This window comes from Lepus europaeus, chromosome 16 (assembly GCF_033115175.1).
Source record: "Lepus europaeus isolate LE1 chromosome 16, mLepTim1.pri, whole genome shotgun sequence".
Taxonomy (NCBI): Eukaryota; Metazoa; Chordata; class Mammalia; order Lagomorpha; family Leporidae; genus Lepus; species Lepus europaeus.
This window is the reverse complement of record NC_084842.1, coordinates 45,991,326-46,264,398: the sequence shown is the minus strand read 5'-3', so window position 1 is coordinate 46,264,398 and position 273,073 is coordinate 45,991,326. Positions and strand designations below refer to the sequence as shown.

Sequence of the window (273,073 nt, the reverse complement as noted above, 5' to 3'; positions counted from 1 at the left end):
GTGAACCCTGTAGTTGATGGTGGAAATCAATCGTAGAGCCTGGCCAGAATCGGTGGCAATCTGCCGTTTAGGCGTGGCGCCGTGGTCACTTCAGACTCAGATCAATGGTACATGCCATTATTAATCTTCGTGAAAGTTACTCAAGTCTTTCCAGAAAAACAAACGTGAAAGCAATATGAATTTGACAAAAACAAAGCGAGGTTATGAAAGAAGGTTCTTACGCATTTCTGATAGAAATGATAGCAAAAGACTGCCAGAACTGCAGTATTACACAGAGATTGCCAATAATTCGATACAAAACGCTTCAAGGACTCTGGCCCAGCATCTGTCTGCTTCTCCAACTCATGCCATTCTGGTTATTAATCTTTGTGACTGTAGATTATTTTTCACAGTATCTGATATACTCCCCATTTTGCCCTTACAAGCATTTTCTACGTTCACCATGTTTGAGTCCACCTATAACTTACTGTGGCATATGCGTTCCATTTGCAATGCTCTATCATCATTCTTTGGAGAATCTCTCTCTGGTTTTTGTTATTTAGGCTGACACATACATGCACAAATTTTGTAGTTTGGAGGCAGGATTTATGGTAACTTTTCCTGAAACTCATCCATGAACCCCTTTGTCTATCGGCTAGAGATTAAGAACCCTTCTTGTTAAAAACAGAAATCTGTGCTGTCTCCACTTCCTCCCCACTGGAATTCAAGTAACTTCATCTTTGACCCCACTCTGACACTGAAACTGTCTTACTAACGCTTTGTGACTTCCCTTCTTGCCATCTTGTTCTTATTATCTTATTATATCTTATTATTATAGCTTATTATCGTGCTACTACCAATGACTGTTACCTTCCTCAAAAATCCTTTATGGTAGCATCTTCCACTCTCTTGGTTTTTCTTTTGTTTTGTTTTTTTCTCTGTCACTTTTATTAAGTCATGTATTTGTTGGACTGATTCACCTCTGAATAGTGGTATTCCACAGGGATCGCTCAGCTCTATCTCTTCAAGGCAGTTTTCAGAGTATCATTGCTTTAAACACCATCTCTCTGCTCCCAGGCTTGTAGTCCAATGCCAGCTTCTCCATTTGATACGTTATTGGACATGAGTGTGTAATAGACATCTCAAATTGAACAAGAACAGAACTTTATTTTTGCTCCAAGTCTGCTCTTTCCACGCTCCACCATCATCTCCCTTTTTGCTCTTTTATCTCAGAGAAACAGAGACAGAGGTCGCACAGTTTTTCATTTTAAACAGGGGTTAGGGTAGACCCTTTTGAAAATATGATATTTGAGCTAATACTTGATATGCATGTATCTGGGGAAAGAGAGTTTCAGGCTGATGGAACAGTTAGTGCAAAGGTCCCGGGATGAGAAGATGCCTACTCTAGTCAAGGAAAGAGATGAGCATCAGTGGAGTAGTGAGTGAGGCAAAGTGCAGTAGAGGTCACGGAAGCTGTTGGGTGGGAGAGGAGGGTAGTGAAGCTCACATGAACATCTTACAGGCCCTCAAAAAGCCTTTGGCTTTTAATCTTCAGTGAGATGGAGAGCCACTGGTGTTTTTAGCAGAGAAATCCAATGACCCGATTTATACCTTAACAGTATGTCCATTTGCTATGTTGAGAATAGATAGTGGGGATCACTTAGGTAGATGTAACCACAGCATGCCAGTGACTCCCAGACTTCAATGCATGTTAGAATCATCTGGAGAGTAGCAAAATATCCTTGTGCCCAAGTCATATCTCATACCTATTAAATCAAAATGTCAAGGGGTGGGAGCCAGACATTGGTCTGTTTAGAAGATTCGTGCTTCCTATGTGCAGCAAAGTTTGGGAACCACTGAACAAGGCCAGAGGTTGTTGTGACTCAAATCATGGTAGTAAGCTGTGTCTGTGGTGAAAAGTGTTCAGATTCTGAATATGTTTAGAAGATTTTAACAATACTTTCTACCAGAAGAGATGTAGGATACAGGATAAAGGCAGATATCAATATTAAGGATAACATCACACCAGGGGTGGGGGACATTTAGCCCCTGGGCCTTATAAAGGCCCACGAATTCATTTGGTCCTGCCAAGGCAATAGCAGGCAGGACTCGAAATTTGATAAATCTACAGCAGGCTAATTTTTAAGTTGATGATTTTGTATGGCCTGCAAATGGTATTCTAAATATTCAAATAGCCCTTGGTAGAAGAAAGTTTCCCCATAACCAAGGGGATGGAATGATATAGTTGCCAGGAGCTGAAGTGGAGAAGACTGTAGGTGGAATGGGGTTTTGAGGGGATTCCAGGGTGGTCAGTTTTGTATCTGAATTCGGGGTGCCTGGTGAGCCAAAGCTATGAAGCAGATAAGACTGGAGATAACAGTCAAGAGTTATAGGCATACAGGAAAAGTTAAAGCTATGAGAGAGGAGGAGTGCGGAAAGGAAAGAAAAGAGACCAAGGACTGAGCCTTGGAGAATTCTATTAACAAGTTGGGGAGGAGGAATAAACAAGCAAAGGAAAGGGAGGAGGTGCCTCCAGGGAGATGGCCTCCAGGGAGAGTGTGTGATTACCTAGAGCCTGAGAGAATGTGTGTCAAGGAGAAAGGAATGCTAAGCTGAGTCAAATCTGATGGCCAAGGAAGATGAGAGTTGAAGTGACCAGGATCCTGGGGGACTTTGGCAAGAGCAGTTCTGGTGGAATGCTAAGGGAAAAGGCTTGACTAGAGTCTATTTATGATAGTGAGAAGAGAGCAATTTTGATCCAATGAATTTAGACAACCCTCCTGAGGAGTTTTGTCCTAAACAAGTGCAGGGGGTGGGCATTTGGTATAATGGTTAAGACACCAGTTAGGATGCCCAGAGTCCCTGGGTTCACTGCCTGGCTCCAGCTCCTGATGGTCTCTTCCTGCTAATGCAGACTGTGGAGGCATCAATGCTAGCTCAGGAAATTGGGTTCCTGCCACCCACATGGGAGACCTGGATTGAGTTTCCGGCTCCCAGCTTTGGCCCCCAGCTAGTCCTGCCCATTGTTGATATTTGAGGAGAGAATCAGTGGATAGGAGCTAGTACCCTCTCCCTCTCTCTTCCTCTTTTCTCTCGAGACCTCTCTCTTTTTCTCTCTCCCTTCTTAATAAAATGGAAGAGAATGACAACTTTGTGTGATGATAGGAATAATCCAGTGGTGAATCAAAGTTTGATGAACTAAGGGGAGGAAGTGGTCTGCTCATTCAGTTGGAGAGAGGGAGTAGAATCTGATGCACAAGAGAATGGATTAGCTTTTTTAAAAAAATAACAAATGTTTTAATTTATTTTTATTTTATTTGAAAAAGCAGAGACTCAGAAAGAGACAGACAGGCAGGGAGAGCATCTATCTACTTGTCCACTCCCCAAATGCCTGCAATAGCCAGGCCTGAACCAGGCCAAAGGCAGAGCCCAGAACTTCTATGTCTTCCTGGCTCAATTTAGGGAGGTTGTATGTGTCCAAGAATCTGTCCATTTCTGATAGATTTCCCTGTTTGCTGGTATACAAGTCCTTGTAGTAATTTCTGATGATTCTTTTTATTTCTGCGGCGTCTGTTGTTACGTTTCCCATTTCATCTCTGATCCTATTGATTTGGGTCTTTTCTTTTTTTAGTTAGTTGGGCCAATGGGGTGTCAATTTTGTTTATTTTTTCAAAAAACCAGCTCCTTGTTTGGCTGATTTTTTGTAATGTTTTTTTGGATTCAATCCTGTTGATTTCTTCTCTGATTTTAATTATTTCTCTTCTCCTACTGGGTTTGGGTTTGGTTTGCTGCAGATTTTCTAGATCCTTGAGATGACTTGAAAGCTCATCTATTTGGTGCCTTTCCAATTTCTTGATGTACGCACCTATTGATATTAACTTTCCTCTTAACACTGCTTTTGCTGTATCCCATAGGTTTTGGTATGTTGTGCTGTTATCCTCATTTACTTCCAGAAAATTTTTGATTTCTCTTTTAATTTCTTCTATGACCCATTGTTCATTCAGGAGCATGTTGTTCAATCTCCATGTGTTTGCACGTGCTCTAGGGATTCCTGAGTTGCCAATTTCCAATTTCATTCCTTTGTGGTCTGAGAAGCTGCATGGTATGATTCTAATTCTTTTGAATTTGCTGAGACTTGCTTTATGGCCTAGTATGTGGTCAATCCTAGAGAAGGTTCCATGTACTGCTGAGAAGAATGTAAAGTCCTTAGATGTAGGATGAAATGTTCTGTAGATATCTGTTAGATCCATTTGGGCTATAGTGTCATTTAAATCTACTGTCTCCTTGTTGATCTTCTGTTCTGTTGATCTATCTCTGAGAGTGGAGTATTGAAGTCCCCCAGTACTATTGTGTTGGGGTCTAAGTCTCCCTTTAAGTCCCTTAACAAGTCTTTTAAATAAGCTGGTGCCCTGTAATTAGGTGCATATACATTGATAATCGTTATATCTTTCTGTTGAATGGATCCCTTAATCATTATATAGTGCCCCTCTTTGTCTCTCCTAACAGTTTTTGTGGTAAAGTTTATGTTGTCCGATATTAAGATGGCTACGCCCGCTCTCTTTTCATTTCTGTTGGCATGGTATATCTTTTTCCAGCCTTTCACTCTCAGCCTGTATGGATCATTGTTGGATAGATGGGTTTCTTGTAAGCAGCAAAAGGATGGGTTTTGTTCCTTAACCCAATCAGCCAATCGGTGTCTTTTAACTGGACAGTTCAAGCCATTAACATTCAATGTGACTATTGAGAAGGAGTAACTTTGCCCTGCCATTAGCCAAAGATACTTTCTAATATATGGTTTGAGATTCCTGTGATCTTTTGGTGTGAGGTTTCCTACCTTTACCTGATCTTTTGGTGTGAGGTTTCCTACCTTTACCAGGCCAAAGGCAGAGCCCAGAACTTCAATCCAGGTTTCCCGTATAAGTGGCAGAGACCCTACAACTTGAGCCATCCTTTCTCTCCTAGCATGCACATCAGCAAGAAGCTGGAATTGGTTTTGGAGCTGGAACTCAATCCTAGATAGGCTGATCTGGGATGAGGACATTCCAAGCAGTGTCCTAACAGCTTCCCCAAGCATCTGCCCCCAATGATTAGCCTTTGATGGGCATGTGGCTAGTTGATCTACTAACAGACTGCAAAGCAGAGCATGTGATAGGTGTTTGGTGTGATGGTGGGGCTCTATGGAATTTCTCTTTCAATTGCTTCGATGTTTTCAAAGAGTTCAACGAAAATTCAACCTGATAGAATGATCAAACGTCTAACAGTCCTAGTATTCAGGTGTTCCATAGCAGGTGCCAAGGGCTATCATAAAGAACCCAGGAAGTTTTTTTTTTTAAATTAATTAATTAATTTTTATTTTTTGACAGGCAGAGTGGACAGTGAGAGAGAGAGACAGAGAGAAAGGTCTTCCTTTGCCGTTGGTTCACCCTCCAATGGCCGGCGCATCGCGCTGATCCGATGGCAGGAGCCAGGTGCTTCTCCTGGTCTCCCATGGGGTGCAGGGCCCAAGCACTTGGGCCATCCTCCACTGCACTCCCTGGCCACAGCAGAGAGCTGGCCTGGAAGAGGGGCAACCGGGACAGAATCCGGTGTCCCGACCGGGACTAGAACCCGGTGTGCCGGTGCCGCAAGGTGGAGGATTAGCCTGGTGAGCCGCGGCGCCGGCCAAGAACCCAGGAAGTTTTAAAATTGCTCAAAAATAATGTTAGTTATTAAATAATTTAGTCGTACTTCTGCTTAAGAACTTGAGTACAGTTAACTGCTGAGGCACAGAAATCACCAGTAGAGGGAGAACTAAGCGCACGTGACGGGCATTGATGACTGAGGGAAGAGATTGTGTAAATAGGCCCTGTTGGCAAGTTAGTTTCAGTTCCACTGTGTACTTGTGGCTTTACCACTGTGGCCAGAAGGGCTGTAGACCCAGCTGGTTTCAAACATCTGTGCCAAGACAGAGAAACCATCTCCTTTGTGGACTCCTGGAACTGAAGCCTAAAACATTTCTTTTGCCTATCTAGTGACACCTGGTAAGTTGTTTCTCTTATGTTATTTATACTGTAACTTGCGGTTGTTGTTGTTTGTTATAAACTACATTTTTTAGAGCAGGTTTATATTTACAGAAAAACTGAAGAATCTAGTTCAGAGTACATCAATATATTTGATGTCCAATTTCCCCTATGATCTGAGTATCATATATTTTTTACAATTAATGGGCCAATATTGGTATATTATTCTTTTTTTTTTTTTTTGACAGGCAGAGTGGACAGTGAGAGAGAGACAGAGAGAAAGGTCTTCCTTTTTGCCGTTGGTTCACCCTCCAATGGCCGCCGCGGCTGGCGTGCTGCGGCCAGCGCACCGCGCTGATCTGATGGCAGGAGCCAAGTGTTTATCCTGGTCTCCCATGGGGTGCAGGGCCCAAGTACTTGGGCCATCCTCCACTGCACTCCCTGGCCACAGCAGAGAGCTGGCCTGGAAGAGGGGCAACCGGGATAGAATCCGGTGCCCCGACCGGGACTAGAACCCGGTGTGCCGGCGCCGCAAGGCGGAGGATTAGCCTAGTGAGCCGTGGCGCCAGCCAGTATATTATTCTTAACCAAAGTCTACACTTTATTCAGATTTGTAGTTTATTTCTAACATCCTTTTCCATTCTCGGGCCCCCTCCAGGACATGACATTGTCTTTAGTTATGTCTCCTTAGGCTCCTCTTGGCTGTCACAGCTTCTGAGACTTTCCTGGTTTTTGATGAGTTTGACAATTTTGCAGAGTATGGGACAGGTGTTTTGTAGGATTCGTCTCTGCAAGCATGTGTCTGAAGTTTTCTTATGATTACACTGGAGTTAGGGGCTTGGGGAGGAAGATCGCAGAGCTCATGCCGTGTTCCTCACGTCATGTCAAGGGCACACACTGTCGGCAGGATTTGTTGGCTGAGGCAGTGTTTGTCAGATTACTCTTTGCCCCCTGATTTCCATACTGGACACTTTGGAAGGAAGTCTGTGTGCCAAGCTCACACCTAAGGAGCTGGGAGTCATGCTCCTCTCCTGGAGGGTGGATAATCTGCCTGAATTATTTGGAATTTGTCTGTATTCTAACTATTCCCTCTTGCCTGATTGTCTTAAAGTAGGTTTTTTTGTTTGTTTGTTTTGTTTTTGTAGAAGTGGATTTTAAGGCAAAAGCCAGTGAGCTATAACTGGAGAGAATCTGCTTTTAGTTTGAATTTTGCCTAAGTGTGATCTCAGGCAAGTCATTAATCATTGCTCCCAAAAGAACGATCGCAGGCATTGTTGGCAGCAGCACTACTTCCTGATAAGAAGGGAAATGTTGTCTTATGCCTCATTAGCTTTGACAAGCTTGGGAGAGCAATATGAGAAGATTCAAATTCATTTCGTTAGAATCTGATAAAGTACGTTATGAAAATTTCTGCTTATTTTATTTACCTATTCACCTGGGGATAAGGATGGAAAAAAAAAAAAGATCCTACCAAAGCCCTTTCTATTGCAACTGCCTCCGGAGGCTACAGTGTCACGCACATTTGCTGATGTGTTAATGTGGAAAATGGATCTCTTTTCCTTTGAGGACTTGAAGACCCTTGTTTTACCTTTGGTTTCTAAGCTGTTGTGTTTAAATTGTTCCTTTGGGAAATACGTTGTTTGCAAGAACAGTACAGTGTCCATTAAGGTGGGAGGAAATGTTGTCAGTGCCAAAGGTACTTGAACCTGAACCTAGAACTTAAAAAGAAGGGAAATAGATCCTAAATGTCATCATCATTCCATCATTTTATGAGAATCTCTTCATCCCTATCCCATACTTCATCCTACCTCCTCATGGGAGGATGACCCTTGACCAAATCCATCAAAGAAGATGGTATAGCATCCTCAGTGTGACAGACCCTCGCACAAGAATAGGAGTCGGTCCATCAGCCAAGGTGGCATCTGTTTCCCCCAAACAAAATAGACCTGGTCCACATGAATCCTGGCACTGATTTCTAGTTTGATTAACTTCACAATATTTCAAAAAAACATTTGTACAGATACTTAAGTGCTTATAAAGCAATTTCATAAGCATTATCACATTTAATCCTGGTAGAGGTGTTCCTACTCTGTATTTTGGAAACTGGGGCTCAAAGAGATCAAGCGATTTGTCTAGTGTCACAGGATATGTAGGAGCAGGATGCAAAAACCCAGGCATCCTGACTCCAAATCCAGATTAATTTCGTCCTCACCATTTACAGTTTGGAAGGCAAGTCCTGCGTGTAGGCACCTTGCCCTTTTGTTCTCTTTTAAATTCCCAGAGTCTGGAACAGTGCCTAACTCACATAAATGCTCAACAGGAATTTGTCGAATGAATGAGTAAAATAAATATAATCACTATCATTATAAAGCTTACCATCTAAGATAGATTCAAAAGGTATACTTCATCCAACAAATATTTGCTCACTGCTTACTGTGTACCAAGGATTTGTTTTGCAAATGGGACTAAATCGAAGTTAATGATCAAAATGCCCCTTAAAGAAATGTGTTCATTTAAGCACTTATATTTTTCTCTAGTAGTGATGTTTGGGGCCAGGGGTAGGAATGAAAGAACAAAGAATCCTCTCAAGAGGGGTTAATGAAGTGAGGCAAGGTAGGGTGAGAGGAGATTCTGATGAGAGAAGTAGGGGGGAGGATCAGGACCTTTCTAATTCACAGTAAACACACTCACTTCTGCAGTAGACATAGAACAGATGTGGTGGCAATGGATGCCTCTGATGCTGTCTCTCTGGTGCATTTTACTTCTGGGGGCATTTTTTAGGGTTTACAGGCAGTAGCTTTAGCTTGAATCCCTATGTGCACTTTTATCAAGTTGTTGCTCTCCCTCCTATTCAACAGCTTTCACTCTCCAAAAACACCTTTGGTGGGCACTTGAGATAACCCTCCTTTGTGGGCACTACTCCTGCCACTTTCCTACATTTGTTTAAATCGTGCCCATTGATGCTTCTTAGTGTAATGCAAAGAGCAATGAACTTGGAGCCAGGAGACCTGGATTCAAGTCCTCATAACCATTCCCTTACTAATGTGACCTTGGACAATTTTCTTCCCTTCTCTGAATCTCAGTGTCCAAATTAATAAAAGAAGGGTTCCAATATTCTTTATTTAATTCCACCATATGCTGATGAATTTGTGTTTGCCTCTGTTATTTTTCTACAAGAAAAAAAGACAGTAAGTAAGCACAAACAGAAGAAAGAGAGAGTGAGAGGAGCAAGAATAACTGTCAAAAGTCACAGTCATTTAGCAGGAAACCAGTTCTGTGCAGCCTTCCTGTGTTTAGCTAAATGTGCAGAGTCTTGTTTAAAAGATGCTATTCTTAAGCCCAGTGCACATGAATGTAAATAAGTATCAAAAGCAAAACTGCTAACCACAGAGTTGGAATATGTTTACAAGTGAAAGAAACCACTCACACAGAACCTGGCCTGACTGAGCAGCTTTGGACTATTTTCAACTGCTTCTCCACAGAAACCAGACTTTTCTTTTTTTTTTTTTTTGACAGGCAGAGTAGACAGTGAGAGAGAGAGACAGAGAGAAAGGTTTTCCTTTACCATTGGTTCACCCTCCAATGGCCACTGCGGCTGGCGCACCGCGCTGATCTGAAGCCAGGAGCCAGGTGCTTCTCCTGGTCTCCTATGCGGGTGCAGGGCCCAAGCACTTGGGCCATCCTCCACAGCCTTCCCAGGCCACAGCAGAGAGCTGGACTTGAAGAGGGGCAACCAGGACAGAATCCAGCACCCCGACCGGGACTAGAACCCGGTGTGCCAGCGCCGCAGGCGGAGGATTAGCCTAGTGAGCCGCGGCACTGGCCAGAAACCAGGGATGGAGCCACTAATTGCTCCATCCCTTTGGGGGCAAGTGGATTACGGCGTCATTTGAGGAAGGACTATGTTGCTGACAGTTGTTGACAGACATTCCTGTGTACTTACCCATGGAATAGCTCATCTACTCGCTTTCTTGTCCTAATTCACTTAGGTTTTGATTGCCTTTGCATTTTCAACTTATTTCCAACCAGGGACTGATTGTGTTTCTCATGAAATTAAGTAATCTCAAACAGAAGTTCCATTATCAGCATTTCCAGTGAGCATTTCACAGTAAAAACATAGAATCTTGGGATTTGAAGAAGCCCTCTAATTCATCTAGCTAGTCCCATGCCACCATTAGGTGGTCATACCAGGAATGGGCTCAGCTACCTCCAGTGGCAGGAAATTCATTACTTTCTAATGGAGCTCATTCCATTGGTATGATTCTGACTACTCAAGACTGGTAATCCCAAATACTTGCTTATACCTTCCATCTAGTGGATGTGGTTCTACCATCTTGGAACCAGAGAAGATACGCACCACCTCTCTTCTGTATGTAACTCCAAGGCCATAGGTTTGAAGACCACTGTGCAGTTCCTTCCCCTGCTTCTGCCTTTGCCTGTGTCTTCCTTTCTATAAGGAAGGCGGTTCCCAGTCTTCTGGAGAAATCCTCATTATTAATGCTGTTCCAATGTCATGCTTGTCTGTCTGTTCCTACGCTTTGCTTTATCCTTTAAGCCGGGGTCTAATCATATAATGAAATGAATTTGGCTTTTGTATATATCCTTCTGTACATTTTTTGTACAGATAATGGCTAGGGAGATCCATTCAGCAAATATTTATTGTCAGTCATTGCACTTCTTAGTAGAAATGTAATGTTGAAAAAATGCAGTCCCTTGACCTGGAAGAGCTCATATTTCAATAAGGAGGAAGGGATAAAAACAAAGCACAGTCAACAGAGGGGTGAGTGGCACAGTGGGGACAAAATAGAGGAATGACTGGGAATCCAGCATCATTTCACAGAGAAAATGCTAAAACAGGATCCTGAAGGAAAAAAATACAACTCAGAAGAACAGGGGAAAGGCACCCACTAAAGGCTAAAGTCCATGGAAGTGCAGTGTATACTCTGGTTTGTGTGGGATGGCTTGAGGGAGGGCCACAAGAGAAGGCGCTGAGAGGTAAAGGGCTGAGATCTTGCATGTCACTGGGGTTCGCACCACTTCTCAGCCAGGCACAGTGGTTAGTGTCTGCAAGCCCAACTAAGAGCTGTCTCGGCCGACTTGTTGCGGCTTTCACTTGTGGGTAATGTGTAAATGAAGCAGTCTCCCTAACACCTATGGATCTCATGGGAGTGGGCAGATCAGGGGGTTTTGCATATTTCAAAAGGAGCTGTGATTCTGCTTGTGACATTCACAGCTGAGTGATCCCAACAGAAACATTAGCTATGGAGAGGAAGCACTTTGGGTGCTACCCACGTCTCCCCCAGATTCTCTTCTGTGGATGAAGACAAAAAAGCTCCAGGACAACATGTTCCCAAACACTTCACACCGTGCCCTCTGTTAGGAGCATCCGTGGGTCTCCAGGTCTCCCTACCCACCATGGCCCGTTTTCTGGGGGGCTGGACCCAGGCTGGCTCTGACACTGCTTTTGGCTGTGCCTCTTTTTCTCTCCCTCCTCAGATGCTCCATGTTTCAAGGGTGTTTTAGGCCCTAGCAGGGGTGTCCTAGTGGAAATGAGGATGGGGTGGTGTGGGAGGTCCAGGGAACTGGTTTCACATCTCGCCACTCCCAAGCCCCCGGTGTAACTCTGACACCTGCAAAGGCTTGTGGCCTGGGGTGAATGGAAGCTGAGAATATGGCGTTAGCTTCTGAGAAAAGAAAGACATTATCACACAGTCAACTGGAAAGGAAACACGAGGCAAAGCTCCAATCTGTCTCCCCCTCCAGAACCTGGGGCAGGTTCTAGGGGTTAGAGAAGACAGGCTGGTATGCAGAAACACTGGCAACGAAAGTTCTGACTAGGGACCTTAGTGTTGGGTCCTGCCCCTTCCATTAGCTAGGCACCAAGCACCTACATTAGGATCTCTGCCAAGAAGCAAACATTTCTTGGGTACTTGACCCTTACCCGGTGTTACCAACCCAGGGTGACTGAGAATTAATCTGCGGGGCTTTCTAGATTCAGTTAGATCCAGACAGAAACAGTTTGTTCTGAAATGTGTAGCTTTCAGGATCTCATGCCAAATCTTTACCCAGGAGCCATCCAACCACTTAGGGTCCATGCTGAACTTCTAGATCCAACCCAGTAGCCCAGTGTCATCTTATCCCATGCACGCTCACTTGACTCCAGAGCACGTCGAGGGCTCAGTCCATGCTTGTCTCCATTGGCTGGGAGAGCCCCCACTACACCTGTTATTGCCATAACAGGACCCATCTGAGCTGAGCCTGTGATCACAGCTATAACCCTAGGAAGATCAAAGGTTCCAGCCACCTCCCAGATTTTTGCTGAGATTCGTTGGCACTAACTAGCACTCGCACAATGCCCTGAGACTTAACCTGACTAGGACATAGATGTCACTCCAAGAAGCAAAGCTACGTGAATTCACCCTCATGGCTTGGGTCACCAGAGGTTTATTCTCACTCCAGCGTGAGCTATCTTCAATATGTCAGATAGCAAAGTTTAAATTTGTGCAGACACAAGAGCTCTAGAGAACCAATAGTCACACTTTGATCGTTGTCCTGTTTAAGCCAACAAGAAGTATACGTGGCACCTGGAGAGAGTCCAAGAAAAGTTAAAATGATCATAACCAATGCACAAGCAGATTTACACATTCTTAGATTTTGTTTTTGCACCTTCAATTACTTCTACCCCAACCCCTCTTCGTATTTTGTCTTTTCAGGCCGGTTCTCCTAAGTGGACAGGAGGAAGAGTTTGCCTAAGAAGAAATGGCAGAAATTGGGGATTTGGTGGATCAGAAGCCACACCCAGGTAACATCCCTGGAGCATCCCCTATGAATAAATAGGAACTTAGTGCTGTTATCTGGCCAAAGCCAAGTGGATGAGACCATATTTAACTGAGGCTGTTATTCCTTACTCTTTATTCAGAAACTGCTTTCTCATAAGTTTCAACAGTGAATGCCTACAATAACTGTAATAGCTATTCATAATAAAAGGAATTGTCTGACCAGCAATTAAACTTGAGGGCTTTTATTTTCTTAAAAAAAGAGACTGATCTGGAAAATCACCTTGGACATTCTAGAGATAGCCTGTTTCAGGGGGACGAGGCAAGGCCCTAGCATGGTGTCTCGTGGATTTCCTTGCAGAGGAAAGGGGTGCATGGTAGAGCCTGTCCTTAAACGGTGAAGCCCACTGGAGTCAGGGCAGGTGGCTGCTCTCCCTCAGAAGCTATCATGGGGCCCCTGGAGCTCATCAGGGAACTTTCCCAAGGAGGATGTCAAGAAAGTAACCCCCTCATGCAGAAAGCAGGAATGTATCATGTCTTGTGTTTTGAGAACTGAGGAGAGAGTGTACTCACTCCTAGGAGGTGAATCCCCTTAGGGAGAAGGAGGCCGTGTTTCCTGGTTGGGGGGGGGGGGTAGTGAGCAGCCTCTGAAGCACAGCTGGCCGCGAAAACTGGGAGAATGAACCTTGGGGCTGCCCTTGGCTGCAGTTAGCCCTGAGACGTGGGGTTGCTTCTCTTGGAAGATGCAAGGGATCTGCCGAAGGTTTGAGTGAACCGTGAACTTGCATCTTTGTCCAGGTCAATTTTCAAAAGTGACACCTAGTGGCCACAGGAAGCAAAAGCAGTAGTAGCCTGAGCATTTGGGGGGACTGCCTCCATCCACCCCTACTGCTCTCTGCTAGATTCAGCACAGAATGCTGGAAAGGACAAGGCGGGACCCAGCAATGAAAGATAACAATAAGAGCTTTGATCCAGGTTCAGGCCACTTCATTCCAATTACTGCTTAATGTAGAAATACTGCCCTTCATGACTGAAATCCAGAGTGGAATACTGTCTCCTTTCCATGTGGTTTTTCATTGTAGATAATGAAAGAAGAGTTTAAAACTCTGTTTTTTTTTTTTTTAAATTGGACTTTTTAGCTTTTGCTTTGGTTGAGAAGTAAGTTTCCAATCTTTCTAATCTTTTATCAGATTAGTTAGAAGTCCTTAGAAATTAAGGGCCCCTGAGATACGGACTGTCCTTTGTTTTGTAACATGGCTAACAGACCGTGCAAACACTGTTTACACAAGAGTTCCTGAGTCAGAGTCCACATCCTTTTATGTTCTTTCCACAGACAGGTTGTGGAAACATCCTGGAATTCTGCGATGCCTTTTGGACCCCAGACTGAAGTGTTCTTCAGCCTGTAGCTGGCTGAGATGCCTGAGTAGCATTCTCTTTTCTTCCCCGGCCCAGCAACCACTTGGTATTTAGTTTAATGCAGTCTTTCAACTGAGCCAGGGTGAATTCTTCCAGTTGCACTCAGTCGTAAGTCAGCATGTCTAAGAGAGGAGGGTGTGAAGGACAAACTCTTTCAACTCCCTGTCACTGCCTGAGCATGAGGTGGCAGAGATTCAGACCTCGGAAAACAGCGTGGCTCTGTGCTAAAATATCCTATGAGGTGTGAGCTGGCTCGTGAAGGCAACAGGATTTGTGCTGGCATGTGCAATGCTGAGTGGAGCAGGGAGGCTGCCCGAGCTGTCTGGGAGACCCACATCTGGACCCCAGTGGCAGAGGCGGGCCTTCTGCTCAGACAGTCATCCTGGGTCCCCAAGGGAAGCTCCTTCTCTGTCGTTCTTCAGGGATGATGACCTCCTCATGTCTGTGAACTTAGAGTGATAGGACTCTTGGGGATCCACTCTTCCAGTGCACCTCTCAGCCATTTCCTAAGGCACAAGCTAGCCGCAGGGCCACTCACTGGGCTGGGACTCTTCCCAACCACCTCCATCCCAAGCACCTACCTGTCACCCCTTTCTAACCTGGTGAACATTACCCAGAAGTGTTTGCTTCAACTCAGCCAGAACATAACATTTGGGTTAAACCCCTTCCTTGGGTTTTGGGGTCCCACATAGCCCATTTCATAATCACAGGAGACTATGTGAATGAATCTCTGCAGAACTACAAAAATCTGCGTCTGATTTCTATTCTTGCATTTCTGAGGAAGCTGCTGCTAACGTCTTTCCTTGAAGAAGGGTACAATTTTCCCCAAATTTAATCTCCAAGGGAGATCATCTTATAAGACACACCCCCCCACCTCAAATTCTTATAGTAGTATTGTCAGCTCTCTCATTTTACAGATGAAGGAACTGAGGTTCAAGGAGAAGTCATTTGCACTGGATATGTGGCCCCCTTCTTTCTTCCACATTCTGCTCTTTGAAAAAATAGTTGCTGGATCTGGACCAGGCTGAAGCCAGGAGCCAGGAACTCAACCTAGGGTCTCCCCTGTCGGGGGCAGGTACCCAGATACTTGAGTTATCACCTGCTGCCTCCTAGCGTACACATTAGCAGGTGGCTAGAATCGGAACAGAGCCAGGACTCAAACCCTGGCACTCTGGTACGGAATGAGGGCATCCAAATGGAGTCTTCACCGTTTCACCCAATGCCTGCTCTGCATTCTGCTTTTCATCAAAAATATCTTACCCAGTCTGAAAAGAACTCCCAGAAACCTTTCTTCATCCTAGACTTAGCCCTATCTAGGCCTTTTCTCTGCGCAGTTGGTTGATTTCCTAGCACTTGACATCTGGCTCAAAATGTCTACCACTTTAACTTCTAAGGGACTGCAGAGAGGAACTTTTCACCTGCAGAGATCTGTAGAACTCTACATTTTGGAGCTAAATGCAAAAAGTCCCATGACTCTGAGAAGTAGGCACCGAGGTGGAATGACTCAACAATGATCTTTTCCGAGTGAGCTGCCTGGCAGACGAAGCTGGCAGAGGTCCTCTTAGAACCTTGGGGTCTGGGCACTGATAGAAGTGAGGCGAAGATACTGTGCCCCTGGACCTGTAATTTCATAAAACTTTTCTTTATCTCTAGTTCATGATGACTTATTTAGAGAGCCGATGAAAAAAAAGCGGCGACTGGATCGAGACCGGCGGTTCCGAGCGTTTCCCTCACTGGAGCAAAGTGCCCTTAAGGAGTGTGAGTGTCATGAGCTGTGGTGTGGCTTGTCTTAATGTGGCTCTGGGTTCTTCCAGCTGTGTAAAAGGCTCAAAGGAAGATAAGGCTACATCTGGGAGCTGGATAACCCATCTTCAAACGAACCTGTTCCAGAAAGAGAGACCTCAAAGGATCTGCAGCTCTTCACTTGTCTCCAGGCGTCTGGGTGGTAGGGCTGTTATCAAAATAACTGCTTCCCAGTTAGAGTAAAGACTGTGAAAATGAGCAGTTGGTTCCTTTCAGGGGTGTTTATTTGGTGTGTTTGCATTTGGCTTTTTGTGTGACCTCAGGAAAAAAGCAATCATAAGAGGGTAACAGCCATGGCGAAGCCCATGATGACATCTGGAGTTTCAGAGCAGACTGGCTATTTGGAGCTTTTTAGAATCCATGGTTGTTATCTCCAATGAACTACTATCTCTAGTGTCAGAAAACTTATCATCTTGTATAGCTGGCTTTTCATTTCATTTCTTTTCTCCCTGCTCTACAATATTCTACAGTCTCTTCCTTTGGAGATCTGGTACTTGGTCCCTGCCAGGTGTGTTAAGGTGATGTGTCTCTGCTGATTCCAGATGAAAGATTGGAGTCCAGGACCAGACGGGTTTTGAGCAACACTTACCAGAAACTTATTCAGTCTGTCTTCTTGGATGACAGCATTCCTAGTGGAGTCAAGTATCTCATGTGAGTCTGAAACCTACCGCCTTTAAACCTTGCTTTAGTGTAACACCTTCAGTGCTCATGGGTATGTTTCCTAAAAACAAGGGGGAGTTATCAATTAGAAACCAAGCAAAGGCTAAACATTTCTGCAGCTTTGGCCCATAATAATAATTCTTATTACTGATCATTGCCATTCACTGACCATCACTATTGTTACTGGCCCACTACTTTACATGTAAATCAAACTTCGTTTAATCCTCCCAATACCCCTGTCAAGTAGAAGCCATTATCATACTCCCCATTTTACTGAAATTGAGGCTCAGTGAGGCTAAGACATTGAGCAAAGTCGCATTGTTGCTAAGTGAAAGGGCCCCAAATCCCACCCAGGTCACATGACTCTAAGCCCAAGACCCAATGATTTATGCTGAGCTGACTTGACGACTTGAGCCTATGTCTCCTTCTCAGGAAAACTGTGGGTTTCTCCTAACACTATTTTACCCCTACACAAATGTTATTTCTAGGGTCAGGAATTTGCAATTTCTGTAGAACATAAATAAAGATGCCTCACAGCTATATAGACATTACAGGAATTGCATAGAGCTATTTTACCAAATAGTTTTTGCAGACATCAGAGACTCAGAAGGATGTAGTTCCTTGCCAAAGAACAGATCTCAGTTCCTTTGCATTCTGTTCCAATGTTCTTCCCAGTACACTTTGATCATGATCATGTGCATTTAAACATTGATCCAGAAATAGGCTTCTTGCCTTGATTGAAAAGCCTTCATTGGACCCAATCTACGTTGGATTATTTGGGAGCACAGGGGCTGGGAAGAGCTCCCTAATCAATGCCATCATCCAGAAAGCCATGTTTCTACCAGTGTCTGGAGAAAGTACATGTACTTCGTGTATTGTACAAGTGAGCTCAGGCTACTGTGAGCAGTATGAGGCTAAAATCCACCTTCTTTCTGACCAGGTAAATGCTCGCTCCTTCCTCCCCCACCCTCCCTTCCCTGCTTTTCCTTCACTGCTTCTTTGGGCCTGTTTCCTCATTGACAAAACTTGGATAAGATGGACTTGTGGGGTAAGATGATAAGTAAGGGATAAGTACTGTCACCCGGTCTTCCACAGGGCACAGTGGACTTCTTGTGTCATTGTTTTCTGTGTCTGTGTCATGAAGGCTTGTCCCTACTCTGCCTTGGCAGGAGTGGAAGGAGGAGCTTAAAAACTTGACTAAACTCCTGCACAGGACAGAGGACCTGAGTGGAGAAGAGGCAGATGCGTGGGACAAGGATGATGATGCCATGGAGGAAGCCATGTGTAAGCTACAAGTGGTGTATGGAATGGGGGCAGAAAATAAGAGTTACAAGGAGTTACTGAGGGCAAAGCCCAAAGCGAAGATTCCCACCTCCAGAGTCATCACCCTCAAGGCAGAAGAGGTAGTTTCAACATTGTTTATTCTTTATTTCATGGTGGGTCTAAAGCATAACAATTCAGTGTGTTTAGGGCAGTTGCTCAAAGTACAGAGTTTCTGGGAGAAATAAGTTGACACCCAAATCAGAATTACCCATGTTTCAAGTTATCTCTCACCATTTATGGTTGTCAAATGAGAATCTTGGTGTCTTAATGGAAGGATTTTTGTGCACAGAAAAGACCATTAACAATTACTTGAAGAGTAATTTGCAATGCTTTGGCTGCAAATGATTTTTAAAAGTCTTATAATGACTTAAATAAATAGGGGTTTATTCATTTTCTTATATAAGATGTCTGGAGACATTTGGGGTCTTATATTGGTTTAGTGGTTCAGCAATGTCAAGATTAGCACCTTTTAGATTCCCTTGACCTTCTATCATACTCATAATGATAAAATTTCTGCTGAATTACTAGACATCACAGCTAGCCTCATGAAAAGAAGAAGTAGATAAAAGGTAGAACCAACCACATAGCCTCTTAAATCAGGAAGTAAAAGCTTTCCCAGAAACACTAATGACACATTTCTTCATTGTTCATGGTCCTTTGTAGCTGGAAGGAAGTCTAGAGAAAGAAAAAGACTTGTCATTATTTGCTTAGACCTATCTCATTCCACTGCTTCCCCAAAGAAACAGACACAAAAAGTCAAGATTCTGCTGGCATAGGCAGAAATGAGGATGTATATTGGATAGACAACTGGTAGAGCAGTATTTTTGCCTTTATAATCATTATTCATTTTATTAAGATTTAATTTATAAATTAAAACAAATTATGTATGGTGCCAACATTCAATTTACTGAAGTACATTTAAAATTAAATCTAGCTTTTCTTGTGTAGTAAAAGTCATCTTTAAAATGTTGATATTCTTTTTATAAATAGGGCTATTTTTGTATAAAATAAGAACAAAATAAGAACACCTGTCTCAAAATGTAATGATCAGTTGTCTCCTGATTGTAAGACAAATCATCCTTAGTTATTTAATGCTACTTACATAATTAATCAAATTTTCTCAGAAATTTTACGTTAAAGTTTAATATATTCTCTCAAAATATTGTTTATTAAAAATATTGTTTATTAATTAGTCTGAGACACAGAAGAAGGGATGGAGAGGGATATAGAGAAAGAAGAAAGAGGTGCAAGGAGAGAGAGAGAGAGAGAGCGAGCGGGCGAGCACTTCCAGCCATTGGTTCACCCCAAAATGCCCACAAAGGCCAATACCAGATCAAGCCAAGGCCTAGAGCCAGGAACTCAATCCAGACCTCCCACGTAGGTTCCTGGGACTATTTGGTCTATCACCTGCTTCTTCCCAAGATGTGCATGAGCAGGAAGATGGAATAGGAAGCAGAGCTGATACTTGAACCAGGCACTCCGATAATGGGTACAGGTGTCCCAACTGCTGGAGCAAATGCTGCCCCGTTCCTCTCAAATTGTTTTAGATACTTGACCAGCCACGTTTAGAAATAAATGAATGAAGCCCGGCACTGTGGCTTAACAGGCTAATCCTCCGCCTTGTGGCGCCGGCACACCGGGTTCTAGTCCCGATCGGGGAGCTGGATTCTATCCCGGTTGCCCCTCTTCCAGGCCAGCTCTCTGCTATGGCCCGGGAAGGCAGTGGAGGATGGCCCAAGTGCTTGGGCCCTGCACCCGCGTGGGAGACCAGGAGAAGCACCTGGCTCCTGGCTTCGGATCAGCACGATGCGCCGGCCGCAGCGGCCATTGGAGGGTGAACCAACAGCAAAAAGGAAGACCTTTCTCTCTGTCTCTCTCTCACTATCCACTCTGCCTGTCAAAAAAAAAAAAAAAAAAAGAAAGAAATGAATGAAACCTTTTCAAAACACTTAGCCACCTCTTGTATACCTAAAACACACACACACATACAGTATCTTTTCTTATATTTAAATGAATAAAACACTATTAAAATGATTATATTCTTTTATCTAAAATATAGACTGACCATATTCAGAGAAACACATTGATTACAAATCTGGGTTGAATACATATAACTTACACAAATGTATCAATATAATGTTTATTCCCCACTTCAGTATTAAATACTCTTTCCCAGCATCATAAGTTTACCCATTGAAACAAGGGGAACAGAATTACCATTTAAATGGTTGATGTTATGAATTCAGGGTTTCCGTCAGGAATTCTGGGCTGAGATGAGGAATCTTAGCTTTTCATCCATAATGCTTGGCCCTAGACCATAATTTACTGGGTGAGTCCTCTTAAAGAAAGGGGCTCTTCGAGCCTATGCCTTTTCGTGTTCTTCCCCTTTAACATATCTGCTCAAGTTTTAAATGAAAATATCTTAAATGTACGTTACTATTTTCCTTTTCATAATTTGTCCCTTGATTAGGACTAAAGAAATCTGTTACTCCATACTCAGATTGCAACAAATCCACTGATTTAATCTGAATTCTGAATCTGTAATCTTCTCTTTCTTTCAGGGTCAGTCTATATATATTTATTAACAATGACTACTATACATTCCACATTTTATGTCTCCTGAAGTACCCCAGTTGAGATTCACTGCTGTGGTTGCTGTCATGAACGTGTTGTTGTCCCAGGATGCATTTAAGCAGGAACATAGGCCAAGCTCTATTCCATGTCCTATCCATTCTCATTAAAATATCTTGGTCCAGCTATACATCAGGTTTCCTCTTTGTACACAGAAGATAAATTTAAAAAAATTTTTTTAAAAGACATTTATTTATTTGAGAGACAGAGTTAGAGATAGAGACAGAGATCTTCCATCCACTGGTTCATTCCCCAAATGGTTGCAACTGCCCAAGCTGTGTGGATTTGAAGGCAGGGGTCAGGAGCTTCTTCCACGTCTCCCACGCAGGTTCAGGGGCCCAAGGAGTTGAGGCCATCTTCTACTGCTTTCCCAGGCCATTGCAGAGAGTTGGATCAGAAGAGAAGCAGCTGGGACATGACCTGGGCCCAAATGGGATGCTGGTGCTGCAGGCAGAAGCCACAGTGCAGCCCCTAAAAACCTTTTCAGAGTTAAATTTTCAGATAAATTTTCAATTTGGAAAAATAGGGTCACAATACCACTATTGATTTTTTTATAGTCATTGCTAGGTTTCTTAATAATTAAAATGTTTATAAAATTGCATATAAGTTACATTAATTTTAGAATGTATGGCATCGATGAAATAAATTTGCTTATTCAGTGATGTAACTTATCTGACTTTGGTTTCTTCATCCATAAGTTACAAAGCTTGAATTTCCTGGTTTCCAGGTCCTTCCTGACTCTCAAGGATGGGCCCCTCTAGACTGAATCATAGGTCTCCTTTCCCATTGTCCAGTGCTCTTGTTACCCTCACTCCACATGCCTTTGATGAACTTGAATCCCAGCCGGCCCAGGGTAAGAGAGCTAGGGGAATGGCTAGTATATGTGACACCATCCTTCTTCTTCAGGCAGGGGAGCTGTCTGTCAGATTGGACCCTTTCATTCGGACTCAGCGGAGAGGCTGGGATGGAGAACCACCTGAGACACAAATGTGGCCCTTGATCAAACATGTGGAAGTGACTCTTCCTAAATCTGAGCTGATTCCAGAAGGTGTCGTATTGGTGGATATTCCAGGCACAGGCGACTTCAACAGCAAGAGGGACGAGATATGGAAAAAGGTGATTCTCTTTCATAGGCTTCATCCTTTCCAAATCAACGAAGAATGTTGTATGCTTTCAGCTTTAGGGATTTTATGAGTTTGTTGGCATTGAATTCTTCTATTTTGTATGTTCTAAGCCTAAGGGCAATGGCAGGATATGGCTGGCCAGAGGCACCGAGGAGGGAGGAATCACAGGGTAGTCTTTGTAGCTGGAACAAGAGTATATGATATAAGAGAAAGGCCAGTTGTAGTGTGGTCAAGGAGCAAGGTGAGTAATTAAGACAGAGCAGTATAGGGGGCCATAAGCCAGCAGGAATGGAAACATAAAATAATCCCAAGTTAAGAGGGGTTTACTAACAGGACATCAAAGGAGCTTGTAAGATGCAACCAGACCTCAGGACCACCTGTTAGGATTGGAGCTCCTGTTCTCTCATTTGCTACCTATCTCCTGTGACTCTGCTTCTCCTTGTGCATCTAATTCTGCTTCCCTCTCAGCTTTCTTGACTTGGCCATTAAGATCAATATTGTCAAAAACGAATGCCTTACCCTTGTCTCTAAATGGCTTTGTAAATGATCTTTATTGATTAACTCAAATTCCCAAGAGGCAAAATTTAATGGATTCATGACAAGCTAATGACTTAGGTCTAGGGATTAGGTATCTATCCTAGTGCAACTAATGGTGGCTGAATGTGGTGGTTTGGATGAAGGTCCATCCCTTCAGCCAAAGCCTTGGCTAGGGGTTCAGTCCCAGTGAATGGAATGATTAGGTACCTCCTGGATGTGTGTGCCATCACAGTGTTAAGCATTGGGGGAGTTTGCTCTTACCTGTGTTTAAAGGTTGGAGTTTTTAAGAATGTAATCTCTTTGTTCACTGATTTTTCATTTATCAAACATATACGATGTACTAAACACTGAGGATGAAAAGCTTATAGCTAATATTAGTGACATTCGCTGACCATTTACTTTGTGCTGGTTACTTTTCTCAGTGAAGTACGTTACCTATTATAACACTGAGAATTGTTTTCTCCTAACTTTTACTACTTTAGCCTACATGATAAAACACAGTGCAATGGGAAATGAATGAAAAGTTGCAGAGTATGATTATTATGTTAAGAAGAATGTATAGTCATCCCTCAGTATCCATGGGGGTTGGTTTCAGGATACACACAGGATGCCAGAATCCACAGGAGCTCAAGTAACTTATATAAAATGGCATAGTATTTGCATATAACCCACATGCACCCACCCACATACTTTAAATCTTCTCTACATTATTATACTACCTAAAAGTATGTAAACAGTTGTTATACTACATTGTTTAGGGAATAATGACTGTGTCTCCATATGTTCAGTAGAGAACAGTTATTTTAAAAAGGTTGGGTCCATGAACACTGAACCTGACGATGAGGAGAGCCAACTGTATGTGTGTGCGTGTGAGTGTGAGTGTGTATAATGTTTGTAAATACACAGCCAAAGGAAGTCTTTGTCTCCTGGAAGGACACACACCAACTATGTACACCAGTTTCTGAATTTACTATCACTCTACTATATACATGTCTGTCTTGTTTATTTTACACAAACAACTTTTACAACTCTATGTGGAAAAATAGAGCAATGTTGAATGAGAAGTAATGTCTTCTACAAGGGGCTTAGAGTCTAATTGGAGAATTGAAATGTACAGATGACTAAATAAATAACAGAAAGTAATGTAGAAGAGGTACAAAATGCTAAGAGCACTTGGAAGTAGAAATTATCTCCAACAAGAGATCCCATTCCTTCAACAACCATCCCTAGAGCCCCTACTCAATTTTGTAATGGGCTCTGGATGGACAAAGTGCTTGTCCTGGGGAGTCTCCTAGTCCACACTGATGAACAAATCATGTCACCTGAAAAGGAGCACAAAATGATTGGCTTCCCATCTGGAGGGAGCTGGGGCCTCAGGGAGGAAGCTCAACCTCCAACAAGCAAAGAAGGGATTGGGCGTGGAGCCACTGAGCACCATTCTAGGCGTGTAAACAAAGATTAGAGGGCTGTGGAAGTTGCATGCTGGGAAAAGCACCTCTTCCTGAGTAGCTGGAGGGAGGAGCTTTGGTTGTATAAAGGAGGGGAGTGATAGTAGTCTGGAAAACTTGGCGATGGGCCTTTGATTTATTTTTCTTGGGGAAACCTGAAGGACAATAAGGACTAGGGCAAGTGACAGAGGAAAAAATGTGGAGGTAGAAGGGGCTCTGGGGCACAGATGGGGACCCAGGAACACAGTATCTGAGCTGGAAGAGGACGGGGAGGGATGGCCACTATCATGAGTCTGATGAACAGCCCAGCAGCTGCCAAAGCGTTCTGAATGCCTATGGGCAAGGGGAGCTCTGTGACCGTGGTTTCCTATCACATTTAGAGCAGGATGACTTCCGTATTTTATAGATGAAGAAATGGAGACTCAGAGAGGAGTGATTGCTCAAGACCACATAACTAGTGAGTGGCAGGATTTGAAATGGAGAGCAGATTTCCTAATTTCTCCACCAAGGCTCTATCTACCACTCTGGCCCTCTGGATATCTCTTTTATCTGCTGCCCTTAAGACAAAGGCAAGCCAAGCATCCTTCCTCATGGTTGACCTCAGGCCTGACCAGGTGAATCTTAGTTTCCCCAGGGTTTCAGACCTTGGAGTGGAGCTGTGCACCTCAGCTAGCTCCAGGCCAGACTGAACCATCAGTAGCTCAAGAAGGCAACCAGGCCCTCCTACTGGATGGAGCATGATTGTAGCTGGTTCAGATACATTGGGCAGCTTATCAAAGCCAGCATACTGGCTCAAAACACAGTCTAGGAGGATGTCAGACTGGAGTGTGGAGATGGTCCCAGCATGTTCTGCTTGGCCTCGACTCCCCTGCATTCCTGTGGGTTTGTGGTATTCTCTTACAAGACCTTACTGAAGGCTGCCCTCTTCCCAGAGAGAGCTGAGCATAGTGGCCTTCCCAACAAATCTCTGCCTGCCAGCTTTTCCTTCCCTTAGCTCAAACTCTTAGGAATTCAGACATCTCCAGGTCTATCAGTTAGAAGCCACAGACATTTAGATGTGTCACCCAAGCCTTCCTAGGAGGCCCTTTCTCATCATGGGAGAGTGGGGGCATGATGCCATTCCATCCAGTCAAGTCCTTCTTGCTTCGTAGATATGCTTCTTTGTGTGCTCCATGACTGTAACTACCAAATCCTAGACATTGGGGTCTTTGGGTGGGGCCTGAAATTTAACTACCAGAGCCTTTGTGATCGATGTCCTTTGTTCCTGTTGACTGATAGTCATTTGTTAAGCACCTGTAGTTGATCAGGACCGTAGGAAATACAAAGGTGGAAGAAGCTATTCTGGCCCTGGGATCCCCACCTGGGATCATTAGAACCTTCTGTGGCTGGATGGACAGCAGCTGCCCACTGTTGCCATCATAGAGCCCAGTCTATCCCTCAGTTGAATATAACTTGGGAAGTGGGAGGGCAGTGGCCATATTTATTTTCCCAGGTAAATGTAAGCCCATCCACACATAGAGAAGAGTCAGGAACCACAGCTGTGTGACCCTTTGCCAGTCCCTTTACCCCTCCTGGCTCGTTTGCTTCTCACAGAATCCAAGGGGTTTGTCTTCAACCCAAGAAAGTGGTGCTTCTAAAACAATGATCTGCAGAGCCAAAAGTTTTGTGAAAAGAGGGTGCTTGTCGTGAGCAGTGCAAATCCTTCACTCCCAGTTCAACCAGGGCCATTCTATTTTTACAAAAAGCAAGTTTACAGCTTGGAATTCTTCCTAAGAGCTCACTTGAAAAAGGCTCCACTGCCAAAAACACATTTGTAACCTGCGGCTCTAGGTCAAGTTCTCTCAGCTCTTTCACATTTGGGGTCAGATAATTCTTTGTTGTGGGAGTGGGGAGGCTGTCTTGGGCAAACGGGCTGTAACGACATTTTAACATTAGCAGATATCTTCCTGAGTGCAGTTAATTAAAATCAGTGAAATGAAGCAAAGTAGTGACTGAATTATCAAATCGCAAACGTGTCTGTCCTCTATGTGCAAAGCACTGTTCTGAGGAACCCCCAGGGAACTCAATCCCCGAGTTGGAACAGCTTTGCATTATGGAGATAAGACAAGCGAAATGAAACAGTAAGAGCATGCCACAGGGCAACACACGATTACTTGTCCCATGGAACTCATATTCAACAAAGCAATACTTGTGCCATAAATAAATAGTAATTTTACGCTCATTGGCCTTTTGTAACTTGAATCCATAGATGCCTGGCTTCCTGCCACCACTTCATGGCAGTGTGCTGATCGTGGCATACAAACATCCAAAGGATGTCACAAGGAGATGGCTTTGGAGTAGGTGCCTGGCTACAGCTAGTTCTGGAAGAGCAGTCGTTTTCCCTAGAGGACAGCTGAGGTAAAAGAAGCCAGTGATGCATGTGAGACTGGGGGATAGCTTTTGTCAATTCTGTCCTTCAAAAAGGCCACAGACACCTAGGAAGCCCCTCCTGTGGGCCACACACTGTGTTGGCGGTAATGTGGGTTCCAGGGAAAGGTACAGACAGCCCCTTCCCATCAGGGGAGTAGAGGGCCAACCCTGGCCAGTAACTCTGTCTGAGCGTTGCGATGGGCAGTAAGTCCAGGTGTTATGAGATGCAGAGGAGGGGGCAACCAGCCCATCAGAGAAGCATCCTCAGCAGAGTCTCAAAGAGCAAACAGGCTAAGCAAAGGCTGTGGCAAGTGCTGAGACCTAGAGAGTTAAAAGAGCAAGGCACGCTTATGAAATTCCAAGTAGCTCAGGCTGACTGGTGCAGAGAGAGCATGGTGCGAGGCAGTGAGCCATGGGACAGGAGAGAGAGGCAGGTTGTACTGATCCACTTGGAAATCATGTCCTCTGGAACCCAGACGTCACTCACATTCTTATACCCCTCGTGGGCGTGTCTTGTAGACCATCGATAAATGCTCTGTGATCTGGGTGATCAGCGACATAGAAAGAGTTTCTGGGGGAAGAGCCCACGAAGACCTTCTGAATGAGAGCATCAGAGCCTGCCAGCGGGGCTTCTGTACAGACATTGCCCTGGTGATCACCAAGACTGACAAACTCCACCTGCCAGAATATCTGAGGTAAGGCGCTGGGCTGGCAAGGATGCAGGCCAGCTAGAAGCCTTTTTCCAGGGTCCTGACTTCAGAAATGATGGAGTTTGTACCTGCAGCTTTGAGTGGGGATGAAAGGGAGGTCTGGTGACTTCCTGGGACACAAAGACACTTGAGAGAGTTGTCTCGTGGACTCTGAATTATGGGGCCCTCCTTCCAGGGGAGCACACACACGAGATGTAGACTGCACCTGTTGGATTGTGACATGTGATGGTCCCTGTGGCCGCCACACCTGGGAGACACATTCTGTGGCACTAGCTATAATGGCACAGCTTTTGAAGTACCAGGTTCTACTTCAGATTTGTCTACTCCTGAGATTTTAAATTCTTTTGGAGACATCCTCAAAGGATTTGAACTTTGGCCAAAAGTAAAAACATTCTCTTTAAGAGTTACATTCTGACCAATGAAAACCCAACGGAAGCACGTAGAGCTTACTGATGTGCTAATGAACGATTTCCATGTAGTTCTCTGTTCCTCCTGTAGCTGGGAAGGCTGTATTAAAAATTTTACTTATTTATTTGCAAGGCAGAGTTACAGAGAGGCAGAGAGAAGGAGTCTTCCACCCACTGGGTCACTCTCCAAATGGCCACCACACCTGGAGCTGGGCCATTCCAAAGCCAGGAGCCAGGAGCCTTTTCTGGGTCTCCCATGAGTGAAGGGGCCCAAGGGCTTGGGCCATCTTCTACTGCTTTCCCAGGACATAGTAGAGAGCTGGATTGGAAGTGGAGCAGCTGGGACTCTAACAGGCGCCCAGGTGGGATGCTGGCACTGCAGGTGGCTGCTTTACCTGCTACACCACAGTGCCAGCCCCAGAAGGCTGTATTTTATCTTCAATATTGGGACACACTTAAGAGCGAAAAGGGTGTTATTAGTCCTGATGAAGAATCCATGGGTGTCAAGCGGGCTGTGCTGAGTGCAGAGGGGATGTGCTGATGGCATGTAACCTTGTCTGTCAATGCCTCTGTGCTAATAAAAGCTTTTCTTTACTTGTTCCCTCCAGTGTTTTCCCTATATCTGTTGGGATGTAAGTCCCACTGTCGTCTCCAGGCATTCTCTTGCTCTCCTGGTCTAGGTTGGAATTTCTCCCACCAGGACCCCCAGAAGTTTTCTCTCCTTCCCCCACACATTTTGCCTGGAGCAGGGAAAAAAGTCCCAGTTGCACAGATGAGAAAACACTGGCTTAACATGGAGAATTAAAGCCAATTTTTTTGAAGGGGCTGGCATACTGCTGCAAGTTAAGCCACTGCTTACAACCCTGGCATCCCACATTGGTGTGGCAGTTCGAGTCCCAATTGCTCCTTTTCCAATCCTGCTAATGTACCTGGGAAAGCAGTGGATGATGGCTCAAGAATTTGGGTCCCTGCCACTCACATGGGAGACCTAGATGGAGTTCCAAGCTCCTGGATTTGGCCTGGCCCAGCCCCAGCCATTGAAGCTATTTGGAGGAGTGTATTAGTGGATAGAAGATCTCTTGATGTGTCTGCCTGTCTCTCTCTCTCTCTATCCCCCCACCCTTTCACTCTGTGTTTGAAATAAATAAACACTTTTTTTTGAATGGACATTGGAGATGGATCAGAAAAGAGAGCATTGAGCCAAAGAAAGAACTTATGCCAAGGCACAGAGGCTTGGCAGGGTATGCTGCTTACGGGGAAGTTGAAAAGACTACTGTGACACATGACAGAAGTTCAGTAATTGTGACATTTTTCTAATTTCATTTCAGGGAAAGAAAGATGGGAAATGTAAGTATGGAATAGTAATTTTTAAATGATACTTTTATGATCAATAATATATAATCCTAAAGTATGTGTATTCGAATGTATGGGCCAAATGAAAATCTGCCCAAAATGTGCATCTAATTCATCCCAGTTGATACACCCAGATTCTTTACATGCTGTTATTTCTTTTCATAATCTAGCAAACTAATCCAAGTCAGCGAGAGGCTGTTCTAGAAAGAAATGAAATGATCAAACTACAAAGGAATCGAATTCTCAAAGAAAAACTGAAGGTGAGTCAATAAATTTCACTATATACTTTCCTGCTTTCATGCTGCCAGACCTTGAGAAACAAATGCATATTAGGTCTTGTGTAGTAGTAGCAGGTGGCTAATTTGGACTACCTCAGTGTAGTGTTTAATGCCTTTGTGAGTTTAGGCAGCACTCACGATCTCTCTAATCCTCCACTTAAAATGGGGCATAATAGAATGGCATCTGCGATTATCTGAAGGATTGATTGAGCATGTGCTTTCCTGAAAAATGCAGAATACTTGAAAGTTTGTGGGAAATGGAATGAAAATATAAGTCTATTGTGTTGCAAAAGAAGATTGAAATCCGTGCAGTTTTTTTTTTTTTTCCCGTAACATGCACTCTCCATCAACTTTTTCAAGCCCATCATATGTCCAGGTAAAGCAGAGATCATGATATGGTATGAGGTATGCTTCAGTGGGAAGCATCAAAAGACCGGGAACACAGTGAGACAGCCCTGAGTCACCTGTACGAGTGGGAGGTGGTATCTGGAAGAGGTTAGGGAAACACTTTACAACCTCTTGAGCAACATTTTAAAGAACCAATAGCCTTTTATTAGGGGAAGAAATAAGGGAGGGGGCACGAGAGGCAGAGGCAACACCAGGATGAGATAAGCTTCCATGCCTGACCAACCAAACACAGGTAGTTTTGAATGCTGGGCATACTGTGTGGGGATAAGGCCCGAGGTGCATTTTCCAAGCTTGAGTGATCACTCTGTGGCAATTTTGGTGTTTTCTTCCATTTTTTATTTTTTTTTTTACTATTTTGTAGCTAAAATACTTAATGAAGTCCTTACTAAAATAGTCCTATACAGCCATGAAACTGAAACTAATTTTAAAACAAAATTTAAGCAAAACAGTATGAGTGATATATGAGGGCAAGTATACTATGAGAGATGATATGGGTTTGTTGACACTAAATCTTCAGTCCTGGTGTCAATAGTAGAAATGTTTGGCCTTTATCCAGTTGTATATTCAATAACTTTCTGCATTTTGACTTCAGTAATATTGATGCGGAAAATGTCTGTTGTACAACATAGAATCGAACAAATCAAATTTTTATTTCTAACATGGGGTAATCAAGCTTCATACTGAAGCTGAAGTCTTCCACCCAGCAGTTCTTGAATGCTGGTTTTAATGAGGCAACAACCCAGTAAAACTGGTGTTGTTCTCTTGAATTGTTCTGTTGGCATTAAAGAGATATGCATTTTGTGAGGACCTAATCATGTTTTTTCTGGAACTGGAGACATAAGCTGCTTCAGTGCACAATTCACAACTGGGTTACTTGCTAATAAACAGCCAGTTGACTTGCATGAGATAGGGTCTGAGTAGCAAAGCAGCAGCTTGCAGGTTTACTGCAGTCCCAAGTTACTGCTGTGGCCCAAGCCCTTCTGAGTTCTGCAAACCACACTCAGCTCCAATGGTGAGGAGAGGCCCTCATTCTCCAACCGCTTTGTTTCAGTTTGAATCATTGAGAAGCTTTCACTGGTGGCACGTGACTTTATTTGGAACAGATCTAATTTTAATCCTGGAACAGAGGAGGCAGAAGTTGATTATAAGGTAGTCATTCATATAGCCATAAGTCTATATTTTTCTAAATTATAAAAATGAAAATTTGGAAAATATATTATAAGAATAATTCCAGACCCCTGAGAGTGGAACTCTCAGTTTGGAAGCACTGTGCATTTTGGAAAGATTGTTCTCCTAGCAGAATGGTACATGGTTGATGGGAAAAGGGGAGTGTGAAGGCAATGTACGGAGACCAGCTAGATTTTTCCAAGAGGTAGAACTGTGCATGATGAGAATAGATAAGAGGATGTGTTCAAGCCGCCTTAGAGAGTTCAAGTCCTCAGGTTTTGGTGACTTGAGATGACTGCTGGATTTCTGGCTTGGGACCACTCAGGGAGTGGTTATGACATTCAGAAAAATAGAGTTTAAGAGGCCGAACAGGGCCTTTGGGGAGGTAAAGATGGAAATGCAGGAGCGGAGCATATTGGGTTAGAGGGCTTGGCAGATATCCTGTATTTACTTGGCTTTGTTGGTAGGAACTACAGCTAAAAGGCTGGCTATAGGTAGACTTGGGAGTCCTGGGCTAGAATGGACAACTTCATTCCGTCTCTAGTGTTTGGAGCTTCTGGCAGCCTACACAGGCATCTCTATTGCAGTCTGATCAACATGCGCTTGCAATTTGCCAGATACAGCTTCTCCCCAGTCCCAGGGGATGGCCGGCCTCTACTCAGTCCACTCTTTCCCATCATTGTCCTGGGAAGAGATCCATACACTTCCCCCAACTATCCATGCTCACACATGCACACTCTGATTTTTCTTTCCTTTTAGTGAGAACAAGCAAAGATTATAGAACAATATTTATGTATAATTCTTGTGTGACCTCTTAGTGATGATCCTCTGCTAATCATAATAAAAGATTTCCTCACATAATCCCTAACTCCTTGAGCTTTAAAACTATCGTTTGCTGAAATGTTTCTTTACATCGAAACAGGTCTGAGTACTCATTAACCACATAGTTAAGAAAGTTACCTCCATAAGACCTTATCCCAGTGTTGTGGTTGGGTTTGTAAATAATTAACAACCAGCTCTTCTGTCTTAAAAGACAAAAGAGCAAACACACCTCTCCAGCTCTGATTTGTACCCTTTGCCAAACCCTATGGTATAAATCCTACCACCATCACTGATTTCAGCTACCCACGTGCTGACGTCCCTGAAGCCAGAGTTGGGAGCTCTAGGGAGCTGCTCCAAGTTGGTTCCATAGACCACAGCCTTTGCCACAGAAGGGCTTCTTTTTCCACAAGGGATCCTGGGATTTCTTTCCTCTGAGCATTTAAATACATGCTTGAACGATTTTCTTTATCCACGTCCATCTGGAACGAGTGCGTGTTTCAACTCCCAAGAGGACAGTTTCTAGCAGCGGCTCCCTCACCCTGTTCAGAGTGAACAGATGGCAGCACCTGACATTTGGAACATTATCTGATCCTCACAGGGTTCTGGCAGAGCTGAAAGTAAATGAGCTGAAATTTGCCAGAGGTTCCTCTGAGGCCTGTGTGTCACTTCTATAAAGATTTCTTTTATTGGCTTGAATGGTAGAGGTACAGAGAAAAAGAAAGAGATCTTCCATCCACTGGTTCAGTCCCAGAATGGCTTCAACCGCTGTGGGTTGGGCCAGGCCAAAGCCAGGCGCCTGGAACTGCATCCAGGTCTCCCACGGGCACTTGGGCCATCTTCTGCCGCCTCCCCCAGGCATTAGCAGGGGATGAGAAGTAGAGCAGACTGACACTCAATGCTCGTGTGAACCTGCTGCTCACCAGCACCGGCCCCTGTGCATTGCCTCTTTTGCTGTGATTGAGTTATTCTGATCCCTGGGTGCCTTTCTCACTTCAGAGAAAACTGCCAGCAGACTCCAGGGTTCCTCAAGCCTCAGATCTGGTGTACACGGTCAGCGCGCAGGAGTACTGGCAAGGGGCTCTCCTCACCGAGGAAGAAACTGGTAACTTGTACATTTTTAACCCTGATCACTAAAACTCAACGCTGATCTTGGCTGTCTGAATTCCAGGCTCTAGAACTTTCTTGTGGCATACAAATTGTGGGGCCACGATTTCACTGTTCCCCAAATCTTACCCAGGTTTTATACCTACTTCTCTCTCTGCATTGCTGTGGTACCTGGACCCACAGCTGCACCCCTCCAGATCTTAGCATGGGTTGGTAAAGATCAAGGGTGTCAAGTTGTTTTTTTTCTTGATATTTGGCTTGAGATTCCTCATGCATCCAGCAGCTAGTATCAGAAATATTTTCTGAGAGTCTATTGTATGGCTTGTGTTTAAGAGCGATAAAGTAGAAGGCATAGCCCCTTTCTTCAGAGAACTTAGCCTGTGGTAATACCAAGAGCAAAAATTAAAGCAAAAAGAAGGGTTAGTTAAATGGTGCTGACTGAGAGTCCAAGAGGTCAGAACATTTAGAGGTGGGTGGACTTGAGGGCTCTGTGACAGCTAGGTGAGCAGGAAGGATCAGAGCCAGTCTTTATTCTGAATTTAGAATAACCAAGAGATGCATGCATTTTACTAGACACATACTTATTTCACTGAAAGTTAAGGAGCAGAAGGCCTGATACCTTCAAAGAAAATGAGGGAGTAGCTCGAACAAGGGTATGAAAGACAAAATTGCCATGCACAGGAATGAGGGGGAAAGTAGGATGGCATCTGTTATCCTCTGACTGACAATGGGCACATTTCTGATCTAGACTCCCATGTGTAGGAGGTTCTTGTTCCTTTCTACAGCAAGCATGGATTAGTCTGATGTTAACATGTATTTAATATAGACAGAGAAATCCAGCAAGACCAAGGAGCTAAGACTGTAGGAATGGGAGCACCCTGGGTCCAAAACAAAGTGTTCATTTTTAAAAACCATGCTGGCCTTTGCTATGTAGTTTGTTTTATACAACTAAATAGAATTCATACTCAGTGTTGTTGATCTGCCGGTCATTATTGCTGATCCAGGCATGAATAATACTTCTTCCAGAGAGGCTGGTTTAGGAGGCAACTGGCCCTCGTGGGACCTCGACTGCACTATTCATTGATCATTCAACTTTTATGAATTCTGTTGACTACGAACTCCTGGCCTTTTAACATTGTCCATGTGGCCTGTGAATTCCAGAAATCCCCAAGTTAAGAGAATACATCCGGAAAAGGCTCCTGGACAAGAAGAGGAGGCTGGTGACCAAGTACGTTACTGAAGCCTTCGGCCTGTTGCTCCTCACGGACAGCCTCAGCTCCACAGAACGCCTGCTGGTAGGGAGGACTCCTGGATGTGGGTTCTCTCCCTGTGCCCCACTGGGGACCCTGGATGTGGGTTCTCTCCCTGTGCCCTGCTGGGGGACCCTGGATCTGGGTTCTCTCCCTGTGCCCCGCTGGGGGACCCTGGATGTGGGTTCTCTCCCTGTGTCTCACTGGGGACCCTGGATGTGGGTTCTCTCCCTGTGCCCCGCTGGGGGACCCTGGATGTGGGTTCTCTCCCTGTGCCCCGCTGGGGGACCCTGGATGTGGGTTCTCTCCCTGTGCCCCGCTGGGGGACCCTGGATGTGGGTTCTTTCTCTGTGCCCCACTGGGGACCCTGGATGTGGGTTCTCTCCCTGTGCCCTGCTGGGGGACCCTGGATGTGGGTTCTCTTCCTATGCCCTGCTGGGGGACCCTGGATGTGGGTTCTCTCCCTGTGCCCCGCTGGGGGACCCTGGATGTGGGTTCTTTCTCTGTGCCCCACTGGGGACCCTGGATGTGGGTTCTCTTCCTATGCCCTGCTGGGGGACCCTGGATGTGGGTTCTCTTCCTGTGCCCTGCTGGGGGACCCTGGATGTGGGTTCTCTTCCTATGCCCTGCTGGGGGACCCTGGATGTGGGTTCTCTCCCTGTGCCCTGCTGGGGGACCCTGGATGTGGGTTCTCTTCCTATGCCCTGCTGGGGGACCCTGGATGTGGGTTCTCTCCCTTCCCCCTGGACAGGATATTTTCTTATATGAAGTTAGAAAATTGACTTCTGAGATTTTTTTTCTTTTCATATCAAAGAACAGTACAAAGCTGAGACAGTCCAAGAGGACCAAAAAGGTATTAAAAAGGTTAAAGTCATAACATTTGGGTTCAAGAGAAAGTAATACTATTTTACCTGGATGGATGATCTGTAAGGAAAATACATAATAACCACTTCCGTCTCTGCTGAGACGTAAACAACATCGAATGTGTCTAAGGGAGTGATTAGGTTTCCTTTCTAATAGACTCAGACAATTCTTGCTTACCTTGAAGAGGGATTTTGACACCTACAAAAAAACCTTACCTGTCTCTGGATTTCCCTCATGACCTGGTGCTGTCAGAATCTCAAACTCAGAGCAGCGGCATAGTAAAATCATGGAAGAAGGGAACTGGGAGCTTAGATCTTTACACTGTTTAGATCACAGTAAAAAATCACTTTTCTTAGAGCAATGAATAAATATCTCTTTGAGGATGACTTTTTAACCTTTATATAAGAAATGTAAACTGCTAGATCAGAGGTCTGGGGGCTTAGAAGGAAAATCTGAAGCTGCCACCAATTGCCGCCTGCTCAGTTTTATTTGTAAGACACAAAAGATACAAACAGATATGATCAGACCCTATATACAAATAGAATTATGTCCACAACCCAGCAAGCAACCCAGGAAACCAAGCCCTTATCTGTGATCAACAGCCCACTGGATTGCTGTGCCTAGCAACGCTCCAGGAAGCTTAAGAATAATTCTGTAACAATCAATAACTCCCCTAACTCTTGTCTACGCTTCCAGCTAGCCAGAGAGAGCCAAATGCGTTCCCCTAGCCAGTCATATGGGATATCCTGCTTACAGTTCACCTGCCTTCAGCGCCCTGTGCCAACAGTTGCCAGTCAGGGCCCACTTGAAGCCTCCCCTTTTCTGCCCTCTAAAGCTTTGCCGCTCTTCTGCTTGCCTTTTGACTTTCTGCCCAATTCAAGCAAGCTCTGGATAAATACCCTGAGCTCTTCTCACCTGGCGCATCCTGATTGTTTCCTCACTTGTCATCACTCATCAGATTTATGCAAATTACCTGATTTCTTTTTTTTTTATTTATTAAACTTTTATTTAATGAATATAAATTTCCAAAGTACAGCTTATGAATTACAATGCCTTCCCCCCTCCCATAACTTCCCTCCCACCCGCAACCCTCCCCTTTCCCGCTCCCTCTCCCCTTCCATTCACATCAAGATTCATTTTCAATTCTCTTTATATACAGAAGATCAGTTCAGTATATATTAAGTAAAGATTTCAACAGTTTGCCCCCATATAGCAACACAAAGTGAAAAAAATACTGTTTGAGTACTAGTTATAGCATTAAATCAAAATGTATAGCACATTAAAGACAGAGATCCTACATAATATTTTTTTAAAAATTAATTAATTTTCATGCCATTTCCAATTTAACACCAGGTTTTTTTTTTCATTTCCAATTATCTTTATATACAGAAGATCGATTCAGTATATAATTAGTAAAGATTTCATCAGTTTGCACCCACACAGAAACACAAAGTGTAAAAATACTGTTTCAGTACTAGTTATAACATCACTGCACATTAGACAACAAAATTACCTGATTTCTAACTATGCTGTAACAGGAAAGGGCTAGAGAAATGTCAGCAGTAGCCTCCATGAGAGGTCAAGGGACTGGTTCTAGAATGAGGGGTGACCCTGGGCGACAGCAAGGAGAGGCAGACGCTGCAGACTGGACTTGCACGTCAAAGCAAGAAATGCCACCTGGGAAAACTTTACGGTTTGGGCCAAATGCCTATGTATAAAAGTGGCACATAGGGAAAAATTCACTTTTTCATCCTCTTTCTAATACGCTGCTTTGATCTAGTTATACATGCTGAAAACAAACAAAACCCCTGGAATCAGATTTTTCTAAATCAACTCTTACCTCTGAAATAGCTGGGGAAGGGTTTGACCTTTTAACTTCCTGACAAAGTTCTTCAGGGCGAAGTCTGCCTCTCTGCCCAGTGCGAGATTGCTTTTGGAAGTGCTGATGGAAAACCAATCAGATGTGATGCTCTGTGTGGTTGGTTTATTTTGCAAACACAAGGACCAGGCATTATGCAAGTGCCTGCCCCATGTGCACTTCTTTCCCAGCACAGATGCAACCTGAGTAAGGGCTCACTTTCGTTTTCAGCCAGACTGGGCCTTAGAAGACAGGGGAGGGAGGGTGTGTGGGAGTGTTGGTTGACATTTCTGAGATTGCCTTCTAAAGGGGCTGCCCACAGCTTTCCCCAAAATCCTTTGGCCTGAGCTATTGGTCTTAGTTCTTTGATGAAAAATTGGAAGGCAAGCGTTTTGTCATCAGTCCCTTGGAATTCTGAAAAATCAAACCAAACACTGCATGTGATTGATCATTTTTTAAAGACTGTAACTCAAACCCACAGTTCCCAATTGGAGAAGTTAGTGGTTCTGAATGAGTTCTTGTTATTTTCAAGAATCAGTAGGAAGTGGATCATGACAGCTCCATGTCGAGTGTGTCCTGCATTTATTCATACTGCGCTTCAGCTTCTCCCTTCTGTATTGGGCTTTCGTTCCTGGTTCTTCCCTTTCTTCTTATTCTTGCATCTCTTCAGCCAGGGTTCATGGAGCGTGGGGCATTGTGAGAATCTCGCCTGTAGGTTTTCTTGCCATGACTTCTTTTTCTAATTTCATTTTGCCCACCCTCCATGTCACCAAGCATTCAAAAGAATCTCAAGAGCACTCTGGGGGAAAACACTCAGTGATGAAAACTAGGAAAATGCCCCACATGGCCTGTGAAGTTAAGGAGTCTCCCCAAACTCAAAAACCCATCAGCTCTAAGAGCCATGGTGCTTTAGGGTTTGAGGTTATTTTTGAGATTGGCCAGCACAATTTACTTACTTTGAAAGATGGTGCAGTTGAGAACCGGAGAAGTTAAGCCACCTGTATTAGGTCACACATTGTTTGAAGACCTAGTTCTGTCAGTTTGGATGGAAAGTTATAAACCTGTATCATCTAGCAGTTTCTCTGTGCCACTCATTCACGCCATTGTGCCACATCCTTGTGTAAACAAACATGAGTAACAGTCTGTCCCCTTAGCACGCTCCTGGGCCAGAGGAGGAGACATACGGAGTGAGAGAGCCATCACATAGCTGGAGGAATACAGTAACACAGAAGAGCACAAAGTGGGATAGGAGCCCAGCAGAGAGCCTGAACTGTGCCCAGGGAGTCAGGGAAAACATCATATGGGAAGTGACTTTTGAGCTTTGTCTTGAAGGGTGAGAAGGTGGGAACAGCATGTGCAAAGGCACAGAGGTCACAAATGGGACCTGACATTGAGGAAATGGTGGCGAGTTCAGGAGCAGTTATCCAGCAGGGTGTGTCAAACAGAGAGTGCTGCTGGAGAGGTCGGTTGAGTCTTGGCCATGAAGGGCCGTAAGTGGCAGGCGAGGAAGTATGGTCTCCATCTGCTGCAGGCGCTATGGAGGCTGCCAGCATTCCCACACAGAATAACACTAGGAGTTAGTTCCAAGTTTCCAACCTAGAGGTCAAGTCTGTCCTGATGGCCACTCTCATGTATTACTTGAATACAATCATGCATCACAAATGCCAGGGATGCGTTCTGAGAAATGTGTTGCAGCCCATTTAGTTGTCGTGTGAACATCATAGAGTGTACTTACATAAGCCCAGATGGTATAGCCTACTAAACACTTAGGCTGTATTACAATCTTATGGGAAAGCTGTTACATATGCAATCTGTCATTGATGGAAACATTGTTAAGTGAAGTATGACTATACTTTTCTTGGAAAAAGTGACCACTGCTTTATTTTTGTGTCCGTGAGCTTCGCTGTACAAAGTGTTGTTCAGGACCCAAGAGGCCCTGGGGGCATCACCTGGGAGCTGGACAGAAATGCAGAATCCCAGGCCCTCAGGTTTTAACAAGGTCTCCCGGTGATTTGTATGTGCATTAACATTTGAGAAACACCATTCTCCAAAACTGCTTTCTGCAAAACTGAAGCTCATTAAATATTTGTCACATTGGATGTTATTAGAAAAATCTGTTTTAGTAACGACTGCATTTTTATGTGGATGGTTACTTCCCCCAAACAGCTTTATGGATTTTACACCGGAAATAAGTTGCAGATGACAGATATGTGTTTTATTGGCCAGTCCCACGAAGCCTCAAGGGGTCTGGGCACTGAGGGATGCCTTCCTTATGGGGACAGTAAGGGGGAGTCAACTCTGGGTGATAAGCTCAAGCTCAACCTTGTACTGGTGACAAAAGAAGCAAAATTTGCAAACTTTGGAGGAGGGGGTGACCTCACGCTCCTCGTGTCCTCATTCTGTCCCTAGAACGAACACTTGCACATGAGTGGCCTGCGGAGATTTGTGGAAGAGAAGATAGAGCTGCTGGAGAAGGCCATCGAACAGTGCTTTGCCCACATGGAGCAGCCTCTGCGAGAAGGCGTCAGGATAGCCAGGGCTTCGTACCGGCACATCCTGGGGGCCTTCCTCGTGGTGAGTGACCTCTCCAGAGAACCCTTGTGCTATCCCTCAAGATCCACTTGATCCACAAGCTCCCTTTTCATTCTCCATTGCTCTTAGAAGAAATAGAGAGTAGGAAAGAAGGAAGAGTTCATGTAGAAAAGCACAGGTAGGGTACTGTTCACCTGTGTGTTGCAGGGACCAAGGAAAGTAGGTAGTTCAGCTGACACAGAGTTGGAATTTAGGATCTGAGGGCCTTGGCTTTGAGAGCCAGCTCTGCCAGACATCCACTGCAGAGCCCTGGACGAGAGTTCCAACCCATGGAAGGCCCTAGACTCTCCTCAAACACTCCTGATGATCCCTTCTGTAAAATGAGGATGCTCAGTGCTTGCCCTCCCTATCTTGTGACATTCTCGTCAGTATTGAGTGGACTGCAGAATAAGAAAACATCTTGTAACCACATACTTGGCACGCAATTTCTTAATGAGTTGAGTGGAGGTTCTGAGGGATGAAATTATAAATGCAAAGCAGTATTTATCAAAGATCAAGGGATAGGAAGAGCAGCCTGTTGTATTCATTTGCTTGGATTGCCATAACAAAACACCAGAGACCACGTGGCTTACACAACTGAAGTTATTTTCTCATAGTTCTGGAGGTTGGAAGTCCAAGTCCAAGATCGAGGTGTCAGCAACTACTTCATTCTGAGACTTCCCTGTTTGACTTGCAGGTGGCCAACTTCTCCCTCTGTCCTCATGGTCTTTGCTCTGAGCAAGTATACTGGTATCTCGCTTCACCCATAGGGACATCAGTATTGTTTGATTAGGAACCCACTCTATGCCCTTATTTAACCTTAATTACCCCCATAAAAACCCTCTCAAATTAAATCACAGTGGAAGGTAGGGCTTTTGGTGGGGCGGGGGGACAATTCAGTCCATAGTGCCCAAAATGAGTAAGGGATGATAGACAAACCGTGTGTGCCTAGTGCTGGGAATGCCATGCAGATAGTGTGCTGTTATTTTTTTTTTTATGTGGTTGTTTTTAATATGAGTTGCAAAGCTGGACACAGCAGAGAAAAATGTGTGACAAGGTTAAGTATAAAGGAATTCTTAGATTTCTGTAGGCATTTCCAACCCATGGATTTTTTTTTAAGTATGCAGCCTTTTCTAGATGTTATTGTTGTATTTGTTGTAAAAGCTTGTTTCAGTATCTAGATTCACAGATATGCATGTGGCAGTTAGGGTGACAGGGAAGTGGGAGATACCTCTGGTATAAAGCGTCGAGAACTGGAAGCTGAACGTGTGAATAAGCCAGTATGATGCTGGGGCCACTGGGGCAGGCTATCGGTGTTGGGGCACAGATGATGGAAGCTACGGTGTCTCCCACATGGTGGGGCAGGTGGCTGAATATCTGTGTGTGTAGTTTGCAGGCATACATGCCTGTGTTCAACAAACATGTGTGACATACTTATGCGAGTACCAGATATTTTATAGTGTCTTAGCCAGTCCTCACAATAATTCTTTGTGGAGAGCACTCATATTTTATTTTACAGCCTCTGAGAGGTGGCATACCTTTTACACAGCCACACATGGACTCCACCTCTAACTTGGGCCTATCTTCTACCTTAGAACCTGAAACATACAACTCCTAGACTTGCCTGCTGTGTCTCCTACACTGTGCTCTGCACACTATCTTAGCTACTTGTAATTGCCCTCAAGTTGTCTGGTTGACATTTGTATGTCCCCAGGGAAGTAAATTTTGGTGCATTCATCCATATAACCAAGACTACTGAATAGAAGGCACAGGTGGTAAGAGGTGGTGTGGACCCACACGGGTCCCCATCTGCCGACTCTGTGACCATGGACAAGTCATCTAACCTCTCTGTGCCTCCTTTCCCTCCTCTGCCAAGTGAGGACCGTCGTACGCTGGCGTAGAGTTGCTGAAGTAATGCATGTAAGGCCACTCTCGTGGGTGTGAGTGGAGCTGTCAGTGGAAGGAGAGTGTTCAGTAAGTCAACTGTTACTACTTTTAGGCCTGGGGAACTGAGAGATGATCCAAATAGTCTGTGCACAGAGGAGTTGCAGAACCACGCAGAGAACGGTAATAAAAGGTGGGATGTTGCCGGAGACCACAGGAGAGCCATGAAGTTCTCCAACTGTGCAGAGGAGCAAGGCTGCTCTGGTGGGGCGGTGGCAAGTTGGAATCTTTTGGCTGCAAGTCAAAGTCTCTAACTCAAGTCAGCCAAAACCATAAGGAAGCGTGTCAGCCCATATGACCAAAGATCCAGAGGAAGAGGGGGCTAGGGTGAGGGACACGGAAGCCGGGGGCCTGGGCTCTGCTCCTCTGCTGTCCCTTGTTCTTCTCCATGTGTGGGCCTTGTTGCCGTGATGGCAAAAGTGCCATCACTGTTGTGGGATTCACATCTGTACACCATAAGCTCTGGAGCAACACTTGTCAAACTCAGCATTACTGACATTTGGGACTGGATCTTTCTTTGTCGTGAGGGGCTGTGCTGTGAGATGTAGGATTTTCAATATTCCCTGGCTTTTACTGTCTAGATCCTGATGGTCTCCTCCACTCTTCCGCAGTGAGAGAATCGCTCCGAGCCGAGAACCATTGGTCTGGAATGGGGGCAGGGGGAGGGCCATCCTTGACTCTTTCCCGTAAGAGTGAAAACCTTCTTCATAGACATTCTTCTGTTTTGTTGGCTCTGGCTGGGTCACTTGCCTATTTCTAAACCATCCCTGCTGAATAGCTTAGGTCTGTGTTATATCCCCCATCCCAGTGTCTGGGATAGAGTTAATTCCCTGTAGAACAGGGGGAGGTGGGGGACAGCTGAAACTACCAGCAGGAGGGAAAATGGATGACACAAAGGAATGCCAGGGGATGTTAGGGGACAATCCTTCTAGAAAGAGTGATACTGGAGCCCATCCTCAAAAGATCAGTGGTGTTTCCATAGGCTGAGGAGTGGAGGGGAAGGCTAAGCATTCTGAGAAAGGAAGGATAAAACACATTTGGGAGCTCATGCATGAACTTTTCCAACTGTCACTTGAATTTTTTTTTTATTTCTCAGTAAGAAAACCAAGCCAGGAAAGTTTGTTAAAGAGGAAATAATCGGGTGATCCTGAGAGTGTGAGAAGAAATTATGATGAGGAAAAGGCCACTGGGTCCGACCGTTGAGAGTATTCATGGGTGACTGGTCAGCAGCCTCCAAGGTGGTCCTTGAGCATCCTCACCCATGGTGTCCTCTCCTGGTGGAGTTTCCTCCCTCGCGGAGTCAGGCTGATCTTTGTGACCAGGAGAAGGCTGCAGGGGTGAAGGATGTGGCATCTGCGCTAGTCATCAAGGGCCCCTGAGGCCTCCATGGCGGCACTTGGACCACTAACTCAGGGGGAGGTCAGCTTGTGTGTGTGGGAATCAAGACACTGTGGGGCCGGTGCTGTGTCATAGTGGACTAAGCCTCTGCCTGTGGCACGGGCATCCCATATGGGTGCCGGTTCATGCCCCGGCTGCTCCTCTTCCAACCCAACTGTCTGCTGTTGGCCTGGGAAATCAGTAGAAGATGGCCCAAGTCCTTGGGCCCCTGTACCCACATGGGGTACCTGGAAGAAGCTCCTGGCTCCTGGCTTTGGATCAGTTCAGCTCTGGCTGTTGGGGCAATTTGGGGAGTGAACCAGAGGATGGAAGACCTCTCTCTGTCTCTCCCTCTCTTTGCTGTAACTCTACTTCTCAAATAAACAAATAAACCTTTAAAAAATAGAAACTGTGTGGAGAAGCCCATATGGAGAGGAGCAAAGGCCTGCCTCCCACTCCATCCCACTCCCCCATCCTGGGGCCAGTAGCCAATATCAACTTGCCAGCTGTATGTTTTTGGAAGCAAATCCTCTAGCCCCATTCAGATGACTGTAACTCAGCTATGCCCAGGTGAACCTGGTCAGAAGCCCTGAGCCAGAGTGCCTGGCCACACCATCCCAAGTCCTGATTCACAGAGGGACTAGGGAGGGGATTAAGAGGAGAGAAAGGCACACACACACACACACAGGGAGAGAGAGAAGGATTAGAGAGAGAGAATTACTGCTTGCTTTAAGTTCTTCTACTTGTATATTGGGGAAATCTGCTTCATAGCAATGAACAACTAAGAGACTCTAGAGAGAACTATTTCCATTTGACAATGAAGATCCCATGTCACAAAAGGTGAATGAGTGGTGTGAAAGGATGAAGACACAAACCACTCCTCTGAGCCAGGCTGCTAGGGAACGGAAGGAACCACAGAAGCCATCTTTTATTTTATTTTATTTTATTTTTAAGATTTATTTATTTAAAAGGCAGACTTACAGAGAGACAGAGAGGGGGAGAGAGAGTGTGTTCTTTCATCTGCTGGTTCACTCTCTGCATGGCTGCAATGGCTAGGGCTGGACCAGACTGAAGCCAGAAGCCAGGAGCTTTTTCCAGGCCTCTCACGTGGGTGCAGGCCCCTGAGCGCTTGGGCCATCTTCCGCTGCTTTTCCAGGCCATAGCAGAGAGCTGGATCAGAAGTGGAGCAGCTGGCATATGAACTGGCACCCATACAGGATGCCAGCACTGCAGGCATAGGCTTAACACACTGTACCACATTGCCAGTCCCATGGGAACCATCTTCAAGATTTCATTCACCCTGTAATGACTTGCTTCCCCGTAACTACAAATGTGCAAGGCGTTCCTATCCACAAAGCAATGCTCCTTTGTTTTTTTTAAGTTTTGTTTCTTTACTTAAAAAAATAACAAAGAAGCAGACAGAGATAGACAGGTACATACATACATACATACATACATACATGGAGATTGATCTTCCATCTGCTGATTCACTTCCCAACTGGCCACAATAGCCAGGTCTGAGCCAGGCTGAAGACCAGGGCCAGGAACTCCATCTTGGTCTCCCCACATGGGTGCCAAGAGCACAGATACTTGGGCTATCTTCTATTGCTTTGCCAGGTACATTAACAGGGAGCTGGATCTGAAGCAGAACAATCAGGGCTTGAACCAGGGCTCACATGGTATATCACTGTCCCAAGTGGCAGCTTGACCTGCTATGCCACAGCATCAGCCCCTAAAGATTCCTTTGTGATCAGAAATTGGATCAAACATTTATATGCTGAATCACAGCATTGTGTAACGTAGTAAAATGTATAAAAAACAAAAAAGAGGCTGGTATTGTATAGTAGGTTAAATTACCACCTGTAATTCCAGCATCCTATATGAGCATTGGGTCAACTCCCAGCTGCTCCACTTCAGCCCCATCTCCCTGCTAAAGTGCCTGGGAAGGCAGTTGAAGATGACCCAAGTACTTGGGCCCCTGCCACCTACAGGGGAGACCTGGATGAAGTTCCTGGCTCCTGACTTTGGCCTGGCCTAGCCCCTGCTGTTGCAGCCATTTGGGAGAGTAAACCAGTGGATGCAAGATCTCTCTTCCTGTCTCTCCCTTTCTTTCTAACCCTCTGCCTTTCAAATAAATAAATAAATCTTTAAAAAAAAACCCAAAAGAATAGCAAAATGAATTATTCAGAATCCAAGTGATGTTGTATTATGTTTAAAATGATTTTTTAGAATGCATTTAGAGTGATTTGGGATACTCTCATGGTGTAATATTAAGTGAAAAAGGCAGAATATATTCATATAGTATTATGCCAATTATATCATGATATGTAGGCATTAAATTAAAACATATTCCCTTAGAACATGCCATTGGCTATAGATCATGAAATCCGCTACTGAAATTCTGGTCAGTGTCAATATATTTTTATTCTCTTCACTAAGATAACCACTTAGCTAAAGTTGATTGTCTCTTATACCTCTCCCTTTATGTTTTCCTCTGATTTTGAATTTATGTCCCTAGGAAAAACTGTCACCAAGATATAACAACCAAAATGCATGTCATTCAATTTTTAGCAAAAAGGGAGCCAGTATGGTGGTATAGCAGATTAGGCATCTCATAAGGGTGCTAGTTTGGGTCCTGGCTGCTCCACTTCCCATCCAACTCCCTACTAATGCACCTGGGAAAACCGCAAAGGATGACCCAAGTGTTTGGGCCCCTGCTAACCACATGAGAGACCTGGATGAAGCTCCTGGCTTTGGCCTGGCCCAGCCCTGGCTGTTGTAACCATTTGGGGAGTGAACCAGCAGTTGGAAGATCTCTCTCTTTGTCTTGCTCTCTCTCTCCCTCTGTCTCTGTAACTCTGCATTTCACATAAATAAATCTTAAAATAATAGCAAAAATGTGAAATTTGAACTATCTGTAGAGAACCTAAGACATTTACATATTGTAGGGCTATAACAGACACTACTCATTCATTCATTTTGTAACTTCTCATTTAGCAAATATTTATGATGGATTACATAAGTCTTTGCCAGATGTTGAGAGCATAAAAATGGAAGTGATGTTGTACCTGATCTCAATGAGCTGGTGGTCTTGTGTCAGCAGCTGACCCATGAGCAAATTAGCATGTACAAAATGGTGTGAGAAGGGTTGTGATCTGCGTGGGCCCAGGGTACTCTGGAAACCCAGGGCAAGGGGCACCTAGCCAGGCTGGAGGCATGACTCCAGGCTTCCCTGTCTTGCTTACTCATGTATTTAAAGATCATTTTTGTCTCTTCTCTCTCCTGTGATTCTTGGTAGTAGCCTTTGGCCCAAGACAATGTAATTCTGATCCTGTGACCTTCTAGTTAATGCCTGTTAACTCTGCTAATTTACTATTTGCTTACCTAGAGGAGTAAAGGAAACCAAGGTTTTCACCAGACTCTGAAAGCTGTTTGCTTGAAGAATGGCATCTATGCCTCGCGGACCCTGCCACGGATTGACCTAAACGAAGCCATCACGCAGCCTATCTATGACCAGATCGACCCCGTCTTCGGAGGCATTTTCAGGTAAAGGGTCTTTCATCTCGCTGCTTTGTGGATGCACTTCTGGCGCACTGAGTGAGTCTCTGCTGTAAGAATTTATGCTTTGGCTCTGGAAGTGTAAAGAGTAGCTGTAACCTGAGTGGGAAAGCCGAGCCCTTGGCAAAGCACAAAAGCCTTTTTGGTTTGGTTTCCTTCAGAATTTCCCGTGGTGACCTGGAGTACACATTGAGATGTTACTTTCAGACTAATATTATGATTCCCGTTATTTTTCAAATATCTCCTACACACAGCAGAAGATAAATTTTTCTTAGGGATCTGTGCCCAGGACAGGGTATTTTGATTGGAGAGTGTGGGATTAAGCAAACACGGCCTTTAGAACTTTCCCGTGAATGCAGAAAGCAAAAATGGCCCTAGGACTGTTTCTGACACACAGCATCCTCACAACCACAGCGTTGGGCTATGGTGGGTGGGTGGGTGGGTGGGGGACATGGAGAAGCGGGCACCCGTCTTGGTACCCCTCCTCCTTCCTTCCCTGACCTCCAGTTCTTCGCTCCATCAACAGAAACCAAATCTCCCTGTCCCCACATGCATCTGCTTGGTCCCAGTCTCCCTCCTCCTCCCTTGCTCCTTTGTTTCTGCTGCAGCCCTCTCCCACCTTTATTGCCTTTATTAAGTACCCTCAGCGGCCCCCTTTGCTTCCCCTACTTTAATTTATTTTTATTTTAAAATTTCTTTGAGAGGGAGAGGGAGACAGAGAGAGGTCTTTCTTCCATCTACTGATTCACTCCCCAAATACTGACAACAGCCAGGGCTGGCCAAGGTGAAGCCAGGAGTCTAGAATTCCATCTGAGTCTCTCAGATGGGTGGCAGGGGCCCAGGTACTTGAGCCATCACTGCTGCCTCCCGGGGTGGACATTAGCAGGAAGGTGGAATCAGGAGCAGGGTGAGGATGCACACCTAGGCACTCAGATATGGGATGCAGGCATCCTAAGCAGCGACCTAACAGCTTGGCCAAATGCTAGCTCACCACCCACTTTGTTTAAGTGCTTCCTAGATCATGCCATTCCATTTCTATTCACCCACCTCTGTTTATGAGTCTGTAAGATATACCCCAAGTTCCCTAGAATGATGTACACAACATTCCACCTGCCTCCAACTTGCCTTCCAACCTTTCCCACACTGTTGCCTGGTTTCAGCCCGTGGCAGTAGCCAACGTGGCAGGGAGTAAAAAGCGACTGAGATGTCCTGGGCTCTCAGCTAGGCATTTGCTTGCATGATCTCATCAAGTAGTCCCAATAGCCCTACCAAGTGGCACCTGTCTTTTTACAGATGAACAAATGGAGATTGGGAGCTGGGCGACTTTCTCAGGGGAACCCCACCCCTGAGTACTGTGCTGGGGCTTATCCATGGCCTTTAAGTCTTGGCTCTGTAGCCGGCTGCGGCTTGCTCCTGGATCTTCTGCAGCTTCATTCACAGTGTCACTGCACGGGGAATAACTCCTCCACCCTTCACATCCCCAACCCTTTCTCATCTTCTCGGGTCTAGTTCAAGTCCTACCCTTTCAAGTAGAAACACTTTGGCAGTGGAAAGACTATGGATTCTGAGGTTAAAACTGCCTTCAAAGCCTGGCTTTCTCACGTGCCAGCTGCATGACCTTGATCACATCAGCAGTCTTCTCTGACCTCAAGTTTTCCATCTGTAAAAAGGGCGTCATCCACACACTGACTTCCTAAGTTTTTATGTCCAGGGCCTGGCACAGCAAGTGTGTGGTATATTATAGGAATTTGATAACTCTAAGATGTTATTCTCCTTCTTTTATAAATGAATCCAAGGACACTGGCTAGTTTTATGTCCATTTTAGCCCTGTAGTAGCCATCATTATCTCTTAACCTTTTGCGTTGTTTTCTTCCGAAGAGCTGGGACACCCAGTGGCTCGGCTCTGATGCCTCACGTCGATGCTTTTAAGCGCTCCCTGCAGCAGAAAATGATGGAAATCAGCATAAGAAACGGCTGGAAATATGATCGCTGCAAAAACAGTTTCCTGATCCAGGAGGTCGGTTTCTTTTAAAGGAAGGAAGGCAGTGGGATTGGGGAGTGGCTTCCTTCCCAGGCAGGTTTGGAGGCTGCCTGTCCCTCCCCGCTTGTCCCCCCCCGTAGCGTCCAGGGTCTGCATGTTCCCCATAGGAGGTGCTCCATCACAGGATGCGGGTGGAGACTGCCAGGGGGACGGAAGATCCCCAGGCCAGCTCTGTGAGGCAGCAGCCGCAGTCTCTCAGTTCCCGGCAAGTCTTCAAAGTCTCCTTAGATGTAGGAGAACGTGCATCACTCGACACGTGCTCACCAATCTTGCTGTCACTGTGCTGATTGTGTGAAGTAGTATTGTGAGCCATGAAACTTAGAGAAGTAGGTCGCTTTCAGGCTCTTATCCGTGAGTCTCTGTCTTCCAGGGCCAGCCCGAAGCACAAGGCAAGACTAGAGAAATAGTTCATGCCTGCTCCTGGCCCCCCGACGTGGCTCATTCCACGCCCTCCCCCACGCCCGAGTTCAACTCAGCACATATTTGTTGAGCAGCGGGGAGATGCCAGGTCCCGTGGAAGCTCTTAGGGTATACAATTGCTTAAGATGCCCGTGAGAAGCTCACAGCCTGGGTGTATTGATGACGTATTAGTAGCCAACCATGAGATAAGGCAGGGGACATGGTGACTGCACACAGGGATGCGTGACTGCTTCTGTTGGAAGATTGTCACTGACGGCCTTCTGTTCACACGGCTTCTCAGATCAGCGCCATGCTGGGAGGCCTGGAGGGCCACATCTTCAGAAGGAAAAGGAAGCTCTACGAGTCTCTCACCACCTCTGTTCAGAACGACCTGAAGCCCTGTTATGAAGGTGGGGCCCAGGGGTAGCGTTTCCACGCCTCCGGGGTCTTTCTGCCAGCACCGTCAGCATGCGCTTCTGCTGCTGCCCCTCCAAGCACTTGTCCTCCTGCACCCCAAGCCCTCGGAACGCTCTTAGGCTGCAAGTTGAAACCAAGTACAGTCACGGTTCACTTACCGATGCGACCGTGTTCTGCTCACTGGGTTGTGGTGCACACATCATAGAGAGTGCTCACACAGGCCAGGATGGCCACAATGCCACTGGGTGGCACCATTTTATGAGGTCACCATCGTCATCCATCGTTGGCCCGTATGTCCTTATGTGGCACGTGACTGTAATTGCTAGGGTGTGGGGAACCCATTAGGGAACCCTCTGTATCTGTGTTTCCAGTTCTTTCTGCCCACCCTTTGTTTTCATGCCTGCCTCTCCCTTCCATGCTGCCTCTCAGCTGGTTAAACTACAAGCTCCAGCATCCAGTTCCCATTCTTGCTTTAAGTTGCCCGTGAACTCAGTGTCAGGCTCCTCCTTGTTTTGGTGGCCCCGTTATTGGGGGGGGGGGGGGGGGGAGGAGAGATTGTGCGATTTTGTAAGCTTCTGCTTAATTCACTGAACAGGGTAATTAATTTTCTGAGTGAGCGCTATTATCTGAGTGTCGAATGTGTTAAATAATTTTATATAAGTGTGTGTACATATGTGTGCATACGTGTGTGTGCATATATATTTTGTTTGTTTGCTCACCTGCATGCTTTTCTCTCTAATGCCAAGGATTTCTGAGCCAGTCCTTGCTGTAGTGTGACTGTGTCTATTGTTTTTGCCAGAGGCAGCTCACATCACCGGCAAAAAAGCATGCGAGAGAATGAAGGATGTCATCAGAAGAGGCGTGGACCGGCAGGTGGCTGAGGGCATGTTTGAAAGGGCTCAGGAAAGAATGCAGCACCAATTCCAGCAGCTGAAGGTATGCTGTACCCACATTCTGACTCCCAGCCCCAGGGAGGGCCTGGGGGGAGCAAAGGGAGCCGCTGCAGAAGGTGGAGGAAGTAGTGGGCATTTGGACCCAAAGTGGAAACAGGCTAGCACCCACGGTGCCAGGAGAGAAAGCCATGGAACTTGGCATTCTGTCTTTCCTGCCACTGCGTGCTGGCCTTGGCTCCCGCCTGGGGCCGAGACAGCACAAATGCAGTCCCCCAGCTTTCTCCTGTGTCCTTCCTCTTTAATGAGCCATCACTAGAAGCTCGTGATGTGCATTAGCTCATTTAATCTCCAGCAGGTCTGAGGGGGAGGTGCAGGCGTGCCTCTGGGATAGGGTGGATTTGGTTCCAGAACACTGTATTACAGCAAGTATCACAGAAAAGCAACTCGCATGGAATTTTTTATTTCCCAATGCATATAAAAGTTACGTTTGCGTGATACTGTAGTTTCTTGAGTATGCAATAGCATTTTGCAGAAAACAATGTACATACCTTAATTAAAAAAACACTTGATTGCTAAAAAACGCTAACACTCATCTGAGCTGTTTGAAGACTGATGCCAACAGGCTTGCTCTGTACAGGCTTGCCACAGCCTTCAGTTTGTAAAAAGCACAGTGTCTGGGGAGCAGTAAAGTGCAGTGCAATGAAATGAGGCATGGCTGTGCTTGATGTGGTTCTCAGTTTCTGAGGAAGACAACTCAGGTAGAGAGAGGTATCACTAGGCCACACAGTAAGGATCTGGGACCAGGTCTCTTGGTTCTAGTGCCTCCAACAAAAGCCTAATCTTAAAGCAGATTTTTTTAAAATGAGAGAAATGTCGATATAAATTGTCAATCAATAAATGCCTGTGCAGGACTCTAGGTTGGTTACAAACCTAGCATAGATCTAAGGCTGAGCCCCAGTTCTTCTGACTGGGTCAGGCTTAGTGGAGCCTCTCTCCCAACCACCCAAGAGGGCAGTTAGTGGCTGTCCCCATAGTGCCCTGGACAAGCCTTCTAGAACCATCTCCAGTTGCCTCTTTCTACTCTCTTCCCCTCTCTGCACCACTGTGATCTTGAAAAATGCCTTTCTGTGTAACATATTGGATGTACAGTCATGTCCCACATAATGTTTGATCAGTGATGGACGCCAGGTATGATAGTGACCCCATAGGATTATAATGAAAATGAAAAATTCTTGTCCTCTGGTGATGCAGGCATCACCTTCATTTGTGTAGCTTGCTCTTGGTTGCTTGCCTCATGAGTAAATCGCCAAGCATACATTCTCAGCATGTGTCCCTGATGCTAAGGGATGCATGACTGTCATTGTCCTGGGAGTAGGATGAGAGGTCTGTCTTACCATTGTGCTTTCAGTCATGTAACATCCCATCACAGTCTACAGACACATGCAGGAAAGTCGCCAGACTCTGCAGCGCCCATCCCCACGAGTGTATAGCAATTGCATCTTGAGTTACCAAGGGAATAGTTCCACTAGGAAAATGATTAGCATATTATCCATGTGCAGATAGAGCATAAATCACAGAAATGTAGGCAATTAAAACTGGGCAAGACCATAAAGTGTAACCATTCCTTGATCCTTATTATTTTTTTTAAGAATAGCAGTTAACTTCTAATTGTCTAAAATATTTTAGTTCTACGTGATGAATAGAATTGGGTTTTATATATATTTAATGTTTGAGGATTTACTGCTTTTTTAAAAATTACCTCATCACAATGTTCTTATAAGCTAAAGAATAATATTTTGTAGCATATACTCACCAGTCTGTAATTAATCAATTATGTGGCTTGCTGATTTGTTTTCCCAAGGCAGTGGAATGACTGCTTCTGATTTTACGAGCTGTGGCTCTCCCATCCCCTGGTCTTCAAGACAAGGGAGCTGAGGCCTTAGGGGCTTATGCTGGAGCTCAAGGTTAGAGCTCTTGGTCTGTCGTATTGAAGAAACAGCATAAGAGTTGGAGTCTGAAAATCCAGGTTGAAAAGTAGACCCTGGAGGCCAGGCTAGAGGAAGGAATCTGGTGTTTTCCAAAGGTAGGCGAGAGAAAGCAGAGGGAAGAAAATGCTGTGGTTGATGAAGGGCCCAAGAGAAGCAAAGTATTCCCAGGCAGTTGGAAAGAATTGGATTTGTCAAGGAAGGCGTGTTACCCAGAGCAGGCATCTAATTAGCATTTATGCTGGGCGTAAATGTAGGAGAGGACAGTGGGATGGCGACCAGCTTCTTCCCTCCTTTGCCGTCTTCCCTGTGGTTGCTGTCGTCGCCCCCAGGCTGCCATGCATCCTCACTGGCTCGAGTCATCTGGTCTGCACCAGAGGAGCAATTCTCCCACACCATGATAGAGAGGAAAGGAGAAGTGGAACCCACAGAAGTGCTACTGTGGCGATTCCTGGGCTGTCCGATGGGCTCCAAAGCCCCTCACCCTTGGACTTGACTTTGCCTTTGGTAACCTGTGTCTGTATCCTCTCCAGCAGGAGCATTGGGCAGGGCCTGTTTCGTCATATCCCCTTCTTCTTGGGCGGCACTGACCTAACACATAGCATGTCCTTGTTGTGTAGAATGGGATCATGGAGAAGGTGAAGGGCAGCATCGCCACCATGCTCACCCTTGCTTCATCTCAGGGAAACGGGCTCTACAAGGAGCTGGCAGGTAAGCCTGTAAAACGTCTGTGTATGGGATGGTTATGCAGACACGCCTAGTGCTGGTCTTCCCTGACTGTGTTTGGAGAAGCCGAGGTGGGAGGGGTTTCCAGGACTGGGAATGCGGATGATGTTGGCGGCCGTGGCTGTCCACCCTTTGCTGAGCACCACGTGAGAGCAGGCGTTACACTGAGGCTGTGCCCAATGTGACGTCAAATTCTCAGCTTCTCAGAGACAGATGTTCCCGCAGAGGCAGAGACAGGGACTCAGATTAGGTAATCTACCCAAGGTCCCATTGCTGGCAAGTGGCAATTCGAATCCACAGCTGCACTGGCTGTCTCCCTAAAGCCTTCTTTCAATGTGATACTTCCGTATGGAAAACTTCATTTTCTGGTGGTGGAAAAAGTTTTCTCCTAGTCCCCCCAGAGAACCTGGGAATGAAACACCAGCTACAGACAACCACCTCTCCTTCACCCAAGGAACTCCACCAGGCCCCCTGGTCTAAACTGGAGAGTGTAATAAACTGGTGTGAAAAGTAGCAGGGAAGTTCTAGCAAAATTAAAAAGGCACTTACCCTTTGACACAACAATGCTACTTCTAGGAATTTGCCCTATTGACATCTTCATTTGTGGGCATTTGGATAAGGTTGCTCAAAGTGGCATAGTCAGCCCCCGGCCCCTTCAAACTTTGCTTCCCTTGGCAGATTTGGCAATAGCTTTGTAAGTGATGTGGACAGAATTGCTTATAATAATGAAAACCAACAGGAATTTTTTTATTTCTCATTTTCCCCTTAGGTATATTCAATCCTTTTCCCCAGGCAGATCATTCTGAGTGTGTGTGTGTGTGTGTGCACATGTTACAAAGACAACTACCATGTTAATAAACTATTCAATTTGAAAACAAAAAAAAAACTTAAAAAACAAAGTGGCATAGTTAGAACAACTCAAATAGCTACCAGTAATTCACTGGTTAAAGTCAATGAGATAAACCGCTTGTAGAGGACTGTGCAACTTTTATTTAAAAAGAACAAAGCAGCTTTGTATAGAGCAGCATGAAACGATCTCTGAAATATATTATGAAAGTGAAAAACAAAGCAGAGTGAAAAAATATGTGTGAGCCCTTACTGTTTGTGAGAGGAAGAAAAGGAAATCCACGTGGATATGTTTGTCTATGCATAAAAATCTCTGTGGGGAACACAAGACGCTGGTAAGTCTGGTTGCCTCCAAAGAGGGGTGGCGGACAAGGGAGAGTGGGAGACGTACTCTGCACTCTGTTTATTTTGTGCCTTTTAAATTTTGAACCATGTGCACAGTTGCCCAGTAGGGAAAAAAAAAGAAAAATAGATCTGAGGCTCTCGAGCACTCAAGGGTGCCAAAATAAAGCTGGGACGCCTGCTTCTACGTGTCTGCTCCACACATCCCTATCTCCTGGCAAATCATTAGCCCCCGGCTGGATGCACTCGGGCCTGCTCTTAGTGGTCTCCAGAGAAGGAGATACACACCCTCATGCTATAATTTATTGGGCTTGCTTATGACCTTCTGCTGAAACCTTCACAGGAAGCAAAGCTTTACGATTGTAGTCCTCCAGTTATGGCCTCTTTAAAGAAGTCCTGCTTGCCAAAGATCTTCCGACTACCCCTGTCTTGCAGACATAAAAATGTTCCCCTAAGTTTGGTGTAGATTCCCCTGCCGTGATCGTAGCCTGCTTCCTTGTCTTCACTATCAGAAATCTGACATAGATCATGTATAGGTACTGGGCCAGGTTGCTCTCGGGGTCTTGGCTGGTTGGTGAGAACACGAATGCCCGGCTGGAGTGTGAGTCCAGTCCCCTCTGCAGGGCCCAGCGGTGTCTCAGGTGCAGAGGATATAGCAGCGACTGATGCAGACGATCCATAGCTTCCTGGAGCTCCCAGCGCCCTGGGAAGACGCACACAATAGGCCACTTATTAAGTAAAATATGTGGTGGGAATCTGAAATGTGGCAAGGGGGACGGGGATGCCGGGGTATGGACAGGATGGTCACAAAGAGCTCACTGGGAATGTGACACTCAAGCAAAGGCCTGAGGCAGGGGTCCCATTTGGACATCACTGGCAACAGTATTCCAGCAGAATAAAAAATAGTGGTTAAGCGGGGCTGGGATACTGGGGAAACCTCCTGGAAGCCAGATCTTAGAGGGTAGCCTTGAAAGATAGGCGGGGTTCAAAATACAGTGAGGAGGAGGGAGACCTTTCAGATATGGAGCTAGACAGAAAGGCTGAGGCCAGTGCTGTGGCCTCGCAGGGTAAGCTGCCACGTGTGACGCCTGCATTCCGTATCAGAGTGCTGGTTTGAGTTCTGGCGGCTCCACTTCCAAACTAGCTCCCTGCCAATATGCCTAGGAAGGCAACAGAAAATGGCCCAAGTATTTGAACCTCTGGGATTCACATGGGAAACCCAGACAGAGTTCTGGGCTCTTGGAGTTGATGTAGCCCAGCCCCAGGCCTTGGGGCCCAATGGGAAGTGAACCAGCAAATGGAAGATCTCTGTCTCTCCCTCTCTTTTTCTTTCTCTCTATGTAATTTTGCCTTTCAAGTATGGGCTGGCACTGTGGTACAGGTCTGCAGTGCTGGATTCCCATATAGGAGCTGGTTCGAGTCCTGGCTGCTCCACTTCTGATCTAGCTCCCTGCTAATGGCCTGGGAAAACAGTGGAAGGTGGCTCAAGTCCTTGGGCCCCTGCATTCATGTGGGAGAGGCAGAAGAAGCCCCTGGCTTCAAATCAGCTCACCTCCAGCCATTGCAGCCATTTGGGGAGTGAACTAGGGATGGAAGACCTCTCTATCTTTCTCTCTCTCTACCTCCCTCTGTAACTCTTTCAAATAAGTGAAATAAATCTTTTTTAAAAAATAAATCTTAAAACAAAGGAAAAAACAGTTAGGGTTCTAACTTCCACCTCAGCCATGAGCCTATCTCAAGCCTGTTTGAGGGCCAAGTAGGACTGGGAAGGCATGCAGGAGCCATTCCAAGTCCAGCCCCGAGGTCCTTCTGAAATGTCCCTCTTAAGAGGACTGTTTTGGTCAGAAGAAGAGATTGACTTTAAGGAACTGACTCACAATTGACGGAGGCTTGGCGAGCCTGAAATCCCGCAGAAAACAGCCAGCAGGCCGGAGACCCCAGGAAGAGTTGCAGTTTCAGTCCAAAGGTGGCCTGCTGGAGGGCCTCTCCTTGCCAGGTGCGGGGGCTCAGCCTTTTGTTCTATTCAAGCCTTCAGCTGATGGAGTGAAGCCCACCCACAGCAGGGAGGGCTACCTACTTTATTGGGGTCCACCAATTTCAGTGTAAATAGCATCCAAATCACTCCCACAGAAATATCTGGAAGAACACGAGACCAAGTACCTAGGCACCATGGCCTAGCCAAGGTGACATGCAAAATTCACTGCAGGTCATGGGATGGAAGGCTGAGTTGGCAGAAGGGAGCAGGTGTACTTGAATAGAGGCTGGGGAGGAAGGACTGGGGGCCGGGTGAGCTGCCTGCAGAGGACCTGGGTGGTGCAGTTGTTGCGTGATGTGCTTTGTTTCCCCTTTATGGAGCTCCTAGGGGGCTTTAGGAAAGACCCAAGGATTTCCTAGGGATTTTTTTTTAAGTTAACTTTTATTTGATTTGTTTTCCTTTCATTTGAAAGGGGGAGGAGAGAGAGAGAGAGAGAGAAAGAGAGATAAGTGCTCTTCTATCTACTGGTTCACTCCCCAAATGCTGGGCCAAGCTGAAGCCAGGAGCCTGGAACTCAATCTGGGCTTTCACATGGGTGATAGGGACCCAAGGACTTGAGTCATCACCAGCTGCCTTACCAGATGTGCCTTACCAGGAAGCTGGAAGCAGAAGTGGAGCTGGGACTTGAACCCAGGCACCCCAGTATGGGATGTAGGCATCCAAGGGGCATCATAACTACTGCACAGCAGAAGATGGCCCAAGTACTTGGGTCCCTGCCATTCCCTTGGGAGACCTGGATGAAGCTCTTGGCTCTTGGCTTCTGTCTGGCTCAGCACTAGCTGAGTTGATGGAAGATCTGTCTCTCTGTCTCTCTCTCTGTCTCTCTCTCTCTGTCTCTCTCTCTGTATATGTGTCTGTGTAACTCTGACTTTCAAATGAATAAATAAATCTATGTTTTTAAGATTATTTATTTGAGGGGCCGGCGCTGAGGCACAGTGGGTTAAAGCCCTGGCCTGAAGTGCCAACATCCCATATGGGCACCACTTCTAGTCCCAGCTGCTCTGCTTCCGATCCAGCTCTCTGCTATGGCCTGGGAAAGCAGTGGAAGATGGCCCAAGTCCTTGGGCCCCTACACCCATGTGGGAGACCAGGAAGAAGATCCTGGCTCCTGCCTTCAGATTGATGTAGCTCTGGCCATTGCAGTCATTTGGGGAGTGAACCAGCGGATGGAAAACCTCTCTCTGTCTCTATCTCTCTCTGTAACTCTATCTTTCAAATAAATAAAATAAATCTTTAATAAAAGGTGATTTATTATTTGAAAGGCAGAGTTACAGAGAGCCAGAGGCAGAAAGAGAGAGAGACAGAGACACAGATGGAGAGGTCTTCCATCTGCTGGTTCACTCCCCAGATGGCCACAATGGCCAGAGCTAGACCAATTTGAAGCCAGGAGCCAGGAGCTTCTTCTGAGCCTCCCACACAGGTGCAGGGGCCCAAGTATCTGGACCATCTTCTACTGCTTTCCCAGGCCACAGCATGGAGCTGGATCAGAAGTGGAGCAGCCGGGACTCTAACCGGCGCCCAGATGGGATGCCAGCACTGCAGGCATCGGCTTTACCCTCTACGCTACAGCACCGTCCCCTGAATAAATAAACCTTTAGCCCCTGCACCACATGCCCGTCCCCGGGTGTTTGCTTTTAACGGACAGGTTTGTGCTTTTTTGAGGATGACCCCCACGCTGAGATTGGACTAACTCGCGGTGCCTGCTCTCTGCTTCCCGTAGACGTCAAGAGTGAATACAAGGAGATGGAGAAGCTGCACAGGAGCCTGAGGGAGGCGGCCGAGAACGCGGTGCTGAGGAGGGGCATGCAGAGCTTCCTCCTGCAGCTGTCCCCCCACAAAGCGTAACCTACGTTCCTGGGGCCCGGCCACCTGGGGATGAAAAGGGAACCTGGGGCCCAGGGATCAGAATTCCTTTGGTAATGTGAAATCAAGAGAGCATTTCCCAGCAAGTTGAGCTTCTATGTGAGATAAAACTCAACATACTGTTACTTCTGGTGTAATCATTTTATAGCAAAAAAAGAAAAAAAGAAAGACATCGAGACTCCTGAATGGAAATGTAAAGCTTCAGGGAGAAGCAACTTGTGCTTTCCCAAAGAAAACTATTTATAAATGTCACAACGCACGAGAGCGAAAAAGTGCAAAAAAAAAAAAAAAAAAATCAAAGAGACCCAGCTGTATTTCCTGTTTTCATAGCGACAGTGCTTTGGGGAAGGAGGCAAGGTTGTGCCATGCAAACAGAGAGCCACGAGGACATGGGCCCCTGCCTCACTGCTTCTCAGGTGCATTAGCTAACATCCCTGCTTTTACACTCTTTTTCCTCAAGGAAAATTTTTAAAATTTACATAAAGGATTTATGTAAATTTAACAGCATAGTGATATTTCTCTCCCTCCCTCCTCCTTCCTTTCTTATTTTTCTTTTAAGTTTTGAGATGACATACTTTCTGTTTACTTTATAATCACAAGCTTAACTCCCCACCAAATAAAGAATGCCTGGCTGGCGCTGTGGCATAGCTTGTTAATCTTCCACCTGTGACACCAGCAGCTCATATGGGTGCTGGTTTGAGACCCAGCTGCTCCTCTTCTGATCCAATCTCTTGCTAATGTGCCTGGGAAAGCAGCAGAGGATGGCCCAACTGTTTGGGCCCCTGCACCCATGTAGGAGACCCAGATGAAACTCCTGGCTCCTGGCTTTGGATTGGTCCAGCTCCAGCTGCTGTGGCCATTTGGGGAGTGAACCAGCCAATGGAAGACTTCTCTCTCTCTCTCTTTTTCTTTCTCTGTCTCTACTCCTCTCTCTCTAATTCTGCCTTTTATTTTGAAATAAAGATAAAAATATTTTTAAAAAATTAAAAATTCAACAAATAGTAAGTAGAAAAACCGCTGTTCCTTGGGAGTATCGACAGGGGCTAGAAATAGTAATCAAATCTCAAAATGTCAATTTCATTCATATACAATACATTGTTTGTACTCAACACCTTTTTTAAAAAAATATTTATTTATTTATTTGAAAGTCAGAGGGGTCGGTGCTGTGGTGTAGTGGGTAAAGTCGCTGCCTGCAGTGCTGACATCCCATATGTGCTCTGGTTTGTGTCCTGGCTGCTCCACTCCCAATCCAGTTCTCTGCTATGGCCTGGGAAAACAATAGAAGATGGCCCAAGTCCTTAGGTCCCTGCTCCTGGCTCCTGGCTTCGGATTGGTACAGCTCCGGCCATGTGGCAATCTGGGGAATGAACCAGCGGATGGAAGATATCTCTCTCTCTCTCTCTCTCTTTCTCTGCCTCTCCTTCTCTCTGTGTGTAACTCTGACTTTCAAGTAAATAAATAAATCTTTAACAACAACAACAACAAAAGGAGTTATAGAGAGGGGAGGGAGGGAGGGAGAGAGAGAGAGAGAGAAATAGAGATCTTCCATCTGCTGGTTCACTCCCCAAATTACCACAATGGCTGGGGTTGGGCCAGGCCAAAGCTGGAAGCCAGGAGCTACTTCCAGGTCTCTCACATGAGTGTAAGTACCCAAGCACTTGATTCATCTTCAGCTGCTGTCCCAGGTGCATTAGCAGGGAGCTGGATTGAAAGTGGAGCAGCCAGGACTTGAACTGGCGCCCATATGGGATGCCAGCGCCACAGGCTTTACCCCACTATGCCACAGTGCTGGCCCCATACTCAACACTCTTAAAAATTATTGAGGACCTCAGAATCAGCCCTTAAGATATTCGGGTCCGGCTAAAAAGCCCATGAAAGTTTCTTAGGCATGGAAAGCCAAGACACTGTGGCAAAAAACAAAAAAACAAAACCCTAAATGAAAAATCTCTGTGACTGAGATCCCAGTGGAAAAAATGGGCCATCAAAAAATGAGGTACCTTTCTCTGAAGGGAAGAGAGAACTTCCACTTTGATTATGGCCTTGTTAAATAAGGTCGGAGTTTGTGAACTCAAGAGGCTCCCATAGCCTTGGCAGCTCATGACAAGAGCCTAGGGTGATTACTGACATCATAAATAAGAGTGTCAATTGTTCAATCAACAACAGGAGTCACTGTGCACTTGCTCCCCATGTAGGATCTCTGTCCTTAATGTGTTGTACTATGCGAATTAATAGTAAAACTAGTACTCAAACAGTACTTTATACTTTGTGTATCTGTGTGGGTGCGAACTGTTGAAATCTTTATTTAGTATAGAGTTGATCTTCTGTATATAAAGATAATTGAAAATGAATCTTGATGTGAATGGGATGGGATAGGGAGTGGGAGATGGGATGGTTGCGGGTGGGAGGGAGGTTATGGGGAGAAAACCACTATAATTCAAAAGTTGTACTTTGGAAATTTATATTTATTAAATAAAAGTTTTAAAAATTATTGAGGACCCTGAAAAAATTTTGTTTAGCTGTGTTATATCTATTGATATTCATTGTATTCAAAATTAAAACAGAAAAAAATTAATTGTTTACCAATTATTTTAGAAGTAATAACCACTATGTTAACCATAACATAGAGTGGACAGTGAGAGAGAGAGACAGAGAGAAAGGTCTTCCTTTGCTGTTGGTTCACCCTCCAATGGCCGCCACGGCCAGCATGGGGTGTAGGGCCCAAGCACTTGGGCCATCCTCCACTGCACTCCCGGGCCACAGCGGAGAGCTGGCCTGGAAGAGGGGCAACCGGGACAGAATCCGACGCCCCGACCGGGATTAGAACCTGGTGTGCCAGCGTCGCAAGGCGGAGGATTAGCCTATTGAGCCATGGTGCCGGCCAACCATAACATTTTTTATAAAAACAATTATTTTGCAAAAAAATATAGTGAGAAAAATGACATTGTTTCATACTTTGGCAAATCTCTTTATCTTGGGAGTATAGACAGGGGCTAGAAACAGTAATCAAATCTCAAAATGTGGTCATTTGAGGAGTGAACCAGCAGATGGAAGATCTCTATTTTTCTCTCTCTCTCTCCTCCTCTCTATAACTCTTTTTGTTGTTGTTGTTAAAGATTTATTTATTTATTTGAAAGTCAGAGTTACACACAGAGAGAAGGAGAGGCAGAGAAAGAGAGAGAGAGGTCTTCCCTCCGCTGGTTCTCTCCCCAGATGGCCAGAATATCCTATCTGTTTCTGCATGCAGTCTTTATTGGATGATGTAAATGAAAAAAAAAAAATCAGTGTCACATAGATATATAGTTGGAATACAGAGAAGCATTTTCATAGCTTTTTCAGATAATTCCTGGACATTTTTCTTTTCTACTATGTACTGATACATTTTATACTACAATTTTTAAAAATTTGATAGAGACATAGAAATGCATATATGAGAGAGACAGAGTGCTCCCATCTGCTGGCACACTTTCCAAATGCATACAATAGCTGGGAATGGGCCAAGCAAAAGCCAGGAGCCAAGAACCCAATGCAGGCCGCCCACATGGTTGGCAGGAACCCAGTTACTTGGACCATCACCATTGCCTCCAGGGTCTGCATTTTCAAGAAGCTGGAGTGAGGGCTCAGAGCTGAGCATCACAGCCAGGCACTCTGTTGTGGGATGCAGGCATCTTAACCACTAGGCTGTGTTTCTGCTCCAGTAGCTTCTTAAAGGTTAATTGCAGTGAGGATCTGCATCCATACTGTTAACATTTTTTCCTATCCTATTTTATTAAAGTCCATGGTTTCTCTTGTACTTTGAATGGATTTTGTACAAATGCATGATTTTGCGACATGAGACATTGGACATTTGGAAAGCATTTGTTCACTTAGTGAAGTTGATATCTCAAATGTTGGTTTCATTGTATAATACCACAAAATTATATTTGTTACTATCTCCATCAGTCTGATCAAGAAGGCCTTTAAGTATTGGGAAATATTCATAGTAGAGGAAACAGGTTTTACAAAATTCCAGATTTTTCCTGAAGAGTCATTATTAGCAATAATTACTGTTGTTTTTTTTTTTTTAATTTTCTGAAGTGCTAGGCTCAGAAACAGAGAGACACACAGAAAGAGGGAGAAGAAGGAGAGGAAAAGGGAGCAGGGAGGGAGAGGGAGAGCGGCCAGACGACTGGATCCATTACCTGTTGCCTCTCAGGGTCTACATTGTGCAGCAGGGAGCTGGAATCAGGAACACAGCAAGACTCGAACCCAGGCCTCTGATCTGGGAGGCAGGGATTTAACTGCCATCTTAACCTCGATTTCAAACACCTGCCCCTGACAGGGTCCTTTATTTTCAGAAAATATTCACCATGTAACCACATATGCATAGTCATAGCTTGTAATGTCAAGTAAAAATGATGTCCTATGAAAAATGTGCCAAGTTCAGCTCACAGCTCAATCAAAAAGCACTTTTCCTTGAGGTAGCAGAAGTGCTTCAAGTGTACTTCCCATTTTATCACACAGAATAATAAAATGGCATCTAAATGAGGGCCAGTAATGAAAAGAGTTAATAAGTTATACGGTTTCATTAAGGCCATTTTGAGTGAAATTGGATTTTTATTTTTAAGTTGCAAGTGCATGGCGGTGAACAGTCCCATAGCTGTGAGCCTTGTGTTAGGTGTTGCTGCGCAGGTGCAGGTGGTTTTACCTGCCTTTGCTTTTGCACCTTTAGTGCAGATATCAGCATTGTAAAAAAGGCACACACTAACTTAACATCATTACAGAAACTTCACCCAGAAGAACTTCTAGAATGACTCAGGGCCCACACTTTGAGAACTGCTGCTCTAGACAAATCATTTAAACTCCCTGAATGTCACGGTGTTTGTCTGTAAAATAATGACGCTCACACTACCTACCCTGATACTACCAGGTTGCCAGGAAGTTTAAAATAATGCTCACAAAGTCCTGACATACTGCACTGTAGAATAGGATAGAACAGGAGACGAGAACAGAAATAATGTGGGGTAGTGGCTTATCTGGTAGAACACTTGGATTCTGATCCCAGCTCTGCCTGATCCCAATATGACCACTGACAATTCCTTACCGTCTCCAAGAATTTATTTCCTCAGACATAATAGGAAGGAGATAAGTTAGATGATTAAAAAAAAAAAAAAGATTGTTTCTTTGAAATCCTAGGATGTTAAATCTTCCTTTTTTGTTGTAGTATCTTTTGCCTAAGCAAGATTTAAAAAAAAAAAAAAAAAGGATTTGGTCTAAGTAGCCTTTTCACTTCAAATTTTTTGTTGTTGTTGTTGTTGACAGGCAGAGTGGACAGTGAAAGAGAGAGACAGAGAGAAAGGTCTTCCTTTTGCCGTTGGTTCACCCTCCAATGGCCGCCACGGCTGGCGCGCTGCGACCGGTGCACCATGCTGATCCGATGGCAGGAGCCAGGTGCTTCTCCTGGTCTCCCATGGGATGCAGGGCCCAAGCACTTGGGCCATCCTCCACTGCACTCCCTGGCCACAGCAGAGAGCTGGTCTGGAAGAGGGGCAACCGGGACAGAATCCGGTGCCCCGACCGGGACTAGAACCCAGTGTGCCAGCGCCGCAAGGTGGAGGATTAGCCTATTGAGCCACGGCGCCGGCCCACTTCAAACTTCTAAACACACAGAGTTCTGTTGCAGTCTCCACGGCTCACGTTTCATATTTCCAGTGAGGGGTATAGCGGACATCTCCTTTCAGACATGATAGAGTAACAGGGCTACATCCTTTAGCCTTAAGTGCTTTAAAAATGGAGCAAAATTTATGAAACAACTGTTTGCAGGCCTGGAAGGACAGTCAGTTCAGGGCAGTGATCCCAGAAAGAAGGGAGATTAGCAAGATGAACCCTACAGTTGCCGCACATAACTCCCTCGATGGAGTTTCTGGACCATAGCATAGCACGTGAGAACCCACGAAGAGCTGGATGTCCTTTCTCCCTGCATGCAGGACACGGAGTTCAGAGTTCGGGAGAATCCAACGTGATCAGAACTCACAGGAAAAGTACAGTGGAGAAGAAAGCTGAACGGAGAGCTCCGGAGCTTTAAGCTGAACTCAGCATGTTTAGTTGTGCATGTGAGCGAACTACCAGGGATGGGGAAGGACCCACGGGGAAGGTGCAGGGAGAAGCATCCCTAAAGCTCACTTCAAGCGAGGTGCATCCAGAGCGGAAAGACCTTCCCATAGCCGGCACATCAAGTAGATGCCTCAGGAGGGTGTTGCCTTAGTTGTGGGCCCAAATAGTCCCAGACAAGAGGCTGTTGTTCACCCACTTGACAAAGTTTACAAGCAAGCCTCAGAAGGATCCTTCTGCATCCTGGAAGGAAACCCGAAATCATGTAAAGGAATAAAAGGTTCCAGGACTCCACAATGGAAAATTAGCAGTGTATGGCACTGAGACAAAAAAATCGCTAGATATGCAAAGAAGCAGGAAAATGTGTTCTATGATAATGAGGAAAATCAATGGAGACAGAACCAAGGACCGGCACTGTGGCACAGTGGGTTAAGCCGCTGCCTGCAGTGCTCGCATCTCGTATGTGTGCTGATTCAAGTCCCGGCTGCTAGACTTCGGATCCAGCTCACTGCTGATACACCTGGGAAAGCAGCAGAAAATGGCCTGAATCCCTGGGCCCGTGCACCCACGTGAGAGACACAGATGGAGTCCCAGGCTCCTGACTTCGGCCAGGCCCAGCCTTGGCCATTGCAGCCATTTGGGGAGTGAATCAACACATGAAAGATCTTCCCCTCCTTCCCTCTCCTTCCTATTCTCTCTGTGCCTACAGCCTTAGTGTGTAGGGCAGAAAGGAGGCCTTTAGGGCTGAAATATCACCTAGCCATGGCTGTCAGAGTCCAGGGATGGTCCTGCCAAAAAGTTTTTATTAGCATTTTTTATTTTTAAAAACTTATTATTTTTTATTTGAGAGCGAGCGAGCGAGTTTCCATGTGCTGGTTTACTACCCAAATGTCCACAACAGCTGGGCTTGGGCCTGGGCCAGGCTGAAGTCAGGAACCCAGAATACAATCCAGGTTCTCTCATGGGTAGAAGGCACCCAACCATTGGAGCCATCACCAGCTGCATATCAGGGTGTGCATTAGCAGGAAACTAGAGTCAGAAGTGGAGCTGGGACTTGAACCCAGGCATTTGATATGGGACATGGTTGTTGTAACCGCTAGGCCAAATGGCTGCCCTGTCAAATATATTGTAACAATGTGCGTAGAAAAAGGGCAAGGAGGCAGTTGTCTCTTGACTCCACTTTAGCCATGGCAAATACCTCCCTGTCTCGAGCGTTTCCAGCTCTCTAGCCTGGCAGAACTACACAAGGGTGGGTGGCTCTCTCCAAGCCCTCTCCCAATTGACGCCTTCATGCACTTCTTCTCTCCTTATCTCACACTCTTTCTCTTCTTAGGAGTTATTGTTCGAGTATTGTGCCCAGGAGCCCCATGCTTCCTCTTTTGGGAGCCCTGCCCTTTCCCACCTCTCAGTGCAAAACTCAAGAGCTCCAACTTTGGTTAGATGTTGGGGGCAACCCTCCTCTGTGGGTTTGCCAACTCTGGTGAGGAGGAGGAATGGTTCCTAACTCTGCAACCTCAGCCTTATCATCGCAAGAGTGGCAGCCTCACAAATGCTGTGTAAGCAAGTGCCTCTCTCCAAAGCAAATGTTATTATTATTCTATTAAATCGTTATTATTCAGAACATGGCACCATCTTGTCCCGTGCGAGCAGAGCTTCCTCTTGGACTGTGTTTCAGCATGTTGTGCTAGGGAGCCTCTCTTCCACCCTCTTCCAGGTTGAGCTCACAAAAACCACCAGTGGAACCAGAGCGGGCTCTGTGTTACCCATCTGGACTGGGTGGTGCCAGCTTCATATATCTTCTCTCCGACTCCTGGGTCTCTCCCTTGGGAGATGCCACTTCTGTCTTATCACAGTGACAATAGTTGTAAATAGTGACTCTGACTCATTCACAATGTTAAGTTATAACCAATATGCTCTGCCTAAGAACATAAGAAAATGATCATTTTAAAATGCACACCATCCAAGCTGTAATAATAAAAGAACTTCTCCAAGCTAAGTGACACCAGGAATGTGCTGTTTGTGGAGCAAGCCAGATAAGTGAGGTGGTGGTGTTACATTATTGAAATACAATAACATCAGCAGTGCTATGCCAAGCAGACAATTGTAAGGGAGCCTTCATTTCGTTTGCTCTGAAAGCATTGTGCACAAACAGTACCAACCGACCTTTGGTTCTTTTGTTTCTTTTCCATTTCTTCCCATCACAATTGAATTTCCCAGGATAGTATGGATTTGTGTCTGCTTATTTTCTTCTGTTGAAATCGCAGGTCATAACCCAATACAGCCCCCCCCCCCCCAGCTGCACAGTTTAATCTGATTAGGGACAAAGAGAAAGTGGATAATGATCCATGAAATCTGGGTAAGACTGTGTTCCAGATATGCTCTGTGATAAAAGCCATGTTCAATCTCTATTTTAAAATCTCTATAAAAGTTCTTCCATTTAGTTTTCCCCTGGCAGAGACATGGGGGCTGTTTTTGTTGGAAAGGAGACCCGTCGTGTCCCCATGGTCTTCTTTATGGCACCACTGCGAGGAGGTGGCGGACTCTGCCTGGAGCTAGAGAACAAGCGGAGGCTGCAGTTAGCTGGCAGGGGGGAAGCAGAGGCTGGGGACAGAGCCCAGGGTGTTTGCTTCTCTCCCCCTCCTCCTCCCCCCTCCCCCCTCCCCCTCCCTCTCCCTCAAATCAAAACCTGGGGTAGAAGAAAGAAGTTCATGAAAACCTGGTAGAATTGCTGAAACTCTTGCACAGCCAAGTGGCCTAGAAAGGGTTCCCGGTGAGCTGAGTAGTGCTACTCCAGCCCAGATTAGGCGTTGCCAACATCCCAAAGTCACACTTGATGGCGATGAAGGCTTCTATTGAGCCACTTATTTCTTTACAGTTTATCGGGGCAGTGGATTTGTTATTGTTTGACAATGGAATCGATTTATGCCACACCATATACCATTCGTGTATGCCATATATCATAGTTGTACCTAACCGTGCACATGAGGGTGTTGCTCTTAACCGTGGTTGCACCTTTTAGTCATCTGGGAAGCTGTTTGGAGCCCAGACAATGTCCAGACAGGTATCTCACCACACAGCGGTGGAGAGATCAGAGCTTCTGGAAACAGAACTCAAGCATCAAATGCTTTTTAATCATAATTTTAATTTAAAACAATATATTTGAGAGAGAGATCGATCTTCCATCTCCTGGTTCATTCCTCAAATGCCTTCAACAGGAAGCTGGAATTGCGAGCAGAGCTGGGATGTGAACATTTTTTTAGTCAATCCTTTATGGGAAGGCAAATCAGTGTTCTAGAACCCCATGAGACCTATGCTGTGGAGACCCTGTAACTGAACATTGTAAAACACATGGTAGCTCTCCTGTAATCAGCAGGACGCATGCCTACATCTAGCGTGGGTACTTAGGTTTCTAACAGTCTCTGAGAACAGTGCAATGCGAGCATCTCCGTCCCTGGTGGCCGCCTTTCAGTCCTCACGAGAAGACGGTGCCTTAGGGAGAGGCATGGGCGCAAGCGCAGAGAGAACAGAAAGGCAGGAGGAAGGAAGATGCTGACGACATAGAACTGTCCAGAAAGACTGCCCCTTTCAGGCTTCTTTAATCCAGCACACCTGTTCTGCTGGCTCAAAGCCTGTCCTCCATGCTTAATCCCAGAGCAGTTTCCAGTAGGGGATGGAGAGGGAAGGCCTTAGATAGCTTTCTCTGGTGTGGTTCATGGCTCCTGGGGAATGCTGACTGATGGTGAGGGACCCGGGGGCAGGTGGGAGGTGCAGCACAGGAGAGAAGGGTGCTGAGTGCGGGCCGTTCCCATGGCGGGATGGGCAGACCCTCTGATCCACGCTCAGAGGTTGCTGCTACTCTCAGTGTCAGGGTTAGGACTGCAAGCCCTCCCCCCACTATGAGCACAAGGCCCACGTCCCCGAGTATCCGAGTCTGCCCCATTTGGGGACACTTAGCATCTCAGGGCTGCAAAGAAACTAGAGGTGTCAGAATCACACTTGGTCTCTAAGAGAGATGGCTAAGGGAGGCCAGGAGCACACCTGCCCACAGCTGCATCCATGCAGAAGCAATGGCCTGCAGCATGGACTTGGGCCTCTTCTTTGACTCCCACAGACTGCTGAGGTGTGATGGGGTTGCACCCTCTGAAAACTCACCTTAGATTTTAGTCTCTCCTGGAGGTCGTCTGGAGGCTGGAAACTAACATGACTGGGCAGCTTTGGGCTGGAACCTCTGGGAAGTGATTCGAATTAGAGAAGGGCTTCCATGGGGCCCGGGGGATTGAGTACTGGTGTCTTCAGAGGAGGAGGGGGAGAGGCCAGAGGAGACGCACGTGCGCACTCCCTGTCTGTCCCCATGTGATGCCTGACCCGCGTCAGCACTCTGCCAGCAAGAAGGCGGTCCCCAAGGGCAGCCCTTCGATGCTGGAACACCACAGTGAGCCAAAATGAACCTCTCCTCTTGCTAACTCTGGCTGTGGTACTGTGCTGTAAGCAACAGAAAAGGGACCAAGACATAGACGATTATCAGGCAAGGAAAACTAAGGAGAAGCACACAAAGCGATGAGATAGAGTCAGGAACTTGGGGATACAAACATTCCCCACCTAGTTGGACCACAGGCATGCATGTAAGAGATTGCATGCACTTTAACTGCCTTGTGTGTGTTCAAAGTCCTGTTCCCCTGGGCATAGGGTTTTAGCCATATTGGCAGTGGGCTGACACGCAACAGACCGAAGCAGGCCCTGCACTGTAGGTTCTCCAGTTGCAGAGAAAATCTAATTATGCCTGGAAAAAGGAGGTCTTAAAGACCTCAAGCAGAAGCCTCCCGGATCCACTGCAGCTTCTTTTCTAAAGGGGAGAAAGCTGTTTCCGTGTTGTCCACAAACTTCTATTTCCTTCCAGAGGTAACAAAATCAAAGCTGAAGAAGCACACATTTAATCCAGGTATCGCTGTGTCACACTCTATCCCATACGTGTGTATCACTGGTTTTTTTTTAAAGATTTATTTGTTTGTTTGAAAGTCAGAGTTACACAGAGAGAGGAGAGCGAGAGAAGTCTTCCATCCACTGGTTCACTCCCCAATGGGCCGCAATGGCCGGAGCTGCGCCGATCTGAAGCCAGGAGTCAGGAGCTTCTTCTGGGTCGCCCACGTGGGTGCAGGGGCCCAAGGACTTGGGACATCTTCTACTGCTTTCCCAGGCCGTAGCAGAGAGCTGGATCAGAAGTGAAGCAGCCAGGTCTCGAACCAGCGCACACAGGAGATGCCGGCGCTTCAGGCCAGGGTGTTAACACGCTGCGCCACAGCGCCGACCCCCTGCATTACTGTTAATGAAGAGGGTAAAGAGAGGCCTTTCCATCTGGACCCTAGAAATTGCTGTTCTCCACAGAAACGGAAGTAACAGGTGCCTCCCAGGGCGATCTGCTGCTGAGTCAGAATCTGGTTCACGGTGCACGTGCACGGGCATCCTGGCCAGCTACTCTCCCTAACAAAGTACTAGAGACCGCACGGCTTAACCAACAGGGGTCTCTTTCTTCGCAAGTCTGGAGGTTACGAGACGACCGGTCAGCAGGGTCGCTTTCTCCCAAGGCCCCACTCCTTGTCCTGCAGGTGCCTCCTCCTCCCCGGGTCTTCATCTTTCAGGGACACCAGTCCCACACCACCAGCCTGATTAGCCTTTGTTACATCTTCAACGATTCTGACTCCAAATCCACTCACACCCCGAGAGATAGGGGGTTCCATGTTCAACAGATGGAGTTTGTGGGGACCCAGCTGAAGCCCGACAACAACCAAGTCTTCCCAGATCCAAGGGCAGACAGGGACAAGGCCCTGGGAGGGCGGCTGCCACCACTCTTCACTCATTCTCCGGGAACACATCCCTGAGGTCTGGTTGGGGGTGCCGGGTGGAAACTGCAGTCTCTCCTCCGGAGAACCTGCACTCCAGCAGGTGCGAGGGGGTGACGTCTGTCCGCCAACAGCAAGCCTAAAGGGAGATACAGAGAGTGGAGGGAGCTACAGAGCGGACAGGGAGCTAGGGCCCCGGGAGCTGCAGCCTCTTTTTCTTCAGAGGAGCGCTCTGGGAGACAAGAAGCTGAACCCAGGCCAAGGCTCTGGAGGGTTCAAGTTCAAGGCCTCTCACTCTTCCAAAGTCTCTGCCCAAGGGAGTGAATGAGACAGAATGGGAGAGAGTCACACTTCCCCGGGTGCTCACCAACAATGCCCCTGGGCATCCCAGCCAAGCCCATTCACCTGCACAGGTACTTTCTCCAGGTGAGCAGTTGCTGAAAGCAATCACATTTTAGTCCCTCTCTCCCCATGCCCCAGGCAACATCTTAAGACATTTTCTTTTGAGAGTGTGAGGATTTTGGAGACAAGAGCCATTCAGAGATCTCTTACTTCTCCTGTGTGGTGAGAATTTGAGTGCCTGGAACTTTAATATGAACTGTGGAAGGGGCGGGGTGGGGTGCGGGTCCTGATGCAGCAGGTCTGAGGTTGGAGCTGGCCATGCCACATTTCCGACAGGCTCACAGGTGTGGTCCACACTTGGGGTAGCAAAGGGGGAGAGGAACCCAGGAGCGCCAGGTCCAGGTGCTTCTTCTACCCCAAAGGCTGCACCGGTTACCCATTCAGGCCCCCTCATCTCCTGAGAGAGGGAACCGACGTCACCGACTCTGGCTTGAGGTTTGTTGAAGGCGTAGAGCTTGTGTCTGCAGGAGAGGGGCTGGGGGGAAAGATCAGGTAGCAGCACTGTGCAGCCCTGGGGGTGGGGATAATCTCAGCAAATACCGTGCAAGTTACATCCCCTGGGTTTGTGCAGTGGAGTAGCCTTGGGGTCACCAGGAAAACACTTCTGCCTGTTCATTCCTTTCACTCTTTTTTTTTTTTTTAATTTTTGACAGGCAGAGTGGACAGTGAGAAAGAGACACAGAGAGAAAGGTCTTCCTTTTGCCGTTGGTTCACCCTCCAATGGCCGCCACGGCCGGTGCACTGCGCTGATCCGAAGGCAGGAGCCAGGGGCTTCTCCTGGTCTCCCATGGGGTGCAGGGCCCAAGCACTTGGGCCATCCTCCACTGCACTCCCTGGCCACAGCAGAGAGCTGGCCTGGAAGAGGGGCAACCGGGACAGAATCCGGAGCCCCGACCGGGACTAGAACCCTGTGTGCCGGCGCCGCAAGGCGGAGGATTAGCCTAGTGAGCCGCGGCACCTGCCCATTCCTTTCACTCTTGAGTGTCCACAGAAGTTCCTTTCCATGTAGGATAAAATGGCAATTCTTACAGAAACGGCTGTGTATGTGAAGGATTCGGTGTTCCTCCAACATCTCACTAGGACGGGTCCCCTGAGGCCCCAGGAAGTGCTCTCCCCTCTTCATCAGAAAGGATTAGGCATATAGAAGGCCTGGTGCTGGGGAGGGGAGGTTCGGGAGCCACTGCACAGCCTCTGTGTCTGTGCCACGCTATCCTAGTGGTGTAAGACCACATGCTTGGATGTGCTGGACTGAGCATGGGGAGAGTGTGGGGCTCAGAGAGGCCAGCAGTATGGGCTTGGCATGTCAGCACCTGGTGCTTGGGCTTTGGCCCCAAGCAACGTGCCTGGGCCTCCTGAGGTTCTAGCTCCAGCCTGAAGAGCACTCATGCAGTGGGGTGGGCACCGCGTGTGCCCAACCAGAGGAGGCGGGGCCAGGGAGCTCGTCCCTCCGAGATGACAACAGGAAAACAGGCCTTGCTCCCAGGAAGGGTGGTTTCTAAAGGAGGGATCATTCCGTCCACAACTCACCATCAGAGGACCCTGGAGTTGGAAGGGACAGGTGCCCTGCCTGTGAGTCTGTCTGACCCAGGACATGTGGAGGGGGAGGAGGCAGGAAGGACTTGTTGTCAGCGATCCAATGACTGTGACCAGCAGGAGAGCCAACTCCCCCCCCCCCCGGGGGGGGGGGACCGTGGCACCTGCTGCAGTGCTGGCTTCTCCCGGTGACACGTGAGGACGTGGAGACCCCTAGGGTTGATGTCGGGTAGGAGCAGATGTCCTGGCTTAGCCCCTGCCACCAGCTGAGGTCTGGTTGTCTGCCTTTAGTCTGGACACTCCACAGCTGCCCTTGTTCAAGGGACTGGAAGTTTCCAGAAGGAGATGATGAGACTCACGGGTCTGCCCACTCCTGGTAGATGCGGTGCTGTCTGCCGGTTCATGCTGGCAGGCGAGTGGCAGGGAGCCAGGGCATGCCAGGGAGGGAGACACATGCACCCACTGCAGAGGAGGGGAAATGTGGCCTTCAGCATGGAGTGCTCACTCACCCCTGTGACAGTCCTTTTGGGTCTCTTTCGGTGGGTTTTGGGAAACAATGAAGACTTGATTCTTACCATGAGTAGCACATTGCAATGGGAAGTTGGGAGTCGGGGACGCTATTTCCTGGGGATGCCTCTCTCACAAGCAGGACACACGCACGCACACGCTTTCCAGGGAACACAGGGAGTGATGCAGGCAAGCCATATCTCAGTGCTGGCCACCTCCGGTACCCAGAACCTCTGCTGCCTCCCCAGCAGAGCCCCAAGAGCTCCAAGCAGAGAGTCCGTGGCAACAGTGTCCAGGCTCTCCCGACACTGGCGTCTTTGCTCCTTTCGGGTGAGAGAGAGATCAGACCAGACCACCAGACCGACAGTGTGCCGGACACCGAGGCAGGAAGTGCCCGCGACGCTAGGCTCGGCAGGCCCTGTCTGTGTAGTAGCAGTGTGTGTGTTCTGATGCTCTGACATCTGGCGCCTGGCTGACCCCGGAGGGATGGCCCCTCCCAGGGATGACCAGTTGCAAGTCTAGGAAGCAACCATCTCTGAAGTTAAGAACGCTTTGCAAATGCTAATCAACAAAAGCTGGAGTGCATACTCCCAGCCACTTCCTTTTAGAGCTCTCCTACACCGGGCTACCATTCACCTGCCTATCACCCCAGAGCCAGGCGCCAGTCAAACGGGCACAACCCTCTCCCCAGAGCCTACTGAAATGGCTCACCAGCCAATCCCAAACCCACTCACACTCCCTCCCCTGTTCGTTCAAGCTCTTGTGAAGCTCTTGTGAATAGTTCCCCCTCTCTTTGCTTCCTGACCAACTCTGTTGCTGACTTATGTGGGGCCCTGCAGTGTGGTCCCCTCCCCGCCTTGTCTTGGGAACTGTGAGGAACAAACTATTTTCAGTGGCTGTTGTCTCCTGACCTTTTGGTCTTACCTTACTTCAAATTTGCTCTTGATAGTTTTTTTTTTAAATTAATTTTTTTTTGACAGGCAGAGTGGACAGTGAGAGAGAGACAGAGAGAAAGGTCTTCCTTTTGCTGTTGGTTCACCCTCCAATGGCCGCCGCGGTTGGCGCGCTGCAGCCGGCGCACCGCGCTGATCTGATGGCAGGAGCCAGGGGCTTCTCCTGGTCTCCCATGGGGTGCAGGACCCAAGCACTTGGGCCATCCTCCACTGCACTCCCTGGCCACAGCAGAGAGCTGGCCTGGAAGAGGGGCAACTGGGACAGAATCCGGTGCCCCGACCGGGACTAGAACCCGGTGTGCCGGCGCCACAAGACAGAGGATTAGCCTATTGAGCCACGCGCCGGCCTGATAGTTTATATTTTAAGACAGTTTCCATAGCCATAAAGAAGCAAAAAAAGACTCCTGCCATTTTTGTGGTCATGCTGGTAAAATATGAGTTGAATACCAAGTAGACACGGGTTGGATTAAGAACAGCCAGGCATAGTTGCCCTGGGATAAGCATCATCTTGGGGAGAGAGCTAGGGCAGTCAGTGGAGCGTCACTCCTGAGCTTTTCAGCATGCTGTCAATAGCTTTGTTGGAGCAGAAAGCAGGCTGATTGGATTTGTAAATGACACAGAGCTAGGATTAGCTAATGCTATGAAAGCAGAATCAGAATGCGAAGGACCTCAATAGGTTGGAGTCATGAATTGAAGCTAACAAGATGAACTACAACTGGGGATAATTATGAAGTATCCTACTCAGAGGGGTTGGCACTGTGGCGAAGCAGGTAAAGCTGCAACCTGCAGCGCCAGTATCCCAAAAGGCGCTGGTTCAAGTCCCAGATGCTTCACTTCCCATCCATCTCCCTTCTAATGTGCCTGGGGAAGTAGCATCAAATGGCCCAAGTGGTTGGGCTCCTGCACTCATGTGGGAGACTCAGAAGAAGCTTCTGGCTCCTGGCTTCAGATCAGCCCAGCTCCAGCTGTTGCGTCAGTTTAACCTGCTGAGCCACCGAGCCAGTCCCTGGTAGTCCATATTAACAGGTGATTGTGAGGAAACGTGGACTGTCCAGTGGAGAGTGACCAGCTTAGTGAAGTTGTAACTGTGACCAGCGTAGTTACAGGCATATGCACAATGATATTTTTAAAAAGGAAAATAAGAGAATCATGGATGATATAGTCACATTAATAAATTAGTGTAAAATTATATGTGCAATGTATTTTTAAATGAAAGAAATATGTGAGTATTTTGATTCAGTGGGAAGCCTGAATGCACAGCTATATCCTCTTTCAGCTCCCGCTAAAACAATAGCGAAAGATTTTCGTTAAGACACAAACATAATTAAAGAGAATGACTAAAGCGAAAAAGCAACAAAATTTTTTTATTTGAAAGGCAGAGTGACAGAAAGAGGAGACGCACACACACACACACACACACACACAGAGAGAGAGAGAGAGAGAGAATCTTCCATCTTTTGGTTTACTCCACAAATGCCTACAACAACAACTAGGGCTGGACCAGGCCAATGCCAGGACCCAGGAACTCCATCCGGCCTCCCTGGTGGCAAGGACCCAAGTACTTGGGCCATCATCTGCTGCCTGCTACCCACATTAGCAGGAAGCCAGACTGAAAGCAGAGGCAGGACTAAATCCTGTGCAGTCCGTGTGGTTGGGTTCTGGCCAGCAGGTGGGAGACCTGGAATTAGATCCCAGCTCCTGGCTCCAGCCCTTGCCCAGCCTCAGCCATTACCAGTGTTTGGAAAGTGAACCAACAGATGGGTTTATTAAAATAAATAAATAATACTTTTAAAGAGAAAAAATAATTAAAAATATAACATTTTGGGGCTGGCACTGTGGCACAGTGGGTTAAAGCCCTGGCCTGAAGCGCCAGCATCCCATATGGGCACCAGTTCTAGTCCCAGCTGCTCCTCTTCCCATCCAGCTCTCTGCTATGGTGTGGGATAGCAGTAGAAGATGGCCCAAGTCCTTGGGCCCCTACACCTGCCTGGGAGACCTGGAAGAAGCTCCTGGCTCCTGGCTTTGGATCAGCGCAGCTCTGGCCGTTGTGGCCATCTAGGGAGTGAACTATCAGATGGAAGACCTCTCTCTCTGTCTCTACCTCTCTCTACAACTCTGTCTTTCAAATAAATAAAATAAATCTTTTAAAAAATATATAACATTTCAGTTAGAAAAAGAAAAGCTTCCTTTTGGACTAGCCATGCTGTGTGTCATGTGTTAAGAAGGAACAGAAAGAAAGGAATGCTAGCACTTGCGTCTGAGTCCTCACTCCTCGTCCTCTTGTCTGCTTAGTTGCCTGATTTTCCTGACGTTTGTCTCCATCATGATCTTCTCAGTTGCTCTTCCTCTTTTGTCTTTTTTTCTCTGTTTCTGGGACGATATACAGATGAGCTATCCTGCTTATTATGTTTAGTGAATTTGATATTTCTTGTTTTTAGTTCCTATTATTCAAAGCATGTATGGAATGTTCTGTCTCTCCCCAACCAAAACAAGCCAAGGAGTGATATCACTTATAAGTGCTTTGTTAGAAAGAAAGTTTCGTGTGCAGGCCCCTTGGACTTGGGCGAGCTATGGAAGGTCGCTGGGCGCGTGCAGCCAGTCACCTGATACAGGAGGTCCCTCTGTGAGACTTGTGTCTGGTGCAGCGACCCAGACACTGAGCCCACAGTGGTAGTGCTGAGGGCTTTGCAGCCAGCAGCCCAGACTCCCGGATCCAGGGAGCTCCGTGGTTAACTAGAGCTCCTGTGAGTGGGCGGAATTCTGTCCCTCGCCCTAGGAGAGCTTTGGTAGACCCAACACTGCTCGCCAGTCAGCTCATTATATAGCAGAAAGCCCAAATCACGCACCTTTGAGTCGTTACTTTTCCAGGCAAAACATTGGGTTTCTTGTTGATTTTTGGGTTCATCACCACCCTAGTCTCCCTGATGAGTACTCCTGAGTTGTAGCAAAATCTCTCATTCATAGACACAGAGAGCTGAATGTACCATACTAAGTAGGATTATTGTCGCATTCATTATTTTCTATTAGTGTTGAGTTCAGAGGCTCATTGACTTCCATTTTTCTGCTGATTATGCTTCTATGATGGCAACCTGGGTTTTAAAACAGTTGTTTCCTCAACTCTTGCTGATTTACATCACGTCAAAGTTACCTAAAACATGAGATGTTTCTTCTCTTATGTGTCCCTGGGGAGCCTGGTATCCCATATCTTGTATGTGAGAAAGTGCATGTTTCTAGTATTGGTGTAGGTTTACATTTAATCCACTAATTCTCTTAAGAGTTCTGGCCCAAGGTCTCACGCTGTTTTGAGGAGTTTCTTATGAGTCACTTGGATGAGCATATTTGGTCACCAATTACAAATTGCACACATTGAAATTATTTCATCATCTAATTCCCATACAACATTTACATCATCTCAGTTCCAAGAAAGATCCCCTTGGAGGGTACCCTGGGTCACAGAATCTGACAACTCGAGAGGCTCGGGGCAAGCCCTGCACTCGGGCCTCTGGGCTGTGCCTGTGACAGGGAGGAGCCCCTCTATTTCACTACCTATAACCCTGGGCCAATGCCGAAAGCTTGGGCTGTCTCGTGGAATCCGTCATCCCCACACCTTCTGGGAAAGGAATTAAAACGAGGCGAGCACATGGAGGCGAAGCAGATGGTTGGGCGGATTCCACGATGGATGATGAGCAGGGAACTCCACAGGCAGAGCTCTCGCTTCCACTGTCTTGGACTCAGCACCAGCTGTCAGCAGCTGGACACGGGAGAGACCCACATAGCGATTAGTGTCCTGTTTGTCAGGGCTGTCAACTCTGGAAATGAATAACAATGGCTGATACATGGGAAGTGCTTTAGCGTTTTCCAAGCGCTTCTCCAGTCCTGGTCAGCCTTGAGCTGGGAAGGTGTTGGTTTTACGGACCTGGAAACAGATTTGAAGGGGTTTTGGTTCTTGCCGTCATTCACAAAGCTGGGAGGGGTGGAGCTGGAGAGCAAGACGGGGCTTCCTAGCTTGGAATCCAGGCTGCTCCCAGGACGCCCGAGGTCCACCAGCCTGGCAGCCAACTCGCTCACTCTGGGCCTATCCCTGTGCTAGACGCATGAGTACAGCATGAGGGCCGGCATTATGGTGCAGCGGGTTAAGCCACGCCTGTGACACAAACACATCTTACAGGCAGATGTTCACATCCCAGCTGCTCCACTTCTCATCCAGCTCCCTGCTAATGGCCTGGGAAAGCAGTGGAAGATGGCCCAAGTGCTTGGGCCCTTGACACCTGTGCGGGATATCTATATCTATATCTATATCTATATCTATATCTATATCTATCTATATAACTATGCAGGATATATATATATAATATATAATATATATAGTGAGATATATATAAACTATGCAGTGTAGGATCTCTGTGCTCCCCGAGAGGAGAGGAGACACACAGGAAGAATGATGACCTTGGCTTCCCCGGTGCTGAGAATAAAATCCAGGCCCTCCCCGCCGACTTCCACTCGGGGTGCATCGTCCTCTGTGCTCTGGCTTCCACCTGCAACGCCAGCGTGGCCAGTTTGTTTCCACGCTGAGCTCTTTGACCCTGTGACTCTCCAGGCCTTTCCACTCAGATGTTTCCTGGGTGCTCACTGTATACCAGGCACTGGTCTGGGCATCTGGGATGTGTGTGGGAGCTGCCTTCATGGAGCCGCTGTCATGGCAGCTCACAGACAGCACGTTCATGAACGTGGCCCTGCCCAGGCAAGTGGCGATACGTTGATCTGGGCAGTGAAAAAAAGGGTAAGTTGAGCAAGGTAAGCAGGATGGGGGGGGGGGGGTCATCTGAATTGAGGTGACATCGGATTTAAAAAATTGGAGGGTGCCCAGGGAAGGGATTAAGGAAGCTCTTTTGGGAATGTTTTTTTCTTTTTGTTTTTCTTGAAGATTTATTTACTTGAAAGGGGGAGGATGGGCAGGAGAGAGAGAGAGAGAGAGAGATCTTTCATCTGCTGGTTCACTCCACAAATGGTCACAACGGCCGGGCTGGTGGAAGCCAGAGCCCAGAACTCCATCCGGGTCTCTCCAGGCAGGGGTCGAAGTACATGAGCCACCACCTGCTGCCTTCCCAGGCACCTTAGCAGGGGCTGGATTGGCAGTGTCACAGCTGTGAGCTGGTGCTCTGACAGGGGATGCCGCCAGCCCCCAACCCTCAGCTCTTGCAGGAGGGAGTTGTTCTAGGAGTGGGCCTGACCTGGAGTCCCTCTCTGGCTTCCTGTTTTGAGACGTGAGCTTCTCCGCCGACAGGTGCTTTGCCATTGCCGCAGTCAGCCGCAGGGTCACACAGCCAAGGGGAGCCCACCAAGCTGAGCCACGCCCTGCCAGCGCCATGCCTTTGAACTTCCAAAAAGGTGAGCTACCTAAACCTGTTGTGCGTGTGAAGTTAGCCTGCCTCGGGTATCCTGTTACAGTGGTGAAAGATGAACTAGTAAGTGTATCATAGAATACTGCTCAGCAAACAAAAACAAAAACAACAAACTACTGCTACGTGCAACAAGATGACCAAATCTTAACCTGATGAGGAGTGAAGTAAACCAGAAATAAAAGAACAGAAAAAAAGTCCCCTTGCCTGGAGCAGTTGGGCTTAAACTGATAAAAGAAAAAAAAATGCAAGAGGAACAAAGTTTAAGAGTTATTTATTTGAAAGTCAGAGTTACACAGAGGAGAAGCAGAAGAGAGAGGTCTTCCATCCGCTGGTTCACTCCCCAGATGGTAGCAACGGTTGGAGCTGCACTGATCCAAAGCCAGGAGCCAGGAGCTTCCTCCAGGTCTCCCACATGGGAGCAGGGGCCAAAGGACTTGGGCCATCTTCTGCTTTCCCAGGCCATAGCAGAGAGCTGGATCGGAAGTGGAGCAGTGGGTCTTGAACCACCACCCAAATGGGATGCCAGTGCTTCAGGCCTTGCAGTTTTTAGGTGGAATGGTTCTAGGCCCATTTGTGGGTCTCGTGCAGAAAACCCAATGCCCTCCATGTCTGTGCCTCAGTTATCCACTGGGAAGGCCTGGCTCAGCCACAGTTCTGCAGGCTGGGAAGTCCAAGATCAAGGCCTTGGCGTCTGGCGAGGGGCTCTTGCTTGTCCTCACTGGATGTGAGGGGGAGGGCAGAGGACCCACTCCCACAAAGCCTTCTTACAGAAGCGTTAACCCAGCAGGCCTCAGCTGCCAACACTGTTGCGCTGGGGAGACATCCAAACCATGGCATGGACACACCCGTGCTCCTACACACATCTCTGCAAGGAAGATCTCTCAATATTAAATTTGGAGCACTTGACTTTTTTTTTTTTGAAGATTATTTTATTTGAAAAGCAGAGTTATATAGAAAGAGTGAGGGACAGAGAGAGGGAGAGAGAGAGAGAGATCATCCATCTGCTGGTTCACTCCCCACATGGCTGCAACAGCTGGGTCAGGCCAGTCGCAAGCCAGGAGCCAGGACATTCATCTAGGTCTCCCACATGGAGGGAGGGACCCATCTACTTGGGCCATCTCCTGCTGCTTTCCCAGGCCACTGGCAGGGAGCTGGATCGGAAGTGGTGCAGCCTGGTCATGAACTGGTGCCCATATGGGACGCCAGCGCTGCAGGCGGTGGCTTAACCCGCTACGCCACAGTGCCGGCCCCTCTGACTGCTCACATTCCCAGGGATGTTAGTGAATCTGTCGGTGACAGGAACGTTCTTTCTCGTGACAGCTACTATACAGCAGTGGTCAAGGGCACAGGCTCTCAGGTCAGCAGCCCGGGTTTGATTTGCAGCTCTGCCACTTACAGGCTGTGTGACCTTGGATGAATTATTTAATCTGCATCTGTGACGTGGGTCTGGTAGCAGTCCCTGCATCCCCAGGTCAGCCTTGTCTATGCACGGGTTCAGGGTCTGAGGATCCCACCACCCACAAAGTGGGTACCGTGTGGCAAGGCCCAAAACGGTTGCCACTGTACTTTTCTTTCTTGCCATTATTCCTAAACAGTAGAGGATATAGCATTTGCACTGTGTTGGGTCTTGTAAGTAGTCGAGACATGATTTAAAGCACAGGGAGATGTGCGTGGGTTCTATGCAGATACTCTGCCTTTTGGTATCAGAGACTTCAGCATCACAGATGGTGGTACCCACTGGGGTCCCGGGACTGAGGATGACTTTATGGGGTCAATGGCCATTTATGGAGAGCCCTTAGGACTACCTGGCACAGTCCTTCTTTCCCTCTTGTTATTATAATTATATAATTGCTGGATATTTTCTCTCTGTAAATGAAGCTCCGTGCTGGAGCTGTGTCCTGGGCCACGGAGCAGGGGCAGCGGTTGAAAGTGACTAAGTCATTTCTGACTCAGCTGCGGGTTGGCAGCCACACCGTGGGGAAAGCTGAGCCTTGGCAAGCCCTTCTCATGCACGGAGTCTGACCCCGAAGCCCTCAACCAACAAGTGGGAGCATACTTAGGGGCCTAGGGTTCAGAGTGCGGCCTCCAGGGCCATCCGTGTGCACTGGCTAGGCCTCGTGGCGGGCCCTGGGGCTTCACCCCCTCACCACCCCAGTCTGAATTGAACAGTTCCCTTAACATTTGGTTAGGTCTTCCTTCCTTTTTAAACAGCTATGACTATTTATTTGAGCTGAGGGGATAGCAAGAGCGAGAGAGAGACACATGCACAGGACAGGTACACACAACCAGACAGAATGTGAAGGGGAGCTCATCGGCTGGGTCACTCCCCAGATGCCTGCAGTGGCTGGGGCTGGGCCAGGCTGAAGCTGGGATGTGGGAATTCATTCCATGTCTCCCACAGGGGTGGGAGGGACCTGACTGCTTGAGCCATCACCCTCTCTCTCTCGAGGTGTGCAATAACAGAAAGCTGGAATCAGAACAGGCACTCTGAGAAGGGATGCAGGTCTCTGAGTGGGAATCTTAACTGCTAGGCCAGGCCCCGGATCTCCTTTTAAAACATAATTGAGGGGCCCGCACTGTGGCACAGCGGGTTAAAGCCCTGGCCTGAAGCGCCAGCATCCCATATGGGCACCGGTTCTAGTCCCGGCTGCTCCACTTCCAATCCAGCTCTCTGCTGCGGCCTGGGGAAGCAGAAGAAGATGGCCCAAGTCCTTGGGCCCCTGCACCCACATAGGAGACCTGGAAGAAGCTCCTGGCTTCTGGCTTCGGATCAGCTCAGCTCTAGCCATTGCGGACATTTGGGGAGTGAACCAGCAAATGGAAGATCACTCTCTCTCTACCTCTCTCTGTAACTTTGACTTTCAAATAAAATCTTTAAAAAAAAAAAAAACATAATTGATCACGCTCGGATTTATAGTTCTTTGAGTTCACCTCCCACGCTGGATTGCAGCCCCCCCTAGAGGGAGCCAGCGTGGCTCCCCTGGGGCTGTATTCCCCGGCCTCTGTGCACAGTTACTCCTTTATCAGCACCAGTTTTTGTTGCTGAGTCGTGTTGAGCTTGACTTTGAGAAGTTCCTTCAGAGTTTCTAGATGTCTGCAGTGTGGCCAAGCTAATATCCTTTGGGGGTAGATGTGACTTCAGGAAGATATATATAATAATTCTAGGCCATGTTTGATGAATGAATTGAGCAATGCCAATTCTGTCCTATAAATAAATTTACAGTACTGATTTTCTTGTGTGGCTCATAAACCAGATCTAACTGCTATTCCCCCAGCAGCATTCCTAAAAGTATTTTTTAGCAGGACCTTTAGAGCAGTCGCTGGAGCCCCAAGGCCAAGGCTGACTTTGCAGCTGTGGGCGGGGCAGGTTGTCCCAGTGTGGGGCTGCAGTGCTGACGTTAGCCACAAGAGGGGGGCCGTGTTCCAGATCCCACCGCCAGCGCCTCTGCAATTGCTCCAAGAACTTTATTTTAAAGACTGGTTGCTGGAGCAGCTGCACTTCACATCTCAGTCGGTACCTAGCCGAGCTGCGAGTGCCTGCACACAGCATCTCCGACTGCTGCCTGAGGCTGACCGGGAGGAGAGGCACCACGACAGGGAGTCCCAGGGGCAGGTCCCAACCTGGCCGCGAGATCGACCCTTGCCTCCCCTGCTTGCCTTGCAGAAGCGACCCCGGGGTCTCGCCCGGAGACAAGTCACTGGGTGCCCCTGCAGCCTCCTTCGATGACTCCGTTTGGATCTGGCTAGCTGTGGGGACAAGCTCTGAGGGGCTGCTCGGATCGCAGCGCGGGGGCAGCCAGCTCTCGGGCCACCATGACGAACGCCGGGAACTGAGGGTACAGGTTCTGCAGCCTCAGCAGGGGGTCACTCAGGTGAGTCTCAGCACTGACTTCGCCCTGCACCTACCTGGCACGGCATCCCAAGGCAGCTGGAGGAGACGGGGATGAGCTGGGTGGAGCTCTGGGTTTGTGAGTCTTTAGGTGGGGCCTGGTGGTACCTGCTCCAGGTGGGAAGGTCCCAGCTGTCTGAGCCTGCAGACATTGGCCAGCTCCCATCAGGCTGCCTGGGCTGGAGAGTGTGCGCCTATGTTTGGGTGCCAGAGAGAAATCATTGTATCAGAGGGAACTCTACCTGCTTCATGCTGCAGCTTCAGGAAGTGGATGATAGAACGGTCGGTCCTCCACGTGCAGGGAGCACACGTGTGCCCACTGGCGGGGCCTCTGATGGGAGAGAGGGGGCTACTTATAGGCATCTGCACCTGTTCAGCTTTGAGTTAGGATTTAGGTGAACAGAGTATAGATAGAAGAGGAAAGAGTTTGAAAGCTATGAGCCGATTCTCCCTCTGGGACTGCATGCATGGGGAAATCTGCTTGGTTTTGATGAGTTTAAAACCAGGCACTGCGAGGAGAGGCTACAAGCCTGAGAATCCAGAGGAATCATCTTTAGAGCAGCAGTGAGGCTTGTGCCGACCCCTGGGCAGGAAGAAGCGACTGAGTCCCTCTGATGTCCAGAGACGGGCTTGGAGAGTCAGGGTCCAGACTTCAGCCCGTGGCTGGTTCCCGACTGCCTTGCAGAGGACGCCTCGCGCCCCCGACGGCACCACACCCCCCACCCGGGAAAGGCTTGTTTCTGGGAATGAGTGGGCTGGAAGGAGGCCTCTGGAACCTTGGCAGGGTCAGAAGATGCTGGGGGTGTTGGTGCCCGTCAGACTCGCCCCACCTCTCATGGGTGGCCTTGTTACAAGGCCCGTCTGCACGCCTGCATTGTCTTGGGCACGCGCTCACGTGTCCCAGAGGGGCTGGCACATGGGGACCTCTCCGACTTAGGGATGAAGCACCTGAGGCTGAATGAGGCCAACCGACTGGGCCAAGTTCCAGGAGTAAGAAACAAGAGTCAGGGTGGGAACCCCCATCCTCTGAGCTCCCCACTCCCCAGTGCCTGCAGCGGCCTCCTGGTGGTGGTGGGTGGAGGTGGGGAGGAGGGTTACGCAGTTTGATGGTTGGGGGCCTTTTCAGCTCTAAGATGCAAAATCTGGAAATAGACCGTTGCTCTCCCACCTGTCCCTGGAACATTGGGAGCGAGTCTCCCACCCCTGAGAGGTAGGTCAGGGGTCCGTCGCTGTGCACAGGGTAGCCTCACTCTTTGGCTTGGAATGCTGATGCCCGACCACAGTCCCTTGTCCCCATCCCTTCCTCAGAGCCTCTCCTTGGCCCCAGGCCACTACCTGCTGGGGGGACATGGGAGGACCCTCTGAGCAGCAGCCCTCTCCACCGGGTGGCCTGGGACCCTGAAGGTGGCCACTGAGAGTGGCTGACACACATTTGCTGGACCAGCCGATCCCATGCCCAAGCCAGAGCTCTGGGTGGGAAGCCCCTGGCCAGCACCTGGTCTTGCTCTGTATCTGCCAGGCCCTCCCTCTCTGGTCTTGGTTGGTTTCTCTTTAAAATGGGAATGATGGATTGCCCAGGCCGCCTGCCTGCCCCCTCGTGGTGCGACCTGGAGGAAGTCACAGGGAGACCCCAAGGGCAGGCCCTCTGCCCCGTGGGGCGCGTGTGCACACCAGCAGTTTATGCTGTTGTCGCCACACGGGACAGTCAGCTGCTCATTGCCTGAGAGCACGAATGTGGCCCAAAGCTAATAAGACCAATGACCTGAGGGTCCCAACCCCTGTCCCCCACCCTCCAAGAAAGACAGAACCTCAGACAGAACCCGAGCAGGCAGACTGGGCCTCGCTTTCCTTCCCAGGCAGCAAATATTAGCAGAGTCGGCTGAACACTTGCACACTCATCCCCCTCACATCTGGCTCTGCTCGGGCCCCAGCCCCTCTCCCCAGTGGGCTTCTCTGGGCTCTTGCTCAGACCAGCTGAGGGGTGTGGAACGGGATGAGGCGGGGCCGCCTGTACATGCATTCCAGATAACACGTATGCATTCCAGTTCTGGCCCAGGAGCTGACCACAAGAGGAGGAAGATGAGGCGCCACTCCCCAGCTCCGCAGGGACAGCACCCACACTGCTCTGCAGGATCCCGGGCATCAGGGCAAGGGTGCCGGCTCTGGCAGGGCAAGGGTTAGCACAGGCGCCAGAGACGCTGGCCTCCTGCTGTGCAGCTCCCCAGAAGGGAGGCCAGGCGGAGGGAGCCCACACAGAGATCATAAAATGAGGGAGGGTCCTCTGCAGCTTAACAGCGATGGAGCTGCCCAGGGCCCCACCTAGAGGCCCTCACTGGGTGGAGGGCTTGGGCGGAGGGGCGGTATTAGGAGACTCGAAAACTGGATACCACGGCTGCGCTGAGAGGCTGGGTGGGAGGTGTCTGGCCAGGGCGGAGAGATCCTGGCAGTGCTGTGGACCACCCCCTCCCATCCCTCCCACAGGCTGGAAGGAAAGCCTGCAGAGACCCGGAACACTGTGTGTGTGTGTGTGGATGAGAGTACTTCCAAAAGTTCTGGTGTGTTTTTGCACCAACATAAGCTTATCCTTTAATTCCATTTTCCCATGAATGTCTCGACATCCCCCTGTGCCCTGTGTGTGTGTGTGTGTGCAGGGGACATGTAGTCTTACACTTGAGATGAAAGCAGAAGCTTTCTGCAGTAACTGGTCCGCTCTGGCTGCTTCTAGCCAGGAGAGGTGTCTGGAGGTCAAGTTCAAGTCGTGAGAAGGAGGGGTGTGCGTGCTGCTCAGCCAGGCAGGACGACTCAGCTAGCGCCTCCCCCTTCCCACCCTGCCTCTGAGCTCTTCAGCCAACAGGCACCGTTCCCCCCCACTGCCACCTGCTAGGTGCCGGTTGTCTCAGGCTGGGGTCCTGTGGGGCCCTCTGTGCTTCCAGCCTGCTTGCCCCTTACTGGGCCTGAGACCCATCCTCCTAAGGGGCTTTTAGCTTCCAAAGGATCGATTTATTAAAAAATAGATGTTTTTGGCTGAATATGCAGATAGTTAAAGAGTATCAGAAATAAAGGTCAAGATAAACTCACGGCTGGCACTGAATGAAAGCAGAAAGGATTTGTAAAATCTGTGCATAAAAAATCTGTGCATACATATAAGAAAAAGAACGCAAAGTACTTTATGCAAATGAACACATTGGCTTTGAGAAGGGATTTTTTCCCATGACATAGAGCATGCACTTGCATCCCAGGAAGTCCAGAGAAGCCGCACAAAATGCCCACAATCCCCTCCAGCCCAAGTCCTGCCCAGGCTCACCTTTCCCTCCGGAGCAACCTGTGGCATCTCTGATCTCTGGGTCCCTTCCTGGAGCTCTGCGGGGAAGACCTGAGGACCCAGCGAGTCAGCCTCCGGGTCCCGTGCAGACTCCAGCTCTCCCCGGAGAGGCTGCTCAGTCCCTCGGTCTGCAGGCCCCACTGGGGGCTTCCAGGGGAGATGAATCCTCGCTGTGGTTTCCCTGGGCCATGCCAGCGCACTTGGGTTTGGGAGCCTCACTGGGCTTCTCCACTGTGTCGGCTGGTGCCCTTGCATCCCACTCACTCCCCATGCCCCTTTGTGTCCAGATTCCCTCGTTTTCTACCTGGAAGAGAAGGCCAGGTCTCTGTGAGAGCGCTCCCTGGTATCCTTTTGGCCCAGCTGAGTTGGCTCCCAGGCTCCTCCCCCGCGTGACCACTTGGCTAAAACCACGTGGGTTTTAGACGACACATTAGGGACAGATCCCGCATGGGGTGTAAGTACACAGTGACTCCTGTTGCTGACTTAACAATTTGACACTCCTGTTCATGGCGTCAGTAATCTCCCTGGGCTCTAGTCATGAGTTGCCAGGGCTATGGAAGCCTTTAGAGTTCGCTGACTTTGATATTGTTCCGATAGGGTCATAGTCAAAGTGGAGGTTCTCTCCTCCCTTCGGAGAAGGGTACCTCCTTCTTTGAAGGCCCCGTTCTTTCCACTGGGATCTCACTCACAGAGATCATTCATTTAGGTCTTTTTTTTTTTTCCATGATATCTTGGCTTTCCATGCCTGCTATACTCTCATGGGCTCTTCAGCCAGATCTGAATGCCTTGAGGGCTGATTCTGAGGCCGGAGTGCTGTCTAGGACATCTGCCATCCTATGAGTCTGCTGTGTATCCCACTTCCCATGTTGGATCTTTCTCTCCCTTTTTGATTCTATCAGTTAGTATTAGCAGATACTTGTCTTGTTTGTGTGATCTCTTTGACTCTTAGACCTATCGGAGCTATCAATTGTGAGCTGAAATTGATTACTTGGACTAGTGCGATGGCATTGGTACATGCCATCTTGATGGAATTGTGTTGGAATCCCCTGCACATTTCTGACTCCACCATTTGCGGCCAGTCCGATTGAGCATGTTCCTAATTGTTCATTTCCTCCCTCTCTTTTTCCACTCTTAGATTTAACAGGGATCACTTTTCAGTTAAAATTTAAACACCTGAGAATAATTGTGTGTTAATTACTGAGTTCAACCAATAGTACTAGAACAACAACAACAACAACAAATACTAAAAAGGATAGAGTATTACATTGTACATCTAAAGTCAGGACAGGAGCTGATCAGTTCATTGTTGCTTATAGAGTCCATTTCACTTAACAGGTTTTCTCTTTGGCGCTCAGTTGTCACCGATCAGGGAAGCCAAGTGATGCTAGGACTGGTACTGAAACAGTATTTTTATACTTTGCGTTTCTGTGTGGGCGCAGACTGATGAGGTCTTTGCTAATTATATACTGAAGTGATCTTCTGTATATAAAGAGAATTGGAAATGAAAAAAAAAAAAAAACAAAACAACCTGGTGTTAAAATGGAAATGGCATAGAAAATTAATTATTTTGAAAAAAAAAATTATGTAGGATCTCTGTCTTTAATGTGCTGTACATTGCTATTTAATGCTATAATTAGTAATCCAATGGTAGTTTTTTCACTTGATGTTGCTATATGGGCAAAATGTTGAAATCTTTACCTAGTATATACTAAACTGATCTTCTGTATACAAAGAGAATTGAAAATGAATCTTTACATGAATGGAAGGGGAGAGGGAGCGGGAGGGGGGAGGGTTGCGGGCGGGAGGGAAGTTATGGGAGGGGGGAAGCCATTGTAACCCATAAGCTATACTTTGGAAATTTATATTCATTAAATAAAAGTTTAATTAAAAAAAAAAAACACGTGGGTTTGCTCTTCCCCAGTTCAGGGCTCCAAGAGTTATTGAAAGGAAGGGACAGAGCCCACCATCAGAAAGGCCCACAGGGTCTGCTCGTCCTGAGTGCTGGGGTGCCAAGGACATGGAGGATGGCATTGGATGCCTGTACGTGCAGAGAGGCCCCAAGGTGCACGCTCAGGGACACGGGAGGGAGTGGGTGCCTTCCACCCCCACCTGTGGCTGATCCCTGTCTCCCCTCCCCCACTCCCTTCTTCCCCCCTGTGCTGCTTGCAGGGCGTTATGGAGAACAAAGCCATGTACCTGCACACCGTGAGTGACCGGGACACCAGCTCCATCTTCGAGGAGCCCTTTGATGGCAGGAGCCTGTCTAAGCTAAACCTGTGTGAGGACGGTGAGTACTTCTGACTCTGTCTTAGGGAGTGAGATCGGCCCTGGGGGTGAGGAAGGAGCACCCCTCTTTCCAACCTTGGTATCACCCCGGGCCATGCTGACCTGCCCATCTAATGCCTGCAAGTGTTGAACTTCATGCTTTACAAGGTCTTCCATGCAATTTCCCACTCATTCATCATGACAAACCTGTGTGATCAGTAAGGTGAGTGCCCATTTCACAGATGGGCTAGTTGAGGCAGAGGACGGCATGAAGGCTCACACGGCTTGTGAATCATGGAGAGGTCCCAGCACTGCGTGTCCTGACTGCAAGGTGGTCAGTGAGGCTGGGGTCAGACAAGACTGTCTGAACCCATCAGCCCAGACCTTCTCCGGGGAGAAGCTTCCCATCTACTTCCCAAAGCCTGCCTGAGGCGGACCCAGCTCTCCCAGGCTCCTCCCTCCCCGGGGTCCTGCCAAGAGCGGTTCCTCTCCCAGTGACCCAGGAGGCCCTGCATCTTGGGGCTGGTGCATTGCAACAACTCTGGATCTGATGGATGCAGATTCGGCCCAAGGGGCCCAGAACACCCCGCCAGCAGCCGGGCCCTGCTGCACCCAGCACAGAGCTTGATGCCTGGCAGATGCTTGGTCAGCGCCCGCTGTGTCACAGTGCAGGGGGAGAGGGTAGCATCACCTTCACACCTAGGAGGGGCACAGCGATGCTCACAGGAGAATCTTCAAGGACTCCTGACTGAGCAGCCTAAAAAAAAAAAAATTTATGTATATTTGAAAGGCAGAGTTAGAGAGAGCGCTTCCATCTATTGGCTCACTCCCCAGATGGCCACATCAGTCAGGGCTGGGCCAGGATGAAGTCAGGAGCCTGGAATTCTATCCGGGTCTCCCATGTGTGTACAGGGGCCCAAGCTCTTGGGTCATCTTCTGCTGCTTTCCCAGGCACATCAGCAGGAAGCTGGATCAGAAGCAGAGCAGACAGGACTCAAACCAGTGCTCATATGCCATGATGCCAGCCCCAAACAGAGCCTTTATTCAAGGTTGTTTTTTTTTTTCCCTCAGCATCATATTTCGGTTTCCTCCACTCTGCCACCTGCCTCTCTTGAAATGACTCAAGAAAAACGGCTCCCTATCTTGCACCAGCCCTGTCTTTCCTCCCACAAGGTGCTAGGTGTAGGAAGGGAAGCAGGGTGGCTCAGAAAGGGAGGGAGTCGGGACAGTCTCAGCAGGGTGACCCCCTCTGCCTCACTCGCCCCGCTCTCCTGACCTGTCCTCCATTGGGGAGTTGGGCCTGCTCATCACTCCCCATCAGCACGTCAGCAAAGGTGCAGCGTCTCCACGCTGTTCACCTAGCTCTGTCTCCACTGGTGCTTCAGTAAAGAGGATTGATTTGGTGAGAGAGGCCTGGGGTATGGCCCAGGGGAGTGACTGGGCGATCATCAGGGCCGGCCTGGAGTGCTAGGGGGTCAGGGCTGTGGGAGACCTGGGGTGGGAGGTGGCACTGCTGCCTGTATGCCCTCGCTCCTTGGCTCATCTTGCTGCTCCTGTTACTGAGCCCCTGATAAGAAGAGGTCATTTGGACCAGGACAACTGAAAAGTAACAGCAAGCCCAGCCCCTGTGCTTCCCAGACCCCTACGGCCGACTTGGGCACACCCACCAGGGGGCAGTTTCTGTGTCCTGTGTGTGATGTCCCCTGGGCGCCTGCCCCTGACGGAGCACACACACAGCAGAGGCTGAAACCTGAGGGGCTGAGCAGGATACATCCCCTCTCTGGACCTCAGTGTTCTCATCTGCCACATGGGGGAGCAGCAGGTGTAGCTGAGCTCCTGTCCCATTCTGGAATCCTCTGCATACAAGTGGAGTGGGCATTGTATTGAGAATGTGGCCACTGCCCTGCGCAAAACCCAACAAAGCTGTCACTTCCATGGGAATGGCCGCCCAGGTCTTGCGTGGGTGGCCGAGGACCGGCCCCGCTCCGCTCTCCTGCTGCCGCTGGCTCTCATGCCAAATCCCACCTCCTTCTGGTCTTTCTTAAATTTGCCCCTGAGGCCTCCCTGGCTCCGGTACCCTAAGTCCACCTTCCTCGCCTTCCTCTTCCGTTTCTCCCATAGCCCTGTTCCCTCCCAACCCACGAGGCGTTGTCACTTCTCAAGTTTGTCATTCGTCGCGTGTTCCCTGCCACAACCACACTGGGCAAGGACAGGCGTCTGCGCATGTCCGTTGGTGGTGTGTGTGTGTGTGTGTGTGTGCGCGCGCTGTCGGTGTTTGGCGCAGCTGCTCGAGCAGTAGTTGCTGAATGAACGAGCGAGCTCAGGAGCTTAGGCGTGAACAGAGGAGTCCTCGAACCCTAAAGCCAGGGAAGTGAAGTCTGCGTTCCCTATTCGGAGCTGGCAGGTGTGCGCGTGCGGGAGGAGCGCAGGCAGACTGAAGTGTTGCCATTAAACCAGTGGCCTAACGGCGCGTGGGTTTCTGGTCCGATTCCCTCTTCCCCCGTCCCTTTCACTTCTAAGAGGAAAATGGTGTGCTCTGACTTGGGACAATCCTAGCCAGATTTGATCTGTTTCCAAAGGATGTGCTACTTCTTTTATCCTGGTCCCTGGAAAGTCCAACAGGAGAAGGGGAAGGGGGAGGGGCACGGGCGTGGGCAGGGGAGGGAGACGAAGGTATAGATGGGGGAAGGAGGGCGTTGGGATCAGGGCCATCCCATGGGCCTTTAGTACATAAAATTGGTGATGTGTTAGGCTGGGGAGGAGCTCCAATTTCTCAGGGGTTTCCTCCTTGAGTGTAGGGTGAGAGGGAGGAGGAGGAGGAGGGGACGAGAGATGTCACTTCCTCCTGTTTGAGGCTGATCCTGGGGCTATTGGCATCAGGGGGGGTCAATTTGCAAAGGGTGCAGGCCAGATATTGAATTCACAATTCAGGCTCTAATGCAGGTGCCGCGGCCATGTGCAAGCAGTGGCTGGTGGTGCGGTGCCTTCTGACCAGTGAGGTTTGTGGGCTGACTCCCAGGCCTGCGCCCGTTACCCCCAGTGTGAAGCTGTGGGCGCTCCCTGCCCCTTTCTGCCCCTGTGCCTGTGTGCCCTCCTCAGGGGCTCGCCCATCGTCCCCACCCTACTCTGTCTCCCCTACCTGACAGCACCCATCCAGCCTCCAAAGCCACAGTCCCCTGGGCTATCACCTCAGAGTCCTGATCTCTAAAGTGCTCCTCCGTGGTCCTACTGGGTTGGAAGGAGCCGTGGTACTTGGATGTGGCCACGCTGCTGGGCCACGTGATCGTTCACCCTTACCGCGCGGTAAAGATCCTTGACACCCAGAGGGGGTGTTGCTGTGCTTTGCATTCTCTTGGGACCTGTTCTTGGCGGGTGCTCAGGACAATTTGCTTGCTGGCGAGCGCCTTGCCCAAGGCCACTCCAGCCATGAGTGGCAGGGCTGCAGCCTGCCTGCAGGGCCCCTTCCTAAGAAAGGGGTTCGTCAGTGTGGAGTCCATGCCGCCCTCACCCTGGAACCAGTGAGGAGGCAGCCCAGGGGGTGGGTGGGAATTCACATAGCGACTCCGCCTTTTCCCTGAGAAGCTAAGTTCGGGGACGCAGCTTGGACCTGCAGCTCGCAGGCACGCTCCCCAGCCACTCCGAGCCGAATCCTGGAGACAAGCTCATGAGGAGACGCTCAGCCAGCCAGCCAGTGTGAGCATCTGCACGCAGGCCTCGAACCTGGGCCTTTCCCTGGTTAATGGTCCCCCGGCCCCCCAACACACACACACAATCAGAAAGCTGGAGCAAGGGCTTTTGGGTTGCAGGAGCTGACCCGTCACATGAGGCGGTGTTCATGGGAGGCTTCGATACTGGCGTGCTCCTGTTTCCCGGGCGTGGGCAGAAATGACAGACTGAGAGAAGTTCCACGAGGCAAGGGAAAAGCCTCGCCTCTCTTCTCCGCCCACACTGCCATCACTCCTCCCCTTTAGTGACGAGGTGAGGGGACAGAGTGTGAGAGCCTTGGCTCCTCCGTCCCCTGCAGGAGAAGCCACCTTGCCCACTTCCTGCACGTCTCAGCCCCAGATCTCCTCCCCTGCTCTGTGACGCCCACGGGTCCTCCTCCCCCCAGCACCCTGGACTGGGTCCCCTCTCGGCAGCCTGTCTCCTTCTTTGCATCTGAGTCTCCATGTCAGCACCCCCCTCGGGGCCCACTGCCCACAGGAAGGTCTCAAAGGCCAGGACCTCGAGTCTTCCGGGCAACAGCACCGGGTCCACCTGTGGTGCTGGACCCTCTGGGAAGGGCCGATCCCCAGTGGGAACACCAAGGTACTGGAGCCAGCCCCAGGGACCTCAGCGGCTCCCATACAGCCTCTCTCGGCCATCTCTGCCTCTTACCTGCTCCTGAACAGAGGCACAGCAGGGCAGGCTGCCAGAGTCCCTCTTCCCTCTCTCCCAGCTCCGCCTTCTACCCTGTTCTCAGTTTCCCCTCCTCTCTCAGCGTCCCTCTTCCCACCTTTGTTTCTGCCTGAATAGCTTCGAGCCTCTCCTGTCTGGCGCCCGGAGGTGGAGGAGGCAGAGGCCTGGGAGTGGGTGGTGCCTGGCCGGGCCTGGCTTCTCCGAGGCCCTTTCCGAGGGCCAGAGAGAGGTGTTAGTGTCAGGGAAACATTGCAGCCCTGCTGGCCCCGCGGCCCCAGCCCCTTCCGTGCGCGTGTGGCGTCATCCGTGGCCGCAAATGGGAGGCTGGCGGAGGTAATGAGTTGCACATGCCGCTGGCGGCAGCTGGACGCCTGCAGCCCGGCCGCTTGCTGGGTGAGGGGCTCCCCGTGCCTGTGTTCCTTCCCTGTAAAATGAAACGATTCTCCTAGGGGAACCCCCCCATCCACCTTCTCATCCATCAAGTCTCCCTGGTTCATTTGGCCGAGCTGAGGGCTGCCGGGCAGCTGCCCAAGGATGGGAGTGGATTTCCTGGGAGGGTCTGGCTGGGGCCTCACAAGGGGTCACCGCCCTCTCAGGTTGGACCCTTGGGCCCCCGTGCAGTGGACAGGCGGGGATATTAACTCGTTCAGTGCCGCAGCACACCCAGGGCCTCGGCCTTGGCCTTGCTGTGGAAGAGCAGGAAGCAAAGCTGCACTAGATAAGACTGCGGGCCCTGGGGCTCCTGGTCTCTCTTGCCCAGTGGGCCTGCGGCAGAGATGGGAGTGCTTGGTGGAGTGGGCGGAGCCTGGGCATGGCCACGTGTCAGGCTGGGCTTGAAGCCATGGACCACTCAGGCTCCTGTTGGACTTCGGGCAGTCAAGAGCAGGATCCTCTCTTTGCCTCTCTGCTCCTGCTTTCTCTGTGCCCCTCTGCCTCTTTGTGTTTGCCCACTGGGGAGCCCTGGCTGGAGGTGGGAGGAGGCAAGAGAGGTGAGCTGCGGTGTGGGCTCACTAAGGCCAGTCACCTCTCGGCTCAGCTTCTCCCAGGCCGCCCTCTCTATGCGGGCATCCTTCGGCCAGCACTGCCCCCATCCCCAACAGGCGGGGATGCTTACAGCCCGAGGATACAGCCCTCATGGAATGTCTTACAACTGGCCGCCCCTCTACTCCTGTCCTTTGTCAACCCTTTGAAGTCTCCCTCATCTGAGTGGGCCTCGGTTTCTGGGGTCCCCCAGCCCTTTGATCCTCAGTGTGCTCACCCACAAAATGAGACCGGTGTGATCAACCTCCCGGGAATTGGGGAGGGTGAAGCCACTTCACCCTGTGAAGCACTTTGCACACAGTAGACCCTCAACCCCTGTTTGTTTCCCTTCTTGTTTCTTGGGGGGGGGTCCCCTGCAAATCTTGGGGAAGAGGGGGAGATGGAAAGGAAGATAGGGAGGCCGGGGTCTCCAGGAGCAGCCCCGCAGCATCTCAGGAACCCCGCCTGGGGTCTGTACTGAGGCAGCTTTCTGTCTGCCGCACAAGCAGAGCCTTGGCTAGCGCGTCCTTCAGGAAGCCTGGACTCCTGAGGAGTTGAGATGCTCTTTTCATCCTGTTTCCCAAATACTAGGATCGCTAAGGAAGTCCCTTCTGTGGATGCCGGGAGCCTGTCCTTGTCCCCAGCCTGATGGGAGCTCTGTTCCCCGGGGGGTCTGAGGCTTGCTGCAGGAGGGGCTGTCGGTCCCTCGCCTGCGAGGGTCCAACACAGTCACGACACGGTCACCGTTCATCGGTTCTCAAGGAACTTTTACTTGTGGGGGTAAAAGGAAAGTGGGGAGAGGAGAAAAGAAGAGGGGCCGCGGCGGCCGCGCCCGCCTGCCCAGATCCCAATGTCCCTTTATGCCGATATCGTCCAATCAGATGAAAGGGCGCGTACAGCCTCAGGTCGAAAGTTCATCTGTTTCACCTGGTTCTTCCTAGTTGTTTATGCAGAGTCCATTCTGTTTCATCTGTTTCACCTGGCTGTTTTCGTAGGCCTTGTGGTCGACCGATTGCTGCAAACCATGTAGATGAGGAGGTTCTCACAGGTGGCCAGCCTGCGGTTCCCCACAGCTCCCCCTTTTTTGTTATTTATGGCGCCGTAGTTGTGCCCGTCTTAGGTTTCCAGCGACGTGCCACTTGCTTCTTAAGTTGCTAGGGGCACTCGCCAGTGATTACCCGTCTTTGGCTACCGCTTCATCATGCTAAGCCATATCTGTTGCTGAGGGTCAGAGCGATACATAACAAGCATAGCCTGTCGGACCACTACAGATATTTAAGGAAATTTGAAATTCAAGTCCTCAGGACAAAAGTGATTAAGCAAGACCTCAAGTAACAATGTTCTAGGACCGCTTTAGTAAAGTTAGCATGTGGTCCATATAATTGTACTATTTGTAATTCCTTCAACAGTTTATGGTCTGGGGGGTCCATCCCCGGTTGCCCTGCGCGTCCACTATCACAGGGAAAGCCTGATTTATGTGGTGATAGTCTTCCCACTTAGGGGGAGTGCCTCGTCCTCCTGCCTGTTTTCCTCGAGGAGGTTCCAGGGAGAAGCCCCCGCCTTTTGTCTTGTGAAGGAGTCCTCCGGAGGGGGGAGAGTCTTGGTTCGAATAGGGGGGTGCAGAAGGAAGGGGTCTCATCCTCCCTATCTCTCTGTCCCAACCCATGTTGGTCCTCTGTCTCTGTCCTCTTTGTCTCCGTCTAGGCTCCCAGATTGAGATTCTCTGCGTTTCCTCTAGTAAATCAGCCCCTTCATCTAAGAGGGCTGCTATTTCCTCCGAGTCATTACTGAGAGCTTGGTCGATCAGTTGCCATAACTAAGGACTTCAGGCGATTGCTCTGCTGCCCTCAATTGTCTTCCGACCCCACGCCATTGTTCCTGTTCTAACTCACCGCTTTACAGCGGCCGATTTCACGGGCGTCCCCGCTTTTTTAAAAGACAACTTGGTTGTCGAGGAATTCCTTTTTTCCGTGGTACCAACCCTAGACTTTACCGCCTAGACTCCCGTGTTTTCCACACGTTCTAGTTTTTTTTTTTTCCCGGCACCAACCCTAGACTTTACCGCCTAGATTCCCGTGTTTTCCACACGTTCTAACTTTTTCCTGGTACCAACCCTAGACTTTACCGCCTAGGTTCCCGTGTTTTCCACACGTTCTAATTTTTTCCTGGTACCAACCCTAGACTTTACCGCCTAGATTCCCGTGTTTTCCACACGTTCTAATTTTTCTTTCCTGCTTCCAGCGACCGGTCCGACTATCCGAGTCACGGCACCATTTGTCGGTCCCTCGCCTGCGAGGGTCCAACACAGTCACGACACGGTCACTGTTCATCGGTTCTCAAGGAACTTTTACTTGTGGGGGTAAAAGGAAAGTGGGGAGAGGAGAAAAAGAAGAGGGGCCGCGGCGGCCGCGCCCGCCTGCCCAGATCCCAATGTCCCTTTATGCCGATATCGTCCAATCAGATGAAAGGGCGCGTACAGCCTCAGGTCGAAAGTTCATCTGTTTCACCTGGTTCTTCCTAGTTGTTTATGCAGAGTCCATTCTGTTTCATCTGTTTCACCTGGTTGTTTTCGTAGGCCTTGTGGTCGACCGATTGCTGCAAACCATGTAGATGAGGAGGTTCTCACAGGTGGCCAGCCTGCGGTTCCCCACAAGGGGCCTAGGAATATGTTTCATCCCCACAGTGCAGGGGCCAGGGGCTCCTGGGGGCACTAGGGAAGCGGGAGAGGGCCACAGAGCCACTGTGGAGCCAGCCAGGCTGGGCTCGGACTCCAGCTTTGCCCCGGCTGACTAAAAACCTGGGCAAGCTCTGAGCCTCCCCTGCCCCAGGAAAGGGCACCCTTACGGCACCCAGCTCGTGGGCTCACTGCAAAGGCTGTGTGTGTTATTTTCCGGTAAGTCTTCCTGCCTGGTGTGGGCGATCCTGGGGTGGGTCTTAGGCCCTCAATCCCTTTCCTTTTGCTCTAGTACTCATGTGTGCACCTCTAATTCCTTGGTGGCCTGTGTTTTTGGTCTTCAGAACAGTGGGCTTTGTTCCCACCGCATTCCCAGGCTTACCTGGTGCCGACTCCAAGTTTGAGATAATAGGCGGCGTGGCTGCTGTGCTCCAAGTCTGGAAGCCCTGGCTTCCTGCCAGCTCTTTCCCCGGCCTTTGGCCTCTCCCTTAGCACTCGGGCTGCAGCTCTGGGCCTCTGGACCCCCTTCTGGAATGCAGGCTCTGGAGAGCAAACACTGTCTTGGGTTCATCTGAATGTCTCTGAGACCCAGCCCTGTGTCTCCCACATGGCGGGCACCTTGGCTTGTTGAGTGAGTGCACGCGGTCACCAAATCCAGTGAAGACCAGGGTAAAGTGAGGGAGAGAGGGGGGCGAGGCTGAGACAGATAAAGCAGATGGTTTTGCAAAACTGCTGTGCATGTAGAAATAGAAGGCTCCTGCCCTCAGGGGGCATGAAGCCCCCAGTGGCACAGCTATGCAAACAGAGCCAGTGTTGGGGCTTGATAAATGTGCTAACGGAAGTGCAAGGAGCCCTACGGGAGCCTTGGGGAGAGGACCTCCTGCAGGGACAGACACTGCAGGGAGACCTGGAAGGAGGAGCTGGGGAGTGGAGTGCAGGGGGCTGGGAATGCCTTTCAAGCTTCCCAGGGCAGCAGGTGCGGCTCCGGCAGAGGCCACGCAATGGTAAGAGGTGAGGAGTTGCTCACCCCCTGAGCTCTGCTGGGCCTGGCACTGATCTAAACACTTTACACTCGATCCCCAAATGAGCTCGCTGCGACGAGTCTCGTTTTCACACCCAGTTACTCATGTGGTGCTCAGGCAGCCGAGCCTCAGTCACCAATATCACAAAGAAGGATGGGAGTACGGATTCACTCTGCAGCCTACGCTCTTAATTATGCTGTAGCCAAAACCAAGGAAGGACGCCTGCACTGCCCGTGGGAGTTTGGATCTCTGGAGGTACTGGAGAGCCCGTGCATGGATCCAAAGCAAAGAAAGGCTAAGACCTGGCTTGTGTTTCAGAACGGTCACTTCCGCTGCAGCAGGAAGCGAGTCTTTTTAGGGGCAAGGTCCCAGACACCTGCAAAGTCGAGCCAGTGGAGTGGGTGTAGAAGAGCCAGGTTGCAGTGGATGTCGTCTGACTTGAAAGACCGCAAAGCAGACTCTGTGTCCCAGGTGCCTGACTGTGAGCTTGGACAAACCCTCAATGGGATGGTAGAAGGGATAGCAGGTTGAGTCCAGTTAGAATAATCTGAGTGAGGAGGAAGTGTTGTGACCCAGTGCTGCTTGGCAGGCTCTGAGGAGGTGAAAAGAGGGCCAAGGAAGAAGCTCTGCCTACGCTGTGCTGTAAGGGCCAAGAGGCCAGGGAACTGAGGGAACAGCAAGGGAGACTGAGGAGGAGCAGGTGGGAGGATGCCAGAGGGAGGGGCCAACTGTCCAGGCCAAGCTGGGAGAGCACTGAGCACTGGCCGCTGGGTGGTGCTGTTGGAGGTCAGGGATGAGCTGGTGTAACTGATAGCACTGCGGTGACAAAGGACCAGGGATTGTGTGGCTTCAACAACAGACATCCATGTTCTCACTGTTCTGCAGGCTGCATGTCTAAGATCATGGGACCAGCAGGGCTCATCTCTCTTTCTTTTTTTACAGTTTACTTATTTTCACTTGATTTTCAGAATCACATTCACACACACAGACACACATACACACAGACATCTGCCATCCTCCGGTTCACTTTCCAAATGCTTGCAACAGTGAGGGCTGGGCCAGGCCAAAGCCAGGAGCCAGGAACTCACTCAGCTCCCCCTAATGGATGCCAGGGACCCGAGTACTTGAGCCATCATCTGCTGCCTCCAAGGGTGTATGTGTGAGCCAGAAGCTGGACCAGAGGCAGAGGTGGGACTTGATCCCAGGCCCTCCAACCTGATGCCAGCGTTCCAAGCAGCGGTTCAACCCACCACATCACAACACCTGCTCCTGGTTATTCCCCCGGAGGCCCTCCCCTTGGCTTGCAGAAGGCCCTCTTCTCGCTGGGCCCTCACTCTACCCTGCTGCCCTGGTGTCTCTTCCTGTTCCTACAGGAGCATCAGCCATGCTGGGCTAGGGCCCACCCAGGGCACTTGTTCAACTCTGAGCCCCCTTTAAAGGGCCCCATCTCCACATACAGTCACCCTCTGAGATGCTGAGAGTTAGGCCTTCAGCACTTGAACTTTGAGGGGACACAGTGCAGCCCCAAACACCTGGCAAGAAGTTTCAGTGAAGCTGGGGTGGAGGGGGCTGGCTGTCAGGGCCACAGAGAGGAATTGGAAGCACAAGGTGCGTGCCATTCTTTTCCGAAGTTTTGCTGTAAAAGGGGACCAAGAAAGTGATTGGAAAGGAGAGGTCCATAGAGACTGTATTTTGTCTTAAGATGGAAGAACTAGCAACGTGGTTCAGGTTGACCAAATGATACAGGCCAAGGATGGCTCTGGGTGAGCAGGATTGCTCATTACCACCTCGAGTAACGGAGGGGAGGGAATGTCAAGCGCAGCAGGGGTGTTGGCCTCAGCTGGGAGCAGAGAGAAGGCTCAGAGGCTGGCAGATGTGGCCGGTGACTGCTCTGTGGTGGGGCTTCTGGAAGCCCTCTCCTCATTGCCTGTGTTTTCTCTGTCACGTTAGAAGAGAATGAGAAGGAAGGAGGAAGTGAGAGGCAGTGTCCAGGAAAGGGAACATGGGAGGGACAAGGAGACCGGGACAGGACCCCTGGGGGCTGAGTGCAATTGAGCTCAGGTAGCATGGTGCCACGGTGCCACACTCAGGGTCCTAGGCTGAAGTCCCTTGCTCTCATAGAATACCCAAGACTGGGTAACTTACAAAGGAGATAAATTTATTTAGTTCGTGCTTCTGCAGGATGGAAAGTCCAAGGGCATGGCAGCACCACGTGGTGAGGGTTTTCATGCTCCATCATACCGTGATGGAAGGAGACAGGGTAAGTGGGCATGCGTGGAAGAAACAAAGCACAAGGCAGACCACCTTCCAACCAGCACTCCTGTGAGAGTGAACCCATGCCACTGAGAAAGCCATGAACCCCACTGAGCCCCCTAATCACTGCTTGGAGGCCCCACTGCCTCTCAGTATCATTACATTGGCACCAGGAGTTTCAAAGGGACAAAGCACATTCAACCCACGCACTTGGCTATGAGGGTGGAGGTGGGAAGTTGCAGACTTAGCTCGAGCCAGGCCTGGGGTTTGGCTGAGTGAGCGCAGGGAAGCAGGAGAGGGACGAGGGAGCTCAGGGTGTGTGTAGAGTTGATGACATGAACCATAGACTGAGTAGGAGACAAGGTGAAGTGAGGAGCTCAGGGGTGAGATGGCGCAGGAGCACTGGTGCTGGTGGCCAAGGGAGTGCAATAGAAAGACAGGAGATGGTGCTTACAAAGTGAATGCGTGAAACTGGGATTAAGAAAGAGTGAATGATGGGTAAAGAGCCTTCCTAGAGCAGCAGTACCCAGTAGAAATGCCACATGAGCCACATGCTCATTTTTACTATTTCTTGTAGCCCCCTAAAAGGGTAAAAAGATGAAACCAACTGAAATAGAGCAATATATTTTACTGACCCAATATCTCCAAAACATTATTTTGATATGTCATCACTAGTAAACTATTGAGGCATTTTTATATGCCTAGTCTTCAAAATCTGGTGCATCTTTTACATTTTGAGCTTTCTCCACTAGAACTGGCCACCTTTCCAGTATGCAAAGTGACTGGTTAAGGCAGGGGCAAGACTGCCACCAGGAGAGGAGAGGGGGAGGGGAGATTTATCGCTGGAGCTTGGGAGAGCAAGGGCAAGATCCATGGCCCTGATGGGGAGGGGTGAGCAGGTCCCTGTGAGCCATGAGGAGGAGGGAACCCTCTGTGACAAGCAAATCCAAGCTGAGGGTTGCTAGGGAGGAGGGAGAAAACTGCAGTGCATAGAGAAATCCCCACCATGCCCTTAGGCTGGTTTGTTGGGGAGGATGGGAAAAAGTCCTCAAGGCAAGCAGAAAGGAGGACCAGGTTTCTTTTAGAACAAGGACGTGCAAGAAGTGTTCGGAGCATAGGCTGAGGAAGGTAACTGGCTAGGAAAGCCAGGTGCACACTGCGAGCTTTCAGAAGTTGGAGAGGGAGGTGGGCTCAAGGGAGGATGACCATGGCTATCTGTGGGTGAGGGGAGATGGGGGTCCTAGAGATCCTGGGGTTTCTGAGGGTGCTATGGATCCAATGTCTGCATCCCCCGAAAATCTCAGGGTCAAAATCCTAACTTGTAAAGAGCTGGCGTTAGGAGGTGGGCTCCTGGGACGTGATTGGGTCACAGAGATGGCTGCCTCCCGGACAGGATGAACGCCCTTCTAACAGAGCCCTCAGAGACGTCTCTAGGTCTCCTCCTGCCTGGGGAGTGCACAGTGAGAAGGCAGCCGTCTATAAGCCAGCAAACGGGTCCTCATCAGATACCAAATCTGCTGGTACCCTGGTCTTGGAATTGTAGCTTCCAGAACCATGAAGAGGAATGTTATGTGACTTACAACAATTGAAGTGTGCTATGAGTCAGTCCACGGCACTTTGCTCTAGTGGCCCAGCCGGGGCCGCAGCTCAGCAAGGGTGATGATCCTGCCGGTCAGTCTCAGGGTGCAAAGTCACAGGGAGGCTGCGGGGTTTGCTGGAAGGTGCCAGGTGTGCCCAAAGTGTAAGGTTCCCCACCCTCCACCCCCCCACAGTGCTGTGTAGGCCAGGGGAGGAGTGGCCTTGGCCTAGAGCACCGGGAGTTCCTTTTGGCTCTAGTGGAGGCTTGGAGGCGTGGCGAGGCGGGGGTGGGGGGGTGGGGAGGCAGGGTCCAATAGAAATGGTGATAATACTGGCTCTCCTTGATGGAGCACGAGGCACAGGCAGGAGCCGAGCACAGGGATCCCATAGAGATAGAGGATCTCCATGATTCCTCAGTGTGGATTGGGACTTCCAGTTTGGTGACCACACGATAGAGTGTCAGGTGAAGTAAATTTTCCAAGGTCACCAGACGAGTCAGCGGTGGAGCCTGGATTCAACCCTATGACTGCCTCGTCCTTAAACCCCAGCCCCTGGTCACAGCTCAACTGTGTCTCCTCCAGCCGTGCTTCTGGGAGTCTGTGTATAGTCCAAGGCCAGCAGCAGATGGGGAGGCCATGGGAGCTGGGTACTGACCCAGTGATGGCCAGAGAAAAGATTCTTTGCTTTCAGGGTTAGAGGTGGAGCCCTTCTGGGTCATGACGTGGCTTGGGGGTGGGCCGTGGGAGTGAATGGCTGAATACTAGGGACAGACGGAATGCATTATGCTAAGAGGTACTACTGGCAGGAAATTGAAGTATGTTCAAGGGACTTTGGATGCATGCATGACGACAGGGTCTTAAACGGCTTCTGGGGGACACTTAGGAGATGCCTTGGACCCTAACCAACTACAGTTCAGAGAATGTCCTGTCCACCTTGTCCCACTTCCAGGGTACTCTGGCCTGGAGTCTAATGCCATATGGCATTATTCAGCAGGAGTTTTTATATATAAACACACCCACGATGAGGGGGCCTGGCAGTGTTGGGCTGGCCTGGCCCCATCCTGGTGACATGGTTACCGGTTAACGTCAAGGCCCAGCCACAGAGCCACCTGGGGCCCAGGATGGCCCAGCCTTCTGCATGGTGTCCTGAAACCTGCCTACTCCCTGCTGTCTCTGTCATACCTCTTGCTCTCTGGCTTGAGTTCCCATCCAAGTCAAGGTAACCTAAGATGGCCCCTGTGGGCAGGAGCTGGCCGGAAGTCTGATCTTTACATGGTCTGTATTAAGTCCTGATTCCGCTCTCCTGACAGCTCAGTGGACACTGAGCCCCATTGTTCTGTCACTATAGAGAAGTCGTGAGGTTCTTGTCTTCACACAAGAATTCAGAGAGCAAAGTAATAAGGTTTTACTGGGGACAGGGCATCCATCAGAACAGAAGGGACAGACAGAGAGCGCGCCTGGTCACTGGACCGGGGGAGAGCAAGGTTACAGGGTCGAATGGCGAGAATACACTTGGGCAGGCCAGGCGGGCGGCTCAGCAGAGAGCAGGGGGCTAAGCGTGCAGTCTTTTTTTAGGCTCCCAGGTTTTGAAGGGAGTCTCTTTACCCCCTCTCCCTTCTCCTCCATGACAAAGGGTTTGTGGAGAGTAAATAGCAAATTCCTCCCCCGCAGAGGAGCTTCCCTAGGGCCTCTGTGAGGGTTTTATTGCCCCATGTTAGCAGGTCAGGTAACCCATTTGGTCCTGAGGAGAGAGAATGCTCCTGGGAGCTTTCCTTTGGGGGAAGGGTTAGGCCGTCGCAAAACACACCAAACTCCGGAGTAAGGGAAAGGGTTTATTGGGGAAAACCAGCAGGCTGGAGGGAAGGGGCGAAGAAGGGAAGAGAGAGAAGGAGAGTATGAGAGAGAGTATGAGAGAGAGAGAGAGAGAAAGAGAGGAGAGGAGGAGAGGAGAGCAGATGAGAGGAGCCAAGAGAGCCATGTGTTCAGGAACAAGCCCTTTTAAAACTTTGCTGGAGGGCAGGCGGGAGCAGCGAATCCCATTAGGATGCGGGTGGGGCTGACACTGGTGGTTGGGCCATGTGGCCACCTGGCTTCCAGCAATGGTGGCGGAGGGGGCTAGAGCCTAGGATGGTGCCAGGGTGTAGATTGCGCCATAGATAAAACGGCGCCATTTTCCTAACAGGAAGTGCTGGGACCACCTGGACAGTTATCAGGGTCTGGGCAGGACTCTGAATGCAAAACGCTGGGCTTCTGCAGATGCGCAGGTTTCTTCAGGCCCCTCTCTCACACACAGGCTGATTTCTAACTTCAACCAGCAACTCCAGGGTCAGCTTGGTGGGCTCAGGGATTGTAATAGGTGGAGGAGGGGCTATGACAGTAGGAAAAGCCAGAGGCCTGGAGGGGCCCCTGGCAGCTGTGAGTTGGAGAGGGACAAACTGAGGCAGCGAGGAGAAACAGAGGGCCATCTTCCTCGTTGAAGCTGACGCCCTCAGTCTGCAGGGGCCGTCATGATTCCCACACACCTCTCTCCCTGCATATCGGTTGTAGAGCCCTGTTCACTCCAGACACTGTCTGTCTGTGAAAAGCGATGTTGTAGTTTGTCCGGGACTAAAAGTGGCCCTGACTTTTATAACTAGCTAGTTCTCCCCTTGCTGGCGGCTTCTATTCTGGCGTCTTGGTTCCCCGTCTTGTTAGGGTCTCACTGTGTGCTCTGCCAAACGTTGGAATACCTGGAATACTGTTTCTTCCCTGCAGAGTCAGGGCCACTCCCCAGCCTCCCCGAGGGAGTCTATGAAAATGTCAACGTAGGGACAAGTGTTTAGCCTAGCAGTTAAGATGGCCTTGTCTTGCACAGAGTGCCTGGGTTCAATTCCTGGCTCTGACTCCTGACTCCAGATTCCTGATCAGGCAGGGAGGCAGACAGTGGTGATGCTTAAGGTACCTGGGCTCCTGCCTCTTACCTGGGGAGCCTGAATTGAGTTCCTGGCTCTTAGATTCAGCCTTGACCAAGCCCCAGTCATCATAGGCATTTGGGGAGTGAACAAGTGAATGGGAGCTCTCTCTCTCTCTGTCTCTCTCAAATAAATTCAAAAATAATTTTACAAACAATATCATACATTTTAAGATGTCTAGGCACCCAGCAGGGGTTAACCAATACGGATTGATAGCAGGGATCCTGGCAGAGGGTTGACAGGCTCAGGCAAGAAGAGCACCACCCCCTCGGTCAGTGGCTATGGGCAGAGTGTGCCTGTCTTGGGGCCATTCAGGGAGGTGTCTGCTGGCCTTGGCTTGTGGGCGTGCTCTTTCCCCCCTCCTCTGTGAATGGCTGTCCTGGGAAAGGACTTACGTTTTGTGGGTATGAAAATGGTGTTCTTGGTACTCTGTTTCTACAAAAGTTTTCAAAGCTCCAAAGTCTTGTTTGTAACTAGTGCAGGCCCTAGATGCTAAGAGATGAGGAATCTTTAGTTGGGGGAGGGACGCAGTTCCATCACCAAAGAAAACCCCAGAAACAGAACAGCTCCCCGGGGCAAAGGTGAGCAAGCTGCTGGGAAAAGGGTGCTTCTCTTCCTGTGTTCTCTGGTTGCAGTTCCTGTCTCGATATAACAGAAGAGATCAAACAGCCAGGAAGCCCCCCCCCCGGGGGGGGCTGCCTGAAGCAGCATACTTTTCCAGGATTTGCCAATCACAGGTCTGGGGATTGGTTGTCTTAAGCAGCGGAAACTGTCTCTTTTACAACTGAACTAAGTGGGCAGGGTGGAGATGCGCTCCGGAAGTCCGTTCTCTTAACCACCGCCGCTGCTCATAAACGTGTTGCTGAAAGTCTGAGTGCCCCTGTATCCCTTCCACTGCCTTTCCCGTCCCTCACACCGTCATTCCCTCTCTGGACCTCCCCTTTCCTCCTTCCTATAAAGCTAGAAAATCTCAGCTCTGCCACTAGCTTGGCACAAGTGACCTCACTTCTGAGGTTCAGCTTTACCATCTGCAAAATGGGAGCACTCGTGCCCATCTCCGTGATGCTGTTGTGCTCAGAATTAATGCATCTAAAGTGCTCAGGCTGGGAAGCTGTTACATCACAACGTCACGTCGTCGTCCTCCAAAGCTGTTTTAAAATGTGGGTGAGACCGGCGCCGCAGCTCAATAGGCTAATCCTCCGCCTGCGGCGCCGGCACACCGGGTTCTAGTCCCGGTCGGGGCACCGATCCTGTCCCGGTTGCCCCTCTTCCAGGCCAGCTCTCTGCTGTGGCCAGGGAGTGCAGTGGAGGATGGCCCAAGTGCTTGGGCCCTGCACCTGCATGGGAGACCAGGAGAAGCACCTGGCTCCTGGCTTCGGATCAGCGCGGTGCGCCGGCCGCAGCAGCCATTGGAGGGTGAACCAACAGCAAAAGGAAGACCTTTCTCTCTGTCTCTCTCACTGTCCACTCTGCCTGTCAAAAAAAAAAAAAAAAAAAAAAAAGTGGGTGAGACAGAGTGAGGCCAATAGATCAGAGGACGACTGCCACGAAAGGTAGTTGGTTATTCACAGTTCCCAAGGGGAGAGAGCTCGCAACGCCAGGGGGAGCCACCAGGAAGGCCACGGTACAGTCAGGAGGCAAAGGGAATGGAGGAAAATCTGGGCAAGAGTTTTCCTTATGGTTTCTGTGGGAAGAAGAGCGTGAGGCTGGATAGGCAGGCTCCTGATTCCCTAGTCTGAGCGATGTCATCAGGCTCTGACCACACGCGTGGGCCTAGCAGCCTGGAACCTGGCGCTGGGGTGACCACAGCAGAGGCCTGGAGTACGAGAGCGCAGTGAGCGAGGTGGCAGGACCGAGGCTCTGGACTGGCTGGCTTACGTGGAAGGCGTGCTCACAGCGGAGTCCTTTATGGCCCCTCAGAGTCTGCTGACCTAGGGAGGGACAGGCTCTCAGGGAGGCCAAGCATCAAGGACGGAAACTAGAAAACGACTTTACTGTAAGCACTTAAACAAGGCACGCACGGACAACCAAATGGATCCAAATGCCCAGCAAATTTGTGTTTAATTAATGCACATTTGCCCCCTTTACTTACAAGCAGCCAACAGATGCTAACTGGGCACCTGCTGTATGCCTGGACCTGTGGGATTCAGGCATAGAGATCTGTGAATCAGACATAGCTCCTGCCTCTCAGAGCAGACCCTAGACAAATCTAATGCTGTTCACTGATGTAGGGATGCAGTCTGTTCCCATTATCTGCTGTGCCACTGTTGACGACGATTTCCCAACAAAACTCTCTGTGTGATAATTGTGGGTTCCAGGCCTCTGCCCGAGGATCCAGGGACTTGCTCGCCTCAATCCCATACAGCAGGCCTTCCTGTCTTCAAACCAAACACTCACGCGTCAGTCCAAACCCTCTGGTAGTGAGTGTCGGGAGAGTGAGAATGAGACTGGGGTGTTGATCTGCTCCATTCATGCCCAGAGTAGAAACCAGTTCATCAAACCAAAGTGCAGGGGGAGGTGAGAGGGAGGCGGCACTAGTGTCTGAAGAGCAGTGACTTCCAAATGAAAGCAACAGCCTCAGCTCTGCTTTGCAAACACCAGCAGGTGATTTATTGCCTTTGACCAGGACCAGAAGAGGACTGGGGACCTTTTGGAAGGGGATCCACAGCCACTCTGTAGAAGTAGGGTCTTTGGCTCAAGTTTTTTTTTTCTTTTTCATTTATTAAACTTTTATTTAATGAATATAAATTTCCAAAGTACAGCTTATGGGTTACAATGGCTTCCCCCCTCCCATAACTTCCCTCCCGCCCGTAACCCTCCCCTTTCCCGCTCCCTCTCCCCTTCCATTCACATCAAGATTCATTTTCAATTCTCTTTATATACAGAAGATCAGTTTAGTATATATTAGGTAAAGATTTCAACAGTTTGCCCCATATAGCAACACAAAGTGAAAAAACTACCGTTGGAATACTAGTTATAGCATTAAATAACAGTGTACAGCACATTAAAGACAGAGATCCTACATAATATTTTTTTAAAATTAATTTTCTATGCCATTTCCAATTTAACACCAGGTTTTTTTTTTCATTTCCAATTATCTTTATATACAGAAGATCAATTCAGTATATAATTAGTGAAGACCTCATCAGCTTGTACTCACACAGAAACACAAAGTATAAAAATACTGTTTCAGTACTAGTTATAGCATCACTTCACATTAGACAACACATTAAGGACAGATCCCACATGGGGTGTAAGTACACAGTGACTCCTGTTGCTGACTTAACAATTTGACACTCCTGTTCATGGCGTCAGTAATCTCCCTAGGCTCTAGTCATGAGTTGCCAGGGCTATGGAAGCCTTTAGAGTTCGCTGACTTTGATCTTATTCCGATAGGGTCATAGTCAAAGTGGAAGTTCTCTCCTCCCTTTAGAGAAAGGTACCTCCTTCTTTGATGGCCCTGTTCTTTCCACTGGGATCTCACTCACAGAGATCTTTCATTTAGGTCTTTTTTTTTTTTTCCATGGTATCTTGGCTTTCCATGCCTACAATACTCTCATGGGCTCTTCAGCCAGATCTGAATGCCTTAAGGGCTGATTCTGAGGCCAGACTGTTGTTTAGGACATCTGCCATTCTATGAGTCTGCTGTGTATCCCCCTTCCCATGTTGGATCCTTCTCTCCGTTTTTTATTCTATCAGTTAGTATTAGCAGACACTTGTCTTGTTTGTGTGATCCCTTTGACTCTTAGACCTATCAGAGCCATCAATTGTGAGCTGAAATCGATCACTTGGACTAGTGAGATGGCATTGGTACATGCCACCTTGATGGGATTGTGTTGGAATCCCCTGGCACATTTCTAACTCCACCATTTGCGGCAAGTCCGATTGAGCATGTCCCAAATTGTACATCTCCTCCCTCTCTTTTTCCACTCTTAAATTTAACAGGGATCACTTTTCAGTTAAAATTTAAACACCTAAGAATAATTGTGTGTTAATTACAGAGTTCAACCACTAGTACTAGAACAACAACAACAACAAAATACTAAAAAGAATAAAGTATTACATTGTACATCTAGAGTCAGGACAAGAGCTGATCAGGTCATTGTTTCTTATAGTGTCCATTTCACTTAACAGGTTTCCCCTTTGGTGCTCAGTTGTCACCGATCAGGGAAAACAAATGATATTTGTCTCTTTGGGACTGGCTTAATTCACTCAGCATGATGTTTTCCAGATTGCTCCATCTTGTTGCAAATGACCGGGTTTCGTTGTTTCTTACTGCTGTATAGTATATACTTTTTTTAAGATTTTATTTACTTATTTGAGAGAGTTACAGATAGAGAAAGGGAGAGACAGAAAGGTCTTCCATCCTTTGGTTCACTCCCCCAAACAACTGCAATGGCCAGAACTGGGTGGATCCAAAACCAGGAGCCCGGAGCGTCTTCTGGGTCTCTCACACAGGTGCAGGGGCCAAAGCACTTGAGCCATCCCCTGCTGCTTTCCCAGGCCATAAGCAGAGTGCTGGATTGGAAGAACAACACCTGGGACCCAAATCGGCACCCATATGGGATGCTGGTGCTGCAGGTGGAAGCTTAGCCTACTACGACTCAGCGCTGGCCTCCTTTGGCTCAAATTTAGGCAGAATTCTGAACCTGCTGATGTTTGTATCTCTGCACCGGGACAACCTTGCTTCCAAACTGTCAATTCGGGGCAAGAATAATGGTAGCTTCCACTAGCCTCAGATCCCACTTGTTCTTCCTGGGGGGACTCCCTGGTTCTCTCCCTTCTGCTTTGTTGGCAGCGACAGGTCAACTCACCTTGCCTGCTCCTCCCTCCTCTCCTACCTGGCTTCCCTCCCCACCCCTGAGACCCAGCTGCAGAAGAAGAGGCGAGCTAGCCAGTGGCCCTTCCTCCTGGTGCTTGCTTCCTGCGGAAAATAAGCATACAAGCCCTTGCTTGTTTTTAAGAATTTGTAGAGTAACTCGAGAAAAAGATAAGGACTGAGCAAATAAACTTTATAGGGAAGTGACAAAATTATAAGATATCTCTGGAAGAACTGGGAGAAACTAGGCCGTTGTGAAATCTAAATGGAATTAGTTCTGGCTGTCCTCTGTAGCGCTGGCCTAGAAACAGACATGAACGGCTCAGACCACACTCCCTTTCCCTAGAGCCCAGACTGAACGCTCAGGCCTGGCACACAGTAGGGCAGACCCGTTCCTGCTTGTTCCTTTCTGTTCTCTCAACAATCAGTGGCAGAGGTGTCAACTCTGGTAGGGGCTTTCTACTACCAGCAATGAGTCCAGAGGCCGCCGCCTGCGTGTCCTCGAATTCAGTTCGGTGCTGAAGCTGTTGACCTGGAGGCGGTTTCAGATACTGCAGGTGGACGGTCCAGTCCCCTAGACTGCCCCGCTTCTGAGGCCAGGCACAGACACAGCTCCTGGCCAGTGCTTCTGACTGACCAGCTATAAATCAGAGGCCCCTGCCCCTGCCTGTGTTCAATTGATTGGGTAAAGTCTCATAGAACTCAAGGAAACACTTTACGTACATTTGCCCATTTATTACAAGGGACGTTACGACGGAAGCAGACAAAAAGTCACATGCCGGTGGTGCCCAGGGCTGGGTGGGGGAGGGGGGAGCTTCTGTGCCCTCTCTGGGGAGCCACCCTGGAGCATAGGAGCCTCCCTGTGTTCGGCTGTCAGAAGCTCTCTGCAACTTGTCTTTCTGGGTTTTTAGTATTTATGTATGCATGTATTTACTTATTTGAGAGAGAGAGAGAGAGAACAAACCCATGTGCTGGTTCACTCCTGCTAACGCCCTGCAGCTGGGCCAGTGCAAAGGTAGGAGCTGGGATCTCTCTCATCTACTTTGTGGGTGCAGAGATCCAACGACCCGAGCCTTCCCTGCTGCCCCCCAGGGTGCACACCAGCAGGCAGCAGGAATCGAGAGTGGAGCTGGGACTCAAACTCAGGCACTCTGGTATGGGATATGGGCTTCTATACCACCGGGCCAAAAGCCTGCCCCCACTTTGGGTTTGTGGAGGCTGTTTCATGACATAGGTATGATTGATTGGCCCACTGGCCATTGGTGAGCCATTCAACCGGCAGCCCCTCCCCCTCCCTTGAGGTTAGAAGGTGGGCTGGAAAGTTCCAACCCTCTAATCACGCTGGCTTTTCTGAAGCTATTAGGGCACCCCCACCATCAGCCAGCTCATTAGTATACAAAGGACAGTCTTTCACTTTACCCAGGACAGTACACAGGGGTCCAGGAGCTCCCCCCCACACACCAGATTCAGGCAAGGCTTATGTCCAGGGTTCCCCTCTAACTCCAGGTGGGCAGCTCTCTGTGCCAGTGTCCCTGCCTCAGGAAAGCGAGTGAGGTCCCTGCTGAAGCCAGCAAGTCTGGCAGTGTCAAAGGCAGGGGTTATCCGGGGCTGTTACAGTGCAGATTGTACAGCGATGAGTAACCCGAGCGAGGGGAGCGGCTGAGCACAGTGAAGTCAGCTGTGGGTGGGTTTAATAAAGATCCTTGCATGAGCGGACTTCCCGCCCATCAATAAACCCTATCTCCACCTGCTTTTTATGAGCTATGGCGACCAAAGAAAACAAAAAGAAAATGACGATGTGTTGTTAAAACTCAAGTCGGGGACAATGGAATCATTGAGTCCTGTTTTTATGTTGTTTGGACCCAGTTTCTTTGGAAATGAAATATTCACTTTTATCAATTCCAATTTGTGAGTATCTTTTTAAATGGCAGGAAAAGACATTGAAACAGATAATTCCTCCCATGTTCGAAAATTAGGATTGAGCAATTGCAATGCTCTTTTTCGAGAAGTTGGAAACTTATTTTGCCAAGGCAAGGACACAGTGACGAAGGGGCCGACTCAGAACGCTCTCCAGGGCAGAGGCAGGCTTTGAATCTGCCTCCGAAGAGCCCCCACCTGCACTTGCTGGGTGTCAGGGGCGCTGACCTGCCTGAACTAGGTACTAAGGCTGCTACTACAGTGCGGCGTTCACATCGGGAGACCTTCTCTCTGCTCATTCGTAGGTCAGCTCTCCGGGGCTGAGTGGTTTTTTACTATATATATATATTTTTTTTCTTTCATCTTTAATTTGTACTGCCAATCACCTCCCCACCCTCATCATGCAGTATTTTAGCAAAGCTGTTTGGGCGTATTCTATTTTACATCACGAAAAGGAGCCATTCATTATTATAACCCCTGGGAATAATAATAAAATAGTTTGAGACAATGTCATTTGGAGTATGTCACATTAAAAAGAAAACAGGGTGTCTTTTTTTCCAATCGAGCTCTTAGAGTAATAGGACTTTTTGTTTGCTTTCCAAGAATGTGTCTTCACATTCACCATTGATATGGCAGACGCCTTCCTCCCAGACAGTGTACTTCTGTGCTGTACATCTGTGATCTCATCACGGGATGAGTCGGAATGTGCAGTGCACAGCTCAGGCCTCCGGACAGCTAGGAGGCACTAACGATGACTTCAGGGCACAGCCAGGAGTCAGGTGGCCGGGGGTTCCAGCAAAATCCTCCTGTAGTTCATCACACAGTCAGAAGTCATGGGTACACAAGGGAAGGCAAGCTTTTCTTGGTCTTCAGAATGAAATTTTGCTCAAAAATATGTTTTCTTTTCAACCAATTTGAATTTTCCAATTATTTGGAAAAAGCCAGTGTAGGAGTTGATCCTAGCAACAGAAGTACATGTTGAACACATTTGCTTGTTCTTGCACAGATGCTTATTGGGTTTTTGACATTTTCTGGGTGCTACTGGCTGATGGGGAGAAACACTCTGCCTCAGAAGACCTTACCCACTACTGGGGTGGCTGGGTGCAAATAGACAGTTCTCACAGAGAGGATAATGGGAGAGAAGTGTGCAGGTTCTGACGTGGGTCCTGTGGTGGCACATAGCATTCCTTAAGGTACTTACCACCCAGAGTGTTCTTAATCTTGAACACAACAGTTTGATCTTGCTTCTCTATAAATGGAATCTCCTTGGCAGGCCTCAGCTTTCTTCTTGAACTGAGATCTAATTGCTTTTACTAAAGTAAAAGCTGAATATAACACAGGGGTCCCCAAAATGACTTTGGGAGATGGACAGGAAGAAATTGGCTCTTTCAATAGTAAGGCATTTATTTTCATGTGTAATAAGAAAATACTAAATTTTCACTTAAGTGACTTTAACTTATACAGTGGGGCAATGTCAAAAAATAATAGCCCAGGAATCCCTGGGTACGTCCAAGTTACCCAGGCTCTGAGAGGCCATTGATCGGCCGGCTTGCAGCGCTCACCGGGGAGCTGCATTTCATGCTGAGATTAACAGCTTCTGCCGGCTTGGCATTCTGGCCCATTTATTTATTTTATGAGGCAGCAAGACAGAAGCACATAGAGATAGAGTCCGAGCTCCCATCAGCTGGTTCATTCCTCCTGATACTCCCAGTCAGGCTTGGGGCAGGCTGAAGTTAGGAGCTGGGAACTCAATCCGGGTCTCCCGTTTGGGTGACAGGGACCCAAGTATTTAAGTCACCACTTGCTGCCTCCCAGGCTGTGCGTTCGCAGGAAGCTGGAATTCAGACTGGCGCTTGGACTGGAACCCGGGTGTCTAACAAGAGATAAGCACATCCCCGTTTGCAGCTTAACCGCAAATGCCTGTCCAGTCCCCGCCCTATTCTGGCTCCTTCTTCACGTCGTTTTGTACTTCTGTTTTGGTTTCTCTTGTTTGGAGCCCCCTGGCCTTGTGCTCTGTAAGCCTCTGGGGTCCCTTCCCCTTGGACTCTATCTCCTTGAGATGCCACCTGCACTCCCAGAGGACACTGCAGGGTGGAAATCGCTTCCCTGCGATGCTTCTAGATCTTGGCTGAGTTTTTTGCTGTCGTTGCTGTCATCATTGTTGTTGTTTACTGTTTCCCCATCGATCTGGTCATATGTGTGCCTTTGATTGCAAACACAAACTTTATTTAATAACTAACAGGTTTATCTGAGCCCTCCTCCAGAACTGTCCTCACTTGGAGGAAGAAAGTGTTCTCTCTCTCTTCTTTTTCTTTTTCTTTTTTTTTTTTTTTAAGATTTACTTATTGATTTGAAAGGCAGAGTTATAGAGAGGCAAAGGCAGAGAGAGAGAGAGAGAGAGAGAGAGAGAGAGAGAGAGAGAGAGGTCTTCCATCCACTGATTCACTCCCCAGATGGCCACAACAGCCAGAGCTGTGCCAATCCAAAGCCAGGAGCCAGGGGCTTCCTCCAGGTCTCCCATGCGGGTGCAGGGGCCCAAGGACTTGGGCCATCCTCCACTGCCCTCCCAGGTCATAGCAGAGAGCTGGATCGGAAGTGGAGCAGCCGGGACTCAAACCATTGTCCGTATGGGATGCCAGTGCTGCAGACAGCGGCTTCACCGGCTATGCCACAGCGCTGGTCCCAAAAGTGTTCTCTTAAAGACACAGTTTCCACATTTATAAGAGCTGTGCCAGTAGACAATAAAGCTGGAGAGAGAGAGAATGGATTTCAGCCCGTCTTGAAAGGCTCGTCCTTCAAGCTCTGCTGAGTTGCTGGCTGCTCCCCACAGCCCCTGCCACGACCTCCCATCACAGAAGCAGTCACGCCTCTGCACCCAGCACTGTGCTGTGCCTGTCTCTTACACACCTGCTTCTTCCTGCCTCATATTGCAGTCACCTGGACACGTGTGGAAGGACAACAGCTCGACCTTTTTTTTTTTTAAAGATTTATTTATTTATTTATTTATTTTAAAGTCAGAGTTACATAGAGAGAGAATGAGAGGCAGAGTGAGAGAGGGAGGTCTTCCATCTGCTGGTTTACTCCCCAATTGACCGCAATGGCTGGAGCTGTGCTGATCTGAAACCAGGAGCTTCTTTTGGGTCTCCCACGTGGGTGCAGGGGCCCAAGGACTTGGGCCATCTTCCAGGGCTTTCCCAGGCCACGGCAGAGAGCTGGATCGGAAGTGGAGCAGCCAGGTCTTGAACCAGCACCTATATGGGATGCGGGCACTGCAGGCAGTGGCTTTACCCACTCTGCCGTAGCGCTGGCCCCAATGGCTCTATCTTAATCTCTTGCTCGACAAATACTCCCTGAGCACCTGCACGTGCCGTGCTCCGGAAGTTGGGGCGAATGATGCAGAAAAGGTCTCTCCTTTGCGCGGTGTGTTATCCTTGCACTTCTCAGCGTCTGTCTTAAGTATATTTGTTATCTATTGCCACCAACAAATTACCCCAAAATTTAGCACGTAAAGCAAATAGAAGTGTACTCCACCTGTGGTTTCTGAGGAAGTCATGGGCGTATAAGGAAAGCCTAGATTTTTCTGACTTTTTAGGATACAAATTTTGCTTACACATAGGTTTCTCTATAATGCAGTCTTGGAGGAATTCAGGAGGGGTTTGGTGGTGGTTCTGGCTCGGGGTCTCCCTGAGGTTGGAATCTGGCTGTTGGCCAGGCTGCTGTCCTGTGCAGGTTGGACCAGGCTGGAGGATCTGCCTTCAGGATCACTCAGAGGCTGTTGGCTGCGAGCCTCAATCCCGCCACCTTCTCCATGGGGTGTTCACGACATGGCGGCCGGCTTCTTCCCGAATGAGTGCTCCGAGAGAAGCTGCAGTGTCTTGGATGATCTCAGGAGGGACACGTGGTCCCTTCTGCATATTCTGTTGGTTGCACAAACCAACCCTGGCACGGTTCTGCAGGAGGTTACACAGAGGGCGGGGATCATTGGAGGGGGCGGGCCTGAAGGCTGGCAGTTGGGACTGGGTGCTCCATAACGGACAAGTTTACCCCTGCAAGCCTGAAGTCCAAACCTCTACAGTTATTTATTTTCTCTACTTTCATTTCTAATAGACTTATTTTTTTTAGCCCAGTTTTAGGTTGACCACAAAATTAAGTGGGAAGTTCGGAGTTCCCCCACTTGCACACCTACCCCCACTGTCTACATCCCCCACCAGAGTGGCACATTTGTTACCGTGGATGGCCTTTCACTGACGTGTCATTGTCCTGCGGTCTCTGGCTCACGTTAGGATTCGCTCTTGGTATTGGGCAGTCTGTGGATTTGGTGGGCTCTGGTCTGCAGGGGTGGTCTCCAGCTGCCTGGTGCCTGGCCCTGGTGTGGCCTAGGGTGGGGGGGCATCAGTCTGCTGCGTGAGAGTGATGTGAGGACATGAGCAGGGGTGGCCTTGTAGCAGCCTCTCTGCATGGAGCAGTAAGCTCTAGGCAAACTAACTTGGCGGAGCTAGGTTAGCGCTTTGGCCAGCAGTTCAGCCCTGTAATTAGTGGATGCTAAAAAGACATGGCGAGTCTAAGAAAATGTAGTTAGAGAGTTAGCGCACATGTGCCCACCATGGCAGAATCGCCCTAGAAGTCCCCTGTGCACCACTATTCCTCCCTCCTTCCCCTTAACCTCTGGCAAGGACTGGGGTTTCATTCCATTTGATCTTACTTGACCTTATTTTTTTCCCCACTGTCTCCAAGGTTTTGCCTTTCCCAGAGTGTTGTATGGTTGGTATCATACAATACTTAACATTTTCAGATTGGTCTCTTTCACATAGTAATTCGCTTGTTCCTCTCTCTTTTCATGGTCCAGAGCTCATTTCTCTTACATGTTAGTTTTTTCTTTCTAACAACATAGGAAGCTTCCTTTCTGCCCTGGCTTTGAGGATGGTACCATTTGGAGTGTTTGTAACACCCCCCCCCCCCCACGCTCAGATAACGTGAATCATCTCTCAGTTATCATGCTGCTTCCACCCAGAGGAAAAGTTGGTAAGGGTGTTTGGAGCAGCCCTAGTAACTTTGTCTTTCTTGAAATTCTCTTCTTTTTCTTGCAAGGTCAGCATCTAGCCAGACCGCTCCTGTTCTGCTTACTGAGCCATTGTGAAAAACATCTATTTGAAGCCCTTAGTATGTTCTAGGTAAAATGGGTTTTTTGTTCAAAGTTCAAAGTAACCAAGTCTTACATGAAGAACTAAGCTCTCTCAGAAGAAGGTCTGTGTGCCTGGATGGACCTGTCACAGGGAATGCTTGCTATTCAACGGAAGCCTCAGGTAGAAGGCAAAGGACAGGAACAGTGGAGCAAGGTCATTGCCAGCGGACTCATTCTAACAGCAAGTGAGCAACACAACACACACTGCTGCAAGGGCAGGACTCAGGCCGGGAGGGTTGGCGGTTGAATGATTTGTCACCCAATCTGCCGTGGGGCTCGGGAGGAAGTGGGGCTTTCAGCAGGACAACTGAAACTAGCATTGTGTTAACGATGACAAATATTTCTATAATATCATACAGTCATACAAGGCTGTGCCCACCATTCTACCCTTGAGGGATAGAAGCTGTTCTCTGGGTTGCAATCAGTTAGTAAGTCTCACAGGAAGGAGAGATGGGGGAGGGGGGAGCGGGGTAGGGGAGGGGAGGGGAGGAGGGAAGGAAGTTAAAGAAGAGATGAAGTGTCACTGGGAGCCTACACATTTAGGAGTAAAGCTGGTTGTGACCGTGGTGTGGGAAACAGATGAAATTCCTAGAGAAGAAGGATTAGGATGAGTTAGAAAGATGTGCCCTGCTCAAGTCTTAGAGAAAAATCAGGTTAACCCTTCACAATTTGCTGACATTTGGAGATTAATTAGAATGGTCACTGAATTCGTACTTCTTGGCAACTTGCTCCAAAGCATGCCCAAGGTTCTACGGAAATATTGTGTAATTGTTCTGCTTATCAGTTTTTTGGCAGAAATTGCAGTAAGTCGGAGGAGCAAATGGGTGCGCAATCACTTCTCCAGGAGAGTGTTTGGCACACCAGTTACGATGCCCCCTGGGACACCCATGTCCCTTATCAGAGTCCAGGAGTTTGAGCTCCAGCTCCGATTCTGATTCCGGCTTCCTCCTAATGTGCACCCTGGGAGGCAGCAGGGGATGACTCCAGCACTTGCATTCCTGCCACCCACATGAGAGGCCAGCTTTGAGCTGGTTCAGTCTTGGCTCTTGTGGACATCAAGGAGCGTGGAGGTGTGAGCCAGCAGATAGAAGATTCTCCTATTTCTTTCTTTCTTTCTCTCTCTCTCTCTCTCTCTCTCTCTCTCTCTCTCTCTCTTCTTCCTCTTTCTCTTTCTCTTTCTCTTTCTCTCAAATAAAAAAAAGAAGTTGTTCCTCACCTCTCGGGACCAGGGCTGTTTGACTCCTAAGGTGTCAGTCATCACTAACATCTCCCTTGTGATAACAGAGCTTCCTGCCGACCAATTAGGTAGTCATGTAACCCAAGAGGTAAAACCTGGCCCTTGAAGTGTTTCCTTTCAAGTGGACACCTGCCAAGGAATTGCAACCAACATGCCATCTTTCAGGCCACTTTCTAAATGCCGGTGATTTCCACGTCTCTTGCCAGCCTTTGTCAGCTCCCACACCTTAGCAACACTTAAGAGTTGGGGACAGTTCCTTTGGTGGGGTGGATCTCTCACCTCCATTGGCTGGGAATAAGTATAATAGGGTCATGCGTATGTTGAAAAAAATGCTCCACAGTGGTCCTCATCTGCCCTACGAGGCTCAGGGTGGGAGAGTGTCCCTTCCTGCCACTCTCAGATGATGTAGCAGGTGGAGGCCAGCAAGATTCCTGGTCCCTGCATGGTGTCTGAGAGGCACAAACTGAGTTGAAACTCAGGGCACCTGGGAACGGTCCCACCTGGCCCATTTTGCCCATGCACACCCCTCCAGGCCATTGCAGAAGTTTGGGTTTGCAGCCCTTTCTCTAGGTTCCCTCCATATTCCCTGGCTCCCCCTTTTTTTTTTTTTTTGAGGTTATCCAAGGTCATGTACCATCAGGTGGACCCACACCAACTCTCTCCAACAGTTCTGCTTCTGCTGGGGCTGGCAGGGTCGCCACTGCTTCCAGGGCTCCTTTCAGCAAGGGTAATCACAGGAGAAGATGCCTGGCCCCGAGGTTCCTCCTGGGCCTTGCTTTCCTCGCCTTTGAACTTGACACAGGGCCTCAGCTTCAAGTTTGGGCTCCCTTGGTTGTTCTGCTTCTGAGACACCAAGCACTTGTGCCTCTGCCGGATGCTGCCCTTCAGGATGGAGGAATCCTTGGGTTTGCCACGAACTGACATTGGATGTTCTTTATCTGGAAACCAAAGCGGTTGGCCCATCACATCCATGACAGTGTTGATGTCATGCCTTCAATTGGGGTGAAAGATGGTGAATCCTTATGAATACCAGGGGTGGGCTTCCATACCTCCTGATAAATTTAAAGCCAAAGTTGCAAGACGGTTGTCAGAGTCAGCTTGGAAATGTGGTTTTTATGCTCCCCAGGTTTAGTTTGGTTTGGTTTTTAAATTAGTTGCCAACACTTACAAAATAGAGCAATGTCTTCTAATCACTTGTAGCTTGTCTTGAAAGTTCCAGATCTGGCAATGCCTTGCCCTCATTTCTGCACAGCAACAGCAACCTCTTCCGGAGTGGCCGTGTGCCGTTGGCTTCTGCACGGTCCCACCTGGCCCATTTTGCCCATGCACACCCCTCCTGGCCATTGCAGAAGTTTGGGTTTGCAGCCCTTTCTCTAGGTTCCCTCTATATTCCCTGGCTCACAAGAGGAAATCATGCGTTGTAAAGGACGACATATTCAAGCCTATTCCAGTGTTGTTCTGCAGCTGGCACTGACCCTCAGAGGGTGGATTTGTGTGAACACGAGAACGGTGCACATGTCTGTCTGGCTCCCTCTTGAGCACAGAGGATGGGAAGAGAGTCAGAAGCTGAACACCTTGCAGTGTTCTGGAGAGCTCCTCAGCAAGGTGGCCCCATTACAGATGTGAGCGAGGGTATGAAATGTCCCCTAGGAACATCCGCATGGATCATGGAGAGAGGGCACTGAAAGAGACAAAGGAAAAGCCCATGGAGGTTTCAAGTTTGTTTTTTCTTCCCTTCTCCTGTCATCCCCCTTTTGTCCAGGTCCATGCCATAAACGGCGAGCAGGTGGCTGTTGCACCCAGCTGGGCTCCCTGTCGGCCCTGAAGCATGCTGTCTTGGGACTCTACCTGCTGGTCTTCCTGATTCTCGTGGGCATCTTCATCCTGGCAGGTAAGAGCAGCCCTGTTCTGCCCTGCCGTTTCAAGATGAGGAAGAGGGCACTAGTGCCCCTGCCCTTCATTGCCACCGTCAGGAGCCTGCCTTGTCACATGGAAGCTTGGAGGAAGACGCTGACTGGTCTTTCCAGCTGAGCATGGCGGTAGCATTGCTTGTTTCCTGTGGGCTGAGCTGGTAGGGGCTATGTGAACCGGTAAAGTCTCTGAGTCCATTGGCAGATATCCAGCTGCCTGGAGTGACCCTGGCTTTTCCTGCATCCCTGTGGGACACTGTGTGTCACATTGGGCCTCGGGGGTGCGGTTTGCACTGAGCAGGCTGGGTATTGCTTCACCTCCTTGCCCTAGGATGCCGTGGAGAGAGTTGGGATGCACTTTATAGCTGAGGCTACTCAGGGTCATGGTAGACCTGCTTCCCTTTGCAGATTGGGGTGTGGAATAGGTTTGCCCGGCTTTAGCCAACCTCTCCTCCCAGCTGCTGCCTGTGAGATGCTCAAGTGATGATCTGGGGTTTGGACCACATGCTCTAGCCAGGGAAAAGCAGAGCCTACAGATGTAGGAAAGGGGGAATTACTGATGCTATGTAACCCAGGTAGTCCCACTGTGATGGAGACTGAAGCAGAGGCTGTGGTGGTCTCCTCCTGGCTCCCACCCAGGGAGGGCTGCTCAATTCCCACCTTTCCCATTGGAGGTGTACAGGGCCAAGGGATGAGTTTATTTTAACCCCGTGGGTCTTGCATGAGTGACTTCATTGTGCCGGGCTCTGTGCTGGGATTAGAGACACAGCTAAACAAGACTCGGGAGCTTCTCCCATGGGACTCCTAGTCTGGGGCCAAGGCAGGGTCCTGCTGATAGGGCCCTATCTCACACAGTGTGATAGATACAGTGTGTGTGTGTGTGTGTGTTGGGGGGGTTGTGTGTGGACACAGTGTTGTGGTGACACACAGGAAACCCAGACCTTGGAAGCCATCCTGGAAGTATGACTGCTCTATGGAGGTGGGTGGGGTTGGTTGGAGTGCGGCTGCTGGCTAGGCAGAGAGGACTTGGAGCCCAGAAGACAGGTCCTTGGATCAACTCTAGGGCAGGAATCTGGAGGTTCAAGTTCAGCCCTAACAGATGACCCTTCACTGGAAATCCTGAGGCAGAAGCCCAGGACCTTGCTGGCCTGGGATCACTTTCTGTCAAGTGGGACAAGTCATTTGGGCTTAGGAATGGGCCAGTTGCTGCTGCCTGTGCCTTCAAGTTACCATACTAAGGGCAAAGGACACACATCAAGGGTGGTATCTGTCCCACCAACCACTGACCCGAGGGGCAGCCAACCACAGCAATGACAGAAACTCATGATTCATCCCAGAGACCAAAGGATGGTGTCCAACGCGATCCATCATGGGCCGAGCCAGGATGACTTGAACATGTTCTTGGGCTGCTCAGTGAGAGCTTGGGATCTGGCTTTTGTGGGTTTGGCTGCCAGGACCATAGCAAATTTCTGGAATGTTTGGAAAGAGCTTCAGCCCCGCAGAAAAGCTGGACTGTGGTGTTACAACTGCTCTGTAGAACAAGACTTTTAAGTGACAGAAGAGGATGTAGAAGAGAGGGATCAGGCTGGAAGGGGGCCAGGAATGGTCTCTGGAAGCCTGGAGGAGCTGGAAGGGCATCCCAAGGAAAAGCAGACTTCCATGGGCAGAAATGTCTCTTCCGGTGTCTGAAGGGCTATCGTGTGGAAAAGGGCAGACACGTTTTGTGTGACCCACGGGTCCAACTAGGGCACATGGGCAGATGCTGTGAAGAGACAGCCCACCATTCAAAACAGAGGGGGTCTGTAACAAGTAGTGCTGCCCAGCACAAAGCAGAAAGGCTCTCCCTGTCCTTGGGTTGAATGCGACTTATGGCAATGACCTGGAAACTCCAGAAAGGAGAGAGGAACATGATTTCCCAATCTAAGAGAAATGTTGTCACACTTCCTTAGTCATCCCAGGTGGAGAGCCGGGGAGTATGGTGATCATCACAATCACTTTGAAGCCTATGGTGCTCGAATGATCACCTGGTGTGGTTTGGAACTGAAGGAATGAAACAAAGTGGCATACTTCACCCTTTGGGTCTGGGTGTGCACCCACTGTCACCTCTCCAGGTTCTTGTCTAGAAAATCATGTTGTCTTCTAGGAGAAGTGTGGTGATGGAGTGGTCAGCAGCTGCCTCTCCTGCAGGAGGGGAATGTGTGCAGGAGTCTGGGCTTCTGTAAGGACGCCCTCTCAGATCTTTGGGAGGAGGGGCCGGCACTATGGCACAGTGGGTTAACACCCTGGCCTGAAGTGCCAGCATCCCATATGGGTGCCGGTTCAAGACCCGGCTGCTCCACTTCTGACCCAGCTCTCTGCTATGGCCTGGGAAAGCAGTGGAAGATGGCCCAAGTCCTTGGGCCCTGCATTTGCGTGGGAGCTCCTGGCTCCTGGCTTCGGATCAGCACAGCTCCAGCCATTGTGGCCAATTGGGGAGTGAATCAGCAAATAGAAGATCTTTCTCTCTCTCTTTCTCTCTCTCTCTTCTTCTCTCTCTGTGTAACTCTGACTTTCATATAAATAAGTCTTTTTTATTATTAGACAGGCAGAGTTAGACAGTGAGAGAGACAGAGAGAAAGGTCTTCCTTCCGTTGGTTCACCCCCCAAATGGCTGCTACGGCTGGTGTGTTGCACTGATCCGAAACCAGAAGCCGGGTGCTTCCTCCTGGTCTCCCATGTGGGTACAGGGCACAAGCACTTGGGTCATCCTCCACAGCCTTCGGGCCACAGCAGAGAGCAGGGACTAGAACCCAGCGCCCATATGGGACGCCGGCGCCGCAGGCAGAGGATTAACCAAGTGAACCATGGTGCTGGCCCCATAAATAAGTCTTTTAAAAAAATAAGGTCTTAGGGAGGTACCTTCTTCAGATGACCCAACAGAAGACCACAGTGATGCTCCTTCAGCAAATACCAAACTGGCCGGGAGATCCACGGTTAAGTGTGAACCAGAGCTTGCCTGGGCTCTGGTCGGGTGTCCTAACATGGTTACTTCCCTCCTCTCGGGTGGAATCCACTGTCCACACCCTGGAGAGGTCTCCTGGCACAGAGAAAGATCTGTGTGAACCACTCTTACGCTTCAAAACCTTCTCATCAACACAAATCTCATTCAGCCTACAACCGTGTGATAGAATTACACACTGCAGCCCAGTGACACCTGAATACTCATTGGAATATAAATGCTTACTCTTGCCGTTTCCCAATATGACAGTTATAACCTAATTACATCAAAACATGACTCCCATAAACCCCAGGTGGAACTGCTCTCGTCCTTGCGGTTATTCAAAGTAAAAGGCGAATACTATACCTTGTGTTTGTTATCATCCAAGTTTCCCTGTCAGAGGTTAATCCAGCCATCACCCAAACTATGCTCTCAGTCGGACTTTCTGCTTCCATCCAACAGCTCCTCTGAGGACACTGGTCTCTGCTGACCCCATAGCATTGCTGGCTTCTGCTCCCTCGGCTCGCAGCCCTCGTCCCTCTCCCATGGAGGCTGTAATGGTGGATTCCTTATACCCCAGATTTCTCTAAGCTTTTCTACCTCTTTGACACATTTTGTTTGTTACCTTGGAGGATAGTTCCCTACCAGGTTTCATTCTGCTCCAGATTCATTTTAGACTGTATGGACCACTGGATATAAGTTCATGAACAAGAGAATTGACATTGGATAATCATGCGGTCAGGAGATCCTCAATCTAGCACTTTAGCCAAGATTGGGGTGGAGTTTAAGGATTAGAAGGGCTCCGTCTTACTCATGGCTAAAATGGGGCTCTGTGGTGACAATGTGTGGCCACCATGAGCCACCATGAGCCACCTCTTCCCCTCCTCCTTTTAAGAAAGATTTATTTATTATTTGAAAGACAGAGTTAGAGAGAGACAGAAACAGAGAAAGAGATCTTCCACCCACTGGTTTATGCCCCAAATGGCCGCAACAGTTAGAGTTGGCCTCATCCGAAGCTGGGAGCCAGGAGCTTCTTCTGAGTCTCCCATGTGGGTGCAGGGGCCCAAGCACTTGGGCCATCCTCCGCTGGTTTCTGAGGCACATTAGCAGGGAGCTGGATTGGGAGTGGAGCAGCTGGGACTCAAACTGGTACCCATGTGGGATGCTGGCACCATGGGTAATGGCTTTACCTACAATACCACAGTGCCCGCTCTTCTTTCTCCCTTTTCCTGTAGAGAAGTGCAAACATAGGAGGATCTAATTTGGAAGATACAGTCAGAACAATGTGGGCTTTAGCAACTGCATCCCGGAGAGTTTCTGATGAAATGTAAGCTCCTCTCCTGCTTTATCTTGATTCTTTCTTAGCAGCAGCTGGTCATTGTTATCAACATCAACAAGTGCATGATTGGTACACGAGCACTGGATGTGTTCAGGGCGGAGAGAAAAGCCCTGGAATTAAAAGTTTTGAGACGTGGTTGGTCCTTGTCTGGGGAGGGTTTAAATCAGAAACACACACACATACACACAATTAGGGAGATAGGATGTGGCTTATGCTGGGTGCCAACTTATGCAAAGGAGAGCCTGATTCCTGAGGGCTGGAGTGGTAGAGGAAGGCGTCAGCCTGGGGGAGAGTTGTCCACATGTCATTTGAACTCAGCTCCCTGTTTTTGATAGCCTTACTTCCAGCAGTTCTGTCCTTGGACTCTGCAGTTAGAGAACAAGTGCTCAGGGTCCTCAGCCATTTATACTGGAGACTCTGATTCCCTCGCACATCTTGGAAATAAGAGCATGGTGCCATCAGCCTTTGTTGAGATTCCATCAGAAACACTCCCATGAGATTTCACCCTCGCTGTGAGGTTATGTGGCTGAGGACGCGCTGCAGTATGACCTTGTACATCGACTTCGGAGGGGCATGCAGAAATTGCTCTCTCCACCACAGAAGGCAGCGTTTGTTTCCCGCTTCTGGAAACAGAATCTGAAGGTGACTAGAATTCCTTTTGAGGAGGCAGTTAAATGGAGAGTTAGCGATCAGCCTTTCATCTGGGTGTGAATTTGAAGGTAATCAAAGTGAAAACTTGGAGGCGGATTTGTGATCTGCCCATAGCAAGTGCATAACCTGGGAAGCATTTTCTGTCTGTTTCATTCCTGGCTTTATTTGCTACCTCACTTGTTTTTTCTTATCCTTGTTTCCATTTTCTGTTTTATTAGTGTATTTTATGTGTCCTTATAAACTACCTTTGACTTAAAAAAGTCTGGCTAATTTTTTGATTCTTCAAATGTGTGATTTTTTTTTTTTTTTTTTTTGAGAGAGAGAGAGAGAGAGATCTGGGCCAAGGCTGGAGCCAGGAGCAGGGAACATAATCCAGGACTTCCCCATGGGTTGCAGGAATCCAATTACTTGAGCCATCACTGCCACCTCCCAGGGTCTGCATTGGAGGGAAGCTGGAGTCAGGAGCCAGAGCTCGGAATCAAAGCCACGCGTCCCAGGGTGGGATGCAGGAGCCTTAACCCCAAGGCTGAATACCTTCCACTGCATGGTGTTGTTAAATATGTGAATGGATGAATGAATGACAAAGACAAGGAAGCCTGGAAAAAATGTTTATGGAAACAAGATGATTATTTCCGTTTTAACCAAGTGTCTGAATGATGTGAATATGGAATTGTCTCCCAGGACATTTTAGCTAGTAGAAGAGGTAGGTTGTAGTGTAATTAATTATATGTGTACACACTTGTCATGGTTTGTGCTGTATTGACATAATAGCTGAGAGAGAGGGAGAGGGATAGAGAGAGAGAAAGAACTTATATAGAGGGAGGATCATGTAGTACTTTACACTAGATCTCAGCTGAACTTTGGAGTTGGCCTGACTAGGTTTGAACCCTGTCTTCTCCATTACCAGCTAAAGGACATTGGCCAAGTTACCTGACCTTTCTGTACCACTGAGAAATGGAGTAGCAGTACTACCACTACTGCTAGTATTATATTCCTGCTTTTCTTTGTAATCGATTAAATTTGATAATACAAATTAAGAGCCAGTCCCAACTCTTTGCCGACAGTCCATAATCTTGGGAACATTGCTTTGCTGTCTGAATATTAGAAGTCTCATTTGTAAAACAAGCAGCTTGGACAAGATCAGCATCTTTTGAACTTTGTTGACCATGACCTACACACATTTTGCATAGTAACAGTACACATGTAGAAACATAACTGGTTTTTAAATGTATGATGAATGCTGATGATTTTCTATTCTGTTTTTTTTAAAATGATCACAGCCCATCCATTCATTTCATAATCCACTAAGGGAACACAGCTGTTGTTGCAATAACAATAGACTAAATGGCAACTGCATTGTTCTAGGTGTCTGTCAATCATTTCAAGAGAACAGCTCTATTTTCTCTAACATGTAGACTTTAAGGCCAAATATCCAGCTTCAAATCCAGGTTGTGCCACTGAGGATCTCTATCAGCTTGGGGAAAACAATTTAGCTTCTCAGATTCTTGGTGTCCTTGTCTATAAATGGGATGGCAATCGTACCTACCCTATAGGGTGGTTGAGAGGATTACATAAAGTAATATATGAAAGCTTAGTGCCTAGCACATAAACATTACTCAGTATCGTATATGATTTATAATATTACCTTAGGTGATATTATTGACACAGAGAGATTTTACTTTTTAGAGACCTACTTGTTTAGCCTGAGCACCCATGACTTCGCACGTGATCAGAGAGACCTGTGCAGTATGTGCCCAAGTCCCATATGTTCCTAATAAACACACAGAGGAAGCCTGGAAACACTGCTCTGGGCTTGCCATGACGGTGCAGGGCTCAGTGAGCCAATAAACAGTGTTTCTAGTACCATGGCTCTTGAGTAGAGAGAGTGCCCAAGCCAGCTGCCTGCCAGCCCCTCCACGGCACTGAGAAGCTTAGCCTTGGAAGAGATCTCAGACCACACCTGTATCCCCTCTCTCCAAAGGCAAGAATCTCCCTCTCAGCTTCCCAGGCGGATGCAGTGTGTGGTGCACCTGCTCCAGAGCAGCTCCAAGTGACAGGCCTCCTCCTCGTCCTCCTTGACTCTCCCACATGCTGTTTTGTAGCCGCTCTTGCAGGAAGCACACACAATAAGGCCCTCTTCATTCTCAAGACTGTTCACCAGTGAGCTGAAAACACCAGGCTGAGCAAACCCAGGTCCTCCAAAAGTAGTGCTTCATCAGAGCTGCTTTGGAGACCTCTGAGTGTGGAAGCCTCTGTCTTCATTCTTGCCACATTATATGGAAATTGTAGGCTTATGTGCTGTATTAGTCTGTTTTTCATTAAGATGATGAAATAGCTGAGGCTGGGTAACTTATAAAGAAGTTTGTTTGGGCTCATGGTTCTGGGGATGGTCTTCTCACTCACAGAGTCCCAAGGCAACATAAGGCAGGCAATATGGTAAGAGAAAGCAAGTGTATATGTGTGTGTGAATGAGTGTGTGTGTGTGTGTGTGTTTGATCCTATATGGTAAGAGACAGCATGTGTGTATATGTGTGTGTGTGAGAGTAAGACAGTGTGTATGTATGTGTGTGAGAGAGACTGTATATGTAAGTGTGATCTCTCTCCTTCTTCTTATAAAGCCACCTGTATTCAATAATGAACTCTTTATGGACTGAATCCTAATCGCCTCCCCAAATGTGTGACCTCTAAAGGCCATAGTTGGATTAAATTTACACCTCTTCATACCTTGTAATGGGGATTCGGCTTCAACACGTGAACCCTTGAGGGACATGGTCACCAAGCCATATCCAAACCTTAGCGAACACCTGCACCTGTTGCAGTCACAGAGGCTCTTTCATAATAAGATGCCAAATCTTCATTTTGGTACTCCCGGTCTTCAGCAAAATGCCCTGCATAAAGCAGGCGCCCCGCTAATGGACGGACTAAACTAGATACCTGCACGTAACGGCCAGCCTTCCTGTCCTACCACCTCCAGATTTGAGTAGTAAACTCAATTAGACACTCCTCCTGATGTGGTCTGGCCAGGGCCAAGTGTGCTGGGCTGTGACCAACTTTGATCTGGTCCACGTGTGCTGATGTAGCCTAAATTTCCACGAGCATTTCTAGCAATGACTAACAGTAAGTCACAATACTATACCCCAACGATAGAATACTATGCAACCGTTAGTGATCAAAGCCATTCACCTTCCCACCTCAACCCCAGATCTCTTTCAAAGGACACAGCGCCCCAATGAGGACTCCCCTATGTCTACTGGCTTTGTGGGCTTTGCCGTTGCTTCCACTAAAATGCAGATCTTGTCAGTAATCTCAGTTTGGTGCCGTCATGCTGGCTTCTGCCAAGTATTACAGCCTGTTGGCTCAGTCGGACTCTGGATTCAGACATCCATCATGTAGCTTTTCCTTTTAGTCTGTCAACAGTCCTGTTGGAGCCTGTGTCCCAACTCGATGCCCATCCCCTTGCCGGACGCCACACCTGCAGTTCAATGAGGACGCGACCCACAGCTCAGCAGCTCACGCTCACACTTGAGTTCTGAATGGAGATGCAGGATCACCTCGCTGTGCCCACTTCCTCTCCTCTGATTAGATTGCACTGCTCTGAGATGCTGGTACACCCTGGCCCTGCATCCCTCCTGGGCTTGGTTGGGCATTCCCCTGTCCTCAGAGCTTCCCCTGCAGAAGTACCTCAGTCAGTCTAGGTCCAGAAGAGAGGGAGGAGAAAGGATCAGGAGAACTTGAAAGCCCCACTTCCTCCATGGAAGATTCCCCTGCTCAGGAGGACATGTCTAATCCCCCTGTGGTCAGAAAGGTAGCAGGCACCAACACGTCTGCAAACATGACAGGTGCCCCCTCCGGGACTTAGTCAAAGCCTCATCATGACGAGGATGGATCTCAGCTATATCCTGCTGGAGTCTTTCCTGCTGTCTTTTTCTAACTAAAGTTCTATAGGCACACAGCCACGCTCGGTCGCTGCTCGTTGCTTGTGGCTGCTTCCGCACCACCGCAGCAGAGTTGAGTAGTTGTGTTACAAACTGCAGGGCCCACAGAGCCTGAAATGTTTACTGCCTGACCTTTTATAGAAAAGGTTCCCTAACTCCACTCTGGGCTTAACTCAGGGGTGGGGAACCTTTTTTCTGCCAAGGGCTGTTTGGATGCTTAAAACATCATTTGTGGGCCAAACAAAATTATCACTGTAAAAATGAGCCTGCTAAGGATTTATTGAAATTTGAGTCCACCTACAGTTGGTCTGGGCAGGGCCAGACCAGGTGATTTTGTGGGCATTAGATGGCCCATAGACTGGACGTTCCCCGCCCCTGGCTTAATTGATCACTGATATTAGCCCTTTAATCCTTTCCTCCTGGCTTGTGCTTTATAGTTTCACGGATTTTCACATGCATGATGTCATCTAATCCTTATAGCAATTTGAGGAATCCAGAAAAAAGTTCAGCTGATGGAAAAGGAAGCTGAGACTCTAGGAGGGTTCTGTCTGGCTCTCAGTGCCACTGGGGGGGGGGGGGGCTAGATGGGAATTACATGAATTCTGGACTTTTCTTACCCGAGATTGTTGGTCTGAGATAGAATCTGCCACCCAATAGCAAACTGCATGGGCCAGGGTACAAATCTTGGCTTTGTCACTTAACTATATGACCTGAGACAAGTTATTCAACCTATCTGTTCTTATACATTTTTAAAATTGATTTGAAAAGCAAAAAGAAAGGAGAGGGGAGACAGTGACAGAGAGAGACAAAGTCTACCCATTATTCCTGAAATGCCCACAATACCCAGGGCTAAGCCAGACCAAAGCCGGGAGCAGGGAACTCCTGGTCTCCATGTGGATGGCAGATAACCAACTACTTGAGCCATCAACTGCTGCCTCCCAGGGTATGCATTAGCAAGAAGCTAGAAACAGGAGCCGAGCTGACTCAAACCCAGGCATTCCAGTATGGGCTGTGGGCATTCCAAATGACATCTTAACCATTATGCCAAATCCCCACCCCATACTTGATTCTTAATATCCTCATCTATAGAATGCAAGTTACCCACTCGAAGTCTTGTGGTAAATTGCTGACAATGTGGTGCAGCAGGTTAAGCTGGCAATTTTGGTGCCAGCATCTCAGAATGCTGATTCAAGTCCCAGCTCCTCTGCTTCCAATCCAACTTCCTGCTAATGCACCTAGGAAGACAACAGAAGAAGGCCCAAATACGTGGGTCCCTGCCACCAACATGGGAGACCCGGATGGCGTTCTAGGCTCCTGACTTCAGCCTGGACCACCCTGGTCCTTGAAGCCATTGGGGAATGAACCAGTGGATGAAAGATTCTCTCTCTCTCTTTCTCTCTCTCCTTTCAAATAAATATTTTTAAAAAAATTATTGATTGTGATGAGGTTGAAATTAATGGATCCTATAAGCAGCATGGAGTGGTGTTTCTTGAGTGACCATAACCATGTATAACTGCTACCCACTCTACAGTAATCCAGTCCTTGTTTCCCTAAGCCCTGCAAGAAAATATCAAGAGAGACTTGTGGAGTACTTTGATTTCTATTGCAAGTACCAGGATGGAAGAAAGTTTAGAGGTGCTGTGTAGGTCTCGGGGCTTGCTGAGAGAAGGAGCTCTCCTGTCGAAGCCAAAAGAAGATGAGAGTGGGCTAGAAGTCATTCCTTGCTTCCTTCCTCAGCTTCCATCTCCCTATTAATGGCTCGGCCTTGGTGTTTTGAAAATCCATCTTTCCCTCTGCTCTCTGTTACTGTCTTTGGCAAGGTGTGCCCAGTGCGATGAAATAGATAGAGACTCTGAGTTTGGGCTGGGCCCGAGGCCTTGCAATGAGCAAATTCTTGTTCTCCACCCTTTTACTTGAGAGAAGAAGTTATGAACTCGGGAATTTCTGTGACATCCTGCAGGCTTTGTGCCTTGGCTGACCCTGCCCAGGGCCTTGAGCCCTGTGCCATCACCGCCAAAGCAGCACATCCTGATTGGGTGCCAGTGATGTGCCTGGCCCTGCGTGAGACACAGGGAACTAGGAGGGGGAGTAAAGAGAGGTCCTGCCTCAGAGGTTGCAGAAACGGGTGGAGCAGATAGCGGAACATGAGCTACGAAACACTGTAGATTAGGCACTTGGGAACTAGGCAAATCCTAATTCAAGTAACAGTTTGACATTTATGAGCTGTGACACGGGGACATTATTTAAGCCTCTCCAAGCCTCTTCAAAAAGCCATTAAAGTGGGGGTAATAGGGATCACTTGTCTGTGTCGTGAAGATTCAGCGAGATGGCATGTGATGTGCCTTTGCATGGTGCCTGGCTGATAGCAGGGTGCAGCAACGCTGCCCTGAGAATATAGAAATAGAAGCACTAAAGTGTTCGGGAAAGTTCCAGTCTAATTCGGTGGAATGGGATCTGGGTGCCCCTTGCTGCCTTGCCTGCGCCTGCCCTGCCTGTGAATTTTGAAGTGATTATGGGCTCAGTCCTTGGCCGCCTTCTCTGAGTTCTCTTTCTGCTGACCTCCATCCATTCCCTCAGATTCCATCTTTGTTTTCACCTCTGACTGTTGCCCTGAATTCCAGACTAATATGTCCCACTCTTCCTTATGACATCCCCCTTTATTTAATAAGCAGTTCAAACTCAACATGGAACAAAAACTCACAGCTTTCCCTCCCAAGCCTGTTTTTCCTCCAGTCTTCTCCATCTCTACAAATGACACTATGCTCTACCCAGTTGTGTGGACCTCAAACCAAGCAATGTGCCTATACTCGCCTCATCCACCTCCCACGTTCACTCCATCAGCAAACCCGGGTAGGCCACCATCAGCTCTCACCCAGACCTCTCCAGTCTGGATGAGGAGAATACAGGGAGTCCAGTTACACCTGAATTCCAGGTAAACAATGAGTCATTTCCTAGTATAAGTATATCCCAAATATTGGTGGTGGGCTGTCCAAAAAGGAGAGGGTGGTAGAAGAGCTCTTATTTAACCTGCCGGTCTCAAGTCTGTGGGACTGGGGAGTTGATGGTGGTATTGGTGTTAATATTATTGTTTCTGTTATTGCTATTGCTGGTATTATTACTGCTGTTGTCATTGGTGATGGGGATGGTGGTGGTGATGGTGGGTGTGATGTTACTGGTGGTAGTAGTGTTCTTGGTGTTGGTACTAGTAATAGTGCTGCTGGTGGTTATAGTAATGGTGGTACTTGTGTTTGGGTTGTTGGTGGTAGTGTCAGTTGTACTGGTGGTGGTGGTGGTGGGTGGTGGTACACCTTGGCCTCTGGTTTCAGTAGAGCCTAGCGGCCCAAAGCCATGGACTCCAGGAAGGAAGGATGTTTGGGTTTCTTAGGACAATGTCTAGCTTTACCCTGTGTCTTCCATCTCTGAGCAGTCTTTCAGGGATCTTTGTCTCAACTGCCCTGGCAGGTGGGCAGCCCGATGTGCTCAATGTTTGAAGGCTGGGAGGCTTCCCTGGGCTCTTGTCTTTCTCTGTACCCTTTTGTGAGAGTCCCACGTTCCCTGACATCCTTTTTGGAGCAATCTAGCAGATAAGGGAACTGAGAGGAGTGTGTGTGTGTGTGTGAGAGAGCGAGTGTGTGTGTGTGTGTGTGTACTGGATCCTTTCCTGTATTCCTGTCTCAACCCAATGAATGAAACCCTGGCAGAGAAGCAGACTGGGGCTTGGGTCCAGCCCAGGGGACATGGTGGAGCTCTCCCCGTGGGCCTCGCCATGTGTCTTAGGCAGGAGCGCCAGTGTGGGTTCAGCAGTCACCTGGTGGCCAGGCTCCCTTGTCTCAGGACTCCCCATCTCTACTGGGGTCTCTGGAGTGCCCTCCCGCAGTGGGCCCCTGGGTGAGCCTAGAGGAAGGCAGGGGGGAAGGCATGCACATTGACTCCCGGGGGGGGGGGGCACGGTGCCCCTGGCAAGGGTGGGGCAGGGGACTTCTGTAGACCCCTGCCATCTCCCTCTGGAGGGAGCCCTGCTGGGAAACGCTCTGTGTCTCCTGCTTGCTGTTGTCAGAAGCAGCAGGCTCTGGCCGGCGTCCTCTGTGAGGCTGTCCCCATCTGTCTGCCAGGGTTTTGGGAAAACTGCATCTTCCTGGGAGGAGTGGTGGAAAGGCGTCTCTTATTTACCCATTAACACTTAGCCGCCGGCCGCTAGCCGTGACCATGAGCAATGTGTAAACACACAAATCTCCGTGAGGGAGCCCGTGTCCTTTCAGAACCTATAAAAGCAGTTTATGTCCTTTGGCTCAGAACTCCTTCTCTATTGTCTCAAGGAAATGATTGCGAAGAAGGAAAATGGCGCATGTAAACGCTTAGCCACGTGAAACACAACCACGCAAAACCAGAAAAAAAGGAAAGCCCACGCTTCCAGTCCCAGGGGGTTGCTTGGCTAAATTATGGTGACTCAGCACAAAGGAATATTACACAGCCATTTCCAACGATGGCTCTGATGCCGCGAGAGGGCTTTCATGTTTATGAGGTCAGATGAAAGTAAAAAGAGCCCCAGCCGTGTGCATGCGTGGTTAGTGCCGTCATGCAAATATGTACACAAGAGGATGGTGGCGCATGGGAACCTGGAGAAATGGAAACAAGGAGAGCTGGCTGGCTGCTTCCTGCGTTGCCCCTCAGGTTGTTGTTTCTGGAACTGCCCTTTTAAAGAGTCACAGGAACCCTCCAACCCTGACCACACAGCACCTGGTCCAGTTAGACCGCCCTGGTCAGGGAGGCCCAGCACGCCCTCGGGAGTGGGGGTGGGAGTTGGGGTGGGGGTGTGACAGGATCTCTTCTAGTCTCTCTCCAGGTGCGGGCCTATCTGCTCACAGACCCCCAGAGAAGAGGTGTCCCCAGCCAGGAAACAGCCACAGCCAAGAAGCTGGCCAAGTTGTGTGAACATGCGAGCAAGGGCCAGGCAGAATTACAAAGAGAACCAGAACTGGGGAAGAGAAGTCCGGACCTAGCTCTGTACGTGGGACGGAGGCCAGCGTGGAGAGCCGGCCTCCTCAGGGTGGCAGTGGGAGACTGAGCCGTGGCTCTGTTACCGGAGAAATTGCAGGGTTCTTGTCTTCGCGCAAGAAAGAATTCAGGCGTGAGACAGAGAGTAGCGGGAGGTAAAATAGCAAGGTTTATTAGGAAGGGACATCTGTAGGACGGATGGGCACCTCTCCAGACAGAGCCTGAGAGACTGGGGAGGAGGAAGGAGTGGAGAGATTACACCTGACCAGGCCAGGCCAGGCAGGTGGCTCAGCAAAGATGCAGAGAGCAGAGCGCACAGTCCAGTTGAGGCTGGGGGTTTTTAAGGAGATGGGTCTTGCTTCCCCACCTCTGCTCCTCTTGGAACAAAGGGCTTTTTGGATGTAAATAGAAAAACTTTTCTTGAAGGTCTGAAACAAAGGACTTTATGGATGCAAATGTTATCAGACAGGAGGAAGGGAGCAGGGTGTTTGAGATGCAGTTACTGGGCTGCACCTGGGAGAAGGTGGAAGATTGTCAGGCACAAGGGGGCAGGGCAGGATGCAAGGGCCAGGCTGCCCCTGAAACATTAAGGGGATGACTTTGAGATGCAGATGCATATGCTGGACACAGATGTCTTCTCTTTAGGCCTGTTACACACACATAAGCTCATAACTGACTACCTACCTAAGAGCTCCGGGTCCTCTGGAAGTCCTGCCTTCCTCCCCAGGGGCCTCAGCTGTCACACAGGCTCATGCACTGCCTTCTGGCACCTCCCTCGCTTCTTGAAGCCTATTGCTTTGATGATTTGTCTCCTCATTTAACAATTTTGCTTGTTTTTTCTTCTTATTTTAACCTCTCCTTTTAAAAATTTATTAAGACATTAAAAAAATTGGGGATGAATAACAACACTGCACACATTTATGAGGTACAGAGTGACATTAAAAAGTTTTATTTATTTGTTTGAAAGGCACAGAGACAAAAAGAGGGGGAAAGAGTTTCCAGCTATTAGTTCACTCCCGAAATGCTGGCAACAGCTGGAACTTGGCCGGGCTGAAGCCAGGAGCCCCAAAGTCCATCCAGGTCTCCCACGTGGCGGCAGGGGCCCAAGCACCTGGGACGTCATCTGGCACCTCGCAGGTGCATGAGCAGGAAGCAGGACGAGAAGTGTGACAGCTGGGACTCAGGCACACGCGTGGGATGCGAGCCTCTCAGGCAGCAGCGTGACCTGCTGCGGCGCAACGCCTTCCCCGTGCGTGACATTTAAAAGACGAACGTCTCCTTTTCTCGTGGAGTAAAGTCGGTATTGGGATGATCCACCTCTCCCCTTAAAGGGTTTCTCTGTGGTGACTGCCACACGAGCCCTCAGCCTTCTTCCACGCTAGGAGCTCACCTTAATGGCTGGACCCCGTCTCCTCAGTGTATCTGCTTTCATGATTTAGCAACCCCATGCGCTGGCTCCTTTTTCTCCAGCAACTACCTACGCAAGAGCCCTGTGTGAGCGGCTCCAGGGACTTCCAGTTCCACTGGCTCCTATTACCCCGGCCTTCCTTACCCTCCAGCTAAGGTGTGAGACCCTTGGATAGTGGGGCCATCTTCTTTACCTAAATTCCTGTGTTGGACCCTGCAGTTTGCACCTGTCCACCGGAGGCGCTGTGGCGCTGTGCACAGTGCACGCGATTTCTTCAGGCCCCATAGGGGCTGATTGGCCCAGACTGCAGCAGGTGGGAGAGGTGAGGGCGCCTATAGATGCTGGCTTGTGCCTCTCAGCTCTGCCCTTCTGGGGCTACTTGAGATGGAGCCCTCCCACCCCCGACACCTCAGGAGCCTCCCTGTTGTTTCAGCCACGGGGCACCACAGGTCTCCCTAACCCCTAACCTCCACCCCCTTAGCCTTCGGGTCATCTGGTCTCCCTCTAAGGTAGGCTGTAGGAAGAGAGGAGTGAAGAAAACACCCCTCCTTGGTTCTGCTTCAGGACCGGACACCCATGTGGATCAGACATTTCTCTTGCAAAAGTGACATGCTCTAAGCAACACTCCAGTGTACTATTTGCTTAACAGAGTTTCTATTCCCTTTCTTCCTCTTTGTGGCATACCACAAAAGACCCCTTTCTTTAACCCTTGCTTAACCTGTGCCTGGTTCCATGTGACTAGGAAAGGGTGAGTAGAGAGGGGGAAAAAAATCTTTTCTGGGGCCAGCACTGTGGCTTAACAGGCTAAGCCACCACCTACAACACCAGCATCCCATAGGGGCACCAGTTCAAGTCCCAGCTGCTCCACTTCCAATTCAGTTCCCTGCTAATGCACAGGAAAGCAGCAAAAGATGACCCAAGTCCTTGGTCCCCTGTACCGCGTGGGAAACCCGAATGAGGCTCCTGCTCCTTGCTTTGGCCTGGCCCAGCCCCAGCCTTTAGGGGTATTTGGAGGGTAAACCAGCAGATGGGAGATCAATCTCTCTCTCTCTTTCCCTATCTCTCTCTCTCTCTCTCTCTAACTCTGCCTTTCAAATAAATAAATCTTTTTTAAAAAATCTTTTCTGACCCCCAATGTTTTATTACAGTAAATACTGGTTGCACATAAACCTTTAGTTCTTGTCCATGTGGCCAATTATTTCCTTCAGATGGTTTCCAAAGGGTGATGTTGCCTGGTCAAAGTGGACATATGTTTTGAAGGCTCAATGAAAAAGTTGTACCAGTTGACAAGGAACAGTGGATTTTGGTGATTCTGCCTCTGCAAATATGTGTAATGGTTTGTTGTTATTGGGCCCGCAGGGTGGACTTGTTACCTGTGGGAAATGGAGCCGGTGGCTTGGCTGTGTCTAGAACAAGCAGCCCCAGAGCTCACGGCCACGGGAAGCAGTGTTCTCCTGTGACCTCAGCCCATGCCCTGAGGAGGTGGCAGTGAAGGCAAAAGAACAGACCACGTCCATCACCTTTGCAAGGACGTGGTCTGCATAGACTTGTGTCTCCACCCAAACCCTGCATTCCGGCCATGAGCTGGTCAGAGAGCTGGCTTCCCAGGTATGTCAGGTGCCCAGGGCTGCTGTAACGAAGTACCACAGCTGGGCAGCTTAACTTTTTTTTTTTTTTTTTTTTGACAGGCAGAGTTAGAGAGAGAGAGAGAGAAAGGTCTTCCTTCTGTTGGTTCACCCCCCAGATGGTCGCTACGGCTGGCGCGCTATGCCGATCTGAAGCCAGGAGTCAGGTGCTTCTTCCTGGTCTCCCATGTGTTTGCTCACAGCCAGCTCCGAAACTAAAACCAAGGTGCCAGCAAGACAACACTTCCTCTGGAGATTCCCAGGAAGAATTTTCCTTTGCTTCTCTCAGCTTCTGGTCGTGCAGGCAACCTTTGGGGTTGCTAGCTTTGTAGAGGCACTATTATAATCTGTGCCTCTCTTTCCCCCATGCGTCTGCTTCTCTGTACCCAAACGTCCCTCTTCTTACAAGAACACCCCTCATACCCATCAAAATCCAGCATGGCCTCATCTTAACTTGATTACATCCACAAAGATCCTATTTCTAAAATAAGTCACAGTTGCAGGTGCTGGTGGATGTGAGTCTGTGGGAGACAATATTCAACCCAGAATTTCAGGGAACGAAATTGTCCCATGACACTTGGGGATGACACTTGAAGTCACGCCTAGGGCACGTGTTGGCAGGAAGAGAGCATTCTGAGTTTTTCCTCCAGCTGAATCTTGGAGAAACTCCCGCCTATGAGGAAGAGGATGTGGCTTCTCCTGGGAGCAGGAGACACATTCCCCAGCTCTGCAGGTCAGTCCGGCCCTCTGGGAGGGCTGGTGGGGAACACTCCCATTCTACATCAGGCTCTGCCTTCTGCCTGTGTGGCCGCGGGCAAGCCAGCGCCTGCACTGTGGAGCGCAAGTCCCTGCACTGGTGGTCAAACCTTGGTCTCTTGGCCCTGGCATTGCCACTGGCAATGCTACCTTCTATAGGAGGTCTTGCTCCTCTGAGACTCAGGGACCTGGTCATTTGAGACATCAGTGATCACGAGTCATTGGCCACTGAGGAGACCCAATTCTGTTTTAGGGAATTTGGAGCTCTTTGGAAGATGCTCAGGTTGAGAATTTCTGGACTCTACCTTCCAAGTTCCATGGGCTCTGAATAGCCCTAAGGCCTTAGAAGTAACCGTGGCGCTTGCATCCATGGTGTTCTCTAACCATGGCGCCTGCACCCATGGTGTTCCCTCATCATGCTATAGTCTTACCATGGGTCCTTTCTGGGTCTCAAGTGTGGCCTCCTGGTGGCTGGGGGCCATGTTGAATGCCTCTGTGTCATCCCCATGACCTAGAGTCTGGAACCGCACAGACCTGGGTTCCGATCCATTCTGCTCTCAAGTGTGGCTTTGCCGAGTCACGTCACCTCTTTGAGCTCTGCTGTCCTCATCTGTGAGGTAGAGGTGCTAAGGCCGTCCTCTGAGCCACGCAGGGGCCCCTGAATGGGACAGCGTATCTACGCACTTACTGTCCATGTGGGGAAGGAGTTCCAGTACACAATGGGCTTATCTGTGAGCTGTACATAATAAACTGCTTAGTCCAAACTAACCCGTTCTTCCCTTGTAGAGCTGAGCACCCCAGTAAGCAATTTATAAGAGACTTGTTTGGGCTGATTGAAGAAATGAGTGCCGTTAGCATGAACTTGCATTTAAGGAAAATCTCAGCACTGGGTTCCTGGCATTGCTGAGGATGGACAAGGTCAGTGTCACCCTGAGACCCAGGCAACTGGACTGCAACCCCTACTGGGAGTTCTGCACATGCCAGGGCCCTACTCTACTCCTCCTCAGGTCACTGCCGGCCTGCAAGGTGAGGCATTCTCCACACGGGCAGAACCTGTGCACCTGGAGCCCAAGTCCCCTCCTGGGCTCCACCCGGGTGCTTCCCTGCTCTGCAGAGCCAGCTCACCATGCCGAGGGAATGGCCATCGCTGGCCGCGGGGTGACGAAGCGGGAGCTGCTTTCAGGTGTCTGGGGGAGTGGAATCTGGACGTGGAGGCAGGTGTCCCCATGCAGGGGCTGTGGGTCCGCACAGGGGTCTGAGGATTGAGGATTGGGTGTGCAGACTGTGGGGTTCTTACCGTAAGGCAGGGCCTGATTCCTGGTAGGCATCCACATTCCTGGCACCTCCAGGGTCTGGCTCTCCTGGACACAGGTGATTTAATGGCAATGAATGTGTTGCCGTCACTGCCTCAGACCCTGCAGCTGGCCTTCAGTTGGCAGTGGGCTTAGGGTAAGCCTTTCCCCTCCTGGGTGGCTCTGAACCTCCCCTGGCCACAAGACTGAGGTCTGGGGTGACCAGTAGGTGGCACGGCCCTGGCTGCTCCCCAGCTCTCTGCCCAATTCCGGCTGTGATGGATGATGGGGTGTGGGACACACTTGCTGTGCCTCCCAGGACTCTGTGGGGCCTGCCCAGGACCAGTGGATTGTCCATGTTCGCCATCAGCTGGCTCACTCTGGCTCCAGAACTTCCTGTAGCCCTCCTTCCAGGCTGGGACAATGGCTCTTCCTGTACCCTACCCCACTGCAGCCCCTGGGTCCCTTCAACAGCCAGACTGGAGTCCACGGCCTGGCTTGCACCCAGCACACTGCAGGGGAGGGCTCGGCCCTGAGAAGCTCAAGCAGGGCTTTTCCCACCTGGCTGGGGTCACCGTGGGTCTAGCAGGCAGGGTGGCAGGAGGCCAGGGAGGTGACTCATGGATGGATGCTAAGCTCAGCTCCTCCTGCCTGCTTCCACTAGAGCCATCATGTGGCAACAATGGCCTGGTTCTCCGCTGCCCAATCTGTGGTGCCCCACAGACCTCCACTAAACAGCAGCTACCAACCTCACCACCAATATCACCATCATGTCACAGTAACTGTTATTATCTTTATAATATTATTATTGCATACCCAGTATGTCACCTGATCCTCACCCAGTGCTGGGAGGTTGGTATGATCATCCCCATTTTACAGATGGGAAGGTTGAGGGCCAAAGAAGAAAAAATAGATTCTTCCTCATTAAATTTTAATGGCACTGGTGGTTAGGGTCAGAGCTGGAGCTCAGACTCTGTTTCCTGATCAAGTTCTCATCTCACTAACCTCATCCTCACGGCAGGATTTCCACCAGACCCCCTTCTAAGGCAATGCAGTTCTGCTCGAAACCAGAGCTCTGAGCCAGGCAGGGCTCTGCGCACATGTGATCAAAACAGGCCTGCCTGGGCCTCGGGTCTTCCAAAGTTCACCGTGATATCCACCGTGCCACCAGCCTCTTAATGAGAAGTAGACGGGGGAACCAAGGCCCCAGTAATGAGGACAAGGAGGGCGATTTCCCGTGAGGAAGGCTGGTGCCAGGCTAAGCCTCTGTCCTGCCCATCTGTGTTCAGCTCACACAGGATGGCTGGGATTTTTATGAGGTCCGCTTTTATGATACGTTCTCTACACACAGATGTACAGAAAGGGCTGTATTACCACACTGCAAATTACAAAGCAAAACACTTGCGCTCTCGACGATGGATGTTTATTTCCTTGATACAATTGAGGCTTATGGAAAAACTCCCATTCCCTTCTGTAGGCCATTGCTTTCCGTTTAAATAGGCATTTGGAGCTGGAATCTTTTTTTTTTTTTTTTTTTTTTTTTGCCTTTGTATCTTGGAACATGTCCCACAGCTGGAGCAGCCTGCGCTCAGCTGTTTGTTTTTCTTCCTTGGAGAGGGACTTGGGAATGTTACCCACCAAACCCCATGGGAATGACCAGTTTGAAGAGCTCTCCAGTCTCCGGCCATACAAACTCCAAACACTCGGAGCTCTGGACTGCGCCCTTCCTTCCAGTGGGCTGAAGGCCTCACGTGGCAGCCTGACCTGCCCCTGGGACAGGCCCAAACCTGGACCTGGACCCCTGGGCCTTTTCATGTGATGGAAGATGGGGGAGGAGATAGACGGCAGGCCTCAGGCTCCAGGCCAGGTACAGAAACCGCCACTGTGAAAGCCGAGCTGGGGCTTCGCTCAGTCCCGCCCAGCCTGTCCATCGATCCCTTTGGGTGGGCTGGGGCTGAGTCTGAGTCATTGCTTGCCTGGAGCCTTGCTTGGATCCAGCTCTCTGTCCCCCTCCCCCCAACACACACACACACCACACCCATGTCATCACCCTCACCCCTGGGGTGAGCCCTGAGACCTAGCCCTTGGCTTATTCTATCTTTCCACCCCCAAACCCACCCAGCTCCCCTCTGCAGTTACCCTGTGGGTTTATTTTATTATAGTAAGTTGCATGTAACATCAAATTTGCCATCTTAACCATGTTTAAGTGTACAGTTCTGTAGCATTACAACCAGTTTTGCATTGTGTGCTACTGTTACCACGATCCATTGCCAGAACTTTTTCATCTCCTCAAACTGAATCTCTGTACCCACTAAACACCAGTCCCCTTTTCCCCTCCCTCTCAGCCCCTGGCGACGTGCATTCTGCTTTTACTCTGTGTGAATCTGACTGCTTCACCTACTTCCTATTCATGGAACCACGTGGTGTTTGCCTTTGCTATACAGCGCTTGGCTTATGTCACAATGCACAGTGTCTTCATGGCTCATCCATGTTGTAGCTTGTGTCAGAACTTCCTTCCTTTTTGAGACTAAGATGTCACTGTATGAATGAGTTACATTCCCCATTCTGCTTATCTATTCGTCCATTGACAGACACTTGGACTGCTTCCAGCTCTTGGCTTTTGGGAATAGTACTGATTTGAACATTGTGTTCAGATACGTGTGCTTTTGCATGTATACCCAGAAGTGGGATTGCTTGTTCTTTGGATTTTAAAACCAATTTGTGCTTAAGTAAATGTCTAAGAGATTGAACATTCTGGCCACGTGGGGCCTCTGTCTACTGAGAGAGAGAGAGAAGTTGAAGGAGGATAGAGAAGAAACCAAAAGCTAAGGGAATAATGAATTTTAATTACCCTGTGGAATCTCTGCCCAGTTACCTCTCTGGTATCCCAGGGCCCACTCTCTCCTATTTCTGAATCAGAAAGTTGGACATTCTGATACATAGGATGAAGACAGAAGAAAGGGGCTTCATCAAAATGTTCTGTGGCCCTCGGCACCCTTGAGAGTGTTGCTAATGACCAACCTGCCATGTTAGGTTTAAATAACTTGGGGTTCTGGCCTTTTGTAGCCCCTAAAAGAGACAGAAGAAGGAGATGAGCCTGACTTCAACAGAGATGGGCTGCTTTATTGAAGCCGGATGGTGACAGTCTCCAAAGAGACTCTCCGCAGGCTGTGTGTGGAACTGGGATTCCATCCGGTCTGGTTGCTGAGGGAACTTGGCACCCAGGGCTCTCCAGAAGCATTGGAGGCCTTTCGCTTGTGAGCAGTTTCGCAGGTGGCTGGAGAGAGAGAGAGACCATGAGCGGATCTCCCATGGCAGGGCGCCGGGGGTGATGCTCTTGTGAGCCTCATTGTCCCTTACACCATGCTCAGTCTTCTGGTTGAACTTGAGATATTGTCTGGCTGGTCTTGCCTGCACTGTCTGCTCTGCTCCGTGCCCTGGAACTTCCAAAACAAAGCTGTACATCCACAGGCAGGGTGGCTCCACAATAGACGTTATTCCAGCCCCTGGCCTGGGGGCTGGAAGTCCCAGGTAAAGGGGCCAGTGAGGGTGGATTCCTACGACCTTGACTGGTGGAAGGTCACCTTGTCCTTGTGTCTTCACGTGGCCACAGAAGCACAGGCTCCTGGTGGCTCTTCCTCTTCTATTGAGCACAAAGTCAGATTGGATTCGGACCCCCAATTCACAGGCTCGTCTTAACCTAGTCGCTTCTTTAACAACCTGACCTCCCAATGTGGTGACCTTTTTAAGTGTTGGCTGTTGGGACTTCAACAAATGAATTTTGGACAGTCAGTCCATAATTCTCTACTTTAGCCAACAAATGTTATTTGAAATTCTTTATATTGCTCAAAATGGAATAAGCACAATTAGAATACAGAGTAAAAACTATAATGCTGCGATTCTAAAGCCAGTTGTTTTTAATGATCCTGGTTTTTAAGAAATCTTTATGTGTGTGTGTGCTTCCTTACTATAATGGCACAAACACATCCCACCTTATGACGTAGTGGACACTATAGAGGTCATTTTGAGAGCTTTGTCAAAGTCCATCTAGATAATGTTCCCTGATTGGTGATTCTCAGTGCTCACTCATGACTTACCTAGATTTTCACTGCTACAAGTAAGATTGCATTGAATTTCTTTGGGCTACAATATTTCCCTCCTTTTGGTTATTTCCTGGGGATAAGTGCTTGGGAGTGAGATTATTTTACAAAAGACATGAACATTTTTTATGGTTTGTGATACATTTTGCCAAATTGCTTTCCAAAGTTGTTTTGCACAGTCATCAGCAATGCCAAAACTCTAGTTTTCACCATAGTTTTGTCAGCATGAGGTAGTCTTGTTTCATTATCTTAAAAGAGATTACCTTTCCTAAATGTGCATTTCTTTGATAGCTAATGATCTCATAGAATTCCCCATACATTTGATTATTAGTTGTATCATTTCTTAAAGGGAATTGACTCTTGAAGCCTTTTGCCTGCTAATTATGTACAAATCAAGTATTTATTAAGTTGTCTACCACATGTTTACCGCCACTTGGGTGACTAAGGAAGTAAAAGGCCCAACTCTCATCTTCCAGAAAGCAGTAACCAACAATCACATCTTACTTATTTGTTGATTTCCTTGTACACAACCCACTGCTTTGTACACACAATAAATTTTTGTTACATGTAGTTCAATCCCAGATGACATGTTTATCTTCTCTGTGGTTCATGGAGATCTGCACTGAATTCAAAGGAACGCAGAATCAGAATACAAAACGAGCCTGAACCCTAGAGAGATAGTTCAGCCTGATAATTTAATGTGGGTGAACATGAATAGTGCATGAGGAGACAGGGAGGATCTGCATGACAATTTTTTTTATTTTTAAACTCTGACTGACACCTAATAACTACACAGATTTACGGGGTACAATGTGATATGTCAGGATCGAAGGTTGGCCACATGATCAGTATGAGTAAATGGGTGATATAGCTGCCAAAAGCTATTGCAATCAAAGTTACATTCACAGAGCTGTAATATGAAGAACAAGGGAGCTGATAGTCCTGATTGGCTCCACGAGAATTAGGAAATTCCTTAGTGTTTAACTTTTCTTGCTTATTTATTTATTTATTTATTTATTTTGACAGGCAGAGTGGATAGTGAGAGAGAGAGACAGAGAGAAAGGTCTTCCTTTTTGCCGTTGGTTCACCCTCCAATGGCCGCTGCGGCCGGCTCATTGTGCTGATCCGAAGCCAGGAGCCAGGTGCTTCTCCTGGTCTCCCATGCGGGTGCAGGGCCCAAGGACTTGGGCCATCCTCCACTGCCTTCCCGGGCCATAGCAGAGAGCTGGCCTGGAAGAGGGGCAACCGGAATAGAATCCAGCGCCCCAACCGGGACTAGAACCCGGTGTGCCGGTGCCACAAGGCGGAGGATTAGCCTGTTAAGCCACCGGCGCAGGCTGCTTTTTTATTTTTTATTTTATCGTTACCATGATTGATGTAGGTTAAACATTCTCAGCACCAGCACTTTATAAATTGTACTTGAGAGGCAGATCATGTCCATTTTCTCCTTTACAGGTTATATTACCTTTTCGTTGCTACAATGAAATGCTTGAGGAAGCTGCTTATGAAGAAAAGAGAAGTTTCCTTAGCTCGCAGTTTTAGAGTCTGGAAGTCTGAACAGCATGATGTAGGCTTTGCTGAAGGCTACACGGCAGCCGGCAGAGCGCATGCATAGGGAGGGATCATATGGCAAACCAGGAAGCAGGGAGAGGGGCAGGCCCACCTCAGCCTTTATAACGACCTCTCAAGAATAACTCAAGAGGTCACACATGAACTGCCTTCCTAGGGCATAGGCCCAATGACCTCAGGACCTCCCCCTAGACTCCAACTCTTAAAGAGGCCACCACCTCCTAATAGCACCCCCTGGGAACCACGGCCTTTGGAAGACACCTAAACTTCTATGTAAACCACAGCATTGGAGATGGTAAGTTTGATTACCTGGTTAAGGTGGGCCCCACCTGAATTATCAACTGTAAAGATGTCTTTTATTCCTTCTGATTGCCTCTGAGTTAAGAAATGACCTGTCGGGGAGACCCTTTGAAAAATGTGTAAATACACTGCTTCCAAACAGTCTATCACTCAGTGATTTTAGGATCCACTGATAATGCTTCCTTGAATTAGTTATAGATACAGTAACCCTTATCCAAATGTCTTGGGACCAAAATGTTTCAGATTTGGGAATATTTGCATATACATATAATGAGATATCTTGGGGATGGGATTCAAATCTAAACATGAAATTCACTTATGGTTCATATGTACACATAGTCTGAAGGTACATTTATTGGATATTTTTAGTGTGTCTGCATTTGGACTGCAACCAATCTCATGAGACCAGGTGTAGAATTTTCCGCTTGTGGCATCACACTGGGACTCAGAAAGTTTCAGATCTTGGGGTATTTTGTATTTCAGATTTGAGTTGGGAATGCTTAACCTGTATTACAAAGATTGTCATAAAACAGTGGTTTCTCTAGCCTTTCTTGGTATTATTTTCCTTCTTGGGCACTACAGTTTGAGATGGATACAGACAGTGGCATGCTACAGTTAGCTCCAAATGTGTGCAGTTTTTCCTAACTCCATATTCAGTGATTTCATGTTGGTAGCTTGAAATCAGTCATAGTAGGAACATTTACACTTTTAGCAATTGGCAATCACTGGAACTGGCATTGTGGCTCAGCTGATTAGCCACCACCTACAACACTGGTATTCCATAGGAACCCTGGTTCAAGACCTGGCTGCTTTGCTTCTGATCCAGCTCCCTGCTGATGCACCTGAGAAATCAGTGGAAGATGCTCCAGGTACTTGGGCCCTGCATCCACATGGGAGACCTGGATGGAGTTCCAGGCTCCGGCTTCAGCCTGGCCCAGCCCCAGCCAGCAGCCATTGGGGAGTGAGCAAGCAGATGGAAGATTCATATTCTCTCTCTCTCCCTCTCCCCTTTCTCTCTTTCTTTCTGCCTTTCAAATTAAATAAATAAAACTTTCAGACAAGAAGAAACTGGCAATCACTACAAATAGGGCTTTTCCCCTCCTGGGGAGCCAGTTGTTAAACACATCCCAGCTATACCACTGGACGCAGACAAACTGAAACACAGTCAAGGAGGAATGACAATGGAGGGTTTGCAAGCTGATGGAAAGTGGACCTGGTTTCAAATATCCAGAAGGCTATCTTAAGAGGAGTGCTTGTTAGTTAGGAGGTAACCTTAACATGGCCCCCTCCCTGGCCCTTGGAGCTCCAGTTGTGAGTCCTCGATGGACTCCTGGGACTGCACGTCTCCCACATGTGACTTGACGTGGAGGTGCTGGCAGTGGGTGGGATAAAACACAGAGGGTGCAGGTCAGGGGGAGAAGGGAAAAGGCTGCTTCTTACTCTGATCCTGGTGGTAGCAATGTAGGTGCAGGGATACTGTGAGGTGCAGAGCACAGGGAGTTGCTGTTGAATCATTTCGTGTTCTTGGTGAAGTGGGTGCCAAGTTGCCTCCAAGAGTGAGAGGGCCAAAGCCAGCTTGAGCATGGAGGAGTGTGAAGTGGGTTTGGGGGAGCAGTTAAGGGATTTTCTCCCATTCCAGCAAACTGCACCGGGCAGTCCAATCCCAGGTAGCCCAAGTACAGACAATGTGTGTATCAGCACAATTCTCCATCAGTCCTGGGTGGCCCAAGAGTTAAAACAGGGAGAAGAGGTAGTTGCGGGTGTCCAAAGCCCATAACTGATGAGTATAGAAGTAGAGAACTCCCGGAGAGGCCGAGGGTGTGTGAAAGCAGCACTGAACCCAGGCACAGCGGGGATTGGTGGAGAGCCAGAGGAGAGCCAATAGAGGAAGCAGGTGAAGGTGCCAGACTCACTGGTCCCTCAGAGGCAACGGGCGCTTTCCCTCCCGGTGCAAGCACTGCCCACAGCCTTAGCAGAAGTGGACAGAAAGGGGAAAGACAATGTTCTGGGTCTCCTTGGAGGGCACCACGTGATGCCAGGCCTTGGGGAAGATCCCTGGGGAAGCAGAGGACACACAGCTGTGTGTTCAGGTTGCCAGCAAGTCACGTGTGCGAGGAGGATGAGGCATAAAGGGGTTGGAGCATACTCTGCCTTACACTGGCAAGACTTAGTCTCAAAACCCGGCTGCCACAGCCCAGGGGTGGAAAGAACATCTCTGTAGGCATCAGGTGTTCACCTACTGTAAATGGGGACTAAATGGCAGGCACGTGTGTGGAAGATGATGGTGGTCACAGCGGTCTGTGGTCTAAAGCTCTGTACATCTATTTGAAACTCTGTGTGGATATTAATGCCAACGCATCTGATGGTCGATGAGGAAAAGGGAGGCATCCAAAGGGGAGGATGTGCGTGGAGAGGAGGTCCATGACAGCACTAAGAGCTTGAATTTGAATAGGACCTTGCAGTAGATACAGAGTTTTCTCCCCACATATTTGATTTCCTCAAATGAAATCACACCTGACTAAAACACTAAGCACAGTGCCCATGGTATGTGAGCCATTAGAGTCCATCTTTTTATTCAAGATCTTTCACAGTTGGGCAAGATAGATCTCATTAGTTCACTCTGAGAGGCAAAGGAAGAAACGGAGAAAGCTGAATTCCCTTTCCAAGACTGTGCGGCAGGTGAATGGTGGTCAGGGCTTGAACCCAGGCCTTTGAATTCAGATTCAATCAATATGCTTACCTTTCTGATGTAACTGTGTCTCAGGAGCCAATCAATTGGTAGAGTCTATGAAATTCTTAAGCCTACCTCCTCTATAGAATCTTCTGCACTCTACATAAAGCTGCCAGTGTTTGAAACATTATAAGCATGAGATGCATGCAAGGGATTCTTTTTATTACAAGATGTTAAACATCGTCAAAATTTTTCTCTTTTGTAGAAAAGGCAACGAATCCACAACAATAACAAATTGTGATTGATGATTGTCACTGGCACAATTTCATATGACTCTGTTGCAATATTAAATATTTTTACAATACTGGAAATTTCCAACTGACTTAATGCAAAATACCGTGGGGAACAATTAATCCTTCAAAAAAAAACTCTTAGTGTGACTATTTCTAATTAGATAAACTCTGCCTGCATGGGTAGATATACCTTTTGCACTATTGTCAGTGGTGATGCACATGGATGGATGGATGAATAAGGACATAGAGGGATGGATGGATGGGTGAGTAGGTGAATGGATGAATGGTAGGTAGGTAGATGGGTGGAAGCTATGGAGTAGACATATAATTCTGGTTTCCTCAACAGCATTGTGATGTGATAGGAAGAAATGTGGACTGGGTTTTGAGTAATATGAGCACTAGCCCTGGTCCTGTCACCAATGACCAAGGTGGCTTAGGATATTTCACATCAATGTTGAAGACTTTGTTTCTCATTTGAAGATGAGAAGTCAATGATCATGAAGGTCACTCTCAGCTCAAAGCATCTATGATCTTTGCTGCCCTGTAAGTCTACTTTTTGAAGAACAGCGACGTGAGAAATTTGACACGTGGGCTACAAACTTCACGTTCTGAGAGAGGAAACCCAATAAATGCCTCGACTTCTGGCAAGTCTGGCCTGGATTCCTTACATGCTTATTAGTGGGGATAATTTCCAACTTTCTTAAAATACTTTATGACAGGCTCAATGAGTGAAGAAAGATGGATCTGAGAAAATCAGCCAATGGGGAGAGCTCACAACACTCTACCCCAAAGCCATGTGGAAACCCTGGGGACTGATGTTGAACTGTTTGAAAACAAGTACTTAAGGAACAAATTGTCCAGAAAGATAGAAACAGAGAAAAATGCTGGCTGCCCTTGCTGATTTCAGATTACAGCCCTCTGGGATTGTGGCCATGAGGCAGAATGGAGAAATATAGGAGGGGCCTCCACCCCAGCCTCACTGGGTTCCTGCTAGAGTAAGAGGCATGAATTGTGCACTGTGGTACAGCAGAAGGAGTCAGATAGTCAGGGATTACATTCTTGATTTGCTTCTTGCTTTGAGTGTTGAAAAAACTATTTTATCTCTCTAAACTCCATCTATAAAACTAGACATATGAGCAATGGTCTCAGATGATCACATGAGACAAAACACATGCAGCCCACTGTCTGCTCCTGAACAGACATTTGTTTATATTCGTCTCCTGTCTTCTTCCATCCAGATAAGTGGTCAGACCTTTGGGTTATGCATCCCATCTACATTTTGTTGAGCTACATGACCCAGAGCGAGAAAGTTCTTCTAAGATCCCATTTCCTTACCTGGAAAACAGGAAAGGACATCCAAGTGGTCACCAAGGTGTCTTTAAGGCCTGGTGTCACCACTGTTTTGTTCGATTCCTGCTGAGACCAGCAGAGCCCATCTGCGAGCTAAAAGCACAGGTACACAGGGTACATGGGAAAAGCAGAGCACATTTGCTACCTTGGAGGTGGCAAGCATGCAACTGGACAGAGAGAGTTTCTCCACATCCCGTGAGCGCAGACCCCAGCTCGGACACAGGGGCCTGCCCTGGATGGTGTTTCTACCCAAGCAGGCAGAGTTTATCCGTGGGCCCAGCATTTCACGAGGCAAGGAGAAAGTCACTGTTCTACCACATGCATTTCGTTTTACAGTGATGTGGGTATCTTGCCTGAAGATCAAAAACCCTAAGTTTCCCCACAACATCTACCCCCTGAGGACTGCTATGAAAGTCAAAACATCCAGGCGCATATCAGATGTTCTGTATACAACAAAGCACGTGACACTGTGCTGACAAAATGCGAGTCCCCTCCCGTCAGTTATTCAGGGCCAAATTATTACATAAACAGAGTATCTCTTCAATAAGTGTTGACACTATCTCACATTCTTTCTTAACAAAGTTTAAACCATTTAAGTGTAGGTTCAAAATATATACATGGCCAACTTGCTAGCTCTAATGAAAGGAAATTCCAGAGAGAAGTTATTGCTTTATGATGGGCGGGCGCTACATTCATATAAAAGGTCTGTGTGTTAAGTAAAATCTAGCAAGTTAAGATTTTCCCCCTTTCCCAATAAAATGAAAAATGCTAGAGATAAATTTAACCTTAGACTCTAAGAGAGCAATACTCATGCATCTCTTTCTTGATATGCATCCCGTTGTCGATTGGGGCTTCATTGTGTTATGTCAATGCAGTATGGCATTTGGCCTAAGCACCAAAGAAGGGTGTCTGGCAAAGTTGATGTCCACCACGGGGCAAGTCACTTTCCTCTAAATGGGATCCTGCCTTCCATGTGGGATTTGAGAGCAGGATCTAAATTTGTGAGAAAAAAAAAAATTTCATTTCCTGATAGCAATACCCAATTATTGAGTCTTGGAGTGTCCCTTTCTAGAAATAACTGGAAAAAAATACTCGCAGCCATGGTTTAAGTATGGAGAAGATGCCCCATGAGGAGATGTTTTAAGTTTCTAAACTCAATAGTCAGATCCTCAAAGCACATTATCCCAGCAGCAGAAGCAATCTGGAGATGTACTTGTTACTGGGAGAAGCAGACAGTTCGGCCTCTGGAGGGGAGCATTGCAGCATTGGCCACGCCCATCCACCTGATAGTGTGCCCTAGGCTTGGAAGCCAGCACCCTCAGTTATTGTCCACCCCAACTTCTTTCCAGTTAATCTCCAGTAAGAACTCTCATTGACCACTTACTTTGGGATGAGTTTTTCCTCCCTAAATGTGTATGTTGAAGCCCTAACAGCAAATATATCAGAATGTGACTGTATCTGGAGATAGGGCCTTTAACAAAGGTTAACGAGGCTGTGGGGTGAGCCCCGCCCACTCCGACATGACTGGTCTGCACAGAAGAGGAGACTGGTACACACAGAAAGACGCTGGTGTGGACGCAGGAGGAAAGACAGTGAGGGCACAGAAAAGGCAGCCATCTGTGAGCCAAGGAAAGAGAGGCTCACGAGAAGCCAAATCTAGTGATACTTTGATCTCAGACTTCCAGCTTCCAGAACTGTGAGAAAATAAATAAGCCACTCAGTCTGTGGAGTCATGTTAGGGCAACTGGAGCAAACTAAGGCACCACTTGTTGGTGTTTTCAAAAAACTAAATCCATGTGTCCTTGGATGATTCACTTAAAGTGATAGGATTACTTCTGCTCTATCTCGAAACACTCCTAAGCAATAATCCAGTTTACAACACCTGCTTATGACATCTTTGTTTCCATGGCCTGGGGCGAAAGCCAAGTGGAGAGTTGTAGGGAGGCTCAAGGATCGGCATCAGAACACCTGGCCCCCAATTCTCTTTTGTGTCCCTTTCTAAATGGAAAACTTAGAAAAGTCGCTTAATTTCACTGAGCTTTCCTTCTCACCTCTTTAAAATAGGCATAAGAATGGCTAACTGCCGAGGTGCCTCTGAGGATTATGGGGCAGGAATTATGTGTCTAAGGAATAGACAGGAATTTGATAAGTGGGAGAGGACTGAATCAAGTGATCTCTTTTAGAGTCTCATTGCAAATGCAAAATACCACAACCGTCCCTTTTATACAGGATAATCTTACCTGCAGCTGAGCCTGCGTGGCTGTTCAGGCAGTTCTGATCTTTCATCTGCACCATCACCCTTGCAGCTTTGCAGTTTCTGTGTGCCGCCAACAAGCACCCTGACCCGATGGAGCCGAGGTCTGCATTTCACCAGGCAGGGTGCCCTTCGGTGGTACTCGGGTCTTTCTCTTCGTCGGCCTCCAATTCCCAGAAGCCTCTGAGTCCTGTACCATGCCTGTGTCCACCCATGTCCCTCGCCCTCCCCCACCCTAGTAAGCATGGCTTAGATTCAGGGCCCTCCGTCTCCCCAGGACCACAGCCTTCTCATCCATTTCTCTTCCCCAAGTTCCTGTCTCTTTCCTGTTAATTCTTAGTACCACGGGCAAAGGAATTTCATGACAATGCAGGAAGGGCTCCGCTTCCGCTGCCAATGAAGAATCTTCTCTAATTACACTAGTAGTAGTCAACCTCTTTAGATCATCTCTGTGTCGGATTTTATTCTCGCTATTTTCCAGTGAGCATTCTAAAATAGGTTAGGACAGAAGCATTTTAAAATAAAGGCATATGTACATCCCCCTTTTATGTGTACTTTTCTCTCAAAATGCCACATTGACAGGAGAACTTGTATTTTAGGCTCCTCTGTATTCACCATCATCCGGACCAGAAAGTGAGTTGATATATCACATACTCATGTTGAATGACTTGATGCATGTGTGAACAAATGAGCAGCCCGCATTTGAACTTATCTGTGGTATTTAGGGACAGTGGAGAATCTGGACATGAAAGAGCCAAGAGCAAAGAGGAAGATGATCCAAGGGCTTGGCCAGTTCGTGCCACAAGAGGAAGGGTTGCTTCTTGTCTCAGCCAGGGATTTCATTGGCAATCAGAGCTTGAGTGGGGGGCTTGGCAGTGGATTCTGAGAAGTGGCCCTGAGAAGCAGGAGTGGGGAATTTGGAGAGGGTGAAATCAGGAAGCAGAGGAAGCAAATGCGAAAGCAAGCGCATGACCTTGAGTTGCTCCCTGATGTGGCAATGAGGGTTCTGCCCCGTCAGGCCTAAAGGGCTGTGTGGTCTGGAGGCTGTGTTTATCTTCCAGCTCCTGCCCTCAGTGGCCATGCGTGTCTGAGTCTCAGGTCATTATCATAGCACTTATAGCACTCTCCATTTCCCCCCGTTCACTTACACATTTGACAAACACGGGTTGAACGTCCCTTATCCAAAATGCGCGGGGCCAGAAGTGTTTGGGCTCTCATATTTTCTCAGATTCTGGAATATTTGCACATCCTTATGAGAAATCTTGGGGATGGGACCCGAGTCTAAATACGAAATTCACCTATGCTTCATTTGCACCTTATACACGTAGCCTGAATGTAATTCTGCCCGATATTTTAAACAATTCTCTGCACGTAAAAGTTTCATAATGGTATTTTCCACTTTGAGTGCATTTTCACCACACTCAAAAAATTTTAGATGGTAAAGCATTTCGGATTTCAGATTTTCAGATCAAGAATGCTCAACTTATGTTTATTGATCATCTACCAGGTTCAAGGTTCTGTGTAAACACCTGATTATTCTAAATAGCAAGTCCTGAAGTTCATTCTTAAATTCATGAAGAATTAGACTCCTGTTAGATGTATGAATTCCAACGAAACTCTGTCTTCCTGGCAGCGCTGGTTAGGATTTCAGACACCCTATCCTCCAAAACGAGAATCTTGGTATAATCTCCTCAAGAAGAGGCTTTTGACTTGGAATTCACCTTGGATCTCATTTTCCTACTAACCAGCACTAAGTTATAGAGTCCATGTGCTTGGCCCCCCATCGTTAGCCTCTATGCCATGGGCACAGCGTATCCAGCCTCACCTCTGGGGAGAATAATAGACATATTGGTGGAGTTTTCCGCCTTTGAAGTCCTGACAGGCCATCCTAATGTAAGCCTCCATGACATCCTGCTGCCAGACAGCACGTGTTCCATGCATCCTTCAGTTCATGGTTTGTGCTCATTGATGTGTTGAGACAGGATCTGTTTGTAGATCCTGCAGCCAACCCATCATCCTCCTTGGGAAGCCAGCCTCACCCTTTGCTTTGTTAGCTGGAGCCTGCCTATGAGACCTAGGGTGGACGTGGAGTCCTACCAGTCTTTGAACTGACAGAGGCCCACACACATGGTGCTTTAGGAGACCATAGCTATGCAGGAAGCCTGTGGCCCGTGGAGCCACTGGCAGAAGACTCTCCAGACACCACCGTGTCAGCCAGCACTGGCCACCTAGGCAGAGACTGAGACTCTGGCTGGCTTCTTTCTCAAAGGTGCCTCCACTACAGGAAACTCCACATTCCCTGCTATTTCTGTGCGGGGGCTAGCATGGCCACGGGCATCAAGGAGAAGTCAGTCTCTAGTTTGTAAATGTTTGTCCTGTGTGTCCTACGGAGATAGAAACGAGGACACATGGTACTCACAAAGAAAAATAACCTGGGGGTGGTGTTGGGGCTCAGGGAGTTAAGCTCTCACTGGCAATACCTGCATTCTAGTGCCCATTCAAGTCCCAGCTGCTCCACTTCCAATCCAGCTTCTTGCTAATGCTCCTGGGAAGGCAGCAGATGATGACCCAAGTCGTTGGGTCCCTGCCACTCCTGCGAGAGACCTGTATGGAGTTGCTGGTTCCAGGATTCCACCTGGCCCAGCCCTGGCTATTATAGCCATGTAGGGAGTGAACCAGCAGATGAAAGATCTCCCTCTTCCTCTCCCACTCCTTCTCCTTCTTCTACTCCCTCTCCCTCTCTCTGTTGCTTGGTCTTTCTAAAATAATAATAATAATAATATAATAATAACCTAATCAAAAACACTGGTCTGCTGCCTTCCTCCCTGAGTCTGAATGAGAATTCCCATCCTGCCCCTCCCCAGCCTCTTCCCATCTCCCTCCTCGGCCCTCCCCCATGGCCACATGCAGCCCGAGCAGGCAGGATTTGACGGCACACTTCCCCTGCCCTCCACTGAATCTGATGGGAATGGGTGTGGCCGCCAGCCTGGGTCTAGAATCCAGATATCCAAGTCTCATTGCTGCCCAGGCCCGTGGAGCCCTCCCTGATGCCCCGGGACCACCTGTGCTGAGATCCAAGCTCCCCCAACCTCAGGGTCTCAGCATTCCTCTTCCCTTTGTGTCTGGGGTCCCAGGACTGGCTGCTACTTTGGGGCTGTACCTCTGCCTGCATCTGGAGTCCTGATCCCGGACTGCAGCCCCATGGCTGGGGTGCTCTCCCCCTGCAGGTGGTCTTTCTGGGTGGCACCGTCCAGCTGGGGTAAATCCCCACCTGTCTGGGGCCCTGCTGTTGTGTTCAGACCACCCGCTGAGACCCATTCTTTCTCTCCAAAAGCTCCCTGTTGGCCATGTCTCCATCACCCCTGAGCAGTGGAGTCTCCTTTCACTTTGGTGACACCTGTCTCCTGCCCAGCCTGTTCCTTGATCCCAGGGTGACCTGCCAAGCCTTGGATAATATCTGGATAGGTTGAGTATCTCTTGTCTGAAATGCTTGGGACCAGAAGGGTTTCCGATTTCAGATTTTCATGGATTTTTGGAATATGTACAAGTACATCATGAGATGCCTTTGGGAGTGGGACCCAACTTTAAACAGGTGATTCATTGGTGTTTCATATACCCTTTATACATACACCCTGAAGGTAATTTTATGCAGTAGTTTTGAAAAGTTTGTGCATGAAACAAAGTATCATGGTGTGGACTTTTCTACTGGTGGCATTGTAGATTCTCAGAAACTTTGGAGTTTGGAGAATTTGGATTTCAGATTTCAGACTGGAGCTACTCAAACTGGATTAGTTTCCTAGGGCTGCCTTAACAAACTATTACAAATTTGATAGCTTATTAAGAGAAACTTATTCTCTCCTAGTAGTTCCAGCGACCAGAAATCCACAGTCCTGGTGCCAATAGTCGTGGTTCTTTCGGGAACTTCGGAGGGAGGATTTATTTGAGGCATGTATCCTGGCTTTCGGGGGTTGTTGGCAATCCTGCACTTACTCTGGTTCCTCAACCTCCCTTGGAAGGTGGTGCTTCATCAAGCTGAGCTTCCCCAAGGTGAGGACAGAGTGGGCATCGCTGTGGAAGGAGCGCCTCATGCTGGGACAGCACGCTGCCCTGAGATGGCCCCACCTGAGCCTGCTCAGCAGCATCAGGCTCTGCTGAGTTTGGCCACTGGGTCAGGTGTAGGCAGCCCCTGGGGAACTGACCTTTCCCCATTTTACAGAGGGGGAGACTGAGGCAGGGGATGGTGCCTGGTGGCGAGACTCTCAGCCCCTGCTGCAGGGCTCAGTCCCAGGGTCCCGCTCAGGAAGTGCCACTATGGAGCAGTCAGTACCAGGAAGGGTTCCTGGGAACAGGAGCCCCAGAGCCAACCACAGCCCAGGCAGCCTGGGTCTGTGCACTGACGAGACTGCCCCCTGCTGGGAGCTGACTCTCAACCAGCGCCTGTGCCCAACACTGCACCCAACTGGACAAGGAGCATGGAAACAGGATGGTGGGGGGGGGTGGGGGAGGGCAGCGAGCCTGCTGTTTACATGTCAGCCTCTCCTCACCTGTGCCCTGGGCGCTCAGCATCACCACGGCCCACCAGAAGCAGTGCCAACACCGAGCTGTGTCGCTCTCGGGTGGAAACTGGGGCTGGGAGTCACTGAGGGAAACAGCGCGGCCTCCCTCATGGAAAGCACAGGGCTGATTGAAGACCGGGTTTGCCCATGAAGGGGGCAGCTTCCTGCCCGCCACTCTGTCTCCAGTCTCCCAGCCCCTCTTTCCTCCCTCAGGGCTCCCTGTGCCCGCCTGGTCCTGTGTGCCCTGCCCACCAGCCTGTTCCCCAGGGCACCTGCCAGCTCTAGCCACACCCCCTCTTTGGGACCCTGCACTGGAACTCTGTCCATGTGGTGACGGCTGACAGTCAGCTCCTTCTTCCAGAGAGTTCTTGTGGGGCCTTTATGGTTGCCCATTGCACAACAATATTAACATGAATGCAAATAAAAGCAAGGAAAATTCTTCCACCATCCCACAACCTCCAACAGAGCGCACTGTTTGCGTCTCTTTTCTTTTTTTGGTGTTCTCCATGTACACACTCCCTCTTGACAATTCGATGTCTGGGTCCCCCCCAACCTATTATTGTTATTATTGTTATAATTACTTCTGAAGCATTTTCCCATCTTTCTTTTACAATTGCAATCACGATGACTGCGCAAGAGCCCCTCAAGATGACGCATTGCAATTTACCCATTATCTTACTGTGCAATCTCTTTTACCGTCGTGGTAAATAAGTACACAAAGCTTTCCCTCTCTTTGGAAATCTTTCCTAACCTTAAATTCCCAGAAGTTGGATTCGTTGGTCAAGAGGCAGGGATGTTTTTATGACTCTTAAAAATTCTAGCCAAATTGCTTCCCAAAAGTTATACTAATGTATATTTACATTACAGATTTTAAAATACGCCAACCTCAGTGCAACCTCAATGCACTAAGCATTTCGACTTTCACAGTGCTTATTTCACAGCTATCAAATGGTGCTGTGTTCTTTTTGTTTGCAATTTACAAGTGCCCTTTCCAAGGTGATGCACGAACTCATATGATTGACACAGATATTCTAGGTACGTGGACTGCCCAGAAAGGGCGCTATTGCGGGGTGGGTGGGGGAAATATTCTCAGGGCACCAGATCATGCTGGAGTCGCCCAGAACAGCCTTCTCGATGAGGACCATTTACAGAGTCCAGGATGAATTATCCCCTCCCGGCGGTCACAGTGTGTTCTCTGCCTCCCCTCCTCCACCACCCATCCTCTCCCTATTTGATTCCTTCCAGATGTTTGCTGTCCTCAACAGGGAACAAGTCTGAGTGTGACTCTCTTAAGTCGTGTTTAGGCAAACAGTTCATCTATCTCGCTGCCTGGCATATCTTAGCTCGAATGATTCTTCAGCTTTTCTACTTTCACAAATAGGAAAATCACAGATGAATAATAACAGCTGGCATTTAGGCCTCTGTGAGATAAGTATCGTTAGTAGCCTCCTATTCCAAATGAAGAAACTAAGACACACAGAGGCTGAGGAACTCATAAGGTCAGTGCCAGCAGATGCCGGAAGTGCAGTTGCTAGGGGCCTGCCCTTGACCACTTCGCCGTACCGAATAGGTGGAAGACCAAGAACAAGCTTGTGAATGGTCAGAGACACGCAGTGGGGACTAAAGTTTAAAGGTAGTGAGTTCCCCATGATAAACCCAAGCTGGAGTTGGCCTGCTTGGCAAGAATCATGTTCAAATTCAAAGTTGAATTCTGACTTAGCATTTTTTTAAAGATTCATTTATTTACTTGAGAGGCAGTTACAGAGAGGGAGAGACAGAAAGAAAGGTTGTCTGTCCACTGGTTCACTCCTCAAATGGCTGCAATGGCCAGAGCTAGACTGATCCGAAGCCAGAAGCCAGAGCTTCTTCTGGGTCTCCCACATGGGTGCAGGGGTCCAAGCGCTTGGGCCATCTTCCACTGCTTTCCCAGGTCATAGCAGAGAGCTGGATCAGAAGAGGAGCAGCCAGGACTCAGACTGGCACCCATATGAGATGCCGGCACCACAGTTGGATGTTATTACGCCACGGCACTGGCCTCCTAACTTGGTATTGAATGCATACTTGGAATAGTATATGATTGATGTATTAGTGGCCAGGTGGCTCACCTATGCATAGCTCTAACAACCTCATTGGCACAGCAGTGCCTGCCACTTGAATCTGCTCTCTGTTCCCTAATGGTCCTTTCTGCTGGTTCAGGCCGGTGCTCCAGGTGTGATCTGGCCAGATACACTGTTGTCCCTAAACACTTAGGTGGACCTACAACACCAGTTTGGCACACATGTGTGTATATGGCAGGGAGAGGAAAACTCCGTGTTGCATTGGATGTTTAGCCAACAAAAGCTGCACACTGGTGTTAATAATTCTTTATCTTTGTACAGAATTCCACATGCATTATCACACTGAATTTTCAGCTTAACCAACCTTGGAAGGTGAGGAGGGCCAATATGCATAATTTCATTTAAGGATGAGATAATAAAAGCTATAGACATCACGAGACCTCCCGAAGTATGAAATAAGGATGAGTTCGGGCCGTCTGTCCCTTCTTCTGGTACTCTGTCCTTGCAACCTACTGCTGGGATAGACAGTCACTGGCTGAATGCCAAGCAAGAGAAGAGAAAGGAGAGGACATTTATTAAGCACTGACTGTATACCAGACATGCTCTAGTCTCTTACCGGAAGTTGCTTCCTTTACTTTCCCAGCAACCTTCAGAAGTTGGCACTGTCCCGCCCATTTCTGGACGAGCAAGTGCAGGAAGGTGGCAGAGCGAAAAGGTAGCCCCGTCACTCTCCTCCCCTGCACAAAGCAGCATGGGGCATCCCCTCTCCTCTTGGGGAGCACTGGGGGAATGTGTGATGCCAGAGGCCCTGCAGACCTCCCGCAGAGCTCCCAGTGCTGTGGGCTGGCAGCGTCACCATTTCCCAGAAGGAAAACCCAAGCAGGAGCCATGCGGTAACCAGCTCATGGGTACCTCGCTAGCAGGCGGCGGCGCGAAGCCACGTTTCTACCACGGCCCCAGCCTAAGTCCTGTCTTATCTTCAGGCCAGTGACGCACAGGCAGGCAAGGAGCAGCAGTCATAGCACTTCCTAGTAAGGGCAGAGCGCGGGACAGGAAGGGCCTGGAGAGCACCCGCAGTGCACACGACTCAGGAGAAGTGTGCACACGCTGGCTTCTTCCAGGCTGAATAGACAGTGGCGACTTCAGTGGGAAATCTGTCTAAAAGCAGAGCAGAATATTCCTTATGAATTCATAGCAAAGACACCATCAGTAGAGCTTTAGCATTTTAAGTAATGCATACACTTCAATGAGGGGGCCCCTGGCCCCCAAGACGCGGGAGAAAACCAGGGCCTGCCTGCCTGCATGATGTGCGACGACTCCAAAATTGGGGTTCAGTGCTCTGTAGTCACCGCCTGCAAACTGGTGATGACTTTATCTTTGAACTCGTGCTTCCTTGGTGAAGTCTCATGGGACCACGGGAGGCAGCTTCTGTCCAGTCCCAGCTCCCAGGAACCCCCTGTTACCCAAGGATGGAGGCTCGGCCTCGGGGTTGGGGCTGTGTGCAATGAGTGGGAGGGTGGAGCCGCAGGCACTTGTGCTGGTCTGCGCTGGCCCCAGTGTGTTCCTTTGCCAGAGGGACGCAACATAAAACAGCAGATAAAACCCACTAGGATGAGCCAGAGGGACACCAGAGCAGCAAGGGGATGGCTTTCCCCTCCCTGCTTGTTGGACAAAGAGCTCTGCATTTGAGCTGTGCGCTGAGCCTGTAAATTACAAAGCTGGTCCTGAGCAGCAGTCACAACTGCGGATGTTCTGGGGCCCAGAGAGGGATTATGAAGCAGCAGATCCCAGGGGCCCCAGGTGATCACTCAGCTGCCAGGCTGGGCGGCTCCCACAATGGATGGCTGTTGTGCGCTGGAGACCAAGGTGCTGGCAGGCTGGGTGCTTCTGACAAGGCCTCTCTCCCTGGACACTGCGTCTTTGTGTGGTGCCCTTCCCTGGTGTGTCCACTTCTTACAATGGCACCGATCACTTGGGGTTAGAACCCATCCTTTCAATCTCCTTTAAATTGAAATACCTCTCTTTTAAATGCCCCAGCTCCAAATACAGTCACACGGGGCAGGGCTTCAACGGAAGACTTTGAGCACAGATGTCCAGTCCATCACAGGGCGAGGATGGCGTCCACTTCCTCCTGGGGTGTAGGGGGTGATCTTCACGACTCCATATATAATCGGTTCTTCTAAGACGGGAGGCAGCAAGAATTGAGCAGAGTCCTGAGGGGCATGGGGGTGACATTAAACCATCTATAATGTCAATATAACTTACTAGGGCCTTGGGGGAGTAATTTGGCTGGAATTTTCACAGGTTATCTCTTTGGGACCAGCGTTGCGGTGCAGCAATGCTGGCATCCCCTCCCAGGCTGCTGGCTCTGGTTGCTCTGCTTCTGCTTCTGCTTCCTGTTGATGCTCTCGGGAAGGCAGTGGGTAACGGCCCACGTCCTTGGGTCCCTGCCTAGCTCCGGCTATAGCAGATATTTGGGGAGTGAACCAGCAGATGGAAGATTCTTTCCCCTCCCACAATGCTCCACCCTCACCCTCTTTCTCTGACATAATGTCTTTCAAAAAATAAATTTTTTAAAAAATTCTTTTTGTGAGGCTGGCATTGTGGCATAGCAGGTCAAGTTGCTGCCTGCAATGCTGACATTTCATATGGGCACTGGTTTAAGTCTCTGCTGCTCTGCTTTCAATCCAGTTCCCTGCTAATGCACCTAGGAAAGCAATGGAAGATGGCACAAGTGCTTGTGTCCCTGCACCCATATGGGAGACCAGATGGAGTTAAGGCTTCTGGTTTTAGCCTGGCCTAGACCTGACCATTGCAGCCATTTTTGGAGTGAACCAGCAGATGGAAGATCTCTCTCTCTCTCTCTCTCTCTACCCCCCCTTGTTTGTTTCTCCCTCTCTCCCTCCCCCCAACTCTTTCTCTGTAGCTCCACCTTTCAAATAAATAAATATTCAAAAATATTTTTATTCTATTTAATTCTGAAAAGCAGAGACAGACTGATGGAGAGAGCTCCTATCTGCTAGTTCACCCCTCAGATGCCCTAAAGAGCCAGGGCTGGGCCAGGTCAAAGCCAGGAGCCAAAATCCTAGTAGGGGGTCTCCCATGTTGATAGGAGGGAATCCAAGTACTTGAGCCTTTACCTGTTTCCTCCTGGGAGGCGAGAACTTGGAGTCAGGAGCTGAGACTGGAGCACAGGCATTCCAGTATGGGATGTAGGCAACCCAAGAGGCGTCTCAGCTGCTACACCAGACACCTGCCCAGAATGAAGAGTCTTTAAAACCTCCATGGCTCTTGATCTATTATTCCAACTTCTAGGCATTTATTGTCAGGAAATGTTTCAAAACAGGGGCAAACTCCTTGCATTTATTTGCCACGATTCAAACAGATTCATCAATAAGAGAAAGGGTAAAGTGCCATGCTTACCTGTGATACTGTGAAATGTATATTTGGGCTTCCCTCTTTTTTTTTTTAAAGATTTATTTATTTGTTTAAGAGGTAAAATTACAGAGAGGGGAAGAGATAGAGAGAGAGGTCTTCCATATGTTGGTTCACTCCCCACGTGGCCACAACTGCTGGAGCTGGGCCAATCCGAAGCCAGGAGCTCAGAGCTTCTTCCAGGTCTCCCATGTGGGTGCAGGCGCCCAAGGACCTGGGCCATCTTCTACTGCTTTCCCAGGCTACAGCAGAGAGCTGGATCGAAAGAGGAGCAGCCAGAAAATGAACCAGCGCCCAAAAATGAACCAGTGCCCATACGCCTAGCAGTATGGGATACGGGGGCCACAGGCAGAGGCTTAGCCTACTATATCATAGTGCCGGCCCCCTTCCCTCGGTTTGCAGACTAAAGCCTTGGAAACTGCACAGGGATAACTGTTGTTTTGACGCTAGTGGCTGTCAGTCCCCAGGGAGCCCCAGGACAAGGTTGATCACTGAGAAGCCTAGGTATCATTAGAGGGTTGGGGTATTCAACCTCTACCTCCTGGGAGAGAAGATGGACTGTAGGTTGAGTTCATCACCAATGGCCAATGACTTGGTCAGTCACGCCTGCAAAATGAAGTTTTTGTGAAAATCCAAGGTGAGTGGGTTTGGGGAGCTTGGAATCATGGAACAGGTAGGGACTGGAGTAGGAGGCTGGAGTGAGCATGACAACCGGTGCCCCTTCCTCCATACCTTGCTCTCTGCATCTCTTCGTCTGTATCCTTGGTACTATCCTTTATAATGGATCAGTGAGCGTGGTGTCTCCCGGAGTTGCGTGAGCCACTCTAGCGAATGACTCAGATCCAAGGAGGGGTTGTGGAAACCGTGATGGGCAGCCGGTCTGGCAGAGGTACAGCAAACAACCTGGGGCTCCGGATGGGCGGTAGAGGGGGTGGGGGCACGCGTGGGGACTGAGCCCTCCATCCATGGGAGGCGATGCTATCTCCCGGTGCACTGTCTTAGATCTGAGTTACAGGCACCGAGCTGGACATCCCACACAACGGATCGCATGCTTGGTGTGCGGGGAAAGTCCCAACACATGTGGTCATGGAAGTCTTCAGTGTCGATGTTGAGTGAGAGCAGGGGAAGCCTGTATTTTCTCATAGTGCCCTGTAGTCATCAAAATTGTCATTATGAAAAACAGGGAGACCCACGGGAAAATGCTAAGAAGTAATTATAATAACAATAACAGATGGGAGGGCGAACCCAGACATCAAATTGTCAAAAGGGAGTGTGTACATGGAGAAGACCAGAAAAAAAAAAAAAGAGACGCAAGCAGTGCGCTCTGTTGGAGGTTGTGGGATGGTGGAAGAATTTTCCTTGCTTTTATTTGCATTCATGTTAATATTGTTGTGCAATGGCAACCATAAAGGCCCCACAAGAACTCTCTGGAAGAAGGAGCTGACTGTCAGCCGTCACCACACGGACAGAGTTCCAGTGCAGGGCCCCAGAGAGGGGGGGTGGCTAGAGCTGGCAGGTGCCCCGGGGAACAGGTTGGTGGGCAGGGCACACAGGACCAGGCGGGCACAGGGAGCCCTGAGGGAGGAAAGAGGGGCTGGGAGACTGGAGACAGAGTGGCGGGCAGGAAGCTGCCCCCTTCACGGGCAAACCCGGTCTTCAATCAGCCCTGTGCTTTCCATGAGGGAGGCCGCGCTGTTTCCCTCAGTGACTCCCAGCCCCAGTTTCCACCCGAGAGCGACACAGCTCGGTGTTGGCACTGCTTCTGGTGGGCCGTGGTGATGCTGAGCGCCCAGGGCTCAGGTGAGGAGAGGCTGACACGCAAACAGCAGGCTCGCTGCCCCCCCCACACACACACCATCCTGTTTCCTTGCTCCTTGTCCAGTTGGGTGCAGTGTTGGGCACAGGCGCTGGTTGAGAGTCAGCTCCCAGCAGGGGGCAGTCTCGTCAGTGCACAGACCCAGGCTGCCTGGGCTGTGGTTGGCTCTGGGGCTCCAGTTCCCAGGAACCCTTCCTGGTACTGACTGCTCCATAGTGGCACTTCCTGAGCGGGACCCTGGGACTGAGCCCTGCGGCAGGGGCTGAGAGTCTCACCACCAGGCACCATCCCCTGCCTCAGTCTCCCCCTCTGTAAAATGGGGAAAGGTCAGTTCCCCAGGGGCTGCCTACACCTGACCCAGTGGCCAAACTCAGCAGAGCCTGATGCCGCTGAGCAGGCTCAGGTGGGGCCATCTCAGGGCAGCGTGCTGTCCCAGCATGAGGCGCTCCTTCCACCAGCGATGCCCAGTCTGTCCTCACCTTGGGGAAGCTCAGCTTGATGAAGCACCACCTTCCAAGGGAGGTTGGCACACTGGAATCTGTACAGAAAAAGGAAGCGAGGGTGTGTGGAGACTTAGAACCCAGTCTCAAGAAAATAAATGAAGGAATGGCAGACTTAGAAAAGTTACCATATAGCAAGAATGTGATAACTTCTTGAAATTCTGAAGGGCTGTCTTGTTGGGGGAAAAATATTCCCTTTACCCTCCATAACCCCAACGGGCAGTATCAAATAATTGACTTTAGGGAGGCAAACTGCAAGTCTGAGCAAATTGTAGAACCTCCCAGCACTCAGAACTAACCGGAAGTGGAAAGGCTGCTGTAAGCCGAGTTTGGGTGACCACTTGGCTATGTGGCTCTCTGTGGTGCAGCAGGTTAAGCCGCCACCTGCTACACCAGCATCTCACGTGGGTGTCAGTTCAAGTCCCCACTGCTCCACTTCCAATCCAGCTCCTTGTCAATACTTGTGGGAAAGCAGGAGAGGATGGCCTGGGTACTTGGACCCCTTCACCCATGTGGGAGACCTTGATGGAATTCCTGGCTCCTGGCTTTTTCCTGGCCCAGCCCCAGCCATTGTGGCCATTTGGGGAATAAACCAGTGGATAGAAGATTCTTTCTCTCTCACTTTCACTATCTCTCTCTCTCTCTTCCACTCTCCCTCTCTCTTCTACTCTCCCTGTCTATATAATTATACCTTTCAAATAAATAAAGATTTATTTATTATTATTTAAATAAATCTTTAAAAAAGATTTATTTATTTGAAAGTCAGAGTTACACAGAGAGAGGAGAGGCAGAGAGAGAGAGAGAAGTCTTCCATCCACTGGTTCACTCCCCAGATGGCTGCAACGGCCGGAGCTGCGCCTATCCAAAGCCAGGAGCCAGGAGCTTCTTCTGGGTCTCCCACATGGGTGCAGGGGCCCAAGGACTTGGGCCGTCTTGCACTGCTTTCCCAGGCCATAGCAGAGAGCTGGATGGGAAGTGGAGCAGCCGAGTCTTGAACCGGCGCTCATATGGGATGCCGGCGCTTCAAGCCAGGGCTTTAACCTGCTGCACCATAGCTCCTGCCCCAGTAAATAAATCTTTTTTTAAATTAAAAAATAAAGCACTAGGTCCAGAAGAAGTTGAGACAGAGCTCCAGGTCCCCTTCCAGCTCTTCCTAGCCGGAAGTGACGTCTCTCCCGCAGACAGTCGCCTCCAGTGCTGTGTGCTTCCAGGATCACAGGATCCTGCAGGATCACAGCAGCTGGGCTTCATGTGGCCCAAGAATCCTCCCAACTCAGCTCCTCCCTCCCAACATGAAGCCCTGGAAGAGAACTGATTTGGTCCAGATTTTCTTATTATTTGAACAAGCTGGGTACCAAGTCCCCCGGTTCGCTGCCTTCCCAGATGTCCAAGCAGCATGCCCCCTGAGTCTTCTCCGTCCCCAGCTCCTGTTTTGCGCCGCCCCACTACTAGTTGCCATTTCTCTGGTTCGCAGGGCAAAACAAGGCAGCAAGCATCCCTGGACCTGTCATGGCAGGGTTTGTCGTGCACCTGAGGACAGGAAGGCAGTTCCCAAACCCCAAGGAGCCACAGGCATGCCAGAATATAGACAGAGACTCCCCCTCCTCTTGCTATTGTGAAACCAACTACGGCTTATTAACTGAGCAAGGGAGCGAACTGTGAGAGGAGGATCGCTGAGATGGGAGTTTGCTGAGGAAGGAAACCGGGGACCAGCAGGGAGGGCTGGCGGCCGCAGACAAGGGAGGATGTAGATAGATACAGTAGTGTTCTTCACCCGCCCAGATGGGTCCTGGCTGCCACCTGTGAGCCCTGAACTCGGAAGTAGTAAAATCAGTGCTGCTGCTTTGAGCCTAGCTTCGTCCTGCAGGGGTGGCATTCCTTTAGGCAGCTCTGGAGCCCGCGCAAGGGGAAGCCCCCAGGCTCTGGAGCAAGTCCTCTGGGCTCCGACTTGCTGTGCCACCCTGGGCAATACTGATGGCTCTCACTGTGCAAAGGGATAACCATGGCACTGTCTCAGTCTGCTACTCAGGCTGCTAGAGCCAAACACCATAGACTGGATCAACAGCAGGGACGTATGGCTGGGCTGGGGTCACGGGGCTGTGCGTTCAGCCACCGATGTGAAGCTGACGTCCCCTATCAGAGTGCTGGCTCGAGTCCTGGCTCCATTGCTTCCAGTCTTACTTCCTGCGAATTCTCCTGAGAAGGCAGTGGGTAATGATCCAATTATTTGGGCCCCTGCCACCCATGTGGGAGACCTGGATAGAGTTCTGGACTCCTGGCTTCTGCCTGGCCCATCCTGGTCATTTGGGAATTGAACCAGTAGATGGAAGATCTCTCTCACTCTTGCTCTCCCTCTCACTCTCATTCTCTTTCTGTCACCATGCCTTTCAAATAAATAAATCTTTTTTTTTTTAACGAAGAAAGGAATGTATTGCTCAGAGTGCTGGAGGATGGAGGCCCAAGGTCAAGGTTGCCAGCAAACTCAGCGTCCGCTGCGGGCCTGATTCTCAGAGCTGGTACCGCCTATGTGTCCTCACATGGCAGAGAGGGCCAACAGCTCCCTCGCCCCTTTTATAAGGTCACTGATCTCATTCACGAGGCCTGTGTCCTGGCTTAGTCACCTGCTAAAGGCCCCACCTCTTGATACTGTCGCCTTGGCAGTTAAGTGTCCACCTATGCATGGAGTGGGGAGGGGACACACTGAGACCCTAACAGGAGCTTAGCTCCTCAAGCTGAGACAGTCACAGCACCCAGAACCCGACGTTGTCCTACACAAAACTGCTGCTATCCTCACCACTTTTCAGGATGCAAAACTGTCAGTTTCATGGGTGCCCACCTGACACCCAGTGCTGAGATCTGTCTGGCCGATCAGATTTGTCTGCAGCTTAGACTCACTTTGAGATTTTTTGAAAAACTCCAGAGTCCAGGTCTCATCTCCATCCATTAAATCACACTTCCCGCAGGTGGGCCACCCGGCCAGGTGATTCTAGTGGGTACAACACCTGGGGGCTACTGAAACGCTCAACATTAGCCACCTCTGCTCTCCATTCAGCTCTCCTTGGTTAAGCACCTACTGAATGCCAGCCTCTGGTCAGGCTGGATTAATCTTAGCCAGGACCTCGCTCCCCAATGGTGCTCACGTCTCCGCTCCTCCTCCGCAGTGTCCAGGCCCCGCAGCTCCCCGGACGACCTGAAGGTGCTGACCCGGAACGTGAACCGGCTGAACGAGAGCTTCCGGGACTTGCAGCTGCGGCTGCTGCAGGCTCCACTGCAGGCGGACCTGACGGAGCAGGTGTGGAAGGTGCAGGACGCGCTGCAGAACCAGACGGACTCACTGCTGGCCCTGGCGGGCGCCGTGCAGCGGCTGGAAGGCGCGCTGTGGGGGCTGCAAGCCCAGGCGGTGCAGACGGAGCAGGCGGTGGCCCTGCTGCGCGACCGCACGGGCCAGCAGAGCGACACAGTGCAGTTGGAGCTGTACCAGCTGCAGGTGGAGAGCAACCGCAGTCAGCTGCTGCTGCGGCGCCACGCGGGCCTGCTGGATGGGCTGGCGCGCAGGGTGGACATCCTGGGCGAGGAGCTGGCCGACGTGGGCGGCGCGCTGCGCGGCCTCAACCACAGCCTGTCCTACGACGTGGCCCTGCACAGCACGCGGCTGCAGGACCTGCAGGTGCTGGTGAGCAACGCCAGCGAGGACACGCGCCGCATGCGGCTGGTGCACATGGGCATGGAGCTGCAGCTCAAGCAGGAGCTGGCCATGCTCAACACCGTCACCGAGGACCTGCGCCTCAAGGACTGGGAGCACTCCATCGCGCTCAGGAACATCTCCCTGGCCAAAGGTACCCGCCTGGCCCAGCCCAGCCCGCGGGGCCTCCCTGGTGCCCCTCCGCTCAGGCCTCCCTTCTGTGCACCCCTGCCCCAGGGCCTGGGAGTCCTCATCTTCCCAAGTGCACTTGCTATGTCATTCCTCGTTTAAGTCTTCTACAAGATTCTGGAATTTTCTGCTGGCTTCCAGGGCCTGCACTGTTCTGTCCCTTAGGTGAGCCTCCCTCGGGCAGAGAACAGATTCAGCCCTAGTCCAGACCCCTACCCTTGGGAATGACCAAGGTGGCCAGTGGAGGTCCTGGTAGTCAGAACTTGGGTGTGCAGGCCGGGGCCTCTGAGCGCTAGGGCTGGGGCAGGAGCCTACTGGGTTGCAGGCTCACACATGGAGTAGAGGCCAATTCTAGTGCTGTGCTGTTTCCCATGGGGGGAGGTGCTCCAAGAAGTGGGGGAATTCCAAATATGGCCTCGCCTTTTAGGCTACAGGAACACACATTCATCCAATGAGAAGAACGTGTTTTATTCACTATTCTATTCATTTCACTTGTAACTCTTGACTCTAATGACAAAAATGTGTGCCGTGCACCCACAAGTGGGAGTGCCTAGGGACCCAACTTCCCTCTCTTCACCCAGAACAAGCTAGTCCCCTCCTGCCTCTGCTGGCCCCTTGCCTTCCTGCCACCCACACTATCAGTGGCACCTCCCATGAAGTGTGTGTTTCCCCACATCACCCCTCTGCACAAAACCCAGCACGGCTCCCCAGAGTCTGCCCAGCTGATGACCAACCCCGCAGCCTGACAGGCAGTGTTAATGCCACTTTCAGCACCTACTACAGGCCAGGTACCGTGCCAAGTGTATCTCGTATGGCACCCTTATAAAACAGCTCTCTGAGGAAGGGGCGTGGTTCCCGTTCTACTGATGACCACACGAAGCGCTCGCCGGCAGCTGCTGGGCCGGGGAGTGATGGAGCAGGGTTTGTCTCAGGACCTGGTGATCTGACAGTTAGTGTGTGCTCCATTACCTTCCTTTTGCGTGGGTCGGTGGGGGCTCAGCCCATCTCACTCAATCCCATGCCTTCCAAGAGCTCCCCTACTGCTCCAGCTCACTCACGGCTCCCTCCTCTGAGCCTCTACCTCTATCAGAGCAGAAAGGACTTGTGATGGGGCCCCCACCTGAGTGCCTTCCAGTTTACAGAGCGCTTGCTGGTGTGTTATTTTGTTTTCAGGGAGGTCCTCACAGCAAGCTGCGGGTTTGGTTTCATGCACCTGTAATTATTGAGGGAGGGGTAGGATTTTGGCAAGAAAGTGACTGAGGCTTGAGGAGACCCTACCTGGCTCTCTTGAGGCCATGTGGCTGGGAATAATGTAACCCAGGACTTTTGTTTGTAACCAGATGTAATTCACATGCCGTAAACGTGCCCATTCCAAGTGTAGAATTCGAGGCCCAGTCCAGAGCTTCTAGTCCCGACACCCGGTGCTCATTCTGCCATCCTGCTCTTCTCTGGTCTGTCCCTGTGCCCCCAGCACTAACAGTGCGATCTGCACAGTGGGACTCGGTGAATGAGGAACAACTGGTAAACCTGACACCAGCCATCCACAGGCTCCTGTGCCCAGCCTGGTTGTGTGCTCTTTTCATGTTGGGCTTTCACGTCTCAGAAATCGCAGGAGGGTAGGAGGTGGATTTTCTTCTGAATCCACACCCTGAGATCTTCCTTTTCTCATCTTCTCTTTCCCTTGACCTCTGCTGCTCCTGGCAGTCTGTTCAGATAGCTGCTAACAAAAGTAACTCTGCTGGATCAAGACCTGTGATGAACAGGACGTTTAGACACGAGTTCTCCAACTCCTCCAGCAAAGGATGGGGCACTCGAGTAATCTCCCCACTCTTCCCTACACAGCTGGCAGGTGGCAAAGCCAGGTTCCCAGCTTGGATCTTTCTGACCCAGACACTCAGGTCGTCATCACTGACATCCTGCTTCCCCGCCATAGGCAGTGATGGCACCCCCGGCTCAAGCCCAGGTGGTGGGAGTGGCAGGGCAGCTCTCTGGGGCCTCTTTTCTAAGGCATGAATACCATTCCCAAGGGCTCCACCAGTGTCCTGATCACCTCCCCAGCCCCGCCTCAAGACCCCATCACATTGGCCGTTAGCCCTGAGCATGGAAATTGCAGGGGCACGGACATTCTGATCATAGCACTGGAGCTCCTGGCTGCTCCCACCTCAGTGTCACTTGGCCTCTGCTCCCCGTGTCGCCACCGTATCTGCTGTCTCCCTTGCCCACCTCCCTCTCTCGCTGCAGCCAAGTATCTGTTATTATTAAAAAGGCTCTGTAGGCATGCTTATGTGTAGCTGCCACTCTACTTAAACACGTTTACAAGTCTTCATGTATTTATTTGACAGGCAGAAAGAGAGAGAGAAAGAGGGAGAGAGAGATCGCATTAGCCGGTTCATTTCCCCCAACACCCACAACAACACGGCTCGTAGGACACAAACTGGAAACCAGGACTCCCGTGTGGATGGCACGAACCTAATTATTTGAACCATCACCACTACACCATTTAATTGTAATAAGAAAAAACTACCTTTGCTTTTAGGCAAAGGTTTTATCAAATCAGCTGCCATGCATCTCCGTACTGCGGTCTGTAATGGGCTTTCCACCATCACTTTGTCCAATTCCTCTGTTAGGTGTTTGTATACACACACACACAGACACACACAGACGCATACATACACACAAATACACACATGCACTCACACAGACACACACGGATACACATATACACAAACACACAGATACACGTGTATATACACAGACACACACAGATACACACATGCACTCACATAGACACATGCACACACACAGATGCACATGCAGACACACAGAGATACACATGCACTCACACACACAGACACACAAAGACACACAGGTACACTCACACCTACAGATAGACACACACACACACACACCCCACTTCCACTCTGCCCCTTCCTGGCTCAGAATTCACAAAGATTTAACCATATGTATTTTTCAAACATGAGCTTATTTACATTATTCTTGAGCTTAACCCCAATGGTTTCCATTTTCTCACGGTGTTGTATACTCTTCTATATTTTTCTCTCAGTTGTGTGCATCCACACTGGGGCTTTCTGGTTTTCATCTTGGATTTGCAGCATCAGTCAGATCTGTTGACATCTTTCTCTGTGGGTTTGAGAGAAACAAGAGAAGTTGGATAATGGAGGGGCAGGCATTGCAGAGTGGGGAGAGGGGACCAGAGAAGAGAGTCTCCCGGGGAGGGACGCGACCCCCAGCGACGCCCCAGCCGCACTCGGCCGGCTTGGTTTGCTGCGAGGCAGGTTTGCTGGAGCCAAGCATTCTGGGTGAGAGCGGATCTCTGCAGTCATCCAGTCCAGTCCTTGTGCTCTGCTGTGGAGGATGCTGGGCCCAGCGGGGAAATGGCTTGTCCACGTGGAAGGCTGAGCCAGTGGCCCCTGGACTAGAAGATTCATCTCCTGGTTTATGAAAGTAAGAATGCAATGCAGAGTTCCCTGCGGGCTACTTTTTTGAGAAGAAACCCCACCCAGCAGAGTGAGAAGCCCAGTTCAACAGCTGTTTATGAAGGGATGGCCTAGCGGAGGGGCCCTGGGCTCCAGGCTCTGCCACTGAGACCTCAGCTGCAGGTAGAAGGGACCCGCTGAGGGCGTGGGGCGTCCCTATGAACAGACTGCTGTGTGCAATGGACTTTCTACTCCACACACTTCGGGGGCCTGTGGGCTGGCTGAGGGTCCCAGGCCGGTTGCACGGCAGCCCTGTCCTCTCACCTTCCAGCGCTGACTCTGCGGGGAGAGGGGTGGAGGGCGCGCTGTGAAAATGGACAATTACCCAGCACTGCCTGTGTGCCACCTCTGCCCTTGGGGCTCGGGGACTGCAGCCGGGCAGTGCCTGTGCCTTTGGGGGCCTGAGTCTCCTTGGCCATGAAGTGGGGCTGGCGCCTGCTTCTCGGGGGCACGGAGGGAGGGCTCTCAGGCCTGTGAAGGGAGTGGGTGCCCAGAGCTTGGTGCCCAGCGAGCAGAGTAATTAGCTGAGGACCTCCACGCTCTGTCAGCGGCCCTGGGATTAGCATGGCCCCGGGGCTGGCGTTTTCACAAAGATTTCCGGGACTGTACTGCTGGCTTCAGGCCTCCATCAGCTGTCCTGATCATCTGTTCTTGGTGGGTCATTCCTGATTCCTGCACACACATGCTGTCAGGGTTGCTTTTCCCTGCCATTGGCTGGTCCCCAGGAAAACCCAGGTGCTTGCCCCAAAGGCTCAGTCACACTCAGTTCAGAGCGTGCTTCCATGGGGTGTCTCAGGAGCAGCTGGGTGAGGGGTGTACAGGAGCTGTGTGGGATTAGCAGGTGGACCAGTGGACAGGCCTTGAGAGGGGCCCCAGGACTCCGCCCTCCTTCTCCCAGCCACCTCCATGACCTTGGCCTTCCCAGTGATGGAGAAGATGAGACACACGATTGTGTAAAAAGAAGTGAGAAAGCGCACCCCGCACAGCTGGGTCTAGTGATGCCCTACCCTCTTCTGAGCTTGAGCCGCACCTGCGTTCTGGCTGTGTGTGAGGTCCGGGGCCACAGACAGTGGCTTTGGTCCTGCGGCAGACCTGTCCTCTTTCGGACCACAGTCCTAGGACAGGGGCAGCACCAGGGGCCAGGGGGCTGCCTGACCAGGCCCAGAGTGTGCCAATGAGAGCACATGCAGTGATCTGCCAGGCTCCCCACCCCCACCCCAGCGACCTGCCAGGCTGCCCCCAGCCCTGAGCTCTAGGGCTCTGATTGGAAGATCAGAGGAGTGGGCATGAAGTGGGCATGAGTGGGATGAGAGGAACTGGACGCTTAGACAGGAAAGGATGTGGCTAGTGTTTGGGGCCACCATCAGGAGCAGGTTCTTGCTGAGGCGGCGGGGCCTTTGTGTCTGGAAGCCCCCAGTGTGGATCTGCAGCAGGAAGAGCCAGTTCAGTGACGAGCTGAGGGGTTGCTCCCCGTCCTGCCTCGAGAGCGACCAGGGCGCTGAGTCCACTCGGTGGCTTCGGTATTTCTGAGACTCTGATCGGACATCAGGGCACCCCGTGCACCCATGGGCTGGAGAGAGAGACCAGAGACAGGGAGGTCTTTACGAAGGCTGAGAATGAGGCCGCTGGGACCCCAGCGAGGGCGGTGCAGTGAGGAAGGAGGTAGAGACGCAACAGGTCTCGAATGGCAGGCTGCGAGTGTGGATGAAGAAAGAGGCGTGAGAGCAGGCTTGCGATTTCTAGCCTGGAGCCCTGAGGATATAACAGCTCTGAGATACAGAAGGCAGCCGTGATGACTTGAAGAGGGCGTGGTCCTTGGAGCCTGGCCCCCCGGGGCTCCGGTCACCTTGTAGGCTGCTCTGAGTCAGCCGGGCCAGCCCCACCTGAAGAGGTGACTAAGGCCATCGGTGAGCACCCACCCTTAATGTCCATCCCGGCTTCTCCCGAGCTAATCCCTAGCAAAGGCCCTCACTGGCCGCTTGGTTGTGGTTTTGGAACAGATTCTATGCATAGAGCGTCCCTGGATGATCCGTTCAAGCCAGGTCCGGTGAGTTCAGGGCCCCCTAGCGGAGCCCTGAGCAGTGATCTCACAGTAGAGCTCATGGAGCATTGTGCAAAGGAAAGTTCAGATGGCCGGGGGTGACCTCCCACACAAGGTGTCAAAGCCATTTAATAGCCATTGTGTCACTGAGCCCACTTACCCCTCACTGCAGTGCGCAAAAAGAGGGACAGTGCCTGCATGTACTCGATCCAGGACGTAGACCCAAGATGTTGCGTACCCATACTCAACCCCTGCCTTCCAAACGGTCCCTACCACCCGCAGGGCTGTCCTCCTGGGCAGTAGCCTCCCTCTGTGGGCCTTCCTCCTAGGAAGGTCCATACACTGGGTTGTGCCAGCATCAGAGTAAGCGGGACATGTTCAAGTGTGCAGTGCATTGCACCCATGACCAGCTCAATGCCTGGAGCCCCCAGGTTCCTGATTGGGGGGTAGGGGGGGTTGGGGGGGTGGAAAAGAGTGGAAGGAGCTGAGGTATACAGGGTGGGGGGGTCCACCCAGGCATTCTCCCGGTTCCCTCTGTGGCATCCTTGACCTGGAGGGGAGATTGTGGGTTTGGGAGCGGGAGAGCTCATTTGTGTCTTAACTCTGCCTTTCACCGCGGGCTAACCTTAGCTCTGATGCAAACAGGTCTGTGTCTCAGTCCTGTGCCCTGAAACCTTGTACCAATGTGGCCAATGTTACTTTGCTTTCCTTTGTAGAAAGGAGAGTGATGGCTCCAAACCCAGGTCTCCTGTAAATGCTGTGGGAAACTCATGGCTTTCAAAATGTTCGCTGCTTTTTCCCCCCGTGTGTGTGCCATTGAATTATTAAACAGCTGTCAACTTTGGTTAGAGTCTGAGGAGGTGCCAACTTCTGGAATGTATCAGTACATGGTGATCCTGGCGGCCGGGTTGTTTTGTATGTATTAACATCCTCTGATCTCATAGACTCATTCATTCATCAACTATTTATTGTGCAAGATCTCGCTGCTGGGCTGGAGTGTGCACGTGTTGGTTCCCCAGGGCTGCCATAACAAAGGCTGAAGACAATACCAGCTCATTCTTTCCCGGTCCTGGAGGCCAGAGGTCTGAAACCCAGGTGTCTGCGGGGCCATGTTCCTTTGCAAAGCTCTGAGGAAGGATCCCTCCCCGCTGCCTCCGAGCTTCTCACTTCTGGCTGCCCTTGGCTTGCAGAAGTGTCCCTCCGAGATGTGCCTCTGCCGCCCGGTGCTCTCCGCGTAGCTCAACGGTTTTCTCACCAGCCTGCAGACCCCACCCCTCTCTAGTTTGCCCTCAACTGATCATACCGGGAAAGGCCCCATTGCCAAATACGGTTGCATTCTGAGGTTCCAGGTGGACATGAATTTGGGAGGGACGTGTGGAAGTCAGTCCAGCACTGTTTGGTTGTTTTTCCCTGGTTTTCTCTTACAAAGCAACGGGAGGTGAGAGCTTGCAGCCTGGGTCTGCCCAGCAAGTGGGGAGTGCCAAGGATGGAGCCATCCCATAGAGAGCAGGCAATATTGTCAGGAAAGAGAGAACACAGTGCCTACAGATAAGAGCAGCGAGAGATGTGGCAAATGGCATGATGCATATGCATTCAAACCCATCGTGCCCACTTCCAGCAGGAGCAGGGGGCCAGAGGTTCTGCCAGGGAGGTGGCACTGGGCAGCTGCAGGGGCTGGCAGTCACGGGGTGGCTCCCGGGCTTGCCAGCCTGCAGTGGCAGGAAGGTTCTGGAAAGGACGAGACGTCTAGCCAAGCGGGTGTGGTAGAGTGGACAGATGCCAGACAGACCTGGGTTGAAACCACTGCTCCTTCACTCGCTGCAGGCTGTGTGGCCTCAGAGGAGTAACTTCAAAACACAGCATAGTCCCAGGGACCAAGTCCAATCACGTACACGAGAATTCCTGCCCCACTGGAGCCTTGCCCGGGAAAGCAGCCCCGCGCAGGAGCAATCTGAAACCCCTTCTTCCATCCAGGTGCTCAGGCCAGAAATCTGAGCTCCGTCCCAGCCTCCTTCTCCCCAGCCTTCGTCACAGCTGAGCCCTCGTCGGTCTCTCTGCTTCTAATCCCTTTTGAATGTGTCCGTGGTGCCCTCCTGGGGGCCACCTCCCTGAGCCGGGCTGCCCTATCTGCCCACTTAGATGGGATGCGTCTCCGCCTCGGACCCCCTCCAGTTCTGATCCATTTTCCCCCGGGGGAACTGGAGCCATCTTCCTTTTGGGCAGGTCTTCCGGGGCCCAGGCCCCTCCCTAACTGCTGGCACATTCAGGCGGGATGAAGTCCAACACTCAGGCCAGGCCTCCCAAACCCCCAGGATTCCACCTCTCTCTCCCTGTCAGCCCTCGTGGTGATGGCTCCCCTTGCTCAGAACTCTCCTTTTCACTCTGTCTTCGTCAGCCCAAATAAAACCCCGCAGAGCTGAGTGGCTTCAACCACAGGCACTTGTTTCTCACTGCTCTGGAGGCCAGAAGCCTGAGAACAGGGCGCCAACATAGCTGGGTTCCGGTGAGGGCCTGTTCTTGGGTTGCAGACTTGGCAGCCTGTCACCTCCTTGTTATCGCCTCCTAGCAAGGACAGGGAGAAAGAGCACCCTCTGTTGGCTTTAATTACAGTCACTAATCTTCTGATGAGCACTGGCCCTCAGGGCCTCATCTAAACCTAATCACCTCCCAAGCTCTTAACTTCCAAACCCATCCCATTGCAGGTGACGGCTTCAACATAGGTGCTTGGGTGCAGGGAACACAAATGCAGTCCATCACACACTCCCACTCTGTCTTTACTGGAGTAACTACTATTCTGTCTTGAGATTTCCCTTTGGATATGGTTTCCTCCAGGAAGCCTTCCCTGATTTCCCCTAAGACTGGGCTAGGTGGCACCCTGTGTACTCCCAACCCTTCCTCTTGCAGAGAGGGGATCTTCATTCTCCCCGGGGATGTCCTGCTCTGGGACATCTAATCTTAGTTAGATGTCATCATCTAAAATCAGCTCTAACCTCAGTGCTGTCTTCACCCTTTCAGGGCCACCAGGACCCAAAGGTGATCCCGGGAATGAAGGGAAGGAGGGCGAGCCCGGAATCCCTGGATTACCTGGACTTCGAGGTAATGGGGACCCCTGGGCAGGACCCAAGGAAGACCCCTTAAATCGACCCCGGCCCCTCTCTCCTTTCCCACTGGCATAGGTGGCGGAGCTCCTGGGAGAGTGGCCAACGAGCTCAGCTTCCAGTGCTGCGTCCCGTAGGCGCCCGGCAGGCTGTTGGCCTGGCTGTGGGATGGGGCACATGGTTTTTCTTAGAAAGTGCCAGGATCCGAAGGAAAACATTGCATGAGAGGCCTGTGGCTCCCTGAAGCCACTGCCTCCACCCCCACACACCCCAGAGTCAGGGTTCGTGTGACCATGGCCTTCAGAGGGCGTAGGGGGTCTCTGTGGTCCAGAGCCACCCTCTGGGCCTGCTGTGCCCCCTCTTTATTCCCTGAATCGCCCAGCAGCTGATACCTCCACCTGGCCGCGCGGCCCACGATGCATGGGGACAGCTCTGAGGACTCAGTGGCTGGTGGAGACGGTCCTTTGGGGGCCTTCTGGAATGACAGTGTTCTCCTTTGACCCAGTGTCTCCCCACTTACTTTATCCTGCCCTGTCCACTCCTGGGCCTGAACTGCATGCAGCATTGTCTTAGAAGTGAACAGTTTCCTAGAGGATGGAAGGAAAGGTGATAAAGAGGAACGGTGTCTGGTTACTTTAGGAATTAGACCCCCATGCCAAGCTCTCTCCTAAACCTGCAAGGAAGCCGCAAACCTAGCGAGGGAGGAGAGAGAGTCCCCAGCCACACCTCCTATCCTGACATCCCCTCCCTCAAACAGCCTAGGGGCTCACAGAGCTGCGGGATCACTTTTTCTGCCTAGTGAATCATAGGGTGGAGAGCCTTGGGCACATCCTGCCCTGGAAGCGTTGTGGCCACAGGGCCGTTGGACTCTGGGAATAGATACATCATATTAGGACGGAAAAGAAAGAAATTTAATCAGCCCTCTCTGGGGTCCTCCCACTCTCCCGGGGCCCTGCTTCCAGCCACTTGACGTTAGCACTGGAGGAAGAACTCCTGGGAGACGGGCTTCTCCCCGAGTCTGGAAAAGCCCAGAGAAAACCAACTCACTTTCCAAGTAGGAAAGAACAATTAGTCAGAGGGTGAAGGATGCTTTGCTGTGCAGAGATAACTGTGGCTCGGGCCAGGCCTCCGGGGGCCCTGGAGCTCTTGCTCAGTGAAACTATTTGATGATTCTGGCTCTTGGTGGTGCGAGGCCAGCGGCTGTGGGGCCTCAGGGCCTGGAGCTCTGGGGCCTGATCCCACTCGCTGACCCTGCAGACTTCATCCGCATCAGCCTTTATACCTCCCCGTGTTTACAGAGGCTCAGAGGTCTCTTTGTTTCTTTCTTAATTAGGAGGGGAAGCTACTTCTTCCTGCCCTCCCTGACTACCAGGGAGCGGGAGGTGATGCTGACCGCATGGAAGCTTCTGGAAGAGCAGGCCTCAGACCCTGCCTCGAACACTCTGCTCTGTGCCCTTGGACAGGTTACTTAACCCCTCTGGGCCTCTGTGTGCGATACTGCCTGGGAGGATTGAGGGAGAGACACTTGATGGAAGACATCCTGAGCAGGGCCTGGCATGTAGAATGTGCTCAGAAGAGCATTTGCTGGAACTCACTGTCCAGTGTGTGCAGGGAAAGGGACGTCTCCAAGCACGCAGGCACCACCATCACCACCATGACCGCTACTCACAGCTTTCAGTGCAGGGGGGCCGCCGCATCTGGGCCCAACACTAAGAGGTGTTCATAGGGAAGGTCTGCTCCCTGCTTGATTTTGCTTTTGCAGCATCTTTAAATCAGCTGAGAAGAATCAGGCAGCAGAGGCTATAGAGGACGTGCGGTCATAGTCATGACACCGACTGTGACCTTGAAGTGTCCTTCCAGTTCTGAGTCAGAGGCTCTACCATTGTCTCTTTCCTCCCCAGGTCTGCCAGGGGAGAGAGGAACCCCGGGACTGCCTGGCCCCAAGGGCGATGACGGGAAGCTGGGGGCCACAGGACCAATGGGCATGCGTGGGTTCAAAGGTAATAATCGGCCTGAGTGCACCCAGCAACATCTCCTCACTGCCATCTCCTGGGCAGCAAAGGGGCATTGGCCCTGCTGGTTGACCAAGTCTGGGCACGTCACTTCCTCTTGTTCAGCATCAGTTTTTCATCTAAAAAGGAGACATTCTCCTGGTACTGTATTCCACAGGCCTTTTACCAGGCATAAATAAGCAAATAGGTGTGGAAATGGTATGCATACTGAAGCCTTTGTAGAAATGCGAGGGAGCATTGCTGCTGGTTGCAGCCCAGAGATGTAACCAGAAGGAGCCAGAGGGTGAGCCTGCAGGACAAAGAGGTGCAGGCCCAGAACAGCTCCTTCTTGCTGGCACTGCCAGGTTCCTGATCTCTGTAATATTCTTTTTATTCCTCTACCACTTTCCATTTTAATTCACTTATCAAATTTGCATTGCCAAAAATGTTTCTTCTGACATTTTTTTCTTCCTCTGAATAGTCCCCTTGTTCATGTTTAGGGTATCTACTTTATAGTTAGTCCCTATCTTTTCCCATTTTTTTTTCTTTTCCAAGATTGTTCAGACCTCCTGCACCACTGCAGAAGGTTGGACGTCTGAAGCCCTTTTCTAAAGCTTGCTACTCTCCACTTGTTGCACTTAAAACTAAAAAAAAATCATTCCACCCTAGGGAATGTCTCTGATGGTCTCTTGATCTTGGATCCCTGGAAAATTTTGTTCTGCTTTGTGAATGGCGATGAGATAGGCTAAGGTTTTCCTTATTTCACAAAATGAATCTTATAACAGTTTATAAAGCACTTCATGTTTGTTGACAAAAATTAGATAATAAATAAGCATACAAAGGATCAAGTGAAAAAAAAAAGTGGGTCCTTTTCTCCCATCCCTTTACCTCTTACTCTTCAGAATAATCACTGTGAATGCTTTGGAGCACATCCTGCCAGACATTTCTCAAAGCACTCTCATACATGTATGTGGTTGTCTGCTTTTGTTTTGGTTTTGTTTGGCAAGACTTTGATCACCTTAGGCATCTAACAGACCATCTGAGACATTCCCTAGGAAGGAATGATTTTTTTTCTTAGTTTTCAATACAACAAGTGGAGAGTAGGGAGTCTACGGAAAGAACATCAGAGGCCCTTAGAACTTCCTGACTTGCTTTTCTTGCCAGTGTGCTCTGGGCATTTGATCTGCAGATGTCTTTCTAGACATCCTTGCACTAGAATTCCCTCGTCATTTCAGTGTCCACTGAGCGCTGCCGGGACTTTCTGCATCTTTGTGGGATCAGATGCCAGCTGGGGAAAGAGCTCTTTTCTCTTAACCACATCCTGGAAAGGAAATCCCACAATTCCAAGGCAACTCTCACTCATGTTTTAGAGTCTCCCCAACAGGAAGACCTGCCTGATACATAACCTGCCTCTCTCCTAATATCACTGAAGAGCCTTCATTGGAACAATCTTGAATGTGGACATCTAAAACTTGACTCTTTAATAGGAGTGTCTTTCCTTTACCTTCTTCCAGCTGACTACCATGTACTCGTCCAGTTTATGTTGTAGACGCCACTTTTCTATGCTTTAATGAGGAGGGGATGCATGTCTCCCTTGGTTGCATCCCCGCTTCCTGGGGTCACCAGAGCAGGTGGCTTAACTAGATCTGTGCTGTCTTCCCTGCTATCACCTGCTTTGCTGCCGGCTCCTGCCTGAGGGGTTCTCTGCTCTTGGGTTAAGTCTTCAGCAGATATCTTTTTATTCACAATTAGGATTTATTTCCATTGCTAAGGCCACTTTCTCTCCTCTGTTCTAGGTGACCGAGGCCCAAAAGGAGAGAAAGGAGAGAGAGGAGACAGAGCCGGAGACAGCAGTAAGGAAATTCTGCTGGGTCGCTGGGTACTGGGGTGGTGCAGGTGGACCTGTGGCCCAAGCAACCCCACAAGTTTGAGGTTCCTGAGTCTGGAGCCTTGAGCTTGGATCAAGCTCCCCCTTCCTGTTTTTAGGGCTCCAGTGGCCCAGCAGGAGATACTCCATGGGCTGTGTTTCCAGAGTGGGATGAGCTGTGTGGTTTTGTGGGTGGATCCAGAGGCTTCTTCTGTCTGCCTCACTCACTGGCCTCTCATCTGTGAAAATGGGGATAATAAGAGTCATTGCCTTGTAGAGATGTTGTGAGAATCCATGTAAAGTGCCTGGACACCTGGTTAGGACACAGTAAGCGCTAATTAGTATTGTTCCATGTCATTCACTAATTCTGACACATTAACTTTTAATTGTATTTTTCCATGAATGTTTTGAAGCCCGCTTTTATTTCCTAAAATCATCAGAGTCTCTTGCTAAAGAAAATGCCTCGCTTTGCTGGGTGCTGTATGGGGAGCTGCTCAGAGGCAACGTGGCATCATTTTCGTTCTCTTCCTCTGCCATGATCTGAGCAGTGAGCCTGGAGACCTGTGTAGCTGGCAGCCCGCCCAGGGCAGGATTGGGTGTCTCACAGGTCTCCTCTGACCTGTGCACAGGGAGCAGGTCTCTCAAGTTGTGCTGCTGTATTCCAGGGTGTTTTCCCCTTCAGAGGGCTACATGGAGAATCTTCAGAGAGAGTGCTGGACGGGAAGGAAGAGAGCCACCTGGCCGAGTTTCTAAAACCCCCACGTCCTTGGGTTCTGAGATACACAAAGCCCGACTAATGTGGCCGTCCCCATAGGGTATTCAGGCACATGTGCCCTGCTTGGGGTGCAGGGCTGAGGCCAGGGGAGATAGCACCTACCTCTTGGGTTCTCCTGTGGACACTCAAGGGCGGGGACCCCTGCAGAGGTACAAGCAGGAGGATCCAGATTGGGGGTCTCGCCAAGGCTGGTCTTCCCGGGTGTCAGTGGGTCCTTCAGATCACACCTGCATGCCCGTCACGCAGCACCAGAAGGAGACTCGCTCCTGAAAAGGACCCTTCCCCAAGGCCTCTGCCACCTTCAAGTACCCCCTACTTCCTTCCAGGGGCAGGGGTTCGGATCAGGTGGATGGAAGCATGCCACATCACGGCGCTTTGTCCTCTGAAGTGAGGGACACTCCTGGGGAAACCAAGGAAGGGCCCACGCTTGTCCTCGACTCACCACGGTCCCCTCGCCAGAGACGCTGCCATCCACAAAGCAACCTGTGTGTCCGTGGTGTTTCTGGCACCATCCGGAGTCCCTCAAGAGGGCTTGCCTGCGAGGGGTTGGGCAGTTGAGGTGGCCAGGCGCAGCCAGAAAGGCCTTCTGAAGCTAAGGCCGGGAGCCGGAAGTGATGGTCACGCTTATCTAAAGGGCTGGGTGCCGAGCGCTGTGCTCAGGGTTCTGCAGGCCCCTGCCCCGCATGCCGGCTGGGCCAGGCAGAATGCTGCCAAGGTGGCCAAGATGGACTGTGGCACTTAGCTCTGAGAAAGAAGTAACGGCCACCGGCAGGGTGGGCAGCAAGGGAGGAGCTGTGTGGCAAGATGACCTTCGCGGAGGAGATCAGAAACGCCGCCCGCATGCCGCAGGGGCTGGCAGCAGTTCCCTGGCTGCTGTTCCTGAGCTGACTTGGGAGAGGCGACGGGAGGGCGGAGCTGACAGAGTTGCCATTGACAGGAAGGCTGCTCTGCTCCCTGCGCATTTACCTGGCTGCTGTGGGCTGTTGCACTCTGCACTGGGACTTGGCTGAGGCCAGGGCCCACGCAGGGTGGGGAGACGGGAGCAGTGGTCTGGCGGATGGGTGGGGAGGCCTGGGGGAAGGGTGCCCAGTGCACTTGGCCCTAGCGCCTATTGAGTGCACGGCAAGAGGCTGACATCAGCTCTGGCCAGCCTTCCTCGGGGACTGGGGCTACACCCTCTCTGGAGCCCAGAGCTCAGACACACGCAGCTCCAAGACCTCCAGAATGGCCTCTGGGGGCCGTGGAACCGGAGGTGGGAGCGCTCAACAGACAGCTGCAGGGGCAGGAGGCTTTACGCGACCTGAGGGGACCTGGGCGACACGCGGAACCGGAGAGCAAGGCAGAGAGGCCAGGAGCCCTCTCCCCTGTTTGAGAGGCCCAGAGGGGAGCTCTGGCTTCCACATGTCTTTTTTTTTTTTTTTTTTTTTTTTTTTAGGATTTATTTATTTGAAATGCAGAGGTATATAGAGAGGAGGACAGGGGGAGAGGTCTTCCATTCTCTGGTTTGCTTCCCAAATGGTTGGCAACAGCTGGGGTGGGGCCAGGCTGAAGTCAGGAGCCTGAAACTCCACCCAGGTCTCCTGCATGAAGGACAGGGGCCCAAGCACTTGGGCCATCTTCTGCTGCCTTCCCAGGTGCATTAGCAGGGAGCTGGATCAGAAGTGGAGCAGCCAGGACTAGACCCTGTGCCTATATGGGATGCCTGCACCGCAGGCAGAGGCTTAGCCCACCGCGCCACAGCGCCAGCCCCTCTGCACGTCTGGAGGCAGGACAGAGGCAGAACTGAAGCCTCCGTCTCTGACTTCCTTCAATCTGTGATGAGAGCGCAGGACCCGATCTTGGCCAGAATCAGGCTCGGCCCTCATTGGTTACTCTGCAAACCAATTTCAGGGCCTGGGGCTAACGGGCGGGGGACTGTTAAAGTGATGCAGGGTGTCCCCCCGCCGGGTCGCCTTCCCACGGCCTCCACCTCCTGGCCTGTGTTTGCCCATGCCAAAGCCCAGCTATATTCAGACTCCTGCTGTGGTCCCAAAGCCGCCGTCCCAGAGGTGTTAACTATATCCCTGAGACCGAGGCTCCGAGGGCAGGGCCAAGGCTCATCTTTCAGAGAAGAGCGGAAAATCTGATGAACCCGGTGCCCACTTCTGGGGGTTTCTTAGTCATCCCCCGGGGCCCTGGGAAGCCTCACCCCATGATGTGCAGGGTGGAAGGGGAGCTGGCTCCTCCCCTTCAAAAACCAGCGGGGAGAGGAGGAGCTGCTCACCAGCTCCCGGCTTCGGGGGAGGCCACAGAGCCCCCACCAGACCCCTCCTGTGTGCACCTTTAGCAGCAAAAACCTGAAGTTCCAGCAGGTGGGGATGTTACCACACCAAAGGCATCCGTGAGAAACGCAAGAGCCGCCCCTGCTGGCGGGAGTGAGGCCGGGGGCTTTCCTTTGAGTTGCTCAGGACCCAGGTTTTGAGTCAATATTAAAATATTTTTCAAAACAGAAATCTTGCCATTGTTTACCCGTGTTTTGATCTGGAGTCATAGGATTTCAGAGCTGGATGGGTTTCAGATCAATTCCTCTCCCTCCCCTTCTCCCCACCCCACCAGTGACCGAGAGCAGAGAAGTGGAGGGGATCCCAAGGCCACCCTACAGAGGCCACAGCCAAAGTGGGCGTAGGATCCAGAGCTCTTGAGTTCTGCTTGATGAGAGGCACAAGGTTTTATTGTGTGTGTGTTTTCAAACCAGAGCAAAATCAGTCATTTTGTTAGATGTTTAGCTTTTGGAAGTTTGGCCGGGGGGTGGGGGGAGTCACATGTACACATCTCAAGAGAGAAAGCCATTTGTTTTACCCTAGTAAATGGTCCGTTTGCAAGAAAAGTAAATAGTATTTTTTTTTTTTTTTGCTGTGAGGGATTGAGTTAAATATTCAATTTTGTTTAAGTCTCCCAGCATGAACTTAGAGCAGGGTGTAAGTGAAGATGGTTTTCACACAGTAAAGAGTATGTAGAGGGGTGCAGAGGTGAGTTCTAGGCCAGGGCTCGTTGGTAGCTATCACTGGCGGCTCAGAAAGCTTGAAATATGTTGAATGCTTTGTGTGCGTGTTCAGTATTTAGGGACGTGGAACAGGGGGACATTCAGACTCAATGGTCGGCCACGTACGAGGCGGGGGGTCCACACAGTTATCCCCAGGGGCGCTGGGATGCTTGCACCTCCATTTCAGAATACAGGAAGCAAAGAGAGTCCTTTGCGGTCTGAGAACCACCTGCCTCCCCTCCCTGTGTCTACAGTGGGCTGCCAACAGGTGCCCTGGGAAATCAGTTCAGGACGACGCAGATTCAAAGAGGAGCCTCGTCTCAGGCTCAGCGGGACAGAGCTGCTGCACATTGTACATCAAAGTTTTTTTGTTAATGTAACCACACGCATGCTTATGACTTGAGTAACCCAGCAATCATGTGATTGACGAGTAAGCCACCCCCCGGGGGGGGGGGGGGTGGCGTTGTGGGCAGAGGTTCAGCCACTGCTTAGGATGCCCTCATCCCCTATTGGAGTGCCAGGGTTCCAGTCCTGCTGCCACTTCCAACCTCAGCTTCCTGCTAGTGCACCCCCTGGGAGGCAGCAGATCTTGGCTCGAGTACTTGGGTTCCTGTCACCCACATGGAGACTGGGGTGGAGTTCCAGGCTCCTGGCTTCAGCCGGGGCCAGCCCTGCTGTGGCAGGCATTTGAGGAATGAACCAATGGATAGAAGATTCTCTCTCTTTCTCTTTCTCTCTCTCCCTTTCAAATAAATGAAACTTTAAAAAAACAGTAAAACACATGTAAGAAAAATTAAGCATTCACATCCTACTACCAATACACTTGCAGCTGGTTCACAGGGAAGTGGGGTCCCTAAGCAGAGGGCTTCGTTCTCACCGGGATATTCAGGAGGCAGGGTTCCGTCCCTGTTAGAGATGTGGGAGACAAAAGAGAGAGGATCATGAACTTGTCCTCTGCCCCAGAGTTCGTAAGGGACAGAGCCATGACCCGAATCAGGTCTGCCTGGCCTGGGGTCCACACTGTCCATCCTCCCATGATCATCTTTGATTAGCTTTGATTCAGCATGGGGTCCTCACGGGCTACTGTCTATTCCCAGTGGGTTGGTGTGATGCTGCTAATTTCTTCCTCAGCGATTCTGTTATTTTTAAGGTACCCATCTCTGTTTCAGAGTTTGCTCTTATTGTCACCAAGCCTTGATTGCCTTGACCTGCTCCTGTGGCTCTAAGCGAGACCAGCACAAACTGTCCCATGGCAGGGGACAGGACTCTGCAGGGCCGCCGCGCCCTCCCCCACCCCAGTTGTCTTTCCCATGTTTCCTGACTGTGTAAATGAAGCCCAGGTTCCCTGAGCGGATGGCTACAGAGGCCCCGCTCATTCACTCACGCATGCGTTCATTCATTCATTCACTCGCTGTCTTTGGCCTTGTGATATCTAGGATGAGCCTTCCAGGTGTGAACAGGGAAGTGTACGGGGAGACGGGAAAGGGCTTTGCAGCCGTCTGCTCCCTGGGGCTGTGACTAGTAACTGGAAACACACAGGGACACAGAATTCACTGCTAAGTGGATTTCTGTCCTAAGACAGAAACGAAGGCGGCAGAGGAGACAGCAGAGAGGAAGGAGAATGAGCTTGAAGCCATGGTCGGTGGGATAACGCTGGGAATGAGATGAACCGGGCAGAGCATGCCGCCGCCGGGGCCGGGGCGGGGAGCGGGGCAGAGACGCTGCTGGCTTTGGGAGGAGATGAGACCTGCGAGAGTGAGGGGGCCCTCGCGTCCGTCCCACGGGAAGGTAGATCCATAGAGGAAAGTAAAGCACTTAAGGCAGAGAGCATCAGCTTATTTGCTTTCTCAGCACGCGTTTGCGGAGCACCCACCGTCTAGCAGGCTCCTGGGTGAGGACCAGGGAAGAGGGAGGCCTGGCCTCACCTTTGAGGAACTCAGGGTCTAGAGCTGAGAAAGACCTGGAGCTTCAACAAGTCTGGTAGAGTGTGGAAGTGACAAAGTCCTGAGCCTTAGTCTCAAAGGGAAGGTTGTGTCCAACAGGTGCACGTGGAGGGTGAAGGCATCCCAGGCGGAGAGAACCACACGTGGAACAGCACAGTGCTGTCTGCCAGTTCCGGTTTAGCACTGCAAGGGTCCAGAGTGGAAGAAACAAAGGGTTGCAAAGGGCCTGGCTGTGCTTGCGAGTTGGAACTTGAGCCTCTGGGCCTGGGGAAGCTACCAATGGTGACAGGGCAGCACTGGCAGGAGGCGGGGAGGAGAAGCGGACTGGAGCCAGGGCCAGCAGGTAATGGGACCCAGGCCCTAACATTCAACCAAGAGGTGGTGCCTGGCAGGGGAGAGTCGGCAGTCCAACCCCACAGTTCTCTCGTGCTCCAGCTCCTTCTGCTGGTTTGAGAAACACATTTCCTCCAGAAGAGGAGACTTGAACTCTGTGGAGCTCTAGTGGGAGAGTCCTGGCTATGGAGTACCTGTGCTCATTCACACACTTCTGGCACCAAGCGTGAGCCTCCCCTACACCGCCCGATTCTCCAGCACCAGCTGGTGGCCAGTAGTTGAATTCAACCCTAACACTCTCTACCTGGAGTTAGCGCACACCCTAGCAAAGGGCTCCGTTCCACAAGACTGCCTCTGCTTCGGGTGCCAACCTCAGGGCCAAGCCTGCAGAACTTCTGACCCACCCTTCTTGGGTTGGATCAGTGCTCTCAGGACTCAGGGGAACAGCCCCATGTACCAGTTTGTTATGGAGGATGGAGGGGTAGGTACTGAATATTGCAACCCCCGAATCCTGTAGTTGATTTCTCTGGCACCCAGCTCCACGCTCCCCAACCACCCCCCATTCTTAAGGGCTTCACCAACCACCTCCCTAACTCAGGTGTGGTTGGAAGGGGCTTATTATGAAGAACAACAGATGCCCTGGTGTACATTCAGGAGCCAGGGACAAGTAGCAAATGACACAAAAAGATGCTGCTGGGATTCTTCCAACTTCAGAGGTTGCAAGAGTTTTAGGAGCTCTGGCAAGAGCTAGGAAAGAAGACGGAATATGTATTACTTACGATATCTCAGGACCCCAGTAGCAGACCTCATTTCCAGGGCCTGTTCTGGCCCGACAGGCTGTGTGGCCCTCCCAGGCCACTGGTTGCAGCTTTTTGCTTTGTTCTCCACAGAGGATGGGATCTGGCCTCCCAGCTGGTCTGGTTCGCTGAGATCCTATCGGAAGCCTTCCCAAAACACATCCAGTGAGTCTTCCTGAAGCTCCCGGCGACCCTTCCAGGAGAGCTGACACATGACTGTGTGCAGAAAACGCTGCATTCGGATTCAGCCATCCTGTGTTTGGTTTGGGGGCTTCACATAGCTCCCAGAGGGCCTGCTGACCTTAAAAGCCTGGCTCTTTTTAGAAGCTAGGAGGTCAAATTGATGTGGGCAAGGGTGTTTAAGTGCTTAGTCCAGGTCTGTTCTCGCACAAAGATAGTATTCTAAGTGGAGACACCTATAGGATGCACAAAGTGATAGCAAAGTGCATTCAAGCAGTGAGAAAGTGAACACACATAGGCGCCTGAGAGTGGGTTGCCCCACATGGGGCAGAGGATTGCCCAGAAGGAGGAGCTGTGGGGGAGGAGGGAGAAAAAGGGCGCCTTGCTGCACCTCCAGCCGTGGTCCCTGGCGAAAAAGAGCTCCCTCCAGTGACTGCCTCTTTTAGGAGGTAGGGGGTGGCGCCTCTGCAGGCTTGACGCCATCATGAATGTTCCCCATGGAGCTTAATAGCCATGTTTTCACAGTGTCCCCCTTAGATCCCGGGTGAAGCCTGGGGCGGGGGGCTTTTTGATTGAGAAGCAGGAGGATAGAATTCCATATGAGGGGCTTGCAACTTCTAGCTCCAAAGACCTAACTCCTTGCCTATTTACCCCACATCAGAATGGGGGGGGGGGGGGGAGGCTGCCTGGGAGGCAAAGCCACTGAGGTTGTTGCATTCACTACCTTCATCTCTCAGAAAACGTGTTGTTGTCAGCATCCCTGGCCAGAGCGAGACGGACAAGAGCTGGGGTCTGTGCCCTGGCGAGGAAGAAATGCTGAGGCCAGGGGAAACGAAGCCTCCTTGGGAATGGGGCCATTTTAAGAGGTCATTAACAAGGCTGCTAATATTTGTATTCTAAATACACACTAAGTGAAAGCAGGAACCCACCCCCAAAGCCTGCAAAGAACTGCTAGTTGGGAAAAAACAAACAAGCCAGAGCTTGGAGCTTAGGCTGGGAGTTAGAGGCCAAGTGTGTACCTGGGGCTCGAGAAGGAGCTTGCTGTGGTTCTGTTCACCCCCAGGCCTTTCCTGGGGAGGGAGCCACAGAGCTCTCTCCTCTGGTCTCTGAACCCCACAGAGCTGAGGCTGCCCCACTGTCCTGCCCACTGCGGACCACGGCGGCGCAGGCACACCCAATTCCCTAGCCAAGCAGGCAGCAGTTTCCAGAATCTTCCCCACACGAAAACATGGTAATGCAAATCTCAGACTGAAGGCGAGCACAGAGTGGGTTCTCTACAAACACAATGCCTTGAAACCACCAAAGAACTGAAGTTTGGATCTTTGATGTGGATTTCGGTAAGAAGAGACTTTGAAACCGAGAGAGAAAGGCGTATGTTAAAAACCAAGAATGGCTTAACTGTTTATTTAGAAACATTTCAAACAACCCTGGGACTTGTTCTTAATCCCCACGGACCTGGCTCTGTTCTGTTCCGCTGGAGGTGAAGTGTGCTGTGGGCGCCGTGATTAAACCTGGGGGGTCCCCGCTGTGCCTTCTTGGTGGAGCTGGATCAGCGCTGGCCTCGCAGCTCCAAGCCCCCGACCCCGACTTTGACACAGAAAACATTCTGGGAGGGGGGAGGGGGTACTCAGGCCCAGCTCCCCAGACGGATTGACTTCCCTGGGGCTGGAGTTCAGTGTCCTTCCCCTGGGGCGTTGGTCGTTGCGTTGGGCTGGAGGAGAAACTGAGAGAGGCAGTGCCCGTGGTGGGGAGCCCTGGTGGGGGCTGTGGGTGCAGGGTCAGGCAGCTTGCATCCTCACTGACTCCGAGCCTTGTCCCCATCTATCGACCACCCCTGGGGGACTGTGATGAGTTCCCGACCACCCCAGCCACCAAGCCCATGTGAAACTCCAAGGAAGGGGTCACGAGCCCATCTCACAGAGAAGGCAGGTGCCCGGAGAGGGACTATCCCGGCCCCAGGTGAGAGTGAGAAAACAAGGCTGGGTCCCCAGGCAGCTGTTCCAGTACAGGGCTGCGGAAGCGGCCCAGACAGGCCCTCCGAGCTGGGACTTGACTGAGATGCAAAACGGAGATAGGGATCAAGGCCGGGAGGGCACAGCAAGCAAAGGCAGGGGTGTGAGGGAGCACCCCACCCCGGGGGACCACCAGCCTGGCAAGGGACTGGACCTCAGGGAGCCTCTGAGAGGGGCCCTGTGGATGTGGTACCTCCTTGCAGGAGAGCCATGGGCCTGAGGAGGGGGCGCTCTGCGCTGCTTTCTCGTCCTAAAGGCCTATTGACTGGGACTCTCACTGCCCTTTGACAGGCCCAGCCACCTAGGCCATCCCTGAAACTTCAGCCCGGGAGGAGCCTCTGGCCTTGAGGGCATCCTCTGACAGCTCTCCAGTTATTATCTGATGAGAGCCCCCTGCAGGCCTTGCCCCCAGGAGGCGCCCCTTCACACAAGACAAGTTAAACTTGAGTTAGTGAAGAATACGCAAGGGGGACGAGTCAGGCGATCACCAGCGTGTGGTGGAACCGTGCGGGTTCCACTCGGGGACATTTCAGCTCCGTCTACCCAGGAGAGGCCCACGCGCTGGGTGACCGCCATCAGAGACAGGCACAGCGGAGACTTGCCCTCTCTGAGCCTCGGCTTCTTCGCCGGTACCCTGCACCGTGGGGATGGGGCGGGCTGATGGGAGGGCTGTGGAGAACAGGTGACCTTCAGGAGAGGTGGACAGAGCGCAGCCCCAGGCCAGGCCGGGCCACATCCTGAAAGCAGGGCCCTGCATGGGAGCCTTTGACCAGAAAGGCCTTTTAGCCTCAGGGCTGGCTCCTGTCCTTCCCATGTGGGTCACATTTCCCGAGGAGCAGTGGCACCCCAGCCTCCAGGAGGAGGGGCACGGAGCCACTGAGCTGCGCTGTGCTTCGGCCGGCTGGGGCCACAGGGAGTTCTTTCTTTACAAGAGAATGAAAGTTCAGCTTCCTTAATGGGCAGATGGTCCGAATTATCCCCGGGGCTCCACTCTGCAGCTGCACAGAATCAGAGCCTCTTTTCCCAGCCCCGCGTGTTTATTTCTGTTCTCCACAACCTCCTTTCTTTCGTCTTGTTTTGCTTTGGCAGGGGGACTGCAGGCAGGAAAAACAAACATCAAGGGGCTGCGATATTCCAGGCCGGGCTTGGCTTTTCCCTGCGATCTTCTTGTGTGGAAGCAAAGGCCCCCTGGGGTTTTAGGGTCCTCCTAACGCAGAGCCACCCCGATTCTGCGGTAGCGAGCACTTCTGTCCCTTGAGCTCTGTCCATCCATTCACTCCCCCACTCATTCACTCCATGCACTACGGCGAGGGCTACTGCGTGCCAGGCTCTCTGCTTGCAAGGGGGGATGCCCTTGAGAACAAGGCTTGAACGGCCGTGACCTTCACATGGCTTGGATGGGGAGACGGGGCGGTGTACGTGGAGGCCGGGCAGAGAGAATTGCAGTTCAATTTTTCTGATGATCATTTGGACGTGGGGGAGCACACACTGGGGTCTCAGGTCAGGGAAGCCTTCCGGGGAGGCAACATTGACCTGCCTCCCAAGGCCTGACGACGGGGTACGTTGTGTGGTCTGGGCTTGATTCTGGATCCTCCCTCTCAGATAGTACAAGGGCGCTTCAAGAACTTTGCGGGAAAATGGAATTGGAAGATAAACTTACTTTGGTGTAAACATTGTTTTTACCCCGTGCATCTCCCATGAACTTGTTGAAGATCCCTGTGCTTCTCAGCCCTGCTGAGCGTGAGGGTCACCCACAAAGTGTTCAAAACTCACTTGCTCTGGGGTTCTCAAAGCTCCCCCCCCCACATCCGGTGGCTCTGATAGGCAATCAGGGCTGAGAACCCCCGCTTTGAGCCCACGACCCTCTCAGCCCCAGCATGGTTAGTCCCGCAGACCCCGCAAGACTGTTTTGAGATGGATGGAAGTCTCTTATGAATGGAGAGGCTGTTATTAAATATTTATCTTAAGTGAACAGCCTGAGAGTTGGCTCTGTGCTTTGACAATGAAAGGCCTTTACTCTTCCCTCCCAGCTCCCCCTTGTAGCAGCTGTGTGACCTGCGGCAAATTACTTGGCTCTTCTGAGCCCGCTCTGTTCAGTGAGAGCCAATCATCGTGAACTGTGGGGCTGTTATGGAGAAAGAAACGAGACAGTGCGTGTGTAGGGTGCTTTGCCCGGTGTTGGCGTGGACAGGGACTGGTAGACATTAGTGCTCTTGGCTGTTGTCCATGCTTGATTTGACATCTCTCCTGGGTAGTGCCCAGAACCTGGCTTTGTGGTTGTTGGGTTCAGGGGAGGCTCTGAGCCCTGCTGGCAGTAGCTGTCTGAAAGCTATGGAAACTGAGAGATGGTATAACCAGCCATTCAGCCACCCTTGTGCACCTGCGGAGGGGCCCCGGTACTGAAACCACTTGCTCAGTTGTGCTGAGAAGAAAGAGATATTCTGTGTCTCACTTCCCAGTGGTACCCACAGAACCACAGTGTAAAATAACGTAGGGAGTAATAGGATGAAAAAGCACCAGAGACGATCAGAGGCGCTATGCCCAGCAAGTGCCCCAGACGCTGGTTCTAAAAGCCAGGAGTGGGTTCTCTGGAGATACCATTGAGAACCCTTCCATTCCCAGAGCTAGGAAGAGCGGTTGTCAGGCCAGATACACCGAAGAGAGGATTCTTGTGCTTGAAGTCGGGGAGAAGGGGCTTCAGGCCAATGTCCAAAGCCCCTCCAGCTCTGCGGTGCAGAGATTCAAAGCCAGAGGCACCTGGGGTAAGACAGAGCCTGGGAGCCAGCACTGTGGCACAGCAGGTAAAAATCCCGGCCTGCAGCACTGGCATCCCATATGGGCACTGGTTCGAGTCCTGGGTGCTGCACTTCCAATTCAGCTTCCTGTTCATGTGCCGGAGAAAGCAGTGGAAGATGGATCAAGTGCTTGGGCACCTGCACCCATGTAGGAGACTCAGATGAAGCTCCTGGTTCCTGGCTTCAGATCAGCCCAGTTCTGGTTGTTGAGGCCACTTGGGGAGTGAACCAGTAGATGGAAGACCTCTCTCTGTCTCTACCTCTGTCTGTAACTCTTTCAAAAAAATAAAATTCTTTAAAAAAAAAAAAAAACAGGGCCTGTTTTATTGTAGGCCTTGCTTTTCCCATCTACATATTTACAAGACAGAGAAAGCAAATAGAGTTTGCTTTGAGAGGAGAATCCCACATATGGAGGCTTAACAAGGTCTGTGCTTAGCCCATGGTGGGCTAGAATTCCATCCCCAGCAACGCAGGGAGCCGCCTCAGAGTGCCTGAGTGCTGTGGAGCAGACTGCCGCTGGCCAGGGCTCGGAGCCCACAGCGATGGGAGCCCACGATGTGCTAGGCATCTTTTTTATTTATAATTTTAAATTTTTATATAATTATAATTTATATACATTTATATAAATTTTAAATTTTAAATTAACATTAACTATGTTAATGTGAAAGAGAGATAAGCAAAAAAGAGATTGTCCATCTGCTGGTTCTCACCCCCAAGCACCTGCAACAGCCAAGGCTACCCCAGGCCAAAACCAGGAGGCTGGAACTCTATTCCGGTTTCTCATGTGGGTGACAGGGACCCACGTACTTGAGCCATCACCTGTGGTGCTTGCGTATGGCCTGAAGTTGCCTCTCAGCCTTCTGTGTCCAAAGGAGAGATAGGGGCATGTACCCTTGTGTCCCCACTGCTGACTCAATACAGGTTTAGAGATGAGTCAGCCAAGGGCGTCTGGAATGATCTACAGGAATACAGCACCAGCAGATGCCACCCAGGGCTGGGGCCCTAGGTCCCTGTGTACACAGCAGGCACATGATCTCTCCTCACCAGGGCAGGGCCATTCCAGCCCCTTCCACCCCCAGCTGGTGGGATCCATGGGTGGGCATAGCACCCATGTGAGTAACCGTTCCTGGAGGTTAAGACCAGAACCAGGGAGGGACAGGAATCATAAAGGATTCAGAAAGGGATTCCAGTCATGCCCAAGAACATCCATCCGTCCATCCGTCTCCCCTCCAGCGCATCTACTTCCCAAACGTTTATTCATGCTGTCAGCCAGCCAGATGTGATGTTAAACATTGAGGGGCCGTGGACAAATAAGACACGATCTCTCTTCCCAGGAAAAAATAGGATGGGTGCATATGGCCCTCATATATTGAGAGCTTTTCTCTCTCTCCCTCTCTCCCTCTCTCTCTCTCTCTCTCTCTCTTTTTTTTTTTTGACAGGCAGAGTTAGACAGTGAGAGAGAGACAGAGAGAAAGGTCTTCCTTCCATTGGTTCACCCCCCAAATGGCCGCTGAAGCCGGCGCGCTGCACCAATCCGAAGCCAGGAGCCAGGTGCTTCCTCCTGATCTCCCATGTGGGTGCAGGGGCCCAAGCACTTGGGCCATCCTCCACTGCCTTTCTGGGCCACAGCAGAGAGCTGGACTGGAAGAGGAGCAACCGAGACTAGAACATTGTGCCCATATGGGAGACTGGCACCACAGGTGAAGGATTAACCAAGTGAGCCATGGCTCTGGCCCCTAAAGTAACTTTTTCTTTGTGATGTAACTGCCCCATCAAAAAGAATCTTGTGGTACAGATTCGCAGACCCTGCTCCGGGATCCCACCCAGAGTGGAAGAGTTTGGGAAAGAAAGGAGGGCTGAGAGGACAGCTGGCCCGAGGGTTAAGTCTCAGCTCCAGCCCCAGCTCTCCTCCTCAGGGTGGGATGACCTCGGGAAAGGCCTCCGTTCCTTTGTGTGTCACGTGAAGACCTTGGGCTATGTCCTCTCCAAATCTGTGCCAGCTGGCAAAGCCTATGCTTCTCCCGCATGTGTGGTGATTAGAGAAGACCAAGGGCTATGTTGCAATTGCCTAAAAGAAGCTCCTTGCATTAAGTGGTGAGACGTCTGTACTCTACGTCCAAGCAACAGAAGTTGTAACAAGCAATGTCCTCAAAACCGCAAAGCCTCCTGGTCCAGACGTATGCCTGTTCTCTATGACCCAATCCCCTCCTTACTGGGGAACCAGGCGAATTTGAGAGATTTGAGGCCTGATGCAGGAGGGTGGATGACAGCTTTGGGGTTGGTGCCTGGAGTGGCCTGGGTAGTGGGCAAGCTCAGTGCAATAGGTTAGGGAATGGGGAGGTGGTCTGGGATTGCCCTGAGACAAGAAGCCCCATGTGGAACCCCTGATGCTTTAGAAAACTTATGGGGTGAAATGCTGCGCTTTGTCACCTGGGGGAGAGCAAGGGGCCTACCCAATCACCAGGGGTCACTCTCCGACCTGTCTCCCCTATCAGATTCCTCCTCGGGGGCTACAGAGCCGGTCCAAACAGGGACACTTCTCAGCTGGGTTTTGACTTGCGAGTCCTTTTCTGTAGAAAAGAGTGGGGAAGCCCCCAGAGCAGCAGGGGAAAGAGGGGCAGAGACCCAACCCTGTGGACATCCGGGTGTCCCTCCAGTGGGGAGGTGGGAGCTCTGCTCCGGCCTCGTGGACTGGAGGTGGGGACGAGCTGTCCAGTTAGACAGCTCTGCTTCCTCCATGTTTTGGGTGAGGAACAGCTATTTGGTGTTTAAGCGTGGGTTTCCAGCCAGGACATGGGATGCTCACGGTGCCACTCCTGCACGGAGCTGGGCAGCGGCTGCCCTTGTGGCCAGAACCATGCCCTCATTTTGCAAACCGTGGGCAGTCTGCAGGTGAGGGTGCAGAGCAAAAGGGAAGGTGTGGTTCTCTCTTCACCAGGGCCCTGAGCTGGTGAATGCAACCCAGTGTCCCCCTGGGGAGGGTGGGGGGCAGGGATCTCCTTGGGGTTGCTGATGTTGATTTTGCTCAGGAGGGATTCTGCAGGGCTCAGTGAAGTTGGCTGCCAAGGAGAACCAGGCCTGGCAGTCAGTGGAGGGCAGTTATGGAAGGGAAGTGGCTGCTGTCTCCGGAGCCCAGGAGCGCTCATGCCCTTGGCCCTCTCACCAGATCGCTCCCTCCTGCAAGGAGCTGGAGGGCCTGAGTTGTATTCCAACTTTCCTCTTCTGCCATGCACGAAGAGTACAGCCCCCTGACCCCAAGTAGCCCCACACGCCCTGCAGGGCCCCCTCTCTGGTGGGGGAGGGGGTCTGAGGAAGGAGCTCTTGGCACGAATGAGAATGTGTCTGGGGGAGTCACAAAGCAGCCTGGGCCCTGTATCTGATTGAGTAGGGGCTGAGCCATGCGTGGGGGGAGAGTAGTGGTTTGTCACTGAATGGGAAAGCTTTGCCCTGGGGCAGAAACTCCTGGGAAAAAAAAGGCAGAATTCAAACCATCTGCCCACAGAAACCCAAGCCTCTTAGCAAGTCAGGGCACTCTCCTCGGGCCAGGGAGAGAGTCACTGTTGGAGGGTTTTGCTCTTCCCAGAGAGCATTGCTGCGGGTGGCCTGGGAGAGGCGCCTGCCTGCCCACCAGCCTCCCCTGCAGCTCTTCCAGGGCGAAGGAAGCCAGAGATGCTTCGTGGAACAGCCCTTGGGACTGTCTGAGTTCCTGAGCTGGGGCAGACTGTGTCACAGGCAGATCCAGCCTTAGCCTACGGTTTCCCAGTGGGGCAGCACCAGAACGGGGATTTTTGTCCGCAAGGAGCAAGGATGCAAAAACCACAGCGAGGGCCACGTTCCATAAGAGGAAGCAAGAACAACATGTGCGTCTGGTTTGGATGAGTCCGGGGGAGAGCTGGGGCTTTCAGGGTGGTCGGTACCCTCTGAGGCCTGAGCATCTGTCGACACCTCCAAGGAGCAGCTCGGATCTGGTGGACCTGGGGGCAAGCGACAGGGAACAGGCTGCAGTGCCCCAGGAACCAGCCTGAGGCCTGCCTTGTCCAGCCCCGACATGTGCTCGCTCTAGGTCTTTTGCCTCCTCGAGGGCACTTTTCCTCTTTGCTTTCCCTGAGATCAGTGTGGTCCCGGGATGGGGGAGATGACCCCATGACTTTGCTTGGTGCCTGGGGGCCATGGGCCATGGGCCAGAGACAGCCCGAAATGGATGCCGTGAGCCCTGTCATTATGGTTACCATATGTTGCCACATTTCTGAAGTTGTCTTATTTGCAACTATTCTCTTGTCACTTCCCTATATATTGAAACCTCCTGGGAGCAGCAGTATTTCAGCAGCCAAGTGATATTTTCCAGACTTCCTCCGGCACCCACCATAATCAGATGACAGACCACATCCCTGCTTTCTCATGTGGCACATGTGGCCGTTGTCCCAGTAGACTGAGCTCTGGGTCTAAAACCCAGATCCATCTCATAGAAAGAAGCCGGTGGACAAGGGGATAGAAGAGGCCGTGACGTCATAAGTGGGTGCCCTGGGAGTGGATGTTCCTCTTGAGCTCTGTCTATGTCCCTCCTGAGAGAGTCGCCAGGATTTGATCGTGGGGGCTTCGCCCTAACAGCCTACTCACTTCCCAAAGGCCCCACCTCTAAACAGCAGCATTGGATTCAGTTTCTATCCTCTTGGTGCCATGGATGGAAGACTTTGGGGCGGGACCAGTGCTGTGGTGTAGCAGGTAGGGCTGCCGCCTTCAGTGCTGGCATCCCATGTGAGCGCCAGTTCGAGTCTCAGCTGCTCCGCTTCTGATCCAGCTCTCTGCTATGGCCTGGGAAAGCAGTAGAAGATGGCCCAAGTGTTTTGGCCCCTGAGCCCGCATGGGAGGCCTGGAGGAAGTTCCTGGCTCCTGGCTTAGGATCAGCGCAGCGCTGGCCATTGTGGCCATCTTGGGAGTGAACCAACAGATGGAAGACCTTTCTCTCTCTCTCTCTCCCTCTCTCTCTCTGTGTAACTCTGACTTTCAAATAAATTTTTAAAAAAAGACTTTGGGGACCAAGCCTTTGACACATGGGCCATTGGGGGACACTCAATGTCCAGGCTAATATTTGAGCCAGAAGCACTCCGAATCACTGGTTCAGCTAAAGGAATAAGTGCACAGAGTGAGTTGAGGCTGGCCAGGGCAGAGGCGCTGAGTCAGAGCGACACTGACTGTCAATGCCAGCAGCCCCAGCATGCCTGACCTCTGCCTGTTAGTCTGACGTGGTACCATGCACCCTGCCTGGCCTGCTCCAGGGTGCACAGCACCCTCCTGTCCCAGCTCACTCAACTTACCAGTCTGTTCTAGACCTCATGGCGTGGCACAGCTCACAGCCTGGTGACATGGTACTGATAGAGACCAGGGCCACCACTTCAGCCCCAGCCATCCCAGGGCCTAGTCTGATGGATAGGTGTCTGGCCTCATGTGGTGCTGCTGGCTCCAAGTTAGCAGGTCAATACTGCCCCCTGGGGGAGCTTCTGGATCCAGCTTCTCTCCCTGGGTCCTGCTCCAGGGTTTCCCTGCTTCCTTGCACATCCGCAGCCCCTCCCCCCTTTTCTGGACAGACAGCCAAGCTTGTGGGTTCAGTGACTGGCTGGGGGGAAGGGGTGCCTGGCAGGGATGAAGGCTACTTGGCAAATGCATGAAGAACTGAGAGGAGCCATGCAGAGCGCTCTCTCTCTCTCTCTTTCTCTCTTTCTTCTTTTTTAAAAGATTTATTTATTGATTTGAGAGGCAGACTTACAGACAGAGAGAGGGAGAGAAGAGAGAGAGGTCTTCCATCTGCTGGTTTACTCCCCAAATGGCTGCAACAGCTGGAGCTTGGCCCATCTGAAGTTAGGAACCAGGAGCCTCTTCCCGGTCTCCTACACGGGTGCAGGGCCCAAGGACTTGGGCCATCTTCTACTGCTTTCCCAGGCCATAGCAGAGAGCTGGATCGCAAGTGGAGCAGCCAGGACACGAACCGGTGCCCATATGGGATTCCGCAGGTGGCGGCTTACCCTACTGCACCATACCACCAGCCCCACCAAATGATCATTCAGCATCTCGGGGATGGTGTGGTCTGCTGGTGCTCCCTTGGCTCCCTAGCATAGAATATCAGTCATAGCCACTCTAAGGGTGATTCCTGAAGCTTACCATGCCAAAACAGCAAAATCGAAGTGCATAGTACCTCTGGTAGCCGCACTCCTTGGAAGCAGCATGTGGTTGGGGTTGCTGTTTCCTTTGAAGTTCACTTAGGGGTTTTCCTGCATGTCACCCACTTAACACCTTACACCATCCAGTGTCCCTCTACCCCCACTCCCACCCCCTACCCCCAGGCCAAGATAGTTTCTGACTAGGAAAAAAAATGACCTTGACCTCTTCCTAGGCCTTGGAATCAGGAATTGAATGTTGGAGCTGGAAGGGAAACTTTCCAATTATCTAGCTCCCAGATGCTAGTCCATGGGCCATTTACCTCCGATTCATTTGGGACACTTGGGAAAAATACAGATGGCCTGACTCCTGCCACCAAGACTCTGATTCAGTAGGTGTGAGTTGGCCCAGGAATCTGCATTTTAATAGTCACTCCCAGTGACGTTGATATGTGGCCAGACTTAGGACCCACTGATCACCCCAATTCCTAATCATTGGAGGGTGCTCAGGTCCCTGAGGGGTGAAATAGCCTCCCACGAATAGATCAGGCAGGACGGCAGAGGTTATGCAGAGACACACCAGAGGGGCTGGCAGTGTGGCACAGTGGGTAAAGCCGCTGCCTGTGATGCCGGCATCCCATATGGATGCTTGTTCAAATCCTGGCTGCTCCACTTCCAACCCAGCTCCCTGCTAATGCACCTGGGAAAGCAGCGGAAGATGCTTAGTACTTAGGCCCTTGCACCCACATGGGAGACCCACATGAGGCGGCTAGCTCCAGCCTCTCCCAGCACAGGCTGTTGTGGCCATCTGGGGAGTGAACCAGCAGATGGAAGGTCCCTCTCTGTCTCTTTCTCTCTCTCTGTCACTCTGCTTTCTAAATAAATAAATAAATCTTAAAAACAAAGACATAGTAGAGACCCAAGTAACCCAGCTCTGGTGCTAACTGTGTATTGCCCTGGGACTAAGACCCTCTCAGCCTAACCCAGCCTTTGCCATCCTCTGACTGCTTCTTTCAATTGCCCTGGTGTCTCAGAATCCCCAGAATTCCTGAGGAATGCAATGCTTTGTAATGCAAAACAGTGACCCCTCAGCCATTCGTGCCACATTCAAGCTGCAAACCAGAACCTTTCCTCTGGGTTTCTTCCAACCAGCTTCTCTACCAAATAGTGACGTAGGGATTCCGCAAGTAGAAGGGGAGGAGTGAGCCAGGGTGCACAGGGCCCTGCCCTGTTCCCGGAGCCCTGCGTGTGTCACTTCATTGCACCTGCACAACAGCCCGGTGCAGTAGGGGTTGTCCCCATGTCACAGCTGAGGAAAGGCCTCAGGGAGGCTGAGACTGCCGGGTAGGAAGAATGGAGAGCCTCCGGGGAGCTGGGCGCCGTGTCCTCCTTATGTTACTGCACTTCATTGATTCCATGACACAGTCTGACATCTCCGAAATCAGGAAGCTTCCAGCAATGAACATAACCTGCCGCCAGAACTGGCAGAGATCTTTCCTTCTCAGTGGCATGTAAAAGAGCCATGTGCCTTTCAACGAGGGTTGTTTTAGATTTGCGGAGTTGTTGTCTGTCTCGGATACTGAACGTTTCTAGCCAGGTCCGTCTGGCCTCAAGCACTGTCAGGCCCGCAGCCTGGTGGGAAATAGATGTGAATGACAAATTCCGCCGAGCTGGGACACTTCTCAGGGGCCTCTCCGCCGACTGAGCCTTGAGCAAGGCTGCCGCCGAGCGAGCCCGGCCCACCCCTTGGTTTTCTCTGTCCCTGCTGCGCTCTCCTTCCCGGCAGGCGTGGCTGCTGGTGGCCAGGTCCCAAATGCTGGGGAGAAATCCATCAATCACGTGCTTTGATACATACTCAGGGGAGCTGAAACCGCCTGTCTGCACACAGATGTCTGTAGCGGCTTTGCTCGTAAATGTCCAAACGTGGCAGCCATTAAGACATCTTCAGCAGATGAGGGGCTAAATTGTGCTGCATCCAAATGATAGGCTGGCAATCAGCATTGAAGAGAACTGAGCTCTCCAGCTGGGAGAAGACGTGGAAGAAATGCGCATTGTGAAAGGAACAGGGCCGGTCTGGCTACTGGAAAAGGCAAAACTGTGACGACAGTCAAAAAACAAGCAGAAGCTGCCGGTGAGGGGTGATGACTAGGTGGGCACAGGGGACCTGGGGGGCAGCGAAGCTGCTCTGAGTGATACGGGGCTGGTGGCTCCGTGTCCTTGTACATTTGTACAATAGCCAAGAGTGAGCTCCAACGTGAACTCTGGACTCTGGGCAAAAGTGGTGGTCAATGTGGCGTCATCAATTGTAAGCAAACGTACGGCTCTGATAGAGGAGGTTGACAGTGAGGGGGGCTGTGCGTGTGCAGAAGGGGAGCATGTATTGATCTCTACTTCCCAGACAACTCTACATCACACCCAACACAGCTCTTTTAAAGTCCATGAAAAAAGAGGGCGGGAGTTTGGCCAGATGGTTAAGGTGCTAGCTAAGGTGCCCACACCCCACCGTGATGTATCCGGGCTTGCTCCCCGGCTCCAGCTCTGACTCCTGCTTCCTGCTGATGCAAACCCTGGGAGGCAGCAAAGATGGCTCAAGTACCAGCTCCCTGCTGCCCATGTGGAAGGTCTGGACTGAGCTCTTAGCTTGGACACAGGGCAGCCCAGCAGGTGTCTGGGGAGTGAATCAGCGGATGGGCGTTCTCTCTCTGTCTTCATATCTCCGCCTCTCAAATAAATACATGAAGTGTAAATACAGAGAGGAGGTGGGGAGAAGGCTGACGGGGCAAGAGTAGTTCACCATGATTTCTGGGGCCCGGCCCCCTCTTCCCTCCGTGTGGAGCAGAAGGGAGGCGCCGCGGCGGGCTGTGTGCAGAGCCGTGCAGTAACAGCGACTGCCCCGCAGGTGGCGTGGAGGCCGCGATGATCCGCCTGGTGAACGGCTCCGGCCCGCACGAGGGCCGCGTGGAGGTGTACCACGACCGGCGCTGGGGCACCGTGTGCGACGACGGCTGGGACCGGAAGGACGGCGACGTGGCCTGCCGCATGCTGGGCTTCCGCGGCGCGGAGGAGGTGTACCGGACAGCTCGCTTCGGCCAAGGTAGTGCCCCCCGACACGGGACGTGGGGAGATGGCTCTCACCCGGAACTGCGCTCCTCTCCAAAGTCCCTGTCCCCATGACCGTGATGCTGCCGAGTGTCCCCAGGCGGTAGAACTCACGGCTTCCCCAGATCTGTGGCTGGGGCGTCTTCAGACAGCCCTGATTGCTAGAACATTCTTCCTTTCCCTAAACCTCACTCTGGCCTCCCCTGGTTTCCCTCCTGGCTCTTGTTCCACTGCTGAGTTCCAGGTACATAACCAGGCTCTCCCCTACTGCACGGCTCGTCCAATCTCTCTAATTTGCTCTCTTATTTCTGTCACCTTGCTGATCTTAACATTTTAAAGCACTCCCTGTGTGCCAGACTATTGTTAAGTGTGTTGTGAATAGTCACTCAATCCTTAGAGCACCCAGGAGATACAGAGCTCACTACCCTTTTCCAAATGAGGAAACAGAAGCACAGACAGGTGGAGCAACCTGCCCGGCGTCACACAGCTGGCCGAGAGCAGAGCCTGGGTTCAGATGCAGGCTGGGCTCAGGAGCCAGTGCTCTGAACCAGGATGCTGGGCTCCCAGAGTCTGTCTGTCCCCAGAGGTTTCGTTTTGTCTTCATAGAACGAGGTGTCAGAAGCCTTCCCCCCCCCGACTCGCTTTCCTTTTGGAACTGCTGAGCCCATCTGCCTCCCTGCAGACCAGGAGGGGCACAGACTGCCCAGGTCGGCAGCGGATCTGAACCGTTGGTCCGGTCCATTTCCTGCTGTGTGCAGGACGGCCCTGTCCCTGCTGCCGTCTCCGTTCGCCCCTGGGTGTGTCTCTCGGCCAGTTCTCAGGGTTCTTCCACCAGGGCAGCCATGAGCAAGATCACAGACAGGGCAGCTCCAATCTCCCTGTCCTGCTCAGGGTGCCGGAGGCTGGGAAGTTCAAGATCAAGGCCCCGGCCGATTTGGCGTCTGCTGAGGACCTGCTTCCTAGTTCATACACAGCAGGAAGGGGGCAAGCAGGCTCTCTGGAGGCTTTCCTGTAGGGGTGCTAATCACATTCATGAGGGCCCACCCTCGGGATCTAATCGCCTGCCAAGATCCCACCTCCGGATGCCGTCACACTGGGATTAGGGTTTCCATCCATGCGTTTTGGAGCAACCCAAACACGTCTGTTGCAGCCGCCACCCAGGCTGATGCAGAGATCTGCACAAAGACAACAAGGAACCCCCACTTCCCTCCCCAGCACAGCCCCACACCCACACTCAGCTACACAAATGCACAGTCGCGCCTGCTCTCTCCTCTGTCTGACCTCAAATATGGACAGACCCGTGTGGACTCACAGCCCAAATAGTGGGCTGCCGTTAGCCGCGTGATCTGCACCTGTCGCTTCTCTGTTGCGCGCTGAGTCCTCGCCTGTCACTAAAGGGGCGTGCAGGCCCTGGCCCCCTGGAGTGCGGGGTGCTGCTGCTCACCCCCCAAGAGCACCTGCGTTCTGGTGGGTGCGAACAGGGACTCTCACTCTCAGTTGCTGAGACCCCTGGAGACCTGGGGACAGCAGCTGCAGGGACTCCTAGGCTCATGGGCTGGGCAAGCCAGGGTCTTGCCCAAGGCCATAACCGTCCAGCTCCCTCGCTAAATGACTCCAAGGACTCAAGGGACTGCGTGAGGGCCACCGTGTTGTTTGCAGCCAGGGAAACAGAGCCAGGTCACGTGCAGCTGTCCAAGGACGCTGCACTCCTCCCAGGCCCCTTCCTCCTCATTCCCATGGTGGGTGCCACGGTCTAGCTCAGAACTGCATCCCCTACACCCCGGTCACGTCGGCTGAAAGTGACTCCTGGTGCAATCAGTTGAGACAGCTGCCAGAGAGTGCTACTTGCCTCCCGCACGTCCCAGGCCTCGAGGAGTTCCCAGGGGCCCAGCACCCACCGGGAGAGAGCACTTCCTCCCACAGGCTGGGGCTGTTTTCTTTGAGGAAAACCCCCGCTGTTTCCCCAGGGGAAGCTGAAACAGCCCTCACTTTTCCATGGTGGGTTCCAATGAGGACGTCTTCCCAATAAGTGGCTGTGAAACCATTTTACGAAAAAAAGCATCATAAACTGTTTCCAAGAAGCCAAAATAGGTAGTTTGGCAGTCATGGGTAGTGTTAGCCGAAAACCGCAGGTTGGTGAAAAGGGCTGGGCCCGCCATGGCCTGCTTTGTTCCCCCTGGTTCTCGTACCACATAACACACGTGTGAAAGCTCTGAGCTCGCCAGCGAGGTCTCCGCACCAAACAGCAGCCGGGCTGCTCCCCCGAAGCAGCAGGTCTGTTCCGTAGTCTTCACCATAGTGCAGGAACACATGTCACGTGCCATTCAAGGCCGTGACCGCCGCAGACCCGCTGTCCCTGATGGGTGCACAGAGGGAAGCAAGGCCTGGGGAGGGCGGGGAGGGGAAGGAGAGGGCCTAGCTGAGGCTTGTTGGGGCCCTTTCTGCCAGCCCAGGCTGCGCTCCTCACCGGCTCTTTCCTCTTTCCGTAGCAGTTTCTGGACACCTTTCACGGGCCAGGCACCAGGTAGGGGGCTAGGAGCACAGAGCTGAGGAAGCCTCATCCTCACCTGAGAGGTTCATCCTATAGGGGTTGCAAACAGCCTAGGGATGTCTGTGTTTTATTTTTCAAAGGTTTATTTATTTCTTTGAAAGAGTTACAGAGAGACAGAGAAAGAGACACAGGGCGGGGGAAGGAGAGAAGGAGAGAGGGAGGAAGGAAAGAAAGAGGGAAGGGAGGGAGGAAGGGAGGGAGGGACCTTCCATGCACAAGTTTGCTTCCCAAATGGCCGCAATGGCCAGAGCTGCACCAATCCAAAGCCAGGAGCTAGGAGTTTCCTCTGTGTCTCCCTCGTGGGTGCAGGGTTCCAAGGACTTGGGCCATCTTCTACTGCTTTCCCAGGCCATAGCAGAGAGCTGGATCGGAAGTGGAGCAGCCGGGTCTCAAACCAGCGCCCATATGGGATGCTGACATCACAGGTGGTGACTCTACCTGTTGTGCCACAGCACCAGAGCCATCACTTCCTGTTTGGATCTTCCATGGAGCTTTGTTGCCCTCAAGATCGAATCTGGCTTCCGTAGCTTTATTACCTGAAATCCTGCTCAGTCTGCCCCCTGCCCGCCTCCCACCTGTCGTGCTGGCCTTGCCTCACAGGTGTCTGCCCGTGGCTGGGAGCGCACGGACCGCTGCTCTGTGTTACTGGACTCCTCCTGTCTGCAAGGTAGTTGCTCCTTCAACTAGTGAATTCCTACTCAGCTCATATTTTACATGTCTTAAGGATTTTTATTTATTTGAAAGGCACATTGACAGAGAGAGAGGTAGAGACAGAGAGAGGTCTTCCATCCACTAGTTCACGTCCCAAATGACCACAACAGCCAGGGGTGGGCCAGGTCAAGCCAGGAGCCTGGAACTCCATCCAGGTCTCTCACATGGGTGACAGGGACCCAAGGACTTGAACCATCTTCTGTGACTTTCCCAGGCCATTAGCAGGGAGCTGGATCGGAAGTGGAGCAGCCAGGACTCGAACCGGCACTCATGTGGGATGCCAGCGCCACAGTCAGCTGCTTAACCCTCTGCATCAACGATGCGGGCCCCTCCTGCTTGGTTTTTAAAGACAGCTCAGCTATCATCTTCCGAGGGGAGATTTTTTTGGCCCCCTCCATCCTTCACTCCATGACGTTCGTGCCCCTTACTCCATATTCCTGTGTCCCTTTGTGTGTGCATCCGTATCCTAGGACCTCTTGTGTTCTCCCGGTCTCAGCTACACTCGTATGTGTGAGCCTCTTGAGGGCTTTACCTTTAAAGTTCCAAAACCCAGAACAGTGCCTGGGGCATAATAGGCACTGTGAATAACCTGGGAGAGAGGGAGGAATCCCAGAGCCCGCCCCATCTGGGCCCTCCCCAGTGTAATAGAAGAGGTCTCCGATCCCTGGCACTTCTCCCAGTGCTCTGGCACCATAAAATGTTTCTTGGACAGGGCTTAGTAATCAAATTATCGGTTTCCCTGGGGAAAATTATGGAACGGTCCAAACGGAGAGCCTTTAAATGGTCCAGGAGGAATTGGAGGAGAGATGTGAGTGGCAAAGGCAGAGAGGTGCTGGCTGGAATAGGTTTTGAGGAAGCAGAAGGGTGGGATCCAGCACAACAGGGAGTGGCCTGGGACCAGCAGGAAAAGTCCCCGGGAGACAGACGATGGTAAAGGAGGGAAGGGAGGGTTCAGTCAGAGCTTTGTAGGTGTGGGTGAGTGGGTGGAATTTGGAAGGTTCACTCCTAATTGCATTCTTCTAACCATTTTTTGCTCTTTCTAAGATAGGCTACGAATACTGGGAGACTGATTAGTGCAAGTGTCAGCCGACATTTTCTATGGGAGGCTAGAGAGTCAGTATTTTAAGCTTTTGGGATCAGATGGTCTCTGTTAGAACTGCTCGGTTCTGCAGTGGTAGCAAGAAAGCAATCAGGGGCGATATTGAATCCGACAGGTGGGGCTGTGTTCCAGTCAAACTTTTATTTACAGAACTAGGCGTTGGCCCCGATGCGGCCCGTGGTATGCCACTCCCTGGCGTGGTGTTAGGTGCTGGGAACTGTGGTTCTAGGAGCATGACGCTGCACGGACTGAGAGTCGGGCCTGAGTCTTATTCTCTGCCCCTTAATAGTTATAGGACCAAGGACAAGTCCTTCCATCTTGCGGGGGCCTCCGTCTTCCTCTCTTAAATGCCTATGAAATAACTGCCCTGCCCTCTTTGCGAGGCCCGGCTGAAGGCCTGTGGGATGCAGTGTAACTTACTCCAACTCTTAGTATCACTCTGCACAAACACAGAGAAGCTCCGACGTTAGCTCGGTGAGGCAGAGCATTTTTGCTTTTGTGGTTTTTTCAGTGATGTATTCCAAATGCCCAGAATGGTGCTGAGCACAGAGTGGGCCTTCAGATCTTTGCTGGATGAATGAATGATACGGACAAACTGAAATCTCCCCTCATCCTTCCAAACAGCATCGCCTTTGAAGAGCGCCTGGTGCTGTGTCAGCCCACCTGGGCCTTAGTTCCGGCTTGGGCTCCTCAAGAGCAAAGACAACTGTGGCTTATTTTTCTCATTTGGAAAACGGGGAGCACGTGTTCTCCCCTGCTTACCTGATGAGGTTCTGCTCTGTAGATCCAGAGAGCGAGCTGGTGCGGAAATGCAAACCTGATCTAGAGTAGGCTTCCCTGACATGAACGAGTAGATGACACCTTGGACTGCGTTTCTCTTTTAAAAATACTTTATTTATTTATTTGAAAGGCAGAGTTAGAGAGAGACCAAATGATCTTCCATCTGCTGGTTCACCCCTTGGGCTGGGCCAAGCTAAAGCCAGGAGCTTGGAAAGCCATCTGGGTCTCCCACGTGGGTGCAGGAGCTCAAGCACTTGGGTCATCTTCCACTGCTTTCCCAGGCACAATAGCAGGGAGCCAGATCAGAAGTGGAGCAGTTGAGACTCGAACCAGCACCCACAGGCAATGCTGGCATTGCAGACATTGGCTGAACCCATTAGGCCACAACGCTGGGTGGGCTGCATTGCTAAGAAGCTCCCAGGCAATATCTACAGTCCAGGTCCAGGCCCCACACCTGCACTACTCACCTGTCAGTTCTAAAGCGAAAGTGATGGTTAATAACCACAGTCAGTGTTGGATGAGGCTCGCTGGGTGCCTAGCCTTTCCGTGATGCCCTCACAGTTGCCATAGCTGTGAATACCCAGTGCCACTCACATGGTGATCTTCTTCCCATGACTGGACATTAGCCAGAACTCCCTAGCAAAACGCCACAGTGTTTGGAGTTTTGAGATCCTATGTATATGTTTGGGCTAGGGAGCCTCCGGCCTGTTCTTTATTTGTCAGTTTCTTTCATTTGCTTTTATTTGCTTTGGGTGTGACTAATCCCACTGAGCTCTTGGGCCTGCGGCCTTTTCCTGGGTAATTTGTAAACTGATGTGTTTTCCAGGAGATGTTTAATCTGCAAATTATTGCTCTGCTCAAAGGACTTATTGTGTAAGGGCCACAGCTCCCCAGGCCAGGAAGAGCTCTGGTGCTGAGACAGCATCCAAGAGGATGGCGGAAGGAGGCCTCCCCTCCCTGCCCTGTCCCTAGATCCACTGTGCAGCAGATGCTGAAAATCTCTCCATAACAAACACATGTCTGAACCACTTAGTTCAAGCTGTGGCTTAGCAGTGAGATGGTTTGGATGTCCTCTTGACATTCTTGGTATGCAGTTCAAGAGTAACTTGTAACTGTCAGGGTTGTAGCACAGTGGGTTAAGCTATTACCTGCAATGCCGGCATCCCATATGGGCACTGGTTCGAGTCCTGGCTGCTCCACTTCCAATCCAGCTCCTGATACAGCCTGGGAAAGCAGCAAAAGATGACCCAGTGCTTGGGCCCCCGCACCCGTGTGGGAGACCTGAATAGAGTTCTAGGCTCCCGGCTTTGGCCTGGCCTGGACCATCCTTCACCATTGTGGCCGTTTGGAGCCCAGTTTATTACCTTGAACCCTGTGCATTTTGGTGCCAAGTCTTAGACCTGACAAGTGACTAAGAGCCATCTTGCTTTGGCCAGGATTTACCAGCTTTTAACATTAAAAGTCCGTATTCTGGCGCCAGCATTGAGTGTGGATTCAAGTCCTGGCTACTTCACTTCCCATCCAACTCCCTGGTAACATGCCTAGGGAGGCAACAGAAGATGGCCTGAGTACTTGGGCCCCTGCCACCCATGTGGGAGGCCTGGATGAAATACAGGTTCCTGGATTCAGCCTGGCCCTGGTCGCTGTTTGGGGGTGTAAACCAGGGGATGAGAGATCTCTCTCTACTTCTGTGTGTGTATGTGTAACTCTGCCTTCTAAATAAATAAATAAATCTTTAAAGCAAATACAATAAAATAAACAAATATAATGGTATAAAATATTTTTAAAAACAAATGAAAGAAAAGCCCACCCTCTGGGAAGCCCCTCCCAGTTTGAAAACTGAATGGGCACCCCTAATGGTGGCGATGCTTGAGTCAGGGCATGTCCTACTGCCCAGCCTGCTTCTGCCTCTGCTGCCTCAGTGTCTCCCTGGCTGTGATGCAGAGCCTCTTTGTAAAATGCAGATTCGGGCTCCACAGGGCTCTGTGGGCCCAGGGCCCCCCATCTCTAATAAGCTCCTGGCGAGGGGATGCTATGGGTCCAAGACCTCACTGGGTAGTAAAGCTTTACCTTTGTTTCTTTGGCAACCCTAAAGTTCAATCACCCTTCCAGATAGCTCCCAAATGGGTTCCCACCATCAGGACCCAGCACAGTCATAAGCTGCGAGAACCCACCAGCACCATGAGTTATGATCCCACCAGTTCAACGGTTGAGACTTCTATGGAGCCTACTCCCCTTTCCACTGTCCCCTCTGATGCCAGACAGGCACTCCCCACTCATTCATGGAGCCTGGTCCTATTGCCCTATTCCCCTGACGTTCATGAAGGAAACTCAGTGTCAAGTATACACTATTCAAGACTCAGAGATAGTCTTGGGAGAGCCAACCAAAGCACCAGCGCCCCCCAGTCCAGTGGCTTGGTCCTCCCGAGAGCTGAGTGAACAGGGCTGGGTGCAGGCAAAGCTGCCAAACAGATTGACGAAGGGAACTTGTATGAGGGACTTCAGAAAGTTCATGGGGAATTCAGCTTATCCTGTAATTCTGTTTCTCCAGGAACTTTTAGAAGGCAAATCCTTACAGCTGAGGGGTGCTCCTGCATAACCTTGTATGTGCATCTGACCATACTGTTAAATGCAGGGCCTCCTTGCTATTCCTGCGCTACTGTTTTGGGCTCATAGAATGGCACCGTCTATGTTAAGCTTCACAAGATCAGAAGCGATGTTGGCATTGATATACTTGGCTCCAGGACACCGGGGGATCCAGGAGCTGGCTGACTCTGTCCCTCTGATTAGTCCCTGCCTGACTATTCATCAACCAAGGCTGCAGTATCACAACGAAGTCTGTGTGATGTGTCTTCCAAAGGGTGGGCCTGGGAAGCAGCAAGTCTTGGGTTTGAGGCCAGTGTCTGCCACGTAAAAGCTGAGTGACCTTGCATCAGTTGTTCTCTGAGCCTCAGTTTCCCACCTGTGAGATGGGTTTATTAATACCAACCTCACAGCACCATGGTGAGCACTGAACAGTCATGTATGTGACGCCTGTGGAAGATCTTCATGAATACCACCATCCGTGCCATCATCTATTGCTATTCTCTCCTCAAAAGCCTGAAACCACAAACAATGTGGGACTCCCCTCCCCTTGTAACAGCAAGCTTCCTGTGGCTGCCTAACATATGAACAGTCCATAATAATTCATTGCTTACCTCTTGCATAATAACTTGCCATCCCATAATAGTTGCTTTGGCCAAAAAACACAAAAATCTGATAAGTTGTCTTTCCACAGTCTCTGATAAAACTAGACAGAACCAGCCACAGCCAGCCTTGTAATTGGCACCTATGCACACCAACCCAGGCCGACCAGAGTTAATAAGAGTGATACACCGCCAGGACCTTTCAGTAGCCATCTTTGTACATGCAGCGTGTGTAAGGACATGATTTGTCAAGGTGTATGTTCTAAGGACATTCGCCACCCTTTTCCTCGGCATCTATCATGTCTTGTCACTCTGTCTCACCAGTTCTGCCCCACTTACCCTAACTCCATAAATTCCCAAACCTCTGTCTACATGGAGAGATTGATTTGGTCCTCGACGTGACTGCCGGCCAAATGTTCCCTTTCTCAGCGGCTGAATCCAGCATTTTTATAACTAACAGCGTGCCCTGGAGCAAGGGGCCCTGTCTGATAACAAAACTGAGCCTAGAAATAAGCTTGCATTCTTGATGGGGTGGAGAAGGCAGATGGAAGCCACCAGACTTGCGAAGCACCTGCGAAGCCAGGGGCAGCTCTCCCTGGTCCAGGGGAGACAGGGGTGCTCCCTTTCCTTCTCCTTCCTGCCTCCTGCTTCCTGCGCACCTGCTGACAAACCATGTTGCCCTGTCTCCACAGGCACCGGGAAGATCTGGATGGATGATGTGGCCTGCAAGGGCACAGAGGACTCCATCTTCCGCTGCAGCTTCTCCAAGTGGGGGGTGACAAACTGTGGACATGCTGAGGATGCTGGGGTGACGTGCAGCAGACACTGAAAGTGAGCGCGCTCCAAGGTTGGGACCCTGCCAGGAGCCTCCTGCCTGCATTCCTAGGATGGGGGCATCGCTGGAGGCCACCCTGACCATGCCTCTGCCCTGCCTCGCCCAGCACGCCCCAGCCCCCACAGCGCTATCCCAGGACCATGGTGGCTGCCGTCACTCTCCTCCTGGACTCCAAAGTAATCTCTGGGATTTACTGCCTGTCTCTCCCTTCCACCAGTGTTCCTGCACGGGGAGCCCTGGTCAACCGGATCACCAGTTTCCCAGCCTTTGAATACCAGCACTGGGTCTCAAATCCGTGTTTCCTTCGGTCTATTGCAGATGAATGCTGAGAGGATGTCAAAAAACAAACGTCAAACGTAGCAGTGGAGATGGGCGGTATTATGGATGATTTACTCTTCATATGCTTCTCAAACCTCGGTTGGGCCAGGAGTTTTGACATCTTCCTCCCAGCAAGTGACAACACTGCATGATTTATCTTCCTGTCTTTACTCTGCCTCTGCACACCATTTGTTAGTTTGGGAAAGTGACATAGAGGAGAAGCCAGCTGCAAGAGGTAGAGGGAAATGCAAACCATGTGCAGAAATCCAGCTGGATTTGGAGAAGGGAGTGAGATTAGCATTGATGGAATGACTACCATGTGTGCTAAATAGCATCTTGGGTGCTGAATTCATTTTATCTACTTTGCTGCATTGTAACAAGGCACATCAGCCTGGGTAAGGCCTGACCTCCAGGTAGCGCACATATGGCCTGTTCACCTGACCTACAAGTCAGAAGACTAAGAATGACTGAGACCAAGTTCCCACTGGGACTTTTGTGTGTCTGTGCTAGGCCTGAGTAACAAGCTTGAGAATGAAGCAAGTGTGACTAGAAAGTTGCATACTGCAAACGTTAAAGCATGTTGAGTCCAGGATGACATGATTGGCTTCCAGGTCAACCATCTACGTAGGAGGAGAGCTGATTTGGAGAGTGTTTCAGGGACTGAGTTAACTGGAGTCCAGTGTTCAGTCGATTGGCAGTCAGGGTTAAAGCCAAGTCACCTGTGACTCAGATTTGATGGTGATGGATGATACTGTACCTTCTGGGTCACTTGAGGTATGATCCTTTGCTCAGATAAACAAGTCCTGATGGATCCTATGGATGTGGAAGGAAGGATTGTCCGTAACCCCTGGGGATAATAAGAGATCATGGACATCTGTACCTTCCTATGATCGGGAGATCATATCCTGTTTTTCACACAAATAGATCAAACTGGGCCATACATATGTTCTAGTTCTAGGGGAGCTACATGGAAGCAAATGAGAACAGACTGACCTCACTTTGGAGGAATCACAAACTCATGTTGAGGCCTTGGATACACAACCACCTGTCGTATCAGGTGAGCATCAGCCTGCCTGGGGAGAGTGAGACCTGGGCCCCTCCAGGTGTAGGACCACCGACGTTCCCAGCTGACAACTTAGCCAATATGTGCTCTTGGTCATTCTTTGCTTACAGGATGCTTATTACTCATTAATGTCCTAATGATCAGAGATTTTTCCTTCTTACCAATTGCTGTGTTTACATAACTCACATGTACTCATGCATCTTTTTCCAGAGCTAATATATGTATGCATATATAAACTTAGCACTCTTTACTACATAGGACATCACATTGCAAAGTTTGCGTTAAAAATATATATACCAAAGGTGGGAAGATGTCACATTGGATGAGATAAATTCTGAACTCATTTCTGGCAGACTCCAGTTATCCCACCTACGGAAAACCACGTAACCTTCTTACTTGGTCTTTTCATTTGGGAAACCACAAGTCTTCTTTTACATCAAATAAAAACAATGTTGAAAAGTGTCTTAACTTTAAAAATAACAGTCTACTAGTTTACATACCTATTTAAGAGGACATGGAAATGACCATGGACCTGTATTTCAGGGACTAAAGGAAATTAGGCCTGGCCTAAAATACATCATACTCTTTTGTAAGAAAGAATTTCAATAAAGTAAAACACATGTCACTCACAAGCATTCCATCATGTTCTTTCTCATGAAAAACCTAGTGAGTGCGGGGAGGGCCGGTGGCATTAGATGGTGTGAGCATTTTTCAGTGGGGACTGGCACTTGATTAAAGAACACGGTGGAACATGGTGTCTCAAGCCTTATTTGTTGACCAAAGGCATTGAGTCTGATCAACAGAACAATAAATACGGCCGGCCCATCTCATCAGAGAATTGCTTTTATATTGCATCCAGGAGAGAACACCTCTCTTTGTCAGTCTGCAGAGTTCTCCCTTGGTTACGTAATTCCCTCTGGAGTTTCGTTCACACATAAAAAATTGTTTAGAGTTTGGTATCAGGGCTGTGGAGTCACTGGGCATCCTCATCTAAGGAGGCAGGAATTGCAGACATAGGACCAGTGCAATGTGGGGAGCAACGTGCAGACCCCTGCAGAGTCCTGGCCACATACTCACAGCTAGCACCTCTGGGAGTCCGCACTGCCCCAGGGTTGTCACCAGTCATCATCATTTGCTGAAAGGCAATAGAAAAGTTGTCTTTCTGGAATTCCACAAATGAAGAACCTTTTTCTTCCTCCTGTGCAAGGCCCAGTAGTATGTGCCCCCCAAAATGTGATGGTTTCCCTTCTGTAAACAGCCCCCGTGGAGAAGGACAGCATCCCCTTTTCCTGCCCTCTACTGGTCACCCTGACTGCCCTGTGAGGACCTGCTTTGTGACCTGTATGTGTTAAAGTTAAACATGGGCACTTAATAGACAACCACAGGCACCCCTTCGGGTCTTCAGTGCCATTAGTTGATGACAACCAGCTATTATAGTGTTTCTTTAATATGTCAAGTGTAGGGGTCCGTGCTGTGGCTCAGCGGGTTAAGCTGCATCCTGCAGTGCTGGCACCCCGTATGGATGCTGGTTAGAGTCCTGGCTGTTCCACTTCTGATCCAGCTCCCTGCTAATGCACCTGGGAAAGCAGCAGAAAATGGCCCAAGTCCCTGGGACCCTGCCACCCTTGTTAGAGATCCAGAAGAAGCTCCTGGCCCCTGACTTTGACCTGGCCCAGCCCGTTATTGCAGCCATTTGGGGAGTGAACCAGCAGATTCAAGATGTCTCTTGCTGTCTCTACTTTTCTCCCTATATAATTCTGCCTTTCAAATAAATCTTAAAAAAAAAAAAAAAAGATGCCAAGAGTGTAAATCACTTGTCTTTCTTTAAAAAAAAAAAGACTTATCTATTGAAAGGCAGAGTGACAGAGAAGGGGAGAAAGAAATCTTCCATTGCAGCAGCCGGGGTTGGGCTAGGCTAAAGCCAGGAACTCCATCTGGGTCTCCCACGTGGGCGGCAGGGGCCCAAGTATCTGGGCCGCTCTCTGTTACCTTTCCAGGCACATTAGTAGGGAGCTGAATTGGAAGCAGAGCAGCCAGGACTTGAACAGGCACTCTGATATGGGGTGCCAGTGTCATAAGTAGCAGCCCATCCTGCTGTACCACACACGGGCCCCCTAAACCACTCGTCGGCTCTCTTAGAAGAGCCCTCCCTTCATTCCTCTGTAGGACTTGCCTCATTCGAGCCTCCTCTGTCCTTCCCTCCACCTCCAGCTTTTTGGAACTGGGGCAAGTTTCTAACTGAGCGGAATGAGTTACAGAGCTCCCAGGGACTGTCAGTCCCTGCGTACTTGCTCCTCTCTGATGGAAGTGAAGGGGTTGTGGTCATGATTCTTCCCTCAGAAGTTGTTCTTTCCAGCCCCTTGGGGCCCACAGATCTACAGAGTGGTAGTCAGCTGAGACTTAAAGGAAGCCCCACGCACCTTGCTGGAATTTTCTAAGGTACTATGACCTGCAAATCTTGACCACCTCAGCTTCTCCCATCACCAGGCTTCTCTTCATCTTAGTGAGATGGCCAGACTCTGAGGTCCAGCCAAGGTCAAGGTAGGGCTCCCCTTAATCATTTCCCCTTTCTCCTGGATCACAGTCTTCAGACACATTGTCACAAGTCTGAAACAGTAGATTTCCAATATTTTGTGCAACCTACAATTCTGTAGTCATGACAGGGAGGGTTATTCTGGTCAGTGCTCTCTGGCAGCCAGAAGTGGAAATCCTCCCTGTAGGTGTTTCCTGGTCAAAGAGAAGCATATGGAAGCCCTTTATTATCTGAACAAAAGGCAGCAGGAAGATTTGGCGGAGACTAGCTCTGGCAAAGGAGTCTACGGGGAGGGGGGGTGGCTGAACTTGCGGAGGCTTCCGCTCACATTCTCGCTGGTTCCCATCATGGTTCCCTCCCTACCAGATCTCTTTCAAAGGTCAACTCCAGGACTCTTGCGTGATTCTCATTAGCATTGACAGAGATAACCTATGGATGAGCAGTAGGAAATAATCTCAAAAAAATTCAAACAGCTTTAAAACAGACAAGTATCAAAAACTTTGTAATAACTACCTCTGTTGCCTTCTCAAGGAGCTACTAACAATTCCCTGGCCTCTTGCCTGCCTTACTTGCTTCTCAGCTGCTGCCCATGTCCACATCATGGGTGCTTTCCTACGTCCTGTCCTGTGATCTCTGTCACTCACTGAGATGTGGCTCTGCGTCTGAGGGAGATACCCCACGCTTCAGCAATTGACAGAGCCAGACACGTTTTCATGGACACAGTTAATTAACTTTCTCTCCCTATGGATGCCCATGCCCTAATCACAGGGGAATATTGCATACACAATTCTTGCCCTTCATTCATTTGCATGTTCACTGAATATGTAGCTGTTGAAAGCCTACCACAGGTCAAGCCCTGTACTAAGTATAGGAGATCTAGTGGTGGACTCAATTTGATTGGTCCCTGCTCTGATGGAGCTTACATTGTAGCTCTTATCCTGTAGGTATCCTGGGCTTTTGATATAACATCAGCCACACTTGAACAATAATGTTCAACAGGAAGTTTACATGTGAAGGGGACAGCAGCTGCTTATTGAGCTATTAAGCAAAATACAAATTTAACTCTTTTTTTTTTTTTGACAGGCAGAGTGGACAGTGAGAGAGACAGAGACAGTTAAAAACACTGTCTTTATTGCTAGTGAGTTAACAATAGCATAGGTGGCTCTCGTTATACAAATGATGAGCAAAATTAGACAGAGCTGATTAAACACTAGAACAATAAGCCCATTTATTCAAAATGGTGGTAGAGATCATAGAAGAAAAACAGATAGTTAACATCCCCTGAGCACTCACCATGTGAAAGCTCTGAGGGTTTCACAGGCATGAACTTCCTGAATCTTATAATCACTGGTTCTTTTCTAATCATCCCAATTCTATGCGGGGTGTGGGCGGCAGACACTCAGGCACTAGGAGGATCAGCCAGTAAATGGAGAAGTTAGGCTCTTGATTCAAGAAATCTTAGACATTACTTTGATGTAACCAATGTAGCATAAACAACAGTAGAACTAGATTCAGAAAGGTCAGCTCTGAAGAAGGTAGAAGCAAAGATCATAGATCAGCTGTGTTGGAAAATAGTTGTGTTTTGTTAATACTCATACATGAATCAACAGCTCTCCATTCAGTTACCTGCATCCAAATGACGCAAATGTGCCACCTATAGGTGAGCCTGCCACATGCTTTTAACTAGGACCAGTCCAGACAGAGATCTTACACTTCCTTGGATCCCCAGTAGACTCTCAAAAGAGGCTGGAGATTCCTCCTCCCTGGCTAATCCTGGAAAATCTAGCTTTTTGCAGCCTATAGAGGAGATGGAAAAATAACACGTGAAGCTTCTATGACCATTCACCTGCTACATCATCAAAGGAGCCAATCTATGATTCAGAAAACTTTGGATTTCTTTCTTTCCCTTCCCATATTACTTAGTACCTTTGGCCTTTCTGAAATTCTTCCTAAACTGTTGTTTCTTTCTTGGCAAAGAATTTCAAACTAAACCATTTTTGTATATGATTTATTTCCTCTCAGAAATCACTTGACATATTGATGTATGTATTCTTGAATCACAAATTAGACTGAGGAGGAAGTTGTTTGACATTTGGGTTCTATAATGTTATATAAAAAATGTCAGGCAGCTCCCATCATGGCACAGGCTAATCATGGAAAATAGAGTCACATTTCCAGAATCAAAATTAAAAATCATTTACTATTTACATTGAACTGATTCTTTGGGTTATCTAGTTATATTCAGACAGTAGCTTATTCCTTCCATGCGTTTTGGAGATATAGCTATGCCTGAAGGTAAAAACCAGAAAGTGGAGAGACCTATCAAAAAGGTTGTCTTTTAAAATCCTTCTTGGGTAGCTCAGTATTGGACAGGAGGGCACAGTGTGTGGGTGGAATGTATATGAGCATTTATATGGGTATGGTGTGCCAGAGTCATGGCATGTTTCAGGCTGTGGGAGAAGAGGTGATGGAAAATCAGGATAGGAGTTGAGCTTGTTAGAAATCTGGAGCCTCTATGAAGATGCAGAATTTAAAGTTGGGGAACCAAAAGGTTCAGACTCCATTTAATAAACATCTGCAGAGAAAGATCATTAGAATCAGGAAATCTTATAAAGTGTGAACCTGCTCCTACTGCCAGCTTTTTTATGTGCAACTCCAGGCGGTAGTATCTTCTGACAGATGATTCTTCTAAGAAAAAGAATGGTTGACCTGATTTGATCAGTGTACATTGCATGCATTCACTGAAATATGAAACTGTGCTCTATAATATGTAAATTATTAAGTTCCATCACAAACATTTTTTAGTGTTTAAGGAGATGAAAATGCTAACCAACGTGGTTTTGTTATCACACTAAAAATACACAAAATTATCACAACATACTCCATAAATATGTACAACTGAAGTGAAAAAAAACTCAATGAAAAGAAGCCAGGATTAAGTATGTCATTTGGTTGTCGTTGATTCATATCTACTGGATATTGAGCCTTTATTTAGGGTCACCTCCCGTTAGGTGGCAAGTGATGATACTGCCTTCATATGAGCCTTGGTTGGAATGACCTCGCTGCAATTGCCAATAGAAAATCCAGAGCCACTCATTTCCTACTCACTTCAGTAAATGTAAAACAAGAACTCTTTATTGAAACAGATACACATAATGACATTCACTCATTGTGCTAAAAAGTGACTGTAACATGCAAGATTTGCTGAAATACTCAGCCAAGTACCTATTTCTTTGTGTTTCAATGCCCATTCAAACTCTTGAGTTTTTACAAGCACTCAATTAGAAGCTGCTATTGTAAGTCTTCGCTTCTTTTAGAGTCCAAAGTCCTGTCCATATGGTCTAGGGCATTGAACCAGCTTGGCAGAAGCTACTCTGAACATCTGTCAAGCATTAAGTGGTTCCTTTCAGCCCCAAGTCCATCCTCCCACTCAGCTTTGCAATGCTTTCAGACACTCTGGGCATGGCCTTTCTGTGTTCGAGGCTTCCTGGTGGGCTTGACATTGAGACAGCCCTAGCGGGAGACTGGAGGCTTGATGCTAACTGTGACCTGTCCCTATTTGCTTGAGGTTTCTATAAGCATCACGCCAGCGAGGCATCTTCCTCCCTGGCCCCTGAGGCTCTGTCCCACAGCGTCAGTTGGATCCAGCCTGCAGTTTCCCCCACACATGTAGAACCAGCCTCCTCAGGTCCTCTCAGAGACAGCACCTCAGGACAGCGCCCCCTACTCGCCCCTCTTTAAAGTTTCCAGGTTTCTCCCTGAGTTTTCCTGCTTTCCTCAGCTGTAGGGATCACAGTTGCATTACACAGTTGTTACCACAATAATGCTTTTCAGTTACCAAACTAACAATTTTTTATATTGAATTTCCTCTCCAATAACTGGTGTGGTTCTGCCTCCTGGCAGATCCCTGACTGATCTACCTCAATGCGTTATGAACTCATTACTGGGGACTCCCTCTTTCAAAGGTAGCCATCAAAGGCCACCCTTTATCCTAAGTTAAGTCATGTTTTTAAACAGTTAAAACAAAGGAACAAAAATTCCCAAGATTTTCATAAACACCAGTGCCGGCACCACAACAGCAAAACTTGGCTGTCCCCTTACTTAGAATGTAAGAAATGAAATTTACGGAGTACTTACCACGTGTAAGATACTATACCTGCATCATAAGCTCTAAAATGATTCTGTAGGTTAGTTTTCCCTTATAGATAATAAAATGGGAACTCAGAAAGGATTGTAGTTAGCCCAGGGCCATACAATCAGTAAGCGCCAGACCTGAGTCTTTAGTGTAACTGAACCCAAAGTCCTACCACGTTCTTGTGCAAGCTGTGTAGCCTGGATCCATTCCTTGTCAGAGGAAAGAGAATGAATTAATTCCAAGTGAATCCTTATGCTATGGTCTAGAACATAGAAAATTGGATATTAAAATGAATAAAGCAGAATTCTTTGCCTTCAGGAAGATTTTTATGTAGTGGAAAACACAAGATAATTATCATGTAGTTTTAATTAGTGCAATACAGAGAGTTGAATACATTGTAATGAGATAAGGACTGTTGTTATGATTGATATTATGGATAATGATCCTTAGATCAATAAATCATTACTAGAGTTTCTTTAATGTCAGTAATGGACTCTGCTGTGGAATACCAAGAATGGGGGGAGAGAGAGAGAAAGCAAAAGAGAGAGCGCTCCCATATGTTGGTGCACTCCCCAAATATTTCTAACATCATTGGCTGGACCAGGTCAAAGGCAGGAGCTGAGAACTTAATCCAGGTCTCCCATGTGGATGGCAGTGACCCAAGTACTTGATCACCTGCTGCTTGTAAGGGTGTGCATTAGCAGATAGCAGAGCCAACACTTGAACTCAGGCTCTCTGATATGGGATCTGGGTATCCCAAGAAGCATCTTAACTGTTAGGCCAAATGTCAGCCTCTAGAGCATACATTTAAACTCATGTCTGGACTAAGGACATAGCCATGGGCATGGAGGCATGAGTCAGAGTGAGAGAACTTTAGGAAGTGAGTAAAAATCCATGATGCTTCTGGTTCTCCTTAATGTGAAATGAGATAGAAGATATCATTAACCAACCACTAGGTGCCTCATCTGTGTCTTGGACATGCTGTTGGCACTTACACATTGTGTTTCTCACAAAGAAAGGAGATAAGCTCTCCTTTGGGTGAGAAAACCAGATTCATCCTCTCCTGACTTGTGTTACCATATCCTGAGAGAACAGCTCTATCCTGCTCTCCAGTACATCTTTAGCAACTGGCACAATACTGACCAGCCTGTGATTAAGTGCCACCCTTACTCAGGGCCTTCATGAGCACTCTTAGAACCCAAACATTGCTGCAAGATGTGTTCTTGTGCTTCTCATCACGTCATCATTGGTCTATACAGAGTTCAACTAAGATGGGCATTCAGAAACACTCGATTTTGCAGTCTGCTTCTTTTCTTCCTTTCCTATTTCTTTTCCCAACCCCCAGGGTCCCAGCTCCACCCTGTTGCAGTTCTCTGGACAAAGGTTGCTTTATCCTGGGTGGTAGTGGTCAGTCCTTGTGTTCTGCCGGTAATGCACTGACAATACCAACATACTTCTTATACTGACTGCCCTCAGAGCATAATGATGGTGCTGATGCTGAATGAGTCCCTCCCCATCAGAAAGGAGAACAGGAAGGAAAAAAGAGGGGAAGTGCTGAAACTCCTCTACAGAGGCACTCTGGGCTCTCTGGGTAAGGCAGCCATGGAACTAAGTTTTCTGCACAAGTAGACTGCACTGCAGTGGACCTCTTCCATCTAAATTGACCCTTACCGGTCTTTTTATCTTCCTCTTCCCCACAACCAGTATAAGAGGGCACTCCAAAAAGCTCATGGGAGTGGAATTAAAAGATAATGCATATTGCTTCTCGGCCTTTTGGCTAAGATCAAGTGTAAAAGATAATGCACATTTTCCATGAACTTTCTGAAGACCATTCTTACATTGTGCCTTCTAGAAGCTGAATGATGATGACCTGCTTTTAAGTTTCTTGATCTGTGAAATAATAGGAAGTAACCCATCCTCATGTCCATGCACCTTCCTCTTATGTCAAGCTCTGTGCTGGGTTCTGGAGATACAAGCCACACAAACCCAATTTGGTCCACTCAAGTATCAAATGATTGCTAAAAAGAGGCCCACTCAAACTGACTCATCTAAAGGATTTCAGGCAAGTTGCCTGCCACCTGCTCTAGTCAGCTGTGGCCAGGCTGGAGGAGCCAGTGAAAGGCCACAGTCACTCCCCTGCCTCTTTGTTAGAGGCTGCAGACAGGATAATTGTCTTAGGAGCAGTAGGAAGCAGGCAATGATTAGTGTCTCTAATACACTGTCTTTAGGCCTCAAGGTACACTCAGTTTAAAAGGGCGCTAGACAGCTAAACTGACAATAACAAGATTTGGTAAGTACTATGGCAGAGGTAAGTGCAGGTGTCACAAGGTCACAAAGGAGACACACCCAAGTCAGATAGAGGGATAAAGGAAAGCTTTCTGAGAGAGCAGACCCTGAGCTGCATCTTGAGGCACGCTCACAACAACCGCATCAGAAGGAGCAAACTGAAAACACGTACGCCACCAGGTGTGGGTGAGGCTAGAGGAGACAGGAACCCTCATGCACTGCTGTTGTGAATAGTGATACTGCTATTCTGATAGCATTTAGTAAATTCAAATACAGTTATGCCTGGGCCGGCGCCATGGCTCACTTGGTTAATCCTCCGCCTGCAGAACCAGCATCCCATATAGGCACCGGGTTCTAGTCCTGGTTGCTCCTCTTTCAGTCCAGCTCTCTGCTGTGGCCCGGGAGGGCAGCGGAAGATGGCCCAAGTGCTTGGGCCCTGCACCCGCTTGGGAGACCAGGAGGAAGCACCTGGCTCCTGGCTTCGGATCGGCGTAGCACTGACCGTAGCGGCCATTTGGGAGGTGAACCAACGGAAGGAAGACCTTTCTCTCTGTCTCTGTCTCTCTCACTGTCTAACTCTATCTGTCAAATAAAAATAAATAAATACATTAATTAATTAATTAAAAAACAAATACAGTTATGCCTGTAACCAAGCTACTCCATTCTGAGGAAGGCACATTAGAGGAATGTATGCCAAATAAGTACAAAATGGTGGGTGCACACTGTAGAATTTTATGCAAAGGACACAACAAGCAAAATAACAGACAGTCCTTACTTAGAATATTCGACTAACATTCAACCTTACAATGCCGCAAAAGTGATCTGCATTCAGTAGAAGCCACACTTTGAATTTTGAATGCTGATGCTTCTTTAGGTAGATCCACACTCTGCACGTGCTGGGCAGCAGCAGAGAGCGACAGACCTCAGCCGGGCAGTGCGATCACGGAGGGCACAATACTCTGCATTGTGCTGTGTGGCTAAACTATAGTTGGGAAATTTCTTGGATTAAATGCATTTTTTAAAATCTTTATTTATGTATTTGAAAGTCAGAGTTACACAGAGAGAGAGAGGCAGAGAAAGAGAGAGAGAGATCTTCCATCTGCTGGTTCACTCCCCATTTGGCTGCAATGGCCGGAGTTGCGCCAATCTAAAACCAGGAACCAGGAGCTTCTTCCAGGTCTCCCATGTGGGTGCAGGGACCCAAAGACTTGGGCCATCTTCTACTGCTTTCCCAGGCCATAGCAGAGAGCTGGATCAGAAGTGGAGCAGCCAGGGCTCGAACCGGCACCCATATGGGATGCCAGCGCTGCAGGCAGTGGCTTTACCTGCTACACCACAGCCCCGGCCCTGAAATGCATTTTTCATTTACAATTTTTTTCAACTTACAATGAGTTTATTGGGATATAGGTCAAGGAACAACTGTACATGTGGCAAAAGGAAAAGAGCTCAAAATGGTATTGAATGAGAAAAGAAAGAAACAAAATGAAAATGATAATACTTCTGCTTCCAAGTACTGAATTTATTTTCCCACCGTAAATAACTGGGAAGTTGGACAAAAACAAGAAAGGACAGTCCTTAAGACAGTGGACACCAAGCAACAAGGCCCAGGATCCCTGAAAGACAGAGGAAAAACAGGGTGAAGTCCATGATTCCCTCAGATTACTACCTGGAGAGAATTTCCAGGTCAAACTGCGGAGTGAAAATTCAAGTGGAGCCCTGCAGTTCCCAGACGCCCTCAGCGGATGCCCGAAACCCATACACAGCATGTCTCTCCTATACATACATTCACACATTTTGCCATTTTCCACCTTAACAAAGCACTTGCATGCACTATAGCTGTCATCATTGCAGTGTGAAGTTAACAACAAACCCAACAAGAGTCATTTTTCCTTTTCACAATTTTATGACTAGAAGATTCATTCTTACTGTAGGCCTTCGCAACCTCAGCATATGATCCCCCCTCTTTCCTTATTAAGTAGAGAATTTTCACTTAAAGAGCTTCTCTTTGACATATACAAATTATCAGCATCACTGCTTTGTGCCTTGGGGGCTATTGTTAGATAAAGTGTGGGCTACATATAGCAAGCACCGTGGTATAGAAAGAATTGGTCTGATAACAGACTAACAGGATGGCAGTAAATACAGCATGGATACGTGGGGCAATGGTGTGATTCATGTCCTGGGTGGGGAAGAGTGAGACGACACAAGATGTCATTACAGGACTCAAAAGAACGTTCAATTTAAAACTTTTGAGTTGTTTACTTCCAGAATTTTCTATTCAATCTTTTAAGACCGGTTGACTGGAGGTAACTGAAACCAGGGAAAGCAAAATCATGGCGGGGTGATAGGGGACTACTACACAGTTATGGAAAGGTCAATAGCGCTGGAAATGGAGACTGCACAGATAAATACAACCAATATTTTTCATGGCATTGAAATCTCTTAGAAAAATAATGAATTGGCCAAAGTAAAAATAATAACAATGTCTTGTGTTGGAAAGAATGTGGGGCAACTGAAACTCTAATGCAATGCTGATGGGAATGTAGAATGATACAATCACTTAGGAAAACAATTTGGCGTTTTCTTTAAGAGTTATACATACACATATCATACAACCTAGTTATTTGAATCTTAGATAGTGACCCAAGATAAGTGAAAGCACATGCCACACGTAAAGTTGTGTACACAGGGATTCACAGAAGCTTTATCTGCAATAAACAAGAACTGGAGCGGCCTAAATGGCCACCAACAGATGAATGGGCAGACAAATTGTATTGTATCCATTGTGTTCATTGTGGATGGACAGGGGCCCAGCATTGTGGGATAGCAGGTAAAGTCGCTGCCTGCAATGCCAGCACCCGCTATGGGTGCTTGTTTGAGACCTGGCTGCTCCACTTCCAATCCCTGCTAATGACCTGGGAAAAGCAGATGGTCTGAGTGCTTGGGGCCCTGCTACCCATGTGGGAGATCTGGAAGAAGCTCCTGGCCCCTGGCTTCAGCTGTCCCAGCTCTTACCATTGTGGCCATCTGGGGAGTGAACCAGCAGATGGAGGATCTCTCTGTCTCTGAATGTGAGATATATAAATAAACCTTTTTTAAAAAGGCAAAGAATTGTGTTTGGACAAAGCCAAAAACTAGAACTTTAAAAAGACAAAGAGGGAGGAACACGTTAACTGCACAGCAGTTAAGACAATGTTTTGGATGCCTGCGTCCCATAGCAGAGCGCCTGGGTTCAAGAGCTGGCTCTGCTTCCAAGTCTAGCTTTCTACTAATGGGGACTCTGGGAGGCAGCAGTTATGGCTCAAGTACTTGGATCCCTGCCACCCACATGGGAGACTCGGATTGAGTTATGGGCTTCTGGCTTCAGGATGGCTGGCTCTGGAGGTGGTGGGCATTTGGGAAGTGAACCAGTAGATGAATTGTGTGTGTGTGTGTGTGTGTTTCTGTCCTTTTCTCTCTCTGTTCTTCAGATTAAAAAGGAAATGATAATATTTACTGCTCAAGAAGAAAAAGAGCATCAAAAAATATTAGGAATGTCAATGAAAACAAGTGAGAAATGCAAGAAAGAATTTTTAAAAAGAGACTTTTATAAACAACTTTCTGCCAATGTATTTTGGGGAACATTTAGATGAAACTACAGATATTTTTTTAAAATACCAACAGCAGAATCAAGAAATAAAACTTGACTGGTATAATAACATTTAAGGAAACAGGATCTGTAATTAAAAATATTCTTACAAAGAAACACTGGGCTCAGATAATTTAAGAGATAAGCTCTACCAAACATTCACAGAATGGCACATCTGACTCTCAGACAAACACTCTCAGAGAATAGAAAAAGAAAAAACATTCCACCCAGTTCATCCCATGAAACATGAAAAACTTTCATAACAAAATGACACAGAAACATATGAAAAAGCAAAGATTATTGGCCAGTCTCATCCATCAACACTCATAGATGCAAAAGCCATAAATAACATATTAGCAAATAGAATCCAGAAAAATTTTTTAAAAAAGTCTACATTATGCCAAGTTGGATTATCCTAGGAATGCAAACTTGGTTTAACACTGGCTCATGTATTAATGTACTGTAATTTAGATTTAAGGAGAAAAAGTACATAGCTTCTCAATAGATATAGAGAATTCAATATTCTTTAATAATAAAAACTCCTTGCAAACTAAGGTAGGTGGGAGCATCTCAAAAAGATATGTATCAAAGATCTATAGTAAACGCACTTCAATGTAAACAGCAGAAACATTCTTTCTCAATTTCTGAAACAAGACAAAAATACCAACTATCTCTGCAACCTTTCGGCAAAGTGCCAGAGATCTTGACATGCACAGCGAGAAAAGAAAACAGAATAAAACTATTTGGACTTGGGAAGGAAGAAGCAAAATTTAGCATTTGCAAATGATCTGACCACATACATCTAAAGCCCAGAATAATCTAAAAATAAATAAATATTTTAAGAAAACAATGAAAAATTATATCCCAGTGTTAATTTTTAAGTTTCTCAAAAGATATGAATGAATACAGAGGAATACTCCGATTGAGATATTTAATGAATTAATTTTTATTTATTTGCGAGGTAGAATGAGAGACAGAGTTCCCATTTGCTGGTTCCCTCCCCAAATGCCTGCAACAATTGGGACTGCACCAGGCCAAAGCCTGGAGCTGGGCACAGCATCCAGGTCTCCCATGCAGCAGGGACCCAGGTATATGAGCCATCACCTGCTCCTCCTAGGTTGTGTGTTAGCAGGAAGCTGGAATTGGGAGCAGAACCAAGACAAATCCAGGAACTCTTTTTTTTAAAAGGCTTATTTATTTATTTGAAAGGCAGAGATAGAAGATAGATAAATACATGATAGATAGATAGATAGAGATCTTCCATCTGCTGGTTCACTCCCCAAATGGCCGCAATGGCCAGGGCTGGGCCAGGCTGAAGCCAGGAGCCAGGAGCTTCTTATGGGTCTCCCACATGGGTGGCAGGGGCCCAAGCACTTGGGCCACCTTCCACTGCCTTCCCAAGCACATTAGCAGGAAGCTGGATTGGAATTGGAGCAGCTGGGACTCGAACTGGCACCCATATGGGATGCTGGCACTGCAGGTGGAACCTTAACCTTCTACACCACAGTGCCAACCCCTTAGGAACTCTTTTTTTGTTAAAGATTTATTTTATTTATTTATTTGAAAGTCAGAGTTACACAGAGCGAGGAGAAGCAGAGAGAGAGAGAGAGAGAGATCTTCCATCTGCAAGTTCACTCCCCAGTTAGCCACAATGGTTGGAGCTGCATCAATCCGAAGCCAGGAGCCAGGAGTCTCCCACAAGGGTAGCCTCAGGAACTATTAATATGAGACATGGGAGTGCCAGGAGGCATCTTAACCACCAGGCCAAATGCCTGACTCCCATTGAAACTTTTTTTTTAAGATTTATTTATTTTACTTGAAAGTCACAGTTACACAGAGAGAGAAGGAGAGGTAGAGAGAGAGAGGTCTTCCATCCGTTCATTCCCCAGGTGGCTGCAATGGCCGGAGCTGTGCCGATCGGAAGCCAAGAGCCAGGAGCTTCTTCCGGTTCTCCCATGCGGGTGCAGGACTTGGGCCATCTTCTACTGTTTTCCCAGGCCATAGCAGAGATTTGGATCAGAAGTGGAGAAACCGGCGCCCATATGGGATGCCTGCACTGCAGGCAACGGCTTTACCCACTAAGCCATAGTGCCAGCCCCGAAGCTTTTTAAAAGATGAACTTACTACCAATAACTTTGGAGCAGACAATACCATATCTAGGGACTGGTGTTTTGGTGCAGTGGATGAAGCCACTGCGTAGGACACCGGCATCCCTGAGTGTTGCCTTGATGCCAGCTGCTCTACCTCATCCACCTTCCTGCTTATGGCCCGGGGAGGCAGTAGAAGATGGCCCAAGTGCTTGGCTCCTGCACCCATGTGGGAGACCCAGAAGAAGATCCTGGCTCCTGGCTTTGGCCTGGCCCAACCCTAGCCGCTGTGGCTATTTGGGGATTAAGCCAGCAGATCAAAGATCTCTCTGTCTCTTCTCTCTGAAACTCTACCTTTCAAACAAATTTTTTTAAGAAAACACCATGTCTGGATTTGTAGTCTTTGCCACGTGGCCCTGGGCCATCTCTGCAGCCACATCTTGGCCCAGTGCCCACTCTCCTGCTGCCTACATTCCATCCCTCTTGATCTGCCCAGAACATATGCTGCTTCCCCTGCATAGAGTTCTTTACACTACCTACTCCCACCCGTACTGCTACTCTCCTGTAGATCTGAGTAAACATCACTGCTAGAGGGAAACCTTCCCTGACCCCCATACAAGAGTATGTCTCGCTGAATCAGCTACTGTGGCACCTGCTCTTCCCTTTCACATTGTTACTGTATTTGCCCACTGCTGACTTCCTCAGTAGACTGCTAACCCCATGAGCACAGGAACTGTGGCTTTTTCCCTGCCGTGTCATCAGCACTTGACAGAGGGCCTGAAACACAAAGAGCATTTAGCTGAATGCTTGCGTCCTCTCTCAGATCCGTGTATTTGAATCCTAAGCTGCAACATAATGGTGTTAGGAGGTGGGGCCTTTGGGAAATGCTTACCTTGTGACAGTGGAGCCCTCATGAATGGGATTAATGTCCTTATACAAAGGTCCCTGAGCGCTCCCTTGCCCCTTATGCCAAGTGGGGAGGGGGGTAGTGAGAAGAGGGCTGACTGTGAACCAGGAAGCGTCCTGATGCTGAATCTGCCCGTGCCCTCCTCTTAGACTTCCTGAACCAGAGCTCGAGAAGTGAATTTCTTCTGTTTCAAGTTACCTGATCTATAATAGTTTGGTATTGCAGCCTGAAGGGGCTGAGATAGTAAGTACTTATTTGAGAAAGGAAGAAAGATAGAAAGGTAAGGGAAAAAACTTCACTTTTCTTCACAAGAGAGGGAGGAAAGACAACTTACATAGTGGGGGTAGATAAACGATCAGGTGGGGGCACCCAGGGGTGCTGACTTTAGTTTCTGGGGAAATATCCCTACCACATAGTGTTTTAGAATATTACTTTCCAAGCCATTTTGCCCAGTAGCATCTTCCCAAACATACGCAGAATGAAATCTTCTTCAGAAACCCTACTATCTAATGGACTGGTGAATTGCACTGCTGGAAAAAAAAGTATTAATAAGTCAAAATGTTCAGTTCCCAAATGAAACATCTCAGTGGTGTGTGATGACACCTTGACATCAACCACGGAGCTGAAATTTCATTATGATTATTGGAAGTCATTTGGTAAAATAGAAAGACTTGGAATATGTGATTAGAACACCTGGATTTGTAGGGTAGAGAGACTTTAAGGTGCAGTAGCTAAGATACCACTTAGCCCACCTGCATCAGAGGACCTGGGCTCAAATCCTGGTTCCCCCTCTGATTCTAGAATCCTACTAATGTGCACCCTCAGAGGCAGCAGGTGATGGTTGAAGTATTTGGGTCCCTGCCATGCACTTAGGAGATTTGGGCCGAGTTTTAGCTTCATCCTAGCCCAACCCCTGACTACTACAGGGATTTGGTGAGTAAACCAAGAGATAGGAGCTCTCTTTCTTCGTATGATTCTGTCTCTTTTTCTCTTTCAAGTATATGAAATATTAGTAAGTAGATTTTAAAAACAAGACCTGAATTAAAGTCATGGTTCTACAACTTGATGAACCTCTGGCTTTGAGGTCATCACTATAAATGGGGGTTTACTATACATCTTATGTCATGAGCAGTTTTTTTAAAGTTAAATTGAAACTATTTTACAAACTGTGTATTGTTATACAACTTTGTATAGCAAAGATGACTTTGGCCTTTGGTTTGTTGGAGAGAATGTCACTAAAATTTAAAACTGTAGGAATTGATAGATAATAAAATACCATACCAAAATCTTAATGATTAAATAAATTCTAGGACCAAAATAAATTATACTTATATAGTGGTAATATCCATGTCTGATTTATCTAAATCTTCAAGGAAATCAGAAAATATTGTTTTTTAAATCATTCCACATAATTTTCTGCTCATGGACCCTTGGGCCCAATTCTTTTCTAGAATGTCAGGCAGTGAAGTGCCTGGAATGTCTACAGCTTTGCAGTCCGTTTCCCTGCAGTTTTTCTGGGTAACAGGGCAACTGAAAAGCAGGAGAGTAGGGATCTGTACTTCCCCACTGTCAAGTTTGACCATGTTCAGCTCTTTGGTGCCACCTGCAGGCTTCAGGAGTAAAAGCTTCAGTGTAAAAGCAAGACATCTAGGGACAAAATCAACATCTCTCTAAAGCCCACTCTAACTTGCATTTGAACAACCCAATATTGAATAATCTGTTCAAATGCAGATTCTTATCCAAAAAGTCTGGTGAGGCCCAAGATTTTGCACTTATAAGACTCTTGGCTGTGGGAGGGAGGTTATGGGGGGGTGGGGGGGGGGAGCCAGTGTAATCCAAAAGCTGTACTTTGGAAATTTATATTTCTTAAATAAAAGTTTAAAAAAAAAAGACTCCTGGCCACAACCACATGTTGAGTAGCAAGACTTAGAGGGACAGACTTTCAGATCATGGAATGTCAGAGGATGGAAAGGATATTAGTTATCTTGATCACCTCCTTATTTTACAGATGAGGAAAAGGTATAAAAGAGACAGAAGGCAGGTACCACCCCAAATGTATAGAACAGAAAATGATTCATTGGCCTCAGCTTGGCTTTCTTTCTTTTTTTTTTTTAAGATTTATTTATTTGAAAAGCAGAGTTACAGAGAGGCAGAGGCAGAGAGAGAGAGAGAGAGAAGTTTTCCATCCACTGGTTCACTCTCCAGATGGCCTCAACTGCTGGAGGGGGACCGATCCGAAGCCAGGAGCCAGGAGCTTCTTCCAGATCTCCCACACAGATGCAGGGGCCCAAGCATTTGGGCCATCTTCTACTGCTTTCCCAGGCCATAGCAGAGAGCTTGATCAGAAGTGGAGCAGCCAGGACGCGAATCGGCACCCACATATGGGATGCCGGCACCGCAGACGGTGCCTTTACTCACTATGCCACAGTACTGGCCCCTCAGCTTGGTTTTCTTAGAGAAGCTTCCAAAAGATATCAGAATAAGCTGCCCCAGAAGATGCCACTTTGGCATGACAATTATTTTGAACTGAAAGCAATTGAGAAGAAGATACAAGACAAGCTGTCTGTTCTTCCCCTATATACCTAAAGGCAGGACACAAATTAACCAAAGCGTCCATCCCTCCTCTCTTCTCTATCAGAAGGGATTAAGTTGATCACTGGAGATGACTTTAGATGCTTCACCCGGAGGCAGTACCAGGGCAATCTGCCCAACAAATTTCATATATGTGCCTTCCTACAAAAGTTGCTGTCCCTGGAAACTCAGTTGTGTTCCTGTTTCTTGTCACTTCTCTAGAGATGCATTGCTCTTTGTTGAAGACACAGAATGAGCAGGTGTTCCAAGCCACCTCTCCAAGAGTTACTCTTTCCCTGAATTTTTTTCCCATTGCATGTGAGCTACACATGTTTATAGATTTCTGTTCATTTTTCTCTTGTTAATCTTTTTATTAAGAGGTCCCAGACAAGAACTTAGAAGGGTAAAGGGAAAATAATTTTTCCTTCTCTATGCATTCCAGCTCCAATGTTTAATGGTGCCATCACTTGCTGCAGGCCACAGTGACAGCTAGAGCAGAGCAGGGCTAGTTTTTGCCTACTTGAGAGATTAGATTGGATGGCAGAGGCCACCAGAGTTTATTCTGATTATCCAAAGCCTTGAGCATGAAAATAGTTGTTTTCACAATGTATTATAGATAGATAGATAGATAATTATGGTTTCCTCCTTCATTTGCTGCTGGCAGGAAGTTCTAGATGAGGTAGAAGATGCTCTGGGTTTCCACATGAACTTGATATTTCCCTTGTAGAAGCCCAATCCAGGTTGAGTTGGGAGGATGAGGGAAGGAGGTGAAGGTTAGAAAGAATGACAGATGCTTCTTACTAGAGTCTCTAGTTGCAACAACAAAGAAAAGCCACTCCCCAAGCCCATTTTCCCAGTCTGCCATCCACCAGGGGACCACAGGTTGCATCAAGACCCTTACCAATCCTCATGGTATCCGTTAGTCCATCATTCCTCTCTCCTCGATATCACAATTGCTTCCAGTAGCCAGGCCACGGCGAAGACAAAGAGGATTATTGATTTTTAATTCAAGGACATAGAGACTAATTCAGCTAACTCAAAATTCTATTAGGCATAATTGATCTAAGCCTTGGAATGAATTACTTTCAAAAAACAGCTGACACCATGCTTTATAACCCAGGACTTGGAACAGATTACCCCCAAACCACAATTAATTGGCAGAATATGGAAAAAAGAAAGGCACTGACTGATGGAATTCATTAACATTACCACTTAAAGGAGTGGTTAATCTGTATGAATTTAGAAACTCAGTAATTGACACTTGTGTGTAAATCTGGCATGGGGTAGTGGAAATTTTCCTGAACCGGGAAGCAGAAGATAAGGGCCTTATCCCTGAACCTGTCACTTACTGGCTGTGTGTCCTTGAGCAAACTAGTTAGCGTTGTGGGGAATCAAATTCCTACATTTGGGAGATGAAGGGGTTGCATTAAATCATCTCTCGTTTTCTTTCCAGCTTCCATATTTGCTGACCTCAAAACTTGTGTCGCCTAAAACAAAACTTAACATTTCCACAGGAGACAAACGTTAGCAGTAAGGACTCTTTTCTCTCTTAGTGGCAGAACCCAGAGCTGTGTGTTCTGTGCAGGCAGATCTAGGGGATCCGGATCCACCGCTTGCGGCCTGTCCTTCAGGGCCTCCATCGCACACGGCTGGTACTCCTCAGCAAGTCACACAGTGTTTGGCACACAGCAGGGCCTCATGACTACTAAACAAGTGAGTGAATGAAAAGTCAAGCCTTAATTTAGGAAGTTTAAGTCTCTGGCAGTGCTTAAGAACAGTTTCCTTCCTCGTACTTCCGGTCACAATTCTGTCCATCCCAAGTCTCCAGAGATGGCCTGCTCACTCCATTTCCTCACTTCCGTCGCCTCCTCAGCATGTTCCCATCCATCCATTCTGTCAAGGCCACGGGAATAGCCCAAGGCTTACCAATGACTTCTATGTATAAATCAAAGGGGGGCTCTAAAACCTTTCTTATATCTACTCCCTTGCCAACATTCAACTCCACCATCCACCGCCTTTCGCATCAGGTTCATCCATGTCTTTGTTCAGACCACACCCTCTGGATTCCCTCCAACCCCTGAGCTGCTTATCCTCAGCATCTCTGCAGGTTCAGCTTTCTCCCTGGCTAGGAAGTGCTGGAAATCCTCAAGGCTCAGAGCTGCGAGCACTCCCCACGCTATTTCATGCACCTAAACACCACTGACTCCAAATGAACAGAATTCTCTTTGAGTCCCAAGGTTATGTCTCCAAGAGCCAACAGTATCACCTAGATATCACAAAGGTCTTTCATGTATAAAATGCCCACCTCACCTATGAGAAAACAAACAACCCAATTAAAATTAGACAAAAGGTTTGAACAGAAACTGCATCAAAGAAGATAAATGTGTCAAAAATCACATGAAAAGAAATTCAACACTATTAAAATCATATCACTGCGTGCCCACTTTTTTATTATTAGCATATTGTACATTTATTGCATATAATTTGGAAAATGCAAGAAAGCATAAATCTGAAAACAAATTTCACCTGTAATAGCACTACTTAGATATAGCCAATATTAATATTTTCATCTCTTATTCCTGTAAATATATTAGCTGTTACACCATTGAGATCATATTGTGTATACATGCCTACATTCAAATTTTTCTTTGGTAATCATTTTTACTACATTGATTTTATTTTCTCTCATTTTTCTTTGCCTGTTTCATTCATCCCTCGATTCCTCCCTCCCTCCCTCCTTTCTTTCCTTCCTTCCTTTCTTCCTTCCTTCCTTCCTTCTTTCCTTCCTAGGTAATCGAAATCTAAATTTCTTTCGGAATGAACGCTGCATGCCCGTTACAGTGGTGAGACTTTTAAAAGAAACACTGACAATACCAAGTCATAACAAAGGTGAAGAGCAACTGGAAGTCACATACTTTGGAGGGACTGTGAAGCGGCATAACCATTTAGGAAAACAGTTGAGCAGTTTTTTATGGTTAAAGGTAAAACTTACATGAAGCAGCAACCTCAGTGCTAACTTTTTACGCTAGAAGAATTAAAAACCCTATTTTCACGCAAAAGCATATACATGAAATTTTTTAAAAGCAGCATTAATCATAAATTCCCCAAACGGGAAACAACCCAATGTCCTCTAGTGAAAAGAAAAAAAAAAAACAAAAACAACCAGTGGCACCTCCTACAATGAAATATTACTTAAGACTGTGTCAGTGGTCACCAGGGTAAGGAGAGTTGACTACAAAGGACAGCATGAGGGAATTTTTAAAATGAAAGTAGTGGTGGCTGTGTGAACCTATGTGTGTGTCAAAATTCATAGAAATGTAATCCTCCAAAAAAACAAACCGAATCAAAACCCTGAATTTGACCATATGTGAGTTTCAAAATTTACAACACAGGAAGCCCAAACCTCAACGCTGGATCTTCCTCTTCCATTCCCACCATCACACTGTGGTCTTCCTCCATCCAGCACTCTCTAGCCCACGGCCATCTTGGGGTGCTAACAGCTCCCTCTCTTGCCGCTCTGTGAGGCGGGTCACCCCCCTGTCCCCAGTGCTCCCCTCACTTAGACCTCAGCCCTCCCCTCCAACTCTTCTGGGCATCTTCCACACCTTCCTGGCTGGCCTTACCATTTCTACTCCTGGTTGTTTCCACTCAATGTTCCTTCCACAGTGTAGCCAGACAGAGATTTCAAAAACACACATGTGGACGTTGCATTCCCTTGCTGGACTTTTCAAGAAATTCCCATTGCTGTTAGAATGAAATTCAGAAGAGAGCCCGAACTGGTGTGTCCCCCCCAGTGCCTGCGCTCCGTCCTGTGGCCTTCCTTTCCTCAGCAGCAGCAAGCCCCACCAGCATCACAGCTTTTGAAGCACTCTTCTCTGGGTCCCGAAGTTTCCCCACTTGCCTCTTTAACTTCCTCTCCTAGGCCATATTTCAGTTCCAATGGCCCTTCTTGAAGATTTCTAGATTTTTTCCCCCAGACTGGGACAAATCCCCTTTTTCTAAAGTTTACATGTTACCTTGGAGTTTCCCTCCAGGGCACCTAGCCTAATTTGTATCAAAAATGAAAATCTTCTGTCCTCCCAGGACAATGGTTCTCTGGACTAACAGTATTACTGTCTCTTAAGAACTTAGTAGAAATGCAAAATCTCAGACTCTGGTCCAGGCTTTTTTTTTTTTTTTTTTTTTTTTTTTTTTTTTTTTGACAGGCAGATTGGACAGTGAGAGAGAGAGACAGAGAGAAAGGTCTTCCTTTTCCCTTGGTTCACCCTCCAATGGCCGCCGCGGCCGGCACACTGCGGCCGGCGCACCGCGCTGTTCCAAAGGCAGGAGCCAGGTGCTTCTCCTGGTCTCCCATGGGGTGCAGGGCCCAAGCACTTGGGTCATCCTCCACTGCCTTCCCGGGCCATAGCAGAGAGCTGGACTGGAAGACGAGCAACCGGGACAGAATCCAGCACCCCGACCGGGACTAGAACCCGGTGTGCCAGCGCTGCTAGGTGGAGGATTAGCCTGTTGAGCCATGGCACCGGCTGGTCCAGGCTTTCTGAATCAGGAACTCTGGAGAGGAGTTCTTGAACTTTGCATTTGACAAGCTCTCTGGAACCACCATCTATCTAGTGAATGACTTCTTGGCCCATAGCCTGATAATGAATAACCTCAAGAACTGGTTTTAATCCTGTTTAATTAATCAAGGAAAACTTGACTGAGTAGCCACACTCCACTTCTAGTCTAATGCCTTATTCATTGCACCAATGCCATGTAAGCAATCATTCCTACAGAAGTCAGCCGTGGGGATGGGCATTGGGCACAGCAGTTAAGATGCTGCTTGGGAGGCCTGCTTTCCATATCAGAGTGCTCAGGTTCGAGTCCCAGCTGTTTCTGATTCCAACTTTCTGCTAAGGCCACCTTGAGAGGTAGGAGATGATGGCTCAAGTGCATGGGTCCTTGCTACCCAAGTGGGAAACCCAGATTGGGGTTCTGGTTCCTGGCTTCTGTCTAGCTGCAGCTGTTGTGAGCATTTAGGCAGTGAACCATACATGGGCCCCTCTTTCTCTCTCGCTCTCTGTGTATTCATGGTCTCTGTTTAATGAGATGTGGTCATTTAATGAGACATTGATTTTATAAGTTCTTTTATAAGTGTAGTTTCTTTTCATTCTTTGAGCATATTCACAATGACTGCCTTGAAGTTTTGTCTGTTAAATCCAGCATGTGGGTCCTCTTATGCACCATTTATGCTGCCTACTTTTTCTCCATGTGTATGGAAAAATCTTATATAAAGAAATCTTCCTGATTCTATGCATGCTGCACAGAATTTTTGTTAAAAACTGGACATTTGAGAGAATATGTTGTAATAAGCGTGAGTTCTGGTACCCTACCACCACAACCAGGGCTTGCTTATTTCTTTGTCTATTCGCTGGCTTGTCTCTGAAGCATTTAGCCTCTGAGGTTGCTCCTCGAGAGGCACAGCATTGGGCATGCTTCCAGTCGTCCTGGAATGAAAGCTGTTTCTGCAGACTTCTCCCTGACTCACTCTCTGATCACACCTAGCAGCTGCTAGGCTCCCATAACTCACAGCTTATTGCTTTATGGTTATCTAGAGTGTTCTGTGGGCGTAAATTACGGTAGTTTCATCCAACTAAATGTGAGACCCTTTGGAAGGGTCATTCTTGGTGCCAGCGTTTGAGATTTGTCCTGACCATGGATGTGCTCTGCCTAGCTCTTTCCCTGGTTCTTTCTAGCCAACTTGTTGACCGCAGTTGAGATTGTTGCTCTCAAAGCTACCAGCCTCCTTTGAACTGCTCACCACCAAAATCGCCATTGTTTTTGGGAAGTTAACATCTTCAGACTTGTTTTGCATGAATTCAGTTCCTTTGGGAAGTGCTTGGGTACTTTCTGTCCTTCATGCCTACCTCTGCCCCTGGACAAAATCTCTGAACTGCAGCTCTACAGCTGCGTGTGGGGACAATCACCTGCTTCTCTCTGAGGGACAACGCTGCATTAGTTGCTGGGGCCTGGGTAGAGGTGGCAGCCTCTGGTCTTCTTGGCTAGTCTCTGTCCTTCGGGGCCTCTGTCCTACAGCCAACATGGAGAAGCATGATCAGAGCCCCAGTATTCTCAATGTGATGCACCTGATGTAGAACCTTCACCCAGTGAGTGAGGCCAAATAGCAGATGACAATATCAGCCTTCTTAGCAGGACTCACCTGGTATGTAGCCCCTGCAACACATAGCTGGGGGTGATTGGAAATCTGGTGACCTAAACCTCCCAGAAAACCACCGTAGCCCTCAACGGGAGCTGGGAGAGAGGGAAACTGGAGTTCTTGGCTTCATGGGCCTGTGGTAGAGTTTCTGTTACAGTTAGCTGGGAATGACAAGGGAAGCAGTCATGGTTCAAATGTCATAGGGTCTTCCTGTTCTTACCAAGTTTTACTAGATTTTCTTGAATAAATGTTTCTTTAATTACTATATGCACTTTGGACAACTTCCAGACACCTTAAATGCTAGAATTTTAAAAATAATTTCCACCAGTTATGCTTGATTAGCTGGAGACTGTGGAGCTCCTCATTCTGTTATTCCAGAATAGAAATCTAAGTGTTTGTTGCTTTAAGCTGCTAGGATTAGGGTAATTTGTTATGCAACAGGGAAAACTAATATGCAGGGATCTGTGCTCTACAAATTTTACATTAGGAAATATTGATGTAAGCTTATCAGGAATTGGAATAACTTCATTCAGATTAAGTTCCAAGTGATAATATTTAATGATGAAATATATACTAATCATACCATTTTCAACAATGAAGTATTTTTATCTATGATTTCAAAAGGAAGAGCATACTAGTCTCATTCCGTGGCCAAAGTACCACCATCAATTTCCAATGGGATATATTAATCATATGCAAATGCAATTTGGAAGGATAAGTAACCCAGGTGGCACATTTTGGATGAAGCTGAGATCTAATTCCTGTCAACATATAAAATCAAAATATTGAGTGATCATTTACTTTACCAAAATATTTTACAATAATTCCTTTAAATAGATAGCTGTCCTGGTACATATGCATTTTGTAAGACAAGTACTTATCAAAGAAACTTGGAAAAGTAGAATAGAAGATTAAATAGATTGACATTTAGCCATTAATGGAGATTAATCATTTTTAAATTATAATGTATTGAATGGAGAAGTAGGATTGGGTATGAGAAGCCAGAATTATGCAACAATTTTTCAGAAATATAGCTTTTTTGTAAAATATAAAATACCTATGTTTGTTATGGCATGATTTAGGGTTAAAGTCCCAGAATACCTTTTTGTTAGCATAATATATCTTTCGAGAAACCCTGATTCACTTGAAAAGCAGTGCAGCTGCTCTGGACTTCATTCAACTTAGTCTAACATCTTTATAATTCTTTATACAGCTAATAAAGTCTCTGGAGCCTTCTTATTGTGATTAAATGCTAGCAAAAGCCTTGCCAAAGCCACTTAGCAAAGAACTGGCATGGTAGATTTCCAGTAACTAAGTGGCCACAGGCACTCAGAGTGAAGATCAGAATCAAGTTCTGTGGAAAATATGTCACATTAGAAAAAAAGAGTCGGCACTCATTTCTGGCATCGCAGGTTCTCTCGTCAAGGCAACCCCTATGCCGTGCTCGCTGAAGGTAAATGGAATGTACCATTTGTGCCTCACTTTTCCATTTTTAATTCCATGTTGTTCCCCAGAGAATTATAAGAGGTTTTTATTTTTCTCTTTTTATTTCTTGTTAAAAGAAAAGTCAAATAATTCACTCTTCCTGCAAATTATTTGGAACAGAGGAATTAATGGAGGAAAGCAAAAATATTTTCCAAAGCAAATAAGGTACATGTCTTTTTTGCTTTTTCTTTAGAATATAATGTGTTTGGAAATAAACCACAATTCCCACAATTCTGGCAAAGTCTCCCCATCTGGACTTTACAGTAAAGAGTAAAGCTCTGATTCTCTCGAGCCAAAATGAGATCCAGTCTGATATGTATTTATTTGTATTATTTGAAAGGCAGAGAGACAGAAAGATCAGCCTTCCGTGGGGCCGCTCCTCAAGTGCCTGCAATGGCTGAGCTGGGCCAGGATGAAGCCAGGAGTCTGGCTGGAACTCACCCCAGCTCTCCCATGTATTCTCACGTACAGGGAGACAAGGTCTTGAGCCATCACCTTCTTCCTCCCAGGGTGCACATAAGCATGAAGCTAGAATGGAGCACAAAACCAAGAGCTGAACCCAGCACTTCAATATGGGCTGCAGGCATTTCAGGCTCTGAAGTGCTGTGCCAGATATCCCTCCTCTGCCCGACATTATTCTATTGTTCCCAGACATAGTGGGATGGTCCTTTCCTAAGATGTTCTCCCTGTTTAAAAGGTCCACCCAGAAGTCAGCATATTCCAGGGCTTGCTCAGCTGTAAGGGTTTCTGTCACATCTTCCATCTGACCAGTAATATTGCCTGGTAATCAGAGCTCTGGGAATAGTTTGGGTGACCAGTCAGTCTGCTGGAAGGTTAATAACCAACAAAGGACTTGTCTTAATCTATTTTCTGTTAGTATATTGGAATCCCCAAGGATAGATACTTTCTAAAGAAAAGAGATTTATTTAGCTCACAATTCTAGAGGTTCAAGGCAGAGTGCCAGTACCTGCGTGGTGCTGATGAGGGCCTCATGACAGATGGCATCACAAGAATAGACCCAGAGTGGTGAGAGATGTATGCAGAAGAAGAGGGGTGCCAGGCCCCTGTATGACAATTATTCCTGTGGGAATTAATCCAGTTCCACAAGACCTGGACTAATTCCTTCTGAGAATGGTACCTCCATGTCCTAATCACCTTGCTCTAGGCCTGTGGGGATCTGCATGACATGATTGCAGCCATGTTAGTTGTAACTGCCATCTTGGTTCTAGGTGACTCTGGCACTTATCCCAAAACCTATGAGATAAATCCATGAGTAATCTACCAAGTGTTTCTTGCTAGGCAATGACACCTGGAATGTCTCTTACTAATGCCTAACATGTGAACATTTCTCGGAAAAGTCCAGGAACATTCTGGTTGCCCATGGACCACCTTTGTTCTGCTTATCCTATAAATCCCTTCCTACTGCATTAGGGTGCAGGGGTCTTCATGTTTTGCTGAAACTCAAGACATACTTCTGTTTGTGAGTTTCTAATAAATTACACACAGTGTAATCCTGATTTGTCTTTCTTTGGTCTTTTGGTCCTTTCTGCTTTTTGGCAGCCAGTTCTTGTACACTGGTTCTTCTGAAGCAATTGGTGACTCAGCTAGGAGACAGGAAACGGGGAATGGAACTTCTATGGGGAAAATCTAGGCTGGCCATCTACCTCTGTAGGGGTGCAAGGTGCCTTGTATGCTGGATACTTATGGCCTGCCATGTACGAAGATGCCCCCAAAATGCCAATGGGACTTGGGAGGGATATCTAGATAGATTATTAGGAACTTAACAAGCTAATGCCTCCCTCACATGCTGTTGTTTCTAATATTAGTCAGGTTTTAGAAAAACTAACATCCTCTCTTGGTTCTGTTCATCCTGTTTTAGATTTAGCTAATGCATCTTTCAGCATCTCTATACAGGCAGATTCACAATATAGATTTCCTTCAAATCAGAGACCAGACAGTGGACATTCCAAGTACTGCCCAAACGTATCTCCATAATTCTCATGTCTGTCATGGCATGGTGGCTTGAGACTTTGCCCTGTAGATCCTGTTGGCATTTCTTGGTTTCACTGTATTATGATAGTGTGTCAACTGGTGACTGTGTTCTCCTATAGGATACAATGTATCACCTTTACACCAAGGCAAGAGGATGAACAATCAACCCCCCAAAAATTCAAGACCCTGGACTATCCATGAAGTTTCTTGGGGTTGTATAGTAGGATAAGATCCATTTAATAGTTAGAATGGTGTTTGATACCCCATATGATAAAAGATATGCAGGTTTTTGTGGGACTCTTGGGTTTTCGTTGGTGGGCTTCATTCCCCATTTAGTAATGCCTATGCCCACTATATTAGCTAATTTTAAAAAATGACCGCATGGGACTAGAGTGTCTTCCAACAGGAAACATTCAAAAGGGAAAATGTTTTGACAGTATGGGCACATGACTTGGACATCCCCCTACCTAGCACACCGGTACAATTAGATGTCACCAGTACAGCACAGTTCAGCACACAGCATTAGCTGGAAACTCCGACAAGCACAATCAGGACAACAGTTTCCTAGTTTTTGGTCACTGCTCTTGAAGGGAGATGCACTTCTTTATACCAACAGTTCCTGAAAATGTACAATGTTCTGTTACAGGTAGAACCACTGGTGAAGACTGTGCCAGCACTGGCCTACATAATGGATAGCTGTATGATCTATTTCAATGGCCTCAATCTACTATGGCACAGATGCTTACCTTAAGAAAGTGGCATGGATATTTACAATGAAATGTCCTATACACTAGTTTATTGGCACCTGGTTGCAGACAGTGCTGGGCATGGTTACTTCTGAAATCACCTCACTGCTTTAGGTGCCTGGGATGACCCAAGCACCTGGGCCCCTGAACCCGTGTGGGAGACCTGGAGGACGCTCCTGGCTCCAGGCTTCTGATTGCCCCAGCTCTGGCCGTTGGGGCCATTTGGGGGAGTGAACAAGTGGATGGAAGACCTTTCTCTCTGTCTCTCCCTCTCTCTGCCTGTGACTCTACCTCTCAAATAAATAAATAAAATCTTTTAAAAGAAGACACTACACATATATTTTCCTATTTATACATCTATACTAGAAAACAGCTTGATATAATTTATATTTACAGGGTAATCAACATTAAAATGCACAATATACCTTTTCTATATATCAACATGAAAATTTCTCTAATATAGACCAAGTGTTGAGTCATAAAAATAAATCTTAGGGCTGGTGCTATAGTGCAATGGCTTGAGTCACTGTCTGTAGTGCCAGCATCCCAAATGAGTGCCGGCTTGACTCCCAGCTGTTCTACTTATGATCCAGCTCCATGCTAATGTGCCTAGCAAAGCAGCGGAAGATGATCCAAGTGATAGGGACCCTGCACCCATGTGGGAGACCTAGATTGGCTCTTAGTTTTGGCCTGGCCCAGCCCTGGTTGCTGCAGCCATTTGGGAAGTGAATCAACAGATAGAAGATCTTTCTCTCTCCCTCTGTCTCTCTCCCTCTCTCTCTGTAAGTCTAATTTTCAAATAATAAATAAATCTTTCAAATAAATAAATAAATAGATCTCAATAAATAAAAATTATAGAATATATTCCCTAACCATATGGTATTAAGTTAGAAATCACCAATATTAAGTTATAATAAGAAGTCCAAGTATTTGTATATTTAAAACCACACTTACAAAGAACCCTGTGCTTAAGAACAAGTTTCAAGAGGAATTAGAAAACAATTTGAAATAAAGTAAAGTGAAAATGTAATGTGCTAAAATTTGTATGATGGATGGGGCTGGCACTTTGGTAAATCAGGTAAAGCCATTGCTTGTAGTGCCAGCATCCCATATGGCTGCAAGCTTGTGTCCTGGATGCTCCTCTTCCAATCCAGCTCTCTGCTAATGCACCTAGGAAAACAGCAGAAGATGGCCCAATTCCTTGGGCCCCTGCACCCACGGGGGAGACCAGAAAGAAGCTCCTGGCTCCTGACTTTGGATCAGCCCAGCTCCGATTGCTGTGGCCATTTGGAGAGTGAACCAGTGGATGGAAGATCTCTCTCTCTCTCTCTCTCTCTGTCTGTCTCTCTCTCTTCTTCTTCTTCCTTCTCCCTCTCTCTGCCTCTGTCTCTGCCTCTCTATAACTCTGTCTTTCAAATCCATCAATCAATCAATCTTTAAAAATACTGTGTGATGCAGTTAAGGCAATATGTTGAGGGAATGTATAGCTTTAAGTGCTTCTATTATACAATAATAAAGTTTAAATTAAATTACCTAAATCTCCACGTTAAGAAGTCAGGAGAGGAAAAGCAAGTTAAATACAAAGCATGTAGAAGGAATAGCATAGTAAAGATAATACAGTCTGTTCATAGATGACATGATTGTCCCCTGTAAAACATATGAAAGGATTGACAAAGAAAAAAACTCCTGGAACTAATAAAATATTACAGCAAAGTTGAAAGATATAGGGCTAATATACAAAAGTAAATTATTTTCCAGCAGTGAATAAGTAGAACTTAAATTTGAAAAATACCGTTTACATTAGTACCTCTGAAATAAGACATTTCAGTATAAATCTAGAAGAATATGTACAAAATATAGATGAGAAAAGCTATAAAACTGATATAAGAAATCAGAGGAGAACCAAGTACATTTAAGATAGTCCATGTTCATGGATACTATTAAATTAGATGATTAGAAAGTCATTGACCTAAAATTGTATCCTGAATTTAAGTTCCTACACAACAAATCACAGCCTAACAAAGAGAGGGTGACACAAGAAGAAAAAGAGAGAGAGAGAGAGAGAGAGAGAGAGAGAGAGAAACACTCCATCTTCTGGTTCACTCCCCAAAGCCTGCAACAGCCAGACCTATGCCAGTTTGAAACCAGGAGCCTGGAACTCTACTTGGGTCTCCCATGGTAGTGACAGGGATCTAAGTACTTGAGCCATCATCCACTACCTTCAAGGTACGTTAGCAGGGAACTGGATTGGAAACACTGGCTTGAGTCCTGGCTGCTCCACTTCTAACTCAGCTCCCTACTAACGTGTTTAGAAAAGAGTGGAATATGGCCTGAGTGGTTGGGCCCCTGCCACCCACATCAAAGACTTAGATGGAGTTCCAGGCTCCTGGCCTAGGTCTGACCCAGTTCCATCCATTTTGGCTACTGGGGAGTGTAACCAGCAGGTGGAAGATTTCTCTCTCTCTAACAACCTTTCAAATAAATCTTTTTAAAAAATACATGCTCTCATATAACGGTGGTTACCAGAGGCTGGAGAGGGAAGTGGAGGAGGAGGGCTGGAGAAGGTTGATAGTTACTACGTTGCAGCTAGATAGGAGTAAGAAGTTCTGGGACTCTATTATACAGCAGGGCGACATAGATAATGTACTATATATTTCTCTATTTAAAAAGATAGGATTTTGAATGCTTTGACTATTAAGACTATAAAGACTATGTTAAATGCTTGGAGGAATACATAGATTTACCCTAATTGGATATTATGTAATGTGTACATGTAACAAAACATCACACAGTACCCCATTAATTTGAACACATTTTATGTATGTCTATTAAGATAAAATAAACTTACAGCAGATGCAAAAAGGCATCCCTTGAGCCTTGGTCCACTGGAATTTTTAATTATATTTCACTGGGTTTTTAGGACTAAATCACAGTGTGAACTCAGAAGTAAAATCCAGGTTAGCAAATGCTTTCCATAGCTTTTTTTCTTCCCAGCTCTCTGCCTGCCTCTGCCAGAGGGGAGCAATATCTGAAACAGTCCTTTTCACCTTGTTCTTTTGATCATGATCCAATACTCTCCCCAAGGGATCAGCCTCTCCATGTTCTGGCGACAGACCTCTCATGACCTCACAAGCCCTACAGTCAATTCAACTCCATACATACTGTCCTGATTAATTGTCAGCTCACTGCCACCAGTCAGTGGAACTCCATTGGTTTCTCACTTGGACATCCAGCAGTCTTCCATGATCTCTCCCCTCTAATGCTTCGCAAGATCTTTCCATCTAATTTAAATTCTTCTATGGCTCCCTAAGACCTACGAAATGAAATCTAAATTCTTACTTTCAGAAAAGCCCATAATCTGGCTGCTCCTTATTTTCCCAGTCACTTTCCCCATTTCTTTATTTCTCTAAGACTAGGAGTCCTTTCTCATACTTCTATACAGTCTGTGATCTGTCTGATGAGACCTACCACTCCCATCAGCCGGGATCATCATGAAACATCTCATCTTTCAAGACCCAGCTCAATGAACTTCTCTCCATCCCTCAAGTACAGTCAGGCTCCTTGGCTTCACATTGTATGTAACACTGTATTGGATCTATTTGCTAGCTAGTCTGTATGCTCCCTGAAAGCAGAGTTTTTGTTTTCTGGTTTTTATTTTTATTATTTTTTAAAGGTTTATTTATTTATTCGAAAGTCAGAGTTACACAGAGAGGGGAGGCAGAGAGAGAGAGAGTTTTTCCATCCCCTGGTTCACTCCCCAGATGGCTGCAACAGCTGGAGCTGTGCCGATCTGAAGCTAGGAGCCAGGAGTTTCTTCCAGGTCTCCCATGTGGGTGCAGGGGCTCAAGGACTTGGGTCATCTTATACTGCTTTCCTAGGCCGTAGCAGAGAGCTGGATTGGAAGTGGAACAGCCGGGACTAGAACTGGTGCCCATATGGGATGTTGACGCTTCAGGCCAGGGCGTTAACCCACTGCGCTACAGTGCCGGCCCCGTTTTCTGGTTTTTAAATCTTATCTTTTTTAAAAACCTTCTGTTGTTCAATGAATAAATGAATGAGAGTGATTGAGGAAATGAATGAATTCACCCATACATTTGGAATTTCCATGAGAATATCTTAAAGTATAATCTCTCCTGTCATACACAAGGAAGGCAAAGCTTCATCAAAGCCCACTGAGTTTGGTTTTAAAAGAAAAATAAAAAAAGAAAGAAAACTGCCATTACCTATAGTCGAATAAGCTCTACATCAACAGGCATATGAAAGGGCATTGGTTCAGAGGCCATTGGAGTTAGCCTACCCTTCTGATATCCACTTGAACTATCTTAGTTGGTTTTCTGTTGCTAGTAGCCCAATATCATACACTGGGTAAGTTATAAAGAAGAGAGGTTTATCAGGGCTCATGGTTCAGGTCCAAGGTTGAGGAGTTGCATCCAGTGCTGGCCTTTTCGCAGGCAGAGTCCTTAGGTAGCACAGGGCACCACCTAGTAAGACAGTATAAAGCCACTAGGATTAAACAGGGTGGCCCCACTCTGGTGGCCTTATCTTATTTTAGAACTCTCCCCAAATCTGGTCCACTTAACCGATGTGCAGCAAGCCAACTGCCAATACTGGGGTGGAGGAAAAAAGTAGTTTACCTTGCAATGTGCAGAACAAAGAGTCAGCTATTGCTTAACTCCCAGGCTCCCCAAGGAATTAAGGGTGGTGAATCTTCTATGTCAAAGTTGGGGTTAAGCAGTGTATGGTTAAGCTCATGTACAGGTCTCTAGTTTGTCCACCGTGTTCATGGCCTCCCTTAGATTGCTCAGACATAGGAGGCTGGTGTGTTGATGATGCTGTGATGGCAAAGTGGGCTCTGACCTATCCAGGGTCTGTAAGTAGGTTGGTTATTCCTTGTCTTTATTAGGTCCTGAAGTCCCTGTGAAACATCTCAAAATAGAGACTAGCATTAGCTTGTTAACTATAGAGGGGACAATTGGATTCTGAGTTTTGTGATCTGGAGTCCTGGGCTGGCCTGATCCTTGCACCGCTCCTTTAATTTAGTGAATTAATATTAGTGAGAAGCTGCTTCTAATCATCAGGTTGAAGACAGAGGAACTGCAAGCTGAAGGAGAAAAACCGAGGCCTGATGCTATCTATGTGAAAGGCACTGGGGTAAGGGTCAGTTTCCATCTCATCCTATCACCTGCCAAAGACCCTAGTTATAAATAGCTGAGTTAAGTTTTTACCCTCTTACTATCTCACAACAAGGATTAAATTTCAACATACCATAGCATAGTCCTTCACTGTGCCTAATGAACAGTTATTCCAAAAACAAAACAAAACAAAACAAAACCCATGCAATATGTTGCTGGAAAAGCAATCTCTGGTTAAGGGAGTTCTGCTGCTAACAAATGCTGGGTTTGGTTGTATGGCTCTTCTTCCTGAGTCCTAATGTGTGAAAGGTTGGTGTACAGCCTAACCATTCCCTCCCTTTCACCATCTTCCTTTGTAAAAGGGCCTGAACCAATGATTTTCATATGTCTTGTGGACATCCAGTTCCTTCTCTTCTTGCAATGTGTTCAGTTGATGCTGTTGTCTTAGTGGCGGGATAATCTTAAACAGCATGCATTAAGAAGGACCTCTTGAGGCCGGTGCTGTGGTGTAACAGGTAAAGCCTCTGCCTGCAGTGCTGGCATCCCATATGGGTGCTGGTTGGAGTCTCGGCTGCTCCACTTCTGATCCAGCTCTCTGCTATGGCCTAGGAAAGCAGTGGAAGATAGCCTGAGTCCTTGGGCCCCTGCACCCACGTGGGAGACCTGGAAGAAGCTCCTGGCTTCGGATCGTTGCAGGTCCAGCTATTGCAGCCAATTGGCGAGTGAACCAGTGGATGGAAGACCTCTCTCTCTCTGCCTCTCCTTCTCTCTGTGTAACTCTGACTTTCAAATAAATAAATATTTTTAAAAGAAGCACTTGTTACTTCCTCTAGCACTCTATGCATTCTAAGCAGGTTCTTCTTCTTTTTTTTTTTTTTTTTAGAATTTATTTATTTATTTGAAAGGCAGAGTTACGGGGAGGCAGAGGCAGAGAGAGAGAAAGAGAGAGTCTTTTATCTGCTAGTTCACTCTCCAAATGGCTGCAATGGCCAGAGCTGGGCCAATCCAAAGCCAGGAGCTAAGAGCTTCTTCCAGGTTTTCCATGCAGGTTCAGGGGCCCAAGGACTTGGGCCATCTTCTACTGCTTCCCCAGGTCATAGCAGAGAGCGGGATTGGAAGTGGAGCAGCTGGGACTCAAACCGGCGCCCATATGGATGTCAGCACTGCAGGTGGTGGCTTTACCTACTAAGCCACAGCGCTGACCCCACCAAGTGGGTTCTTACTAGTTAAAGTATAGACCACCACAATTTCTTATTAATCATTGTAGGGATTCACCCTAAAAAGTTGAAGATCAAGACTTTTTTTTTTTTTTTTGTGTTAGTAAACAAAGAACATTGTGTGGAGTAAAAACATCGGGATGCTGAGATTGTTGCCAGATGTCAGGGCCAGGCCAGAAATCTTACACAACCAGAGGATGGGATGCGCATCTGTGTTAGGCATGAGGGAGATGTCTTTCTTAGGGAGAGTTTGAATTCCCTGTCGCCTCTTCTCAGTTCACCAGACCTCAATGGAGGCAGGAACTCATCAATTATAGGCGACTCAAGTTCCAGCTCATTTTCCTAAGCACTTCTTGTTTTTCAGACCTTTTGTTCTCAGGACCAGGCAATTTTACTTTTTTTTTTTTTTGACAAGCAGAGTGGATAGTGAGAGAGAGAGACAGAGAGAAAGGTCTTCCTTTTCCATTGGTTCACCCACCAATGGCCACTGAAGCCGGCGCACCGTGCCGATCCGAAGCCAGGAGCCAGGTGCTTCCTCCTGGTCTCCCATGCGGGGGTAGGGCCCAAGGACTTGGGCCATCCTCCACTGCCTTCCCGGGCCACAGCAGAGAGCTGGCCTGGAAGAGGAGCAACCGGGACAGAATCCAGCGCCCCAACCGGGACTAGAACCTGGGGTGCCGCCGCCGCAGGCGGAGGATTAGCCTATTGGGCTGTGGTGCTGGCCAATTTTACTTCTTAATGGGAGGTAGGAAAAAGCAAAAAAGTGTGAGTGGAAACCTTTGGCCACTGAAGATGAGCAAGGCTGCGGCTAGCAGGCTGAGCAGGCAGCTGTGGGGAGGGTCCCTTCACGGCTGGACTGCAGGGCTGCAGCCGGACCTCTCTCCCAGATGCCTGGTTTCTGACTCAGAAGTCTGTTACCCTTGGAATTTCCTGGGTGGTAGAAGCATCTGTTGTTCTAACAAGGCTACTCTGGGCTACTAGATGAGAACAGGTCACAGGAAAGACAAAGCTATGATTAGAAGCATAGAAATTTCAGCTCACACCCCTCTGTGGAGAGGGGAGGAGCTGGTGATTGGCCGCAGAATTGACCAAGCCTACGGGATGAAGTCCTATTAAAAATTCCTAAAAGATTGGGTTCAAGGAGCTTCTGGGTAGCAAATGCACACTTGTGTCAGTAGGACAATACATACAAACTCCCTGGGGACAGAAGCTCCTGCCCTCAGGACACTTCTGGGCTTCACCCTACATATCTCTTCATCTGGCTAAAATATCTTTCATAATAAACTGAAAATAGTAAGTAAATAGAGGCTGGTCCTGTGTTCAGTGGGTTAAAGCCCTGGCCTGAAGCGCCAGCATCCCATATGGGAGCCAGTTCTAGTCTCAGCTGCTCCTCTTCTAATCCAGCTCTCTGCTATGGCCTGGGAAAGCAATGGAAGATGGCCCAAGTCCTCAGGCCCCTGCACCCACGTGGGAAACCTGGAAGAGGCTCCTGGCTTCAGATTGGCACAGCTCTGGCCATTGTGGCCATCTGGGGAGTGAACCAGAGGATGAAAGACCTCTCTCTCTCTGTAACTCTGTCCTTCAAATAAATAAAATAAATCTTAAAAAAAAAAAAGAAAATAGTAAGCAAATTGTTTTCTTGGGTTCTATGAGCCCATTTCGCAAATTACTGAACCTAGAAGGGAGTTGTGAAAACCTCCCATTTGTAGCCAAGTTGGACAGAAGTGTGGGTAACCTGGGGACCTACTAATTGCAATTGGCATCTGAAGTAAGAGGCAGGTGGAAATGGCCCAGAGGGAGAAGCAGCTGAAGGCAGGGCTGCAATTTAGGAGGCTGCTGGAGCCTCAGGTATGGAGAAGCGATGGTTTACAGGCCAAGGCAGAGAGAGGCAGGACGGGGAAGAAGGAAGGGATTTTAGAGAAGTAGAAGAAATAATGTCAGAACTCGGATGGAGAAGGGCGAGGGAAGCTCCAGCTCAGGCTCAGGGGATAGATGGGCCTGGACTAGGAGCAGAACTAAGGGAGGAGGACCAAGAGGAGCTTCTGGCAGCCTGGCCTGAGGACCTAAAGGCTTCCAGATGTTTGAGCAACAACCTGGGTACGTGTCGAGTTGACTGGTTGGGTATACACATGTGACAAGATAAAAGCTTACATTTTTAATTGCTTTCCTTCATTCCTAAATGTTCCCACCCATCTCCTAAACAATTAGCAACATGTACACAGCCTCAAAGAAAGTAGAATGCAATAGCAGTAAGGAGAGAAAAAAAATGTTAATTAAATATATTTTTTAAATTTCCAAACTAGTTCCTTTGAAGTCAAAAGGTGAGGCCGTGAGTGCAGCATAAGAGTTTATACCATAAAAAAGATGACAATGCCAGTGTTCCTCTGGGTTCAACCAGCAGAGTAAAATAGTTCTGGGCTCTTTCACAAAGCTAAGGAAACTAGTATATTTATATACTGAAAGAATAACTGATCCAGGTTGGAAGTTATGTCCCATGACAACAGACTAGCATGTAAAATTTTAAGATTAATGGTTGCATTTCACAGACGATAACATTAAAACTTGTGAAGTTCAGATGTTTCTATGGATAATCTCTGGAGGTACTTTTATGGCTACAACATGGGGAACAGGACGGTTGTAAGTCTTCATAAAGGACCTTCATTCTCACACACATTTTTTATCTCATCTTACACCTGTGTCAATAACCGCATGTCCCCAGAGTATCTTTTCACAAGCAGTGGTTAATTAAGAAACTTTCAGGCTCTGGCTCTAGCCAGGATTTTATTAACCAGGAAGAATAGAAAATGGAAGGCTTATAAAAATGTGACTTAATAAAAATATGAACATTATAGACATTTAAAGACAATATGCTGAAGTCTATAAGAATATGCCTCTACACAGAAACAGGGAAGGTAAAATGAGATGCTGTGCTGCTATTAGTGGAAGAGGGTGGCCAAAAATAGGAGAAAGCTTCAGATACAAACATGTGTGAGTGTTTGTGTGTGTGAGTGTGTGTGTGTGATGAAGAGATTCTGAGCACATTTGTGAAATAAGAAGTCTCAACATGGGTTCAAATCTTGGCTCTACCAATTATTAACTCTGTATCTTCAGGCAAATAATTCCTCTGAGGCTCAGTTTCCTCATATCAAAAATGGAGTTTAAGGTCACAGTAACCTATATCATACAGTTGTTATAAGTATGGAGTTAATCATGTAAAACACTTGAAACAATGCCCCAAAATAATACATACTAAATAAGTGTTTGCTATCACTGTTGTTGTTGTCAAGAAAAAGGATCACTCTAGGGGTTGACTTGGGGAAGGACAGGAGTGAACTCCAGAACGTGGTGGACTGACTCATCACCTTAGGGAGGAGGAAGTGACCTTATCTCCTGGAGCAGGGGAGATGGACGGAGAAGGGTTACAGATGCACGTGAGTTTGACTTGAAAGGGTGGGAGTTTGACCAGGGATCCAATGACAGTTATTATTTTGCAAAGCTGAGTTAGTTGGGAGAGGGAACACGCTGCCTTTCACTTTCCAAATACTACATTACTTCTTGATGGGTATCCTTGCTGTCTCTTTCTTCCCATTTCGGATCTCCAACAGCTGTTTCACATAAAACAGAACAATCAATCAATTCTTCTCACGTAACTGGCAGACTATATAAACTCAGACTTCTCATTTAAAAAAACTTGTGCTTCATGGTTGTACATGAAGATACATGCAAGGTACTCATTTACTTACAGCCTGTGGATAAACAAACAATCCTACCTGTCTACTAGGTCCAGGTGGAGTTCTGGTTTTCCCCTCACTGTTGAAGGAATCACCCTCTTTAGAGTGTTTAACAGATTGTTCTCTCAGGGAAGTACCAAAGTCGCTTTTGTATTATGTATGTCTCTCTCTCTCTCTCTCTCTCTCTCTCTCTTTTGCTTAGGATACTTCCTCATCCTTCATCCTCCATAGACTCTAAGCACTTCCCAAGCAGGCGAAATTCTGTGACTTAATCACTTTTGCAATTTTGTAGTGACTACCATACGGCATTCTGCACAACAGGCATTCAGTGCATACCTGACAGGTAGTAGATGCTCTATAAATATTTGTTCAACAAGTGTGTGAATGTTGAATTGAATGCAGTAATTACTGGAGTTAGCAAAATATCCAAATATTTATTTTTCTTCTCAGCCAAACACGGTTGTTATTCTAAGCTAATACATTTGTAATCATAGTGTTTCAAGGTCAAGTGAACAAGTAATCAAATTTACATAATAACATTACACATTCCGAGCCCAGATCTAAGTGTTTGCAATTCGGAAAGAGCTTCAGCTTTCAAGTCGCGCGCTTGTACCCTTTTTAACCAGGATTTGTTCTAATGAAGGGCTGACAGTGGCTGTAAAAATCGGTTTGTTCCTGCGTTTCTCTTCATTTGCCGCGAAAGCGCCCCTATCGGCAGTAGGTGGGAACTGTAAGAAGGCAGGAAAGGCGAAAGGAAGAGAAACGGCGAATCGAGTGTGTTCTGTCCTTCGCGCCACCCCGTAGTTCGCGGCTGACGCAGGTGCGGCGCGGCCTTTTGAAAGGCCGGAGCGTTCAAATCACAACGGCTGTCTGCGAGTGCGGTGGGGGGGTGCCCGTGCGGCGGCGGTAGCGGCGGCGGCTTGTGGCGGGCTACTGGGGCCCGGTTGCGGGACAGCCTTGGCCGGGACGTCTCCTCTCCTCGCCCGTTTTCTACGTGTGGGTGCGAGCCTGGTAAGGGGGTTTTCTGCGGGCGCAGGCGCTCTGCGGTGGCTTTGGCGACAGCGCAGGACCCTACGTGGCAGACAGCGTTGGGACGAGGGCGTTATCTGGGGAATTTTGGCCAGAGTCCGACCGAGGGCGCGTCTGAATCGCGGGATAGCACTGGGGCGTCACTAAAACCCCGAATCTGGAGTAGCGGCGGGTTGGCTCGCTTGAACCCGTCCGTTGACGCTGCTCTGGTTTCCGGTGAGGCGATTGGGCGTCAGGTGCACCTTGCGCTGTTAGCTCCTGGATCCCGGGAGAAACAGCCTGCATCTGTGAACACCCAGGAACCTTATGCGGGTGGTAGGGGGAAAGAACCAAAGCACTCATCTGACCCACACTAATACAGCCGACATTCGACTTTCTGTTTTGCTTCTCTCTCCTCATGTTTCTTTAGCAATTAACGCCTGTAGAACGTATATACCATACGAGTATATACGGAATCCACTGAAGACTTTGGGCTAGTGGCCACAAACCGCCAGGCTAACACCTACGCCCAGCTGAATGTTCAGTCACGGAAAACGTTGCCTTTAGACAACTGTGAAATGGGTGGGATATGGTATATTTAGGGGCAAGATCTTGAGTGGAAGGTGGGCCTGAGTCCTAGAGTACCCTGGAATATAACGGGATGCTAAAAGACTCTTGTGTAAACCTAGTTGTAATTGGAGGGAGATTTAAAACAGAAAGCCACATTGATTTTGAACATCAAATCTTCCTTGGGCTGACTGGGAAAAGGCAGTGAGACTTCCCAGCGCTCCTACTTCGCAGGTGGTTTTTTTCTTTTTTCTTTTCTTTCTTTCTTTTTTTTTTTTTTTTTTTTTTTTCCGGCCTACTTTTGCCGACCCCTCCTCAGGCTCGGTTTTTTTTTTTTTTCTTCCCCACTTAGTTGCCGTGTTGTCCTAAAACTACCTCTTTAATAACTACATTTACTCGTTATCTAGATGATCTTACCCAGTCTCTCAGCTGTTAACACTGTGTGCTGATATTCCACACATCTAAGTCTGTAGCTTGGATTTCAGACCTATGTCCAGCTGACCATTTGACATCAGATGTCGAGTAAGGAGCCAAACTTGAGCTCCTGATCACAATTAATAGCACTCCTATTTTTGCAGTTCAAAAAAACTTGGAAAATTATTGCTTTTTAAAAAATGATGTATTTATTTAAAAGGCAGAGTGATAGAAAAGGAAGGGGAGGAGAAAGGATATTGTTTTCCCTGGTTTGTTCCCCAAATGGCTGCAAAAGCTGGGCCTGGCTTTGTTCCCATATGGGACACAGGTTAATAGGCAGCAGCATAGCTCTCTGCACCACAGTGCCAGCCCAGGCATTCTTGATTTTTCTCTCATTCATAGCAACAGTCTAAACATTAAGAAATTAGTATATTTTCTAGACAATTATGGAAAATTATGGAACTTATATAAATTAGAGCATGTGTGGTCTTTTGTGTCTGGTTTCTTTCACTTGGCATAGTATTTTCAAGGTGCATTCATGTTGTATTAGCGTTTCATTCCTTTGAATGGTAGTCCTTTGAACAGATGCACCACATTTGGTTGAACAGTTCATCATCTGATGGATCTTTGTTTCCATTTTGAATTATGAATAATGCACCTTGCATAGGCAGTTTCCTTAAAGAATCTAAGAGTCCTGTTCACAACTTCTCCTGGAAAATGTTAGAGGCAGAGATACTGTTTACCTTTTGGTATAGGCGAGTTGTTTTTTGTAACCTAGCGCATAGATTATAATTAAAGCAAGCAAAACCCTCAGTCACTAGTGGGTAATTTTCCTCTGGATTTCAGTTTTCTTATTGTAAATAAAATTAGAATAACTATTTGTTGAGGTCTTTTTCAGTTCTCAGAGTTTGTTTATGTAATAAATGCATCATAACATTTGAGAATTTTTTTCTTCATGAATGAGAGTTGTATTCTTTCTAATTGCAGTGTAACTTTCAGCTTATTTTCATCATTGGAGCTAGAGTGGTTGTTAGAATGGAAGGAGTCAATACTTTTAAGACACCAAGCAAATTATCTGAAAAAAGAAAATCAGGTAAGATAGCGGATGTAAGACTTTTCTTCATTGTTACTGTTGTTAGAACTGTCTTTGTATTATTATAGCTTGATCCTTTAATATGTACCATGCACAAACAGTTTAGCATAAGTCCCCTTTTGTAATGTGAATCTTAACAAATAAGACTTATCTTATACGCTAAAGTTTAAGTGTGAACTAATTTTAATTGACATTCTAATAGAGTATCAGATATAACGTTATGCTTAGATTTTCCTTTACATCATTTAACATATTTTTAACATTTGTATCTTGGCCTGCACCGCGGCTCACTAGGCTAATCCTCCGCCTGTGGCGCCGGCATACCGGGTTCTAGTCACAGTCAGTGTGCTGGATTCTGTCTCGGTTGCCCCTCTTCCAGGCCAGCTCTCTGCTGTGGCCTGGAAGGGCAGTGGAGGATGGCCCAAGTGCTTGGGCCCTGCACCCGCATGGGAGACCAGGAGAAGCACTTGGCTTCTGGCTTCGGATCAGCGTGGTGCGCCGGCTGCGGCGGCCATTGGTGGGTGAACCAATGGCAAAGGAAGACCTTTGTCTCTCTCTCTCTCTCTCACTGTCCACTCTGCCTGTCAAAAAAAAAAAAAAAAAAATTGTATCTTAAGGTTCTTACCTGCTAATCCTGCTATCTCTGTCATTCTATGTTATGTTTTTATTGGTTTATTTTTATTCTGGTATGGGTCATACCAGTGGTGCATTTTGTTATTCCTGTTAATAATATTTTTATTATGGATAAAGTTAAATTACCTGCACGTTAGCCTGTTCCTTTTGAGACTTGGTTTTAAGCTTTGTTAGAAACTTTTTTCCTGAGCTAAAATTGAGCTGTGCTAAGTTGTGAGTTTTATAGGGGAAGCACACTCTGGCTGATGATGCCATCAACTGTTCCTAGACCCAAGTGTTCTGTAGTAATTGTCCTATTGTTTTCCTTTGGCACTTTTCCAGCTTTGGCGAGTCTACCCATTAGCCAAATATTTGAAGCAAGACCTTTTTAGAACATTGGAGCTCTGACATACATACTGTCTCTACGTCTCTCTGTCCCCCGGCCCCTCCCTTTTTAGTTCTTTGTTCCATATATGTTGGTCACCTAGGCCTCCTCTGACCTTTGATCTCGCCGCCTCAATCTGAGACGACTGCTGGGCTGTTTCCTCTCTGTGCTGCAGCCTAGAAATTGCCTTTAATAGTATGTTAGGGCAATGATTGGGCTCTCGTTTTTTTTTTTCCTCTCAGGGATCATAGCCCTGCCTTGTCAAGTATTTGAAAACCATTGTATTTTTCAAGTTTCCTAGTTTATCGTGAGATGGCAGTTGCAGGTGCAGTTACTTATTCACAAGCAGAAGCAGAACTCTTCTCTGTCATCTTTTTATTTATTTACGTATTTTTATTTTTTTGCCAGGCAGAGTTAGAGGCAGAGATAGAGTTATAGATTGTGAGAGAGACAGATGGAAAGGTCGTCTTTGCATTGGTTCACCCCCGTAGTGGCCGCCACAGCCGGCGCTGCGCCGATCCGAAGCCAGGAACCAGGTGCTTCCTCCCAGTCTCCCATGCAGGTGCAGGGACCCAAGTACTTGGGCCATCCTCCGCTGCCCTCCCGGGCCACAGCAGAGAGCTGGCCTGGAAGAGGAGCAACCAGGACTAGTACCCAGCCGGGACTAGAACCCCGGAGTGCTGGCGCCGCAGGCGGAGGATTAGCCTAGTGAGCCAAGGCACTGGCCCCCTCTGTCATCTTTTTAATGAATATAATGCTGTATCATATATACTATAATTACATGTCTGTAGCCACAAAAGCAAATCCCAGTGTATATATGTGTGATCTCTTCGGACACGTGTTGTATAGCACTTTCTGTAAGAGGCCACATAGATTAGAGTTTCTGGGCCACATTCTTCTGTATCTTTATTTTTTAACCACTCCTTAAAAATGTGAAAATTCTTCTTAGCTTATAGCTTATACAAGACAGGTCATTTTACCAACTTCTGCTTCAGCAGTGTTAGTGTGAGAGAGAGCTCCAAAAGTAGACTTGGTCAAAGAGTATCCACTTCACATTATTTGCCAGGAAGACTATGCCAATTAATACTCATAGCTACAGTATATTGATAGCATTAGTATGCTTTTGTAGAGGTCTTTTCAAATACTAATTTTAATTTTTATTTCTCTTTCTGATGTTTAGTCTTATGTTCAACTCCATGCATTAATATTCCTGCCTCTCCATTTATGCAGAAGCTTGGTTTTGGTACTGGGGTCAATGTTTACCTCATGAAAAGGTGGGTATAAGATTTCTTATTACTGCTTTAATGTGAAACAATAGTTTCACTGTACTTGAAGACAAAAAAAAAAAGACTATGAAAATTTCAGTATTTAGATATGGAGATGTTACTGGTTCTACTGACTGCTGTATTCCAATTCCTAGAATCTTCTCTAACTTTGCCATAGCTCTGCCTTATATACTTCCCTCTTAATTCTTCCTAATCGATTATTAAAAAGGAAGTAGTTTTCCTTATAGTTTTTCTTTGGCTCTGTAAGAAGAAGTGCCAGAAGAAAGGGTTCCTTTGTGTTAATAGCATGAGGTTCTCTGGGGCCAGCATCATGGCGTAGTAGGCTAAGCAGCTGCCTGTGACACCAACATCCTCTATGGGCCCTGATTTGAATCTCGATTGCTCTGTTTCTTATCCAGCTCCTTGCTAAGGCATCTAGGAAAGCAGCTGAGGATGGTCCAAGACCTTGGGCTCTTTTATCCTGATGGGAGACCCATAAGAAACTCCTGGCTTTGATCTGGCCCCGCCCCAGCTGTTGCCTTTCAAATAAATCTTTAAAAACAACACAAGATTCTCAGTAAGAAAACCTCAGAGGTTGAGTGTTGTATGTTAATGACTGATAGCTCTTTGCTCTGGAAAGCTGCCTTCTCAAGATAATTCATTCTAAAGGAAGTCAAAGGTTTTTCTTCACTATGACATCACTAGCAAGATGGGAAAATACACGATTATAAGTAGGAACACAGTATCAGAAGAGATATAATTGAGCAAGAATCATCCTGTGGCTGGTGTTGCACAGTGGGTTAAGTGGCCTCCTGTGATGTTGACATACCATATCAGAGTACCAGTTTGAGTCCCAGCTGCTCTGCTTCTGATCCAGTTCCCTGCTAATGTGCCTGGGAAAGCAGTGGAAGATGGCCCAAGTACTTGGACCCCTGCCACTGGAGTTCTGACTCCTGGCTTTGGCCTGACTCAGCCCCATTTGGGAAGTGAACCAGTGCATGGAATATCTCATCTTCTCCCTGCCTCTCCCTGCCGCTGTGCCTTTCAAATAAAATCTTTCAAGTAAATAAACTTTTTTTTTTTTTTTTTAAAGAGTTAGAGAGGGAGAGACACAGAGAAATACTTATTCCACACTGGTTCACTTCCCAGATGGCCACAATGGCTGAGGTTAGGCCAGGCCTAAGCTAGGAGTTTCTTCCAGGTCTCTCATATGGGTAACAGAGGCGCAAGAACTTAGCCCATGTTCTGCTGATTTTCTCAGGCCATAAGCAGGGAGCTGGATTGAAGGTGAAGTGGCCAGGATGTGAATCGGTGCCCATATAGGATGCCGGCATTACAGGCGGCAGCTTTGCCTGCTGTGCCGCAATGCCTGCCCCAATAAAATCTTTAAAAAATTAAAAGAGTCTTGATAGCTAATAATATATGAGTAGATAACACTTTTTTTGAAAAATTACTTATTTTGTACATAGTTTCATGTTTATTAAGTGGCAAACAACTAAACCAGTATGTAGTTCTTTATGCATTCTTGGAATCAATCCAGTGCAACCCTGCATGTTGTGGCTTCACTTAGGTTCCTATTGTTTCCAGATAGAAATCTTTTCTGTAATGAAATGAGAATAGTCTGTCAATTATATACAAGTAGGTATTCCTGAAACATTTTTGTAGTTTAAACAAAGGGTGCTTCATGTGTTTGCATGCCATTTCTAATTTGTTTTATAAACACTTGGAGATTTTTAACTCCTATATTATTTTGAAAGAACAATTCTTACTACTTTACATACCCCCCACTTTAAAAGATATTTTTAAAATGTGAAGTGTGAGGCTGGTGCTGTGGGGCAGTAGGTTAATTCTCTGCCTGCGGCACTGGCATCTCATGTGGGCACCAGTTCTAGTCCTGGCTGCTGCTCTTCCAATCCAGCTCTCTGCTATGGCCTGGGAAAGCAGTGGAAGATGGCCCAAGTCCTTGGGACCCTGCACCCACTTGGGAGACTGGGAAGAAGCTCCAGGCTCCCTGCTTCAGATGGGCATAGCTCCAGCCATTGGGGCCATTTGGGGAGTGAACCAACGGAAGGAAGACCTTTCTCTCTGTCTCTCTGTAACTCTACCTCTCAAATAAATATTAAAAAAAGTGAAGTGTGTTTTTAAAAGTAGTATTATATGTGGTATAGGAAAAAAGATTCATGTAGCTGATCTGGAAAAATAGCAGTCCCTGCCCGACTCTACCGTGCCTTGTAAAGCCCTTTCAACCTGGGATTTGCCATGTGGATAACACAGAGATTCCCTTTGCTTTGCTGCAGAATTTGTCACTCTATTTTTCTGTATCTTGGGCCTTACTACTGTTTTTTATCCCATTTTAGTTAAGGATATCTGGTAGCTCCCCTTGAAAAGGTGTACAGGAGAAAGATTTTTGAGAAACTGTATTTCTATACAAGTTTAATTTTCTCCAAATGCTTGAATGGCCCTTGCTTTTCGGGGTGAGAATTCTTGCTTAAAAATAATTTTCCTCTAGAATTTTGAGAATATCCGTCACTGACATTGTTTTTAATTTATGGTATTGTTGTTGAAAGTTTTTAAGCCTTTGACTGCTGTTTATTTTTATGTAATAATCTGTTTTATGTTATATGTCCCTCCCACTGCTGTACTTCTTTCTCAGCCATGGCATTGTCTGTGTATACAAAGGCTGTTGATTTTTTTGTGAATGATATATATGAATTAAGAATATTAGAACCCTCTGAGTACATGCTTTTTGAATAAACAAAAATGGTTCTGCAACTTTAGAGGTACACCCATGAGGGAATATAAAGCTAAGTGGATCTTTGGTTCAATCTGTCTTATGTTTTCATGGATAAACTTTGTGTTTTGAACTTTTGAGGTTTTTTTTTTTTTTTTTAAAGATTGTATTTATTTATTTGAGAGGTGGAATTACAGACAGAGGGAGAGAAAGAAAGGTCTTCCACCTGCTGGTTCATTCCCCAAATGGCCACAACGGCTGGAGCTGTGCCGATCCAAAGCCAGGAGCTTCCTCCGGGTCTCCCATATGGGTGCAGGGGCCCAAACAACTGGGACACTCCTACAGTTTTCCCAAGCCATAGCAGAGAGCTGGATCTGAAGAAGAGCAGCCAGCACTGGAACCGGTGCCAACCTGGGAGGATTAACCTTCTGCACCACAGTGCCGGCCCCTTGAGGTTTCTTTTCAGTAGCTTTTGTGCCCTGATACTATATGGTTATTTTATGATTTGCTTTACTTACATAATTGAATGCCTACTTTGTCAGATAAACCTTTCCCTGACTTTGTTTTTACCTGTTTATTTAGGCCTTAAAACGTTTACAACTTAAATGTTCTTAAAATGGCTCGATCTTCTAGAGAAAATAGAAAGTTCACATTTCTCTCATTTTTTTATGAATACTTCAAAAAGTTCATGGAAAATGGAATTAAAATCTGTTGCAAAAATGAAAGCATACATATATTATCTCCTTAAGCACTTGTTTTTGAGCACGCAGTGAAAGGTGTTAGGTGAACTGGTCAGTGTACAAGTGACTATAAGAGGACTTCAAAAAGTTAATGGAGGGACTGGCGCCGTGGCACAGAAGGTTAAAGCCCTGGCCTGGAGCGCTGGTATCCCATATGGGTGCCAGTTCGAGTCCTGGCTGCTGCACTTCCAATCCAGCTCTCAGCTATGGCCTGGGAAAGCAGTGAAAGATGACCCAATCCTTGGGCCCCTGCACCCACATGGGAGACCCAGAAGAAGCTCCTGGCTCATGGCTCCGGATCAGCTCAGCTCTGGCCATTGCAGTCATTTGGGGTATGAATCAGAGGATGTAAGACCTCTCTCTCTCTCTGGCTCTACCTCTCTGTAACTCTGTCTTTCAAATAAATAAATAAATCTCTTAAAAAAAAAGTTAATGGAAAAGTGGAATTAAAAGATAAATTTACAGTGCAAAAAATTTTGAAATCCATGTATAGTTTTCATAAGATACATTTTATATAAACTCTTGGAAGTATCTTCATATTTGCTGGTGAAAAACAGTTTGCTATTCTTTGGATGACTCTACAATTACAAGGGTTCAGAAAGTTTGTGGAAAGTATGTATAATGAAGAAACTATTTTGCTGCAGAATAAGTATCTTTTAATTCCATGTTTCAGAGTGTTTTGAAGTCTCCTCGTATGGGCTGAATGTCTGAGTGTTTTTTAAGTTATATTTCTTAGTGATTAATGTTTATTGTTTTAGTGTCCTTTAATCTCTGGTACATAAAGTGAAATGTTTGATAAGTAACTGGTTGTCTGATGTTTGAGTAGAAAAATTAGAGAACAGTACATTCCATCCTTAAACTTCTAATTTTTTTCTTTTTATCCTCTCCCAGACTTCTCCCAATATGTCCTACTCATCTTCCAATTGAAATGGAAGTATAGCAGAGGTGTTGAGTCTAAATTATTTTAAATATTTTTTAAAATAACATTACTTATAGAAGGTATATGAAAGTAGAACTAATTAAAAATGTTTACATCAATCTAAGAAATATGTATTAAGCCAAGACTCTAGTCTGGAGAAAAATAATTATCTAGTTCTTTCAAAATTTGGAAGCTCTTGTTAATCATTTGAAACTATCTTATTTTTAAATTTTTTTCTATACTTTTAAAATTTGTGTGTATATATTTTTTAGATCTCCAAGAGGTTTGTCGCATTCTCCATGGGCTGTGAAAAAGATTAATCCCATATGTGATGATCATTATCGAAATATATATCAAAAGAGACTAACTGATGAAGCTAAGATTTTGAAAAGCCTTCATCATCCAAATATTATAGGTAAGTTTAAATCTTCTTAGTAGCAGTGTCTGATAATATTCTGTTTGATAACAGTTAATACACTTTAATTGGCTTCATTGATAAAAATGACGAAGGGCTTGGATGTTATTAGGAATCAAATTTAAATGAATGGTCCAAAATAAAAATTGCATATCAAATTTTTAGATAACACAAACTTTAGGGAAATAGATATACTGATCATGGTGTTGGTATTATAGAGATTTTAGAAATATAAAATAACTTTCATGTAGGTAATTTACTTCATTTTATACTGTTAATACAAATAGGGCTAGTGAAACCACTGTATTTAGAGGAGCATAGAGTAGTGAAAATATTTTAATTTGGGATACATGGAAGGCATTCATATTAAATATTTTAGATCTACAGAATTAGTTTTGCAAACAGCTATTTCATTATATATTTGTCCATGTTGGTCCAAAACCATGTTTTTAATCACATTATTGTAAAAAACATAAATACTATTGTTTTTCCCTATTCTAGTAAAGAAATGTCATATTTTCTGTAAGGTTATCGTGCTTTTACTGAAGCCAATGATGGTAGTCTGTGTCTTGCTATGGAGTATGGAGGTGAAAAGTCTCTAAATGATTTAATAGAAGAACGAAATAAAGACAGCCGAGCTCCTTTTCCAGCAGCTATAATTTTAAAAGTTGCTTTGAACATGGCAAGAGGGTTAAAGGTAACTATGACATTATATTTTAAGCGATTTTTGTGGAATATGAAAAAATTAAACATTTTGTATACTTAACTACAAGGTGGGAGGTATTTTTTTTTTTTCTCCCAAAGAGAGGAAGTTTCCATAAGTTAAAGGCCTTATACAGTCCCCCATGTTGTAAAATGTACTGTTTCTTTCTTTTGGTCCTCAATTAGTCCTAAATTTGGGGCCCTCAATTAGCCCTAAATAACCTAAATCAGGTAGTTTGGCTATAGAAATCACTTACTAGATTTAGGTAAATGGATTAATTTATTAATACAAATAGCCCAACTTCCTATTAATGAAAGCAAATCTCTTAATGACTACTTTGTGGTATGTTAATTTTGGAAATCATGAGTATATAGTTGCAGTGAAAAAAGCTCTTTCAGTGTTATGCAAAGGAATTAGACTTTATATAGATGCAATGTAAAGAATACAAAAAACTATATACTAAATAAACAGAATCCAACAGAAAACTGTTGGATGACTCAAAAGCAGATCATATATGAGATACTGATGTCAAATTGCATGTTGGGAACTCAAAAAGGAGCAGACATTTGGCCTAAAGATTAAGACACACATGTTCCCTGTCATGGTGCTTGGGTGCAGGGGCCCAAGCACTTGGGCCATCCTCCGCTGCCCTCCTGGGCCACAGCAGAGAGCTGGACTGGAAGAGGAGCAGCCGGAACTAGAACCCGGTGCCCATATGGGATGCTGGCGCCATAGGCAGAGGATTAACCAAGTGAACCACGGCGCTGGCCCCTAGATTGAATTCTTGACTCCTGGCTTTGGCCTCAGCCCAAGGCCATTCTGTGGACATTTGGGAAGTGATCCAGCAGATGGGAACTCTCTTCTTTCTCTTCTGCCTCTCAATTTTTAAAAAACCATTAAAAAGTTCAACAATAAAATTGATTTATGAATCAGATTGGAAAAATCACTGTATCTAAACATTTTAATATATGTATTAACTAAATAACTTGAATTATTTAATGATTTAAAATGTATACATAATTATGCTAATAAATTACACTGTAAATATATAGAGTCCTATTCACAATGAGATGGGCAACATTTAATTTAACCACAGTAAATATTCCTGTAAAGAGTAAATATGTATCAAGAGTTGTCTCTGCATCATTTTCCAAGCCCAGGTCATAAAGATGTGCTCAAATACTGAAGAATAAACAACCATTTTGTGGGACTTTTTAAATGTGAATGAATATCATTACTTGCCAATTCCAAGAAACTGTTTAAAATATTGCCTTGCATTACATATATGCTTCCTCTTCTGCTTTTTAATAATTTGTGGCCCTAAATCATCTGTTGTCTTGCATCATCTTAATAATTTCTTTCAGGGAAGTTTGTTTCATTGTGAAAATTGCAAAATTTTTTCTAAAAATTATCCTCAAGTAAAATTCGTAGTGTATTTTGAAATCAGCAGTGGCATCTTCTGATACAAAAATGTTTGAGATGGGCTTGAAAATATAAAGTTAACGTACCTACAACAGGTTATCTGTCTCTTAATCTTTTCATGGTGGCCTTTTGGCACAGTGGTTAAGATGCTGCTTGGGATAGCTGCAACCCATACTGGAATGCCTGAGTTTGTGTGCCAGCTCTGCTTCTAATTCCAGCTTCCTGCTAATGTGCATGATGGGAGGCAGAGGTGTAATGGCCCAAGGATTTGTGTTCCTGCATGCCATTTCGAAACCTAGATTAAGTTATATAGGCTGTTGGCTTCAACCCAGCCTAGCTGTGACTACTGCAGGCATTTGGGGAATGAAATAGTAAATGGGAGATCTCTTTCTGTCTCTGTTCCTTTGCATTTCAAATAAAAAATGTCTTTCAGATTTCTGATCCATATGGGAGATGAAGCTAATATGGGATGTTTCCTTCTCTGGCTTCAAATAATTTGAAATGATGGGCAAATGTTTAGGAAAGGAGTTTAGGAAAGGTATTCAAGTTGTTAGCTTTATTTGAAAGGTACTTTTTTTTTTTTCCAGTTTGTATTTCTATTCAGAGTGCTAAATGCTTTACTATTTTCAGTATCTGCACCAAGAAAAAAAACTGCTTCATGGAGACATAAAGTCTTCAAATGTTGTAATTAAAGGTGATTTTGAAACAATTAAAATCTGTGATGTGGGTGTGTCTCTACCATTGGATGAAAATATGACTGGTGAGTAGTATTTAACATTTTTACATTTCTTTAAAAATTATTTATATACTTATTTAAAATTATACTTATTTATTATACTTATTACTTAAATTATTTATATACTTATTTACTTGTTTATTATTTATACTTACATAAAAATTATGTATATACTTATTTAAAGAGTTACAAGGAGGCGGAAAGAGAGTGAGCAAGAGTGAGTGAGCATCCACTAGTTCACTCCCCAGATGGCTGCAATGGCCAAGGTTGAGCCAGGCCAAAGCCAGGAAACAGGACTATCTTACAGGTCTCCCATATGGGTGCAGTGGCCTAAGTACTTGAGCCATCTTCCACTGCTTTCCCAGGTGCATTAGAGAGCTGGATCAGAAGTGGAGCAGCCAGAACTTGAACCAGTGCCCATATGGGATGCCAGTGCTGCAGGCTGCAGCTTTCCTTGCTATGTCACAACAGCAGTCCCTAAAATTTTTACATTTTCAAAAACATGATCTACATGATTCAAAAATCAAAAATGTTTAATAAAATATCTCCCTCCTTTTCTCTCTTGCTTTCTACTTGGCCTCCAATCTCCTCCCTTACCACCTGCACAGTATAAATTACTTGCTGCTTATTATTCTATGTTGTAACTGAATATTAACTTTGGGAATGATTTCTAGCCTGGATTTCTAAGTGGTAAAACATATGGGAATGGAAAATAAAATTTTAATAAAGTCTTATGAAGGAATTCATTTAGCATAAGTAAAAGCAAGAAAAACTGGTAGAAGAAAACTGGAGTGGAATTAGCAAAGACAGATGCTAATAAAGATGGGCAACATTTAATTTAACCACAGTAAATATTCCTGTAAAGAGTAAATATGTATCAAGAGTTGTCTCTGCATCATTTTCCAAGCCCAGGTCATAAAGATGTGCTCAAATAATGAGCCTCTTGTCCTATCTCCATTCATTATTCTCTTATTGTAAATACTGACCATTTTCCTTTTGTATATGTTCTTGATGAGAAACCAGAGCCAGCCTCAAAGGAAAGCCTCTGGTTTCAACCCATTATTTAGTATATTACACTTAAGTTTGTTTCCTTGTATGAATGTTAAAGAGACTCTTAATATGGTTTAGAATATATGGAAACTTTCTAGCTGTAGTAAAAGTTTACAAGTTGAATTGAAGTCAAAAATCCAGGATAGAGTGACGTTATAATGTCTGTAATCATTAATAAAAATAGAACTATCATGAACTCCTATGCTAACTAACTATAAAAAGTTGAAACTAGGAAATAGAGAAATTGTCAAGCACAATAAAAATGAAATTTCTTTAGTAAAATTTTCTCAATCCTAAATAAATCAATAGGAAAAAGAATTGTAAAATATCAGAAAATCAGGAAATAGTTCTCAAAGTACAGAGGAATTTGTTATGTGATAAAAATGACATTTTTGTATAGTGAAAAAAGAGGTTGTTTAGTCAATTAATGTTATATGGACTTGTTCGAAAAAATAGAGCTCTGTCTTCACACTTTAATTCCCATAGATTGAAGATTGAGAAAAAAATAAAAGTTGTAGGTAAGTACTTTTTAAAAAAAATTTTATTAAGAAAACAGATTTTATGCATTCCATGGGTACTATTCAAAAAAAAAAATCACACTTCCCTTACTCCACCCTAAGACACCTCACTCTTCCTCTCTCTTCATCAGTTTATGCAAAGACATAATTTTAATCTACTCTATTCATAGGCTTATTTTACCACTAATCATAATATTCAACAAGTAAAACACAGAAAGACCACAGTTTGACAGGAGTACAAAGATAGGCTAAAGACTACAATCATATCTATACATTTTTTGGTATTCTGTTATTTACCACATATCAGAGAAAATGTATATTTGTCTTTTTGAGACTGGCTTATTTCACTAAGCATAATGGTTTCCACTTGCATCCATTTTGTTGTGGAAGACAAGATTTCATTCTTTTTTATGGTTGAGTAGTATTCCATAGTATATATATACCACAGTTTTCTTTAGTCATGAGTTGATGGACATCTGGGTTGATTCCACATCTTAGCTATTGTGAATGGAGCTATAATACACATGGGGGTATAGATAACTCTTTCATATGCTGATTTCATTTCCTTTGGATAAATTATCAGGACTGGGATGGCTGGGTCATATGGCAGATCTGTTTTCAGATTTCTGAGGAATCTCCACACTGTCTTCCATAATGGTTGTACTAATTTACATTCCCACCAACAGTGAATTAGAGTATCTTTTCCCCACATCCTCATTAGCGTTTATTATTTTTTTTGAGTTTTGGATGATAGCCATTCTAACTGGGGTGAGGTGAAACCTCATTGTTGTTTTTACTTGCCTTTCCCTGATGCCTAGTGATCCTGAGCATCATTTTGTGTGTCTGTTGGTCATTTGTATTTCATCCTTTGAAAAGTGCCTGTTCACGTCCTTTGTCTATTTCTTAAACAAACTGTTTTACTGTTGAGTTTCTTGAGCTCTTTGTACATCTGGATATTAATCCTTTATCAGTTGCATAATTTGCAAATACTCTCTCCTATTCTGTCATTTACCTCTTTACTTTGTTTGCTCTTTCCAGTGTAGAAGATTCTTAGCTTGATGTAATCCCATTTCTCTATTTTGCTTTAATTGCCTGTGCTTCTGAGATCCTTTCCAAGGATTCTTTGCCTATGCCAGTGTTTTTGCAGAGTTTCCCCAATGTTTTCCTCTAGTTATTTGTTGGTATCAGGTCACCTTGACCCATTTTGAGTTGATTTTTATATAAGGTGCAAAGGAAGGATTTTGTTCTGTACTTCTGCAAATGTAGATCAAATTTTCCAAGGAGCATTTGTTGAAGACTTGTCTCTCCAGGAATTGATTTCAACCTGTTTATCAAACATTCATTGGTTGTTGATGTGTGGATTAATTTTTAGGGTTTTATTCTGTTCCATTGGTTTACCTGTCTATATTTGTGTCAGTACCAAGCTATTTTGATTATAACTGCCCTATAGTATGTCCTGAAAATCTTGTACTGTGATGCCTGCAACTTTGTTTTTGTTGTTTAAGATTGCTTTGTTATTCGAGTCTCTTGTGTTTCCATATGAATTTTAGCATTGTTTTTCTAGATCTGAGAAGAATGTTGTTAGTATTTTGGGATTGCATTGAATCTGTAAATTGCTTTTGGTAGTATGGACATTTTCATGATATTCTTCCAATCCGTGAACATGGAAGATTTTTTCCAATTTTTTTTTGCATCTTCTAATATTTCTTCTTTAAATGTTCTGTGATTTTCTTTGTAGAGATCTTTCATCTCCTTGGTTAAGTTTATTACAAGGTATTTAAACTTATTTGTAGCTATTATGAATGAGACTAATCTTACAAGTTCTTCCTCGGCCACGGCATTGTCTGTATAGAAAGGCTACTGATTTTTGTGTGTTGATTTTCATATGCCCTAGTTTTACCAAACTCTTTTACGAGTTCCAGGAGTCTTAGTGGAGTCTTTCAGGGTCCCTATATCTACAATCATGTCATCTGCAAACAGGAATAACTTGACTTCTCCCTTTCTACTTATATGCCTCTGATTTGTACCTAATCACTTTGGCTAAAACTTCTAGGACTGTGTTGAATAGCACTGGTGAAAGTGAGCATCCTTGTCTGGTTCTGAATCTTAGTGGAAATGCTTCTAACTTGTCCCAGTTCACTAAGATGCTGGCTGTGGGTTTGTCATATATTGTCTTGATTGTGTTAAGGAATGTTCCTTCTATACCTAATTTGCTTAAGGTTTTCATCTTGAAAGGATGTTGTATTTTATCAAATGATTTCTGTGCATCTACTGAGATTATCATATGGTTTGTGTTCTTCACTTAATGTGATGTATCATATTTATTAGATTTGCATATGTTGAATCATCATTGCATACCAGGGTTAAATCCCATTTAGTCCAAGTGAACTTTCTGATGTGTTGATTTGATTAGCCAGTAATTTGTTGAGTATTTTTGTGTCTGTGTCCATCAGGGATATTGGTCTATGGTTATCTTTCTCTATTTTATCTTTTTCTGGTTTTTGAATTGGTGATGCTTGCCTCACAGAAGGAGTTTAGTAGGATTCTTTCCATTTCAGTTGTTTTGAATAGCTTAAGAAAAATTGGAATTCTTTAAAAGTTTGTTAGAATTCAGCAGTGAAGCCAACTGGTCCTGGGGTTTTCTTTGTTGGGAGGGTTGTTAGTGATTCTATCTCCATCTTGGTTATTTGTCTATTTAGATTTTCTACGTCTTCATGACTCAATTTTGGTAGAGTTATATGTCCAGGAATCTGTCCATTTCTTCTAGATTTTCCAATTTATTGGCATATAATTGTAGTAATTCCTGATGATTCTTTTTATTTCTGTGGTATATGTTGTTACATCTCTTTTTTTGATCTCGGATTTTGCTGATTTGGGTCTTCCTTTTTTGTTGTTGTTGTTGTTGTTGGGCCAGTAGTCTATCAGTTTTGTTTATTTTTCAGAAAACCAGTTCTTAATTTATATGATCTTTTTATCTCTTTTTTTGGTTTCAATTTTGTTTGGTTATTAATTTTCTCTTACTAATTTTAAGTTTGGCTTGTTTTTCTAGGTGAGTAAGATGCACTAATAGCTCATTTATTTGGTACCTTTCCAGTTTCTTGATGTGGATACTGATTGCTATAAACTACTCTTTTAACACCACTTTTGCTGTATCCACAAGGTTTATGCTATCATTTTTATTCATTTCCAGGGATTTTTATTTCCCTTTGATTTCTTCTATGACCCACTGTTCATTCAGAGATGTGCTGCTCAGTTTCCATGTTTCCAAATTTTCTTGCTTCATTCCATGTGTTCAGAAGCACATAGTCTATCCTAGAGAAAGTTTCATGTATTGATGAAAACAATGTGTATTCTTCAACTGTGGGATGAGATATTCTGTAGATATCCAGTTCCATTTGGTCCATAGTGGTAGATTAGCCCTGTTGTTTCTTTGTTGATTTTCTGTCTAGTTGATCTGTCCATTGATGAAAGTGGGGTATTGAAGTCCCCCATTACTATTATATTGGAGTTTGTTTCCTTTTAGATCTATTAACATTTGTTTTAAATAGCCAGGTGGCCTGTCATTAGGTTCATACATTTACTATAGTGACATCTTCCTGTTGAATTGATCCCTTAATCATTACATAGTGCTCTTGTCTCTTTTAACAGTTATTGTATTAAAGTCTATTTTGTCTGATTTTTAGGATGGTTACACCTGTTCATGTTTGCTTTCTGTTAGCATGGAATATCTCTTTTTTTTTTGACAGGCAGAGTGGATAGTGAGAGAGACAGAGAAAGGTCTTCCTTTTTGCCGTTAGTTCACCCTCCAAAGGCTGCTGAGGCTGGCGCATCACGCTGATCCGAAGCCAGGAGCCAGGTGCTTCTCCTGGTCTCCCATGCGGGTGCAGGGCCCAAAGACTTGGGCCATCCTCCACTGCCTTCCCGGGCCATAGCAGAGAGCTGGCCTGGAAGAGGGACAACTGGGATAGAATCCGGTGCCCCAACCAGGACTAGAACCCGGTGTGCCAGCGCCGCAAGGTGGAGGATTAGCCTGTTAAGCCACAGCGCCGGCCAGCATGGAATATCTTTTTCCATTCTTTCATTCTGTGTTTCTTTGTTGGTGAGGTGTTTCTTGTAGGCAGCAAATAGTTGGGTCTTGCTTTTTAATCCATTCAGCCAGTCTGTATCTTTTAATTGGAGGATTTAAGCCATTTACACTCAAGGTTATTATTGATAAGTAATGATTTGGTCCTACCATTTGTCCATAAATATTCCTGTGGTTTGCTTTGGATTTCCTTTGACTTCTAGATTTTCTGTCCTTGCTCCAGGGATTTCAGCTTCTTTATCGAAGATAAGTTAGTTGTAGATGCTTGGGTTGATTTCTGGCATTTCTATTCTGTTCCATAGGTCTGTTAATCTGTTTTTGTATCAGTAGCAGGCTGTTCTGATTATAACTGCCCTGTAGTAGGTCTTGAAATCTGCTATTGTGATGCCTCTGGCTGATTTTGTTGTATAGGATTGCTTTAGCTCTTTGACGTCTCCTGTGTTTCCATCCATATGAATTTCAGCATCATTTTTTTCTATATCTGAGAAAAATGTCCTTGGTATTTTGATTGGTATTGTATTGAATCTATAAATTACTTTTGGAAGAATGGACATTTGGATGATATTGATTCTTCCAATCCATGAAATTAGAGATTTTTCCATTTTTTTGTATCTTCCAATATTTTTTATGTTTTGTAATTGTCATCATAGAGATCTTTGACATCTTTGGTTAAATTTATTCATAGGTATTTGATTTTTTTTTTTTTTTTGGTAACTATTGTGAATGGGATTGATCTTAAAGTTCTTTATAAGCCATGGAATTGTTTGTGTATACAAAGGCTGTTGATTTTTGTATGTTGAATCCGGCTACTTAAAAAAAACTCTTCTATAAGAGTTCCAATAGTCTTAGTGGTGTCTTTTAGATCGCCTATATATGGGATCATGTTATCTGAAAATAGGGATAATTTGACTTCCTTCTTCCTAATTTGTATCCATTTTATCCCTTTGATTGCCTAATGGCTTTGGCTAAAACCTTTAGGACTATATTGAATAGCAGTGGTGATAGTGGGCATTCTTTTCTGATACTGGATTTCAGTGGGAATGCTTCCAACTTTTTCCCATTCAATAGAACACTGGCTATGGGTTTGTCATAAATTTGCTTGACTGTGTTGAGGAATGTTCCTTCTCCACCCAGTTTGCATAGAGTTTTCATCATGAAAATGTTTTAAATGTTATCAGATCCTTTCTCTGCATTGATTAACTGTATGGTTTTTGTTCTCCAGTTTGTTAATGTGATGTATCACACTAATTTATGAAATGCACATGTTTTATATTGCTACCACTTTTTTTTTAAATTTATTTGACAGAGTTATAGACAGTGAGAGAGACAGAGAGAAAGATCTTCCTTCCGTTGGTTCACTCCCCAAATGGCTGCTATGGCCGGTGCTGCACCGATCCAAAGCCAGGAGCCAGGTGCTTCTTCCTGGTCTCCTGTGTGGGTGCAGGGGCCCAAGCACTTGGGCCATCCTCCACTGCCCTCCTGGGCCACAGCAGAGAGCTGGCCTGGAAAGAGGAGCAACTGGGACTGGAACCTGGCACCCATATGGGATGCCGGCGCTGCAGGTAGAGGATTAACCAAGTGAGCCACGGCGCCGGCCCTGCTACCACTTTTTTTCCCCAAATTTTTTTTTGACAGAGTTAGATTAGAGAGACAGAGAAAAAGGTCTTCCTTCTGTTGGTTCACCCCCCAAATGGCTGTTATGGCCGGCGCTGCACCGATCCGAAGCCAGGAGCCAGGTGCTTCCTCCTGGTCTCCCATGCGGGTGCAGGGCCCAAGCACTTGGGCCATCCTCCACTGCCCTCCTGGGCCACAGCATAGAGATGGACTGGAAGAAGAGCAACCGGGACTAGAACCCGGTGCCCATATGTTATGCCGGCACCACAGGCGGAGGATTAACCAAGTGAGTCACAGCGCTGGCTCATGCTACCACTTTCTAAAAAATTTTCTCACATTCTCCCAGCTGAGCAGCTTTTTGAGTATTTACCTGTTTGATAGGAAAAAAAATGAGGTTGAGCTTATTGTCATGTTTACTGGTTACACTGTGAACTACCTGTTCAAATCATTTGCCCATTTCTCTTTCAGTTAGTTACCTTTCTTCTGTTTTGTAGTGCCTGCCCTTATGATCATTTTACTTGTATTGTTCTTGTTTTAGTGACTGATCCTGAGGCCTATTACATTGGCACTGAGCCATGGAAACCTAAGGAAGCTTTGGAGGAGGATGGCATTATCACCGACAAGGCAGACATATTTGCCTTTGGCCTTACTCTGTGGGAAATGATGACTTTATCTATTCCACACATTAATCTTTCAGATGATGATGATGAAGGTAGGAATATAATTTAACATAAATCACAATCTCTTCATGCTAAAGATTAGCATATACAATTAAATCCTTCTTTTAAAAGAGCAAGTTAATTTAGTAGTGTAGTTTCTAATAAATATTGGTAACAAATTTGGTATCATCTGGGTTTAATCTACAGAGAAGATGTAAATTGATTGAAAATAGAGAGGTAACTTGTAAAAATCTCAAGTTCGAACATGTTATCCTAAAAACTTCCCTTACCTGACAAAAAATTGAAAAGTTAACAGTTGATGATGCATAAATTCAAGACAATAGCTAGTCTACTCAATGACGGGACAGTTGAAGAGACTGCCTGTTGTGTAATGGAAAGCTTTCTGGATGATCTCTTATCTCAGGTAGGTGAGTGAATAAGCTTTTCTATGACTTAGTGACTTTTTGTTTCCATCTCCAACTCCTTTGTGAGCAGATAAAACTTTTGATGAAAGTGAATTTGATGAGGAAGCATACTATGCAGCTTTGGGAACCAGGCCACCTGTTAATATGGAAGAACTGGATGAATCATACCAGAAAGTAATTGAACTCTTCTCTGTATGTACTAATGAAGATGCTAAAGATCGTCCTTCTGCTGCACACATTGTTGAAGCATTGGAATTAGATGTCCAGTGATCATCTCATATTCATGATGACCTTAGCATGGAATATGGCTTATGTATGTAAATGTTTTATTTACTTGGTATCTTTATATCTTTGCTAATGTGTTATTAGACTGAACACTTTACTATTTCTAATATTAGGGTATTTCTTATAATAAGCTCTTGGTTTCTTGTTTTTTTAAGTGAAGTTTAAAAAACTAGCTACACAAGTACTTTGATATTGTTCATAAATATTTAAAATGCTAGCAGTAAAATACTGTAAACTATGAATCTGAACTGAGTGACCATTTTATTAGTGATCTTAAATATTCTTTGAATAGAACTATTAAAAGTAGCACTTTTATACATTACAAAATGTCTACATATTTTTATATTAAAACATTGAAACATGAAACCTTTTACTGGACCTTAACTAATGTACTTTTTTCATTTAAGCAAATATACTTTGAACTCTTCTCAGGTTCCAGTGACCAGTTGCTAAGAGTAACTCTTTGGGTATATCCACATCCTTTTGTTACAGCTTGTCTTACTGTCTTGGATCTCCCAGACCTTTGGTTTTTGCTTTAATTTATTGTCTATTTTCTGTACTGAGATTCCTGTTAAATTTTTAATTACTGCTCTGTATCCCAAGCATTTCACAGCTCTTGTATAACACTTAAAAGGATGACCTAGAATAAAGGACCTTTTTGGCAACAGAAGGTATCTTGATATTATTTTATATTCCAATTATTTGAGTGTGTCATTAAACTTCTGTGAATGTAAGTACATTTCTTTCCTTCTCCTTACAAACTACTAATCTAAATACTACTTTAAATCTGTGAGACAGACCTATGGGAATTTTCAAAATTATTGGATTACAGTTTTGAATTGAAGTGGCATGCCCAGACTTGGCTATAAGTAGAATTTTTAAGGTTACTGTGATGGGGTTCATAGAAAAGGAAGCACTGCATTCTGGAGCTTTAAAAAGTTCTGTTATTTACTGGAGTGTTCAGGCAGTAACTGCATAATCCCTAGCATACCGTCCTTCAAAATATTAAAGTGACAAGGTAAACTGACTTAATTTACAGATAAGTCATCTTTAATTTTCAATCTGTATGGCAAATCGGAAACCTAGTGATAATAGATCCTAAGCTAACAATTAAGCTTCTCCCAGGCTATTCTTTCCCTAGCAAAACAAATAATTCATGCTTCTAAGACATGTGGGCCATCCGTCTTCACTACTTTTCCAGCATGTTAGCAGGAAGCTGGATGGAGTGCTTGTGTCCCAGGCAGTGGCTTAACCTACTGTGCCACAAATCCAGGCCCGAGAAATGGTTTATCCTATTCTGATTTTTTTTTTTTTTTTTTTTTTTTTTTACAGATTTATTTATTTGAAAGGCAGAGAGAGAGAGATCTTTCATCCACTGGTTCATTCCCCAAATGGCTGCAACAGCCAGAGCTGACCGAGGCCGAAGCCAGAAGCCTCGTCCGGCTCTCCCACGTGAGTGGCCGAAGCCACACTTTGGGCCATCCTCCTCCACCTTCTCAGGCCATTAGCAGGGAGTTAGATAGTAAGTGGAGCAACCGGGACTCGAACCAGTGCCCATATGGGGTGCTGGCACTGCAGGCAGGGGCTTAACCCTCTATACCATAGTACTGGCTCCTACAACCTCTTTTAAGACTCAAATCTTACCTTTTTTTTTTTTTTGGCCATTCACCTTTATTCTCAAAAGAACAATGTAACAGGGCCTGTATTATAAGTCAAAATAAGCATCTCTTGGGTAGCTTTCTCATTTTCCAGAAAACTTTTCTCTTTACTACTTAGTATATAGAGCCTGTTTATACCTTTAGAAATTGCTTTTATTCAGCAGCTTCATAAGTATTGGTAAGGATTATTCTTTCCTGTTTGCTAGTACTTACTTAATCTCTAATTTGTTGATCAGAGTACAAATTAGAAAGGGTTTAATGATGTAACAAAAGATATTTATAGAGATTTATAGCCTTAAATGCTGTATTAGAAAAAGCTGGAAAATCAGTGAGCTAAGAATTTAGGAGAAACAAAAACTAAGCCTCCTATCTTAGGTTGCTATAAACTGGGTGGTTCATAAACAAATTTATTCTCAAAGTTCTGGAGACTGGGAAGTCCAAAATCAAGGTGGTAAGGAAGGACTCTTTTCATAGACAGTACCTTTAGGCTATGTCCTCACATTGTAGAAATGGGCAGGTGAACTACCTGGGGCCTCTTCACTAAAAGCAGTACTTCATTCATTAGTACTCCACCCTCATGGTCCACCTACTTTTTGTGGTTTTATATTATCTTGGGGATTAGGATTTTATCATACAAATTTTATGGGTGACACAAACATTTATTCCATAGTACCTGTCAATGGAAGGGGGAAAAAGGCAAATGAAAAATTAAACTATCATAGAAAACAGAAAAATGCTAGGATCAAGAAT

At 48.0% G+C, this 273,073-nt stretch overlaps 3 protein-coding genes and 1 pseudogene across 4 annotated transcripts; all 4 read left to right on the top strand.

The window, feature by feature from the left end:
• The first annotated feature begins 5,866 nt into the window (after positions 1–5,866).
• NUGGC (nuclear GTPase, germinal center associated) lies at positions 5,867–58,294 on the top strand. Of its 2 annotated transcripts, XM_062213503.1 has the most exons (19): positions 5,867–5,999; positions 12,692–12,780; positions 15,824–15,928; positions 16,516–16,624; positions 17,351–17,573; positions 17,803–18,036; positions 21,494–21,703; positions 26,625–26,800; positions 28,551–28,569; positions 28,746–28,835; positions 32,247–32,352; positions 33,516–33,649; positions 38,736–38,900; positions 45,607–45,764; positions 47,655–47,793; positions 48,518–48,626; positions 49,433–49,569; positions 52,132–52,222; positions 57,181–58,294. In XM_062213503.1, the coding sequence occupies exons 2-19, from the start codon at positions 12,738–12,740 to the stop codon at positions 57,303–57,305; spliced, it is 2,373 nt and encodes a 790-aa protein (XP_062069487.1). In that variant the 5' UTR covers positions 5,867–5,999; positions 12,692–12,737; the 3' UTR covers positions 57,306–58,294. The 2 variants fall into 2 exon arrangements, with proteins under 2 accessions (XP_062069487.1, XP_062069488.1); XM_062213504.1 differs by lacking the exon at positions 17,351–17,573 and having other exon boundaries at positions 17,847–18,036.
• Positions 58,295–81,543: 23,249 nt separating this feature from the next.
• Positions 81,544–211,051, top strand: SCARA5 (scavenger receptor class A member 5). The gene is made up of 9 exons (XM_062213578.1): positions 81,544–81,916; positions 87,425–87,542; positions 118,333–118,461; positions 165,521–166,195; positions 174,784–174,864; positions 176,768–176,866; positions 178,654–178,710; positions 199,633–199,827; positions 208,851–211,051. Exons 2-9 carry the CDS (start codon positions 87,431–87,433, stop codon positions 208,985–208,987), a joined length of 1,485 nt encoding a protein of 494 aa, XP_062069562.1. The 5' UTR covers positions 81,544–81,916; positions 87,425–87,430; the 3' UTR covers positions 208,988–211,051.
• A 7,748-nt stretch (positions 211,052–218,799) lies between these two features.
• LOC133775535 (U2 spliceosomal RNA) lies at positions 218,800–218,959 on the top strand (annotated as a pseudogene).
• A 30,914-nt stretch (positions 218,960–249,873) lies between these two features.
• On the top strand, positions 249,874–271,332 carry PBK (PDZ binding kinase). Its single transcript, XM_062213453.1, has 8 exons — positions 249,874–250,031; positions 251,997–252,102; positions 254,280–254,373; positions 259,027–259,169; positions 259,697–259,866; positions 261,925–262,054; positions 269,835–270,008; positions 270,451–271,332. Exons 2-8 carry the CDS (start codon positions 252,045–252,047, stop codon positions 270,648–270,650), a joined length of 969 nt encoding a protein of 322 aa, XP_062069437.1. The 5' UTR covers positions 249,874–250,031; positions 251,997–252,044; the 3' UTR covers positions 270,651–271,332.
• Positions 271,333–273,073: the final 1,741 nt, after the last annotated feature.

Coding starts and splice junctions, on each gene's coding strand:
- NUGGC (XM_062213503.1), top strand. CDS start 12,738: ATGGCAGAAATTGGGGATTTGGTGGATCAGAAGCCACACCCAG. Junction 18,037..21,493: donor TCACCCTCAAGGCAGAAGAG/GTAGTTTCAACA, acceptor CTTCTTCTTCAG/GCAGGGGAGCTGTCTGTCAG. Junction 49,570..52,131: donor ACCAATTCCAGCAGCTGAAG/GTATGCTGTACC, acceptor CTTGTTGTGTAG/AATGGGATCATGGAGAAGGT.
- SCARA5 (XM_062213578.1), top strand. CDS start 87,431: ATGGAGAACAAAGCCATGTACCTGCACACCGTGAGTGACCGGGACACC. Junction 174,865..176,767: donor TGGATTACCTGGACTTCGAG/GTAATGGGGACC, acceptor TTTCCTCCCCAG/GTCTGCCAGGGGAGAGAGGA. Junction 178,711..199,632: donor AGACAGAGCCGGAGACAGCA/GTAAGGAAATTC, acceptor ACTGCCCCGCAG/GTGGCGTGGAGGCCGCGATG.
- PBK (XM_062213453.1), top strand. CDS start 252,045: ATGGAAGGAGTCAATACTTTTAAGACACCAAGCAAATTATCTGAAAAA. Junction 262,055..269,834: donor ATTGGATGAAAATATGACTG/GTGAGTAGTATT, acceptor TTCTTGTTTTAG/TGACTGATCCTGAGGCCTAT. Junction 270,009..270,450: donor TTCAGATGATGATGATGAAG/GTAGGAATATAA, acceptor CTTTGTGAGCAG/ATAAAACTTTTGATGAAAGT.